The sequence below is a fragment of the Siniperca chuatsi genome, linkage group LG19 (assembly GCF_020085105.1).
Source record: "Siniperca chuatsi isolate FFG_IHB_CAS linkage group LG19, ASM2008510v1, whole genome shotgun sequence".
NCBI classification, from domain to species: domain Eukaryota; kingdom Metazoa; phylum Chordata; class Actinopteri; order Centrarchiformes; family Sinipercidae; genus Siniperca; species Siniperca chuatsi.
The window spans coordinates 273,952-501,856 of record NC_058060.1 but is presented as its reverse complement, the minus strand read 5'-3'; the positions used below and the strand labels follow the sequence as shown (position 1 = coordinate 501,856).

General features: G+C 41.0%; 6 protein-coding genes across 11 annotated transcripts in view; 3 read left to right on the top strand and 3 right to left on the bottom strand.

The window, feature by feature from the left end:
* The window catches only part of trdmt1 (tRNA aspartic acid methyltransferase 1), a 12,178-nt gene extending 6,455 nt beyond the window's left edge, over positions 1-5,723 (bottom strand). Inside the window, exons 1-7 of the mRNA XM_044176756.1 lie at positions 5,486-5,723; positions 5,141-5,217; positions 4,701-4,772; positions 2,793-2,858; positions 1,871-1,940; positions 1,711-1,794; positions 975-1,300 (exon numbers count right to left, since the gene is read on the bottom strand). Of these exons, the coding sequence (XP_044032691.1) occupies positions 975-1,300; positions 1,711-1,794; positions 1,871-1,940; positions 2,793-2,858; positions 4,701-4,772; positions 5,141-5,178 (656 nt within the window). The 5' untranslated portion in view covers positions 5,179-5,217; positions 5,486-5,723. The remainder of the gene's footprint in view (positions 1-974; positions 1,301-1,710; positions 1,795-1,870; positions 1,941-2,792; positions 2,859-4,700; positions 4,773-5,140; positions 5,218-5,485) is intronic.
* A 20,281-nt stretch (positions 5,724-26,004) lies between these two features.
* Positions 26,005-80,045, top strand: rsu1 (Ras suppressor protein 1). Its single transcript, XM_044176755.1, has 9 exons — positions 26,005-26,290; positions 26,432-26,553; positions 27,474-27,524; positions 41,212-41,332; positions 44,959-45,077; positions 46,829-46,911; positions 48,216-48,330; positions 48,974-49,106; positions 78,734-80,045. Exons 1-9 carry the CDS (start codon positions 26,178-26,180, stop codon positions 78,834-78,836), a joined length of 960 nt encoding a protein of 319 aa, XP_044032690.1. The 5' UTR covers positions 26,005-26,177; the 3' UTR covers positions 78,837-80,045.
* Positions 80,046-88,918: 8,873 nt separating this feature from the next.
* Positions 88,919-105,219, top strand: c1ql3a (complement component 1, q subcomponent-like 3a). The gene is made up of 2 exons (XM_044176754.1): positions 88,919-90,240; positions 103,899-105,219. Exons 1-2 carry the CDS (start codon positions 89,650-89,652, stop codon positions 104,076-104,078), a joined length of 771 nt encoding a protein of 256 aa, XP_044032689.1. The 5' UTR covers positions 88,919-89,649; the 3' UTR covers positions 104,079-105,219.
* Positions 105,220-117,982: 12,763 nt separating this feature from the next.
* LOC122867065 lies at positions 117,983-148,156 on the bottom strand. The gene is made up of 4 exons (XM_044177437.1): positions 148,019-148,156; positions 144,178-144,728; positions 118,979-119,955; positions 117,983-118,038 (listed from the first exon to the last, which is right to left on the bottom strand). Exons 1-4 carry the CDS (start codon positions 148,154-148,156, stop codon positions 117,983-117,985), a joined length of 1,722 nt encoding a protein of 573 aa, XP_044033372.1.
* Positions 148,157-155,222: 7,066 nt separating this feature from the next.
* Positions 155,223-160,102, top strand: dtx3l1 (deltex E3 ubiquitin ligase 3L1). 4 transcript variants are annotated; one of them, XM_044176750.1, is made up of 6 exons: positions 155,223-155,356; positions 156,448-156,530; positions 156,638-156,789; positions 158,628-158,839; positions 159,429-159,488; positions 159,749-160,102. In XM_044176750.1, the coding sequence occupies exons 2-6, from the start codon at positions 156,449-156,451 to the stop codon at positions 159,816-159,818; spliced, it is 576 nt and encodes a 191-aa protein (XP_044032685.1). In that variant the 5' UTR covers positions 155,223-155,356; position 156,448; the 3' UTR covers positions 159,819-160,102. The 4 variants fall into 4 exon arrangements, with proteins under 4 accessions (XP_044032685.1, XP_044032684.1, XP_044032687.1 ...); XM_044176749.1 differs by having other exon boundaries at positions 155,227-155,383; XM_044176751.1 differs by lacking the exon at positions 155,223-155,356 and adding an exon at positions 155,425-156,025.
* A 38,019-nt stretch (positions 160,103-198,121) lies between these two features.
* On the bottom strand, positions 198,122-208,470 carry LOC122866719. Of its 3 annotated transcripts, XM_044176745.1 has the most exons (6): positions 208,352-208,470; positions 205,141-205,305; positions 202,855-202,963; positions 200,358-200,477; positions 199,936-200,014; positions 198,122-198,953 (listed from the first exon to the last, which is right to left on the bottom strand). In XM_044176745.1, the coding sequence occupies exons 2-6, from the start codon at positions 205,236-205,238 to the stop codon at positions 198,862-198,864; spliced, it is 498 nt and encodes a 165-aa protein (XP_044032680.1). In that variant the 5' UTR covers positions 205,239-205,305; positions 208,352-208,470; the 3' UTR covers positions 198,122-198,861. The 3 variants fall into 3 exon arrangements, with proteins under 3 accessions (XP_044032680.1, XP_044032681.1, XP_044032682.1); XM_044176746.1 differs by lacking the exons at positions 202,855-202,963; positions 205,141-205,305; positions 208,352-208,470 and adding an exon at positions 202,624-202,695; XM_044176747.1 differs by lacking the exons at positions 202,855-202,963; positions 205,141-205,305; positions 208,352-208,470 and adding an exon at positions 201,688-201,848.
* Positions 208,471-227,905: the final 19,435 nt, after the last annotated feature.

The following is a 227,905-nucleotide window of genomic DNA, read 5'->3' as shown; positions in this document are numbered from 1 at the left end:
AAAAAGTAATAAAAAGTTCTTATTGTACTGCTGCTCCTTCTGACTGCTTGTTAATTGATAGCTCGTAATGCTGCTGCCGGGGTTGCTGGTCTTCCTCTGTTAGATTTATACTCAGGTCTATGTGTACCAGGTCTGGCTGTGCTCAGGTCCCCGTCGGACCAGTTCTGAAAGCGTTTTTTGGATCGTGTCCATCTTTTTGGACCCGTGAAAACCTGTAGTTCAGACAGCTGATATCTGATATTTAAAAAACAAGCGTAGCTGTAACCAAAAAGAGACGGAATGAAACCTGACTTTTAGCCAGATGTTGAAAAGGTTAAATGTTATCTTGACTCCTCCCAAATGTAACTATGTCAGTAAGCAGTCTGCTTAGCCATTACCAAACAGCTTTAGGTGCATTACCACCATCCTGTGGGCCGGAGTAGAACTGTCCCTGATTTGCACGTAGTCCGGGAAACTCAAGATGGACTGAAATCAGGTTTGCGATCTGACCAACAGAGACGCATATATGTGGCTAAGTGTAAAAGTGAAGTGTATTAAATCACGTCTAGATTTTATCCGGATACCAGACACTTGAAATGACAAGTGTAAATGAGGCCTAAGTAAAGAAGGATGATGATCTATTCACTTTAAGTGAATACATGTTATTTGGCTCGACAAGTCTATTCACTGTAACGGAATTTCAAACATGTTACTGGCATTAAGTAAATAGTTGATGGGCAACATTTTCACCATAGTTGTCCCATCATTGAATCACTGAGTTTTGATCTCCAACTTGCATTTATTATGTTATTCCTGTGTTTTAACATCCAACATGCACGCACACACACACACACACACCTGCTTTGTTGGCAGTTGCTTGTAACATGTATTATTTGGCAAGTTCCAGTGGAAAGTGCTAATGCTCTAGCAGTAAAGAAACAATAATAAAGAGACAAGTGAAGATAGTGACAGGTGAAGACGGTTCCTGTACCCACCCTTTGGTAAAGCAGACAGACCTCCTGCATGTCGGCCGCACAATGTCCAGGAGCAGAGCATATCGCAGCAGTGTTTTAGGAGGCAGGAGATAGTGGTCCATGTTCACTTCCATCTGTGGTTCCAGGAAGTCTTGGATCTGCCTCACACACAGATCGTTGTTCTGATTCATCTTCCTCTGGGCATCCAGTGCTGTCTCTAGTTTGTACAGGACATGACCGCCCTGCATCTCCTCTTCTGGCTGGCAGGTACCTGGATGGGGAGGACTGAAGACTGTGGGCTGCTCAAGGGAATCATTCTCAGCAGGATGTGGGAAGGCATCTAAAATCTAAGATTACATTCATTGTCAAAAGAATTATATACACCCGTGACTATTATTATATTTATTTATTATTATGGGGTCTTTGTAATTGTGGTGCAGTGACCCTTTAGCCATGAATGCCCCGAGTTTGTTACACAGTTCAACAGAGCAGTTGAGAGAGTGCCGACATTAACAGTCACACTACTGGGCAATGGTTCTTTCACAGCAGCGGTGGATCAGGGAGCAGCTGCTTGTCCTTGCTGTACTGAATATATTGTTTGTATCATGTTAACATGGTCTAGAGTTAATAAAAAACCTGAATCTGAGCAGTATCAAAGGTTTTCAAGGTAAGAAGAAACCAACAGCAATTTCAATGGTTATGACACTTTTGAGTTCAAATGTTTCATGATACCAGGATTCCTGTCAGCGAGCCTCACCTTTGAACTTGTCTTGGTGCTAAGGTTTTCTGTTGACATCTTAGCAATCAGGAAGTAACGCAGTCTTGAATTTGGGATCCCAACCTGGACAGGATATAAATATAACTTAGTATGTGCAGATGTATTTAATGAAATGAGTCACACAGTGTGTCTTTCTTACACTTGTAGGCGAGACCATGATCTCCTGGAAAGTGTATCCACATTCCATCAGTGTGTTCACCAAACGTTCCCTGGAAAATACGAGTATCTCAAATGAAATGTCTCCATTACAGTGGTTTGTTTATAAGAGTGAAATTAGAATGACTCCAAATCATACTTGACAAATAGAGTTTAAATGTGCAAACATTGTGTGTGTGTGTGTAGATGTATATTTCTGATCTGCAATCATTACAGAGTACATTGTGATCAAAGTATTGCTTGTTCTATTTGTATTTGAAAAGACAAATGTGCAAATTTGAAATGGCCTGGGGTTTAGCTCCTCCAGCGTGCATGAATAGGGGTGGGGGTTGGGGGTCTGTCTACTTTCCTCATTGGCAGGAATCAAGAAATCAATACATTGTCAGTTGTTATAATGGTCGGAGGTCTTTCAAGGATTTTTTAATATTACTTTAATGGTTCCTTTTTTAGACAAGGAAAGGACTATAAGGAGTATGGATGAATATCCCATAAACATCTCGCAATTACAATAACCAGCTGTTGAATTTTAAAACCGTACACTGATTTATTAAATGACTTCATGGCCCTCTCTGTTTACGCTCACATAAGACAACTGAAGCCTCTGCCTGCGTTTTGATCATTTCCGTAAGTATGATTATTTTGGGTGCAGACAGTGCAGGCTTTGTGAGATAGAAGTCTCATCAATAAACCACAGTAGCCCTGTGCTGTTAATGCACTTGGTTTTCAGTAGACAGTAGAAGTTGTGAAATAATCTAACTTTTCTGTTATACAGGGCGTTCCCAGATTGTTCCATCGACCGACATTGTACTCTTATGATTTGTTGGTAAGACATGAAAGAAATAATTAGCAAGATTTCAATACTACCTGCCTACTGACATGGTGACCGTTCAGGCCTCCATCATTACCTGGCAGAGGAGCTCTCAAAGCCTTTCACATTCTCCAGCAGGATGAAGCGGGGCAGCCTGCACAGCCTGGCCACACATCGCCAGAGGCAAGTTAGGAAGAAAGGATGAGAGCGTTACTGTCAGAAACCATCTAACAGCACAGCACAGACTGAACAGGACAGACTGAACGGGACAGGACAGACTGAACAGGACAGCACAGACTGAACAGGACAGGACAGACTGAACAGGACAGCACAGACTGAACAGGAGAGCACAGACTGAACAGGACAGGCTGAACGGGACAGGACAGACTGAACAGGACAGCACAGACTGAACAGGACAGCACAGACTGAACAGGACAGACTGAACGGGACAGGACAGACTGAACAGGACAGCACAGACTGAACGGGACAGGACAGACTGAACAGGACAGCACAGACTGAACAGGACAGGACAGACTGAACAGGACAGCACAGACTGAACAGGAGAGCACAGACTGAACAGGACAGGCTGAACAGGACAGGCTGAACAGGACAGACTGAACAGGACAGCACAGACTGAACAGGACAGGCTGAACAGGACAGCACAGGCTGAACAGGACAGCACAGGCTGAACAGGACAGGCTGAACAGGACAGGCTGAACAGGACAGCACAGACTGAACAGGACAGGCTGAACAGGACAGACTGAACAGGACAGCACAGACTGAACAGGACAGGCTGAACAGGACAGGCTGAACAGGACAGCACAGGCTGAACAGGACAGGACAGACGTGTCTGTTTCTCTTAAAATGGAGAGTTGCTAAAGGCAGAATTGGGTTACTACAAGCACAAACACAATATACCAAGGCTGACCTGAATGTTTACGACAAGGTATAATGAATGCTTTGATATAGGTGAGAAGAAGTGTGTGAGAAGGGGCATTAGAAAATGCGGGTTCACTTCAGTACTTTGCCATCTTCACCTCTTCCAAAGCGTTCGTACGCAGCGGCCAGTGTTTCCACACAGGGCCGTGCACTCTCTTTATACACACAGTAGAAAACAACTGTCCAACAGGGTGGAGAATTGTCTTTGGCCTATCTGCCAAAAGACACACACTGCACTTAACAACATCAACACTGACAGTATGAGTCCTCCATGCGGTGAGGCACAGGGGCCAGCAGCACAGCTGTCAGACATTTCAGCTGGTTATACCTGCATGCCTTGGAGGGTGGAACACATAACCAGCTAAACAGTGAGTTGGAGTAAAGTCAACTTAGAAGCAAACTTACTTTTCAGGTCTATATTACAGTTAGTACTATAATAAAGTGATATATTACATAGGCGGTGTACTAGACATTACTCAGTGTTTTTAAAAACTAATCCGGACGCTCAAAAGGGACGTAGCTGCTGCACAGTGAGGAACAGGGAAGTAACGCCCGGCAATGTTTTGATATCGAACTGACTATCCATAAATGTAGCTGCTTGAGTTAACATTAGCTTTACAAACAGTTTAACTGACGGATTCAGACGACTGTTCCTACATTGTGTATGTAAAAAAAGACTGTCCACTCGAACAGCAACCAATCCGCTGTCTATGTTTCCAAACGTCAAAATGCCGCAGAGTGGCGTTTCCCTCTCAAGGAAGCCATCTTAGGCTGAGGGCACAAAGCACAGGTCCTGGTCAGACTGAAGAGAGCTTTCACCCACACAACAGCCAAGAGTTTCATTTTGAGGTTTGGCCAACTCGTGGCATTACTGTTGCCGAAATCTGCCGCCAGCTGTCGCTGAACGTTCACAAAGCTTTTTTATAGCAAGTTAAAACACTGTTAATAATGTACGTTATTATTTTAAAAGCAGCTGTTGTGGCTAGAAAATGTAACTCTTTCAAATTGTGATTTCAATATAGAAATATTTTCTCATTCAGGCCGAGCAGAGGGCAAGATTAAAGACCTTGGCAGAAGATCGAGGATGTAGAGGAAGCTCTTGGTTCTGGGGTCAGCAAGGTCACCCTGAAGTCCAATCCTGCACAGAGAAAAAAACTCCGATTTCAGTGGGAAACTGACTTAATACAGCGAAAACAGACAGTAACAGGAGTGCAGCGCTGCGGGACACACGTTTTACAGTCCGGCTTCAGGACGCTGCAGTTACACTTACTGCTCTGCAGTACTACTTTCTATTGAAATACCATTTATATCTTTCAAATCGCAAGAGCCACAATTTTAATTCATTAAATTAACACGTTAACACGAAATAATTAACACGTTGGGCAATAAATCTATCAAAACTATGACTTCCTTTGTTTTATTGAAGCGCAAACACTTTTAGAGTCATGTTGCACTGTCTGACTGAGCTCCTACTGGATCACAATGCATACAAAACATAGGACCTACCTGGTGAAAGGCTGGCAAGGAGGGCTCATCAAAATCATGTCAAAAGATAATTTATTGAAGTCATCTAGTGTTATGCCCTAAAAATAAAAAATTAAAAGAAGTTATAACATCGCAAAGTTCAAAATGAAGCACAGAGCACTGGTTTGGATCCGTGAATCATTACAGTCCTAGGGTGTGTATCTGAATTATGCAGGTCACCCGGCCCTTCATCCTCAATACACACTCATTCCTCAGGACCACAGGGAGGCCGGGGCCGCTCTTAGCCTGCGAGCTGCAGTCCACCACCCTGAAAAGGTTCCAGTGGACCGCAGGGCAACACACAAACTGCTGTTCACTGTCACCCACCTCAATGGTCTTGTTCCAGAGGGGGGTGTCGGGAAAATTGTGCCTGTAGATTTGATTGGCCGTGGTGTTTATGTCGATGGCAGCTACTACCTGGACAGGTATGCCGCTCTCTGGAGGAAGAAAAAACAGATTGTAAGCCACAGACGAAGAGAAACATAATGTCGCTTTAGCTTTAGTTTCCCAGCATGCCTGAATGTTCGGCTCCACAGCAGAGCCCCGCCCAGAAAAGGCCCTGTTCGGTTGCTTTAGTAAACTAATGCTGACAGAAGATTCTTAGGTCCACTAACAGGATATTTTCCAGAGCTTTCAGCCACATCTTGTGGCCTTCATCAGTGGATGGAGTTTGCTCATGGAGATGGCTCAGTTGTTATCACTTGACCTATGTACGGTAACAGGTAGGTGTTTATGTGGGGAGATGGTAAGCCCCTCTCTGGCCGCCCGCTGACTCCTGGGTGATGCGAGTGGTTTTGGTCTGGTGTTCATGTTGTTTGTTCCAGGATCATTGCACTTTCACTGACGTAGCGCTTCGCCAAAGTGTCTCTTCCACCTGACTTCTCGTGGCGAGGCAAATAAAATGGCATGAGTGAACTTGATGTCAGATAGCTAGCTAAACCAAACTCCCTAATTAATAACAGTAATTCATAACAGCACCAAGCTCAAATGTAATGAGTGGGGGAGTTAAAGCAGGAGGTTCTAAAAAAGGACATAATTCGCCCGCGATAGACAAGACAGAGGACAGCTTGGAACAGGGAAGACGGCAACAGCGGCAGTGCGTTTGGGACTGGATACCAGAGCTGAAAATACACTGAAATAAACAAAAAGAAGAACAAAGTCAGAAAGACATGAAGTTATACTTATAGTTCCCTGAGTTCTATCTGCAGCTCTTTGCTAACACCAAAACAATACAGACACATGAAGCAAAAATCAACGAAGCAGAGGAACGAAGCAGAGGAACGAATCGGTGGAACGGAGACGTGGAATTGGCGGCGGTGGTGAAGGATAAGCTTTGCAGACCTTTGAAACGACACCGAAGCATAAAAGACAAATTGTTGTACATTTAGGGAAGGAGTAGAAGGAACAGTATTCATATCTTCAGAATGCCTGAGGAGAAAGTTTGTTGAGCAGCTTCTAAGAACTGAGCTCTTGCTCCAAGGGGCCCAGAGAGCGCTAGCCCAGAAACCAAAGCACAATCTGAGAGCGAGGTCCACGGCGGCTTCACGCAGCGTGCTAAGGCTGGAGGGAGAACAGGCGCCGGTACAGCCCGAGGAACAGAGATTCCCCCAGTCAGCCCTTCACTACGGTGGGAAACGACACAACAGCAAGCTAACCGCAACACGGAAGCCTCGGATTCATCTAGAAGCTATTAAAGCTTCTGGCTTCAAATCAAGAAATCTACTGTAGCTGTATGAGCTAACGGTTCTGGGGGATTATGGCTTTTTTTGATTTACTTTGACAACTTCAAAGGATGTTTCAATTTTGTTTCAAACATACACAACACAGTATTTAAATGGGTTAACGTCAATAACCGTTTACAAAACTTTGTTATCGGTCTTATATTTGCATCACATATCGACATCAATCTGATCTAAGTCGATCTGAGAACTGTTGTTCTTTTATCCAGCCTGTCTACGGCCAGCTGTGGAACAGTGTGACGGGCCAGATTAACCTGTGATGCAACTCTGTACCGACCCTCGATCGTGTTTTATATTAAACAACATTCTACACGATTCAGCTACTCACTCATCCACATTGGACGTGACCGTGAACTCATTTTGCAAACAGGGACAGAACGTTCAATGATTAGGGGGGTGGAACAGTCTATACAAGTTCAAGGAGCTTCAGCCTCCGCACAATCAACTGAATGGTTTAAAATGTGTTTTAAAAGTGTTTCAAACTACCAGCCTGAATGTGACTAACGTCTGAAAATCAGTTCAAGCTCATTTATTCGACGAACGCGTTTCCATGTTCAACGCACGCACTCTTAATGGACAGAAGGAAAACACCTAAAGCGATGGAAAACCTTCTGTTCTTCACTTCCAGCTTTTCTGATTCGATCCTTTGCATTCCAAGGCTTGGATGGACACATGGCTTTGTGCATATTAACTTTTGAAAATCAAGCGTCCTTCTCCATTAATTGAACCACTCTTTGGTTCCGTTAGGTCGGCCTACACAACAGTTTTAGCTATTTCAAATAAATCTACGTGCAGCAGACGGCTGCAGTGCAAGTCCAAAGTGGAACACACAAACTAGCTAGAAGCCTTACTGTTTTAGTATTCTGTTTGTGCATCATGAATTCATGTTTCACTTAACTAATGTGCCGCTACAATTGTTTAAATCAAACTTACACTGAGAAAAAGACGGGAGTTTGTATCTTATTAATCGTTAATGATTAATGGATTATTGATTGTTAATCTGTTCAACTATCGGTTAAGGAAAATGCAGGAAATTTGCAGTAACGTTTACTCAGAGTACATTTGAACTGACCTACTTTTTACTTCTAAGTACAGTTTTACACAAGTACTAATACGGTTACTGACGTAACAGTACTTGTCCGTGAATATTCTAGTACAGACGTTCAATCCTCGTGGCCAGTGCTGCAGACCGTTCCGCCTCTGAGCACCAGCGCTATGCCTTCACCGCTATCCAACAGGACCTTTAAACACCTCGACACCCGCGGGTGAACCTCACAATCACACAGCTATATAAAAGCAGTTTCAGTCGGACGCTGGAGCAGCTGAAGGAGCTGAAGGTCACGCTGACCCCACCCAGAATCCGCCACACATTACAGGCCTAACAGCCCGCCACCACCTGCACATCCTGGTCACGTGTTCAATAAAATCATCCATTATTATTATTATTATTATTATGTCACAGTAATGACTAAATCTATCTGCTATGTAACAAGGCACAAAGCCTGCACTGCATACTTGAACTTGGATTTGGGCTCAGGGTTAATATTCATATGTCAAATTAGCACAGTTTGTTTTATTTCCCAGAGCTGGCGTGATTTGGATTTCAGTGGCTCTAAACGATGCAAGACAGACGGGGCCAGTGCGGCTAGAACATTATGTTGTATCGCTTTATATTCATACCGCGTTTTGGATTTGACTGCAGTGAGAAGCGTGTTCCTATTGTTACTGTCACAGGGACTCGTGGTCTCCACCTTACTGTGAACGGCATCATGGCGCTTGGAAACGTTCAGCGCTCCACAGGTTTGAGTCCAGCACCGGCTGTTGTTGTTTCTCTGTGGCCACGAATGATACTGTCGTAACGAAGACGGATAAAATGTTTTTATCGAGACCAAAATTAATGTTCCAGCAAACGGGTTCTATCGAAATGTTTCAAAAGACACCGACAGGTGAACGCGACGTAATCAGGATGTTTCTTTCCTGGTTAGTCGCCACGGGGTCCTCAAAAGCCACGCCCACGACGCGTCTGCCTCACGGGAAGAAGAAGAAGAGGGCGGAAATGGAGTCAGAGGAAGAATCGGAGTGCGAAATTGGAAACGAGGACTGGAGAGGATTTGAAAAGGAAAAGAAAAGGAAGAGCAGTTCAAGTGAATCCAGAGCAGACGTGTCTTGTCGGGATGGTCGCGGTGACACAAACGGACGGCATTTTCAAGGATCCACATGAGGTCGGAGGATTGTAGGAGGAAAGCTCGCAGATGTACGAGCGGTCAGGATAACAGGAAGTGTGGTGGTCATCACAGACTGATCCAAGCGTCAGAGAGACAGAGCCCTGAAGAGTCGTGCGTTTGGAGATCACAGCGGTGAGGACTGCTTCCACTCGGAGCAGAAGTGAAGAAGAAGGGCGTAGTAAGCGGCGTGCCACTGAGTCATGAGAGAGCTCCTCTCAGGTGTTTCTGCTGTCAGGAATATGGACGTGTGGCTGCAGGATGAAGAGGAGGCAGGAGATGTGGGAAGGATGACTGTAATGTGGAGGAGTGCAAAGTGCCTGCACAGCGAAGGAAACCACCATACAGGATCAGCACAGAGCCCAAAAAGAATTAAGGAAGTAAAAATGAATAAGATCAGAGCAGAAAAGGGATCGTCACACGCTGCAGCTGCTAAGAGAATGAAGAGGAACGGTGAAATGGCGGCAGTGCAAAAGGAAAAGGAGCAGAAAGGAAATGGAGAGGAGCAGAGCTTCAGTATGGACAAGAAACGATTTCTGGCATTCGTTACCACGGTTACAAACTGTGCTGCTGAAATAAAGAGGAAGTGGGAAAGGATTAAGATGGTGCTGGACGCTGCAAGGAGGTTCCTGAATGTTGTGGACACATCTGGAGAGGATCCAGATGTTACTGAAAGAAGGAGAAGCACCAACTCAGACAGCTGGGTCTGGGTTAGAGAATGGGAGCACTTTGGGTGCACACTGTAAATACTCTACACTGTAACGCTGTGAATATGACTGTGACTGTATGTTTGACATGAATATGAATATGACGTGGATGACTGACTGTATGTTTGTATGACATGAATATGAATATGAATATGACTGGACTGTATGTTTGACATGAATATGAATATGACTGGACTGTATGTTTGACATGAATATGAATATGACTGACATGACTGACTGTTTGACATGAATATGAATATGAATATGACTATGACATGAATATGAATATGACTGTGTGACATATGATGACATGAATATGAATATGACTGGACTGTATGTTTGACATTGAATATGAATATATGAATATGAATATGACTGGACTGTATGTTTGACATGAATATGAATATGAATATGACTGGACTGTATGTTTGACATGAATATGAATATGAATATGAATATGACTGTATGACATGAATATGAATATGACTGGACTGTATGTTTGATATGAATATGAATATGACTGGACTGTATGTTTGACATGAATATGAATATGAATGTGACTGTATGTTTGACATGAATATGAATATGACTGGACTGTATGTTTGACATGAATATGAATATGAATGGACTGTATGTTTGACATGAATATGAATATGACTGGACTGTATGTTTGATATGAATATGACTGACTGACTGTATGTTTGACATGAATATGACTATGACATATGACTGGACTGTATGTTTGACATGAATATGAATATGACTGACTGACTGTATGTTTGACATGAATATGAATATGAATATGACTGTATGACATGAATATGAATATGAATATGTGTTTTGATATGAATATGAATATGACTGGACTGTATGTTTGACATGAATATGAATATGAATATGACTGGACTGTATGTTTGAATATGAATATGACTGGACTGTGAATATGAATATGAATGTGAATATGGACTGTATGTTTGACATGAATATGAATGTGACTGACTGTATGTTTGACATGAATATGAATATGAATATGGACTGACTGTATGTTTGACATGAATATGAATATGAATATGACTGGACTGTGTATGACATGAATATGAATATGAATGACTGTATGTTATGAATGAATGACTGTGACTGGACTGTATGTTGACATGAATATGAATATGAATATGACTGGACTGTATGTTTGACATGAATATGAATATGACTGACTGACTGTATGTTTGACATGAATATGAATATGAATATGACTGGACTGTATGTTTGACATGAATATGACTGTGACTGACTATGAATATGTATGTTTGATATGAATATGAATATGAATGGACTGGACTGTATGTTTGACATGAATATGAATATGAATATGACTGGACTGTATGTTTGACATGAATATGAATATGAATATGACTGTATGTTTGACATGAATATGAATGTGAATATGACTGGACTGTATGTTTGACATGAATATGAATATGACTGGACTGTATGTTTGAAATGAATATGAATATGACTGTATGTTTGACATGAATATGAATATGAATATGAATATGACTGTATGTTTGACATGAATATGAATATGAATATGAATATGACTGTATGACATGAATATGAATATGACTGGACTGTATGTTTGACATGAATATGAATATGACTGGACTGTATGTTTGACATGAATATGAATATGAATATGAATGTGACTGTATGACATGAATATGAATATGAATATGACTGGACTGTATGTTTGACATGAATATGAATGGACTGATGTTTGACATGAATGTGACTGTATGTTTGACATGAATATGAATATGACTGGACTGTATGTTTGACATGAATATGAATATGAATATGACTGGACTGTATGTTTGACATGAATATGAATATGACTGGACTGTATGTTTGACATGAATATGAATATGAATATGACTGGACTGTATGTTTGACATGAATATGAATATGACTGGACTGTATGTTTGACATGAATATGAATATGAATATGACTGGACTGTATGTTTGACATGAATATGAATATGAATATGACTGTATGTTTGACATGAATATGAATATGACTGGACTGTATGTTTGACATGAATATGAATATGAATATGACTGTATGTTTGACATGAATATGAATATGAATATGACTGGACTGTATGTTTGAATGATGAATATGAATATGACTGACTGTACTGTTTATGTATGAATGATATGAATATGAATATGACTGGACTGTATGTTTGACATGAATGATGAATATGAATGGACTGTATGTTTGACATGAATATGAATATGACTGGACTGTATGTTTGACATGAATATGAATATGACTGGACTGTATGTTTGACATGAATATGAATATGACTGGACTGTATGTTTGATATGAATATGAATATGAATGTGACTGTATGTTTGACATGAATATGAATATGACTGGACTGTATGTTTGATATGAATATGACTGGACTGTATGTTTGACATGAATATGAATATGACTGGACTGTATGTTTGATATGAATATGAATATGACTGGACTGTATGTTTGATATGAATATGAATATGACTGGACTGTATGTTTGTTTGAATATGAATATGAATATGAATATGACTGTATGTATGTTTGAATATGAATATGAATATGACTGGACTGTATGTTTGATATGAATATGAATATGACTGGACTGGACTGTATGTTTGACATGAATATGAATATGTATGTTTGACATGACTGAATATGACTGACATGAATATGAATATGAATATGACTGGACTGTATGTTTGACATGAATATGAATATGAATATGACTGGACTGTATGTTTGACATGAATATGAATATGACTGGACTGTATGTTTGACATGAATATGAATATGAATATGACTGGACTGTATGTTTGACATGAATATGAATATGACTGGACTGTATGTTTGACATGAATATGAATATGACTGGACTGTATGTTTGACATGAATATGAATATGACTGGACTGTATGTTTGACATGAATATGAATATGAATATGACTGGACTGTATGTTTGACATGAATATGAATATGACTATGACTGTGGACTGTATGTTTGACATGAATATGAATGTGAATATGACTGGACTGTATGTTTGACATGAATATGAATATGAATATGACTGGACTGTATGTTTGACATGAATATGAATATGAATATGACTGGACTGTATGTTTGACATGAATATGAATATGAATATGACTGGACTGTATGTTTGACATGAATATGAATATGAATATGACTGTACTGTATGTTTGACATGAATATGAATATGACTGGACTGTATGTTTGACATGAATATGAATATGACTGGACTGTATGTTTGATATGAATATGAATATGACTGGACTGTATGTTTGATATGAATATGAATATGACTGGACTGTATGTTTGATATGAATATGAATATGAATATGACTGGACTGTATGTTTGACATGAATATGAATATGAATATGACTGGACTGTATGTTTGACATGAATATGAATATGACTGGACTGTATGTTTGACATGAATATGAATATGAATATGACTGGACTGTATGTTTGACATGAATATGAATATGACTGGACTGTATGTTTGACATGAATATGAATATGAATATGACTGGACTGTATGTTTGACATGAATATGAATATGAATATGACTGGACTGTATGTTTGACATGAATATGAATATGAATGTGACTGTATGTTTGACATGAATATGAATATGACTGGACTGTATGTTTGACATGAATATGAATATGAATATGAATGATGACTGAATATGACTGTATGTTTGTATGACATGAATATGAATATGAATGGACTGTATGTATGTTTGACATGAATATGAATATGACTGGACTGTATGTTTGACATGAATATGAATATGAATGGACTGACTGTATGACATGACATGAATATGAATGTAATATGAATATGAACTGGACTGTATGTTTGACATGAATATGAATATGACTGGACTGGATGTTTGACATGAATATGAATATGAATGGATGAATGTTTGACATGAATATGAATATGAATGGACTGTACTGTATGACATGACATGAATATGAATATGACTGGACTGTATGTTTGACATGAATATGAATATGAATATGACTGGACTGTATGTTTGACATGAATATGAATATGACTGACTGGACTGTTTGACACATGAATATGAATAATGGACTGATGTTTGACATGAATATGAATATGACTGGACTGTATGTTTGATATGAATATGAATATGACTGGACTGTATGTTTGACATGAATATGAATATGACTGGACTGTATGTTTGACATGAATATGAATATGACTGGACTGTATGTTTGACATGAATATGAATATGAATGTGACTGTATGTTTGATGAATATGAATATGAATGGACTGGACTGTATGTTTGACATGAATATGAATGAAATATGACTGGACTGTATGTTTGACATGAATATGAATATGATGTATGACTGGACTGTATGTTTGACATGAATATGAATATGAATATGACTGGACTGTATGTTTGACATGAATATGAATATGAATATGACTGGACTGTATGTTTGACATGAATATGAATATGAATATGACTGGACTGTATATTGACTGAATGTTTGACATGAATATGAATATGAATGGACTGTATGTTTGACATGAATATGAATATGAATATGACTGACTGTATGTTTGACATGAATATGAATATGACTGACTGTATGTTTGATATGAATATGACTGACTGTATGTTTGACATGAATATGAATGTGAATATGACTGGACTGTATGTTTGACATGAATATGAATATGACTGGACTGTATGTTTGACATGAATATGAATATGAATATGACTGGACTGTATGTTTGACATGAATATGAATATGAATGACTGAATATGACTATGTTTGACATGAATGATGAATATGAATATGACTGGACTGTATGTTTGATATGAATATGAATGTGAATATGACTGGACTGTATGTTTGACATGAATATGAATATGAATGTGACTGTATGTTTGACATGAATATGAATATGAATGTGACTGTATGTTTGACATGAATATGAATAAGACTGGACTGTATGTTTGACATGAATATGAATATGAATATGTCTGGACTGTATGTTTGACATGAATATGAATGTGAATATGACTGGACTGTATGTTTGACATGAATATGACTGGACTGTATGTTTGACATGAATATGAATGTGAATATGACTGTATGACATGAATATGAATATGACTGGACTGTATGACATGAATATGAATATGACTGGACTGTATGTTTGACATGAATATGAATATGAATATGAATGTGAATATGACTGGACTGTATGTTTGACATGAATATGAATATGACTGGACTGTATGTTTGACATGAATATGAATATGAATATGACTGGACTGTATGTTTGACATGAATATGAATATGACTGGACTGTATGTTTGACATGAATATGAATATGAATATGACTGTATGTTTGACATGACATGAATATGAATATGACTGATGAATGAATATGACTGACTGTATGTTTGACATGAATATGAATAAGACTGGACTGTATGTTTGACATGAATATGAATATGAATATGACTGGACTGTATGTTTGACATGAATATGAATATGAATATGACTGGACTGTATGTTTGACATGAATATGAATATGAATATGACTGGACTGTATGTTTGACATGAATATGAATATGAATGTGACTGTATGTTTGACATGAATATGAATATGACTGGATGTTTGACACTGTATGACTGACATGAATATGAATATGAATATGACTGGACTGTATGTTTGACATGAATATGAATATGAATATGACTGGACTGTATGTTTGACATGAATATGAATATGACTGGACTGTATGTTTGACATGAATATGAATATGAATATGACTGGACTGTATGTTTGACATGAATATGAATATGACTGGACTGTATGTTTGACATGAATATGAATATGAATATGACTGTATGTTTGACATGAATATGAATGTGAATATGACTGACTGTATGTTTGACATGAATATGAATATGACTGGACTGTATGTTTGACATGAATATGAATATGACTGGACTGTATGTTTGACATGAATATGAATATGAATATGACTGGACTGTATGTTTGACATGAATATGAATATGACTGGACTGTATGTTTGACATGAATATGAATATGACTGTATGACATGAATATGAATATGACTGGACTGTATGTTTGACATGAATATGAATATGACTGGACTGTATGTTTGACATGAATATGAATATGAATATGACTGGACTGTATGTTTGACATGAATATGAATATGACTGACTGTATGTTTGACATGAATATGAATATGAATATGACTGTATGTTTGACATGAATATGAATGTGAATATGACTGGACTGTATGTTTGACATGAATATGAATATGAATATGACTGGACTGTATGTTTGACATGAATATGAATATGACTGGACTGTATGTTTGACATGAATGAATATGAATATGAATATGACTGGACTGTATGTTTGACATGAATATGAATATGAATGACTGTATGTTTGACATGAATATGAATATGAATATGACTGGACTGTATGTTTGACATGAATATGAATATGACTGACTGGACTGTATGTTTGACATGAATATGAATATGACTATGACTGACTGTATGTTTGACATGAATATGAATATGAATATGACTGACTGTATGTTTGACATGAATATGAATATGAATATGACTGTATGTTTGACATGACATGAATATGAATATGACTGGACTGTATGTATGACATGAATATGAATATGACTGGACTGTGATGACATGAATATGAATATGAATATGACTGGACTGTATGTTTTACATGAATATGAATATGAATATGACTGGACTGTATGTTTGACATGAATATGAATATGAATATGACTGGACTGTATGTTTGACATGAATATGAATATGAATATGACTGGACTGTATGTTTGACATGAATATGAATATGACTGGACTGTATGTTTGACATGAATATGAATATGAATATGACTGGACTGTATGTTTGACATGAATATGAATATGAATATGACTGGACTGTATGTTTGACATGAATATGAATATGAATATGACTGTATGTTTGACATGAATATGAATGTGAATATGACTGGACTGTATGTTTGACATGAATATGAATATGAATATGACTGGACTGTATGTTTGACATGAATATGAATATGGACTATGACTGGACTGAATATGAATATGACTGGACTGAACATGAATGAATATGAATATGACTGGACTGTATGTTTGACATGAATATGAATGATGAATATGACTGGACTGTATGTTGACATGAATATGAATATGAATATGACTGGACTGTATGTTTGATTTGAATATGAATATGACTGGACTGTATGTTTGACATGAATATGAATATGAATATGACTGGACTGTATGTTTGACATGAATATGAATATGAATATGACTGGACTGTATGTTTGACATGAATATGAATATGAATATGACTGGACTGTATGTTTGACATGAATATGAATATGACTGGACTGTATGTTTGACATGAATATGAATATGAATATGACTGGACTGTATGTTTGACATGAATATGAATGTGAATATGACTGGACTGTATGTTTGACATGAATATGAATATGACTGGACTGTATGTTTGACATGAATATGAATATGACTGGACTGTATGTTTGACATGAATATGAATATGAATATGACTGAATATGAATATGACTGGACTGACTGTTGACATGAATATGAATATGAATATGACTGGACTGTATGTTTGACATGAATATGAATATGAATATGACTGGACTGTATGTTTGACATGAATATGAATATGACTGACTGACTGTATGTTTGACATGAATATGAATATGATGACTGTATGTTTGACATGACATGAATATGAATATGACTGGACTGTATGTTTGACATGAATGTGAATATGACTGGACTGTATGTTTGACATGAATATGAATATGAATATGACTGGACTGTATGTTTGACATGAATATGAATATGACTGGACTGTATGTTTGACATGAATATGAATATGAATATGACTGGACTGTATGTTTGACATGAATATGAATATGAATGTACTGGACTGTATGTTTGACATGAATATGAATATGAATATGACTGGACTGTATGTTTGACATGAATATGAATATGACTGGACTGTATGTTTGATGTATGATGACATGAATATGAAATATGAATATGAATATGAATGTATGAATATGAATATGACTGGACTGTATGTTTGACATGAATATGAATATGAATATGACTGGACTGTATGTTTGACATGAATATGAATATGAATATGACTGGACTGTATGTTTGACATGAATATGAATATGAATGGACTGTATGGACTGTATGAATGATGAATATGAATGACTGGACTGTATGTTTGACATGAATATGAATATGACTGGACTGTATGTTTGACATGAATATGAATATGACTGGACTGGACTGTATGACATGAATATGAATATGAATATGACTGGACTGTATGTTTGACATGAATATGAATATGAATATGACTGTACTGTGTGTTTGACATGAATATGAATATATGACTGGACTGTATGTTTGACATGAATATGAATATGAATATGACTGGACTGTATGTTTGACATGAATATGAATATGACTGGACTGTTTGTTGAATATGAATATGAATATGAATATGACTGACTGTATGTGGACTGATGTGAATATGAATATGAATATGAATGACTGTATGTTTGACATGAATATGAATGTGAATGACTGGACTGTATGTTTGACATGAATATGAATATGACTGGACTGTATGTTTGACATGAATATGAATATGAATATGACTGGACTGTATGTTTGACATGAATATGAATATGACTGGACTGTATGTTTGACATGAATATGAATATGAATATGACTGGACTGTATGTTTGACATGAATATGAATATGACTGGACTGTATGTTTGACATGAATATGAATATGACTGGACTGTATGTTTGACATGAATATGAATATGAATATGACTGGACTGTATGTTTGACATGAATATGAATATGAATGGACTGTATGTTTGACATGAATATGAATATGAATATGACTGGACTGTATGTTTGACATGAATATGAATATGAATATGACTGGACTGTATGTTTGACATGAATATGAATATGAATATGACTGTATGTTTGACTGAATATGTTTGACATGACTGTATGAATATGAATATGAATATGACTGGACTGTATGTTTGACATGAATATGAATATGAATATGACTGGACTGTATGTTTGACATGAATATGAATATGAATGGACTGGACTGTATGTTTGACATGAATATGAATATGAATATGACTGGACTGTATGTTTGACATGAATATGAATATGAATATGACTGGACTGTATGTGACATGATATGAATATGAATATGACTGGACTGTATGTTTGACATGAATATGAATATGACTGGACTGGATGTATGTTTGACATGAATATGAATATGACTGGACTGTATGTTTGACATGAATATGAATGATGAATGACTGTATGTTTGACTGGATATGTATGACTTGACTGTATGTTTGATGAATATGAATATGACTGGACTGTATGTTTGACATGAATATGAATATGAATATGACTGGACTGTATGTTTGACATGAATATGAATATGAATATGACTGGACTGTATGTTTGACATGAATATGAATATGAATATGACTGGACTGTATGTTTGACATGAATATGAATATGAATATGACTGGACTGTATGTTTGACATGAATATGAATATGACTGGACTGTATGTTTGACATGAATATGAATATGAATATGACTGGACTGTATGTTTGACATGAATATGAATATGAATGGACTGACTGTTTGATTTGACTGAATATGTTTGACTGTATGAATACATGAATATGAATATGACTGGACTGTATGTTTGACATGAATATGAATATGAATATGACTGGACTGTATGTTTGACATGAATATGAATATGACTGTATGTTTGACATGAATATGAATATGAATATGACTGGACTGTATGTTTGACATGAATATGAATATGACTGGACTGTATGTTTGACATGAATATGACTGGACTGTATGTTTGACATGAATATGAATATGACTGGACTGTATGTTTGACATGAATATGAATATGATATGACTGGACTGTATGTTTGACATGAATATGAATATGACTGGACTGTATGTTTGACATGAATATGAATATGACTGGACTGTATGTTTGACATGAATATGAATATGAATATGACTGGACTGTATGTTTGACATGAATATGAATGTGAATATGAATATGACTGGACTGTATGTTTGACATGAATATGAATATGAATATGACTGGACTGTATGTTTGACATGAATATGAATATGAATATGACTGGACTGTATGTTTGACATGAATATGAATATGAATATGACTGGACTGTATGTTTGACATGAATATGAATATGAATATGACTGGACTGTATGTTTGACATGAATATGAATATGAATATGACTGGACTGTATGTTTGACATGAATATGAATATGACTGGACTGTATGTTTGACATGAATATGAATATGAATATGACTGGACTGTATGTTTGACATGAATATGAATATGAATATGACTGGACTGTATGTTTGACATGAATATGAATATGAATATGACTGGACTGTATGTTTGACATGAATATGAATATGAATATGACTGGACTGTATGTTTGACATGAATATGAATATGAATATGACTGGACTGTATGTTTGACATGAATATGAATATGAATATGACTGGACTGTATGTTTGACATGAATATGAATATGACTGGACTGTATGTTTGACATGAATATGAATATGACTGGACTGTATGTTTGACATGAATATGAATATGAATATGACTGGACTGTATGTTTGACATGAATATGAATATGAATATGACTGGACTGTATGTTTGACATGAATATGAATATGACTGACTGGACTGTATGTTTGACATGAATATGAATGTGAATATGACTGGACTGTATGTTTGACATGAATATGAATATGAATATGACTGGACTGTATGTTTGACATGAATATGAATATGAATGGACTGACTGGACTGTATGTTTGACATGAATATGAATATAATAATGACTGGACTGTATGTTTGACATGAATATGAATATGACTGGACTGTATGTTTGACATGAATATGAATATGAATATGACTGGACTGTATGTTTGACATGAATATGAATGTGACTGGACTGTATGTTTGACATGAATATGAATATGACTGGACTGTATGTTTGACATGAATATGAATATGAATATGACTGGACTGTATGTTTGACATGAATATGAATATGAATATGACTGGACTGTATGTTTGACATGAATATGAATATGAATATGACTGTATGTTTGACATGAATATGAATATGAATATGACTGGACTGTATGTTTGACATGAATATGAATATGAATGGACTGGACTGTATGTTTGAATATGAATATGAATATGACTGACTGTATGTTTGACATGAATATGAATATGAATATGACTGGACTGTATGTTTGACATGAATATGAATATGACTGACTGGAATATGTATGACTGACATGAATATGAATATGAATATGACTGGACTGTATGTTTGACATGAATATGAATATGAATATGACTGGACTGTATGTTTGACATGAATATGAATATGAATGTGACTGTATGTTTGACATGAATATGAATATGACTGGACTGTATGTTTGACATGAATATGAATATGACTATGACTGGACTGTATGTTTGACATGAATATGAATATGACTGGACTGTATGTTTGACATGAATATGAATATGAATATGACTGTGTTTGACTGTGATATGAATTGACTGGATGTGAATATGAATATGAATATGACTGGACTGTATGTTTGACATGAATATGAATATGACTGGACTGTATGTTTGACATGAATATGAATGACTGGACTGTATGACATGAATATGAATATGACTGGACTGTATGTTTGACATGAATATGAATATGAATATGACTGGACTGTATGTTTGACATGAATATGAATGTGAATATGACTGGACTGTATGTTTGACATGAATATGAATATGACTGGACTGTATGTTTGACATGAATATGAATATGAATATGACTGTATGTTTGACATGAATATGAATGTGAATATGACTGTATGACATGAATATGAATATGACTGGACTGTATGTTTGACATGAATATGAATATGAATATGACTGGACTGTATGTTTGACATGAATATGAATATGAATATGACTGGACTGTATGTTTGACATGAATATGAATGTGAATATGACTGGACTGTATGTTTGACATGAATATGAATATGAATGTGGACTGTATGTTTGACATGAATATGAATATGAATATGACTGGACTGTATGAATGAATATGAATATGAATATGAATGACTGTATGTTTGACATGAATATGAATATGAATATGACTGGACTGTATGTTTGACATGAATATGAATATGAATATGACTGGACTGTATGTTTGACATGAATATGAATGTGACTGGACTGTATGTTTGACATGAATATGAATATGAATATGACTGGACTGTATGTTTGACATGAATATGAATGTGAATATGACTGGACTGTATGTTTGACATGAATATGAATGTGAATATGACTGGACTGTATGTTTGACATGAATATGAATATGAATATGACTGGACTGTATGTTTGACATGAATATGAATATGAATATGACTGGACTGTATGTTTGACATGAATATGAATATGAATATGACTGGACTGTATTTGTTTGAATATGAATATGACATGAATGTATGAATGATGAATATGAATATGACTGACTGTATGTTTGACATGAATATGAATATGAATGACTGGACTGTATGTTTGACATGAATATGAATGTGAATATGACTGGACTGTATGTATGAATATGAATGATGAATATGAATATGACTGGACTGTATGTTTGACATGAATATGAATATGAATATGACTGGACTGTATGTTTGACATGAATATGAATATGAATATGACTGTATGTTTGACATGAATATGAATGTGAATATGACTGGACTGTATGTTTGACATGAATGAATATGAATATGAATATGACTGGACTGTATGACATGACATGAATATGAATATGAATATGACTGGACTGTATGTTTGACATGAATATGAATATGAATATGACTGGACTGTATGTTTGACATGAATATGAATGTGAATATGAATATGACTGGACTGTATGTTTGATATGAATATGAATATGACTGGACTGTATGTTTGACATGAATATGAATATGAATATGACTGGACTGTATGTTTGACATGAATATGAATATGAATATGACTGGACTGTATGTTTGACATGAATATGAATGTGAATATGACTGTATGACATGAATATGAATATGACTGGACTGTATGTTTGACATGAATATGAATATGAATATGACTGTATGTTTGACATGAATATGAATATGAATATGACTGGACTGTATGTTTGACATGAATATGAATATGACTGGACTGTATGTTTGACATGAATATGAATATGAATATGACTGGACTGTATGTTTGACATGAATATGAATATGAATATGACTGGACTGTATGTTTGACATGAATATGAATATGACTGGACTGTATGTTTGACATGAATATGAATATGACTGGACTGTATGTTTGACATGAATATGAATATGAATATGACTGTATGTTTGACATGAATATGAATATGACTGGACTGTATGTTTGACATGAATATGAATATGAATATGACTGGACTGTATGTTTGACATGAATATGAATATGAATATGACTGTGACTGTGAATGTTTGACATGAATATGAATATATGAATGGACTGGACTGTATGTTTGACATGAATATGAATATGAATATGACTGGACTGTATGTTTGACATGAATATTTGACATGAATATGAATATGACTGGACTGTATGTTTGACATGAATATGAATATGACTGGACTGTATGTTTGACATGAATATGAATATGACTGGACTGTATGTTTGACATGAATATGAATATGAATATGACTGGACTGTATGTTTGACATGAATATGAATATGAATATGACTGGACTGTATGTTTGACATGAATATGAATATGAATATGACTGGACTGTATGTTTGACATGAATATGAATATGAATATGACTGGACTGTATGTTTGACATGAATATGAATATGACTGGACTGTATGTTTGACATGAATATGAATATGAATATGACTGGACTGTATGTTTGACATGAATATGAATATGAATATGACTGGACTGTATGTTTGACATGAATATGAATATGACTGGACTGTATGTTTGACATGAATATGAATGTGAATATGAATATGACTGGACTGTATGTTTGACATGAATATGAATATGAATATGACTGGACTGTATGTTTGACATGAATATGAATATGAATATGACTGGACTGTATGTTTGACATGAATATGAATATGACTGGACTGTATGTTTGACATCAATATGAATATGAACATGACTGTATGTTTGACATCAATATGAATATGAATATGACTGGACTGTATGTTTGACATCAATATGACTGGACTGTATGTTTGACATGAATATGAATATGAATATGACTGTATGTTTGACATGAATGTGATTAAAGGCTTGTGAGAATACTGCTGTCTGGTTTGTTATTAAGGAACTCATATAGTGAAGAGGGATTACTTCTGAGCGTTCAGAGTTCGCCAGGAACGACTCGTGAAGAAGAAGGTCCAATCACAGATGTCTATGAATGAATTATTAAATATTGATTCATTGATATAGTGCCTTTAGCTCTGTGAGCCATCATCGACCACACAGTCCTGGATTCCCAGTGATTGTGGAACTACTGGTTAGTGAACGGCAGTTATCAGGTCCTTCCTGACTCGCCTCGCTCCAGCTGTGACTGCCTGCAGCTTTCGTTCAGCGAATGGCCTGCAGGGAGACGTGCAGTGGCCAGGGTGAATGAGGCTCACACTGTCTCCATGGCTTCAGCGTTAGTGTGGGAGTGTGTGAGTGTAGTTAAAATTGTCCAGTGTGTAAACTGTGCATGGCCCACCTTGAGGCCCTGGAGGTTTTTTTCCTTACACCTGTAAACACAATCCAGAGAACCGCTCCACAGAAACCCGGTACCGTATCAGTGTGTTGGGTTTGTTAGGTTGTGGAGAAGACACTTCCTGCAGTGAGGGCAGCTGGGACACTTTTCCTGTTGCTGCTTTTTTTGTTTCTTTGTTGGGAATATACAGGAAAGGGGACAATGAAATGTTGATTGTTCATCACCTCCTACTGTCTCTGGTATTTTGGACGTGCTCGTGTGAGACAGTGAGATTCGGCAGCAGCAGGGTCTCAATTTGGTGCAAAATGTGTCTGTGGCATTGTCACCATACTGACTTCCATTCAAAACCAATCAATACTTCAGTTGTAAACTTTTACGCTCTTATTACGAAGGGTAGGCATTCAACGCAGCCTACTTACTTCTTTATCCACATTTTCCCTAAAAACTTTATTACAGTGTTCATTCCTGCCTGTGGCCATCAGACTCTTTAACTCCTCCCTCTGAGTGTCCGTCTGTATGACCCGAAGTCACTAAACTGGACATTGGACCATTAACATCTCTGTAATACTGAAATCACTGTGCGATATTCCCTGGTTTATACTCCGATGCAATATACTCTGTTTTCAGTTTAATTTATTGATATTTATTCATACTTCTATTACTGCTGTGCAATATCCACCATCTCATAATCATCTTAACAAGCTACACTTAACTTGACAGTACTCATTTATTGCACTGTAACAAAAGAGTTTCCCCTCGGGGATCAATAAAGTATTTCTGACTCTGATTCTGGTCATTTTTAATAGTATTCCTGTTTTTGTGTTTTCGCTACTCAACACTTCTTCTTCTTCTTCTTCTTCTTCTGCTGCTGCTTCTTCTTCTTCTTCTTCTACTGCTGCTGCTGCTGCTGCTTCTTCTTCTTCTTCTTCTTCTTCTTCTGCTGCTGCTTCTTCTTCTTCTTCTTCTTCTTCTTCTTCTTCTACTGCTGCTGCTGCTGCTTCTACTTCTTCTTCTTCTTCTTCTTCTTCTTCTTCTTCTTCTTCTTCACCTCGGCAGCACGTCAGCCTGTGTATGCAGCGCGTGGCGCTTGAGGGCGGAGCTGTGGCTGAACGCACCCGGGGACAGGAAGTATCCTATTATGGAATGGTGGCGCTCACATACACTTCCGGTCGGGTGTGAGCTTGACGCTAAGTCTCTATCAGGAATCAAACAGCTAATCTGTTTTTCCTTTTCGTTCCTCTCTTCCAAACGGTCAGTACTTTTCCTTTTGTCAACACATCTCCCTTCCGTTTCTGCTAACGTTAAACGCGACTTGTGCTTGTTGCTCTCATTTAACGTTACAATGAACGAATGACGACTTTTCTAACTACACGCTGTACTTTTCTGGGCCAGTGTTTTCAGAAAGATGTCCAAGTCTTTGAAGAAGATAGTGGAGGAGAGTCGGGAAAAGAACCTCCCGGAGGTGGAGATGTGCGACAGGGGCATTTCCAACATGCTGGATATCCCAGGACTATGTAAGAGAACGACTTCAGTTCACCGCCAAAGTGTAGTGAGCGTGCTCTAACCCCCGCCGGTTAGTTTTAGCCGTGCATGAAGAATGTTGAAGTACGGGGCAGGAGAGCCAAGCGCAGTGGCCATGGCGTCACCACGGCGGTGTAGACAAGAGAAACGACCGCTGTGGTGCTCACACACACCGCTGTGCGGCAGCTGAGTTTGAAAAGTCAACGCAAAAATGGACAACACATACATTTCTAAATATGACGCACAGGCGAGATCGGTGCCCATTCTCCTCGGTGTCTTGGCTCGTTTGTTGTTGTTGGTTTTTGTAAAATGTTCTGGCTCTTGTGATTTTATGTGTATCATATGTATTTATTCTACTGCATGCGATGTATTTCAGTGACAGCTGCAAAGCAAATTTCCCTTGAAGGAGCAATAAAGTGAAGTGAAGGGATGGGATGGGATGCACTACATAGCTTCCTGTTTGAATCCGTTTCTCTGATCCACTGGCTCAGTGGTATGGTCCAAATGTAGGCTACAATAATAATCCTCATAAAAGCCTCCACCTTTCTGATTGTGTTGGCCATGATTTGAATATGTTTTTAGTTAGACATATCAATAGGTAAAATAACTCATCCATAAATAAGTCTTTTGTCACCAGTCACACACACACACACACACACACCAGTAAGGCTACTGATGTGAAACCACCCTCAATATTTTTGTTTTCATGATTGGCATGACACATAATGTAGATGAAGTATCAGTGTGAAATTACACACGCATCTATCTTGTCCAGATAAGGAGTCCCAAAAAAATCAGATTCTATCTCTGAAAGAATTTGAAAGCACCTGCCCCCTGCTCTCATTACAATTTCTGAACAAACTGCTGAGTTAGTTGCAGTGCTGTGTTGACTTGATGTTCCGTGTCGTTTCAGTCACTCTGTCTAACATCACTCAGCTGGTCCTCAGCCACAACAAGCTCTCAGGTAAGCTGTTCCCTCCGTCCTCTGCTCTGCTCTCCCCTCCCACAGACACCGCTCAAACCGTCAGGCAGCTCACTCGGCACACTGGGTAGAAGCTTGTCACGCGATAACATGTAACTGTTGGTCTGTAAATAAGAGCTAAAAAATGTCACCATCCAAACCCCGACTCCTATTTTAAATGAATATGATAATGGGGGAAAAAGGCTGCAAAAGAGTAAAAATAACCATTCAGAATGGTAGGCAAAAAAGGAAACAAATTAGTAATAGGGTATCATAATCAGCAGAAATATTCAAGCTAACAATCTGTTTGGTCCAGTGGTAACCAAACATTATCAGACCACTTTATTTATTAGAACTATTTTCCACAGTTTAGGAATTAAAGTCATTTTATTACACCTTTGCAGCTTGACATATTTGTTTATGTTGTTGTTATTTGTATAGGGACAAGTATATCATATGAACCAATACCACATAACACAGAATTTATAGCCTAAGCTAATTTGCAATGCCTGCCCCTAGATGGGCCTTTATAGATATATTTTCATCTAGTAGAAAGTTTTATTTCTCTGTCATCCTGTTTTTGTGGTGCTTATTTATTAAACTAAGTCATATTATTATTAAACCAGGCATTTACAGGATGGATACATGCGGGACATAAATTGAGAATACAGCCCAAACTGTATATTGTTTCACATAGTGATTATCGTGAATCACTGCAAATTAAAGGACCTTACTAGTGTTTTTGCTTGCTTTAACCCATCTACTATAAATCATGTGTACTTGAATTTGAAAAGTTAAGTAATTAACTGTCAATGCACAAACATAGTGTAACAGTGTTTTTTTACATTTCTGGGACAATGTTTTCATACACTGTGCTGTGTGTACTGCCAGTATCTATGAGCATAGCTGTGGAACAGAGCAAATGATTTTTACATAGTTAAAGATGTTACTTATCTGTGTGTTGAAGGTTGAGTTCACCCAAACTCTTCATTGTGGCTGCTGTTTCTCTTAGCATTATTTTATCCAAAAAGGTGTTAGCAGGAGGGATATATGAGGGAAATATAAATTGAGAATATTTAGGCAAACCTATTAGTGCAGACCACATGTGAATCACTGCAACTTAAAGGACCATACCAGAGTTTTTGCTTGTTGTTCTGTTATCTTTTGGAAAACATCCATCCATTCGTCCATGTTCTGCTGCTTATTTGGGACCAGGTTGCAGTGACAGCAGTCTCAGAATCAGAATCAGAAATCTTTTATTGATCCCACGTCAGTGCACACAGGAAGAGAAGCACTAGGCAAAAAATATAATACACTATAATGCAGGTCAGATAGATTAAGTACCAAGTGGGTATAAGTATAAAATGAAATTAAAATAAGTGTAAAGTACAAAGTGGGTTTACCGGTTGATGACGTATGTACGGTATAATAATACAATGTAACAATATAAGTAATAAGTAGCAGTGCATGTACTGTCAAGTTAAGTGTAGCTTGTTAAGATGATTATGAGACGGTGGATATTGCACAGCAGTAATAGAAGTATGAATAAATATCAATAAATCTACGGAGCTACGGCAACAGGCAGCATGCGCACTTACCTCACCCTATGCTCACTCAGGTTTACATCGGGTAGGCCATTACTGCCAGTCACCCCCTCCAGCTTTCTCCATCGTTGCCCACGTGAGTCTGCCAGTAGAACTATAAAATCCCTCGGCGGTATGCTTTCCAGGACATCGCCCAGAGACTCCAAGAAGGCCAGATACTCCGGACTGCTGTTCGATGCATAGGCACAAACTACAATTAGAGCCTTCTTCTCAGCAACTCATAGGTGACCCTCTCGTTCTCCAGAGAGAACTCCAACACAGCGGTGCTCAGCCGGGGGCTCGTGAGTATCCCCATACTTGCCCGACGCCTCTCACCCTGGGCTACTCCGGAAACGAAGAGAGCATAGTCCCTCTCCAGGACTTTGGCTTCAGACCCAATGCCATGCGTAGAGGTGAGCCCAACTATACCTAGTTGGTACCACTCCACCTCCCGCACTAGCTCTGGTTCCTTCCCCACCGTTAGGACGTTCAACATCTCTAGTCTGATGTTCAGCACGCCTGTGTCCCCACCTTTGCCTTGGAAAACACATCGGCCATATTTAAATCAGTGTGGAGTTGCAGTTAACAGACTGTAACATTTAGATATGCTCTCAGGGCATATTTCATTTTTCTAACTGCTATGGGCATGTGTCCTCCAGTAATGTTATGCAGAATTATAATGTCCAGTGCATGACACACATGCAGTAATGTTATTATTTTACAATCCTTATCAGGACATCCCATCATTATATAGTAAAACCCTTTTTATATAACCAAAAGCTAAGAAAAAGTAACTTTTATTTAATAGAATGGTCTTAAATGACATTCAGAACTCACAAAACCAAGTTCAAAGATCACAGTGTTTTGTGCTTCTGTACAGTTGCCTCTGTTAGAATTTACAGGCAGTTTTCTTCACGTTTCTGTGGTCTATGATCTTCAGACCATTAGCAGGAGCAGAGATTTAGAGCAATGGTATTATTTAGTTTTATTTGATTCATGATTCAAAAACTTAATAAAAAAGCAAGCTTTCCAAATAGTCACTTATTAGCTAATTTGATGTTCTTATGCATCTGTTCCAGATCTGTTATATATCATGATCAGGATATTGCATCACTTATTTGATTTAAATAGGTTTCATTGTCTGGTAGCATGACTTGCCAAATAAAAACACTCGTCAGTCCGTTTGTCACTGTTAACAGAGACTCCAGTCTGCAGTGTAGTTCATGCACTTCAGTGCCAACCCAGACTGCCAACAACATTTTTTAACCAGGCTGTCTTTGGGAATAAATGTGGTGCTGGATCCTGTGTTTGGGGTGTACCACCAGATATCTAACGGTGTGAAATGGTTTTTGGGAAGTGCTGACTCCTGGTTAGATGTTCTGACAGTGCAGCCACATAAGGGAGTCCCACGGGGCTGTTTGTAGTGGTCCTCATTGATTTATCAGTGTCCATCCTGTCCATCCATGACTTGTTGGCTCTGTCCTGAATTTGGTATCACGTGACTGATGTTTTACACCTGAGCCAGCTCCATTGAGAGAGTGACACTCAAACAAACTGTGACTGTAAGAGACTGACTGTAGTTAAGCACTGTGACTGTGAATTATGTTGTAAATATGGCAGTCCATGTGCTTCTGTCACAGTGTTTATATTTCCTGTGGAACTGGAAGTATATATTGAGTGGATATATTCAGTAACAGCCGTTTGAAGTGAAGTGATGTAATAGTGTTTTGCACCAGCAGAGGTCACCACAGACCCATCAACACACTCACCGTAACCTGTGTTTTAACTGTGTTATGAAACAACTGTGTTATTTAAATAACTAAATAACCAAATCAAGATTGGGTTGTGTATTAATATAATTTCTGTGCCATTTCAATATTGAACATGAAGGCTAATTTTAAAAAACTATTCGGTCATTTTTAGTGTGGTCATTTTTTCCCCTCTCCTGCTTCCCTTATTTTCTGCAAAAGCAGAGCTTATAGTAAAGTATGAAACTGAACCATCAGTGAACTTTATTATCCATTGAAACTGGTACAGTAGGTTTACTACAGACTGATAAACCAGTTTTCCTCTCCACTCTCCACTGTGACTTCAGTCTTTCTTTTGTCTATACGAACAATAAAAGTCTTCTACTTAAGTAACAACATTTCACTTGTTTTTAGATCAGTTTCATTTATTTTCACTTTAATTCGGAAACATTTCCTGACAGTATAGACATTTTGACAAGACAGTGTAAACGTAAAAATATTTTCATTATTAAATTATGGGATCAGTACTTGGTATTGGAAATAAAGCTAAAGGATACCGTTAGACCGAATACATCAAAAGGTGGATATTTGATTTCTATTTTATTTTCATCAGATAAAAAAACTTTTCGTCAGTGCTTGCTGATTCAGTGACATGTTCACCTTCTGGTGTGTTTTCTAATCTGCTGCTGGAGATAAAAGATTACACACATCACACTCTGCTAGGTTATTTATAGCCCAGATCAGACAGAAATGGGGATAACATAATTGGCGTAGTTACCCACCTGCAGGCTCTCTCAAGGTATGCTCAGTCACTCCAGCCTCGTAAAGTAACTCTCAGCTCCCACCCTGCCAGCAACCTGTGAACGTAGCAGGAAATGTTACTGTGTATTTTGTACAGCCCTTTCATACAGAACACAAGCATATATATAACGGGGATCTATCAATTCTACCCGCTTTGGACCTGTTCATATGAGACACTCGTCACTCTGTTTGTCACTGTTAACAGAGACTCCAGTCTGCAGTGTAGTTCATAGACTTCACTGAAAAACCACAGAATTGTAAAGTAACATCAGGCTTCATGATCAAAGAAAGTTTTTGTATCAAGTCGACACTTCTGTCCATATTCGCATGCTCAGTTTCTCTCTCTCACTCTCTCTCTCTCTGCGGGAGTACAGCACGTTTAAACATTTATTAAAGTGATAATCTGCCAAGCCTCTAAATTTTAGAGCAAGCTGTAGTTGCCAGATCTATTTTATAGTCAGGAGCTAGAACCAAATCACACGTCCTATTGTACAAATTGCCTTAAAGAGTGACTGTACAGCGCCAGTAATGTTACTTTCAAGCTGTAGCCGACTGGATTGAACTCTCTCCAGGGGTCTGTCTGACAGGGTGATTGGTGCCCTGATGTCTTTAGTTACTTTGATTCAGTGGGACACTTGAAAAACGTGCTCTAAAACATCTCAATGTGTTTGCACGTGATAAAAAAGTCTGAAGAGTCTGCATCACAAGGAATTTACAAATAATAATACATATGATAATGAACGGATGAATGAATGAACGGAAGTAAATCCTCTTTCCCACCACAAATGCTTGTGTACTACACATATTGTCTATATCCCAGTGAGAAAGGGAAATATTATATTAGTTTAAACTTTGTTATCAATTGATGGTTTTTATAATGCTAACTGGTTTTAGGGGGGTGCTTTAGCCCTTTCAGCCCCCATGCTTCCATGACTGTCAGACAGGATAGAGGTGACGTCGCTGCTGTATGGAAGTAGTCAAGAGTTATAGGGACATGTGGAAAGTCTTTCGTTAGAGGGAAGAGAGGGAGAGCTCCTGCTGGCTTTTGCCCACTGCTAACATGCCTTCTCTGTGGTCATCATACTCACATTTCCCATTACACACCAACACTAAATGTCACCTGTCATGTCATTGCCTTCACGCAGGGCCGCAGGGGTTTTCTTCCTCAAACACGCCAACATACAAACTGATAATCCAGCAGCTCCCCAGGTCACACTAACTCACAGCAGGGCAGAGGAGCCTATATGGAAATCAGTATCATGTTGGGATATACAATGTTTAATATGGGGGCACCCACTTGTGTAGGTGCGATCAATTAATTATGGACATCAGAATTATCAAAGATAATCATAAGTACCTTTTAATGAATAAAGTCCTCGGGGGCACCACTCTTCTTAAAGAAGAGAAATGATAGCCAAGTAATTGATTGAGTCTCATAAAATACACTAAACTATCAGATTAATAATTAAATTAATAACCAGAATTGCCACCAATAGCTAGTAGGTTGAAGGATTTGGAGTTCAACATAGAAGAGGTTGGCAAATTACTCACTCTTGTGAAACATTGAAGAAGCCAGCATAATTATACACATGCATTTATTTAATAGAAAAACAATGTGAAGTCTAACTATGTGTGTGTGCGTGTATCTGTCTGGGTGCACGCCAAAAGGAATGTGTGTATGTTTCTTTGTTCTGCCCCCATATGTCTCCCGTGCACGAGCATGAACCCACGTGGTCAGAAACAAAGGAACATGTGAAGCATGAGCTTTAAAGTTTCTCTACGCCGGGTGTGGTTGTCTTTAAGGGCCAAACAAGAGGTGTATGTGTGTGGTCTGTTTAGGATAACGGTGCCAAGTTAAAAGGAGTTAGTTAGCATGCAAAGACTCTGTCTGTGTGGAGCATAACATAACTAACATTAACTTAGCATGTGGCTACCAAATGAACCTAACAGATAAACACGTCACAACAACACAACCTGAAAAACACATCAGTACATCATTATCTAAACAGTCCTGTGCTTAGCTAAGTACACTATTACACTATGCTATGCTGTTACGTTATCCGTCCGAGGGAGTGTAAGAGAGGTGGCTTTAGTACGGCTGTTAGCTGGCGGTCAGTCTTGCTGTAGAGGAGCCAAGCTGGGAAGAATTGTGGTTCGCTTGTGGAGATCGGAGTTAGCTGGCAGGCTTTGTGCAACAGCCATTGGCGCTAAACTTCGGTTCTGCTGCGTGTTTCTGCTCCGATCATCCAAATGAATGAATTCATCTGTGGAGTCCCAACAATCCTCCTTTTGGTCTCAGAATTGCACTCAATGTGTGATCCTGAGAGCACAATTGTCCATTAGTAGAGTTCATTGTCAGTTCATAAAGGTTTGTAACATCTGGGCAGTTCATTAACCAATTGGGCATTGGTCTGCTCTATCTATCTTGGCTAAGCAAAATAGTCAACAAGTTACAAAAACAAAATCTAGATAAACATGACAAATAGCATCATAAAATACATAACTCATGTTTCGCAGTTACTCTTGGGGTTAGTGAGAAGAGGAAGGTTAGTTATGTAAATTAGTTAAGGTGAGATGCAGAGAGAGTGGCACTTAAAATGAGTAGAACAGGTGTATGAGCTGTGTGTCATAATGGGGTGTGTCCTAAGCTAGTGTTTTAAACTAGTGGTCTTAAACTAACAAAATACTACCAAGGAGCTGATCCAAGTGTACTTGCAAAATTGGGCAGTGGTGTCTGAGTCCAATTAGAAAATAGGCTTTTCTCAGCTAATTGCGTGTCTGGCTATTACTGAGTGCAGAAATATGGAGTTTGCTGCTGTTGCGAACAAGTTTGCCTATGTAACTGCACTAAGACTAAGTTATGCTGAGCTAACATCTATCTTACTGTCAGTACAGGGGTGGACTGTGTTGTTAGCTAATACTGTGAGAAGCTAACTCTGGAGCTCTTGTGCCTTAAGTCTTTCTTAACTCGTGGCTCAGGGCTGTAACGCTCCTGGTAGCAGAGAAGCTGCAGAGGCAGAGAAGCTTTGCGCTGTCACTGTCTGATGGGTTATGACCATGTTCTGAACTGTGGTCAGAGATGCTGTAGTCATCATCTGAACAGTCTATTGGCTGGTCATACCGCTGGGCCAGAATTTCTGAGTATGGCCTTCTACAGCTTTTACTGTGAGAATGCCTATCTCGACGCAGTTGGTGGACATGGCGGTTGCGCTCTGTTTCCCTGTGTTTCCTTTTGTCACCCCCCTTCGAGCTGTTGTGAGGTTGATGTTTTGAGGCAGTAGGTCCCTGTGACGCTGCAGTGTTTGAGCTGGCAGGCTCAGTGGTTTTCCCCACTGCTTTGGAAGTGACAACAGTTTCCCAAGCCATCTGTGTCATTTTCCTTAGCTCCTGCATTGAGGGGTTACCTTGATGCGTCATAAGTACAACGGGAGTGCGTACACATGGGTGAAGGTTGCGCAAGAACATGGACTTGAAGGTGGAGCTCTCTTCTAAGCCTAGTGCATTCCTCCCTGGGAGTACGCATTCCTCAAATGTTTGTAATAATGTCTAGGATGCTCACGAAGAGAATGTTTAACGTGGAGGGCGATCTCATCAGCAGTAGAAAAGAATTATTCTGTTAGTGCTTGACGGAGCTCTCTGTAGTAATTTCTGACACTGGGAGGTTGAGACTGTATATACATATGGACAGCTTTAGAGCTGGTCTTCCACACAAGGTTAACTTTCGCCCTTTGGGTTGCATGGGGCAAGTCAATTAGGTGGTGATCTAATTCACTAAAATAGTCATCAATGTGGCGATCACAGTTGTCTGGATCAAAATGTTCAATATCCTGAGCTATAAACTCAAGCACTTCAAGGCGGGGACACTGTGAGGTAATTTCCGGTGAAGGCTAAACAAAGCTAGCACTATTGTAGACGTGTGGCTCACGTGCTACACTTCTCTCTGGTTGAAAGGCAGGAGCTGAATAGCTTTGAAATGTTCTAGTCCCCCTTTTGGAGGTATGAGCACTGATGAATGTGTCTTGCATCAGTGGGTGAAAAGAACATGGGGCAGAATATCTCATGGAGGATGAACTACACATTTCTCCTCATTGTCAGTCTCAGAGAGATGGGAAGTCAGGTAGCTATTACCTTTGTCTCTCAGTGAAAGCTGAGGAACTGACTTCATTCCCAAGGACTCTGGGTCGGTTGGAGACTGTTGCCATCTTCTGAGTGAAGGGGGAGTTAACCTTCCTAATCCCTAACAATCTCTCCTTATGTGAAAAGAGATCTGACTCTGCTGAGTGCAGGTCTTCTAAGTAGCGCATGTCTTTCTTATTAGCCGTCTGAACTTCATGGAGACAAGCATTTTACGCTCTAAGCGATTCTGTCTCCATTTCTAGGGCTGCTTTGCTCTGAAAGGCAAGGCTGGTTTGCCTGTGGAAGTTCAGAAGCAAACATGTCAACAAGGGGCCTGTGGATGTGGTCTGCACATCACACTTGAAACTGAGGAGTGAGTATATCTCTTTGCTGCACTCACTGAAATTCAACCTGCTGATGAATTCAGGGTAGCCAGGCTTTAGTCTTTGTGCTTGGGAAGAAATAAACTGCTCTACACAGGGGGCTCTCCATTGTTGGGTCTGGAATGGAGGGTGAAATTAAACTGGTTGTTTAGTACAATGAAGAAATGTGGTTGGCTATGGTGCTGCATTGGCATACACCTTGTAGTGTAGTTTTGGCCAGTACACTGGCATAACCCAACAATGGAGCATACACTATCAGAAGTAGCTCTCTGTGGAAGAGGGGTAGCTACAGCATCATCTAATGGGTCTAGTAGGCTTCAGATTGGGGCCACCAAAGGCAAAGCAGGTTTACAAAAGTAGGTTCGCTTTCCAAAATTTCATCATGCACTAACTGAGATGCAGGGCATTAACAGTTGTTTACCATGTTTCTTAAAGTTTACACAGACTAAAACACGTGGAAGTTACAGCTGGGTACACCGGTCGCTCCGTCTGAGGTTGTCCTTACAGAGTTAACTTGCTTCGTGCTCCTGTTAGCATGTGAGGTTAGCTGGCAGGCTTTGTGCAACAGAGAGAAAGGCCAGCTAAATGAAATTGATTTCTGACATCCTCAATGAACCAGTGAGACCTTTAAAACTAGCAGCTCTTTACTGACTCTCAGACACAACACAGACCATCTATCTGTTGGCTGTTGTACAGTAAGCCCGGCACTGTGACCCGGGCTGCAGGGCTGCTGTGTCCCTGTTTCACTTCATATACAGATACTGTAACATCAACACTGCTGTCATCTTAACAGTTTGACACGATGAGCTTTGTGAAACGTAACCCATTGCACTCCGGCTACATCGGAACATGTCTTACTGTTGTTGAAATGCTGGAATTGCAGTCCGTGTAGCTTTTAACCATTTGATTTCACTACTGGAATGATAGCAGGGGAAATTAAAAATCAACTTGGTTGTAAACATAGACTGTATGATGGGGTCTCACATTCAGTTTCACATCTCTGAACCCATAGGAATCGCTTTCGTCTGACCCTATCAAGAAGCTGATGTGCCAAATAATCAATGAACACTGATTTAAATGGCAAGTTTGACAAGGTTACATTGACATCGATTGGTTGAATACAGCTAATTCTATATGTATTGTTTACGAACTTCATCATTAAAAGATTTACACATCAAAGAGCCATGTCAGCTTCTCTCATATATATGGAGGGATGAGCGAAAAGAGGAGTCTTTCCATTTCCCCTGCTCTCATTCTAGTGGTGAAATCAGTGTGTTTAAACTTACATGGACCCACCAGCAGGTTCAGTTATTGATGTCCACAGTGACAAATGCCAATGGGTGAGGACAGTTGTTTTGGCTTTGCTGTTGGTTGAAGACTTCTTACGAACTTCAGTATTTAGTTGAATTATGTTGAATGGTATGAAGTGACAATCATTCCACTGATACATGACTTGACAAAATCAAGAAAGACCTGCTACTTGACTTTTACACCAAAGACTCGTGACTTCACATGGACTTTGGCCTATTGACTTGGAATGACCGCCTGAAACATACAGTGGTGTGAAAAACTGTTTCCAAAAGATCTTCAAAAGCTAGACATCATGCTGAGATCCAAAGAAATTCAGGAACAAATGAGAAAGAAAGTAATTCGGTATCGACCAAAATTACCCCAAGAGCGCAGCGACGACTCATCCAAGAGGTCACAAAAGACCCCACAACAACATCCAAAGAACTGCAGGCCTCACTTGCCTCAGTTAAGGTCAGTGTTCATGACTCCACCATAAGAAAGAGACTGGGCAAAAATGGCCTGCATGGCAGAGTTCCAAGACGAAAACCACTGCTGAGCAAAAACAACATTAAGGCTCGTCTCATTTTTGCCAGAAAACATCTTGATGAGCCCCAAGACTTTTGAAAAAATACTCTGTGGACTGACGAGACAAAAGTTGAACTTTTTAGAAGGTGTGTGTCCCATTACATCTGGCGTAAAAGTAACACCGCATTTCAGAAAAAGAACATCATACCGTAAAATATGGTGGTGGTAGTGAGATGGTCTGGGGCTGTTTTGCTGCTTCAGGACCTGGAAGACTTGCTGTGATAAATGGAACCATGAATTCTGCTGTCTACCAAAAACTCCTGAAGGAGAACGTCCGGCCATCTGTTTGTGACCTCAAGCTGAAGCGAACTTGGGTTCTGCAGCAGGACAATGATCCAAAACACACAAAGCAAGTCCACCTCTGAATGGCTGAAGAAGAACAAAATGAAGACTTTGGAGTGGCCTAGTCAAAATCCTGACCTGAATCCTATTGAGATGCTGTGGCATGACCTTAAAAAGGCAGTTCATGCTCGAAAACCCTCCAATGGGGCTAAATTACAACAATTCTGCAAAGATGAGTGGGCCAAAACTCCTCCACAGCGCTGTAAAAGACTCATCGCAAGTTATCACAAATGCTTGATTGCAGTTGTTGCTGCTAAGGGTGGCCCAACCAGTTATTAGGTTTAGGGGGCAATCACTTTTTCACACAGGGCCATGTAGGTTTGGATTTTGTTTTCCCTTAATAATAACAACCTTCATTTAAAAACTGCATTTTGTGTTTACTTGTGTTATCTTTGACTAATATTTAAATTTGTTTGATGATCTGAAACATTTAAGTGTGACAAACGTGTGTGTGTGTGTGTGTGTTTGTGTGTGTGTGTGTGTGTATATATGTATGTATGTGTATATATATATATATATATATATATATATATATATATATATATATATATATATATACACAGTATATATATACTCTGAATCAGTCTGACAGAAGCTGCTCACATAGTGCGACTAGGTCAGTGTGTGTTCGTTGGTTCAGACCAGCAGATAGACAACAACATTCAGATGTAAACACTCTGTTGTGGTTGACAAATCACACACACATGTAAAACATCAGCTCAGAGATGACAAACAATTGTAATGTAATAGTTTTAAATGTTATAAATTTTATTTGAAAGTCATACATACAATTCAAAAATATGTGTGTAAATTCCCTGCTTAAACATTTAAAATGGTATCAAATTTAGTGAAGGGTGCATAAAGACTTATTTAAGACTTGAAACACAAGGTTTAGGACTTGGTACTTGACTTGGGACTTCATTACCAAGACTTGAAACTTACTTGTGATTTACAAAACAATGACTTTGTCCCACCTCTGACTGATACCATTCACTTAACACTATAGGCTGCTATGCATCCTATGCTGTGCTGAGCTTGCAACACCGTACCATGTTTTAATGCTGATCTCTTCAGCTTTTCAACATATTTAAATTGGACTAGATTTGCTAACTGAATACAGTCTTCAGGCTTTATGCTGGAGGTGAAGGAGTCAGTGTCTCAGGTATTTAAATATTTAAGTAGGGTTGCAACTAAAGATAATTTTCTGTAACAGTGAATCTGTTGATAATTTTTTGATTAAATGATTTACCTTTTATTCTATAAAATGTTAGAAAATTGTTTCAGATGTCTGTCACAGTTTCCCAGAGCGAAGTCTTCAAATGACTTGTCGTCTCTGGCCAACAGCCTTACTCGACAAATAACTTCAACAAAATTGTTGTCGGTTAATGTTCTGTTGATCGATTAATCAAATCATTGTTTCTTCGCTGTTTTAAATTACTTGCATTGAGATCGGGGAAGAAAAACTATATATGATAATTATATATTGTATATATTTTATAGAATTAATATATGATAAATCAATGGACTGTTCACATATCTCATGTTGTCCTTTTTGCAGTGTGAACATACTCAACTTAAAAAGGTCAAAGTCTTTGGCAATGTTGACACACACGTGACATATGAATGACCTTTGAAAGGTGCCGTCACAGTAGGGACTGTAAGGTCATCACCTCTCTTCTTCTCTGTCAGTGCACTTTGTGTTTGTCATGATTGTCCTCCCACTCTCTTTAAGCTTTAGGTCTAAATGAATCTGCCTCTGTAGCGCTCTGTCACTCATCTGCTGTTGCTTTCAAAAGTCACATATTAAAGTGCTGATTGCTTTGATAAAACCTGCTGATTCGTGGTCAGTTTAATGTGACTCAGGATTTTGCATGAATGCAGTTAACAGTGGTGCAGTTTGCTTCCACAGTTTAATTTCTTCATCATAGTTTTGCCTTGCTAAGGACAAAAAAGAAATACTTGGATACTTAAACTAAAAAATCATCACTCTCCTCCCTCCCTCCCCTCTCTTTCTCCCTCCTGGGCCTCACCCCATCCCTTCTCTTCCACTCATCAGCTCCTCAGACGCAAGATTATTCAGGAGTCATGGGTGGAGATTTTGCCCTTGATGCGTGTGTGTGTGTGTGTGTGTGTCCACAGCCACTGATCTAAACTCTCTTGGCACACAGCCTAGCTGTCCACCAAATGTCAGTTTCTGAAATATATGATTCATTGATGAAGAGATAAAGGCACAAACTGGACAGGAAGCAGACCCGACTTACTGACCTTAACTTTTCATGCAGGTTTTGTGACACAGTGCATATCAGTCTTACAATTCATACAGTTTTCATAAGTAGCAGGTAAAAAAAAAAAATCTGTGTTGTGATGCTACACACACGCACACATACACACAGGTCCAACTGATATGGTATCAGTATGCCCAGACCTCACCTCTCCAACACTCAGTCTCCTGGCAGCATTCAGGTCAGGGCCTGGTTGCTTTACTCTCCTCTTCCTTTCACTGCTTCCAGCTCTCTCTTCTTCCATTGATCAGCCTGATAATCCCATAAACTTCCTGTCCATTGATCTGTGGCCGCAGACTACAGACGGAAGTGAAGAGAGATACTGCAAAATGTGCTGTCCAAATGTAGAGGCCGGGGTCGAGTTATTAATTACATGAGGTTTGTCAGAGCCCCGCTGCTAATGATGATGAGCTGCTTGTCAGGAATTCAGGCTGCTGCTGTGCTAACCACACTCTGTGTGATGTATTAGTTGGAGATACAAAGCTATGAACATCTTGGAGAGGTGCTTGTGTGCGTGTCTGATATGCTTGTCATTTCTCTCGTCTGTACGTGTTTTCCAGCGGTGCCTGCTAACATCTCTGAGCTGAAGAACCTGGAGGTTCTAAACATGTTCAACAACCAGATTGAAGAGCTGCCTACTCAGATCAGCGGCCTTCAGAAGCTGAAACACCTCAACCTCGGGTATGTCCCACTCTTCACTTCTTTACACACACACACACCACCCTCCCTTTTATTCATTCTCTGTAGATCTGTGCTGGAGCAGTACGGTAGATAGTTAAGTTGCCTCTTGTTTATTTACTGCTGCCCTGAGGCCAGGCTTGTCTACTGTCTGATCATCCTCCTGTTTCCTTCATGAACACACACACACACACACACACACACACACACACACACACCTCATGTTCTACCTCGATCACTAGCTTTCCTTTTCCATCTCTGCAGTCTCCATAGTTAAACCCAAATCGCCCCCTCAGGCTGTTCGAGCTCAGATTTGGTTACAGCTGTCATTTTGCACCTTTGAGCCTTTCTGCTTGATTCTGTTCATAAAGCTGTATGACAAGACAGAAGCCAGATGAATGGATCAGAGAGCTTTGGATGGTGGTCTTTAATCAGATTTCAGTTTGATACTTAAACCTCAGCTAAAATGCACGTCATTTGCCTTTACAGTGATGTAAGTGTTTTGCCGTCCAGTCACACACACACTCACACATAGATGGCAGCCGCTCAGGGTGTTGCTGGCCAACCATCAGGAGCAATTTAGGGTTCAGTGTCTTGCTCATGGACTCTTCGACATGTGGACAGGAGGGGGTGGGGATCGAACCGCCAACCCTGTGATCAGTGGAAGACCCGCTCCACATCCTGAGGCACCCCAAAATTGCTGGTGATGTATCACCAACAATTTTGAACACGAGTAATACTCAAACATACACAACAGTCAAGGTACATATAGTGACGCTAAGAGTTGTCACTCATTTTTTAATTCAAATATTAATTCTAATCCAACCTCAGAATGTTATGGAAGTGTGTTTGTGCATGTGTGTAACAAATTGGTGAGGGAGATTCAGTTCCTCACCTGTTGGCTAGGAATGCTTTATGTGTGTGTTTCGATATGAGAGCAGGCTCACACAGGCAGGGTGTCAGCGGCAGGAGGATTAGGAGGGGAGCCTTGGTGTGTATTGATCCACAGACAAACATCATCTGGATAGTGTAAGCCTCACACTGCTATTCAGGCTGTGCATTCACTTTCATCGTCTGTTTATTTTTCTCTTGGCTGTGTGTATGTGTGTATTTATCAGTGGACATGCGTCTGTGTGTTTGAACCTTGTAAGTGCTTAATCTCATTTGTCAAACACACATAATAGAATTGAAATAGAATAGAAGTCCCTATGACCTGTCAGTTGCTAGCACACAACACAAACACACAGGCATATATGTGCATAAAGTCAGCTGGTGTCTCTTACATCATCAAATCCTCCCTGTCTGCTAATCTCTCTGTCCAGGCCTTTGAGCTACTTCCTACTTATTTGGTGACTGACGTGGGTGATGGTTAGTCCACAAGGACAAACAACACGAACCTGACCACCAGTTTGGAAACACGAGATCAAGTTTTAGGAGTACGGCCACACATTTCAGATGATTCCTGTAGCTGGTGTTAGTCTGTATTTTTCTTATTGTCAACAAATCCAATGAAAAGACCAAAAAAACAGCAATGTGTTAAAGGGACAGTTCAAAATATGTATTTCTTACCTGTAGTGCTATTTATCCATCTAGATTGTTTTGGTGTGTGAGCTCACGGCCACGTGGGACGTGGGACAGCCCCGGGGCCCCTGGGGCGGCTGTGGCTTGGTGGTAGAGTGTGTCGTCCACCAATCGGAAGCCGGGATTGAATCTGCGGTTCGATCCCAGCTTCCCCCGGGCCACATGTCGACGTGTCCTTGGGCAAGACACTGAACCCCAAATTGCTCCCGATGTGTAAATGAGTTACTTTCTTTGAACTGATGAGCACTTGAATGTGCTATGTTGATATGTAGTTGAAGCATTGAGTAGTTGGAAAAGATACCATTACCATTGCCCGCAAATCTCAAACAGATGGACAAGACGGGAGGGCGGGCTCTAATTGACCTCTAGGCCGTCTGAGATGTGTGCAAGCGTGTGAATGCAGGTGTGTGAGTTAGTGGAGAGCGAAGAGAGAGGAAAGCACACAGAGTAAGTACAAGGAATCTCACATGTCGTGGCAAAGCGTCATAGCTGTCCCTTTATCACACAGTAATCCGGCAGCAGCCTTTCGTACAACGACCGTGTTACTGGACACACAGTGGCTAAAGCTAGCACAGTTAAAACCGCCCAACAGCGTGGTACCGATACAAAAAGTGCTAACACAAAGAAAAACACAGCAATTCGAACAGCAGCCTGTCACTTTTCCAAAAAGCAAAGCACAATTCACAACAATGGAACTTAGGTAAAATAACACGGTTATAAAATCCATCTCTGCTCAGACACAAGCCTCTTACTTGAAATGGCTCTTGGCTAGCGATTGATGGATGCGTCAGTTTGTTTGGAGATGTCCGGCAGAGTTTCTCTCAGGCTCGGACACTGACGAAGCTGGGTCCACTGGCGAAACTGTTTCTTTTGGGGCAGCGAAGGAAAACAGCGGCCGACTTTAGCGGAAAGGAAGAGAGGCTCTCCGGCGGACTTTCTCTCCATGAAGAAAACGGTGAATCCGTGTCTTCCTTCTGCAGGCAAAGATCGTTATGTGGAATATAATGATCAGGATACAAAAAAAGTGTTTCAGCAAAAATAAAGCAATCTGTTTCTCGTCCAGCGAGTTAAGACTTTTCCTAAGGACGTAAAGTTCACGTGATGGGCCTCCCTGAAGTAACGTAGTTACAGCGGAGGAGACCTCCACATGGTCACAGTGGGAAAAGACAACGGGCAGTGTGGGGCGCCAGGCTTTATAGAGTTGGTGTCGTCGTAGCCACGTGCCGCGATTTCATGCGCCGTGTGGCGCGTCCTGTCCAATGGGAATCCAGTGTTTAGATTCAACTGAGATCTCAATATTACATCCAGGTGTGAATTAACGGCTGTGTCGGCTTGGCGCCTTTCTACTGTCTGTTCTTTGTTTCTCAGTCAAGCCTGTTAGTGAAGGCGTTGGCCTTTCCAGGTCGGCCTGTCTTTGTCCCTCATACGTGGTGAGGCTAGGCAACAAATCCTGCTGTACGCGCCACACCTTAAAGTGAGATTTAAGGTGAGCGCAGAGAAACTTTGATGAATGTGAAAACAGCCTTTCTAGTGTCAAACTCTGCTCCATCATTCTGCACAGTGAAGCTCAAACATCCAAATGACGTAACCATAAGAAAAACACATCTTTGACTGGAGGAGTACCTTACATATTTCCTTAAAGAGCAGGAGTAAATACAGTGTGAACTGTCATGGAGCCATGAAGTTACTGCATACATGTATGACTCATTACACTGTCCCTTTCAAAGAGCCTGAAATACTGTGCTGTTGATAGGACAGTCCTTCTGCTGATGTGGGGGTATGATGACAGCATTAGGAACTGGGACCAGGTGAAGCACATGTTCTGTTGGGTTCCATCGTTTCCTTTGTTTTGTCAATATTAAACCAGCAGGAAAGCTATTCTGAAATAACTCTGATGCATCGTCAGTAAATTGGAATCATCTTATTTCAATGAAACTGGTCATTATGCTACTTCAAATGGTTGCATCTTGTCTAAAACACTTCCTGAATTTGAAGCAGCAAAAGGCTCAAATTAATGTGTGTGTGTGTGTGTGTGTGTGTGAGCACAGTATGAACCGACTGAGTAGCTTGCCCCGTGGATTTGGTTCGTTGCCAGCACTGGAAGTGTTGGACCTCACCTACAACAACCTGAACCAGAACTCCCTGCCTGGAAACTTTTTCTACCTCAGTGAGTGTCCACGCTCTCTCACTCACACACACACACACACACACTGCTCTGAAAGTTGTGTTTATCGTATCTTTAATATTCTAAAGAGTACGGTCTAGACCTGCTCTGTAGGAAAAGTGCAATGAGATAACTTCTGTTATGAATCGGAGCTATATAAATAAAATAGAATAGAATTGAATCATAGGGTAGGGGACAAATAATTACTGTTTACAATCTTTCATATCCTCAACAAGTCAGTTTATTCTAGCTGAATAGTTAACTACAGCAGCCACTAGTTGGCCCTGTGGCCAGTAGTTGACTTATCATTGACTATTATTTTAGCCAGCATCGCCAGATTTACACTATATACACATTCTGTATATTACTTTAGCTTTTGTGTGCTCAAACATTGCACCTCACTTACTACCTACTGTTGTTAGTGCAACACTTAAAAGCCAGAAATGATTACATTCCTCAAAATGTTGCTGTTTTGTCAATCATGTGCCTTGGTACCTGATTACTCCAGTAAGTCGGTACTGATTAGGACGTCAGTGTGATTCCATTTAATCCGTGTGAGCTTCTCTGTAACATCTCCATGATGACTACACTAATAGCTGATTTTGGTGCTTACTGACGCTTACGTCAGATGGCAATATAATAGGAGAAGAAAACACATACTGCAGCTGTACAGGCGCTTTTCTTTCTGGAGTCTCCGCTGGTTGCCTGGCAACCTCACGATGACAACAGTCACTGCACCCGGCCATGAAATACCTTAAATGTTGTACGGATTAAATAAACAAGATAAAGCTTTAGAGATGTCGGTAGGCCTTTGTTTTACCTTTGGACGGAGTCGGGCGAGCTGTTTCCCCATGTTTCCAGCCTTTATGCTGTGCTGTGTTCTCCACATGCTTTGCCTGCCCACTGTTGGTGCTACGATTCACCCACCCCACAGCCCTGTGGTCTGCTTTCAGAGAACAGGTCAGGAGGAACACAGCACGGATAGATGGACTCTCCCAACACCTCAAATCCACAGTTTGAAATTGAGGTTGTATAGCTGTAATTTAAAAGACACCAGGAAATATAACTTCTCTTGTGCAACTGACAACATGGGGTTTACAGTCCATCCCGTCGCTGTGATGACGAGCTCCTTGCCCTGCTTTGAGGGTAGACACTCCACCAAAGTACACACATCGTGGACGACCTTGTATTTATGAGTATATCCCAGCTTATACAGATCACTCTGTGGATACTGAGGTACACCAGCAACAATACAGACACTTCCCTCCCGCTGATTGTAAGTTCTAACATGTTTCAGCCATTGGCTTGGTTACTTCTAGAGCATTTGTCCTAAAGAGGATGTTTTAAACTGTATCATAACTATAATGTTCTGCCCACTAGTCTGAGGCTGGCAAATTAGCACAGTCAGCTGCTAATGATCTGATGCAGTGTTTTCACTCTGCTGGTAACAGCAGTGAAGGGGTCAGGGTGCTGGAAGCAGGAGGAAGAGGAGCCAGGCCTCAGGCTACATTAGTCATGTACAGTGTAATATGGATTTCACATTAAAAGATGAATAGGACTCTACAGCAGAAGCAGCTTCATGGCTCCATATTGCTACTGAGCTGACCCTCTTTTTCACTGCACGTTGACAGAGCTGTCTCGCTGTAGGTTTGTAAGCAGAAGGTTTGTGTAGATTGATTCTGTCCAGTTTGTGAGGCAGTATTATTAAGCAGGCCTGACCCACACACACACTAACAGAGATGCTTGTTTTGCAGCCACTCTGCGTGCTCTCTATCTGAGTGACAACGACTTCGAAGTCCTGCCCGCTGACATCGGGAAGCTGACCAAGCTGCAGATAGTAAGTTAATGTCAATGCAGCTGACACAGGGAGCTGCTGCTGTTGGTAATCCAGTGTGTACAAGAGTTACCAGGCTCAACAAATCAATAGCAGAGCACAGAGAGTGAGAGAGAAGGAAAAGCTCTGGCAGGTTTCTCATTTCCAGAACCAATAGCAGTTTATCAGAGACCACATCAGTCCCTGGCTCAGTAGTCTTTCCACAGCCCCATAGTTCAAACCCATCTACAGTCCATCTTCACATTTTGACACTTCAACTGGCCCACTTATTACATACATTAGCTGGGAGCCCTTCTGCCTCCACAGCTAAATGGCTTCAAAACTGGTGTGTTTGATTGCACTGTGTAAGCAGTTTATAAAAGGACACTTGTACATACATACTGTAGACTGTAAAGTAAAAGGCCCACTGACATGGCAACAAAATAATATTAGCTCATTATATCTGGTATGTATGTGCCAGTCAGTTCCCAAAGGGTCAGTTCTCTTCTGCATCAAATATTTAACCTTTATTTAATCAGGTGATCTCCTGCTCTCATGCTATATGCTCCCATTAGGTCACATTAGTTGAAAACACAACCTTTCTTTTCACTGTTACACAGATCGACCTTCTCCTAGAGACCTCAATAACTGTCTTCAGGTCATAAAGTCCTGGATAGCTGCAAGCTTTCTCCACCTCAATGAGAATAAATCTCAAGTTATATCATTATTAACCTCCATGATTCTCCTCACCCGGGCACAGTACCCCCTTTTGTGAAAGCATTTGCAAAAAACCTTGGAGTCATATTTGATTCAGCATTGAAGTTTGACAAACAAATCAGGAAGTTAAATCGAGTTCCATTCAGCTCTGCATTGTCAGATTATTGTTTCTTTCAAGGTTTCAGTGTATGAGCTGACCACTAAACATTTCTCTTTATAACAAGATACTTTTATTGTTAAATATTTTGTAATTGTAAAATGAAAATGGAAATCCATGTGGGGACTTGACCCTGAGGTTGAGACACTGAACCGCTTCAGTGCACTGTGCATTGCACTTTGAGAGTGGATTGTCAGTGACTTGAGTACAAACAACAACTGGAGAAAACTAAAAGACGTTTGGTGTTTTACATGATAATGTAGATGCAGCAGGACAGGGGAGACCGGTAGATTTAGCTTTTATCATAGTAAAGTGTTTAGGAATGGCTGAGTGAGTCCAGTCTGAATTTGCTTAAAGTCTTTGTGCTTTAAACAAACTCATGTTGCTGATGTTTCTATGTAAGCGTCAGATCTTAAATGAGTGTGTGCCGTTTTTCTTCTGTTTTTTCCTCCAGCTGAGTCTCAGAGATAATGATCTGATCTCGTTGCCTAAGGAGATTGGGGAGTTGGCTCAACTCAAAGAGCTTCACATCCAGGGCAACAGACTGACCGTCCTGCCCCCTGAACTTGGTACTGACCACACTCACTCACACTCTCACACTCACTCACACTCACTCACACTCTCACACACACACAAAGTGTAAAAAGTGATTATTTCTAATGATTGTACTGTATTGTAATTATTTCAAAGATAAGATATTCTAAATATATATCCCTGTGCCAGACACACTGACATTTGTACTACTGACACATGAGCCTTGTCACAGATTAGCGTAGTGTCATTTCTTAGTTCACCACTGTGATCCATTAACCTTTGGACCGAGCAGATGACATTTCCCTGAGCGTGCACCTCCTGGACAGAAATCTGAGGAGAAACACTGGGTCCAGGATCGTCATAGAACTAAGGAAACATTATTTCAACAACATACACCTTTAACTTGCCTCATTTCTTTTGCTTCTAAAAGAGCTTAAGTAACAAATGCTTGTAATTCAATCGCTGTACCAGCAGGATGAATCTGGGTGGGGCAAGTGACAGAGCAGCACTCTACCACTGCTGAGGTGCCCTTGAGCAAAGCCCTCTACATGTCTGCTCAGTGGCCACCAGAGCAGACTGTGGCTGTACTGAGCAGCTTCAGGAGTGAATGTGAACAGGGCGGTATTGCACTTGTTGACAGGTGATGAGTGTAATGTTTGTGTGTCTCTGTGTCTGCAGGTAATCTGGATCTGACTGGTCCTAAGCAGGTGTTTAAAGCAGAGAACAATCCCTGGGTCACTCCCATTGCAGACCAGTTCCAGCTGGGCGTCTCCCATGTTTTTGAATATGTTCGCTCTGAGACCTATAAGTAGTAAGTAATAGCACACACACACACACACACACATACATTCCTACATTACCAACAGTGGACTCTCAACATGAATGTTTTCATTTCTGGTCTTTTTTCATGATAGAAATGCAAATATGCTTCTTTTTTTTTTAAAAAAGCCAAGAGGGGCAACCCTAACTGGTCTACAGTCTGTGGTCGACATTTAAACAACTCCCTGTGACACAAATGTTCTGGAAATTCACAACTGTTTTTTATACTGTTTTTTTTTTCTTGTTTTAGATTCTTGTTTGATTTTTTTTTTATAAATTTTTTTTAATTGAGTGAGTAAGGGTCTGAATACAGTACATTCAATATTTCAATATGTTACATAATTTTTATTTCTTCAAAAAATGAAATGTCATGATTTGACCCTGTTTGAGTTGCTCATCCATCAGTACCATACAGTCACATACTGTTGTTATCACAGGTAATATTGCATTTCCACCCACATAAATATCAGAATCAGAATTTGTTACAGCAGCTCACTGTCACGTCAGTGCACACAGGAAGAGAAGTACTACGCAAATCAGAATATAATACACTGTAATACAGGCCAGATAAATTAAGTACCAAGTGGATATAAGTGTAAGTACCAAAGTGATAATAATAATAATACAGTGTAATAATATAAGTAATATTGCAATAAATGAGTACTGTCAAGTTAAGTGTAGCTTGTTAAGATGATTATGAGATGGTGGATATTGCACAGCAGTAATAGAAGTATGAATAAATATCAATAAATTAAACTGAAAACAGAGTATATTGCATCAGAGTATAAAACAGGGAATATCGCACAATGATTTCAGTATTACAGAGATGTTAATGGTCCAATGTCCAGTTTAGTGACTTCGGGTCATACAGACGGACACTCAGAGGGAGGAGTTAAAGAGTCTGATGGCCACAGGCAGGAATGACTTCCTGTGGCGCTCTGTGGTGCATTGTGGGGGGTTGAGTCTTCCGCTGAAGGAATAGTATAGTATTGTATGTGTCAGTGTCTAAAGTGAATTAATGAAGATGAAAATAAAATATTTGAGATTTACAATATGTGTGACATTGTGTAATGGCAACAGTTCAGCCTGCAGAAGTGGAGTCATCATATGTGTCTCTGGGTACGGATAACCTGACTAGATGTGAGACCTCCCAGTGGAAGTTGTGGCTACTCAGTGGCTACTCAGAAGGTTAATGTTTTGGCATAGAGCTGATTAGATCCACCCCCAGTAACGGATTTTAATTCCAACAAGTAACCAGTATCGTGTTCAATTTCTCACGTTTATAACAAACCAACTTTCATGAAAATCGGTTCAGAATTTAGTGAGTTACAGTCAATTTTGTAGCAAAGTCTATATAAAGTATATATAGTAGTATACATATATATAAAGTACAGTATATATATATATATATATATATATAAAAAAGTATATATATAAAAGTATATATGTATATATATGTGTATGTATGTATATGTATATATGTATATGTATACATATTGATATTATATACCTCCATTACTGCTGTGCAATATCTAAATAATCTCAATAAGCTACACTTAACTCGACAGTACATGCACCACTACTTATTACTTATATTATTACATTGTATTATTATACTGTATTATCATCATCAACTGGTAAACCCACTTGGTACTTCACACTTATTTTATCTTATACTTATACCCACCTGGTACTTCATTTATTTTCTGACATGTTTTTATAGTTTTTATAGTGTATTATATTTTTTGCTAGTACTTTCTCCTGTGTGCACTGACGTAAAGGCGAGCTGCTGTAACAAAGAGTTTCCCTTCGGGGATCAATAAAGTATTTCTGATTCTGATTCGTATATGTGTATATGTATATATGTATATATATATATATATATATATATATATGTGTGTATATATATGTATATGTATATATATGTGTGTATATATATATGTATATGTATATATATGTGTGTTTATATATGTATATGTATATATATGTGTATATATATATGTATATGTATATGTACATCACACTGATCCAGCAGCATGTATATATCGCAATGAGCAATGACCCATCATCCAGTGTGGGTCCTTAGGCAAGACCCTTCACGCTGCTGCCTACCTCATGATGATGATGAGTGACGATGAAATACATGACATGCCGGCTCAGACGTCGCCCGGCCAAACAAGGTCTGCGTCAGGTGTTGGGGAACCAGGGCATCGAGACGACAAATGGGCTACTGGAACAAGACGGAAATGGGCGAGATGCGATAACAAGGCTCTGTTGGAATGCTACTACTCCAGTAACCCTAGTCCAGACATTGAGGATGGTTACAAGTACCTTGGAATACCACAGGCAAATGGCAACCTCGAAGAGGCAACAAGGAAGACGGCAACGGCCAAATACCTCCAACGAGTAAGGCAAGTCCTAAGAAGTCAGCTTGTGGTAGATCAAACTGGAGGAGTGGCTACAGCAGATCCCTGGAAGAACACCAGACATCTCCAGCTGCTAAGGGATGGGACGCACCCTGAATGGCTTACCAAAGGGTGCACAATCCTGATTCTGAATGATCCCTCAAAGGGTACAGTCCCATCCAACTATCGGCCAATAACATGTCTGTCCACAACATGGAAGCTCGTGTCAGGCATCATCGCGGCTAAGATAAGTGGACACATGGATCAATACATGAGCAAAGCACAGAAGGGCATTGGCAGAGGAACCAGAGGAGCCAAACACCAACTCCTGGTTGACAGAACAGTCACCCAAGACTGCAGAGCCCGACACACCAACCTGTGCACTGCCTGGATTGATTACAAGAAAGCATATGACTCAATGCCGCACACATGGATCACTGAATGCTTGGAGATGTACAACATCAATAGGACTCTAAGAGACTTTGTTGCAAACTCGATGAGGCTGTGGAAAACCACCCTTGAGGCCAATGGCAAGCCACTTGCACAAGTATCCATCAAATGTGGCATATACCAAGGAGATGCTCTGTCCCCACTACTGTTCTGCATAGGACTGAACCCCCTCAGCCAAATAATCAACAAGACTGGCTATGGATACCGACTCAGGAATGGGGCCACCATCAGTCACCTCCTCTACATGGATGACATCAAGCTATACGCTAAGAGCGAGCGGGACATCGACTCACTGATCCACACCACCAGGATCTACAGCTCTGACATTGGGATGTCATTCGGGCTTGAGAAGTGCAGTCGAATGGTGACAAAGAGAGGGAAGGTAGTCCACACAGAAGGGGTCTCACTCCCAGAAGGAACAATGGCAGACATTGAGGATGGTTACAAGTACCTTGGAATACCACAGGCAAATGGCAACCTCAAAGAGGCAACAAGGAAGACGGCAACGGCCAAATACCTCCAACGAGTAAGGCAAGTCCTAAGAAGTCAGCTTGTGGTAGATCAAACTGGAGGAGTGGCTACAGCAGATCCCTGGAAGAACACCAGACATCTCGGTCCAGAAGAGTGCAGTACTGGGAACAGCAAAAATACTGCGCAGAAACCTCAAGCTCCCAGGCCTCTGGTAGAGGACCCGAGCTCGAAGGATGAGACCACCCGCGGAGGGTGAAGGGTGTGTGTGTGTGTGTGTGTGTGTATATATATACGCCTTTTACACACTTACACACGAACACACACTCACAGACACACACGACAAACAGGACAGGATAAAGACTTTATGGATGCTGGGTGATTTTGTGGCTCCACTCAATCTACAGATCTTCATAAATTGAGCTCTATATCTTGTGAAATTGTTTCTCTTGGATACTGTCTTCCGACATTGTCCTTTCTTTACTTAAGTAATATTTCATTAGTTTTCCATTTTTTAAGTGTAGGTGCTTCCTTACTTTTCCAGTTTTGCAATATGAGCTTCTTATAAACTAATGACGACAAAAGAATTTGCCAGTTGGGTATCTTACTTTCCCAACATTTTGAAAGAGACAAATCATTGGTGTGAATGCGACTTTACAATTACAAGTTCTTAAAATCCATCTCTCAATGTTCTCCCAAGTCTTTCTGATTTTCTCACAACAGGCATGTATGAGTGCCACATTCAAAACATCCATGTTTTAGATTTTAAAATAAATGCCAGCTGCAGCCTGCAGGGGCAGTGCTGAGTACGAACTTTAACACACCTGCGACATCCTCTCTTGGCTAAAATTAAAATAAATTCACCAGAATGTCTGAAACATGACTTTAGCGTGATTTAAAGCATGACCACCTGTGGACCTCCAAAATGTTAGCTCAGCAGTCCACTCTTGTTGAATGTGTAACAACGCAGAGGTCCACTGTTGGATAGGTATGCAAGTGCGCGCACACACACACATACGCTACAAACAGGTGGGTTATCTACACATAACAGAATATTGACTCTGTTGTTGGTAAATATGTGCTTGACTAGTCTCTGCTGGTTGTCTGTTGGCAAGAAGGTTGGACTGTCACCATGTCCAGTGATAAAGCTGTGGCTGTACCAGTTCCAAAGGCCGAGGGCGGAGACATGATATCTTTTAAATACGAGGATTAACGGCACACATTTTCAGACTGTCTCTCCTGGAAGACGTTCATAGTGTTGCATTCGGTTGTTACATTGTTAGAGCACAGAAATGTAAGTGTAAGCAGAATTCTCTCTGGTGGAGAAGAAAGTGTTGGAGGTTGCACTGTCAAGCAGAAGGCTGCTATTAATTCTTTGTTCCAGGCAGAACGAGATGCTGCAAATCCTCTGTGTGAATGCTGCAAACTGCTGCTCTGAGGCATGCTCTGGAACTGATCCCTGCACTGTGTGACTGTGTGTGAGTGAGACAAAAAGACCATGTCCTTTCCATATTATGCTTGCATACTTGTATGTGCATTGTGTGCCAGTGAGTCTTCTATCTGTGTGCACATCTTTCCAAACAGTGCTGTTGAACCAATAGGAGTTATTCAGACACACAGTTGAAAACAGCAGCTGACAGTGTACTAGACCCATTTTGAACTCCTCAAAATCAGAAAAGAATTCATGAAATAATTCTAGATATCATAATACCATATCGCAACCAATTATCAACAGGTGTTTGGATCATTACCTTCATTTTAGAAAAAAAAGGTCTAAAGTATCATGGATGCTTGCCGCACATGCAGTGGGGCAAAAAAGTATTTAGTCAGCCACCAATTGTGCAAGTTCTCCCACTTAAAAAGATGAGAGAGGCCTGTAATTTTCATCATAGGTACACTTCAACTATGAGAGTCAGAATGGGGGGAAAGAATCCAGGAAATCACATTGTAGGATTTTTAAAGAATTAATTGGTAAATTCCTCGGTAAAATAAGTATTTGGTCACCTACAAACAAGCAAGATTTCTGGCTCACACAGACCTGTAACTTCTTCTTTAAGAGGCTCCTCTGTCAGAGAATTGCACAATTGGTGACTGACTAAATACTTTTTTGCCCCACTGTACATGGATTCATCACTTTAGAACTCAGGGTTTTGTTGTTCTCAAAATCAATCAGTAAAGAGACAGCAAGAGGAAAGTTCATTGTGTTAACAAAATAGAAAGGCTTTATAATGTAGTATGAATGTGATTTGATAACTTGTGTACTATTGGACATTTTTCCTGCTGGTGGTGCAAGAGGACAAAGGTCTGGGGGTCACCAAAATCAGTCCAGGACTTGTCTGCAGAGATCATTCACCAGACCAGAGTGTTGGACTGATGGAAAGACCAACCAATGGACCTCTGGAGAAAAAAGAAAAGAAAACTCAAAACTTTTGTTCTCATAATACGCAAGCTTCTTTAGCACTAGTTATGTTTTTTAAAGCCAAACAAAATCCAAGCAAGGACAAACTAATATTTACACATTAGGACTCAAAAGCTGGGACAGCCGGCACCACCCTAAGCTACAGGGGAAAGCTGAGGAAGGCTCAACTTGATGCAGATATCCTGCTGTTAACTGCTCTTCTCCACTGGTGGAGAGGGTATCACCTACAGCGCAGTCTCGCCAGGTCAGGCGTCATCGCTGTATTAAAACACTGCATACCCGTTAAAACAAGACCTCAAACAAAAGCTGTTCCGTAGTTGGAACACAAACTGGAAATGAACAACTTCCTTGTGTGTTGTACGGCGGCAACTGTCCAGTCAGAGCAGAGTATGTAAATGACGTATGTGCTCAGCACAACACACCCACAGAGCTACAGAATGATGAGAGGCCAGAGACTCTCACTTAATATCTGTATATGTGAACGCATTGTAAGAGGAAACAGGCAAATATGGTCCAATGAAAGGCTGCACAGTTGAATCCAGTTACTTCAACCAGTTAGGAACAGGGCATTAGCCATCAAGCATGGCATTGTATAACTATATACAGTATATTTTTTCCCACTGGGTTGTAATTCTGTCCTGCCAGCCAGGAACGCCCAGCTTTCATTTTGGAATAAAAGGCTATACATTATATTTAGTGACAAGCAGATCAAATTGACCCGTCACCTGTGTCTGTCAGGCTGGATGATGGAGAGCTTAGCTACTCTGTATCATGGACTGCCACTCTATCTTTGTGATCAATCACTGTCAGCACTCATAAAAGCAACACATGCATAATTTATGTATCACTCTCATCAATGTAGTTGCAAACAAACACCACACACACTCTGTCCTCTGATATCATCTTCTTCAAAAGAGCTAAATTCGATTCCGAACCAACCACCAGGACCTTTGTTGCTTGTCATGCCCCTCTCTTTCCCTATGTTTCTGTCTCACTGTCAGCTCTCAAATTAAGGAAAAGGGCCAAAAAAGAACAGGAAACAGGGCAGGAAAACAAAAATGATTAAATAATAAACATCTTAAATTGTCCTCTGGAAGAAGGAAATAGTGGTAGTCAGGTTTGGTTGGTTGTTTTTAAAAATCTTTTAGGCTGCATTACATTACTTGTAGTTCCAGCTGAGGATATCTGCAGAGACCAGGCACCAGCTGGCCAGCTGATTATTACATGCTATACAGTTATGTTCAATTAAAAGATTATCATGGGTTCTGTTAAAAAAGGTGTCACCAAAAAAATAAATAAAAACAAAACAAACGATTGGCAAAGAAACTGGGTCCCATAGGCCCAGCTGATTTTAAAGGGTAGGTTCACAATTTTTCAAGTCTGTCTTAAAACAATGGTCAGCTGTTTTAATATGAACACTGAAACAGGTTTTGCTGGCTGTAGTCACTCATGTTCATTCATCTCTTCCTTTTGCGTTTCAAATGTAAGTGACAGAGAACAAAATCCACAGTCCTCCTTCTGTGCAAAATATGATTTGTGTAACTGCTGAAGTTTCATATTAACTTCAAGTAAACTTTAGAATGTATTTCTGCACAGAACGAGGACTGGGGATTTTGTCCCATCACATTGGAAGCACATTAGAAAGAGGTCTTTGAATGACCAGTATGAACAGGAGGAATGATTACAGCAAGCAAATACACGAGATGATGACAAAAAAACATTTCTTGTTTAAAGTCAGAATCTGTCTGTATCTCCTTAAGATTGATGTTTGTTGTTCCCAGCCACATTTATAAGCCAAACCCCACCACGCAGTGAGCACTCTGTTGGAACCCTGTAGTTCTACAACTGCCACCTGACCTACTGTGACATGGAAGTAAGAACTGTTTTAAACTTGTGTGCAAACCAGGACATTACAGAGAACATTCTGACATGGGTTTGATGATCTCTGTTAAAGACATTCTTTGGTTGCTTTGTTTGGTCTCCTTTCTGCTTTCTGGTGCTGCCAGTTTTTGTTGCCAGTGAAGACAACATGGCAGGTTGAAGAACGGCCTAGTACACTTCTCTTTCAGTAATACTTGACACATTTGTATTTTGTGATGCAAGAAAACAATTTCCAAGTTAGATCTAATCACCACAATCGTCATTTAGTGAATGAAAGCATGTAAAGAACATACATGTAACAAATTTGCATTCTGGGACAGGAAGAAGGACAGGAGTGTGTGGTGGTGGTGTGGAGAAAATGCAGCTTTTACTTGATCAAAAAAATAGTTCACAGTCAAGAACTTGAAGGCAGTCATAAAGCAAACAAAACCCAAGGTCTACAGCCCAAATTTTACTTTACGCATCCGTGAGCATGATCGGGTCTGTGTGATGTAAGTTTTGTCATGTGCCTGTGAGGGTTTGTGTGAAATGACCACATTCCCACAACCCCAAAACAGTTCAGTCCCAATCCAGTTCACAACCACAAAAAGAAAGACAACTCAATAGTCTGCTCTGGGTTTTACCGCAGCTCCCCACAAAACAAATCAAATCAGGAAATCGAAATTGAAATAGCAGCGTCTGTATTCACTGTTCAGTAACAGTTTACAGTATATACTTCGGGTACTCACAGTACCGTCATCAGTCAGTCTGTACTCAGACTGGTCAGGTTTGCCACGCCAGCCTTAGTTCCGCCAAGACCGGCAACTCCTGGAGAAACTCCGACTGGGAAATACACACCTCCACTGGATTACTCCTCCCTCTGACAGACTCCAGAGACAAGGCACAGTGACGCAAACTTTACAACACGATCTGCTGGTGTATCTCTCCTCCACTGACCAAAAAACACTGGCAGCTCTGAGACACACTAACAGTTGCAGACTGAGTTGTAGATTAGCCATGGAAAATGAGAACAGTGCAAGTTTTCCTATTGTATCAAGCAGCAAAGCGTTTGTGTTAATCTGCCCTACTTGAGCACGTCCTGCGATGTGACTATTGCGCATGTGCACATAGCAATGTCGATGCTGAAACGATATATCGCGCAGCCCTAATGTCCACCTATGCAGTCACCCAGTGAAGTATAAACAGAATTATGTGTTTGTGGACTAGATCTGCCCCTAAGGCTGCTCCTTACAGTGGATGGCCTGGGAGAAGAGCAACAGCACTCAGGTGCTGTCAGGTCACCCATTGGCCTTAGTCTAACCATGTCAGCACTGATGGTCTTTGCTGTCTGTGGGCATCTGCTGCCCATAGAGCACACGTGCACACCCTACATTAAGTGGGGCAAACTGTCGCGTGGCAAGTCCCTCCAGCTGTTCCTTTTTGTGTGCCATGTTAGAAGGACCTCTTTCTGATCAGCTGTTCTTCAGGGTGTGGACCCTTACATATTTAAGAGATCTAGAGGGTGCACTTTAACTGTCCAGCTGCTGCCCATCTTCCCAGATGAGTACCCACAAAACATGGCAGGAACAGGAAGATGAGGGGGGCACTGCTTTAGAAGATCCACTTATTTCAGTTAAAGGTGCTCTGTGGAGTTTTCTTGTAAACAAACAGCATGCAGTCTTCTTCTTTGCGTTTGTTGGCACATTACTACATTACCAGCTGATCATCATCAACAACTTTTGATCAGTGGAATAGAATGGAAGAAGCAGCAAGAACATGTGCATCCTCCACGATACAAACATGGGGACCTACTGGTACAAACACTGCTGCATAGCGTTACTAGTGGTCAAACACTCCACAAGGTACCTTTTAATTAAAGTGCAACTTTACACCAGGCTGAAAAGAAGCGTTTCTCTGCCCTCTCTGGTTGAAAGTTTAATGTCTGCTTCACCTCTGACCACGGCCAGCATCACTGGTGTGTGTGAGTAGTTGTGGTCAGAAGTGTGTTCTGTTAAACATTTAATCACACCTAACAGTGATGTTAGGGGCCCGGGACTACAATTGTTCATCACTGCAGCAAGGTGAGAAGTTAAACCACTGCAAGTTCAGCTTTTTTTTTTTAACTGATGAACCATAAGGAGCAGCCTTGGCCTCAGCACTTGGGCATGTGCTACTTGTGGCTATTTTCAGTTTGTTCTCCACCTTGCGATGGCCGCCACACTGAAGATACCCCCTCAGTCTGTGGGAGACATTGTATGAACAGACTGTGGGGACGTGTGAGAGTGAGAAAGAAGCATGAGTGCATATGAAGACGTGCAACAGTGAAAGAGAAGACAGGACAGACACACACGCACGCACACACACAAACAGCTAGCAGCAGCCTGTCTTTGGACAGGTGTTAAATAATTTCCCAAAGAGTCTCCACAGCTTCATTCACACCTGACTAAATGTCCTTCATTTTCCAACTCTGTCAACACATAAACACACACACACACACACCTGTCTGCTCCTCCAGTTTCTCTCTAATTTAGTGGGCTGAATCTTGAATGTGAGAGTGAAAGTAGTAATAATACTGTGCTCTTCTATTTTTCTTAGAGAATTGGTATTTTCTCATGCCCCCTCCACAGGGAGCTCAGAGGTTAGGGTCAACTATACAGCTCAGTACCCTCATACAGACAGACAGACGGACTACCTTAGAATAGTAAAATGTCCATTAAAATGGAATATTAGTGGAGAGGGTGCATACTTCTACTGCATGATAGCAGTAGTCATCTTCTAAACTCAGCTCTGACCTGCAGCACTCAAACGCCTCCTGTGGTGGAACTATCTGTCTTGCTTAACGGACATGCTGTCCGTATATGTGGATATTTTATTATTACATGGATATTTTGCATCACTGACAACCATTTTCAGAAGCATTCAGTATTTGAGATTTATGCTAAGGCATGGTGCTGTCAGTGGGACAGTTGGGCGGTCCAACACTTGGTTCAGAGCAATTAGTATCAGAATCAGAATTCTGATTCTGATGTTGGGAGAATCATAAATAATGATACTAAATGCCATGGTAATATAGCGAGTAGTTAAAAGTGGGTACGGAAAGTATTCAGACCCCCTTTAAATTTTTCACTCTGTTTCATTGCAGCCATTTGCTAAAATCAAAAAAGTTCATTTTATTTCTCAGTGTACACTCAGCACCCCATCTTGACAGGAAAAAAAAAACTGAAATGTAGAAATTTATGCATATTTATTAAAGAAAAACTGAAATATCACATGGTCATAAGTATTCAGACCCCTTTGAGCTAGTACAGCCATGAGCCTTCTTGGGAATAATGCAACAAGTTTTTCACACCTGGATTTGGGGATCCTCTGACATTCTTCCTTGCAGATCCTTTCCAGTTCCGTCAGGTTGGATGGTGAACGTTGGTGGACAGCCATTTTCAGTCTCTCCAGAGATGCTCAATTGGGTTTAGGTCAGGGCTCTGGCTCGGCCAGTCAAGAATGGTCACAGTTGTTCCGAAGCCACTCCTTTGTTATTTTAGCTGTGTGCTTAGGGTCATTGTGTTGTTGGAAGGTGAACCTTCGGCCCAATCTGAGGTCCTGAGCACTCTGGAAGAGGTTTTCTTCCAGGATCTCTGTACTTGGCCGCATTCATCTTTCATTCAATTGCAACCAGTCGTCCTGTCCCTGCAGCTGAAAAACACCCCCGTAGCGTGATGCTGCCACCACCGTGTTTCACTGTTGGGATTGTATTGGGCAGGTGATGAGCAGTGCCTGGTTTTCTCCACACATACCGCTTAGAATTAACGCCAAAAAGTTCAATCTTGGTCTCATCAGACCAGAGGATCTTATTTCTCCTAGTCTGGGAGTCCTTCATGTGTTTTTTGGCAAACTCTATGCGGGCTTTCATATGTCTCGCACTGAGGAGAGGCTTCCGTCGGGCCACTCTGCCACGAAGCCCCGACTGGTGGAGGGCTGCAGGGCTGCTGACTTTCTGGAACTTTCTCCCATCTCCCTACTGCATCTCTGGAGCTCAGCCACAGTGATCTTTGGGTTCTTCTTTGCCTCTCTCACCAAGGCTCTTCTCCCACGATTGCTCAGTTTGGCTGGACGGCCTGGTCTAGGAACAGTTCTGGTCGTCCCAAACTTCTTGTTTTCTTTCTTGCAGAAATTCTTTTGTAACCTTGGCCAGATCCGTGCCTTGCCACAATTCTGTCTCTGAGCTCCTTGGGCAGTTCCTTGGACCTCATGATTTGCTCTGACATGCACTGTGAGCTGTACGGTCTTATATAGACAGGTGTGTGCCTTTCCTAATCAAGTCCAATCAGTTTAATTAAACACAGATGGACTCCAATGAAGGCGTAGCACCATCTCAAGGAGGATCAGAAGAAATGGACAGCATTTGAGTTAAATATGAGTGTCACAGCAAAGGGTCTGAATACTTATGACCATGTGATATTTCAGTTTTTCTTTTTTAATAAATTTGCAAAAATTTCTACATTTGTTTTTTTCTGTCAAGATGGGGTGCTGAGTGTACATTAATGAGAAATAAAATTAACTTTTTTGATTTTAGCAAATGGCTGCTATGAAACAGAGTCAAAAATTTAAAGGGGTCTGAATACTTTCCGTACCCACTGTATATTGATATGTTGCTCTGAACCAAGTGTTGGACCGCCCAACTGTCCCACTGACAGCACTATGCCTTAGCGTAAATCTCAAACAACATGATGAATGGACTCCTAATTTTGGTGACTCTGAGACACCTTAAATCATGACAAGGTGTCCTGAAAACTAATGGTGACATTTACAGTAAATATTGTTCATTTGTACACAAGAAGTCTAATGGACATTTATGATACCTAGTGGATACACTTTCCATTTTGCATTGTCCATAACTTTCCTCGCACCACCTTTAGGTTGAAAAGTCTATTTTGAATACTAGATATCTCCATTAGCTCATAATCTAATAGCTAGCTTCCAGTACTGACTACAATTAAGGCATCAGTACACTTTAAATGAAGTGCCTGTTGGATCATTGAACCTGAAACCTCCCATCACCACCTTTCCGTCACCGGAATTGGGATGATGGCATGTTTCTGAAACAGACAATTGCAGCCCTCTCACACAGTGATTGGTCACACAAAAGGCTGGGAGTTATTGGAGAGAGATCAGGGAGGCAGTGGGATGCAGCCAGGAGGAGGCTATAACTGCAGGCTTTTCAACCCACATTCCAGGGTGGACATTGAGAACAGGTAGAGACACTTAGCCTTTACAAGTAGTCTGACCACACATGGTACAAACTACTTAGTTTCAAGTATATTGATGTTGGGGCTTCCCTTTGATTTGCAGATGCACTTGTGCACCGTTGATAATGTAGTTGACTGCAGCATCACCTTTAAACAACCCTAAGCACAGTGTCTGAAAGGTTGGAATGCTTTATCTCTGTTTGGAGGAGCAGATGTTTGCAGCTGAAACAGTCTAACTGGCAGCAGATTCCAGTGAATGTTTAACTCACATGTCTGCGCAGTGTGATGGGAATCTTGCTGATTTAAACTAAGCAAGAAAGCAAGACTTGATGATATAGCAGATTTCATTCCTAGATAAATACAGCGTATTATATACAGAAAAGTCTTTCTTCATCCCGTCCCTCCAACTGCGACAGACAGTTGTGATCTGCTGGGACTGTAGAGTTGGGTTGTCCCTTTAATAACACTGCTGTAGTGTTATTAAACATGTATCTATCTAAATACTAAAATGCTAGCATCCTCCTCCATCTCTCTCTCTGTGTGTGTGTGTGTGTGTGTGTGTGTGTGTGTGTGTGTGTGTGTGCGTGTGCATGAGAGAGAGAGCGTAGGGATATGTTACCTGTCATACATTTTTCATCAGCAATCCTGTTAGCCTGACAGAGAGCCGCCAGACAATGTAGCTCATGACACATTAACATACTGTAGAGAGAAACCCCTAAAATCTTTTATTCATTCCCTCCTGTCTCCCTTTCTCTTTCCATATCTCTCTCTCTCTCTCATGCATTTCGGTGTTGTTGGGAAAAACCGTTGACTTTTCATCCTTTTGTTTCAAGAATACTGCGTGTTCTTGAAATGACTTGAATGAGCACTTGTTGAGTTAAAGTCCCTGCATTAATATTTCTACCAGTACATACATTTCACCCACTACAACCTGAACTATCTCTTTAATATAATGAATAGATATCATAGAAAATGAGAGAAATGGATCCCACCAGGCCTACTGTGAATACTGTAAATGTGGTTTAGATATGTTTCCTTCTACTGTGTCAGATTGAGTTCTTCCTACTAAACATGTAGTGGCTGTTTGACCAGATGAGGGAACTTTATCATTAACAGCCAATTAGCTTCCCTTTAGGGAGTTGTGACTGTGTCAGCAGACAGACCTGGCTCATATATTTGATGCTTGTCCAGCTACAGTGATCGCTAGAAACATTTGTCCCAAAAAGGCTTATCTACACAGGAGGCATGTCAGCTGATGTGTCATTCATCTCATGTGCGTCTGACGGAACAGATACGCAATTTTAAATCAATACAGCTGTCTACACAGGCTGCATTATAAATGTTACCACAGTCTTAAGAAAATAATCAGTTTAAGAGGCGCCCCGCTAGCTCACCTGGCCTCACCTTTGCCTCTTCCTGCTCTCTCCAGCTGCCAGTCGGAAAGCTTCAGTTTAATTGCGTATTTTGACATTTTTAATGTGTGCAGTGTGTCTTTGGCCTACATTCAGTCAATTAAAAAAAAAAGGGGGGGGAAAAACTGGTGGCACATGTGTAATACCGGAGGCCAAGCAATTGGCCTGTTCTGAACAGGCGCGTTTTGAACTGCACCGCACTGGTTCATGCATTAATGCCTAACAGAGACTGCTGCACCAGGGCCCTGCAGTGAGAAGGTCTTACAGTTGGAAGGCTGATATTGCTCCTTCTCCTACCTGTCTACACTGACTGCTCTGCTCTGGAACAGAGAGGAGGAGCGGCTGTTGACGAGCTGATTCACTGATTAAACCCTCTGGATTTTTGTACAAAAATACACATATCTGTTACGTGTCAAGCAGGGAACTCAAGGGATGAACCCAAAATGCAGACAGCGGAGGCAGAGCAATGCAGTTCAGTGATTTAATGCAAGACAAAGGGCTTACATGGATGGTCAGACAGGCAGAGATCAAAACCAGAAAAGCAGGGAGTAGGCGATATCCAAAGTCCAATAAAGGCAAGCAAAGTCCAAAATCTACAAGGCAATAGTCCAAGGAACAAGGCAAAAACTAAACAAGCACTGGAAACACACTGGGGAAAGGGACATAATCCAAGACAAACTGACACTGAGGGAGTGAAACCACACAGACTAAATACTCAGGTGAGGGGACACAAGACAGGTGGAACTAATTAAGGCGGGGCAAACAATCAAAACTGGAGGGAAACACACAATGACAGGAAGTGAAGTACTGGCACGAGAGGAGAGGAAAAATACAAAATAAAACAGGAAACATTGACAGAAAAACATGAAACAAAGGAGAACCTCAACTAAGGAGCAGAGCAGAGGCCTGAACTACGAAGCAGGATTTTGGGTTAGCGAGATAACTTCAGGTGTAACCCTGGCTGTTCAGTCCTACGACAGTGGCTCCCTTCTTACTGATTGCCATGGTAACTTATGCTGAACACCTAAACCTGCTCCGGAGCAGGTTATATTGGAGATAACAGATCGACGCAGATAAAAGCACCGCCTATAGAGGCTGCTGACCAATCAGTTCTCTTGGTAAATGGCATCAGCATTCATAGCAGATCCTGCGGAGCTCGGTGCGCCGAATAAAAAAATAAAAGCTTGGTGTGCGGATCGTGAGAGGATTTCTGAGGAGGGCGAGTGTTCTCGAGACGACGCAACCCTTGTGCTTTACAGATATCATCCTACGACAGAGGCTTATTGAAGCACTAAAGCCTCATACTTCTATAAGATATGAAAGTGAGCCTACTCACCGCTTTCATTTCTGTTTTTATGTTTATCTTTAATTTGCTCCCGAGTCTCACAGCGCTCGGGGTGCAGCTCGAAGAAGGAGGCTAAAATGATCATATAAGAATCCATCCAAGCAACACATTTATTTATGGGGATACACAAATCTTCCAACCTTCCTATATTGTTTTCTTATAATTTTTAGGTTTATTTGAATTCTTAACTATTAAGTTACATTATACTTTATTCTTGACGCTGCACTTCAGTCTTGCACGGCTCTATTTCAAGTTTTAATTCAGCCGTTGTCTTTACATTTTATCCTTGGTGTTTTATTTGTTTGTAATCATCCACTTTTATTCCCTGTGCCTGCCTGCCTGTGTATTTTACTGTTTTGTTTTATGTGTAACGCTGGTTTTGAAAATTGCTATACTATATATAAACTTTATTATTATTAATATTTATAATTATTATTGTAATTATAGTCAGATGTCGTGCCATAATGATGGGGCAGTGATATTATAAGCCTATTAATTCATTTACACATTCACATAGTCTTATTTTTTGCCGGCCGTCCTTCCTGCATTTGGCAGCTGCAGCTGTGTTGCTTTCAGCGGTATCATGTTATTTTTTGTTAATTTTAATTTCTTCATATTCCTCTAATATTATAGTTTGCTCTTCGTTTGTAAAACATGCCGCTCTGCTGCCGGTAGACTTGTCCATGTTTGCGATTGGTCATATGCTGCAAACCCCGCCCCTTTTATATGAACGCCCTCGTGGCTGGAGACCCTGGGCTGACTCGGCGAGTTGATAACCAGCGTCGTGTGAGCGAAACATGTTTTAAAACGTGTCCCCCTGTCTGATGGGAGCTGGAACGTGGGACATCTATACTGGAGTTATCAAAGTTTACACTCTTTATAGTTACTTTTTAATAGAAACAGTCTATTATGCACATGCACACGACTTTGTTGATACATGTGAAAGTGTAAAAAGAAGAATAAATACAACACCTCCCGTGGGAAAAGAAAGGGTGAATGACCCCCCATTACACCGCACTCACACACACAGCTGGAGAGGTGAAAGAAACCCGCTCTGTGAGACATGACCAGGCATGTCCGCACCCCAGACATGCACAACACTCATCAATGCTCCTGCACCGTAGGTCATGCACGTGCACCAGCGTCTGTCAGCCCCATGTGCGTGCATGAAAAATGCCCCCCTTATTTTCTTCTGATGTGATTTGTATGATGTTCATGTGCCCTGGGAACAAATTCACTAAGGGCCCTTAGCTCCACATGCATACGCACATGTGCCAGGCCCCCTGTCAGTAAGTTACACACCCCGTGTACTATGGTGCTCATGGTGATTATTTTGCTACATTATATTAACCAGTTTCAGTTTTGTTTGTGTTCTATGGACATCATGTACATCATACATTATTTATCTTTTCATAAACTCTCTTCTCCCCTTATCTGAAGAGAAGCCATTGATCAAGTTCAGCTGTTAGCCAAACAATACATATTTGTAGCATAAAAAAAACTCATATTAATCATATTAAGTGTCTTTGTGTCAATTGACCTTAATTCAGTGGTATTTTTGTAGATTTTAATCCTTGTCATTTGCAAAAATGTGTTGACATAGTTCAACACTTTGCTGATGTAGCTGCTATGTAGCAAATTTGATGTGAAAGATGTTCTGCCTCACCAAGCATCCAGACATGTCGTGGGGAGGGCGAAACATGAGTGGTGTCTCATTCAAACTTTTCCTGCATTCGATGCACGGAATTGAAACTTTGTTGCAAGGCTGTTTTTGGGTTGCGTGTTATGGTGCAATATTTTTGTTGTTGTTAGTTATGTTTAAACGCAGACGAGGAGAACGTAATTCCACTATGTTGTTACCGACAGGTCTTTATTAATACTATACAGTAAAATAACGTTTTTTCCCTGCAGGACGGGAGAAGACACAAAATCAATGGAACTCTATTGTGCAGGCGGGAATAGTCCGAATGTTTGCAGTAACGGTCAGAAGATCTGAAGTGTTTCAGTTGTCTAAATCAGAGTGATAGGCCTATTAGAGCGTTCACTCTGTCAGTTATAACTTTGTCGGATTAGCTGCATCTCTAGCTACTATTTTCATGTAAGTTCACACTTTGCAGACACTCCAGGAGTTTGTTTACCTTGCTGAAAGTTTTGCGCTGTGACTGGGAGTCAGATGTGTGTCGTATCAGTTTGGTTTCTCTGCGTTCAAAGGGCAGGCTGGCCCAGGATGTGTTAGCTCGGCGCAGGGGTTATCAGAAGAGGAGAAATGCGACTCTGAGTAATTAGTAAACTAATATAATCTCTTTTTCAGTGGGTCATGAGTAATTGATTACAGTTTTCAAGTTACTTGCCCAGCACTGAAGTGTGTCACACTGATGGCCAAAGCTGGCTGCCACGTGTTTATTTTGTAGCTCTGTGGTTGGCTCCCTCACCATGCTGTGCAGTAATAGAGCGTAATGCAGCATTATCGTAATGCCCCAAAATGAATCACCTAATAAACCACTATAATGCAAACAATCCCTTCACTATTTAAGAATAATTAGCAGACCATATTCAGTCACTGTCAAGTGGCACAAAAGAATGAATAATGATCAGCCAATCACCAAGGACATATTTCAGACATCAGCAAATAATGATCTGTGGTCGATTGAGTCTTACATCCGACTGCCTCCTCGCCTGGTTGGAAATGACTGCGGCCTTCTGCTGTGGACATAGACGACTTTCCCTCTGAGTGTAACTCACTGTTCTCCTGTTGGTCTGTGTAAAGTAAATGTTGCAGCAGCTGCTTGAGTCTCCAGTGTATCTCTACCATCAGTATGTGCTGTACATTAAGGATGCACTTTTACAGTTTCCTAGAGGTTTGACCGTACAGCTGCAGACACGGCAGCTTATCAAACTGGGAGCAGCGTGCATTGTTGCTGGCCACAGTGCCTTCGTTGATACGACCACTGAGAGGGTGCAAAGTCAAAAGTCAACTTCTACACATAATAGTGGCTTTAATGTGCGTGTTAGTGACACTATGGAAAGTCCCAGTGCTCTTAGTGGCTTTTATGGTGGAAGTCACAGCTTATGATATATCCAGTTGAGGATAGTGCCATATAGGTTAGCTTTGGGTCTCAGGTCCTCTTCTGAAACAGGTACCTGCAGTTGTTGTGGGTAGGTTAAGACCATCTAATCTCCATATAATTTGTGGTGGTTTGTATGTTCCAAAATTTGAGATATTTAATGGCAGGTTAGCTGAGACTAATCTGAACTTGCCACGTAAGGGCCTGGAGGTCAAATGCAGCAGAAAAATGTGGACTGCAATACATGTGTATGTGGTTAACACAGGTAGAAGACATTGTTTATTTCATTTATGGATGAAATAGTTCTCACATATACGCACACACACATCCCTCAGAGTACTGGTGGCTCAGCAGGAAATGTAACTAACTAATGATGAGGGCAGATAACTTTGCCACCATTGGCTAAAAGCCCCAGTTGTTTGTCATGAATCTTAATTAGGATCTCTTGTACTCCTTTCCTCTGCCTCTTTCTCCCCGTCCCTGCTCTGCCTTCCTTATCTTCATCTTCATTCCTCCTCCTTCTCCTTCCTACTAATGTTTCTCTGCCTGTAAAGAAAGCTACTAAATTGCTTGGCAGCTCTGGTGAAGATGAGGTGGCTGCGAGAGGAAGGCCCCCATCAGATCAATGGCCTTTGGCCTCCCTGCGCATTTATCACACACACACACACTCACACATACATATTTTTAACTTTATAACACACACACAGAACTTTTCCATGATTAATTAAGCCGTGTGGAATAGCAGAGCTTCATAAAGACATCGTCAGGAATCTGAATCCATTCGCCTCTCCTTCTGCATTTAATTGGCCCTAACAGTTCATCACCGGAGCTGCACACACACACACACACACACACACACACACACACACACTAAAAGAAATGGGAAATCTTTATGTTGATCTGTAGCTAGAACTGTTAGTGCTCTGTATTGCTCCTATAAAAGCATAATGAAAATGCTTTTGTCATTGTGTGTTTTGAGTGGTTGTGGTTGGTTGGATATCTCATGTTCTCCTGGGTTCTGGCCTCTTCAGCACACAAAGAGAGAGAAAAGAGCAGGCGACCAGAGGGACAAAATGTCTACTGTTTGTCTTTACAATGTCATAGATTTTCAGTGAGATTAAGAGAGGAAGAAGCCCTCGCTTATTCCAGATCTCAGACTGTGTACATAATGAGAAGAATGATACAGTGATAGTAGCGCAGAAGGACAACAAAGCAAATGAATGTAGCAGCACAGGACACAACATACATGAGTTACAAGATAATACTCTTCAAAGACAAAATACAGTTCACAGGGACACAATATGAATAGTTGCACTGCTGAAAACAGGCTATAGTAAATGAGGCTCATTAAAATGTATTTTAGATGTTAAAAACTATAAATGCTATAATTCTGAGCATCTATACAGTCAGGTTGTCATAGGAGTATAATACGTTATGTATAAATATGATGGAAATAAGAGGCTTATTTTGATTTAGCTATTTTTAGTTGTGTTGAGTTACTGCTCAGTGCAGCAGGACGAACATTCAACACAGCACATTAATAATTCAATTCAATTCAGTTTTATTTATATAGCGCCAATTCATAACAGAAGTTATCTCATTGCACTTTTCCTATAGAGCAGGTCTAGACCGTACTCTTTATAATATTATTTACAGAGACCCAACAATTCCCACCATGAGCAAGCATTTGGCGACAGTGGGAAGGAAAAACTTCCTTTAAGAGGCAGAAACCTTGGACAGAACCAGACTCAATGGTGGGCGGCCATCTGCCGCTGCCGTGTTAGGATTTGAGAGAGAGAGAGAGAGAGAGAGAGACTGTCATATACATAAAACCTATTTAAATACACAAAATACCTGAAAGTATATCTAGTCCAGTCCAGAGTCTTTTGGGAAAAAATTATTAAATTACATAAATTCGAGTCAGGTGTAGTCTGTGTATATAGAAACACTCTGACTAATGTATTAGGTAAAACATTTGACTCCCTGTAAAATGGTTTGTGAGTAATAATCCACAAATGTAACACATTGAGGTCTCGATGTTTTGCTAGCGCAAAGCCAGCAGTAGTTTCCTGAAGCACTACTTTTTTTTGTTTCCGCCTGTTTGCTAATTTCCTTTCACCAAACAAACATGTTTGCCGAGGTGGGAGCAGAGGTGCAGCCTCAGCTGTGTCTCTGCTATGCTATGTGGCGCAGTGCAGTTTTGGTGCTCGTTTTGGCATGAAATTGCATTTGCGTTCAAACCTGCTCAGACCACCTCTTATCGCAGACGGAGGGCCATTTTCGTGTCTTTAGTTGGCAGAGACGCGCACACACAGACCTGAATCCAAAATCACAAAACATCTTTCATTTCTGTTAAGTTGTGCCTTTTTCAGTTGGCTTCATATTCTATTGATCTACTGGAGATTGATGTGCATCAAAATACAGTTTGTGATTGAAGAGTCTTACCAATGATATCATCCACATGAGTGTGATTCCCACCACAACTTGTAGAATGTCGGATCTTTTCCGTGCAGTTGATCAAACATCTGAAGTCATCACACAGCAGCAGGAAGGACACGTTTCATCTACAGTCTCTGATTTCACAGCGCGGCTGTGTGTAATTTTACATACAGATGGCGCAACAGCAGTAACTTCATGAATTATTGAAATCTCCGACACGGTGACAGGATCGGTCAGGATCTAACGGTAACTGACGATTTGTTTTTTTCCAAACACCAGACTGGAAAGCTGTTACTCACAGACTTAACAGTGACATTATTTGGAGTAACACAGCTGTCTTCAGGATGAATCCTGAGCTCCATCAAAAACATATAAACTCCGCTTGAAGCATCTTTTTTTCATGTCGTGATTATTTAAGTGAGTTTTCCGTTCTGCTACTTGCCGTCACGTCTCAAAATATTTGCAGTGTTGACTTCTGCACATGGAAGCATATCCAGATACTCAGTGTGGGAAATACCCTCTGACAACAGGGAAGGGGAAAGGTAATTCTTAATCTCCCGACCACAGTCCTGCATGGATCCAGTTTGCAAACCTGTATCTGCCCCGCACCCGCAAAGCTCAACACATAACGATCTGCTCCCCACGCTTATCTCTAAATCAATTCCAGACCTGACCCAACCGTTAGTATAAGACCTGACCTGCAATCAAATATAGGCTCAGGGTGTCTGTCACACACGCACACATTGTGGACCTACAGTATGTCTCTTAGATCGTTCAGACAACTGGTGATGAGTGACTCACAGACACGTCGTAGACCACACTGCTTCTCTGAGGTGAGGCCAGTCTGCTGTGTTTACAGGGAGTTGTTTGGTTTACTTTAGTCTCTTTCTGGTCGTGTTGTTCAGTATTGAAAGAAGACACAGTGGTCCCCCTCTTCTCTTATCGTCCTCAGCATTCTGTTCATGCTCGCCTCCATGTCAGTCCTCAACTGTCAGACAGACAGGAGATGTATGACTGTATGGCTTAACATCACAGCCACACATACTATACATACTAGTAGTGAAAAGGCATTCATGAACATTGACTCCCTGATGTTGGGGTTTTTTGGAGTGAACACTCCATTAATTAGGCTGCATTATTCTCCCCTCCTCACACTGATTTATTTTTTCCTTCATGACACACTGACTTATCATTCCACTCCTCCTCTTCCCTTCACATCCTTCTTTGCTCGACTCATCCATCAGTGCTGTGAACCCAAAATTATGCTAACACTAGCTTGTTATGACAGCACCAAGTGTGCTGGATTGGCCACTTATTGACTAAATGGATAATCTTGCTTTTCTTAAAAGGAGCGCACACAATCAGTCCCCGCAGTCCTGATCTCCTCCAGCAGCTCCGCTCTCTGGTCATTATACCGTCTGCTTCTGTTCTCTGTTTCCAAACATGGCACATATTGACAAAATGTAAATATCTTTGTGATGTAATCATGTCTTTCTTACAGAAATTAAATGAACAGGGAAATTGAATATCTACCCATATTGTTACAGAAATAGCAAAATATAAAACTAATAATAAAATTATTAGGGATTAATGAGATGTTTGCTTTCTTGCCCTTACATTTTCAGATGATGTTTTGGGTAATGCTCAACAGTTGTCCTGCTCTCCCGAGATGGAAAAATAATATCAACATACATGGGACAGGAAAAGAGAAGAATTAGAGTTTTTACACACTGTCGTCCCACAGTGTCGTCTGTATTTGACTGAGTTCCATTTGTCTTTAAGTAATTCAGTCAGTATGTTGAAATTATGGATTTAGGTTTGTAGTCTAACTATAGATTTTTCAAAATTGTGCAATTTTAGTTTAGTTTGAATAGTTTGATTTTTACCTCAGTCAAACCTGTTTATTCAGGAAGTCTCACTGAGATCAAGATTTTTTTTGCGAGAGAGGCCTGATTACAAATGAAACCTAAGTCATATGTGCAGCATCCCAAAAGGACGAGTCAGTCACAGAGTCACATATTCACATTCACAAATATTAAAAATATCAACAAGTAGAACTTTAAAATCCCTCAAAAGAATGGGTGTCTGTGTGTATGTTACCGGAAACCAGTCTGTCCCAGTTCAGAGTGTCATATTAGCTCTGAACTCAAATAAGGATGTTAAATATCTCGGCAACTTAGATAGAAAGGCCTTAGAAATGAAAACACAGGTAGACTGATGGCCTCTAGATGTCAGTGATGACCTTTGACCTTTTCGTATACCTCACAGTGGTGAGTGTGGCAGCTAGCTGCAGTAATGAATTGAATGGCACTGTTGTAAATGGTGTGCTGAACAGTGGCAGCAACATGAGCAGGATATCTCCATAATAGAGAGTAGAGAGAATTATGGATTGAATAATGGCTTTAATAGTTTCTGTTTTTTGTGTATTATTTTCAATATTGATGTCTGTGTTCTGTGTGATGTTCTGATTGGTGTTTTTGTGTGAACAGGTTACAACATAGTAAAAAGCTTAAATCTGTGCTTTGAGGGTTGGATTTCCTTATTTTTTCTTATTTATTTTCTTTTACTCTACCTCTGCACTCGTAAACCATTAAAATCAGGGTAATCCGTGAACAATGGCAGAATATAATATGATGAAGGAACCAGACTGAGGATTGGTCTGTTGTAGTACCTCGGGGATTCTTTTGCTTCATGAGTTGGTGAGTTGAGTGTCAGTGCTGACGTGCTGACAGATACGGTGTTAACAAGACTAAAACTGTGTCTACACAGAAGGTGTAGTGCGAACAGCATGTTAGCAGATCAGCAGCAGCTTCAGTCATCTGTCTGTGTCTGGTTCAGGCACAGTACTAACAGTAATGTTTAGCAGGTTATGTTTACCATGTTCACCAATTTAGTTTAATGTGTTAGCATGCTAACATTTGCTAATTAGCACTAAACACAAAGTACAGCTGAGGCAGATGAGAAATTCATTATTTTTACAGGTATTTGGCCAGAAACTAATGTACTGGACAAATTGAACTTTTGACTTGATGATGGTGCTGGATGAAAGGTTAAGGGGTCACCAAAGTGATTAGAATGCATCCTGAGGGAGGCATTAATGTGTGTATCAGAATCCACAGCAATCCATCCAACAGTTGTTAAGACAGTTCACTCAAAACCACAAATGTTGACCTCATGGTGGCGCTAAAGGAAATCTCAGGGAATCACCAAAGTCAGTAGGATACATCGTCTGGGAACCGTGAATGGACAAAATTTCATGCCAATTCAACCCGTATATGTTGAGATATTTCAGTCTCGACCGACCAGCCGACAGGCATGACATTGCCATCCCTAGGGCCATCCCGCTAGCATGGCTGAAAACTGTCAACTGTCCCAAGGCCTGGCTGCTTCCAGACACTCTGCTGCTCCCAGGGGCTGCCCGGCACCCTGCCCCACCCTCTCCTCTGGGACCTAGCAGCCCAGCTGACTGGCAAAATGCTCTGCAGAGCGCCAGGATACCACTTTGTCTCAGTCTCTCTCTCTGTCAAATATTTATCCCTGGAGACCGGATACCTCCAAATGGGAGGTGGGGCTGGGGCAGGGGTTTGGGGGGTGGCAAATAGGCAGTCTGCAAATAGGCAGACAAGTTGGAGGAATCTGGGAAATGAATCAATGTGGCTGACAGTAATGTAACACTTACACAGAGTAGGAGAGCGGCTGTGGTGAGCTTTTCAAAGATGAACAGTCTCACTGCGCCTGACCTCAGAGAAGACAGCCACCTATAAAGCAAGCACTCATGATAAGATGGAGAGTAGTTGCCTCCTGCAGGCGACCAGTTCCTCCACTGGCTGTATCTCCGTCTCTCCCATCCTTTCTGTTTCTTCTGTCTGTCTCTGCCTGCTGTGGTTTTGATGGGCAGCAGATATTAGAGGGTTTGGCAGCTTTTAATTCCCAGTTGAAAGTGTTGACATGGGATGAAGGCAGAAAGAGGAGACGAGAATACAAGACACTTCAATCACAGACTGACAGTGTGTGTGTGTGTGTGTGTGTGTGTGTGCACAGACTGTAGAAAAGAATGGCCATAGTGTCTGTAACATCACTTACAGGTTCTGAAAGGGATGTTTTGAAGTTGTTACATCTGTTTTCCTCTTGCCACCGTCTTGCCGGAAAATATTAATTTGGTCAAAGAAGTTTGGGCGAAGCTAAGGTGGGACAAGCAAGTGGCAAACTACACAGCTGTCTGTGATACTCTGAGATTAATGTTCATGAAGAAGGGTGGCCCCAAGTTATACCTACTAAGCCTTAATATCTCCTTTGTGGAACGTTGTCAAAATCTCCTTGAAGACACACTACTCATATAGCAATGTTTGCTGGATGGTGTGCGTGCCACCCATAATATATAATAATATACTGAGCATGTTGATGGACAGTGGAGAATTGGAGACTGCTGCTTTTAGTCAGCAGTATGGGTCAAGCTCATAGACTGTATGTATGTAAAGGTGGACACCGCGTTTCCACTTCCTCTCACTGTACAGAAGCTAAGCCAAAATATCCCGGATAAGGGAGCGGCCATCTTGCGCTGGTGACGTCATTTGGAGCCAGAGTCTGCACAGTAGTGATCGGGTTGGAGCCGCAGTATCGAGGTCCCGCCCATACACCCGGCCGACTCAATCGCAAGCCAGCCTCAGCTGTTAATCATGACATGAAACCCCCTTTTTGCAGCATTGAATAACTAATTAAAACAAAACTTATCAGAAAAACAAACACTTGAACAAACATCAGTGTGATAAGAACTACCTAAACTGACAGAAACCATCTTTGGGAAAAATATATTTGACGTGTACTTTGAGTTTTTAGTTTGGCTCATGTCCCATCTGCTAACATGGAGGGGACTCAGTATTTCTCCTTATAACAAGTACACTGATGTTCATGTTTGAAATTGGTCAAATATTGTAGCAGTGTGTACATTCACATGCATTCTATTCAACGAGCAAATAATGTAATTAATATTCCACAAACAATATATATTGAAATGAATCTTAAAAATAAGGAATTATGATTTCTTCAAATCCAGTCATGTATGCTGTAACTGTTGAGAAAGGACTGTAATGAAAACATAGCTGTCTCTCTGAATTAAAAAAATGACATTAAAGAATGGATTGACCTAAAAATCTAAAAATTAACAAAACCCTTCATTACTGTAAAATGGCAGATGAAGAAAATTATAAGCAACATAGGCCTTCCACCAATGATCTATACAAATACTTTACAATCTGCAGGCTGATTATTGTATGATCTAATTGGTGGCTTCTGGTCATTCGTTTTAAGTGAGCTTGTTTTAAACCCAGGCTAAGCATGAATGCAATAAGAGGAGGGAAAACGAATACACAATTATCTGTGAAACAGCCTGCAGGGAGGAGGACAGAGAGACCGAGCTGAAGAAAGTCTTTTCCACTCCAATGAGCTCTCTTGCTTCTTTGCGAGCAAGAGACACCCAAGGGAGAGAAAAAGTGACAGATAGAGGTGGGGTGTGTGGGTGTGGGTGTGTGTGTGTGTGTGTGGGGGGGTAGACTAAGCACACTTGTCTGCTTGTGTCAGTAATCGACACTAATAACCTACAGTGAATGTTGACGATCATCACTGACCACTGTTGATGATCATATGAATATGTGGTGTCTTTGTATTTGTTCCTATTAAACTGTTGGCCACCATTGTGTTGGTGAGGATCACAGTGATTGTGTGCCAGTAATGTTGTTGATCTCACTTCTTAAGCTCGACGTGGCAGTGCAGTCAGTACAAATAAGAAACAGCAATTTTGATATCAAAGCTTATGCTTTTGCTTCCGCCTGATCACATCTAAGCACATAAGCAGCCATCCAGTGTTATTTCTAAGGCTTTATTTTAATCCAATTTTATTTATATAGCGCCAATTCATACCAAAAGTTATCTCATTGCACTTCCTATAGAGCAGATCTAGGCCGTACTCTTTATAATATTATTTACAGAGACCCAACAAATCCCACCATGAGCAAGCATTTGGCGACAGTAGCAAGAAAAAACTTCCTTTAAGAGGCAGAAACCTTGGACAGAACCAGACTCAATGGTGGGCAGCCATACGCCACTGCCGTGTTAGGTTTTGAGAGAGAAAGAGAGAGGTTTAGCGAGAGAAGGGAGGTGGGGGAGAGGGGGGGGTAAGTAATAATGTAATGGTAGTGGTAACATTAATATTAATACATTAATAATAATCAGAATGACAGCTATATGAATAATAATGACAGCATCAGTAACAGAGCCAATAACAACAACTGTAGTAGCAGTTGTTGAGCAGGAACACAGGGGCAGCAGGTGGCCCACAACCACAGATCCAGTCTCTGCAGCTCCGGAGGCAGAAATACCTGCTGAAAGCAACAGAAGGAGATAGACGAGAAAGCACAGAACTACGGGAGAGAGATGTCGAGTTAGGAACATGCAGTAATGGAATAAAAATGCATGCAGATGGAGAGGGAGAGAAGGAGAGAGAAAAGAGGTGCATCATGGGAAGTCTCCCGGCAGTCTAGGCCTATAGCAGCATAACTAAGGGATGGTTCAGGACTCACCCAAGCCAGCCCTAACTATAAGCTTTATCAAAGAAGAAAGTCTTAAGCCTACTCTTAAATGTGGAGATGGTGTCTGCCTCCCGAACCCAAACTGGGACCTGGTTCCACAGGAGAGGAGCTTGATAACTGAAGGCTCTGGCTCCCATTCTACTTTTGGAGAGTCTAGGAACCACAAGTAACCCTGCATTCTGGGAGCGCAGTGTTCTAGTGGGGTAATAAGGTATTATGAGATTGTTTAAGATATGATGGTTCCAGACCATTAAGAGCTTTGTAGATGAGGAGAAGGATTTTAAATTCTATTCTGGATTTCACAGGGAGCCAGTTCAGAGAAGCTAATATTGGAGAAATATGATCTATTTTCCTAGTTCTTGTCAGTACACGTGCCGCAGCATTCTGGATCAACTGGAGAGTCTTAAGGGACTTATTCAGGCAGCCTGATAATAAGGAATTGTGATAGTCAAACCTCAAAGTAACAAATGCATGCACTAGTTTGTCGGCATCATTTGAGACAGGATGTGCCTGATTTTTGCAATGTTGCGTAGGTGAAAAAAGGCAGTCCTTGAAGTTTGTTTCATGTGGGAGTTAAAGGATAAATCCTGATCAAAGATAACTCTGAGGTTCCTTACGGTAGTGCTGGAGGCCAGGGCAATGCCATCTAGAGCAACTATGTCTTTAGATAACGTATCTCGGAGGTGTTTGGGACCAAGTACAATAACTTCAGTTTTTTCCAAGTTTAACATCAGAAAATGGCAGTTCATCCAGGTTTATATGTCCTTAAGGCATGCTTGAAGTTTAGCTAACTGGTTAGTTTCATCTGGCTTGATCGATAGATATAATTGGGTATCATCCGCATAACAATGAAAGTTTATGGAGTGTTTCCTAATAATATTGCCTAAAGGAAGCATATATAAGGTGAATAGAATCGGTCCAAGCACAGAACCTTGTGGAACTCCCTGACTATCTTTGGCGTGCATGTACAAACTGAGATCGATCTGATAGATACGATTTAAACCAGCTTAGTGCGGTTCCTGTAATGCCAATTACATGTTTCAGTCTCTGTAATAGGATGTGATGTCAATGGTGTCGAACGCAGCACTAAGATCTAGCTGCTGTCTCTGTGCTATGATGCACTCTAAATCCTGACTGAAAATCCACAAATAAACTATTGTTATTTAGAAAGTCACACAACTGATTGGCAAATGCTACAGGTGTGACATTGATGATACATTAATACCTTAGACAGGCGGATTGATATGTGAATGGATGTTCCAGTAAAAAATGGAACTACAAAATACCATGCTTCCTTCACAAATGACATGCATGGGCCCCTTGAATCCACAAGCAAAAGCTCTGGTTTGTTGGTTGGTCGGTTTGTGCTCTCATGGCTTCCTGCTCTGCCATTGGTCAGACCTGCTGTAATGCCGTTGAGAGAGTTGTCTGTAAAAATTCAAACAGAAGCAGCATCTTCAGCTGTTCAGAGTGTTTGGAACATACTGAGCATGAGGATGGACATCAGAGAAGAGGATTGTGCTTTATGACTGGTGTGAGAATTTTCTACGGCTGGTTTATTTTTTTCATTTGGTAGAGCAGATCACTGGAAGTCCCCACTGATCCACTCATAGCATAGCAGCAGGGTCTAATAACTGTACTCTTTGGTTTGTCCACATATCAAACCCTTTTCAGAACTAGATCATCAAGGCAATCACCTACTGACCCGATTCCACAAAATCTAGAGATATTCATATTCTCTTTGTATTTTTAGTCCTGCTAAGAATCTTTGTATAACAAGATCATCTGTCACTTTTATGTTGTGGTTTGTCATGAACATTGCAGGCTCAGGGAGACTTTCGGCGTCTATTTGAGAGCTCAACAGTTATCTGTGCATACTGAAAGAACTCTCGTCTCCTCCTCTCCTCTCTCCCCTCCTCTCCTCCCTAGTCTCTATGGCAGACACATGCAGGCCAACCCAGAACCTCCGAAGAAGAGCAATGATAAGAGCAAGAAGATCAGCCGCAAACCACTGGCCGCCAAGAACAAGTGAAGAGACGAGCGAGGACGGAGACGAATGCTTGCTCAGCCAGCCCCACTCACTGCATGTGCCTTTTTCCTTCCATCTTTTTTGTTTCTAAAAAATGTATAACATGGAAATGTATACATTATGTTTCTAAATATGTAGTGTTAAACATTGTATGGCTTTTATTCCACTGTGCCTGAGTCCAGATGGATGTTTGTTTGTTTTTTCAACTCTTCTTATCTGTTTGAGTCTTGGTGCTACTTACTTACAGAGCTTGGACATAGAGGTGACTGTTGGTAACACCTAATAACATAACCACTAGATTAGCGGTCATTTAGCAGCAAAGTTCAGTATTTATTATAATGTCATCCTTAGAGAACAAAAAGACAGTCGCTTTACATGCTCGTGGCCCTGTAACTTCAAATTTTGAGGACATCAGTATGAAGAAGTCCTGCAAGGCGACACTGTTAAACTGCTATGATACCAAAGGCAAACAGCTGTCTCTGGAAAGAACTCTTGCTCACAGATGTTTAGGAGACAACTTTAAAAGAGTTAAGATGGACAGCGTCTTCACTGCTCTGTTGCTGCGCCACTTTGCCATTTAATGATAATCCAGCCTCTGAAAGTATTCCACCCCCTAATGACCAATCCCGGATGTCCACTCGATGCAGCTGTGTCACATTCCGCCCCTCAGCTCCGACACATCTTCGTCTCATCTTTCTAATATAGTTTAGAGTAATATGGAGATATTTTTTATGCTTCACAAGCATATTGAAAACACACTTGCAGCTCATCTAGATGTGGTATCAGATACTTTGTATGTAAAGAAAGCACAGCTGAGAAAAGAGCTGGAAGTGAGATATTCCGGTCACACGCCCAGTGGACTTCAGCACACCAGCTAGAATGGCAGCGTATTGTCTCCAGCAGGCGCAACTGAGCGACTATTTCAAATCTAATTACTACTATTATCACCAAGAGTGAGAAAGCCGGCTCAGTGACGCCTGCCGTTAAGCGTGTTCGCTCCTCTGAGACTCACTTCTGTTGTTCTTGTGTTTGAACCTCGCTGTAACTTCACTTCCACATTCTCTTTAAGTTATTTGTCAAAGCTTTACCAGGAGTCCATCACATTTCAGCCTGTTGCAAAAATGAATGAATACATTTTTTTTAAATCATCATGCTTTTATTACAGGCTCTCTATATTGAACATTTCAAATAAAACATCATCATCATTTTGAACTGTCGAGTGTTGTTCTTATTTTCACTTTGTCGCGCTGAGTACTGTTCCATCAGCTCAGAGACACCAAAGGACAACACTGTGATGCCTGGAAATATGGCTTTTTAATCCCCTATAACACTAGTACAGAAGGGTTCATAAAGGCTAAGAATCACATTTTGAAAAAACATGTCTACATCAAATAGCCAGCTGTTAGTCTCATGAAGAGCAAACTGTGTTCTGGACTAATTGTTGTGTTAAAATACAAATTTTATCCAAATTAACAGCAGATGTGAGACGTCAGCGGCACATGAGAGCTACTGAAGTGTCCGTCCGTTGAATCCACACCGACTCTGACCTCCATTATGGCTGTCCAGCTGTCCTGTCAGGAACACAGACAGCAGCCACACAAACGTCACCAGGCTGACTCTTGTCGGAAATTCAATAGACAAACTAGCGTTCGGCCATTGTAGGCTAACTCGAGTATATAGGAAGAACACTGCAGTCCTCCACCCACTGGAGCTTACGCTTCGATGTTAGGACTGTTTGTATTTGTTTATTATTTGTATCGGGTTATTATGAGAACGTAAACATCAAACACTGATTTTACTAGTCGAGAGTAAAAGTGATATTACGATAAAGAATTAAAAGATGAAATAAAAAGAGCAAAAGAAAAAAGACCTTAAATGAAACGGTTTGTAGTTCCTCTTGCAGCTCATTTTTCTCGGCCTACTATGCGGAGGTACACGTTTATCTATGATCAATTCCAGGTGCATCTTTAATTAAGAAAGCATTGAGAGCAGCACACAGGTGGATAAGATATGTTTTACGTTGCTTAATATGCTTTTTGGAGATGGCATGAGGCTGGTTTTTCCAGTTTAATCAGCAGAGTGGGAATAATATTGAGGAAAGTTGTGCAGATGCAGAGGGCAGAAAGTTTTTGAAAGAAAAGCAGATTCAATATGGTAGCCTTAGTTTAAGACCGCCATCCATCTCAGAGAGAATCTAAAGTAACGGCAGCCTGACTCACCCTCTGTTGCCTTCTGGTAGAAAGGCAAAGTGCAGGCTGAAACGGCACCATGCAATGCTTCATTACGCAAAATGAATATTGGTCAGCTTCGAGAAACTAAAGATGAGTCGGTGACCTCCTACACCCTAAAGCTCAGTCCAACTACAGTCACTGCTCCACTCACACTGCTGGTGTTTTTCTCCTCCGTCCCTTTTGGTGTATGTTGTACCTGTTTTGTTCTCACTTCATCTCAATTCATCTCACACCTTTCCAAGGACACAATGAGTCCCAGGCTAACTAAAGCCCATTGATTTCCACCAGGTGATTTATAGGTGGCGTGTGTGTTAGGGCAGGCTTGATTGTCTAAGGGGGGCTGCACTGTGCCACTTTAATGAGGGTGGTGACACGGGGCAGAGAAGCAAGCGCCCCGCCCACCACAGGAAGAGCCGCTAATATACCGCTGCCGCTTTACTTAATGACCAAAGCATTTATACAGAGCGTGCGCTGCAATAAACATCATATTCAGCGTTCACATCTTATTTTTCTGAAAGGATTTTCCTATTAATTTGTTTTTGGAAGTTATATTTTCAATTTTCAATATTTTCATAATTAATATTTGAAAATGATTACTGCAACATTTTTGAAACAAGATATTTTGTTTTGGAATTGTATTTGAGTTTATTACAACTTAGGTCTTGTCTTACAGTTTTTACATCATTTCTATCAGTTATGATAATTTTGTAATCACCAAGTTAACAGCTGAGATCTAAGAACATGGTGACATCACTCCAACAAAGCCGGACGTCACACGAAACGTCAAGCAGTCTGATGATCAGACAGGTTGTAACAACTACGGTGAGTACGGTAAATCAACGCTGAACCAGGAAGTCAGCAACAACAGAGCCGTTTTGTAATAAAGCAGTTTTATCCTTTAATTCTACAAGTCGAATCGGTTGAGGCCAACAGATAGGAGACACACTGATGCGACAGCTGATAGATTGACTTGCCACGTCTCAAAACCCCTGAACCTTGTGAACAGCTGTTAAAACTATGTGTTCTTAAATGTACTTTGGTGAATAGTCAGGAGAGCTCTAACAAGATTACCAGAACAGTTTCAGTTTCAATGTCAGAGGTCCAATGACAGCAGAGAGAGTGGCGCGTTCACCCAGTTGCATATAAGAAGGATGCATACTGAGTGGAAGAGAGAATCAATTAAGCCAATTAAGAATGCTGTCTGTCCAAACAAATGCCTATGAAGCCTGCAGACCAAAATGAAATGAAAATGGCTGGATAGAAAAGAAATCACAATCACATTATTTTGCTTATTTTAAGACGTACCAATGGACAAAGAGACTTGTGAGTCTAGACTTTATGTCACACACCCCTCCTTTGAGAAAACATGGACATAATAGATTTGATACTGACGTGTCCTTCGACCGTCCACCTTCCTCTGCAGTGTCAGAGGTCAGATGTTTTGACATCTGAGGTCTGACTGCAGACAGATGAGAGCTGGCTTCATTTCCCCGAGTGCTGAGCTCCAGATGGTCCTTCTCAGATCACTACAGTGTGATGGAGTTCAGATCACATTCAGGTGGAAGAAAGCCCCCACCTGCAGATGTGGCATGCTGTTTTGTGAGTCCTTTATAAGCCATCATAATACTCTTCATTAACAAATCATTTGGTTACATTAGTAGATGAAAAAGAAAAGAAAAAATATTTCTAATTACATTAGTTAAAAAAAATTTAATCTACTCAGACACTAAAACCCATGACACCCATGGGCACACCCCATACCTCTCTACCAGTTTGGGAATGTGATTGGCCTGAAGCCACGTGACCATATACATCTATGTGTGGCTGTCCCATTGGCTGAGATATATATGACTGGTTGTCTTTTATATATTTGTAACTTTGTTATTTATTATTTATATTTCATACCCATCTTATTGAAATGTTCTTTGTATTGTGTTGTATGTTGACCCTGATGAAGACTACAAGTCGAAACGCACAATAAAGTTGTTGCTTAGAAGTGATTTGACCTCTTCAGACTTGTTCTCCTTCTCCATGCACCTTGGAAGCAGCTGAGGTTGTGCCAGAAATCCCGACACAGCCACCAACAGGCCATGTACAGTAGATATACAGTAACAACACATTGGGATCATTTTAGAATTGGTTCATGTTATTTTAACAGTCAGACTTTAAACCTCCTCAAAAGAACAGACTTATTAAAACAGATCACTGTTATAAATCCATGCATGGTCTGTGCCCTCACCGTGTCTATCAAAGGAATCCAACTGGCCAGTGGATTCAAACCCAGACTGCTGCTGTTGTGTGACCAAAGTGGTAACCACTGAGCCAGCGTGCCACCCTCATTACAAAGTGCTTATTTGACATTTCCTTTTTAATTTAATGTTTATTTCTTGTATGGACAGTATAGCATGGCCCTATGCTACATCACTGCATGTATAGGCTGAGCTAGTTTGCAACACCCATCCCTACACGGGCCTTTACAAAATAAAACTTTTAGCTTTTCTGTATTTTTCAAAACAGCAGCAGCACTGATATTGTTGTTGCGACCCTTGTCAGTATTGGATTGTTGCTGTTGTCATGGGAAATGAAAGGCTGCACAAGCAGAACAACACTTCTGAACTATGGAACTCAAGTGATTTAGTGTTATACTTCCATAAAGCTGGACTCACAAGAGACAGTTTAAAAAAAGAAAGAAAAGAATGATCAAAATCTGTGCAGCAGAGGCAGAGATGTCCTGAATTGTAGTCTCTAGTATGGGTCAAGCTCCAAAAACACTGGAGCCTACATTTCCCATAATGCAACCAATAGCCTGTTTTCATTAGACCCTACCTGCCTGTTAAATGCCCACATCTCATCAAACTTTACCTCCAGTTTGTAACACACATGCTTTCTAATAATAAAAAGACTGAGGACTGTGTCACTTATCGCCTACATTGTAATTGTGTTAAACAGAAATGTCTTCTAGACAGGAGGAAGGATTACAGCGATGGGGATGTGAGTATTGTATTAAGACAGACTTTAAAGAATGTGAACCTATCCTTTAAATAAACAGTGATATGATAAATATATAAATTAACTAACAAACTGAAATAATTCAACATATTTTTAAATGTGATTTCATCATTCTCGACGTCAGTCACTAATGACATGCTGCACAGGTACCAGGTGTATTACCTGTGCAGCTGTATCACCGACGAATGTCCACAGAACCCCTTATTTATGCAATGCAAATACCACTTAGATTTTTAAATAGTAGAATAGTAATTGTAGTGTTAATATTAATACATTTATAATAATAGGAATGACATCTATAGGAATAATAACGACAGTATTAGTAACAGAGCCAATAACAACAACTGCAGTAACACTTGTCGAGCAGGAACACGGGGGCAGCAGGTAGCCTCTGGCAAGGAAAAACTTCCTTTAAGAGGCAGAAACCTTGGACAGAATCAGACTCAATGGTGGCCCGCCGCTGGTTGCACGATGTAAATTCCACATAGAATTTTAAAATATCCAGATCCAGACTCTGCAGCTCTAGAGGCAGAAATACCTGCTGAAAGCGACAGAAGGAGAGAGGAGAGAAACGAGAAAGCACAGAACTACGGGAGAGAGAAGATGTCAAATTTGTGACATGCAGTAATAGATCCATCCATCCATCCATATACACAGTGGTGTGCAAAAGTGTTTGCCCCCTTCCTGATTTCTTAGTTTTTTGCATGTTTGTCACTCTTAAATGTTTCAGATCATCAAACAAATTTTAATATTAGTCAAAGATAACACAAGTAAACACAAAATGCAGTTTTTAAATGAAGGTTGTTATTATTAAGGGAAAACAAAATCCAAACCTACATGGCCCTGTGTGAAAAAGTGATAAACCTTATAACTGGTTGGGCCACCCTTAACAGCAACAACTACAATCAAGCATTTGTGATAACTTGCAATGAGTCTTTTACAGCATTGTGGAGGAATTTTGGCCCACTCATCTTTGTGGAATTGTTGTAATTCAGCCACATTGGAGGGTTTTCGAGCATGAACTGCCTTTTTAAGGTCATGCCACAGCATCTCAATAGGATTCAGGTCAGGACTTTGACTAGGTCACTCCAAAGTCTTCATTTTGTTCTTCTTCAGCCATTCACAGGTGGACTTGCTTTGTGTGTTTTGGTTGTTCTGCTGCAGAACCCAAGTTCGCTTCAGCTTGAGGTCATGAACAGATGGCCAGACATTCTCCTTCAGGAGTTTTTGGTAGACAGCAGAATTCATGGTTCCATTTATCACAGCAAGTCTTCCAGGTCCTGAAGCAGCAAAACAGCCCCAGACCATCACACTACCACCACCATATTTTACTGTTGGTATGATGTTCTTTTTCGGAAATCCGGTGTTACTTTTACGCCAGATGTAATGGGACACACACCTTCCAAAAAGTTCAACTTTTGTCTCATCAGTCCACAAAGTATTTTCAGTACATTAAGTCTTGGGGATCATCAAGATGTTTTCTGGCAAAAATGAGACGAGCCTTAATGTTGTTTTTGCTCAGCAGTGGTTTTCGTCTTGGAACTCTGCCATGCAGGCCATTTTTGCCCAGTCTCTTTCTTATGGTGGAGTCATGAACACTGACCTTAACTGAGGCAAGTGAGGCCTGCAGTTCTTTGGATGTTGTTGTGGGGTCTTTTGTGACCTCTTGGATGAGTCGTCGCTGCGCTCTTGGGGTAATTTTGGTTGGCCGGCCACTCCTGGGAAGGTTCATCACTGTTCCATGTTTTCGCCATTTGTGGATAATGGCTCTCACTGTGGTTCGCTGGAGTCCCAAAGCTTTGGAAATGGCTTTATAACATTTTCCAGTCTGATAGATCTCAGTTTCTTTCTTTCTCATTTGTTCCTGAATTTCTTTGGATCTCGGCATGATGTCTAGCTTTTGAAGATCTTTTGGTCCACTTCACTTTGTCAGGCAGGTCCTATTTAAGTGACTTCTTGACTGAGAACAGGTGTGGCAGTAATCAGGCCTGGGTGTGGCTAGAGAAATTTAACCACAACCACAATTTAAACCACAGTTAAGTTATGTTTAAACAGGGGGGGGCAATCACTTTTTCACACAGGGCCATGTAGGTTTGGATTTTGTTTTCCCTTAATAATAACAACCTTCATTTAAAAACTGCATTTTGTGTTTACTTGTGTTATCTTTGACTAATATTAATTTTTTTTTGATGATCTGAAACATTTAAGAGTGACAAACGTAAAAAAAAAAAAAAAAGAAATCAGAACGGGGACAAACACTTTTGCACACCACTGTATGTATGCACCCCTGTGTGTGTATGCATGTATTTACTTACGCGTATATACATACATACCATTATACATATTTGTTTTCATCACATTTTTTACCACTTTAATGTTTTGCTATTAAATTTGTTCTTGATCTTTTTAGCACTGCTCCATTTTAATAGTTTATTTTATCGTTTTTACTTTTATTGCCTTGTGAAGCACTTTGAAACATGTTTTCAGAAGTGCTCTATAAATAAAGTTTCTGATTATTATTGTTATTAGAATTATTGTTATTATTCAGTCCCTTGCCTCTAAATAGTAATTCATCATTCACCATGCAGATATTGAGTGAAGTGCCAATGCAATGATCCTTTGCTACCTTCACAGCTCATTTTCAGGGACTCTCGATAAGTGGACGTTTGGAGGCCTAATGAAGCCAGAGAAGACGAGGTTAGTTTGATTTTAGTCGCATCAATACACCGTCCCTGCCTCTGTGTTCTCCTGATCCACAAGACAAATGACTTTTCATAGGCGTAGATTTGGGTATGGACGGTAGGGACATGTCCTTACCAATGTCAAGGCACTGCTGAATTGTCCATGCCAATATTTTTACTGATCTCACAGTGTTACTGGTAAGACCTATGCAGAGTTGCCAGGTTTGTGTGCTTTCTGTAAAAAGTGGCCTATTTTAATGAAGAGTGAAAGCGTGAAGTATGGGGGATACCTGACCTGATGGTCTGGTAAGCCGCTGTACTGCACATTGTCGGCCAGCTGTGGCTCTGTCAGAAGTAGAGTCTGAACAGAGATGATCACAAACACTTATCATTTTTGACATGAATGTGTAGGATGAACATTTGTCGAACTAACGCATAACCACCCCTAACCCTTTTTCACCAGTGGATCAGCAGCTGAGTTGTTATTGTATAGGCCATTATTTTATGGACATTATAGTGTAAATAACCCACAGCTGAATGTCAGACATCATTTTATCAGGAGAATCCTGATAGCCACAGCCTGAGCAGCACAGACACACAGACAGGTGAGCTGCAGGTGAGCGCTGATCAGTGGTGGAAGAAGTACTCAAAACCTTTACTGTTAATATTTAAACTAATATAAATTATCATTCATTTATATTATTATATAAATAAATGTACATAATTAAAATAAATAGTAAAATATCAGTTTAAAATTTGAGAAACATTCATCTAAACCACGTCCTGTTTTAGCCTAGTGATATAAGCAAATACATATTGAATGAAGTAAAGGGTGTGTTGGGATTTACAATGGTTAAGGGGGGGGGGGCACCCACTTGTGTAGGCGCGATCAATTAATTATGGCTATCAGAATTATCAAAGATAATCATAAGTACCTTTAATGAATAAAGTCCTCGGGGGCACCACTCTTCTTAAAGAAGAGAAATGATAGCCAAGTAATTGATTGAGTCTCATAAAATACACTGAACTATCAATTTGGAACTCAGATTAATAATTAAATTAATAACTATAACCAGAATTACCACCAATAGCTAGTAGGTTGAAGGATTTGGAGTTCAACATAGAAGAGGTTGGCAAATTACTCACTCTTGTGAACGTGTATGTGTGTGGTCTGTTTAGGATAACGGTGCCGAGTTAAAAGGAGTTAGTTAGCATGCAAAGACTCTGTCTGTGTGGAGCATAACATAACTAACATTAACTTAGCATGTGGCTACCAAATGAACCTAACAGATAAACACGTCACAACAACACAACCTCAGAAAAACACATCAGTACATCATTAACTAAACAGTCCTGTGCTTAGCTAAGTACACTGTTACTCTAAGCTATGCTGTAATGTTACCCGTCCATGGGAGGTTAAGAGAGGTGTCTTTGGTACGGCTGTTAACTGGCGGTCAGTCTGTTGTAGAGGAGCCAAGCTGGGAAGAATTGTGGTTCCGCAGTGGAAGCGTCTGCAGTCTCCGCTTGGAGAGGTCGGAGGAAACTGGTTGCTCCGCCTGTGGTTGTCCTTACAGAGTTAACGGCTCGGCGTTAACTTGCTTCGTGCTCCTGTTAGCATGTGAGGTTAGCTGGCAGACTTCCCATGATGCACCTCTTTCCTCTCTCCTCCTCTCCCTCTGTATGCATTTTTATTCCATTACTGCATGTTACTAACTCAACATCTTCTCTCTTGTTCTGTGTTTTCTCGTTTCTCTCATCTCTCCTTCTGTCGCTTTCAACAGGTATTTCTGCCTCCGGAGCTGCAGAGTCTGGATCTGTGGTTGTGGGCCACCTGCTGCCCCCCGTGTTCCTGCTCGACAACTGCTACTACAGTTGTTGTTATTGGCTCTGTTACTAATACTGTCATTATTATTATTACTGTTATTATTTTATTAATATTAATATTTCCACTACCATTACATTATTATTTTAAAATTCTATGTGGAATTTACATCGTGCAATTATATGCCACCATTGAGTCTGATTCTGTCCAAGGTTTCTGCCTCTTAAAGGAAGTTTTTCCTTGCCACTGTCGCCAAATGCTTGCTCATGGTGGGATTTGTTGGGTCTCTGTAAATATTATAAAGAGTCAGGTCTAGACCTGCTCTATAGGAATAGTGCAGTGAGATAACTGTTATGAATTGGCACTATATAAAAATAATAAAATTGAATTAAAAACAGCACATATTTTTTAAACAGAGGTCCGATCATTCTCCAAACAACAAATACCTTGAAAAATATGATAAGGATTATATGATTCGATCAAATGCTATCTAACTCCATCCCGATACAGTGTTTAGGTAACCTGCCCTGTTTCTATTGGAGGACAGAGCATCAGGATCCTCTCTGTTATCCCCCCCCTATCTCTCTCTCTCTCTCCTGCTGTGTATCTGCGCTTTTCACTCTTTGAGCGCTCCACAGAGGCAGACGGTCTAACTGATCCTGATCCACCTTAAGAGATCAGCTGCTGTACAAATACTTTGGTTCAGGACCTGTGGATGAAAAAGGGGCCAGACCCCATGTCTGGATTTGAGAGTCTCTCAGAGATGCTGAATCCAGTGCTTTTGGAAATCACGCAGCAGTAAAGGGCTGAACTTTGAGAGACTTGAATAAGCAGCGCATCAGCAGAAAAAGTGTGGAGAGGAGAGGGAAGGGGACGCCGAGGGGAGGGGGGTTCTGCTTTCAAAAGTTCATTAACATTACCAACAAAGTGTAGCTCCGCTACATTTTTTCCTTTAAAGGGTTCCCTCTCCAGCCAGCAAAATTCCGCCCAAAAGCAGACAACAGGATCGTCCTGCGCTGACGCGGCTGGTCGGCAGGAAGCGGCTGGTGGCGGCGGGGGTCCTGGGGGTCGTTATGGTTCTGGTTTTGGTCATCCTCATCCCGGTTCTGGTCAACTCAGCGGGGACGGCGGCGCACTACGAGATGCTCGGTACCTGTAGGATGGTGTGCGACCCGTACGGCACCAAATCTCCGACCAGCACCGCCACGGCGGGCACGGTCCGAGACAACAGCCTCGTGCAGTCTTTACCCACTTTTATCCAAGGTCCGAAGGGGGAACCAGGTCGTCCAGGTAAGGCAGGTCCGAGAGGACCTCCCGGTGAGCCGGGACCGCCCGGTCCGGCGGGGCCACCTGGAGAAAAAGGTGAACCGGGCAGACCTGGTTTACCAGGACCTCCGGGACCCAGCGCAGCTGCCGGTGCAATAAGCGCGGCCACCTACAGCACCGTGCCCAAGATTGCCTTTTACGCAGGGCTGAAAAAGCAACACGAGGGCTACGAGCTGCTCAAGTTCGACGACGTGGTGACCAACCTGGGAAACCACTACGATCCGACCAGCGGGAAGTTCACGTGCTCCATCCCCGGGATTTACTTCTTCACCTACCACGTCCTGATGCGCGGAGGGGACGGCACGAGCATGTGGGCTGATCTGTGCAAAAACAACCAGGTAACACAGTGTGCATGTAGGAGAGCATTAGCAGACACGCGGTGTCCACGGTCAGCTGAGCTCATGTCAGAGTGAAGCCATGCAGCAGCAGCTGTATTGTTACTGCAGTAAGAAAAGAGCATCCCTCAGCAGGGTGGGCAGCATGTGGAAGTCTGAGCTCCAGAAAACGAACAGGGGGCAGAGGAGCAGAGCCTGGTCAGGGACCACAGCTGGGGGGCTTAATGGGTCAGAGGTCACTGCTTTGTGGCTGAGCAAAGTTCCCCTGAGCTGTCTGTAAACCTTCAAGCTGAACCCCAGCAGCCTGTGGGCTTTTGCACGTCTGATATATGAGCTTCATTTAATCTGGTTTCTCTGTAGCTATTTTCAAATTTCATTTGATCAGAACAGGAGTGGGAATTCCTCTGTGATCTCAACAGGTTTAAATGAATATTTCTTAATATCTCTTTCTCACCCAATAATCACGGTGACCATATTTTTAGGTAAAATAGCAATATCACAATCTAAAAGTATTCAAAACTGTAAGCCAGAGTAAAGAGGTCTTCATGTGCTTAAGCATATCAAAGAGTTCTAATTTTAAGAGTAGTAGGCCTACATTACTTGTGCAGTTAATGCATTATATTGATGCATAATGCCATTTTAGCTGCCTCATATACTGTCTGCAGAAAGGAGTCATATTTGATGATTGCAGCAAAATAAGTGGATACATAAATAAATGAATATGTACATAAATATACGTTATGTAAAGTCACGTTGCGTTAAACACCTCACGTTGCTGGAGCGTATATGTAATATGTAATCTTAATGTCTGAAAATAACATTCTGTTCTTGTTATGTAAATGTAATAAGGGACAATGTGTGGTCAGCTTTTGAAACTCTACACGACGTGTGGGAAATGTTTCCAGAACCTTCCTGCAGTGTGTTACAGGACAGTCAGCAAATATAAAGTAGCGCTTTCTTTTCCAATGTAGTGCAAAAACCTTAAGAGTACAGTAAGACTACTTTTGCTAATAATAGCACTATTCATCCTAAAGCCCGAGGACCTGCAGAGACCATCACAGCGTCCTGCTGTCTGAGTCTCTGCAGTGATCAGGCTGTCAGCAGCAGATCTAATCCGCGGGTCAAACCAGTGTTGCAGCGTCGCTCCAGCGAGCACATCCCTGCTGCCTGTCAGCCGGGCCGCCCCGACGCTGCCGCCCCGACGCAGCACACGGCTCTGGGATTAAAGCAGCAGAGCTGCACGCTGAGACAGATCAGATGCTGTTTCAATTAGGACGACTGCTGCTGAGACTCTTAAACACGTTTCTGTGGAAATGATCAACACGTGCTGAGACTGCCCATTGCCTTGATCCATATTAAAATCACTAGTAAAATGTGACTTCACGTAATTTCATTGAAACAAGTCTCCATCTTACCAAATCATTTGATTGTTCTCATATAAAAAAGGAGAAAGCATATTTTTTCACTTTTTTTAAGAAACGCACAACTTGGAGCCCCAGAATGCTGCATTCACATGCAGATGTGTGCAGTGCAAACACTGACAAAGACTTTCTCTGTCCTTAACAACATCTGGAGACATCTGCCAATCAATTCACTGCATACGGAAATTTCACTTCATGTCGTAGTGGTTTTTAATTTGAGGCTATTTTATGAAGGTGTTTTAGTTTCCATGTAAGTATCATAATAATGATAACGAAAATGATAATAATATGAAAACTGCTATCAGATCAGTTTGAAAAGGGAATCCTGAGATCATGGTCCAAAAACTCCACTATTCAAACGAATTTATCCTCAAAATCTGAAAATGGACCATTCTGGTGAGTCATTCTGTAGTGACCTAGAATTTCTGACAAACTCACCAAGATAGCGGTGAAGCTGAGCCTTTCATTTTCCGAGATTCTGGAAATATACGTGTGGAGGCGATCTTTGGCCGTCCTCTGTACACAGGCTCCATCGAGCTTCTCCAAAACAGCTGGATGTCATCTGATAATCCTGGTCCGTTTTTCACCAACAAATAAAGAAAAATACAGTGAAGATGAATCGCGTCCTCATTGAGGTCTGTGGACTGATGCGGAGGTTGAACTTTATGTGAAATCATAAAAGTCAGACGCAGCTTTTAGCTTGTTCTCCTGAAATTCAAGTAGAGAATGCAAATGTGTTTTCTGCGTGAAACGTGACGGAAACGTTCACGAACAGATTACAGAGAGATCAAACTAGAAAGTGGAGGATGAAAGTGTGTGAAGACGCACGCATGCTACTCATCTGACGTTAACCTGGTTGAGTCAACGAGCTGTCACATGCGAGTGTTGTCTTGCACTGGACAGATTATTGCCTCCATTAAGTAATATCATAATAATGTGAATTTCTCTCAGTCCTCATTCCCAATGGGAACAAACAGATACAGGAAGAGTCGGGGCCGTCTGCTCACACACTGTGGAAGGGGCTTTTTCTAACTTTAAAGGAAAAAACTGGGGAAGAACTGTGCATAATAAAAGGTTTCAGAATGCCACGGTGACGCTGCAGCAGGGGAATTCAAACTAATTCTACTGTGCAAGTGCTGTGCTTGAGTACAGTACTGAGGTACTGCGCGTTCCTCGAGTATTTCCTTTTCTTTCTTCCGCTCTACTACATATCTGAGTCTTAGCTCCTCTGAATATTTTTGACTGCTATACTTTACTCGCTTTGTAGATTCAAATTTTACATAAAAACAACTGATTGCCTCGACCAGCTACAATATTAAAATGCTGCTTACATGTTTGTGCATCGGTAATAATATTCCAATAATATAATATATAATAATATAACTCTGCCAGGGGCAATTCTGCTTCATAATAAGTACTTTTGATAATTGTACATTTTGCTGATAGTATTTTTACTTAAGTAAGTTGTAATCGAGTAGTATTGGTACTTTTACTTAAGTAAATTATCTGAATACTTCTTCCACCACTACATTACTACAAAAACTGTAAAACCCAAGATCATAATTAAGCAGAAGATAATAGTTCCATACTTTCTGATATATGGAAAAAGCTTTATACAATATTCATACCAAAATATTCATACAACCACAGGACTGCAATGGCCTACAGTCAGACCAAAGTACAATAAGACTAAAAAATGGAAGAATATAAGTGCTTGCTCATGGTGGATTGGTTGGGTCTCTGTAAATAATATTCTAAAGGGTTTGGTCTAGACCTGCTCCACAGGAAGTGCAATGAGATCACTTCTGGTATGAATTGGCGCTGTATAAATAAATAAATTGAATTGAAATGTGTTCCAAAGATTCCTTCAATTCCAAACAAGAACTTGTAACCTTAAAAAAGAGAGGGATGAACAACAAGGGCCGTTTGTTAGGCGTAGGTGAGCTGGGCTGGGGCCCCACCAGCTGCTGGGCCGCCAAAGAGAAGGAAGAAATCTTTCTCAATCAATTTCAGACGCCAAATCTTCTTTCAAAAGTCCATCACACTAAGGTCCAATGTGTCCATTACTTACCTATTGAATAAAGCCACTGCTCACACCTGATGCTGAGAAGACTACAGGCGGATTAGGGACTTTCTGTTGGGGGCTGACACATCATTAACCTGCATGTATGAATAACCAGGGTATTCATGTTCGGCACAAACATCATAATATGGTCCTCAGGAGAAGAGGTAATATGTGTGCAGGTGCGTCCTCTACTCCAGTCACGTAGCTGTCGGAAAGTCAGCAGGTTAAACAAATGATAGCCTGTAATGACAGAGAACAACCTACAGCCGGAATTTAAAGCAAAGCAACGGACCAATCTAGGCATTTTGATTAGGTACTGATGTTTGCTCTTGGAGTAACAGCTGTCAGAAACGCCACACTGTGCTCCATCATAACACTTGGCATGCAGCGTTCTGAGTGAGTGAACCACTGAGCCACAAAATATGGAAAAACAGCGGTCAGTTAGTTAAATGACAGCGAGCAGCGGAGCGATTGTTTTGTGTCTATTTCAGTGACATTTAGCAGGTGAACCACACCTCAGCGCTGCTGTTTGTAGAAAACCTCCGTATTTCGAATGCTGAAGTTAACGAGTATCTGTCTAAATCGTATGCAGACCTTCCTGCAACAGATCCGCATCGACATCCTCTATGTATGGATATTCTCGAAAATATTATAGCAAACAATATTTTCCTAAAGCAGAGCTATTCAGCTGTAGAACACATCTGATCTGCTTCATTAATTGCGATGCAGGCCTCAAGTGTGCACTGTAAGTTGTAGAATGAAGGGAAATGGAATAGATGTTGGGTCATAAAACGTGCTGAGGACATCCCTAAGTGAAAGTGTCACACTGATAACACCTGCAGCTCAGTACAGTAATGACAGACACTGTCTGGGATGTGGAGGCATCAGATACACCCCCGCACAGGTGATCAGTAACCTGGATAATGTTTGCATCATACAGAGATGGGAACCAGCCGGCTATGTTCCAGATCATATCCTGAACATGTCCCGATTCAAACCAGGACGAGACGGAAAAGGGACTGGTGTTCATGTGAAGGTGCTTATTGACAGATGATGACACAGAACCGGAAGTTGAATTTAAAATAATCAGATATTATAAAATGATTCTAGTTGTCCTAAAATACTGTGAGGAAAGCATGAGTCCCTCAGGGGCCCCAACATGTCCAGACACAGCCCTGAGAACAACACTAACATTATTATTCTAAAATCGATACTAATACAAAACAATAAGTATAAAGCACATTGTCTTCCTGGTTTTAGGAAGCTGCATATTCTGTGTTCATGAACATGAAGTGCAGCCCCTGAGAACTTTGATCTTTTCATAGCCAAATAAGTGAATATTATTATTGATCCAGCTTATTCAACACTCTTATTCTAGTGAAATTTCATTTTCACTACATAATATAGGTTACTGTGCTAACTTACCCAAGACACTTACCCAAGAGCAGGATGACACCATTTGTCAGGGCCTGCTAAAACTATTACACAAATTCACATGACTCCTTAACAATGAGCCACCATAGTTAAGGTTTGGTAAGATTTGGGGAACTTAACCTACTTAGTTAAGGTTAGGGAACAATTGTGGTCATGGTTAAAAGAAACCACCAGTGACTGTTGGTACTGCAGGAGATAGGATGTAAACAGTTGTCTTCTGTGTCAGAGACGCTTTGTTGAACCAACTATCCTCCCTGACCTCCTGCCTATTGCAGTGTAACACAAAGCTACTATCTGTATCTGTTCATGTTACAAAAATGATCTGCATTCTTATTTGTATTCAGATTCATACAGGAAGTGGGTGGACACCAGAAGTTAGAAATCCTCCCTGACAGGAGCTCTTGACTAACATACCCAGGCTGTTCTCATTCCCAGGCTTCAAACCGACGTTTTGTCACGCTATAAGACATTGTGAGCATCAGTCCCATTGGAGAACCGAGGAAGTATTTTCCTCACTGTCAATTCCCATGTTAAGGTTTTTTTCAATGATATCCTCAACATTTCTCCAAACTAGTGTTCTTGATGATTCAACAATACGATTAATGTTACGGCTGTCAGTTTAGATGATGTCTCCTGATTCTAAACCAACTAAAGTTTTTTTGTCCTATTCTTTTCCATTGCCATGCATCCACATCACATGACTGCCAAGTTTCCTTTGTGAAACCCAAAATGGTGGACATTTATTTGGACAGTATTTTAAGAAGTTTCTGCATTAAAATGCGTTTTGATAACATTTCTAGCGAGAATTGTGCATTTTATTCTCATAATCTTTGTTGAGTGAATGTATATGATCCTTAGTTTTGTAAGTTATTACGAAGATTCTCTCAGATCGTTGCTATGGTGGTTGCCATGGATGCTGCTACGCGCACGTAATGAGGCGGGTGGGCTTAGCACACTCGACTCCTGTTTTGGGCTGTCTGCTGTCAGTGGGCTCCATTCCATTTCAAATCTCTGCCGGTCGGCCGTAACCTGAATCCAAACGCCGCTATCTCTGTTAAGAAAAGCCGTTTGATAGCCTGTGATTGTAAAACGTGAAGTTGTTGTCATTTAATTTTACATTTCTGAGAACATTTGGCTGAGGATATTAAACTGGACTTCACCTTTCACATCCCTCATTTAATCCCTGCACTTGTCACGTTCATATATATCATCAAACTGGACTTGATATTGTGCATTGCATTCAACCTTCACTGTTACATAATGTAATTATTTATGCACGTCACATTTAATTTTTGCTCTTGTCACCTTCACATATTTCATACACTTCATTTCTTTGTTCACAGCACTGTCCATATTTTCGTTTGTACAGTCAATATTTCATTTCAAGTTTTATATCCCATTTCAAAACTATTACTATCCCATTCTGTAAATAGATTTTAAAATGTCAATTTAATTTTGATATTACTTTGTTTATTTAATTATTATTATTATTAGCTTATTTTATTCCTCTGTGTTGCGTTTTTTTGGGAGCAAATGCCAAGACACATTCTTTGTTTGCTTGCATTAGCTAATAAAACAGATTCTGATTGAATGGGCTATTTCATGCTGACATAAAATCTCTATGTAAAAATGCTTATGTGGCACACTATGTGTGGCTGATTATGACTGTAATTTCATTGTACATTAAGTACTTTATTTAGTCATTTAAACATTTTCCTCATGCAGCGGTAACGAAGGATCATGGGTAATGTAGCCTAGCCTTCAGCTATCCAAAACCGACAGAAAAACCTTTATTTCTCAGAGTCGAAAGAGAAATAATCTAAACTGACAGCCGTAACATTAATCATATTTTTTAATTATCAAGAACACGTTGGTGTTTTAGTTTGGAGAAAAGAAAATCATTGAAAGAAAACCTTAACATGGGAATTGACAGTGAGGAAAATACTTCCTCGGATGTCCAATGGGACTGATGCTCACAGCGTCTTATAGCGCCGCGGTCAGGTTAATATTGAAGTGAATGGACGGCCGGAGCAGTTCCTCTGAGCGTCTAATGTTTTACATTGGAGTTAATTGAAAGCCCGGTGCGTCTCATACAGACGATAAAGGGTACCCATGTGTGTCTGAATGAGACGCCAAGGGGCGTGACAAAACGTTGGTATTTGACGACCTGGGAATGGGAACGGGCTGCCATACCCCAGTTAGTCATCTCTCTGTATAAATGATGCATCAGTGTGTGAAGCAGTACAAACAGTGGGCTTATTTATAAATGTAATGCACACATTGGACATCACACCCTCCTCTTCTCAGAAGCCTCTCCAGCTGGTCGTGCCCTACATCACCTGTACCTTAAAATCTGCCTTGTCTGTGGAAGTGTATCTGAATGATTACATTGCAAGCTGTAGATTACAGTTTAGTGCACAATAACTACAATAACAAGTCAAAATGCACATGAACGAAACAAGGAGTGGACACAGAGGTCTGATGAAATGGAAGACAGGAGCTCAGGTGAAATGCTGATGGAGACACAAAGGCACACGCAGTCTGTGTCATTTCATCAGGCAGTGGTTCTGATGTGGCCTTTGCTTCTGTTTGGAAATTTCTTGCCTCCAAACAATTTTTGGAGGCACCCACCGAGGTGGGTTTAGTGTTGTGTTTAGCAGGCGGGACAGTGCAATTTTAGCACCTGTTAAGGCATGAAATTTGTGCGTAGCCAAAAACATATACAACACCCTTAATCAAGAAAAAAAAATCCAGATAAAAAATATTTAATACAGAAAAAATGGGAAAACATCAGGAAGAGCAACATAGGAGAGAATGCAATGCATTGCAATAGGTGCTTCATGTTCAGAAGAGAACAATATAGTAGAAACACATCGTAAGGATTACATTATATACCACATAACTACAAAGTAGCAGCACTACCAAGTACTAGAATAAAGGAATTACAATACACAACTAAAAAGCAGAATTACTTTTTACCAGAGAGAACCTCATGTAAAGCATTACAGTGTTTTGGACAACGACTTTATTTATTAAGTCAAAGATTTTCAAAAGTAAAACTGTTTGGAGTGAAGACTTCAATTGTCACAAAGAGCTGGTCAGACCTTTACCATCCTGTACCAGAGACATGGAAAGAGGATGGACTACACGAGCATATCACTCACACAGAGGGAGACGACACATACTGTGAAACTGCTCTTCATTGTAGTCAACACATGAAAAAGGGCGTTTAACAACAATTTCATGTATGTTGAGTTTTGCCTTTTTCTTCTACAGATTTAAATTTCCATCAAAATGCAACTGTAACAGCTTAGATGAATGAAAGATTCTTACCAATAATGTGTTGCAAATGTCACTGAGCTTAATCTGGGGTTTTGCAGAATCGTCAATACTAATGTCCTCAACTGCTTGCAGAATGCCGGATCCTTTCCTTTCAGTTGAATAAATACCTGTAGTTATCATACAGCAGCAGGAATGACACGTGCTCCCTCTACAGTCTCCAATTTAAGAGAGGCACAACACATAGTGATTTTTGTAAATCTTCCTACCCAGGACCAGAATCTAATGGACCATGTGCGCCTTTTGGTCTGGAACTCAAAGCTCTCAGGACATTTTTATGTTAAATGTCTAAAAAGTCCAAAAAACATTTCCTCAGGATGATCACATTTTCTCTCTTGTGAAAGGGGAGTTTTCATTTTTTAATTCAATTCAATTTTATTTATATAGCGCCAATTCATAAAAGTTATCTTTTAAGAAGAACACACCTCTGTAACAACCAAATAAGTCAACACACAGTAATAATGGATATGTCACTTAAAATTGTAAAATAAACTACTGTTCAACTCATTGCCACTGACAGCATATTTGTATATTTACATTATAATGCTTCAACAACACCGTAGCCTCTGTCCTCTGATCCATTTAAGGGGATGAGTGGAGCTCAAGTGATTGGCTATTACTGAAATGTATTCCAATTTTGCCACTCCACCTCAGACTTAGCTTTGGGAATCCTCCGTCTCAGGATAAAATGGAAAGTTGCGACACACTACCACTTTCTAAATGATCCACTAGACAGGCATATTGAAGGAGCCTGATCTAATGATTGTCCTGCTTTAACAAGCTAATAAAGCTATGTTTTGGCACACTTAGGGAGTCACAATGCCCAACAACAGTGAATTGCGCAGTGGAAGGCGCAGCTCAAAGTTCTTTGAAAAATTTGAATGAAAAGAAGTATGTGTGCATTTCTGATGTTGTTCAGATCACTGCGGCCCTAGGTAAGGTATGTTAGAGAAGGCCGGCAGCCGAGAATTTTTGATGATGTAGTCAGGGGTTCCCTGCCTGGAAACGGCAGAGGCGACTCCAATGCAGAAGGAATGCCCTGAGTGTAGCTAAGGGGGGTATTCCAGATCTGGATAGGATTTGGCGCAGGTGGATGCGAAACCAGAAGCATGTGGCCACTTTGCATGTCTCTGCTGCAAACAGAGGGTCTAAGGGGGGAAAACTTGACTGGCTAGTCTTGAGTTTATGTAGTCAAGTGTACGTTTGTGTTGACTTTAGTACAAGTTGAAAGAGGTAGATGGATTGAGGTAGACCAGATGTCTCTTAATGTGCTCTGATTTGAATAGAGCCCCAAAAAGAAACTTCGAAAGGAAAGGAGTAAGTGGGTGTTTCTGATGTCGTTCAGATAATTGTGGATGTAGGTAAGGTGCTCTGGAGAAGGCCAGTGGCCAAGAATTTTGATGATGTGGTCATGGATTCCCTGCCTGGAGACTTGGTATGAGTCGAAAGAGGTAGATGGGTTGAAGAAGACCAAACTGGTTGGTCTTGCTGAATTTGAGGTGATGGATTAGAGTGTTGGAAGAATGGATGGAAATGTCAGACATAGTTGGGTGTAGGGATGGATGTAGTTGAGGGTAGAAGCGATGAACTGAGCTGCGCGGAAAGCCAAAGAATGCCAGTGGGAATCTAAGACTTTGTGTAAGGAGACAGGTAGCCTGTGCGAAGAGTTCTGATGCAGCGGGTAAGGGGGTCTGAAGTGAGGAGGCAAACGTTTTGGCGTAGAAGGTGGTAGAGTCTTACGGAGGCTGTGCTGGTGTAGTGAGAACAGCAGGGGGGTGAATGTCCCCCCACATTCACCAACACACACAGCCGCATAGTCTGCTTGGATCTCTGGACCCAACTGACCTCTTCCTCTCTCAAGCAGTAAAGGTGCCATGATACTTGCCGGACAAGACCAGAGCTTTCTACCCCCAGAGGGGTAGACAATAAACTGACTCTCTGGATTGGAATAAAATAAAGTGGGAGAGACTAAAAATATCTTTTCCTCCCTTATCTGTCTCACACATACACATTCTTTCTTCTCTCCCACTCCTTGATGTGGTCTGAGATAAGGTTTACCAGACACCTATCATAAAAGTGGGAAGTACATTCCTAAGTGATATTCTTGCTTTGTAACCCAAGCGTGAATTAATGTGAATTAGCTATATAACCAATCAGTAATCTAGCTAACATGAATCAGCACGTTTCCTTGATGTGTAACCCAACTTTCATTTTTGTAGGACATGAAATGAGCAAGTTATGAATTTAGGGAATTAACCTCTTGTTTACCAGGTGACAGCATTGCCACCAACTGACCAACAGACATAAGTCTCCCATCATAAATCTGTATAATATTGTAGCTATTAGATTAGATTAAGCAAACTGTATTGGTTAACCTTATACCACTTATTAGTAGTGTTAAAAATGTTTGTTAAAGTTAATGAAAAATCTCAGATAACTGGTTGAATGATCTGCTGAAATAGTTGAATAATTTTTCTCTGAATGTTTCATAACCACTATGCTATTTTTAAGTCTCAAATGATGATTGTATGGGCATAGTGATGTTTGAGTATGTGACATTTTGCATGTAAAACTTAAATTAAATTCACTAGTCAGAACAACATGAGCTGTGTTAAAAGTTTCAAACAAGGGAATACGAATTTTCGGCGCGAAAGCCGTCCTCCACACCAGAAAGTCGTTCTCCTTTGGATGAATAAAACCACTTTCACACATTTCACATCTGAGCTCAATGGTTGTTTTATTTTACCTTTTATTTTCTTAAGACGTACTTCTTTAAGTTTTCTTTTCCTCACCTAAAGTCTGTTCACAATTTAACCTTTTTCCCAGCAAGTCTTGAATGCCTCAGTATTAAACTGAAGAGTTGTTTCTTTTGACTTTTATCTTTTTGTAACTTTACCACTAAGCCTCACGATTTTTGCAACGTTATATTCATTTTAAAGTTACTCAAGCCTAGCTGAAGAAGTTAGTGTAGCCAGAAATATATTATACAAGCCACGACATCAGAGACTCTACAGAAGTCGATGGAAGTCAGCCAACTTTGAAAGCAAAGCCTTTCTGAAAGAAGCCTGGACAACGTCTGTGTTCTAGCACAGCAAAGGTTAGAACCAGAGAAACTTCGGATCATGCATCTCCCAGAGAACTGTGCCAGCAGCGACTTGGCCTGGACCTTCGCCGTCGGCCCTGAAAGGAGACCACCAGACAGCCAGGAGACCTCATCAGCTCGGTGACCGAATTACTGAGTCACCTGGGAGTGGCCTCCGGTAAACGTGCCGGCACCTTCTTCTGCAAAGTGGATTCACCCTACACACATCATGTTGGAAAGCTGGTGGAAACACCTCATCTTTGCCAGCACTTCAAAACAGTATGCCAAATTGCGGTTTTGCTGTAATAAAAAGTTGATGTTGGCTAAAATATATTAATTCCTATTAATTCCTAGTCTTTTCAAAATCAGATCACATACCTCACTTCACTATTGCCAATAAGCTCAGGTTTATTTCATCACTCAGTATATGCTATTTCATCTGTTGTTTGTTATTTTCTTTGTCATATAGCTATAAATAAATGTCCTCATTTAATCAGTAAGAAGTTATCTTTTCTTTGAAGCAGAGGACATGGTCAATCTTTCAACATAATTCAATCCTTTTTAGAGACTGATCAATTTAGTGATCGAATTTAATGAATCCGGTTTTTGTTTTTCCCGGTTTATTTACGAACACTTGATTAAAGTAGTTGATTCTCCTACACTGATGTGAGTAGGACAGGCCAGAATGCGGTGCCCCTGAGGAAACCACCATACAGGATCAGCACAGTGTCCAAAAAGAATTAAGGAAGTAAAAATGAATAAGATCAGAGCAGAAAAGGGATCGTCATACGCTGAAGCTGCTAAGAGAACGGTGAAATGGCGGCACTGCAAAAGGAAAAGAAGCAGAAAGAAATGGAGATGATCAGAGCATCAGTATGGACAAGAAACGATTTCTGGCATTTATTGCCGCTGAAATAAAGGGGAAGTCGGAAAGGATTAAGATGGTGCTGGACGCTGCAAGAAGGTTCCTGAATGTTGTGGACACATCTGGAGAGGATCTGGATGTTACACTGAGGGAAGGAGAAGCACCAACCCAGACAATTGGGTCTGGGTTATAGAATGGGAGCACTTTGGGTGGACACTGTAAATAGTTTACACTGTGAAGCTGTTACAATCCAGCAGTTGGCGGTAATGCACATTTATGGATGCCAACCGCCATAAAACTCAACAGAAGAAGAAGAGGAAGAAGAAGAAGAAGAAGAAGAAGAAGAAGAAGAAGAAGAAGAGAACCCGGAAGCGAGTGGCCGGCTGGAGCGGTGGTGGTAGTGGCTGTGTAGCGCTGGAATAGCCTAACTTGAGGGGCTGAGAACCAGCTCGCAGTCCATAGTGAGTTAAGCGAAAAGCCAAAATGAACAGTTGTGAAAACTGAGTCAAAGGGAAGTGAACGGATAGGATGTGCTTAAATATTTGTGCACAGAAATGGGATGTGTTCAAGGTGTGGTCTTTGTTCGAATCAAGTTATAAAACTTCATTTATATATTACTAATTTCTTTTGCTAATTGGGTTTTAGAGGAAACACAATTGCTGCCTGCATTATGTTCCTGGCAAAATGTTTTTCTGGTGTAGGAAGTGCTACATATATGTACCGCACCGTACCTATACCGCACCGCACCGTGCAAAGAGCAGGACTGAGTCCCCTGTACGGTTAGGTTTAGGCAACAAAAGCGTTGGTTAAGGTTAGGAAAAGATGGTGGCTAATATCTGTATTGATCACCTCCAGCACCACCATCATGCCAAAATTCCCGTATTTCTTGTACACAAGAAATATCAAAATCTAATGGGCAGATTGGGAGACATTTACTGAGCCCATTTAAGCTCCTCAGAGGATAAACCTTTTCCATTTTGGATAGTATGTGGTCTTTCAAGGTACAAGGTAGATTTATTTATCATTTTACAACACAGGGTTGTATAACAAGATTTGAATTGTAAAATTCCCTTTCTGCTACTTACAAAAACAAATGTTATGACACATTCTGGACACAACTGTCAGTATGTTGATCACCTTGAACACTACGCAGAGTACTCGTGGATCTGTTCAGTCACATGCTGTCAATAAAGCTTTTTGCTTAGCTTGTCTCTCAGCCTATGTAGTTACATGCATACATCTGACAGATAGCTGAATGAATGAAAACAGGGATATAAAGGTACGGTGCAGACAGGGTGCAACACTATTCTAAATGTGGGATGTCATGAACATTTCAGCTTCTAATGGCCATTAGCAGGGCATCAGACTTGTTGTGCTTTTGAGATGTTTACTTAATGTGTATGATTTGTGTGTGTGTGTGTGTGTGTGTGTGTGTGTGTGTGTGCATTCCTGCAGGTGCGTGCCAGTGCCATAGCCCAGGATGCGGACCAGAACTATGACTATGCCAGTAATAGCGCTGTGCTGCATTTGGAGCCAGGAGACGAGGTCTACATTAAACTAGACGGAGGCAAAGCTCATGGAGGCAACAACAATAAGTACAGCACCTTCTCTGGATTCATCATCTACGCTGACTAGACAACAACAAATTCGTGCCCTCAGCTATTACAGGCCCCGTGGCCCAGTCCTTCTACAAATCTTCCCTCTACGAATAAGATGCTCAGACTTACTCTTTTAAACATGTGGAAAAACCAATTTAAATCAGCCTTCATAACCTGCATATTATATTATTTTCTATATTCTGCCATCATCATGTCCTCAGTGCAAGTGACTGAACAATAACATCAATGAAATGGTTGAATTGTCACAGTGTGGGATCAAACCATATTCTGCCTTTATACCATTATGTCACTTGAATTTACAGCTGATGTGTTTATGTTAATGTAGTCCTAGTGATGGTGGCAAAGAGAGGGAGCAGGTGTATGCGTGCATTGGGAGGTGGGCAGAATGGACAGATAGAGATCCTTCCCTTTTAAATCTGATTGGGCCTGTCAACAAATCAAACACATTTAAATCAAGAAAGGAAAATCTAAGAGAAAGTAGTAAAGAGGAAATCAAATGGAAATTCAGCAGCTAGTAGGTAGTTCTAAAGTCAGTTACTATCAAGTAATTGACTTTGTGCAATACCTAGTAAAATTATAAAACCGTATTCATGGTGATAATTAAAGCCATCACTCAGTGTGTGTATTTATGTTCTTTGTTTTCTTTCTTTCTTTTTTGATATCATGCTGTGAAGATAGCAAGGAAAAGCTGGTAACACTTGAAGTGCATTATGATATACTGACAACATATTACATTTGCTATTATAAACATAATTGCTTTTTTCATAGAATAGAATCATCAATAAAATAATTATTTGTAATTATATGTAATCAATTAACACTTACCTTTGAAAGTATATGAGCCTTTACACTTTTTATGCAATCCGTTTATTTTCTCTTGTTCTGATTTTAATATTATTATAATTATCTAATAATGTGGTGATTCCTCATCAATGGTTTGTACCACCACTTCCACTAAAGTGTTAATCAAATGCTTTCATAAGTTTCTGCAAGGATTTTACACATTTGACAAGTATTAAGCCTGTCCAGAAAAGAGCAGAAACACTGTTGCTTAAACCTTACTCACACAAACTTGGCATGGAAATATTTGTTGATTTATGTCAAGCTTTACAGAGGGAGAATGTTTGGTAAAAATAAATCTGAAAACATGATTGTAACATGGCCCGTGATTAGTTGTTTCTGGTGTCTGCTGGGTGGCGTTCAGGGAAACAGTGAGTAAGTAAGGGTGACCGTGTTGACCATGTTGGTCCGTCCCAATACCCACACTTGCAGTACTTGAGCACTTAAAGGTTCCCTGTGGAGTTTTAGACCTCTAGTAGTATTATGGAGCTGTTTTTCTATGAGTGGTTCCCTGTTTTGCTTATGTCTTACATGTGCACAAGGATGCACAAGCACACACGTGCACACTAGTGATGCAGTACACATGCTTGCTAATGACTTCACACTATTCCATTGATTAACAGGTGGTGGTAACACACCAATATATGCTGCAATGCACCAGCAAAGGCAGTGAAGAAGAAGACCGCATGCTAGTAAATATGGATGAAAACAATGTTGGATTTAAAATCTATCCATCCATTTTCTGTTGCTTATCCGGAGCCGTGTCATAGTGGCAGCAGGCAGAGCAAGGTAGTCCACTTGCCCCTCTCCCCAGCAACGTTTTCCAGCCTGTGCTGGGATATCCCGAGGCATTCCCAAGCCAGATGAGATATGTAATCTCTTCAGCATGTTCAATGCCGACATTATTGCTGACACTGCACCAATCTGCCTGTCAATCTCACATTCCAATTCACCCTCACTCATGAACAAGACCTGAGATACTTGAACTCTTTCACTTGGGGCAGCAACTCACTCCCAACCCAGAGGGAGCAATCCACCGTTTTCTGGCAGAGAACCATAACCTCAGACTTGGAGGTGCCGACTCCCATCCCGACCGCTTCACACTTGCAAACCATTCCAGTGTGTGCTGAAGGTCATGTTCTGATGAAGCCAACAGAACCACATCATCTGCAAAGAGCAAAGAAGCAATTCTGAGGTCCCCAAACCGGACACTCTCAATTCAATTCAATTCAATTCAATTCACTTTTATTTACATAGCGCCGATTTATAACAGAAGTTATCTCATTGCACTTTACCTATAGAGCAGGTCTAGACTGTACTCTTTATAATATTAATTACAGAGACCCAACAAATCCCACCATGAGCAAGCATTTGGCAACAGTGGCAAGAAAAAACTTCCTTGAAGAGGCAGAAACCTTGGACAGAACCAGACTCAATAGCCATCTGCTGCTGTCATGTTAGGTTTTGAGAGAGCGAGAGACGGGGGGGGGTTTGCACTGGTTCCAAGTCCCTAGAACCAGTCTGTGATCCCAGGGGTCAGCAAGCCTAGTTCCCCTGCTTTTCCAGCTCCATGTAGTTCTTTCAGGCTGTACCTAAATGGGCCCAGCCATCAGACGCTCGCTGGCGAGCTTCCCTCCAAGGTCAGGCTCCAGGAGGGGGCCCCGGTTTAACTGTTCCAGTTAAGGTGCTGCATATGGGTCGATTCATATGAGGTCTGTGAATCGCTCTTAGTCAAGCCCCTGTCCTGGGACCAACTTGTCTTGGGAGACCCCTCCACTATGACAAGGTAGCGATTCTTGGAGGGGTGGATTTAAAATAGTTTTAAAAAATTGCCTTTGAAAATGTTTAATGGGGATGGAAATGCACTCGACACATTTGTTAGACCTCAAGGATACACAATAGGTTGGTGCATAACATTTAATGTGAACACATAGTTTCTTTACAAGAAAACTCCACAGGGCCCCTTTAAATGAGAGTTCACGCGACAGCAGGTAGTAGGCAAGTTCAATTTATATATATAGTGCCAATTCATAAAAGAAGTTATCTCATTGCTATATAGTGGGTTTAGACCGAACTCTTTATGATATTATTCACAGAGACCCAACAAATCTCAAGTGTGTCCCATGTTCGAAAAATGCCAACACACAGTACACTTAACCCACACTTCATACGCACGTCTCCTAAAACCACTTCAAAGCAGTATTCAGAACTTAGTGTATCCCACCCATAATCCAGGTGGTTGCTGTTGTGCAATGCGTATCGTAGACACTTCAGACCAACTGGCCTCCACTCATTATATACACACATTATATACATTTTTATGACATAAGCAGATACAGGGTACAGATACAGATGGTAGCTTTGTGTTACACCCCTAGTACTATCCCTAACCCCAGTGAGGATACAGAGCTCATGTTCTTTAAGTTATGTTATTTATATTTCTTTGGACTCAGTATACATTTTTTGAAATACAACGATAATGACAATGACAATGTAAAACAAATAAAATACATACGTTTTGATCAAAAAAGAGGAATTTAGTATTTTTCCTCCAAAATTATATTCCTGGCAGTGAGACCCATTATGTTGGGAGATAAAATTCTGAGGATTAGGAGGGGTGGGTTTCACTGGAGGACTTTTGACGCATAACCTTGGTATCTCCACGGAGTCAGATGAGAAGATCACTTTGGTGTCTCTGCATCTAACACTTCTACAGCATGCTTACAGTCTATCTTTGCACACAGTGTAGTGTTGGTGCTATTGCTTGACCAACAACTGCTAGAGCACAGTGACACACAGCGCAAAATCTGAAAAGTTTGCAGTTTTTGAACTGTTTTAAGTGTGAACAAAACCCACAAGTGACACAACTGGTGATTAACACGTTAATAAGACATCTATGGAGTTGTTATAAGGATATTTCTTCCTTTTTTAATGCAGCTAGACTGTATCCAGTGCTTGAAGTCTTTGTGCTAAACACATCATGGAATTGATACCTTCACGTGCCACTGTGGGTAGAACAAGTGTATTTCCCAAAATGTCAGACTTTTCCTTTTTAATGACGTAGCAAATTCAATATTTGTGAACTACTGTACACTGAATAATGTTAGTACGTTAGCTGCTTTAACTCATTGCTTCCTGAAATTCAGTGGTGAGTTATTAAAAGCAAATTATTTGTGGTGTTAAGGGCATACATCTGACATCCCTTTAAGTATGAATTCTTCATACTTCTAATGAATCAGTTGTGACCAACCAACTTTGGCTGTTGCTCATTGACAGTGGTCGTTGGACCTTTGGGAATGCATCATAATCACAGCGGTTGCCAGAGCAGTAGACTGAATGTGCACACATTCATTTTGCCCATGAATTGTGTAGTGACTGGACAAATGTCAGTGAGTAAGATGTTACATGAAACCACCATACATGATCTTGGTACAGTATGTATCACAGTAAGTATATGTATGTCTGGTTCAAAAACATGGTGGAATAAAAGAGCAAGTTGCTAAAAATCTTCATAGTACATTAAAATACAAATCTACCAAACTCACAAAACAAAGTTGTTCTACTTTATTAAATTACACCTCTGACCTAAACACAACCAGTCATTTATATGGTAAATTATTTTTTTTACATTTTTATTTTGCTGGGAACCAGTGAATGTTATTACAAACTGGCTACAAATGTGGAAACTACAAGCTGAGTTTCCACATTTGGGATTTTTTTCACATGGCATCACAACAAATATGGCAAATTAATGAGTTGTTTACCAGTTCAAACCAAGAATTCCTCTTCTCGCAAACCTGGCATCTACAGTATGAAGCTACAGCTATGACTTCATCACTTCTTTTCCTGACCATAATAATTGGGCTTACAAAACTTTATATATATATATATATATATATATATATATATGGAGTTTTAATAACAGTGTGAAGTATTGCAGTGTGAACTGAAAGCACTATGCAGCAGTAGAGAATAACAATTCATCAATGTACGGTGTCATGTATTTTAAAGATAGAAAATGTGGATCACTGTTAATGGAATCGTGTAAATACTGTAGTGATACAAACTGTTCTTATTTTTTCTGCCTATCCCATGTACAGAATGCTGAAAGAGTACAGAGGAAATGATTTTAAATAATCAGTTAATCAACTCATTAATTCTGTAATCACTGATTGTCTTGAAGTTGTAGCCTCACCAGTGTATTGGTGTGAAAGGCATATGTATGGTAGATACAGTGTCAGGTGTGTGCAATACTATTAAAACTTTGCACTCTTCTTTTGTCGTACAACAGTCACCTGTGTGCTGTTACCTCAACAATGTCTCCATTAAATGGACAAAAGAAACATTGCGTGTATGTATTGGGCTGGTTTGTTTCTTGTTCAAACATCTTCAGGAAGACTTGTGTGTTTTTGAACGTAGGTCTCCTCATTTCTAGGAATGCCTCCTTTGAATATGGAACCCCAAAATGTTCAGTATCATATACATTAAAAACACATTATGAATAAATTGTGTAAAATATATAAATGAGCCAACAATTTGTGAAATAATTGAAAAAATTATTCAAACTCAACTGACTCATTTTAATAATAACTGAACTTTATTGGATATCATCACAACCTAAGCCTTTCCCCCAACTTAGAGAGTTTACCATAGTATTACTCGTAATTCTATTCTCTAGCCTCACAGACACCCAAACTATCATCAACTGGTACGGTTCCAAGTTTTTCTAAATTAAATTAAAGTTGCATGGCCACAACAAGGTGATGAGAACCAAAGCTAAAACAATTTCCAAGTTTACAAGTTGTGAGTTTGTACTTGTGGCAAACAATGAGGTGATGTACAATGGAGTTTATGCCATGCCTCCAATATTGCTGCAGTACATTTTTTATTGGTCTAGATCACGTGAGGTACAGTATTTAGAAGTGAACTATCTTTTTAGATAGAAATGGGAAATTGCAGCATTACAGCGGCCAAATAACACAAACAACAAACAACATAAGAAAATACAAAGAGGTAAATAAGAAAATAGAATAATAAAAATGAAAATACCAAATAACTAAAATCTTGATTAGAAACTGAACTTAAACTAAAAACTAGGACCATACTCTAGATGTAAAAAACATGGTCCTTGTTTTTAATTTAAATTCAGTTTAATATAACTTGTATATAACTATATCTGACATTATGCAGTACTTCCGTAACAATTATGAAAAAGTCAGAGAAACACATTTCAATACTATTTCCCCAAAGGCTTCTCAGAAGGGAAAGGCAGCTGAAGGCTTTGTAGTCCTGGAAAACTAGGCAGAGGAGACACATGTACTGTAGATAAGGCCAAAAGGAGAAGCCACAGTCTGACAGGAGAATGATGCAACATCTGCATCTGCAGAGGACTTAAAGACCTGCAAAATAAAATGGCTTATCTGGAGACCTCACAGGCCTCACATCAGCAGCACAACTGCAGTGTTTTATCAGTGTCCACACTGGATTGGTTCAGCCACAGTACTGTTGCATACTCAGATGTGTTTCGACTGCACTCACAACCCAACACACGTAAGTAGTGAGATAATAGACTTGAAGCCTAAAAGGACACTTCAGGTTGCAGTTGTGTGTGTAAAGCACAACCTGCTACACAGCAAGTGTAGACAGTTGTACTGATCAAAGTTTAAGTATATCTGTTTGTCTGACTAATGTGATTCAGACAACTGAAGAATGACACATGCCTGGTGTAGACAGGCTGTTCGAGACTGAAATAGATCAAGGAGGACCAGAACAACCACCTGCTATCAGGCCTGCATGTCTCTAGTACCTGACCTGCCAACAGCTGAGGAGTATCCAAACCACTGAAGGAAGGACTACAGGACATCAGTAAGAGGGGGAAATGATCTTGATTTGAGTACTGATTTAAAAGCTAATGTTCCACATATGTATTGGTTTAAAATAAGCAGCATGATCGTTATATACTCATGGTACTGTAGTTAATATATCATTTTTTGATGATAATTAACCTTATAAATAAAAATATTATACTTGAAATGTGTTGATTTAAAACAAAGAAATCTTTCATCTTTCATCTTTTCATCTTTCAAAGGTGCACTGTGGAGATTTCTTGTAAACAAAGCATTGGTGTAGATTTGGGTGTACTGCTGAACATTATAGTGTAAATAACCCACAGCTGAATGTCAGACATCATTTTATCAGGAGAATCCTGATAGCCACAGCCTGAGCAGCACAGACACACAGACAGGTGAGCTGCAGGTGAGCTCTGGTGTTGTAGTGAAATGTCTAGCTGTAAATTAATGAGCTGATTAAAAAAGAAATACAAGGTGAAGTTTAAAGATGAATGTTATTAATGTTAATGGTAGGGCATTGCTCTGGCTCTCTAGCGCCATTTTATTAACTGCATAAAACTTTGGATTTGTGTAGTCAAATCAACAGGCTGAAAGAAGGACATAGTTACAGAATCTTCAAACAGAGTAGCACATTACCTACAAATTATCCACTTATGTTCTTTTAACACTTATTGTGAAAATCTGTCATATCAAAATTTTAAATAATTAATTAATTATGTTTTGTTTTAGGCAAGTTATATAAGCAAATACATATTAAATGAAGTAAACGTTTTGCAGACTCAAGCTATTCATGTGTGTACAGTACATGTCTGCATATAGAAGAGAAAAAGAGCTAGCGATAAAGCCTGCTAACTAACTTTAAGGAGCACGAAGCAAGTTAATGCTGAGCCGTTAACTCTGTAAGGACAACCACAGGCAGAGCAACCAGTTTCCTCCGACCTCTACAAGCGGACACTGCACAGCAAAAGACGCTTCCACAGCGGAACCACAATTCTTCCCAGCTTGGCTCGTCTACAACATACTGACCGCCAGCTAACAGCAGCACCAAAGCCACCTCTCTTTCCCTCCCATAGACGGGTAACGTAATAACTGGGCAAAGCATAGAGTAACAGTGTACATGGCTATGCACAGGACTGTTTAGTGTCAAGTTCAGTTTAATAATGATGCAGCAAGAGAGAAAACATAATTATCTAGTGAACGCCACAAGCTCCCTTTCATCCATGGTTTCTCCTGGTTACAACCAACTAACCCCCACATTGACTGGCTTTTTATTGTGAAAGAATTGAAAGGAAAGGCAAGTCCCTCAGACCATGCATCAAATATCATGGCCAGTTGCATCTGATTCATCACATAATTCCCTAGCCTAACCTGTTTTCCTGTTCTTCACTAACCTCTCTTTTCATTTCAGAATTGCTATTCCCCCATCTGCCAATATAACACCTGCCCCTCATTCCCCTAATATCATTAAGGTAGTCTATATGAAGCTTGGCGAAAATTCAATCAGGAAGACTATCTTCATTCTTACTCTATTTACATTTTCTCTCTCTTGTTCTCTCTTCCTTTTCCCACTTTAAACTCAATCAGCTGAATGAGGGCATTCACTTTCAGTTAAACCAATCAGATTTTGCCACAACCTCTGTGAGCCAATCATCTTGATGCCGTCAAACTTTAAAACTGTTCCTTTGTCTGCTGCTGTCAGCTGTAATTTGTAATGTGTCAGATCGATGCAAAGCATAGCCACGACAACATATTCGGGGAAAAGAAGACTAATCTTCAGTCTTTCCAAATTTTATTTTGCATTGCGCCTGACATTTGGCTGCAGGAGTAGTACATGCATATTTGAATTAGCTTCTGAGATGCTTTGCTGGCTTCTGTTAAATAAATCAGGGTTTTGTTCCACCTTTTGTTCTCCATCTGCTGGACAATTTCTTCCTGATAGATCCCCCACATGATAGCTCAGGCTCATCTCTGTTCAAACTGAAATTTAGTTCCTGAACTCTCGGTGTCCCCATGTCCAATGAGAAGACAATTGCTCCAGGCACACACCTAGAGTTCCTAGTTGGCGGACTTTCTTGGGAAGACCTGGTCTGATTAGGAGAGAAGGCATTCATCCCACTTTGGATGGAGCAGCTCTCATATCCAGAAATGTGACTGATTTTATTATTGACCTAAGCCATGACAACTCAGAGTTGAGACCAGGAGGCAGAGTTGCAGTCCTACAAGCTTCTCTGCACTTCCAGAGCAGTTACCCACCCAAAACTCCTTAGTGAAGGTGTCTGCCCCGCAAACAGTTAAATTAATTAAATCAAAAGTTAACAAAAGGTAACGAAATTACCACAGCTGAAATAGCACAACAAAATAGGGGAATTAAATGTGGATTCTTATACTGTAAAGCTGTACTAGTGAATGATTTAATATCAGAGTATCATATTGACTTATTTTGTCTTACTGAAACCTGGCTGGGTCATGAAGAATATGTTAGCCTAAATGAATCCTCTTGGCCCAGTCATATTAATAGTCAAATACTCCACAGCGCTGTAAAAGACTCATTGCAAGTTATCGCAAATGCTTGATTGCAGTTGTTGCTGCTAAGGGTGGCCCAACCAGTTATTAGGTTTAGAGGGCAATCACTTTTTCACACGGGGCCATGTAGGTTTGGATTTTGTTTTCCCTTAATAATAACAACCTTCAATTAAAAACTGCATTTTGTGTTTACTTGTGTTATCTTTGACTAATATTTAAATTTGTTTGATGATCTGAAACATTTAAGTGCGACAAACATGCAAAAAATAAGAAATCAGGAAGGCGGCAAACACTTTTTCACACCACTTTAAGTGATTTTGTAGGAAAGTGTAGAAAAGTATGAGGGACCACCATGTTGGATAATGACATTCTTCTGGTAACTTTCGTTGAGTTCTTGCTTATTCACATGATATTTTGTTTGTACGCCCCCTGGCGTGTCGGAGAATATTGCAACCAACAGCGCCTTGAGCATAAACCCCTCTGTGTATGCTCGCAGCTTTGTGGAGGCATGCACCACAGTGTCTCGTGTGAGTATAAACAAAACTTTAGAGCGTACCTTTTTGTTCGCACTTAGTGGGCAATCGGTGTGCCTTCCTTACAGGTTTCCCAACCCCTGCAATCTACATTAAGACAATTACAAAGTCAGCCTACTATCACCTGAAGAATATATCCAGGAGTTAAGGACTTATGTCTCAGCAGAATTTGGAAAAACTTGTCCATGCATTTATCTTCAGTCGACTCAACTACTGTAACGGTGTCTTTACAGGTCTCTCTAAAAAATCAGACAGCTGCAGCCGATTCAGAACGCTGCTGCTCACATCCTCACTTAGACCAAGAAAGTGGATCATATCACTCCAGTTCTGAGGTCTTTACACCGGCTTCCTGTCTGTCAAAGAATGGATTTCAAAATACTACTGTTGGTTTATAAAGCACTAAATCCAAAATACATTTCTGATCTTCTGCAACATTATGAACCATCCGGCCCTCTCAGGTGTTCTGGGACAGGTCTGCTTTCTGACCTCAGAGTCAAAACTAATCCTGGAGAAGCAGCGTTCAGTTTTTATGCTCCACATATCTGAAACAAACTCCCAGAAAACTGCAGGTCTGCTGCAATTCTCAGTTCTTTTAAATCAAGGCTGAAGACTTTTCTGTTTGCCACTGCACTGTAACTTTTACTCTCCTGTTTAATCTTGTTTTTATTTTCTATTTAACTCTTTAAGTGTTTTTAAGTGTCTTTTTATATTGCCTTACATTTTGGCTTGATGCCTTTTGTGTTTTATGTAAAGCACTTTGAATTTCCTTGTTGTTGAAAGGTGCTATACAAATAAACTTGCCTTGCCTCTGGTAGTGGGCGCGGCTTTAGGAAAAAAATCCCTTCTGCTCCAGCCCTTTCTTGTTACTGGAGTACTAGGTAATGCTCTAAAATTCTGTAGTGACAGAAGAAACAGGCACTATTATGGATCAGTTTTTAACTTGCATTGTGGTCTCTGGCTTCACTCATACAGGCTGATGGTGTGGCAACAAACAAAACACACAATTTTTTTCTGATCTACTATTGATCGAGATAAGGATTTTGTTCATTGTGTTTTGCAACCTACTACCTACTTTACCTACTTGTTTGTTCTGAAACTTTTTACCATATCACATGGTCCTAATATACTGTTTGTTTTGTCCAACAATTTAAACAGGTGTAACGTCCATTGCAATCTTATTCAGGCTTTTAGACAGATCTGAAACATGTTTCCATTTTTGTTTAATTTGGAGCTATGTCAGACAGAATATAATACAATAAATAAACATCCTCATATTCAAATTCACATGACAACCTTCTAAATCTTTACAGCCCAATCAAGGAAGGAGAAAACTTGCCATAACAGCTACATAGCATTTGCAAATTGACCTGCAAATGTAACAAAGTGCAAACAGTGGTGAAGGGCAGTGAAGGAGACTGCTGAAGACAATGTTCACACCTCTAGTAGTGCTCCAGATGGAGGCTGGGGCCTGGCTGACAGCACAGCAGCACAGGGGCCTGCTAAAAGTTGAACAACTCATTGTGCTGGAAATGCAGCCCATCCACCCCTCCAACACCCATCATGCCCAGAACACAGGTTTATAAGAGCAGAACTGCTGAGAAACAACACAAGGCAAGTCTGTGCTAAACCCAAAAAACATGTAGTGGGTAGTGTTCTCTTGGTCTTATCATATATTGTTCACACACCAACACACACAGTACCACAAACACAAGTAAATAAACTTGACACAGACACATGCTTGATTTTGACAAAATGATGTCCTTGTCCATCAAATTAGTTTTCAAATGTATCAACAGCCTAGCCCCAGAGCCTCTTTCCAGATATATATAAAGACAAGACAATAACAGAGTAACTAGGAGAACGGTGAATGGCAACTGTAAAATACCCACATCGTATATATATAATACACATTGTATCTCTAATTCCAGACATAAAATCTGACAACAAAGGTTAAGTGCTGGCTAAAAGCAAACCAGAGCTGTACCCATTTTTAGTTAATTGCACTCTAAATAACCACAGTGTATTGGTGTATTGTGATATGTGTGTTATGTTATGTGTATTTTATTGTATTTCCATATCTGTAGTGTATTGTGGTTTTATGATACTGAAAGCTGTATATTTTAATTACACTGTACATGTAAAAGCCCAACAAGGGTTGAAAATTAGCAATAGCTATAAACTATCTGTGCAGCACATCAGTTTCATGCTCTTTCCTTACATTGTCCCAATCAAATAAAAAAACAAAACAAAAACCTGCTGCTGTTATAATGGGAAGTGTACCCAGGTGGTATCTGAAACACCATTAACTAATCATTGGGCCTCATTCATGAAAAATAAACAGATTTATTCTTAACTTGTGGGTAGAAACAAATTTAAAACTTTTTTCATGCAAAGCAACAGGAACAAATCCTTATTATGGTTTGTGGGGAGTCTAGGTCATAAAACAAATAAATAACACATGCTTTGACGTAGTGAAAATATCAAATATCAAAATATTCAAATATTATACATTTACTGTATTATTTTCATCCCCTATACCATTCAAGTGGTTGCATCACTATTCAAATGCATTTCAGTACATTGAACACTAAGTGAACGCATCATTGTTTATACGGCTGCAATGTTCAGCTCTGATTCTGACTTCAGTTCAGGAGTAAGTTCAGTCTCACAGGCACAGTATGTAAGGTTAACAGCTTAGCAGCATATTGTTTATGACTGAGTTATCAGATTATCATTGTTTCTATGGCTTTCACAGTTTTAATAAGCTTTTCACTAACAAAAGACCACGCCAGTAGAGATATGGGTTTAGAATAGTTTATTGTGTATCATGGATAGAGGAGAGCCAAGATGATGCAGGAGGGATGGACTGAGGGTCCATGGGGATGAAGGGATGGGGGGTGAGGGTCGTGGGATGAAGAGATGAGGGCAAGAAGTGTGAGTGGTGAACGGATGAGGGGAAACGTCAGGGTCATGGACAGATAGATGGAGCAGTACGATGATAGAGCCAGCTGGTGGCAGGAGACAGGAGGGAACCAGGGGAGTTGAGACTCTGAGTGGGGGAACCGTCTCTTCACGTGCTCTGACCCAGATAGAGCCCCTAGTGGTTCCTGTATTCAAACAAAAGAGAGAAGGAAATGACAAGGGTTTGGGGGGAAAGGATGTGAAAACTGAGTCGAAAGGGATGTGAATGGATAGGGTATGCTTAAATACTTGTGCACGGAAATGGGATGTGTGGTCTTTTGTTCCCGAATCTAGTTGTGAAACTTAATTTAAAGAGGAAGTAACGTAGTGTGTATCACACACAATGATGCTCTCAGTGACCAGTAAATAGAGCTCTACTGCCAAAAGCTACTGATTCATTTGCTGACCCTTTGATCCAGTATACTGGATCACAAGTTCACTTTGAAGCTTCATTGTTAAAGATGCATTCATACATGTAATGAGCACCTCTAAATACTACTGCAGCCGACAAGCATTTCTTAGCTTCTACGGTCACTTCACTGCTCATATTGGAAAATAATATTTTCTTTTTACTTTCTATTTCGGTCAGGAGTGTTTCTATTGTTGATGAAGAAAGTTTCTCTTTTTACTTCCCTTGGGTTGTATTTTTCTGTGTTGTATTTGCTGAGGCAGATAGCTGATTTGCATATGGCGCTGAAGACTCCTTTTTAATATTCTGACCAATTTTGAAATTGGGTTTCAAAGAGAACTTTGACTAATTAATTGTTCTCAAATTGTGACCAAACTCAGGTGACAAGAACAGAAAACAGTAGTGCACCTTGAGCTATACAATATTATTGAGACAGTCTTTCCAGAGAGACACGCATCACCTAACACTCTCTCTCTCACACTCACAGGCTCACCCCTCTCTCCCTCTTTCGACCCCTCTGTCGGTCTCTGTCACTATCACATAAGAAAGTTCTCTCTCTCTCTCTCTCTCTCTCTCTCTCTCTCTCCCACTTACCTTTAAGATCTCCCCATGTTGAAGTAACCAGTTGCAAGTCAAGTGTAAGTCAAGTGAATATTAACGTAATGTATATAGTCATAAATGATCACAGAGATCACATTCTCCACACATACACACACACACACACACACACACACAGGTAGACACCTCTCTCTGATGAAGGAGGTTTTGGTGATAATAATAATAATGTGTTGCCTGCTGTCATTCATCACTGAGAGTCCTGTGTTGGAGCCACCTGTTCCAGCTCCATGTCCTTCACACTCTCTATGAGGGGTGAGTACAGACACGTGCACATACATTTACCTCTTTCCTCATAACAGTACAAGTGCATATACACGTGCACATGCTTGCAATTTGAGCGATGCCATTACTACAGTGCACAAACCTACATGTGTTACGGACAGAACAACCGGAGACAATGGTAAGGAGACTGAGAGAGTTTATTACAACACAGAGGTAATATGGAATGGTATTGATACTGTCCTTTATCTCACTGCTGGTGGAAGAGTGTGGGCACTGGGGCGACACACTCAGGAGACTGGAGACACACAGGAGCCTGGAGACACACAGGAGCCGGAGGTTAGAGCGACACACTCAGGAGACTGGAGACAGACGGGAGCCGGGAGCTGGAGCGACACACTCAGGAGACTGGAGACAGACGGGAGCCGGGGTTCGGGGTTCCAAGTGGTAGTTTTCTCAACGTAGCGTAGTGGGTGAGTCCGTGTAGCATTCGAAGGTAGACGGCGATGCTCTGTCCTTCGTATGAACGAGACCGGACCCCGACTGCAGTGAGGAGCTGGGTTATATAGGTGAGTGGAGTGGCTGATTACGTGCAGGTGTGCGATGGGGGACAGGTGCTGGGAATTAATACTCAGGTGAGGGAGTGCAGAGTGAAGGGGAGTGACTGGAGAGAACATGACAGACTGTGACAGTACCCCCCCCTCCACGGCCAGCTCCCGAGGGCCGAAAGACCCCCCCCTTCCCTCGACACCGCGGCCTGTCCCTAGGGGCCAAGCCGATCCGGGAAGCTTATAGGGATCCGGTGTGTCGGGCGGTCGACCAGGAGCTTGGGCCGGGCTGGAGACCGGAGCGGCCTCTGGCGGTCGACCAGGAGCTTGGGCCAGGCTGGGGACCGGAGCGGCCACTGGCGGTCGACCAGGAGCTTGGGCCGGGCTGGGGACCGGAGCGGCCTCTGGCGGTCGACCAGGAGCTTGGGCCGGGCTGGGGACCTGAGCGGCCTCTGGCGGTCGACCAGGGGCTTGGAGACGGCGCGAGGCCGTCGCGAACTCTGGCGGACGACCAGGGGCTTGGAGACGGCGCGAGGCCGTCGCGAACTCTGGGCGGACGACTCTGGCGAGGCCGTCGCGAACTCTGGCGGACGACCAGGGGCTTGGAGACGGCGCGAGGCCGTCGCGAACTCTGGCGGACGACCAGGGGCTTGGAGACTGCTGGAGATCGGGGAGAAGACTGGAGAGGAGATCTCCGGGCTGGAAGCCGGAGAGGAGACTGGAGTGGAGACCTCCGGGCTGGTAACCAGAGCGGACTCTGGCCGGCTGCTGTCCTCCGGGCTGGGAGCCGGAGCGGACTCTGGCCGGCTGCTGTCCTCCAGGCTGGGAGCCGGAGAGGAGACTGGAGCGGAGACCTCCGGGCTGGTAATCGGAGCGGACTCTGGCCGGCTGCTGTCCTCCGGGCTGGGAGCCGGAGAGAGACTGGAGCGGAGACCTCCGGGCTGGTAATCGGAGCGGACTCTGGCCGGCTGCTGTCCTCCGGGCTGGGAGCCGGAGCCGAGATCTCTGGGCTGGTAACCGGAGCGGACTCTGGCCGGCTGCTGACCTCCGGGCTGGAAACCGGAGCAGACTCTGGCCGGCTGCTGATCTCCGGGCTGGAAATCGGAGCAGACTCTGGCCGGCTGCTGACCTCCGGGCTGTAAACCGGAGCGGAGACTGGAGAGGAGACCTCCGGGCTGGAAACCGGAGCAGCGACTGGAGAGGAGACCTCCGGGCTGGAGACGGACGGCAGCGGCTGCGCCTCAGGGCTGGAGGCAGGCGGCGGCGGCTGCGCCTCAGGGCTGGAGGCAGGCGGTAATATGGAATGGTATTGATACTGTCCTTTATCTCACTGCTGGTGGAAGAGTGTGGGCACTGGGGCGACACACTCAGGAGACTGGAGACACACAGGAGCCTGGAGACACACAGGAGCCAGAGGTTAGAGCGACACACTCAGGAGACTGGAGACAGACGGGAGCCGGGAGCTGGAGCGACACACTCAGGAGACTGGAGACAGACGGGAGCCGGGGTTCGGGGTTCCAAGTGGTAGTTTTCTCAACGTAGCGTAGTGGGTGAGTCCGTGTAGCATTCGAAGGTAGACTGCGATGCTCTGTCCTTCGTATGAACGAGACCGGACCCCGACTGCAGTGAGGAGCTGGGTTTTATAGGTGAGTGGAGTGGCTGATTACGTGCAGGTGTGGGAATTAATACTCAGGTGAGGGAGTGCAGAGTGAAGGGGAGTGACTGGAGAGAACATGACAGACTGTGACAGTACCCCCCCCCCCACGGCCAGCTGGCGACTGGCGGACCTCCGGGCTGGAGACCGGAGCGGAGCCTGGGGACACTGGCGACTGGCGGACCTCCGGGCTGGAGACCGGAGCGGAGCCTGGGGACACTGGCGACTGGCGGACCTCCGGGCTGGAAACCGGAGCGGAGCCTCAGACAGACGGTGACAACATGCTTATGGTTCTTCAAACCAAACGCACTAACGTATGAATGTTTGTTTCCCCTGAGTGGACTGTTATTATCTAATAGAGCAGAGAGAGACTGTAAGGAGCCAATGAAACTGTCTGTGGTCATACAGTTACAAAAAGACTGTTAAGAAGACAGAATAGCTTTGTGGCAAAGTCTTCCTACATTTCATGACACACATTTAAATGCAATTAAAAAGAGGGCAATCGTCTGAGATGTCTGACAAAAAACAATCTTCACTCACGTTGCACCACTAGCTTTCCAGTGCTTTAAACTATATTTTATGGTCTTCCATCCTCAGTTGTCATGGAGATAGCTCAGTTGTCATCACGTGACCTAAGTATGGGACAATGACAGAGCCATTGTCACAGTCACATTGTCTCTCTGTCCCTCCTCTCCAGCCACAATCCTAATTCCAAATTCCAGTTCCTTTCATTGCTATTTTCCATCCATCCACCAGATGCCCTCGGACTTTCCCTCCTTTCCCCATCACCTGACTGCCCCATATACACACCTGTTCACATTTCTCCCATGAGCCCTGCAGTTACCTGACTGTTGCCTGCCTGTCTACCTGCCTACCTGTGTACCTGCCTGCCTACCGACCTGCCTGTCTGCCTACCTGTATCTGCCAGTAAGATGTTTTCAGAATCAGAATCAGAAATACTTTATTGATCCCCGAGGGGAAACTCTTTCGTTACAGCTGCTCACTGTCACGTCAATGCACACAGGAATAGAAGTAGTAATAGAATAGAAATAGAAATAATAATAAAATAAGTACACAACGAGACAATTATTTCTAGTAAGAAATAAGAGATGTGCAAATCAAAATATAATACACTATAATACAGCTAAGATAAATTCAGTACAAAGGTGGATATAAAGTATAAAAGCTAAAATAAGTGTAAAGAGGAAGTAACGCAGTGTGTATCACACACAACGATGCTCTCAGTGACCAGTAAGTAGAGCTCTACTGCTAAAAGCTACTGATTCATTTAGTGACACTTGTGATCCAGTATACTAACACACTTACACTTTGAAGCTTCATTGTTAAAGATGCATTCATACATGTAATGAGCACCTCTCAATACTACTGCAGCCGACAAGCATTTCTTAGCTTCTATGGTTTCAGGTGTTTTATCAATAAATCACTGAAGTCATCCCACTCGCCTGTACAACCATGACAGCCATCTCCATGACAATCAGTTGATGAAAATCGTGAGATGCGGCTGAAAGCTCCTGATGGTCTAATGTAAAAATTACTTCTTAAGCTTCTTAGAATGCTAAACAAATGGCTTAAGGAATGGCAAGCTAAGACAATGAGACAATGAGACAATGTCCATATATATATATATATATATATATATATATATATATATATATATATATATATACAGTACACATATACTGTATATATAGCTCAGGAAATTGCTTGGTGTAAAACAATGTCAAATGTGCACTAGACTGACCACACCATACATGCATTGTGTTTTGTTTGAAGCATGTTGATGCTGCATGTTGATGCTGCATGTTTGTGTTCTCAGGAAAATAGGGAGCATGTGTAATTTTAAGAGAAAAGGGGTACATGCATGAACGTATGGGTGCATCAGTGCAATGTGGTTTGAAATACTTTCAATTCAATTTTATTTATATAGTGTCAATTCATAACAGAAGTTATCTCATTGCACTTTTCCTATAGAGCAGGTCTAGACCGTACTCTTTATAATATTTACAGAGACCTAACAAATCCCACCATGTGCAAGCATTTGGCGACAGTGGCAAGGAAAAACTTTCTTCAAGAGGCAGAAACCTTGGACAGAACCAGACTCAATGGTGGGCGAGAGTAAGAGAGAGAGAGAGAGAAAAAGAGAGAGAGGAGGGGGGAAGCACAATGTGAATACCACATAGAAATACAACACACATGCTCACACAGATACACACATGGGGTGGAGTCCAGATTTTGACAAAAGGTTGCGGTTTTAAATTTCCACAAATAAGAGTGGTGAAAGTGGGAAAATGTTCACTCTATCAACACTATTCAATGTGCCCTTGAGCAAGGCAGTGAACTCCGAAATACTCAGCTGGTGACCAACCAGAACTGCTGCACCACCAATCACCACCACTACTGTCGCCAAATGCTTGTTCATGGTGGGATTTGTTGGGTCTCTGTAAATAATATTATAAAGAGTACGGTCTAGACCTGTTATAGTTTGAGGTTTTGTCATATTCCCTGTTTTATTTTGTAGTATTCTCTTCCCCTTGTGTGTCTTGTTGTTTTACTTCCTGTCTTTGTTTGCTTTCCCTCCAGTTTTGATTGTTGGCCCCTCTTTGATTGTTTGCACCTGTGTCTCGTTGTCTCACCTACTTTAATGTATTTAGTCCGGGTCTTTTTCTTTGTTCATGGTTGGGTTGTTGTTCCTGTCATGTGCATTTTCCATTGTACCATTGTACCATTGTACCATTGTACCTATGTCAAGCAATTATTCTTTGTCTTCCTTGGACCGTGTCTGGATTCTGGACTTTGAATGTTGCCTGCTTCCTGTCAGATTTGTTTAGCCTTGTGGGACTTATTTCCGACCCGACCAATCATGGACCCAGCAGTCTTTTCCAAGGAAGCGTACCAGATGGTCCGTGACTTGATGTGCCTCAAGGACGTATGGGATGAGATGAGAGATGAGTCCCACAGAGAGGCAATCATTTTTTGGGTAGGAACAACATTGTCGACATTGCCTTGGCTGAAGAAGGCCATCCCTGAATGGCTCACTGACTTCCTCTATACCCAGACACCCAGCCTGCTACTCCTCAGCCTGTTTACCAGCCAGACTCCCAGCCCGCTAGTAACCAGCCAGATTCCCGGTCTGCTAGGAACCAGCCTGACTCCCTGCCCATCAGCCTGCAACCTGGCCTGCTAATCCCCAGCTAGTATCCCTGCATGCTTACCTCCTGCATGCTAGTCTCCAGTCAGCATCTCAACATGCAAACCAGGTAGTACCTCAGTCCGTTGCTATCTTGGCGCCTTCTGGGAAACCCCCCAGGAGGAAGCGTGGCTCCCACTGATGCTCATCTGCATCGCTGCACAGCTGCTCGTCTGCATCACCGCTGCTGGTCTGCACCACCGCTGCCCAGCGCCCCTGAGCCGTCGCTGCCCAGTGCCCCAGAGTCGTCAGTAGTCCGGCCTGGTTCCTAGTTGGCAGCCCGGCGGTCTCCAGTTCCTGGACACCCTTCTGTATCACAGCAGCCCCCTGTCCCTGGATGCCCTGCTGTATTGCAACAGCCCCCTGTCCCTGGACTCCCTGCTGGATCACAGCAGCACCAGCCCCCTGGACTCCCTGCTAGGTTACAGCAGCATCAACCCCTTGCTGCCGCTGGATCGCAACCGCCTCCTGCCCCGTTTGGATCGCAGCAGCACCAACCCCTTGCCGCCGCTGGATCACAACCACCTCCTGCCCCGGTTGGATTGCAACACACCGCTGAACTGTCTGCTGGGTTGCCGCACTCCACTGAATTCTCTGTTGGATCGCAGCAGCACCCTTCTTCTCTGCCAGAGTGGCAGGCTATGGGTTCCCGGGCATCACTAGTTCTGCCAGCTCCTCTAACAGTCTCCCTGTCACCGGCTTCCTGTCCTGCTGTCCTGTCGGCAGGCCCTGATCTGGTTATCCGGCCCCCAGAAGGGTTCAGTCTTCACCGCCGGCCTCCAGTGACCTTCTGCCTGCGCTGCCGGTATTCTGCCAGGCCTCCAGATGTTTTTGGTCTTCGACGCAGACCTCATGAGTTGCTCTCCCCCAGCTCCCCACATGTCCAGCCCCTGGGCTGTCCACCCGCGGTTCCCAGCTCCGCACATACCCAGCCCCTGGGCCGTCCACCCGAAGTCTACCACTTGGCCCTTGATACTGCTTCCTGGTCTTCTGCATTTGGGCCCTCATACTGTGCTACATACAACAATAGGAAAGTGCAATGAGATAACTTCTGTTATGAATTGGTGCTATATAAATAATATTGAATTCTTTAAACTAACAAAATAGCCATAACGTTGAGCTAAAAAAAACTTCAGCATTTTGATGTTGCAAGAGGAGCCACATCCTTACAGAGAGAGATACTGTCACCCACCAAATGTCCTCCAGTTTGGATACAATGTCTCTCAAACAGCAACTTCAAGTATTTAATGATGTAACATTTTGACAATAAAGACCTTTAGGATGAAAGCAACTGAAGCCGTGGCTGAGACATAGTCTTTAGACCACTATTTTACCACTTTTTAAGGCATGAATGGATTTTTTGTTTCATTTCTATATGAAGTTAATTTAGAACAGTGTTGTTGAGTTTGTTAAATAAATTAATTTAATTTTTGAAGTGACAGGAAGTTCTTGGAAGTCAGTTGAAACCGACCACTTATTCAATGCCCGTGGCTTTTAACGTTGGAAACCGACACAACGGACAGCACAGTGTTCAGGGTATATTCCAAAAACATTTCACATTGGAGTAGTTTTCTCTTCTAATCACCACTCCTTTTATTGATCTTTTTAATACTACATTTACTTTCATCTCTGTTGTTGTGATGGAAGCTGATGCAAGTATGTATTGGCCTTCCATGAACATCAAATAAAATACTGCAAATGACATTGCAACTACTGTACAGGTAATAATGCCATGTAAAGGTATATCACAACCTGCGTAGGGATGACTAAAACACTTGCACGAACAAGGGAGAGTCATTAAAATCAATCTGCATTCACTGTTCCTTGAAGGTATGTTTGTTACATTAAGTCTGTGTACAGTTTCCCAACCTTTTTATACACTTTCCCACCAAGAAAGTGAACACGATCGTTTTCACATTCCAAAGTGAATTTCACATGTCCCGATCTTGACTTGAGATCTTGAGTTCCTCAAGCTTGTTCAGAGGCTGTTTATGGTGACAGTGGAGTGTTTGTGACAAATACAAGAGCAAAGAATCTTAATCATTTTTGTAAGATCATAAAATAAGGAAATACACTTTTAAATATTTGAGATGGAGATTAACCACTTTAGCATGATTCTGTTTGTGTTTTGATATTATTCCTCACTACAGATTTTGAGTTGACATTCCATCTCATTTACAGACCAACAACATTCCCTTGTTGCCAGCCATGAATTGTACTGAACACAATGACGTAAAATTGATAAATTTAACATTGTTAAAATATCAGCATATGTGGAGGCTGGCTTTCATAGCTGTAAATTCCATAGTGTGCAGTTAGTTTCAAGCGCGCTTTGGGCCAACATACAGTTTTTGAGATGAGTATTTCAGATCCTCGCCTGAGTTTGACAGCAGATTTCAAAACACCCACTTGGAAATAAGTGTCCAAAAGACAGTCACACAGAATCATAACTTAGTTTATGTGGTGGAGTCAGAGTTAATATTGCAGTGTGCTCTTATTTCGAAATGTTTACAGTTGACTGTCAGTAGCTTTACAATGGTGCTCGGCAATGAAGACTGTGGGAAGTTATGCTCTACAAGTCTGTGGCTTGGTGTCAGAAGTGCTGCGGCAGTAAAGAGTGAGTGAGCTTGAGTGCATTGAAAGCTGTAACGGGAGAGTTTTCAGCCGTCGGTTAATGCAAGTTAAAAGAAGATGACACTAACATGGAAGCTGCACAGCCTCCCCAGCAAGCATTTAACTCAGCTAACGCACCTCTGAGCACCACATTCACCATTCAGCCTCCTGAACCGTTCGACTTCTCAAAACCCCGGCTACAAAGGTTGGAATGATTCCACATCTTAGCTCACAAGCTAGCCAGGTGAACACCTTAATCTACTGCATGGGGGATGAAGCAGACAACATGCTGCAGGGCCAAGCTTTATCCGATGCAGAGAAACAATAGTACAGCGAGGTAAAAGACAATTTTGAGTCATACTGCATGCCCAGGAAAAATGCAATTTACGAGAGGGCAAGATTCAACCAAAGAGTGCAGCAAGCTAACGAGACTGTAAACTCCTTCATTACTACATGGTATGTCCTAGCAAAAAAACGCCGCTATGGAGCACTTCACGACAAGTTAATCAGAGACCGCCTCGTAGTGAGCCTGAGAGACACCAGTCTAGCTGAGAGAATGCAGTTGGACAAGGATTTGACAATACAAAAATCAGTCATCATGGCAAGACAGTCGAAAGTGATACAAAGACAGCAAACAGACCTCAGAGGGGAAACTAAAAATGAATCTGATGCAGTGACAACAAAATCTTACCCAAATCAGCCAAAACACACATCAGCAAAGTCAAATGCACCATCTGATCGACAGCCATGCCACAGATGTGGAAAATCTCCTGGGCATGGAAAACGGCAGTGCCCAGCTAGAGATGTGACATGCTTGAATGGATGGAGAGATGTCATCTCCAGAGTCAGCAAAACACACAACCTTCATAACTCTTTTTGGACGCTACTACTTCAACAGACAGCGTCATTCCCAGAAAATTTTCAGCAGAGGATGCCCATGGTCCTCGATGGCCAGGGACTAAAATGTCATGTGGATGATATTCTCAGTTGGGGAAAAGATCCACACCAGCACAATGCCAGACTTCACACTGTGCTGCACAAGCTCCAGGAAGCACAGAGGTTTGAGCTAGGCAGGCTTGAAGTCAAATTACTTGGTGACATTCTGTCAGTAGCTTCAGTACAATCGGACCCGGACAAGGCAAAGGCTGTATAAGCAATGAAAGAACCATCTAACACAGGTGAAGTTCGCAGCTTCCTCAGGACAGTTAATCAGCTGGGAAATGCTCATCTGATGTTTACAGTTGACTGTCACTAGTTTTACAATGGTGCTGAGGAATAAAGACTGTGGGAAGTCTTTCGCAGTGAATTCTTGATGCACAACACAACAGTGCTAATATACTTCATGAATCAATGTTATGACCCTGAGCAGAAGACTGTGGTCATGTTGAAAAGTTTTGTATTTGAAGAAAAGTAAGTGTTAGAGACTAAATGACTTATGATTTAGACAGATGTTTTTTACAGTGTGTGAAGTGGAAAAAGAGAAGCTCAGTATTGACAGCAGACTTGTGACTTGTTCTATTTTAGTGTCTGTGTATGATGCATGACTTCTCCACATGAACTGAATATTTCCAGCAGACTCCACTAGCCTGTATTCCAGCTTCTATGTCCCAGAAAGCAGCCTGCTGGCTCTCGTTTGTCAGCTGGATAAATAACGGCAACATGGAGAAAGACATGTGAAGCACTCTCAGTAGTCAGAAAGACTAGAAAGGCGCTATATAAGTACAGTCCATTTACCATGTGCTTCTTCTTTCCACTTGGCACAGTCGGCACATACTGAGACAATGAACTGCCCAGAAGATGAAAAGTCATGGAATGTGGTATGGACATTACCAAAGGAAGGTGTGGTAATCATACAGCAGACACATTTCAGTCTGTTGACAGCATTTTGAGAGGGTACATTGGTGTCACTATGAGTGTCCTAACATCGCATCCTGAGGTGAGTTTGAGAAAACATACGGCATGTCCCGGTCAATATGACTGGTTCAACCTATTCCAACCCTCCTCCTGACCAGGGTTGAATATGGATTTGATGCTGTCAACGTATACACTAGTGGAACAACATCACGCCTCAAAGCCTTGATGTCCAAACCATAAATTCCATTTCTATAGACGCACTTTGCAGCCTGTGCATACAACTGATTATAAATTATAAATATACAACAGCTTTCCTCAGTGTAGTATTACTAGAATTAGCCAGAAAAGAGGACAAAATTTGAAACGAAACAAAAATGACCAACAATAAATAAAAAGTCTATGGACACCACGACAGGTGCAACAAGCAGTATTAGGCTACATGGATTAAAAAGCCCCACACTAAACAATACACAGAAGCTTCAGCCCACAGACACATATGTTAAAGCAAAGGAGAGACTGCGCAGTTTTTACACACACACACAAAATGCAGGGGTTGTTGACGTTCTCATCTGGACAGTGAGTTCGGCGAATTTGTTGTTGTACTCACCTGTCTGAATGTCATTCTGTGAGCTTAATGCACCACAAAGTCCTCCACATTCTCCTCTAGGTTCAACTTCTCTGCTCATTCATTCACTTTATCACAGGTGAATGCTTGTTCATTCTCAATGCATATTGTAACCAGTCCACTCAGCCTCTCTGCAGTCACAACTGTGTCAGAGATTATTGTCATAAACAGCAGAAAAGCCTCACACACTTCACTGAAGGTAAAAGTTCCTCAGTGAATGCAGAAATCACAGCTGAAGGATCTACCATGAGTATATTAGCATTTAGCATGTTAGCCAGACCCAGCATGCACCTGTTGGCATCAGATTTGTTTCTCAAATCAAATCTTTTAGACAGATTGTCCGCATTGTTATCTGCATGGGTTGCTGTGGTAACGACATAGGCATCAGTAACTATGTATGTTATGGAGATCCATCATCTCAGAACTCTCCATCGCACCAGCGACGGAGGAGTTCTGCACTGCGACTTGACAGTGTGCAGCATGGATTCTGCTCAGCCGCTCCAAGGATGTATTATAACAGCATCCATGAGCTGCTCTGATGCTCTTCCATCACTCTGGATTTGATGTCGTCATTGTGTGTCACGTTGCGAGTGACGCAAAAGACACTTTGAAATCCGATTTGGACGGCCAGAGCGTGTGGACTGAGACACATCTGTAAAAGTCTGATTGGAATCACATTTCAAACCACCTCCAAATGTGGCTTGGATCTGATTTACAAAAATCATATTTCATGTGGTTTTTGGCTGTCCAGACTCTAAAATCAATCTGGATACAATCTGGCCTTAGAGTGCTTGCCGAGTGGTGCATTAAACCAGTGATTAGCAGACACACCAGCAGCTTCTTCTCTGCTGCAGCTGCTGATTTAAAGAAGAAGAAGAAGAAGAATTACTTTGTAATCCCTTGGGAGGAAATTCTTTCACTCCATAATTATTTTTAACACACACATAGGCCCAAAATATACACTTGCACACACAGGACATACACATGTAGTTGTTGGAGTTGTTGATGTTAGAGTGATGGGGCTGCCACATAGTCAGGCTGTCCAAGCAGTTTGGGGGTCAGTGCCTTGCTCAAGCGCACCTCGGCAGTGCACAGGAGGTGAACTGGTAACGCTCCAGCTACCAGCCCATGCTTTGTACCGTGGTCCTGGAACACCACATTGGCCAGTCTGACCTGTGACCCGGATGTCACCAGGTCAATAAAAAGATCAGAGATGCTTTGTTCGCTCTCTTTTCTCCTGGAATCTTTCACTGTGGCAGACAGCTGTGGCTGTGTCCCGCTCAGTGTGGTCTGCTCACCAGCAGATACCCACCTGAACTCAACCACAGGCTGAGTGACCGTTTTCCTCCGACCTCGACAAGCGGACACTGAACAGCAAAAGACGCTTCCACAGCAGAACCACAGTTTTTCCCAGCTTGGCTCGTCTACAACAGACTGACCGCCAGCTAATAACAGGACCAAAGCCACCTCTCTTTCCCTCCCATGGATGTGTAATGTAAGAACTGGGTATAGCATAGAGTAACAGTGTACTTGGCTAAGCACAGGACTGTTTAGTTGATAATGTACATGTACTGATGTGTTTTTCTGAGGTTGTGTTGTTGTGATGTGTTTATCTGTTAGGTTCATTTGGTAGAGGATTACAAGTACCTGGGAGTACACATGGACAATAAACTGGACTGGGCTAAGAACACTCAAGCTCTTTACAGGAAGGGCCAGAGCCACCTCTATTTTCTGAGGAGGCTGAGGTCCTTCAACATCTGCCGGACAATGCTGAAGATGTTTTATGAGTCTGTGGTGGCCAGTGCTATCCTGTATGCTGTTGCATGCTGGGGCAGCAGGCTGAGGGTAGCGGACGCTAACAGACTCAACAAACTGATCCGTAAGGCCAGTGACATTGTGGGGGTGGAGCTGGACTCTCTGTCGGTGGTGTCAGAGAGGAGGATGCTGGCCAAACTACGTGCCATCTTGGACAGTGTCTCCACCCACTCCATGATGTGCTGGTCAAACAAAGGAGTACCTTCAGCGGAAGACTCATCCCCCCAAAAAGCACCAGAGAGCGCCACAGGAAGTCATTCCTGCCTGTGGCCATCAAACTCTTTAACTCCTCCCTCTAAGTGTAGTCTGTATGACCCTAAGTCATTAAACTGGACATTGATCATTACTTCTCTGCAATACTTGACATAATTGTGCAATATTCTGTGTAATATTTTAGTTTAAAATTCCCTATTTATTGATATTGATATTACTCATACCTCTATTACTGCTGTGCAATATCCTCCATCTCATTATAACCTTAATAAGCTACACTTAACTTGACAGTTCATGCACTATTACCTAATACTGTATTATTATCATCAACCAGTAAACCCACTTGGTACGTCACACTTATTTTATTTTATACTCATACCCACTTGGTACTTAATTTATTTTCTGACCTGTATTATAGTGTATAATATTTTTTGCTAGTACTTCTATTCCTGTGTGCACTGACGTAAAGGCGAGCTGCTGTAACAAAAGAGTTTCCCCTCGGGGATCAATAAAGTATTTCTGATTCTGATTCTGATTTCTGATAGTTGTTGTGACGTGTTTATCTGTTAGGTTCATTTGGTAGCCACATGCTAAGTTGATGTTAGTTATGTTATGCTCCACACAGACAGTCTTTGCATGCTAACTAACTCCTTTTAACTCGGCACCGTTATCCTAAACAGACCACACACATACACCTCTTGTTTGGCCTTTAACGTTTCTCTCTGCCTTTAAAGCTCCTGCTTCACATGTTCCTTTGTTTCTGACCACGTGGGTTCATGCTCGTGCACGCAAGACATACAGGCAGAACAAAGAAACATACCCTTTTGCCATGCACCCAGACAGACACACACACACACACACACACACACACACACACACATACACACACAAGCTGTTCTGTAGTTTAGTGTATTTAGTTAGTCTTCATATTGTGATTTTGCTTTATTATCTTTAATAAATGCTTGTGTATAATTATGCTGGTTTCTTTAATGTTTCACAAGAGTGAGTAATTTGCCAACCTCTTCTATGTTGAACTCCAAATCCTTCCACCTTCTAGCTATTGGTGGTAATTCTGGTTCCAAATTGATAGTTTAGTGTATTTTATTTCCATTTATCTTCTTTAAGAAGAGTGGTTATTTATGATTATCTTTGATAATTCTGATAGCCATAATTAATTGATCGCACCTATACAAGTGGGTGCCCCCCTTTAACCATTGTAAATCCCAACACTGTAGTGCCCAACCCCAAGCAATGATATCACTGGAGTCATTTCAGTTGTATTTTCAGCTGTTGTATTTCAGACACATACAAACATGAAAATGCTTCTGTCATTAAAATGCAGTAATACTACATAAAAGGTTTAACCATTGCAACTATTAATGGTCAGTAATTTATAGATCAGTGAGATTAATAAAGACAACTTTTGGGTTACCAAATCTATTTGCCTGTTTTTTTATTTTCTATGGTCTTTTTAATTCATCAGGAAGATTCCCCCAATGGCTGAAGATCTGAACAAACAGCCATTTATAAACAAAGTATTTACTCTTTCACAACTGCCCTAACCCTATTAAGTAATTAGTCTTAACTACTAATCTCCTCGTTAAATATGTCTTAATTAAAGAGGTACCAACTTAAACTTTACCATACAATAGCTTTAATTATCGCAGTCAACGCTGATTCTATTGAAATATTTAAGTTGACCAATAAAATACATTTTTGTGGAGCATAAAAAGTGCATTTAATGTATAATACTGAATATTTATATGGCAGTAGTAAGTAAGAGTTAATGCATGATGAGGTGTTCACATCAAAAAAAGAAAAAAAAGACAAAACAAAGTTAGACTTTATGAATTGTTGTAATTGATACCACAATGATTCTGTCTTTTGTGTCCAGATGAAATAAAAAACAGTAAGTCAAACTAGACACTTTTTGTTAAATATATCAGGCAAGAAACACAACCCACACAAAACTCATTCCTGAAAATGTGAAGGCTTCAAAACGAGTGCTGCTCCTCTCATAGGGAGTTAAAAGGTATCTGCTTCTTCATTTGAAATCCTTTGTTGTTGTGATACACAAGCCTGGCTTGTTTTTAGTGACCTCGGAGACTCTGGAGCAGAGAAAGACAATCCTGCTTAAGCTGAGAGGGCTGGGGAGGGTTTAGAAAACAGGCTGGGGACAGGGGGGGTCGCAGATGGGATCTCAGATAGGATAATTACCATGTGTCCCAAATCCTGCCTGACTCCCTCCTCTAATCCAGACAGGAAGAGAAAACACAGAAAAAAGTCCAATTATGTTCTGAACTTCCCTTTCTTTTTAACCGTTCCTTCTCTCTTTCCAGCCACCACTCTCTCCTTATACCTCTCACCATCCCACCTCCTCCATTCAAGGTTTGGTCAGTCAGAATCAGAATCAGCGCTGAACGTTGCAGCGGTGAACGGTGATGCTCACTTACTTTTGTACGCACTGAAGTCCATTTAAATGCAATTTTGATTTCTACCTCTATTAGAGAGGAAAAAACATTGTAGCATCCTCTCATCTGCATGTTGAATTCTGCCATTGGCTGTTGTGCTGCCTGTCTTATTTAATGTGATTGATGGCATTGCCCACCACTCAGCCATTACTGCAGGAGCTTTCGCTCATTTCACTTGCACTGAAGTTAGACAATGGCAACCCCACTAGCTGAAAGATATAGTTGATATGACTTTGTTATTCAGAAGGACCATTCCATGTGTACTTGGTAAAGATGTCCCAAGTCGATCCTAAGGATCGGCATCGGCTAAAATAAAGCCGGACAAAATCCGATCCTGTCTTTACTGTTTTCAGCTGTGTTTTGACCACATCAGCCTGTTAGTGTCGCAGTGCTACTCCCCTTAATGACAGCCTAGTCCGAGCATTTCGCTGCATATGCAAGTGAAAATTAGAGGTGACTGACACCCAGGTTGACAAAATACATCGATTTGCTAAGCTCCAGCAGTGGCCGACGCTGACCTTTAACCGGTTAAAATGGCAAACGTCACTGATGGCAGGTCATATCAGCTGTCGCTAATTAATGTTAATTCACTAAGTAATTTGATAATGAAATAATCATAATAAATGAAACTTGGCTGCTGACAGGTAGTCTGTACTCAGTCAAAGATTGTTTATGAGGTATAAGAAGCATCACTCTGAAACACCACACAACTGCGAGTGTTTTTGTAGTTCCCAACAACTCCAACAGAGTGAGATGTCGTCTCTCTAGCTGACTGCATCAAGTCAGGTATATATTTACACAGATACATATTTGGCTACAGATTCATATTTAATTAACATTTATGTAAATATAAGTACGTATGCAATTTTTCTAGGGATAAAACTCAAGCAGATCAGGAAATAGGCCAGTTGCTATGTAGGCCTTCCTGGCTGAAAAAGGCCAAGACCTGACAGAAGGAGTGGGGTGCGTTTCTCACAGATCACACTCTATATTATTGGACTGCCTCACTTAAAGGGTGTTTGTTGTGTGGCACAGCCCTACTCAGTTGGCACACAAGCTTTGAGCATGCACAGAGTCCTTTACGGTCACTGCATCCTGCGGCAGGTAAAATATGTGAAACAGCAAGAAGTCAACAGTTTTTACCTGAAGAATATACAGCAGTACACCACATAATTCCTGTGTGTGTGTGTGTGTGTGTGTGTGTGTGTGTGTGTGTGTGTGTGTGTGTGTGTGTGTACGTGTTAATGACTGATAATTAGATAAAAGCCATATTGTATTGTGAAGGTGGATATGATCCAGTATGAAGAGCAATACATGTATTTCTGAACTGCCTCGCGCCGTCACAGAAGGGCCTTTCTGACCCTCTGAGACACACTTCTAAAATGCACATAAATCTGGTTTAAGGGTTTCTGGTGGTGGTCCACATAGTGATATTTTTTCTGTGATGGATGATGTGCTGCTAACAATAGGCCTGCCTCTGTGTGTATTGTTAATGAAAGGTGTGTGTGTACCTGGGAAGAGAAACAAACAGAAGCTCCTTATTGTGGGCTCCTGCAAAGGGAGCATCAAGAGTCTGTGCAATGAGGTCACTGAATACCTCAGTGGGTCACGATGTACAAACTCTGTGTCTGACAATTGTCTAGTGCATTCAACTAAAACATAACTTTTAGACTCCTAACAAAAACCTCATGTGAAATATGATATTTAAGAAGTCCATAAACCACATGCCTATATGAGAAATATCACATGTGAAATGCTGTTTTACTTGTGATATGTGAAAGTGATATTTTCACATGTGATGCATTGAATTTCACGTGAAATGGTGATCTGTTTACCACATGTGCCTATAGGTGAATTTTTCATATATGAAAAGGTACCACATATGATCACCACCACGTGTCACATTCTGCCTCTCTGTCTCTCCCTCCCTCCCCAAACCTGTTCACTGCCATTCTCTACCTGTCCCCCAGATGTCCTCTGACTTTTGGTCTGTGTTTTTCCTTTTTTGTTGACAGAATCAAAAAAACGAAAAATAAGAAAACCAAATTCAAATAACGGTCCAGTTTGGGTTTTTTGCAAATTCTTTTTTCATTTTTCCTTTTGAAGAAACACATGAAGAAAAGCAAGACAGGTGACCCGGAAGTAAAAGTAAATATATCAAAATAAAAGCCAAGAGGATAGGATGGCCATTCTATAAAAGTGTTATGACATTATGCAAGCACAGGACCTATAGCCTACCAGGGAAATGTTAGAAGATAAATAAATACATACATAGGTCTACACAGGTTAGATAAATAAAGATCTTTTTGTTTTGTTTTTTCCATTTAGACATGAAATAGCCTCTCTTTTATCCAAAAAGTGTGTGACATAGTATTTAGTTGTGTAGCGTGAATTAATAGCCTAAATAATTATACGTGGACATAGCCTGTGTGGTCCTTCCCAAATAGTGTTGTCTAAAGTGACCAGCAGAGGTCATAGTCTACGTCATGATCGAGCTCAATTTTGAGGCACTTGTGCTTTACTTGAGTGTTTCCATTTTATGCTACTTCTACTCCACTACATTTCAGAGGCAAATTTTGTACTTTTTACTTCACTACGTTCCTCTGCCAGCTTTACTTACTAGTTACTTTACAGATTACAATTTTTTATACATTTCTTGTCTGGTGAAAACCATGTATCTCCATATGTGGTGATTTTGAATGAATGAATAAAAGCAAAAAACAAATACTTGTTTTTATTGTCATATCTATATTATCTGCTCCTACTGCATCTCTACAAAAACATTGTCATTGGCTATGCTTGTAGACTATTCGCAGTGCCGCAGATATTACTGCGATCCTCGAAACGAGGAAAAAACTGACTGCCAGAACGTACACAAACCAGTTTTCCACCTGCCCCAGTCATCTCACTGGGTACATCTCAAGTCTCTTAATTGCATCCACGTTTCCCTCACTTGCTTCCCTCCCACCGGTGATGCATGGAGAGATGCAAGGAAACCATGTGAGGAGAAAATAAACAAGGAAATATGTTTTAAGAGAAATGAGACATCCTATCCTCTGAAGCGTCACATGAAGTGATGTCCGTTCCTGATGACAGCGGCAGCTGATCACAGCAGTTTATAATGTAGCTTACATGCTCAGGGGAGGTTAGCTCCACCGCTCAAAATGTCTAATAGGAAACACTTGGCAATAAATGGTTTGCAGGTACATCACTGTCATGACATTACCCCCAATAGATATTTTGCTAATTTAAACTAGCTGCACATGACTGTACTGTGCAGGAGATAAGGTCAGGTTGGGATGTATTCAGGCCCTGCAGGAAGGTGACAGAGCTGTCACAGTGCATCGCCTTCAAACACAGAATGAATGTTTGATGCCAATCTACTAAATCTCATCTAAACAACTTGATACCAGAGATAAATAAAGCTGAAACACAATAAACACAATGTACATACACTCTGTTTATAGACTAAACAAGCACACACTCATACATTCTAACTATGTGACACATTCTCCCCCTAAACAAAGCTCACATTAGAAATGTTTTATTTTATGGAACTTAATGTCTCTAATATGGATGAAATGAGGCTATCTTATGGTGGGAATTCCATTTCAGAAGTAGAACTTTACCACAGTGGATGGTAGGAATTCTCTCATCATTTGAAAGTTTATTGGTTAGAAAATATGTCCCCTGGAATTTATGCAAAATATGCCCACAGCTAGGTATCTGAAAATAGTTTGTTTAGGAGCCCCACTGTCACTGAAAATCAGTGGAAGGATATGTATTGGACAAATGACATAAGCCAATATGAACGCAAGTTTTGCAGAGACAGGATTTAGTAACACTGTATTTGGATAGTCCGCCTAGTATTTGTAACATTACAAATGTTTCTATTTGTCTGTAGATGTTTAACAGATTATCAACAGAGTATATGTGAAAATTCATGAACATACCCTAGCCGAGATGTTTTTTTGCTTAAACCTAACCAAACCTAGAAAATGGCTTGATTTGTGATATAGTTGAATCTCAACTAATAAACTGTTGAAATGTTACAGATACTCTATAAACTATCTGTAGGTGGACTATCCAAATAAAGGCTTTGGCCGTGTGTTTTTGTGTGCAGATGAAATTCTGTTCCATCTCAGGTGTATCAGGTAACCTGTTTGTGTGGTACTCATGGTGTGTTCTTTATCCATAAATGTGAAAGAATATTTGTAATATTTGAGTCCTGTTTGTGTGTGTCTGTCTGTGTGAGACAGAGCAGCGAGAGCTAGTGCATACAGACATATAAGCATGGGTGTTTAAAAATGTCCCATAATGGGTTTTCAATCCAACAATGGGATTACTAATGTGATACATCTAATGGTTCAATAACATAAGAAGTACAAGAAGTGGGTCCAATAAAAAAATGTCCACTCAAATAACTTCCACTAATATTTCCAATAACTGGTCTTCACATTGCTCCACATCCAGGTGGGGGAGGGGCATAGGGGGAGGATGTGTGGTGTAGCAGTAGCAGTCAGGGCGTGATGGAGTAGGGAGCTGGAGGAGGCCTCAGATAGAGAAGCAACATAGAATACATGGTACTATGTTCATTTTCTTTTATTGTTTCCAAACTTACTGTACTTTCATAAATGCAAATATAATTTTAATCTCCCAGTTAAAAACATTTAATGAGGGACTCTTGTAGCGTCAGTCAAACCACACAGAGACACCTAAACAGAGAATGAAAATATACATTTTTATAAAACAACCATATAAATACAGATATGATTTTTCTATGTCTTTGCACAAGCATACAGACCTTACAAACATACCCTCTACACCCTCCAACACAACCAAATGTTTGTTGTTGTACCTGAAGGAAACACACACACACACACACACACATTCACACACATACCCACATGCAGACACTCACACTCCCCTCCTTTAGCAGCAGTTTTTCCTCTCTCTGAATTAGCCTGGTATAGCAGTGGTGCTGATGTGATGAGAAGTGACAGCTACTGTGGGCTGTTTGGACTGGATGTGATCCACTTGGCTCACTGCTGATCAAATCTCCAACAACAGACTATTAACTCCAAGCAAATTGTGCCAAGTAGGTTAAAGGGGGCCTTGTCTGTTTTAATATCACTGATATCTCCATTTGTTGTCAGGGTGTAAAAAGACTCATCCTGCTTAGGAGGCGCTTGATGGCAAAACAGTCTCTCTCTCTCTCTCTCTCTCTCTCTCTCTCTCTCTCTCTCTCTCTCTCTCTCTCTCTCTCTCTCTCTCTCTCTCTCTCTCCCTCTCTCTTCCACCAGGGCAAATCAGCTCATTGTGTCATTCTACATCATAATTTATGAACCAGTAGATTTGTTCAACTATTTCCTCCTGAAGAAATAACTCCAGTTTCTTCATTCTCTGCTTGAGACAACAGTTTTCACATGTAAATTCATGGATGTCTTAAAATAGGTTGTTCAATTCACCGAACCAAACTACAGCTGTTTTATCATGCACAAGAATCAAAAGACTAAAATGTACTACAATACAATAGACTACAATATAATGCACTAAACACAATAGTTATGCAATAAAGACTACCTTGTGAAGTGTATAATGTTCAGTGTTGTGAAGCTGAATCATACAAATTATCTAAATCTTTGGAAATTTCTGAAGGTGTTGTTTGTGCTGGTATAGAATTGGTATTGCATTCTAACAAACAAATCTAACGATTTTGGTATTTTGTTCATCCTCGTTTTCATAAATGAGAGAATATATGCATTACCATTGATCTTGAATGATTGGATAGCTATTTAAAGGTCCAGTATGTAGGATTTAGTGGCATATAGTGGTGAAATTGCATTTTGCAACCATTTGAATACCGCTCGCCTCAACCACCCCTTCCAAGCGTGTAGGAGAAACTATGGTGGCTGTGAATGGCCCTCTCTAAAGCCAGTGTTTGGTTTGTCCATACTGGGCTACTGTAGAAACATGGAGGTACAACATGGCGGCCTCCGTGGAAGGGGACCCGCTCCCACTGTAGATATACACGGCTTAGTCTAAGATAACGAAAACACAATGATTCTTCAGGTGATTATACACTAATGAAAACATACTTAGGAGTTGCGATGTTTTTGTACTGCACATACATCGTAGGTAGGAAAGGGTGTGTTATAACAGGTACTAGGAAGTTCAGTGCATGTAGTGCATGACAGCAAATCTTCTGAATCAAAATGTATCATGTGGTATAGAAGTTAACTAGCTCATAACTAGGAGCAGGGACTCAGCTTTGGCAGCATATGATTTGGATGTAAAGAGATAGAGCACCACTGGCTACACCGGGGTTTAAGTGATAATGGATGGATCTATGTGTGCACCTCTACTAACAAAAGCTATGAAAATTGCTTTTTGTTATTGCTAAGTCTGCTAAAACTTGTACTGAGCAAAACAATTTAATGCCAAAATGTGCGGTGTCACAGGTGAACCTGAAACGACATCTCTCACAATTAGGTGTGACTCACAGCTGAGATGAACGCTCCATTGTAAACTGCACCAGTTTATGTACACATTTCACAGGTACTTTGTCTCACAGATCTTTGGAATTACTGTGTAATTGTATTCAGTTGTCATCCACTTTTTTCTGCAGTGATTCACATTTCTCATGAGGACCAATGACATAATTTGTATAAGATTTTAAGCAATGAAACACATCAACAATATTAGCATGAATGAGTCATTTGTGATCTGATCAGACATCACAGAGTACTACAAGCTTGAAAAGTATTCAGCTTTGGATCTTCTTCCACTTTGACCCCATATCTGCAATTTTCTGATGTTAAACTCTGACAAAACTGAAGTTATTGTACTTGGCCCCAAACACCTCCGAGACACATTATCTAAAGATAAGCTTTAGATAGCATTGCCCTGGCCTCCAGTACTACCATAAGGAACCTTGGAGTTATCTTTGATCAGGATTTATCCTTTAACTCCCACATGAAACAAACTTCAAGGACTGCCTTTTTTCACCTACGTAACATTGCAAAAATCAGGCACATCCTGTCTCAAAATGATGCCGAAAAACTAGTCCATGCATTTGTTACTTTTAGGCTGGGCTATTGAAATTCCTTATTATCAGTCTGCCCGAATAAGTCCCTTAAGACTCTCCAGTTGATCCAGAATGCTGCGGCACGTGTACTGACAGAAACTAGGAAAAGAGATCATATCTCTCCAATATTAGCTTCTCTGCACTGGCTCCCTGTAAAATCCAGAATAGAATTTAAAATCCTTCCAACAAAGCTCTTAATGGTCAGGCACCATCGTATCTTAAAGATCTCATAATACCTTATTATCTGACTAGAACACTGCGCTCCCAGAATGCGGGGATACTTGTGGCTCGGTCCAAGCACAGAACCTTGGTGGAACTCCGTGACTAACTTTGGCGTGCACGGAGGACTCACCGTTAACATGTACAAACTGAGATCGATCTGACAGATAGAATTTAAACCAGCTTAGTGCGGCTCCTGTAATGCCAATTACAGCTTTCAGCAGGTATTTCTGCCTCCCGAGCTGCAGAGTCTGGATCTGTGGTTGTGGACCACCTGCTGCCCCCGTGTTCCTGCTCGACAACTGCTACTACAGTTGTTGTTATTGGCTCTGTTACTAATACTGTCATTATTATTCCTATAGCTGTCATTCCTATTATTATTAATTTATTAATATTAATGTTACCACTACAATTACATTATTACTATTTTAAAAATTCTAGGTGGTATTTGCATAGTGCCTCCCTCATTGAATTGAAGTAGTCACACAAGTTATGAGTGGAATTTTTTTTTTACATCTGGAAGATAATCAATAAAGCGCAGGAAACATTGTCAGTGACAACACACTCTAAATGTCAGTTGGAGATGTCAGTTTTTCCAGATATATTTGTTTTAACAGATTATTAGGAAGTCCAACATACTACAAAGTGTGTCAATGAAATCTATAAATACATGATAATAAAAAAATAATAATAAATGAGCTATATTTTAAAGACACATAACACATTAAGAGTGAGTCTATTGTATGAGGAAGGTCAATGTAGCACTGAGCCAAATTAAACAAATTTGAGGTGAGGGCTGACAGAGTTGTTCATCATGCCTTAGTTGGAGCTAAGTGTCCTTTCAATTGATGGCTCTGAGCTAAAGGATGTTTCTTTACTGACAGTGGAATCAATGCACTGCCTATCAATGCATCTGCCACTCAAAACACCAGAGCTCCTGGCAAAGGACTTTACAGTCCCTGAAAACATCAGTATAAATACTTTAGAAAGGAAATAATTAAAGACCTTAGCATGGTATATATGAGAAACAAAATATTGATGCCTGAATATCTGATGCTTCTGCCTCCACCCCAAAGCAATGGAGATTAATGGATTTTTCTTTTCAAAGAACTCATTTGAAGTACTCAGAATATTCAGGATAATCGACAGACTGTCAGCAGGTTTCTTCGGAGCTACTGTCTACCAAAGAAATAGTCTCTTATTGTAAATGCTAGATTGCCGTTGACTCTTCCAGTTTTTCTCTGTGCAAGTGGCCCAACCATCCAGTGGGAGAAAACCCTCCCACTTCCCTCCCAATGAACATGGTCAGATGTTTGTTGGAACACATAACCAAGAGGTACCACTAGAGGTAATCAAAACCCATGTCTCTGCAGTGGTGGCTGAGAATTTGACCCAGGACCACAAATATACCCTGTGTATGGATGTTTTTTATTAGGTTTATTTGTTTATTTATTTAAATGGCTGAATGTATCTCAGGTTTGGAAGATGAGTCAGGGGTATTTTTTGGTCAGGTAGTAGTTTTAGAACTTATTAACACAGCTCTACCCTTTAAGTACAAAGATGTGTATTTCAGTGTGTCTGTAGGTTCAATTCAATTCAATAAAATTTTATTTATATAGCGCCAATTCATAACAGAAGTTATCTCATTGCACTTTTCCTATAGAGTAGGTGTAGACCATACTCTTTATAATACATACTCTTACATAATACATACTCTTTATAAAACACACACACACACACACACACACACACACACACTATAAGTGTGTGTGTGTGTGTGTGTGTGTGTGTGTGTGTTTAGGGGAGGGGCAGGGTGGGGATGGTGGGTTTTTCAAAATTAAATTGCTCCCCACTTCCTTGTAGAAAGAAAAATCAATTGTGACATTCACCAGACAGTGTACACCACATTTAATTAGCACAGGCACGTGGGAAAGAGCCAAATTATCCAATAACTGAAGAGACACTGGCTGGTTAGGCCAAAGTGAAGGAGGGCAATGGGGAGAAGTAAATGGGAGATAATAGGGAGGCAGCAGGGGGGTAAAGGGGAGGCAAGTGAGAGGCGAAGGGAAGTATGGGGAGAGGAGAAGATGAGGTGAGAAAGGGAAAGTGGAGGCAATGAGGAAGGATGGGATGGGAGAAGGAGAGGCAAAGGAGAAAGACAGGGAGGGCAAGGGTAGGTGAGGGGGTGGGAATGAGTTCTGTGTGGGAGGACATGGCTCCTGTCCATTTATTTTGTAGTTCAGCCTAATTTCTCACTGCAGATGCCAGTAATACCTGACAGAAGCTCTGCAGCTAATTGTGCCATTCACCATGATAGAGTATCAAGCTTATGTTCTCACTGAAAGAAGGCCCCACAACACTAATCTTATTAGGTGAAAGTAAACTCTATCTTCAAGCCTGAGAGGATGTGATTAAAAAGGTTTTCTTCTGTCACTTTCCAATGAAGTCACCTTCACAGTTATGGGGGATAATTGTAAAAGAAAGAGTTAGAGCTGTGAGTTTGTTCTCTCATGAAAACTGATAACAATTTACCTTTTTTAAAGTTTTTTTTGGCCTTTCCTTTTTAAAATCTTTTTTCCTGTTTCTTATAGTCATGCAAAAAGGGCAGTGGTCTCCTGTTAACTTGAAATACAACCATCCATCATTGTGATTAATTACTAATGTCATTCAAGTTTTAATCTACAAATAGATTTTTATACTGGATGGAAATTAATGGAAGAGGGAAGCACAATGCAAATGCCACCTAGAATTTTTTTAAATAGTAGAATTGTAAATGTAGTATTAATATTAATAAATAAATATTAATAGGAATGACAGCTATAGGAATAATAATGACAGTATTAGTAACAGGGCCAATAACAAGTGTAGTAGCAGTTGTCGAGGAAGGAGAGAGGAGAGAAACGAGAAATCACAGAACTATGGGAGAGAGAAGATGTCGAGTTAGTAGTAACATGCAGTAATGGGATAAAAATGCATACAGATGGAAAGGGAGAGGAGGAGAGAGGAAAGAGGTGCATCATGGGAAGTCTCCCGGCAGTCTAGGCCTATAGCAGCATAACTAAAGGATGGTTCAGAGCTCACCAAAACCAACCCTAACTATAAGCTTTATCAAAGAGGAAAGTCTTAAGCCTACTCTTAAATGTGGAGGTGGTTTCTGCCTCCCAAACCCAAATTGGGATCTGATTCCACAGGAGAGGAGCTTGATAACTGAAGGCTCTGGCTCCCATTCTACTTTTGGAGACTCTATTCAGAAAATAAGGTATTATGAGATCTTTAAGATACGATGGTGCCAGACCATTAAGAGCTTTGTAGGTGAGGAGAAGGATTTTAAATTCTATTCTGGATTTTACAGGGAGCCAGTGCAGAGAAGCTAACATTGGAGAAATATGATCTATTTTCCTAGTTCTTGTCAGTACACGTGACACAGCATTCTGGATCAACTGGAGAGTCTTAAGGGACAGCCGGATAATAAGGAATTGCAGTAGTCCAACCTAGAAGTAACAAATGCATGCACTAATTTTTCAGCATCATTTTGAGACAGAATGTGCCTGATTTTTTGCAGTGTTATGTAGGTGAATGTCACGGATACGCCAGGCTCTGCTAATGAAGCACACCTGCTCCCTATCACACTCCTGCTCCCCATTAGCTCCTAATCACAGCCAGCATATAAAGGCACTATTCATTGGCGCCACAGAAGCAGCCCACAGGGCAAAATCCATACTGGGGCACCCGTCTGGCTCGAGGTGGCCCACGCAGTCACCAGATGGCACTCCAGTCGGCCAGTCTTCAGCCTACGAACCAGCTATTCGCCCGCAGCCGCTCAGCCGCTCGCCTGTACCGCCGCCCAGCTGCTCACCTGTACCACAGCAGACAGCAATCCCTGCTGGATCGCAGCAGCTCCTGGTTCCCGGACTCTCTACCGGACCGCAGCAGCTCCTCATTCCTGGTTTCTCTGCCGGATCGCAGCAGCTCCTTGTTCCAGGACTCTCTGCCGGTTTCGCAGCAGCTCCTCGTCCCCGGACTCTCTGCCGGTTCACAGCAGCTCCCCGTTCCTGGACTCCCTGCTGGATCGCAGGCGCTTCCTTTCCCGGCTGGACCGCAGCAGCCCCCTGGACTCCTTGCTGGATCACAGTCGCCTCTTTTCCCGGCTGGATCGCAGCAGCACCAATCCCTAGCCGATGCTGGATCACAACCACCTCCTCTCCCGGTTGGATCACAGCATGCTGTTGGACCATGTGCTGGATCACAGCAGCAGCAGTACCCTCCTTCTCTGCCGGAGTGGCAGGCTCCTGATTCCCGGACACCACTGGTCCAATCTGCTCCTCTACCAATCTTCCTGTCGCTGGCTGCCTGTCCTCCTGCCCCGCCACCGGCTCCCTGTCCAGCTGTCCCGCCGCAGGCTCCCTGCTGAAAGCGACGGAAGGAGAGAAGAGAGAAACGAGAAATCACAGAACTATGAGAGAGAGAAGATGTCGCGTTAATAGTAACATGCAGTAATGGGATAAAAAAGCATGGAGAGGGAGAGGAGGAGAGTTTACTGTTACAGTAGCTTGCCTTTACGTCAGTGCACACAGGGGAAAGTAAGCAAACAATATGATACACTATAAAACACTATAAAAACGATAAACACTATAAAAACAGGTCAGAAAATAAATTAAGTAACAGGTCGATGTAAGTATAAGATAAACTAAGTGTCAAGTACCAAGTGGGTTTACCGGTTGATGATGATAGTAAAGTATAATAATACAATGTAACAAAATAAGTAATAAGCAGCGGTGCATGTACTGTCGAGAGTAATGGAGGTATATAATATCGATAACAATAAATAAGAAAAACTAACATGGCAAAACTAATATTGCACGGGAGTAGTACACAAAATATTGCACAATTTTCAATAATGGCGGAGATGTAATGATCAATGCCAGTTTAGTGACCTAGGGTTAAAGAGTTTGATGGCCACAGGCAGGAATGACTTCCTGTGGCGCTCTGTGGTGCTTTTTGGTGGGATGAGTCTTCCGCTGAAGGTGCTCCTTTGCTTGACCAGCACGTCATGGAGCGGGTGGGAGACACTGTCCAAGATGGCGTGTAGTTTGGCCAGCATCCTCCTCTCTGACACCACCGCCAGAGAGTCCAGCTCCACCCCCACAATGTCACTGGCCTTACGGATCAGTATATTGAGTCTGTTTGTGTCCGCTACCTTCAACCTGCTGCCCCAGCATGCAACAGCATACAGGATAGCACTGGTCACCACAGACTCATAGAACATCTTCAGCATTGTCTGGCAGATGTTGAAGGACCTCAGCCTCCTCAGAAAATAGAGGCGGCTCTGGCCCTTCCTGTAAACAGCTTGAGTGTTCTTGGTCCAGTCCAGTTTGTGGAACGAGGCAAGATGTCTTCCACAGAATGGGGACCCTTTGAAGACTCAGGCTCAGGTTGAAGACATGTTGAAGGACTCCACACAGCTGGGGGGCACAGGCTTTTAGCACCCCGGGGCTAAAGCCATCGGGGCCTGCAGACTTGTTTGAGTGGAGCTTCATCAGCTGTCCTCTCACCTGGTCAGCAGACAGCACACAGCAGAAGTTACAGGTGGGGGAGGGGGGGAGTCGTCGGTCTGGAGAGGGCTGTTAGTCTGATGAGGAGGGGGGAGCAGAGTACTCAGAGGAGCTTGAGGGCCGACAGCAGCTGAGTTAGAGGGGGGATGAGCAGGAGCCGGTGTGTCGAATCTGTTAAAGAACAGATTAAGTTCGTTGGCCCTGTCCAAGCTGCCTTCAACTCCTCTGCTGCCAGTCGGTCTGAAGCCAGTGATGGTCTTCATGCCGCTCCAGACCTCTCTCATGTTATTCTGCTGGAGTTTCCGCTCCAGCTTCCTCCTGTACTTCTCCTTGGCTTCCCTGATTTTCACCTTCAGGTCAGCCTGGATTGCCCTCACCTCCTCCCTATTACCATCAGTAAAGGCCCTCCTCTTGGCATTCAGAATATCCTTGATGTCCTTTGTTACCCACGGTTTGTTATTTGGATAACAATGGACCATCTTGGTTGGGACATTGCAGTCCACACAGAAGTTAATGTAGCCATACATCTTTAATTGCAGTCTGCAGACAAATTCGATCCCAAAATTATGGAAGACAGCCAATGTGCTTCCTCTAGTAAAGGGTGGAGATCATTCTGATCTTAACAAACTAAAATAAACTGTTAACTGAAACAATTTTTGGCAGATCACAACATTCTAACAGATATGCAGTCAGGCTTTAGAGCAGGACACATCACTGTTACAGCAACTATGCTGATATTAAATGATATTATCATTGCCCTGGACAAAAAATTACACTGTGCTGCCTTATCTGTTGATCTGTCAAAAATATTTGACTTTATAGACCATAAGCTATTGCTAAATAGAGTAAATGATTTTGGAACACAGGACACAGCTATAAAATGGTTCAGGGATTATTTTACAGAGTGCACATAGTGTGTTTTTACAAATGGTCTTAAAACATACTTTTTAGAGATTTCCCAGGGTGTTCCCCAAGGTTCGATTTTAGCTACTATTTTATTTTCTATATTTAGAAATAACATTAGGAAGGACTTGAAAACTGCTAAATTGCACCTTTATGCGGATGACACAATGGCGTACTCAGCTGCCCCTTCTCTCAGACAAGCCATTAATGAGCTTCAGATAGCATTTCAACAGCTTCAAGTCTCTCTACATAGGCTCAAGTTAGTTCTTAATGTCAAGAAAACCAAATTTATGTCATGGTTTTGGGTTTTTGTCCTGTTGTTTCCTGTATTTCCATTTTGAAGTGTTCTCCTCTCCTCGTGTGTCTTGTTGTTTTACTTCCTGTCTTTGTTTGCTTTTCCCTCTAGTTTAGATTTTTTGCCCCGCCCTAATTAGTTGCACCTGTGTCTCGTTGTCTCCCCTACCTAAGTGTATTTAGTCAGAGTTTTTCCTTTGTTTGGTGTCAGTTCGTCATTGTACTCACGTCAAGCGGCCCGGCCTTAATTTTCTGTGTTTTGGACAATTTCTCTGTTTTCTCTTGGATTTTGCACTTTGCCTATTCCCTAGATTTATATTGCCTTAGTTTGACTACTTACCTGTTTTTTTTTTTTGTGTGACTCCTGTCTGCCTGTATCAGTGTAAGCCTTTTTTTCCCCTTTCATTAATTTACTCATGTTGTACCCACCCTGTCTGGATGTCTGCGTTTGGGTCCTACTCCCTCCTGCTTGATTCTCTGGCTTGACTAGCATGCAACAGAACCAACTGACCTAACATGGACCCAGCAGATGTCAAATCTCTCATGGAAGAGTGGAAAGAGGTGTTCTCATTTCTGGAGAGATTACACTTATCCATTGAAAACTCCATGGGCATTAGGCGCAGACTTTTTGTATACCCCTTAATGGAGAAAACAATTTTGTCAAGATCCAGGCTTTCAAACCTACCTACCTATGGCAGAGAACCTAACTGTGATTGTCAACCTCAAGCAAAGTTTGCAGCCCTACCTGGATTCTCTCAGCAAATCTGATGCTGGGCGTAGCTTGGAGTTGGCCAGCCACCAGCCAGTTCCAACTTCTGAGCCTTCAATCCTCCAGCTTGCTAGCATTCAGTCTGCTAGCAACCAGCCACCTACTCATCAGCTCACACCTCAGCCTGCTAGTCATCAGTCCTCCTGCCTCTGCTGGATTGCAGCAGCAATGACCTCAACCTCCTGGTTCCCTGACATTGCTGGTTCCGCCGGCTCCTCTACTAGTCTCTCCATTGCCGGCCTCCTGTCTAGCTGCTCTGTCGCCAGACCTCGATCTTGTTCTCCAGCCACATTGCCGGCCTCCGGAAGGGTTAACATTCTAGTCCCCTTGGAAAAATTTAAAGGCCAATGTAACTGAGAAATGTAACTGCCTTATGTGAGATGGATTTAGTCTCTTTCTTGTGTGTTTGTGTTCCCTGTTTGTTTTTATTTTAAACTGTAAGGATGCTGTCTTGGCCTGGTCTCCCTCAGAAAAAAGATTTCAATCTCAAGAGACTTCCTGGTAAAATAAAGGTTAAATAAATGGTCCTTTTTTAAATAGAATGAACTGTTACTGAATTGTTCCTTCCTTTCTATCATCATCATCTCCATCTATTTCCTCTTTTTAACCTGTGACCATGTGCATTACTAACTTCTCCTGTCATTCCCTACCTGTCCACCGGTTACCTGCTCCCAATCATCTACCCACCTACCCCAGTATACACTCCCCGCCTGTCTGTGTTGCCTGGTTGCCGTAGCTCTCAAGTCTTTATCCAGTCTTGCTTACCTAAGGTCATATTAGACTTTCTGCGCCGAATTGAAGGAAGACAGCTCTGATATCCTCAGGCAGGCTGTTCCACAGTCTGCGGGCCCGGATGACTTTATGCTCCTGCATAAACCTGTGCTATGAGCTCCTTTTTAGTTAACTGTTGGTAACATAGATAAACCAGTCACACGGGTCAGTCTAGTGGAGCGACTTTATGCACTGGCACTTTGCTAACCAACTGAAAGATGTCAGTGATTCCTCTTTGACCTGAAAATCACACAATGATCAATTTGAATGAATCTCATTAAAATTTTAGTGAGCAGACTCAATTAAAACATTTGCATCTTCATAGAAAACTGACCCATTAAGATAGTTGTGGAACCTCTGCAGCTGAATTACCTAAAACAATATAAAGCACAGGGGAGGTGGTGGTTTGGACAATACTTGGTCAGAATGACAGATCCACAATGATATCAGAGAGAAGTATCCACCAGGGGGCGCCCCGGTAGCTCACCTGGTAAACCACGTATCCAGACAGAGTCCTTACCGCAGCAGCCCGGGTTTAAGTCCGGCCCGGGCCATTTGCTGCATGTCATCCCCCCTCTCTCCCTGCCTTTCCTGACTCTCTCTACTGTAACTATCAAATAAAGCAGAAAAAGCCCCAAAAATAATTAAAAAAAGATATAACTAGAGAATGTTAGACATAAGACATATGACTTTTATGAATGAGGGAAGTTTGACAGCGTGGGAAAGCAGAAATTACAGAGATGCAATAACAAATGACAATAAGGAGAGCAGGAAAGTGAAGAAGAGGAGGAAATCATGAGCAGAAGAATAAAAAAAATCTCCATTAATTGCCAAAAGCAGTTAATAGGAAACAACTCAGATCAAACATGTCTTGATTTAAATCATAATCTTCTGGCTTGAAAAAAATTAAGCTATACTCAGCCAATTAAAGTATTGCAAAAACTGTTTTGGTTTGGGTACCAACACTTTGTCACATGTAAAAAAAGGAACACTTTCAAAAGTCAATAAAACTGCGTAGGGATTACCAATATGCAAAACATTTTTTTCAAATGACGTCAATCGTACAATAGAGCTCCTGTAGGTGTGATCATATGGTAGATCTTAAAGCTGTTGATGCTGAACAGAATGTTTCAAACTGAAACACAGACATCATTTGATTTCTGTTTCCATGCCAGCTCTCGCTCTTTTTTCTTTCTCTCAGTCTACTACTAATATTAGAATCAGAAATCAGAATCAGAAATACTTTATTGATTACTCTTTTGTTACAGCAGCTCACTATCATGTCAGTGCACACAGGAATAGAAGTACTAAGCAAAAAAATATAATACACTATAAAACAGGTCAGAAAAGTACCAATTAAGTACCAAGTGGGTATAAGAATAAAATAAAATAAAATTAGCATTGTACTCCATATGCTAGCGTCTGTGTATATGCCTGTGTGCATTTACTGTATGTTGCATGCATGTGTGTTGAGATCATGTTTGTCATTCCAAGTTTACAGCATGGGTTGGCTGCAGTTAAAACAGAGTGTATTTAGACAATGGTTAAAAAAGTCTGTATGATGGTAAGAAGATGCCTGAGGGCTGCAGCACAATTCATTTAGGATTGCTTAAATTAAATAGGTTACTGTGCATCGTTTGTGTGTGCATTTTTGAGACAGAGAGAGAGAGACCGATTGAAGTCCTTAACTTTAAAAAAATGTTTTTATTTATATAGCGCCAATTCATAACTGAAGTTATCTTATTGCACTTTTCCTATATAGCAGGTCTAGAACGTACTCTTTATAATATTAACTTCCAAGAACATCACAGAAAATGAAACTTAGTTGAGACTGACGGGGGCAAAATGGAGCTGTTGAGAAATGTGCTGTTGAGAACCTCCTGACAGCATTTTGTTCAAAACACACCAAGATATCACACAGATAAAGACAACAGGATTGAGATGGAAAAGGAAATATACCGGGAAGTACAGATAAGACATCTAGAAAATTCACTGGCCGTCTCCTCTGAGTCTGATTGATCCACATGTTGAGCTGAACAAACCCCAAGAGAAAAGCCTTTCTTTAATCCAGCCCAGCTAACGTGGCTTTTCCAGTATACTGTCTTTTCAGCACATTGCAGCAACTGCAAAACTTTTTAAGACAAGTTTCCTAAGAGCAAAATTTCCACACACAGCATGTCAATTCCATTCAGTTAAATTTTATGTATATAGCGCCAATTCATAACAGAAGAAGAGCAGGTCTAGACCGTACTGTTATTTTTTTATTTTTATTTATTTTTATTAGGAGTGCAAAACATACAACATAGGATGAACACAAAACAACAACAAAACACAAAAACAACAATAAAACAGCAATGATAGTAACAGCAATGAAAAAATAAACAGAATTGACAAACGGGTAATAGTAGAAGTATTTAAATAGTAATAGCATGTATAATAATAATAATGATAATAATATTTTGTGATGACAGCAACAGAAATATCAGTAATAATAACAGTAATAATAATAACGATAGAAATACTAAAGATCGTGTTGATAATAAGTTGTGTTGAAGCAATAGTAATATCAATAATAATAATAACATTTATAATAATAACAATTATAACAGTAGTGATACTAATACTAAAGATGGTGATGATAATATTTTGTGTTGACGGCAATAGTAATATCAATAATAATAATAATAATAATAATAATAATAATAATAATAATAATAATAATAAGTTAGTCAGGTAATATGGTATTATGAGATCTTTTAGATATGATGGTGCCTGACCATTAAGAGCTTTGTAGGTGAGGCGAAGGATTTAAAATTCTTTTCTAAATTTTCCAGGGAGCCAGTGCAGAGAAGCTAATATTGGAGAGATATGATCTCTGTCAGTACACGTGCCGCAGCATTCTGGATCAACTGGAGAGTCTTAAGGGACTTATTCGGGCAGCCGGATAATAAGGAATTGCAGTAGTCCAGCCTAGAAGTAGCAAATGCATGCAGTAATTTTTCGGCATCATTTTGAGACCAGATGTGCCTGATTTTTGCAATATTACGTAGGTGAAAAAAGGCAGTCCTTGAAGTTTGTTTCATGTGGGAGTTAAAGGATGAATCCTGATCAAAGATAACTCTGAGGTTCCTTACGGTGCTGCTGAAAGCCAGGGCAATGCCATCTAGAATAACTATATCTTAACTATAATTTGTCTCGGAGGTGTTTGGGGCCAAGTACAATAACTTCAGCTTTGTCAGAGTTAAACATCAGAAAATTGCAGGTCATCCAGGTTTTTGTGTCCTTATGGCATGCTTGAAGTTTAGCTAACTGGATAGTTTTATCTGGCTTGATCGATAGATATAATTGGTTATCATCCGCATAACAATGAAAGTTTATGGAGCGTTTCCTAATAATGTTGCCTAGAGGAAGCATATATAAGGTGAAGAGAATCGGTCCAAGCATAAAACCTTGTTTAACTGACTAACTTTGGCGTGCACGGAGGACTCACCATTAACATGTACAAACTGAGATCGATCTGATAGATAAGATTTAAACCAGCTTAGTGTGGTTCCTGTAATGCAAAGTACATGTTCCAGTCTCTGTAATAGGATGTGATGGTCAATGGTGTCGAACGCAGCAATAAGATCTAACAAGACAAGTACAGAGACAAGTCCATTTCCTGATGCTATTAAAAGGTAATTTGTCATTTTCACCAGTGCTGTCTCTGTGCTATGATGCACTCTAGATCCTGACTGAAAATCCTCAAATAAACTATTGTTATTTAGAAAGTCACACAACTGATTTGCGACTGCTTTCTCAAGGATCTTAGACAGAAAGGGAAGGTTAGATATAGGTCTATAGTTGGCTAAAACCCCTGGATCAAGAGTGGGCTTTTTAAGAAGAAGTTTAATTACAGCTACTTTAAAGGATTGTGGTACATAGCCTGTTAATAAAGACAGATTGATCATATCCAGTAACAAAGTACTAACTAAGGGTAAAACATTTTTTTAAGCAGCCTAGTTAGAATGGGGTCTAAGAGACAGGCTGATGGCTTAGATGAATTAATCGTCTAAGTTAGTTGAAGAAGGTTGATAGGAGCAGTCAAAATATATATCAGGTTTTACAGTTGTTTCTAAGGTTCCTGTGTTTGAAGATAAGTCGTTACCGGTTGAAGGCAGGAGGTGATGAATTTTTTCTCTAATAGTTAAAATTTTATTATTAAAGAAACTCATGAAGTCGTTACTACTGAGGGCTATAGGAATACATGGTTCAATAGAGCTCTCTGTCAGTCTGGCTACAGTGCTCAAAAGAAACCTGGGGTTGTTTATATTTTCCTCTATTAATGATGTGTAGTAAGCTGCTCTGGCATTACGGAGGGCTTTCCTAAATGATTTAAGAATATCTTGCCAGACTAAACGGGATTCTTCCAGGTTGTTGGAACGCCATTTACTTTCAAGTTTTTGTGATGTTTGCTTTAATTTGGGGTGGGTTTGGGGATTATACCATGGAGCTAATCTTTTTTGTTTTATTATCTTTTTTTTTTAGAGGAGCAATAGAATTGAGTGTCATTCGCAGTGAGCCTGCAGCACTATCAACTAGATGGTCAGTTTGGGAGGGGCTGCATTGGGAGGGGATTTGCATAGGAGATCTCTGTTATATTGAGACATAGCGAAGTAAATGCAGATGCGATCACTTCCTTGAATCTAGCCACAGCAATATCAGATAGACATCTAGAGTAGGAATTTTTGCCTAATGGCATGTAGTCCAGTAATAGCAGTTCAAAAGTTATTAAATAATGGTCCGATAAAGAAGGATTCCGTGCAAAGACTATTAAATGTTAAATTCCAATGCCGTATACTAGAACAAGGTCGAGGGTGTGGTTAAAGCAGTGAGTGGCTTCATGTACACTCTGACAAAAGCCAATTGAATCTAATAACGAGATAAACGCAGTACTAATCATTTTCAACGTCCACATGAATATTGAAACCACCTACAATAATTACTTTATCTGTTTTAAGGACTAAACTTGATAAACCTCTGAGAATTCAGAGAAAAATTCAGAACACTATAACAAATAGAACTGGCTCTGAAAGTGCAGAGAAGTGTGTAAGACTGCAACTCTGCCTCCTGGTCTCAACTCTGAGTTGTCATGGTTTAGGTCCACTAATAAAATCAGTCAGATTTCTGGATATGAGAGCTGCTCCATCCAAAGTGGGATGAATGCCGTCTCTCCTAATCAGACCGGGTCTTCCCCAGAAAGTCTGCCAATTATCTACAAAGCCCACATCGTTTGCTGGACACCACGGACAGCCAGCGGCAGAATTACGACATGCGGCTAAACATGTCATCACTGGTCAGGTTTGGCAGGGGCCCAGAGAAAACTACGCACTCCGACATTGTCTTTCCATATGTACACACCGACTCAACATTAATTTTAGTGTCATCCGATTGGCGTAATCAGGAATCGTTACCGCCAACGTGAATAACAATCTTAATGTATTTCGGTTTATCCTTTAGCCAGCAGTTTTAAATAGGATTCAATGTCGCCCGCTCTGGCCCCAGGAATACATCTGACTATGATCGCTGGTATCGCTAACTTCACATTTCTCAAAATGGAGCTGCCAATAATCATAGATGGTTTCTCAGCAGGCGTATTGCTGACTGGGGAGAACTTGTTAGAAACTTGAACGGGTTGGTGGTGAACCATGGAATTCTGCTTAGGGCTATACTTCCTTCGGACAGTCACCCATATTCCTGTAGCATTAATCATGGAAGTGCAACCGAGTAAGTCATTAAACTAATGTCATTTTGGATGTTTTTTTAAGCAGTTATTGTGTGTAGTAATAGAACTAAAAGATATGTCACTGGCATAAACAGTAAGCAGAATTTTTTTTTTCAGCCAAATGGTTACAGTATACATGATCTGTTGTGAATGTGTGGAGACTGGCCTCGGCTAGACTCCCGGCCACTGTGGTGAACAGAGAAGAGAAATGGTGGGGAAAATCCTTCGCAGGTTGAACACGTGATTTAAGACATCAACCGCATTCTGGACCAGCTGCAGAGGTCTGGTGGCAGGGGCTCCAGCAAGAAGGGATTTGCAGTCCAGGGGGGAGATGACAAGCACCTGAAGGAGCACCTGGTCCGCAGGGGCAAGTCCTCCCAATAATCTATCATAGAACCTGAACCATTCTGCTGAAGCCATTCATATTTTAATGTTTCAGTCACTGAAATGTAACAACAGTTAAAATACGGTAGAAGTTGTTCTTCCTTGGATCTTATGTAGCAGATATGTATTTCAGTCCATCTCTGCCTGTCAATGAGCTCTTTTGTGTATGTGTATGTGTGTGTGCTAAAAAATATTTATCTTGTTTTTATTTTCTTGCTCACTCACAACTCCTGCATAGATACTTACATACTACTCTCTCTCTCTCAAAAACCTCTCTCTCTCTCTCTCTCTCACTCACTCACTCACTCACTCACTCACTCACTCACTCACTCACTCACACACACACACACACACACACACACACACACACACACACACACACACACACACACACACACACATTCCAGTCCCTGTCAAAGCTGCTCCACCAGTCAAACAGATCACTCAGCAGTACACCACAACCCAGCAACTTGACACGCCCATCTCTCTTCCTCTTTCTGTCTCTGTCTCTTTCTCATGTCATCATGAGCTGAATAAACATCTGAACTCCAGGACTGCACAGAAGAGAGACAGAAGACAAGTAGAAAACTTCACTAAGGTGCGGAGAAGAAGAGCATTTCAGCAGGTACTGATGACAGTAACAACAGCACACTGTTGATCAGCTTTACTGTAATGATTAGAATTTGAACAAGTTCTTTGCCTGTGTCGTGTCAGCTAAACCTGCGTATGTTGTGTAGTAGTCACAGCAGTGTCAGGAGGTTCTCAACAGCACAGCGCCATTGTGCCCCAGTCAGTCTCAGTTAAGTTTTGTTTTCTATGATGCTCTTAGAAGTTAAGGACTTCAACTGAGAGCAGAGTAACCTATTTAATTTAAGCAATCCTAAATGAGTTGTGCTGCAGCCTTCAGGCATCTTCTAACCATCATACAGATGTTTTTAACCTGCTGCAAAAACTAAAGGGTTTCATTCCAAATGACGACAGACCTGTTCTTTTAGAATGGGACAAGCAGAATGTTTGGCAGCAAAATCTAAAAAATATGTATGTATATTTCAGAAATGATACTGAAATCATATGTAGCCACTGTATTGTCACGCCTGGAATACCATTTATGGCAGCTTACAACATACTGACAGAGGAGCTCCCTGTGTTAGCATGCTGACAAACTTGATTTTTGCCCTCACCCACAATGAGTTTGCTCCACTATTACCGGAATAAATCCAAGCAACAGAGTGAAAACATTCACTTCAGGTGTTTCAGCAGGCTGAGGGTAGGTCTGAATTCTTTATGTTAGACTATTTAACTTATATTTACTTTACATTACTTGATATTGTGTAATTACTGTAAATTACAAGGGGTGCAACATGTAAGCAACAAAATAAGCAAACCATAATTTTTTATGTACAGATACAGATACAGTTTGATCTAACACATGTGGACCCCTCTTCTGGATACTTTAATGTACTTCTGGTCTGGGGCTGTATGTCATAGTTGTAGTCATAGCTTAATGATAAAATGATATCTTAGTCAATTCTCTTTCTTGCAAGGTCCTAGGCCAGAAAGAACTTGCCTGGGTCCAGACCTTTGAATCCACCCACTCCATGAGTTGACTGCTTCTCGTGGATATCCTCAGCAATTAATCAATGCTGTTGATTTGTTTCCCTCTCTGTGTGTTTGTCTACTGCTTCCCAGTATGGGCTCTGGCCAGAGCAGCGACAAGTTCCACTGTAACCGCTATCTGAACGGGCAGGGTCCTCCATCACTAGTACAACAAGGTCCTTCATACACATACACATCTAATTCTCTGTCTGTGAAGCTTTCCATAATCATTTTCTACTAATTTCTGGATAATTTGACTAAAACTGGCCTACTGTCTATGCAGCTAATGAAGGGGTGAATGGGATGCACAGAGCACTGAATGGCTGCCAGCCAGAGGGCCAGATGACCTGGGTGATCCTCCACAGAGACCTGCCAGGATTCCCTGATGACAACACCCTTCAGATGAACTACGTATTCCCCGATGGAATGCAGACAGTAAGCTTGGCTAAAACCACACTGTACATCTATTTAAAGTCAGAGTTATAGTGGATCCACTTTCAATGAACTACTATCTATCTAATGATTGTTTGACTTCCGGTTTGTGTACATATGCAGATTCCCTGGAATTCTGTGGAAATCACTGATCAGATGAGGATTATTTCATAGTACAAAGTTTGGCATGGGAAACAAAGGTTTATGTGCATAACATCTTTTTTGGATGACAGAAAAATTGGACTGGTGTGAAAACTAGTTTATTCTCTAACTAGGCAGCTAGGCTAAAACCTCTCTTTGTTGTGCCTCTTTGGGACACTCTTTTTGTGTGTGTGTTTTTTGTCTGTTCATTTGTTTGGTGTATATTGTTTAAATGTACATACAACATAACAAATGTATATTCAAAAGCATACTTTTCAACATAACAACATATTTTTTTCCCTTACAATCAACACATAGAATCAGTAACTGGCTTGATTTATGGTATTTTGGTATCGTAATTGCATCACATCATTCTGAATGTACTGCACCAAGACCAGAACAAAACGAAATCACACACAACATGCATACTTGAAAGAGGTGAAAACCACTTCAACAGAAAGAGAAACAGTAAGTTAGAGTATAATTTCATTAGAATGAAAGAAACTAAAAGAGCTCAGGGTAGAGCACGGGTTTCTATGGGGACACTGGCAGCATTCTTCCCACAAAAGAAGCTGATGATCTGGTTAGTCTGGTTTGCAAAGCTACAGGAGGATGGAAAACACTGAAGCAGCACAGATTTCATGCTGTGTGTTTCCTGTGGGAGAAGATTTGTTTGGGATATCTGCAAGTGTTGAAACCACTTATAACTTTTTTTTTTGCATTTATGCATATATTAATTTCATAACAAAACACAAGATCACACAACAATGTGCATTATTGCTGTTGATAGTGACTTGAAGAGTATTTCCCTCATTTTATTGATTTTTATTTCTAGCACTCCCCTTATCAGTGACTATTTGTAATGTTGGAGATCTGGGAATGAAATGGACCCACTTTGCACATTGATTTCATGTCAGATTTACATTACTGTAGTAAATAACAGGTTAGGAAGCTCTGATATACATGTTTTATGACAGAAGAATGTCACAGGCAAGTTGAATGTTAATTAAAAGACTTCTGCTTATGACTGTATTATGAAGGGACAATAACATAACTTTGACAAAAAATAACAGTGAAGCATTCATCACAATGAATATCATCATCTCTGCAAGTTGTTATTTATAGTGTTCTAAAATAATCTCAAGTGGCTTCCCGGAGGCTTGAGTAAAAAATGTTGTGCTTTTGACAAAGGTTGACAGAAATGTAAACGACAATGTAGGCTAACAACTTCAAAACCACCCTCACTGGTCTCTTAAGTTTATTGCAACCAAAACCATACTAAAATTATGTTCCTATACAGGGATTTGCATTTGCATTTTAATCACTGCCAGGCATTACATTTTTATCGACATAATGAGGTGATCCCTACAATAATTGCTCCTGAAAACGTAAGCATGATTAAGGATTTTATGGTTCTGTTTAGGCAACTCAAATCACTTAGCTATAGTTATAGAAGCATGGTGGTTTACACCAGTGTGGTTAAGCTTAAGCTACTAAAACACATGGGTTAGTGAAACAAAGCATTAGACTGGACATAAATGATGTGCTTTGCATGCCCAACCATCCATCCTGACCTCATTCCTGTAACTGTAGTAGAACTACATCACACCTCTGTAGTAGAGCAAAACATAATCATTGTATGTAAATAGAATTCGTAGGAGACAGTGTTGTTTACTGGGCCACTGAAACTTTTCCTGCAGGAGAAACACCCTCACCCTGGCCAGCCTTATAAAGGGCTTCGGCTCTGTGCTTACCTGCCTGACAACCGTGAGGGCAGGAGGGTTCTGAAGCTGCTGGACAAGGCCTTCAACCAGCAGCTCCTGTTTTCTGTTGCCACCAATAAAGATGGAAAGGACATGGTCACAACAGCTTCCATCCCCCTAAAAACACAACCAGACGGGGGGAGCAAAGTGTGAGTAAATATTACAACCACAGTCTTCCTCTGTTGGCCACTGGGAACTACCCAACATTGTATAAATAAAATTTGATATAAATTCTACAATTTGATATAAGAGCACTTTGTTGCATCTACAGTGGTGTGCAAAAGTGTTTGCCCACTTTCTGATTTCTTTTTTTTTGCATGTTTGTCACACTTAAATGTTTCAGATCATCAAACAAATTTAAATATTAGTCAAAGATAACACAAGTAAACACAAAATGCAGTTTTTAAATGAAGGTTGTTATTATTAAGGGAAAACAAAATCCAAACCTACATGGCCCTGTGTGAAATAGTGATTGCCCCCTAAACTCAATAACTGCTTGGGCCACCCTTAGCAGCAACAACTGCAATCAAGCGTTTGCGATAACTTGCAATGGGTCTTTTACAGTGCTGTGGAGGAATTTTGGCCCACTCATCTTTGCAGAATTGTTGTAAATTAAGGCACATTGGAGGGTTTTCGAGCATGAACTGCCTTTTTAAGGTCATGCCACAGCATCTCAATATGGTTCAGGTCAGGACTTTGACTAGGCCACTCCAAAGTCTTCATTTTGTTCTTCTTCAGCCATTCAGAGACCCCACAACAACATCCAAAGAACTGCAGGTCTCACTTGCCTCAGTTAAGGTCAGTGTTCATGACTCCACCATAAGAACGTTATCGCAAACGCTATCTTGTACTATCTATCTTGTACATGTTAATAATATTTAATTTAAATAATGTTTAATTTTGCTGCTAATTTCCCCAATAATATTTAGTAAAAATTAGTGGGATGGGGGCATGAATATTGTTTCTGTTTTCAAAGGGCGGCATGACAGAAAAAGTCTGAAAACCATTGTGCTAAATGTAACAAAGTCGTTGTCTCTGTGTAATTTGTGTTCTTTCAGTGATAGCTACCCAGACTCTGACTACCTGAAGATTGTGAGAAAGCTACTGAAGGATAAAGGCATTGAATAACAGATGACACACACTGCTGGCCAGATGAAGGCAAAGACTTAAAACTACAGTAATCTCTGAATGGCCAGAGAACCTGTGCCATAAATAACTAGGAAACGTATCTTGTAAAATATTATCTGATTCTTATTGTTGTTAATGTCTAATGTTTAATCTTGAAATATATTTATTATAACATGTATTAACTCCAACTTTTGGTGGTGTCTTATGTGCAATAACAACTCCTTGTGTAAAGCAATTATTGTATCATTACAAAAATTACTTATTAAACTAGAATATGGAGTCATTATTGTCGTTGTATTGTATGAACAGAAAGATTAGTTTATACAATCCATTTGTTGTATAATACACCACAGACACCAAGTTTAAAGTCATGGATAGAGTGAAAGTATCATGTCCTATTAAATGATTCTTTAAAGGCCCATTGTGGAGGATTTAGTGGCCTCTAGTGGTGAAATTGCAGTTTGCAGCCATTGAAATAGTCCTGGCATCACCCTCCCCTTCCAAGTGCAGGAGAAACTGCGGTGGCCACGAAACTCGCGAAAAACGCGAACAGACCTCCCTAGAGCCAGTGATTGGTTTGTCCGTTCTGGGCTACTGTAGAAACATGGCGGTGCAACATGGCAACCTCTGTGGAAGGGAATCTGCTCCCTATGTAGCTAAAAATGGCTTATTCTAATGTAACGAAATCACAATGATTCTTATTTTCAGGTGATTATACACTAATGAAAACATACTTATAAATATTATATTCCATTTCTGCCAATAGCTCCTCCTAAATGTTACACACTGGACCTTTAAGTCATAGCAATCTCGTAATGTTTATTTTCAGATTTTTGTTTAATAGAACAAAATCAGAAAATGGTAAATTGTGTGGGACTAAAAAAATAATTTTGCAATATAGAGTGAAATGTCTCTTTACACATGTTTATTGATACACTGGAGAAAAGTATTAATGTTTTATTAAAGAACTCTTAATCACGCTCAGGTTGGCTAAGAATGTTCTAGGCCAACCAAAGCATTGCTACCTGAAGACTCCTTGGAGGTTCTGATCAAAATTGTGGATGACGGGGTGAATGGAAGTTGGGGTGAAAAGAAAAACTGACAGCTAAGTAAGTAAGTAAACTTTATTTCTACCTTTTGAAGCCAGAGTTTCAAGGTGCTTCACAGGTGCACAGAAAATACAACAAGAATTCAGGGAGTGGCCAAACAGAGAGATATAAATCAAAATATAAAAAGAACAAAAAAGAGAAGAAAAAAAAAATTCTACATGGTCTCTGCATTGTACCTCCACCCTCAAAACCTATCACGGCAGTGGCGGATGGCCGCCCACCATTGAGTCTGGTTCTGTCCAAGGTTTCTGCCTCTTGAAGGAAGTTTTTCCTTGCCACTGTCACCAAATGCTTGCTCATGGTGGGATTTGTTGGGTCTCTGTAATTAATATTATAAAGAGTACGGTCTAGACCTGCTCTATAGGAAAAGTGCAATGAGATAATTTCTGTTATGAATTGGTGCTATATAAATAAAATTGAATTGAATATTATTATTAGTATTATTATTTGAAAAAAGGTTTTTGAAATGTGGCACTGAGTCGGCTGATCTGACACTGAGAGGCAGTCCACAGTCTTGGAGAACAGTAAAAGCGTGATCCCCTATGTCTTAAGCATGGGCCGTGGAACTTTTAACAACATTTGGTTTTCAGATCTGAGGGGTCTCAGTGCAGCATAAGGGGTTAAATGAAATGAAATATAAAGTGGAGCCAGATTATGTAGGGCTATGAAAGTAATAGAATCTTAAATTGAATTCTGAAATGAATAGGGAGCCAATGAAATTCATCCAGGACTGGAGAGATATAGTATGTTCTCTACATCTAGTGTTTGTTAGAAGTCTTGCCGCTGCATTCAGCACCAGCTGTAGACAGGTAACTGCTGCATCATTCAGACAAGTAAATAATGACTTGCAGCACTCTTCTTCATCACGGTAAGGACCAATCACGTTCGTGGTTAAAAGAAACCAACGTTGACTGTCAGTAGGAAAAGGAAAACGAACACCTGTCTTTAAGCCTGTCTTGTTGTTCCTTTCATCCACCCCAGCTTACTCCCTTTGTGGACATTGTGGCTTTATAACAACGACACAATATTTACTTTGTCGCTTCCAACGGAAAGGGGCATAATTCCTTCAGCAGCTAGAGGGTTTTGTCACTTGAACACTTGGGAGGACAGTCTTTCAAGAACAGCTACTCACCTTGTGTCACAGTTAGTTCAAGCAGGGTAACACAAGGGATAGGACCCAATCTGCAAGTACAATGATTTGACTGAAGTCAACCAGCCAACCTACCTGTCAACCAGACAGGTAGAGCAGCTCTGGACGATGGGTAGGAGGACAAGCAGACGTGCGGAGCAGCTCAGGAGAATGGCGACAAAGGTGGGACTGTTCAGGAGGCCAGACACATGGCTGGAGATCTGGTAGCTGGAGATTAGGACTGGGGGCCAGTGGCTGGAGATCAGTACCGGAGGCCAGCGGATGGAGATCTAAGCAAGAGGCCGGCGGATGGAGATCCGTACCGGAGGCCGGCGGATGGAGATCCGTACCGGAGGCCAGCGGCTGGAGATCAGTACCGGAGGCCAGCAGCTGGAGATCTAAACAGGAGGCCGGTGGCTGGCTGGAGATCAGTACCGGAGGCCAGCAGCTGGAGATCTAAGCAGGAGGCTGGCGGAGATCAGGACCAGACACAGACAATGCTCTTGTGATATTGCTTATTGTCTAATTATCTGTACTATGATACTATATGTTATTTTGGGAAAAAAACAACATTGTGATTTACTCTGTGATTCCCACCCTGATGTAAACATGTGTCATTGTTTTCCACATGATTTGATCATCAAGTCTTTGTCAATCTGAGCATTGGTCTTTCCCACAGACCCCACTGCTGTATGGTTAAGACACATTGGGGAATAAGAGAGGTTCCACTGCACAACTGTTTCAGTACAAGGTGGTGGGAAGAACTCTGCAATTTATTGGTCTTATTTTTCTCTTCTACCTTTATGCCCCACCTAAAGCCTTGCCGCTCCCTTATTGGTCCATATTGCCAAGTGTGAACTTTCCCAGTTTAATGCAGGCCTGATGTTCTCTTCAAACTGAATTACACCTAGGTCCTTGCACTCACAATAAAGTATAATCTCATTTGGGAGGCCTCTGTCATCCAGGAGCCTCTTAAACCACTTTCTCCTGGACGCTCACACAAACACAAACACAAACACAAACACACACACACACACACACACACACACACACACACACACACACACTCATCTGTCCACCTCTGGCAGGTCACACAGCCTGTCAAATCTGTCTTCACTGCAACACACAAACACCCACACCCACAAACACACACGTCAGGGACGCACAAGGCTGTAGTATTGTTTGTAGCTCCAGGGGCAGCTGTATACCCAGTCTCAGCTGTGTACCCAATCTCAGTCTGCTCAACTGAGGGAAGAGGAGGCTCACAATTTACCATTTCAAAATTGTTCAGTTATGTAAAAAGTATAATCCTTTCCTTTAGATATTTCCTTCTAGTCAGCTTTGAAAAGAAATAACCAGTGGATTTAAGCCTAAATGGGCAAGTTCTGAAGTTCAACCAAAGAAACACTACATAGATATTTTATGTGTAGCCGTTCTCCTTCCTCCTTTGTCATGTCCGTTTGTTAGTGGTGATAAATGGTCAACAGCAGTGTTTCATTAAGCGCTTTAATTTGGCCCACAATTAGAGTCCATCCATTTTGGAAGACAAAGCAGACTGTGTGCCTGGTAATTACAAGACTTGGGGATGGTGGATGCCTAAAATGGATGTAATCTAGATATCTATATTTTGCTCCCAAATAAAGCCAACATACAATTTATCAATCAATCTATAGATAGATAGATAGATAGATAGATAGATAGATAGATAGATAGATAGATAGATAGATAGATAGATCTTATCTGACAACGACCTCTAAGAGCCATGTAAATTGTGACTCTTGTGTCTCAGAAGCGAAGGTAGTGTAAAATTTGTTATAGTGTACAGTGCCTCAACAAAGCATGTGACTTTGACACAGGAGACTGCTGTTTGTTTCCTGTTCCCTATCAACATTGGTTTCTTTAATCCCAAACCACGATTTTGAAATCTAGCCAAACCTTACATATTGGTTGTGGCGTCCTATTGGCTTTGGGGTTTTAGACGCTGACCATGTAATCGTTTTGGCTGAGGACCTTTGTTGCAAGTCATCCCTCTACTTTCCTCTGTCAAAAATATACAAGAAAACAACAACAGCAACAACAAAAAAAAAAAACCCAAGATGGCTCCGCATTTTTGATATCTGAAAATCATTGGAATCAGATGGCTAGAAAAGGGACTCCAAAGGCTGTAGACATTTAGAGGGGAATGCTTTCAAAGAGTCACCATAACGCTTCCTTTACATTCATCCTCTCACTCTTTATCCTTCAATAAGCAGCCCTTTCCATCCCTGCCCACTCATTCATCACAATGCTATCAGAGCTCAGGCCACAGCCAGCCAGACACTCACCTTCCCCTGTGCTCTCACTTTATCCCTTCACAAAGACTCAACAATGGTCTATATAGACATATTGTACAGTGAGGTTAGACCCAGCCATGCTAAGTGGAATTGTGTGTGTGTGTGTGTGTTTGTGGCCTTGTAGAGCAGACTTCCAGTCCTCTACCAGACCTTCTGTTATGTGATAGGATCTTCACCCCTCTTTCCTTTTCTGCTCAAGCATTCTCATCGCTGAAGATGGAGAAGTGTGATAGCATATACATATGAGAATGTCCTAATGTCTGCCCTCTCTGTCATCTTCATCGCTATTCAGAGAGCAGTGAAGGAGTTTTAGAATGCTGACTCCCTGTGGACACAACCATTCATCCTGGTTGAAGGAGATGAATTTGGTCTTTGTGGATTTAAGGTAAGGAGATGGAGGCCTTTGACTGTTTGAAAAAAAATTATTGAATCTGAATGTGGTTAAGAGTGAGTGAATGTCAGAGATTTGATGTTAAAGCTGATATACAAACTGCCTTTGACAGTGTTCTAAAGTCAGTACTTTTGTCAAAGTTAAATATATGAAAATCAACTTGACAATAAATCTGTTTCTGATTCTGATTCTGACAGCAAATTCTGCTACTTGTTTGTCTGACATGCACAAGCCTTGAATGACAGGATGTTACGTTTAACAGGACCCTTGTTTGATTCTTAACACATTTACATGCTACCACTCTCTGTAGGACTCTCTGCAAGTGTTCCGTTGATTCTCAAGGGTGTGTAGTTCCTCCCAAAATCCAGTTGGAGCTGTTCTTGACCACACAGTCGTGTGTGCGTGTCCTGGAAGTTCAATCAGTAGATTGACAGATGTATGTAAGCATTTGATTAATTGCTCCAGAAGCCCAAACTTGTGTTCCAAATGTTTTACAGCCCACCAGTTCACAAGCTGTTTAGCTTGGGGGTTACAGTTCCTAGCTGCAAGAGCTTTGATCTTTGATCTGCTTTGCCGCTAACTTTGTATCCACCTGAGGGTTGGTTCTCCACCTTGGCCTTGAACTTGTGCCTCAGGCTCTGTGTGTGCAGTTTGGATCTTTGTATAGATGGATGGGTGGCCATGTTCTGCCTCTAAACAGCACTCCTCCATCCTCCCATTCAGTGATTAATGGTCTTTTAGTTGACAAATCACCCCTGAGGCTCAGAGAAGGGGGACAGTGGCTGCTAGACAATCAATGCCACAAGGTTTCTCTTTCAACTCTTTGAGTCAGAGCTGTGTTTTCTCAAAGCCTAGTTGTTTCACTTTCATTCATTTTTATTTGGGATATCTGTGTCTATCTCTACTTATCAGTTTGTGGACGCTACCCTACACATTAAAACATCAAAATGAACAGAATAATTCTTTACCTTCAGTTAACATAAAGTAGTTGTAAATGCATTTATTTCACGATCAGGGACATATTTCTATACACCTTTCTACGACTGAAAAAAAGCAAAAGAGAAGACAAAAGAAAAGTCCCTAAAACATTCATATTTTACTTCATCGTGACACAACACCTCAGAAACTGGAGAAGAAAGATATTATGGAAACACATCATGTTTTTAAGTCAAACATAATGAGGGTCACAACATAAAAAATCCTGCAAAGTGATTGCACTGAAAGCTATTCTGTGTTCTTCAATGTCTGTCTCATTCTTTCATTTCAGCTCGTCCTTGTTTCAATGAGCACAATTAAAACTACACTGAGTCTTACAATAGGTGATATAGGTGAACAGGTTTGACAACAACTGCTGTTGTGACTGAGGTCCTAACATGCAGTACTGTTGTATAGCCTTTGCTATAACTACAACAGAAGTTTATTTTGCCAATACCTTCATTTGTTTATTTTTGTATTCAGTTGTGGAATGGAAGACAGTGCCACGTATTCTGTTTGTACTTCACTGTATGTTTACACTGGAATTATTCAAATCAAAAGCTCCATATTATGGCTGCATCATTACATCTGTTGAAATATTCAAGATATTTCATTCATAATTTAACATACATTTCCCCAAATTATGATATATCTGATATCTTTGGAAACCCCACCAGAGTTTGATTTATCAGTTTAAACAGCTCTCAGCCACAAGAAGGTATACTGAAGATTGTATAATGATATATATATATATATATATATATATATATATATATATATATATATATATATATATATATATATATATATATATTTGATACCCAAATAATGAAAACTTGACTACAAAGCCATTATGAAAAAGAAAAAAAATAAGACACAAGGTAAATTCTGTTACAAGGTGAATTTTGGATGGGTAGATATTTTGGGCAGAAATGAGGACAACAAAACCCATGTGCACCACTAAACACACACACACACACACACACACTAAGTGTAAAGGTCAAATCCTGGAGAAGATTGGTTCCTCCATGTTGAATAATAAATGCGATCATCCTCTCTTTGAGGGCGTTTTTCAGGTTAAACAAACAGGAGCTGATTAGTCTGAGACTAACAATACCAATGACCAGCATGATGTCATTTCTTGACACCTTCCTGTGTTTCGCACACCAAAATTGGATCTGGGAAGTGTCACAACACCTGGTTTGCAGGTATTGGAGCCCACAGAAGCTATAGATTGTATTCGCACAAATTTCATAATTATGCAAAAACATGCATCAGTCTCACAGAGATAAACAGTTGCCACCTGTCATAAGTTTTCTATTAAAACAGATTGCCAATTCAACTGCTCACTTACCAAAGAAAAAGTTTAGATTACAGGGTGCAACTGAGCTCTGTAGACCATGTAATCAAAACCTGCATTTTTGGCACACTGACTTCTCAAACAGATTCATTTTGAATCTTGCTGAAGGATCTACAACAACACTGGAGAAATTTGAGGGGATGCTCTAGACATCAAAACACAAGGGTAGAGGGAATTCTAGAGGAACCGTATAGCTCCATTACAGACACCAACTCATTATGCTGCTATAGGCCTAGACTGCCAGGAGACTTCTCATGATGCACCTCTTTCCTCTCTCCTTCTCTCCCTCTCCATCTGTATGCATTTTTATCCCAATACTGCATGTTACTAACTCAACATCTTCTCTCTCCCGTAGTTTTGTGCTTTCTCGTTTCTCTCCTCTCTCCTTCTGTTGCTTTCAGCAGGTATTTCTGCCTCCGGAGCTGCAGAGACTGGATCTGTGGTTGTGGGCCACCTACTGCCCCTGTGTCCCTGCTCTACAACTGCTACTACAGTTGTTGTTATTGGCTCTGTTACTAATAGTGTCATTATTATTCCTATAGCTGTCATTCCTATTATTATAAATTTATTAATATTACCACTACAATTACATTTCTACTATTTTAAAAATTCTAGGTTGTATTTGCATTGTGCCTAAAGATTACAGTCTAGACCTGCTCTATAGGAATTGTGCAATGAGATAACTTTGATAACTGTTATGTATTGGCGCTATAGGAATAAAATTTAATTGAATTAAATTGAATCTTTATTGAAGGAGACATTCCAGCTAGTTGCTGGCACTGGACCGATCTCACATGATCCTACATGTAGCAAGGAGAAACTCAGAGGCCTGATGTACACAGTTATGACTGCGTGAGCAGGCCCAAGTGAGATAAGCAGTGCATCAAAATGCAATATATATATATAATTCATACATCACTTTCTTATCTCTCCTCAGGATCATTATTAAAGTTTACGTCTACGTCACCTGGGTGTAGTTAGAGAATGAGGTGCAGTCACACAGATGCATGGCATGCTTTGCCTCAATTCTCACTGCCTAGGGTGAATTCATTCTGCTCTTATCCACTCATGTCTTTCCATTGACTTTGTAGGCATCATGCCACCACAAAAATGCTTTATTCTTGTCTTGTTTGTTAATCAAACCAGAACAATTAAATAGGAAATGCCAGCACATAAAAACTGACTATTCTACAAAGAACTACATGAAGGCAGGTTTGCACTCTCTGGTTTCTGACATTATTGTCTGACTGTCAGTGGTTAGTTTTTTCTTTTTTTGGACTACTATGAAAGCTGTCAGTAGAGCTCTGCTGTAGACCAACAACCAGACTGCCTGCTTCAAACTGAGCTCTGGTGTGGTTTGTTTGTGGTGTGAAAGCAAAGCAGACCAACCACAAGATTTTATGATAGTAAATATGTGATTTTATTCTGGGATCACTTTAGTCTTTGCAAGTATGAATTGACCAATTTGATAAGCCCCTCCAAGGTGCCTAGCATGGTCCACAGGGGACCCCTTGGGTGAAATGAAGTAGTTTGTATGTTTTGTATGCCAGCATGTCCACACAGTTGTTATATAGTGCAACACTCAAAGTCTGGGCCCTGCTCATTATGGAGCCTTGTGGCTGTGATGTTCATAAGCGGTGCAGCCCTGGCAAGACCTTACCTTGTATGCAGCCATTATGGGTTTTGATCTTATTATTATTATTATTATTATTATTATTATAATAAATGTTATAGCACTTTTCAAAATCTGAAGTTTACAAAGTGCTTGACAATTAGAGTAAAAGCGATGCTGATAAGTGGTCACATAGTAAGAATGGTAATAAAATAATTAAAATAAAGACACATTTCAAACATTACAATAGAAAAAAAGGGGCTACAAGGCAAGGACATAAGTTAGATACAAAATAGGTGCAACAATTACAGGAGAAAAAAACAGGGCAAAGCTGTAAAAATGAGCCTTCAAACGAGATTTAAAAATATTTAACTGAATCAGCTGTTCTAACAAAATGTGATGGGCTGTTCAAAAGTTTAGGGGCACGCTAGCTCCATTAGATATGAGTTTGGTTTGAGGCAGAGCCAAAGCTTGTGAACAGGCAAGGTAGGCAACTGTTTAGGATCCCAGGCCATTAGGGGGCCCCCGAGGGCTGACAAACTTTACTCCACAGCAATGTCTCAAAATGTGGCAGTGACCGCAACCCTCCTCCCCCTTAAACAAACAATAGCCTTTTTGCAATGACATCTCAGTAGGAAACCTCCCTGAAGGGGCCCCATATCATTCCCGTCGAACTTGCATGACACATGAAGTTTGAATTCAAAGTCAATGAAGGAAAATGAAGAGGAGCATCCCTTTTACTGTCAGCCAGCCAACTTGAGCTAATGCTTTCTAGAGATGGTGGGATTTCCCAAACTGAATAAATACCACACATATAAACACAAAACTGCCTTGCTAGCTCAATAGTTTTGTAACTGTAAGATATCTGCTGTAAAAAATAATTTTTCCATAACAGATTTAGCTACTACATCCATGCACTTCACATGTATTTTTAAGCTAGTAGCGCCGCATCACCGACTCACCGGCACAGCTGATGGAGGATGCCAGAGTGTAACATCAAAGCTGAACAGAGTTTCCATGTGATCTAAACATTTCCAAACTCCAGAGAGTTATAAAGTCCTAAAGTCAAAATGTATGGAAAAAATGTAATCATTTCCAAAAGGGAATAAATATTCTGCTTCAATCCATGTTTGTTGGCATTTAACCTTTCAAAAACAACATTTTCACTGCAGTCACAAAACTGTTTGCTCTCCACCTTGCCGCAATCAAGGCAGGTATGCACCTGCTGGAGTAATATTTTTAGTAATGAGCAGCTGATTTGAGCATGTTCTAAATGTCTAGTTGACCAATCAGATTGCTTGGTCAGAACTACTTGTTGTATAATGGGGCAATGGAGACCAGTACAGACAGGCAACAATTGTTGAAATTGTTTAGGAGGTCACCACTGTTAGAGGACTGTGATGTATCCATTGCTAATGGATGCATCCCAGGATACTTGTACTGCTAATTTTGATAAAGAGCAATTCAAACAAAGGGAGCACACTTGCAGTGAGTGGTGTTTACTTAAAACATTCTAAAAAATAACAGCCAGACCACTACCACAATCATTGGGCCTGGGTGCCAATCAGCAAGGGAGGATATGTCTCTTGCTTGATGGGGAAGGAGAGGGAGACCAGGATCCTAAGGACGATGCTTCGGTAGTGGGAGCCAGATTCTGACGTTTCCTGCCCAAGGCTGAAGTCTGGTGTCCAGAGAGGTTGCGAACACCAGTTAAAGCTGCCAGGAGGGACAGATGAGAGCTGCAAGGGCCAACAATCATCAGTCAGTCTCTCAATCAACTGTACATCAGATTTAATAGATGAGAGCTCAGAGGCTGGAGACCAAAAGCCCAAGGAAATTGTTTATTTGCCTGGAGCTTCTAAAGAGGGAGGGTGGTGACAGCCCCTGTAAACAGCAATCTGGAAAACATCAACATCATCAAAACAACTTCACGACAATGGTGTCACAAGGAGCATGATTAAATTAACAGTAGATCAACTGTTAACAGTAGATAACTGTCAATTATTATATCAGCTATAACAACAAACAAACCAATGTTACACCCGACGTAGACATGTAGTTGTGCAAGCTACATTTTAGGCCAACAGTACCATTTTAGGACAACCGTGTGGCCCTCATCATGTGTTCTCCTTAACACTCAGAGTCTTAGCTCTTCTGAAAGAACAAGTTGGTAGTGTGTTTGTATGCCCTCTTGTCACTTTTGGTATAGGACCCCGTCTCAAACTTCAAATTCTTTCCACTCACACAGCATAAGGTTGAGTTCAGGGAGTTTTTTCCATGTACATGGTAGAGGTTTTCCTCCATCTGGTTGAGCAGTTCTCGAAGATAAGTATCAGCTCTTTACTTTCTCCTCAATTCACCTGCTGTGAGATGAGTGATGACAGATAAGCCATCAAGCTTATCCTCGTCTTCAAAGCTTTCTGGTAGAGCTTTTGGATGCAAGCAAGGGGCATGACCAAGGTGTTGCTGGGCAATGTTTCTCCATATTTGTCACTCACTTGATGAACTAAGTACATCTCATGGATGGCATTTACTCTGAATGTTCAGGATTCCAACAAAGGTCTCTATGTGAACTGTATTATTCTTTCCAACTCCTTTGGTGATGACACATAATAACTACATTAGATTAGTATCTAGATTAGTATCAGTGCAAACTAGATTCTTTACAGAGATCTGGGACAACTTGCATTTCTCTAGTGACAGTCAGGCCATACCCTTTCAACTGGTTGAGCACCTGCAGTAACCTCTCCTCATGCTTTTCAAGCCTTGAGGAGAAGACAATTAGATCGACAAGGAAAGCTAGGGTCTGTTTCATGTTCAGCTCTTCCATACAGTGCTCCATGAACCTCTGGAACATGTTAGGGGCATTTATGATTATTGAGGCATCCTAGCAGACAAATGCTGTTTTGTGCTTGTCAGATTCCTCCATTTCTATCTAGTAGAACGAGACTTGATATCCAGTATTGAAAACCATTTGGATCCAGTCAGTGCAGAGAGAATCTTCCAAGTTAGGTAAGGCTTATGAATTATTTACATTGACTACAGAAAAGTAAACCTTTAGCTTCTATGTCTTGTTGGTGTATAGGTCTCACTCTGTGTTTGAATGGTGTTTCGTCACCTAGGTCTGAGTGCGGCTACAGTGTTAAATAAATAAATAAGTCGCTGCACAAACACTTCTCGCATGGAGTTCAGTTTTTCAGTTATCCACTCTTTCAATTCATTATATCGGCTTTCCAAAGCTGTCGTAAGGATATCAAAAAAGTGGAACAGTGAAGCTATGGAGGATCTTCGTGTGTGCTTGGACTGTACTGACTAGGAGGTTTTCAGGACTGCTACCAGCAGTCTGGATAAGTACACAGAGGCTGTGACGTCATACATCATCTTCTTTGAGGACTGCTGTATATCATCACGCATCAGGGTGAGATATAACAATGACAAACCCTGGTTCACAGCTAAGCTCTGACAGCTGAGGTTCCAAAAGGAAGAAGGGATCAGGAGTGGGGATAGGGACAGGTTTACGGAGTCAAAGTACAGTTTAGCAAGGTGGTGAGAGATGCTAAACGACTTTACTCTGCGAAACTGCAACAGCAATTCTCAGCAAATGACTCCGCTTCTGTCTGGAGAGATCTCAGACAGATCAACAACAAACCTATAGACCCCCACTCCAGTAACAACTGGTGCCTGGCCAACGCCTAAATGAGTTCTACTGTTGATTTGAAAGACAAAGAGACAGTTCTGACAACATCCCCCGTAGCTCCATCCATCAGCACCAGCTCCCTCACCACAGAAGGGGCACACCTCAGAGTTTGTCCCCCATTAACATGCACAACCTCATAGAGAAAATTTCTCATCTGCACCTGTCCTCCTGCCAACTTAATATTTTATCCTCCAAATTCTTAAAATTGGTCCTACCTGTTATTGGCTCTGCTGTACGCACTATAAACCTGTCCGTCACCTCTGGTTGTGTTGCTGGTCAATTTAAGACAACTTGTGTCTAGCCGGTTTAAAAAAAGAGAAAAAAGAAAGGAATAATATTTTTGATAAATTTCAATCTTGCTTTTGCCAAAAACACAGTACTGAAACTGCTTTGTTAAGAGTCACGAATGACATCCTTTTAACCTGTCCTAACTGAATGTGAGCGTCCTACTATCGCGTTGCATCGGACGCTCTCTGTCCACACTAAATCTGTTAAATATGCACGTCCGTTGTCATGTAAACAAACCATGTACCTATCAGCTGTGCGCTCGAGAGCAGACTGGAGACGTTAACCACTCAAGGAAAAGATGGGTGAGTACTTGCTAGTTACTAAACTGGTAACATTTGTAGGCCTACGTTTTAAACAGAAAACACGTTTTATATTGTGATATTTAGATGTTTCCTTACTGCAAGCTCTGCTGAGCATCCTGATAGAAAACACACAAAAATAAATAACTTTTACTTGATGTAAGCGCTGCCTTTGATACCACTGATCATTCCATCCTTATCAGTTGACTAAATAGATGCGTTGGTATCTCAGGGAAAGCCCTAGAGTGGTTTGTGTCATATAAATGTTACGGACAGAACTGGCTGGAGACACAAGGCAGGTATAGTAGAGTTTATTTTAACACAGGTACGAAGATGGTGAATGGAGGGAAGTATACAGTCTTTGGAATGGAGGCGGCGGAGCACTGAGGAGAAGATCCACATGGGTTAGGAGACTGGAGAAACACTCACGGCTGACGAGAGACACAAGGGACCAGGAGCTGGAGAGAAGAACTCACGGAGGTCTAGAGATACACGGGGACTGGAGCTGAAGAGAATCACACGGAGGACAGGAGCACGTAGGAGCCGGAGAAGAGGCACTGGGTACTGGTGGTATGTGGTAGAAACCGTACAGGTAGATAGAGTCCAAAGCGTTAACTGAGTCAGGGGAACTAGCGTTCTGTCCTGTGGCATTAACAAGACCGGACACTGACTGTGGTGAGGAGCTGGGTTATATAGGTAAGTGGAGTGCTAATTGATTGCAGGTGTGAGATAGGTGACAGGTGATTTGTATTAGTACTCTGGTGAGGGAGTGCAGAGTGCAAGGGAGTGACTGGAGAGAACATGACAGACTGTGACAATAAACAGATGCTTTTTGGTCTTTAAGATTCTTTCAATCACTCATAAGGCACTACATGGCTTAGCTCCTGCCTACATTTCCGAGCTACTAAGCCCTTACACCACCGAGCAGCCACTTAAGTCATGCAACGAAAAACCTCTTGGCTATACCGCGTGCCAAATGTAAAACCAAAGGCGACTGCTCTTTTGTTGTCCTAGCACCCAGACTTTGGAACAATTTCCCCCCTCACCTTAGATCAGCTGAGTCTGTTGACTGTTTCAAACAACATTTAAAAACCCATTTCTTTAGGTGGTGTTTGGTTGCTGTATGCTTTCTGTGGTCATCATATATGCGTTGTGTTTGTATGTATTTTTGAATTTTTTTTTCTCTTGTATGCACTTTGCGCTTTTGTGTTTGTGCTTGATGTTGATGTAAAGCACTTTGTAACCAGTGTTAAAAAAGGTGCTATATAAATAAAGTTTTACTTACTTACGTACTTACAATATGTATTCTGTGTATCCTTGAGGTCTAACAAACGTGATGAATGCATTTCCTTCCTCATAAATTATTTGTAAAGCTGATTTTTCTTAAAAGTTTGAAACCTATCAATCTTATTTTATCTTATCTTGGCGCATTACTGCCACTTGTAGGTCAGTGGAATAGTGTTCTCCATTGTGCTACTAGAGGTCAAAAACTACCTTTTAGACTGTATTGCCTTTTTGCATGGGGGTAAAGTGATGCAAACACATCACATGATGCAGACACAATGAGAGTGGACGTGACTGATTCAGTCCACCAAAGCTCAAACTTGTGGAGAAAATGCTCAGGGAAAATCAAGGCACCCAGCGGTAGCTTGCAGCAAGCAGTGTAGTCAGTTAGAGTGGAAATACAACTCCAGTCTGCACTCCAACTGCAATCTCCAGGTCTCATTGCTTGTTCTGGTATGATTAGTTTTTACTCTGCTACTGGTGGGATCAAAAGATGGTCATCACAGATGATCTGTCCATCTGACTATTATACACTGGTCTGCTGCAAGATAGCTGCAGGCCAAATTGCAATGAAAATTTGTTTAATTTTCATTATCACCAGAGGATAAATCTTAATGTTTTCCCTGACCTTTCATCTAATACCATCATCAGGTCAAAATTTCTCCTTAACATCTTGAACCGTGATAAGGTATCTTGATAATTAATGGCAGGGAAAAAAATAGGATTTTGAAATGTGACAGGAACATGTCCCCCCATGCTCAGTCAAAATAAATACCACACTTGCTTGTTATCTAAAAACTAATGTGCATCATGATCTGAAATGCAGAGTGACTTGTTTCACAAAGTTTTACACAGAAAGTAACGAAACACCAGGACATTCAGCGCAGTATTATGACTTTGCTAGGGATGCATTTGCTTCTGAATATATGTCACTGTGCTGGCATTTGAGGAGCCAAAGTGAGTGATTGCAGGGAGAGGGAAGGGGTGGGGACATAATGGATGACGTGGTACTCAAGCACAATTCCCTCCTTTATTCCTTCATAAGAAAAGTATCCTGCCTCACCCCTAATGGCTGATAGATATTTGCCTTTTCTCTTCTGCCTGGTAGAGAGGCAGAGAGAAAAGAAAGATGAGGCTTAAAGAAAGAAGGAAACATTTAGAGGATATATTCTGTAGCAGTTGGTCTGTCTTTGTAATGATAGAGGTCGCACATTAACGTCAGAAAACCACAGTTCCTTGTGGCTTACTCACTCTTATTTTTCCCTTCTCTCTCCTTTGTGTCTTTTTTTCTCATCTCTTCCACCCATTCGCTACTCATTTCTCCTCCTTTCTCTCATAGCTTTCTCTCTATCTGCACATTCTGGTCTCTGGGCTCCAATAAATGTCACACTGCATCATTCACACTGACCGGCGGCCAATTCCGAAGCCAGACGAGTCAGAGATGGCTTGTAAGAGGCCATCCATCCTACCTAGGCTCTCACTGTTTTCATCATGGTCTCTCTATCCACTGCATTCCCTCGTTCTTTCTCCTTTTCCGTGTTACCTACTTCTTTTTATTTTTATCTGTTGGCTCTCAATGTCTTTCTCCCTTACACTAGCTAATTACCACATTTTTCTTTAAATTTTGCCTGTTTCAGTATCAGTTCTCCATTGCTAGCATTTAACGATGTCCCTTCTAGGCATTTTTGTCCAGAGGGTTTACTCTGGACCTGTGGGCAGGAAGTGAGGGTAAAGGTCATTTTTCTAGCATGTGTGAGGGACTCTCCAGGAAAGGTGGAAGAGATAATCCTGGGGCTTTGGGGTGATAGTTACGGAATGAATGAAGGTGCCTTTGGCTTTCAAATTGCATTTCATGTATCACCATCTATCACCTAGGTTGGTTGATACATGGCTCTGCTGGCTGTGAAAAGAATAACTACAAAAAGACTAAATGTTTAAAGTTAGCGGCCCATTGAGGCTGAAATTTTCATTACATCCAACAATATGAAAAGATGATGGACAAAATGAACAAAAGACAGATGATTTTGCTATTAGAGCTATGAGTAGTGGGTCTAAAACCATACATTTTCTTCTGATGATGGTGTTTTAGCAGGTGCCTTAAACCATTTGACCAATAGTTAGATCATTGTGAGTGTGCTAATCAGTGAACTTGGCTGGATGAAACAACCTGCACACTCTCACCCCTGCATGGCACATGGTTTGAGAGACCTGTCATTCATTTGTCAGATTCATTATCAGAGTTGAAAGTGTTGCTCAAGTGGAAATCACAGGCTTACTATATATACAGTGCATACTGCAGAAATGTGGGATCATCTTGTAGGTACCATGACCTTCCATACCAAACTTATTTACAATCTGGCCAATAGTTGTATTAGACAAAACTGTTGGACAGATGAACTAATGAAGAGGCCAACTAACAAACCGACATTGACATTCGGGTACCTGTAACTCAGAAACAATAACTTTCACATGCATTGGTAAATACATTTTGGAGGCAACACATTTACCTAGATTTGGATATTCTGGCTTAATAACTGGCAAAGATGGTGACAAACTAAAAACCCTGTCCATAGCCTCAGAACATGGCTTTGGACTAACTAAAACTATGGCTAATTCAGACACTACCATATGTTTTTGTTTTGCATAGTGTATGAGCAGACACAGGTTGTAGGGGCAAAAATATTCAGTACTAAGTATATCTGTACCAGAACTACAGATGGGTGACAAATGAAAGGAAAAACCAACATGAAGTGTGTTAGTATGGAGTCAGGCCACCACAAGCCTCCAGAACAGCTTCAGGGCTCCTTGCCAAGTCTGTGGAGCTCTGTTGGAGGGATGAAGACCATTCCTCTACAAGATATTCCCTCATTTGTATATGCAACCTTTATTTAATCAGGTAATATCATTCAGATCAAGAGAGACCTGAGTACAGCAGAAAGAAAAGAAAAACAAACATAACCAGACATAAAAAAATGACATATAGCATCAGAGACAGTCACAGACATCACTAAATAGAAGATTTAGAATAGAATAGAAATTTGAAGTTAAAAGTTTTTATTATATTATCAGATAAAAATGTTGTAGACTAGAGACCTGTCCAGGATATACTGTGAGACCTGCCCAGATAACAGATAATAACTGGATTATCCAGTTTTTTTAATCTTCTCTTGGTAAACCCCCACATTCATCTCAGGGCAATAGCATTCAAATTACAATCCAGGCCTCAGAACAGATCTGACCCAACTGCCATCAGTCACTGGCCACTGAGACACCTCATGGCTCATACTGCACGTGTGTTTTTCAGAAATTAGGGATCACTCTCTCAGTTACAGACAATAACTGTTCTTTGTTGGACCAGTCAGCAGTTTGGCAAATATGAATGTAATTAAAGTTTAAAGGTGTATGATTTATTCTTTGTTTAACACCAATGAGGTTATAAACACATAGAGTAACACAGAATTGCAATTTGAATGGGAAAATAAATAAAAAGTCAGTGACAAATCCAATGCTATGATGTGAAGATATGACAAAGCAAACATGTTTGTAATGGACTAACATCAACATAGTAAATGATCATGTACAGTAAACACAGCGGTTGACCAATATGATCAAATGTGAGAGTTGATCATTGCGTATTTTGTATTTAGAACCATTTAGACCCATGAAACCCACTTGGGTGCCCAGTCACCTTCGTGTCTGCTCAGTCTCCCTGCTCCCCCCTTTCTCCATCTGTCAACCAGTTGACAGGGGCTGGCCATGTTGGATGAGCCCAGAATCCAGCTGTGACAACCATTTATGTGTGATTAATGGACAAGCCATAGCCCAGCGTGGGGGACTAGAGGTCAAAGTGACATCAAAGCCCATGTAAATCACAGCAATTAGTCCATGACTGATGAGACTTCCATTCATATGCCATCTATTTCCCTTCTAATACTTAGGATGGGTTAAATGCAGAGAATGAATTTCACTATTCGTTGTACTGTGTATGATTGTGTATGTGACAATAAATGTGATTTGATTGATCTATTTCCTGATGGGGGTCCAGGGATCCTGATTGCCCACCTAGTCAAGTTGGCATTTACATAAGTGCTTTATTGTTTGTGTACTAACAGTACAGTTTAAACACAGCACAAATCCTGGTTAATTGCCTGCAGTTTATGCCTGATGATTTAGTTTCAGTAGTTTTAGGTGATGCAAATACTTTCTCCTGTACCTTACTTAAAGCTCCACTAATCAATATTTCTATATAATAATAATAATACGAGTGCAGTGTGAAAAAACTCTCAGCTGATATTTCTCACTCACCTCTTTTTAGTAGCTTCTAATCTTTTTTTTAGCTCCTTGTTTTGGTTATTAATTCAATCCAATTCAATTTTATTTATATAGCGCCAATTCATAACAGAAGTTATCTCATTGCACTTTTCCTATAGAGAAGGAACCTTGGACAGAACCAGACTCAATGGTGGGCAGCCATCCGCCACTGCCGTGTGAGATTTTGAGAGAGAGCGAGAGGTTTTGAGAGAGAGAGAGAGAGGAGGGGTTTGGGGGAGGGGGGTGGGGGGAGAGGGAGGCACAATGCAAAGAACGCGTAGAATTTTTTTAATTTATTTTTTTAAATAGTAGAATAGTAATTGTAGTGTTAATATTAATAAATTAATAATAATAGGAATGACAGCTATAGGAAAAATAATGTCAGTATTAGTAACAGAGCCAATAACAACTGTAGCAGCAGTTGTCGAGCAGGAACACGGGGGCAGCAGGTGGACCACAACCTCAGATCCAGTGTCTGCAGCTCCGGAGGCAGAAATACCTGCTGAAAGCGACAGAAGGAGAGAGGAGAGTGTGGAGGTGGGTAAGGGTAGCTGTAAGCTGCAGAGGGAGAGGTGGGGGAGTTGCTCAGGTGAGCAGCATCAAGGAGCGATAATTGGCACAGCTGAACCCGGTTAACTAATTATTCTCTCCTTAAATACAGTAGCATGGTGGACACAAGGGGAGAGAAGAAGAGAGGCGGTTGGAGAGAGGACGGATGCAGAGAAAGAGCGTGTGGACAGAAAAGAAAGAAAGAAATAAAGAACATACACTGAAACCCTGTCTCAGCGTGGTGTCTCAGGGCCAAGAGGAACTCACGGTAGCACGATTACGCTACAGAGAGAAACGAGAAATCACAGAACTACGGGAGAGAAGATGTCGAGTTAGTAACATGCAGTAATGGGATAAAACTGCATACAGATGAAGAGGGAGAGGGGAAAGAGGTGCATCATGGGAAGTCTCCCGGCAGTCTAGGCCTATAGCAGCACAACTAAGGGATGGTATCTGTGATTTTTGCACATTTGGCAGCATCCACATTCTTAGGCCGCAACTTCTCCACACCCCCCTTCTTTCGTTTTTGCTTATCCATCTTGTCAATTTACAAAGACGCCCTCCTTCATCCACAGATGTTTGTTTCTTGTGTCAGATGTCATGAATCAGAGCCAGAGACGACAGAGGGGGAGGGGTGAGTCCAATAAGAGATGTGATTGGGCCAGACTAGTGTCATTATAGAAAATTAACCAATGTGCTGCTGCCCCTGCTTTATGGGCCGGTTGTTAGCAATAAATAACTGTTCTGTACTGCAGAACAGTTGGGAGTCGAACAGCTGACCCTGCAGTTCTCACAATGTGTGTATATCTGAAATTGTATCAAATGCTGCAGACTTGTTCAGCATCCCCATCTGTACAACTTTGCTGAATTTGGTTACCATGGAATATTACATTAAAGAGATACCGCAGTTAATAAGTAGTATGGTGGTGTTTTACTAATGGCCACAAGCTGGGGGTATTGGTGCTGTGCTTAAATATGTCATGCACATGCTCAGTGAGAACTTTAATTTTATTAAAGTCAAGAGAATTGTAGAAATATCATGTTTTGATGTTACTGTAACGCCCCTTGTGGGAAGAATTGTATGAAATATTACATACTTGTGCAATGTGGCTTTTGTACCAAATTTGGTTGCAATCCAATTTAGCACTAAAGAGTTACATCAGGCCATGCCTTCAAAAGTTTGGTAAGCAATTACAGACAAACGGTAAGTGATACCCAGCAATGAACGAAGACGTTTTGTTCAGGGTTATCTAAAGATGATATGTAACAAGTTTGGTGAAGATTAGATGAAATATGTGCCAAAAGAAGCAAAAAATGTGTTTACCAAAAAATGTCAGTCGAATGGACTTCATCCAAGGAACACACTGTGCAAATATTGTTTTGCTGCGCAAATATTGTTTTCACGGTTAATTAGTTATTACAGTTTTTTCTGAATGCTTAAGCGCTAATCGTGATTCTTGTAGCACAATTTCGAAAACTATTAATACGTATAGCAAAACCACTCACTGAGTTTGCAAAACTAAAAGCACAAACACTGCTTTGCACTCAGTTTGCAATTTTTTAACACACACTTTGCAAAACTGTAGGCACAATTCACTGCACAACACTCTTTTTGCAGAACTTTAAACACAACTCACTTCTTACACTCAATTACCAAATTTCCAACACACTCCTAGCAAAATTATACACATGTATGGCTATCATTAACACTATTTTGCCAACTGTCTGGCACACTTTCACATGTGAAAACTGTTTTAGATAATTAGTTCACTTTGCAATCAGCCTAAGCAATATAAATAAGCCACAGGTAAGCTGTCTGTGTAGAGTACAATGGAAGGAGCAGTAAGAGTGAGAAGAGTGAGAATCAGAGGAGGCCGAGGGAGAGGACGTGGAGGTGAAGAAGTTGGAGGAAGAGGACGTGGAGGTGAAGAAGCGAGAGGGTTAGAGGAAGTTAGAGGAAGAGGACAAGGAGGAGCAAGAAGAGGACGAGGAGGGGAAAGAGGAAGGGTAAGAAGAGTAAGAAATAGAATAACTGATGACATCAGAGCTACAATAGTGGACCATGTCATCAACCATGGGATGACCCTGAGGGAAGCTGGCCAACGGGTTCAGCCTAATTTGAGCCGCTACACTGTGGCACCATCTTTCAAAATATACACAGTGTAAGCATTTCTGCACTAAGTCGTGTACTTGCGCGCCACAGAATAAGAATGAAGCAATTTACAGAGTCCCTTTCGAGAGAAACACAGAACGTGTAAAGCAACTGCGATATGACTGTGCAGGTAAGCTATAGTGTCATTGGTTCTGAATTTCGAAGTGCATACTGTGCTCAGTATGCCCATGCTGTGCATGGGCCTGATGTGTTGCATTTGTTTTGTCTTGTCTTGTCCAGAGAGTGATGGAACTAGAAGCAGATGCCATGGGACATGAGCTACTTTTTGTAGATGAGGCCGGTTTTAACCTCAGTAAAACCAGGAGACGTGGCAGGAACATTATTAGACACCGTGCCATCATCAATGTCCCAGGACAACGTGGTGGTAACATAACCATGTGTGCAGCTATAAGCCAAAATGGTGTTGTTCACCATCACGCAACCATAGGCCCATACAACACTGCACACATTACTGCATTCCTGGACACCTTACATGACATGCTCACTGTTCAGAGACCAGAGCATACCCGATATGTCATCATATGGGACAATGTTAGTTTCCATAGGGCTGCTTTGGTCCGCAACTGGTTTACAGACCACCCATCCTTCATGGCACTCAACCTCCCTCCATACTCTCCATTCTTAAATCCCATCGAGGAGTTCTTCTCTGCCTGGCGCTGGAAAGTGTACGACCGTCATCCTCATCAACAGGTAGCCCTTTTATAGGCAATGGAGAAGGCATGTGGGGATACTGACCAGGCATCATGTCAGGCCTAGATACGGCATTCAAGGAGATATTTTCCCCGGTGCCTTGGACTGGAGGATATCGCATGCGATGTGGACGAAATTTTGTGGCCGGACCCAGAAAGATGACATGATGTAGGCTGATTATCTTTTTTTTTTCTTTTTTTTTTGTGAAATTACTATTTTGTGTTCTGACTTTGTCTTGGTTTTGATGAGTGTGAATAAACACCAATACTTGAAGTTTGGATCCTTGTATGTTTACATGACACTATGACAAAAGTATGACCTCAAATTGACATCTGTACACAGAGAAAGCAAAAGCCAGATGTGTTTTGTATTCATACCATCAGTGTTTAGTTGGCACATTGTGTGCTTAGTAGATTATGGCTTGTGTTTACTGTTTGATACGAAAACACCATTTTTACGAAGGTGTGAAGAGTTAATCTAGCTGTGTTCGCTTTTGCAAGAGAACTACAATGTTTTGATAATTGGGTGAAAGGTTTTCTTATTTGTGTGTAGAGTTTTGCAAAAATAGCCAATAATTACAAAAAATGTGCTTAAGCAATCAGAAAAAACTGTAACCAAAACATAAAACACATAACTGACCACATGGTGGCGCTATAGGTACCATGGTTTAATATGTTAAGCATTTCCACATGGGGCAGCTATACAAGTAGGTATCAATACTTCAATACTTTAACACTTATAGTTGTTGAGATTTCAGCTTTCAAACATTACGGCCATCATAAATTTTAATACTTAAAAAAATTATATAAAATCAAATCTGAAACAAAGGGCCGAACATTTTGATATTTGAATGGTTTCTGTAGCTGAAAGTATGCAGGAGTCGTAGTCGACCAAAAAATGTATGGAAGACTAATAACTACAATAATACTCCTGTAGAAAATGCATTGTAAATGCTAAAATGCCCATTGCTGGAAAAGCAGAAATTAACAGCCTTGCATTGCACTACAGAACAGTCAGGAGTTGAACCACTGACCCCGCAGTTCTCACAAGATGTGCACACATGTACTGTAACCACTGCACTGCTGAACACAATGGTAGTTGTTATAGGGCTGCGTGAGGTGTGTTTAAAAGTTGAATAATCACATTGTATGAATAATGTATAACATTTTCACATATCTTAGCCCTGTATGTGTGTGTCAAACTGGCTCAGAGAGTTTGAAACAATTTTTTAAGAAAATTAACTCTATCATTGATATTCAAACCGCGTCAAGTTGCACTGTGTACTCTAACCACTCAGCTACCTATCACCCTTGCAGAACTGAAAGCATTAACAGTTGAAAATAAGAGACTGCTGCAGGTGTAATTGATCATCCAATGTACCATGTGTTACTGCATGTGGGATCTAAAACAGCTCAAGTTTGGAAATCTTGGAGTTGAACGCTACACCACGTGATTATTGGACACATGCTTGAATCATTCTGCCACTGAGCAGCACAGCATGGTTGAAATTATTGCTACTGTTGAAAATATCTTAATAGTGACACACCAATTAAAAACTGCTGCAGGTGTAATCAATCATCCAATCAAAGTTGGGGGTTTGAAAAAGGGGCTGCTCCACTGAGCACAGTTCTTGTAAAGGCTTAGGGTAAAGGGTCGTAGTAGTGGTAGTATTAAAAGCTGTAGTGACTGCAGCAGCAGCAGCAGCAGCAGTAGTACTAGTAGTAGTAACAGTAGCATTAGTTTCAGTGGGAGTAGTAGTGTTGCACTGCTCAACAGAACACACTGATAGTCAGTTCTTGTAAAGGCTGACTTTAGGTTGAGGTTCAAATGTCAGTTGAAGTGTAAGGTGACAAGCTTAGGCAAGCTCTCTCTTACACACACATACACACGCAGACACACACAGCTGTGTTTCCATCACTTCAGTGGAAATTACATTGACTTACATTCATTTCCTGGAGGCTTGCCCTAACCCTACCCCTAACCCCCCTTGTGCCCATGCACCACAGACTTCATCCTTGGGATGTAGTCCATCTCTCTTCTAGCCTAACCTTAACCCAAACCTAACTTTACCCTGACCTTAAACCAAGTCTTCACCCTAAAATGTAATGTGTTTACATTGTGGGGACTTAAAAGGAGGAGTCCCCACAATGTGACAGTGTAAACAGATTTATGTCCCCACAACATGAGTAATACATGTCCACACACACACAAACACACGCACTGTCAGGTTAGTATGTTTGAGTCGTCACCTGCCTCCACTCATTTCCACACCCTCTGAACAAAGCCCTGCCTCAAATCCAGCCCTCTTTCATGTGAAGGGGAATTACAATAATTTGTCATTGTAATCGGCTGGGTGGCAGAGGGGCGAGCAGAGGGGATGAGGAGGAAATCAAATAGGAGGTGGGACTTTGGAAAGAGAACAAGTGAAGGATTTTGATTCATTGCTCTGTCCCAACAACAGAGATTAATATTTGAATGTAATTATTACTTCCCTGGCTATTACCGACCATACTAAATGAAATCATCTATGTAAGAGAGAGAGATTGAGTAAGACACAGGTATTTCATTAAAGCTTCAACAGAACTGGAGGAGGTGGTATTGAGGAGGTGTTGAGCGGGTGAGTATAAGGAGGTACTGAGCTTTCTAATGAGGACAAATATCATTATATTGAACAGGTGATCTGTCTGCGATTCATTTGGCTAACATCAAATGAGGCATAAAGTAATGGCAAAGTGGAAGATTGTTTTCTGTGATTGAATTCGATTTTTTATACAATCACTTCAATCACTTTCCAAAGTTAAAAACAAACCAAAATGACGAGAAAGGGAAAATGTGTCGATCATTCTGGGAAATCTTATAAATCTTATAAATCCGTGGCGCAATTGACATTGTTGAAAACATGCACAAAGCTATTCAGTTTTGCCACAAAAGCCTGTCTTAACATACACTTAACAGTTCAGGACACTGCATATGATTATCTTGACCTTAAAAAATAGTAAGATGCCCTGCCTGGATAATCCTCAGACCACCCAAGCTCCATATAATATTAAAATATTTCCCCATTGCCTACATGATGTCCGTGAAAATTCTTATTGTAGGGGATTTCACTCTCCACGTTTGCTGTCAAACCAGTGTACTTGTAGAAGATTTAATGTATCTTATTGAATCTTTTAATCTTAGACATTTTGGGGGGACAGACCTGTTCTACAACACAAATCATGACCCTCCAGGTGTCCCAGTCATTGTCAGTGTGAGTGTTGAAATCTACCAGTAGGTCTTTGCAGTCAGTACAAAGAGCCTTCTCCAGACCGCACTCTCTTTCTTCAAGGAGAGCAAAACAGTCAGAGCATTCACCAGGGCGATTCCCTCATACATGGGGAGACATGTGTGAGGCTGCCAGCTGTGGCCTTATTCAGTATCCCCACACCTACCAACCCTTCTCTACGGATCCAGAATTTCTAGAAGTGAATCCAATTTTGGTTGAATCTAAGTGAGACTTGTTCTAGCCAGATGTTGAAAAGGAGTAAATGCATCCATCTCTTCAAGATGCATCCTTAATCTTTACTCCTCCCATAGTGTCACTATGTCAGTGAACAGTGTGTGGAAATAGCCACTCGCTCACAGTCTGATTTTCTCAATACATCTGTCTCCTCTGTCCTTACGACAGCTACAGTTACACTAAAATGATACTGAAATTAGCCATTGTTCTCTGTCTCATTAAAGCAACAAGGAAAAACGGCTCAATTTCTACACATAAACACAAATTCAAGGCGCACCAAGCTGCTGTGACTTTTATCTGATCCCTGATCAGTTCAGCCACTGAATGATCTGTGTGGGTGAGGGAGCGGCGTGAGCTAGAGCCTGTAAAGACAATGAAAGTGTTGTTTCAAAATACCATCAGTTATTAAAATGCCATAAGATACAGTGCCTTGCGAAAGTATTCAGCCCCCTTGAACTTTGCGACCTTTTGCCACATTTCAGGCTTCAAACATAAAGATATGAAACTTTTTCAGTTTTTGATTTGTTAAAGAAGTTTGAAATATCCAATAAATTTCGTTCCACTTCATGATTGTGTCCCACTTGTAGTTGTTTCTTCACAAAAAATTACAGTTTTATATCTTTATGTTTGAAGCCTGAAATGTGGCAAAAGGTCGCAAAGTTCAAGGAGGCCGAATACTTTCGCAAGGCACTGTAAAAGGGTTTTTTAAGAAGCAAGCCTGTTTTAACCCCATGATACTGAGTGTAGCTGCCTGAGATCCTCAGCTTGAAGTGACTATGCAGGATGAGGAAACCTTTGTCATTGCTCACTCACCCAAACCGCTTCCACATATTTGAGCTCTTTACCTAATTGAGTTTGCAATTGTTTTGCATTAGCAAAATATGTTTGTGGAAATGTAGCAAAGTCTAGAGCAGATTTTCTTTAACCTATTAGGTTAATTATCATACATGTTGAATGTGAAGTATAAGTAGGTTTAAACCTTAGTAGCTAAAACCACTTGGTTAAGGTGAGGGAAAGATCATGCTCATGGTTGATTCAGACAAATGTTGATGACATTATAGTAAGACAGGACGTAAACCCCAGACGCCACTCCTAAAGGCAAGCATTTTATATTATCATTCACATTCCCGTCACATAGCACTGCTCCTTATGAATGTCACACTACATCGTCCATTGACACTAAAGGCTGTCACTGAACATAAATCACTGATGCAGAAAAGTTGCATATGAAACTAATTCATAGGAGACAGACCTCCATCAAACTGTCACAGCATGTATGCACCAGTGAAAATGTGTACACATGCAAGCAAAATCAAACGTTCACAAACAGAACAAACCAATATAAGAGTCATCTCAGTGTCCAGTACAGCACTACTGTCATCCAGGAACACACACACAGTAAGGGCAGTCACTGGGTCATCTTCCTGCCCTCCTCGGCTGAGCTCATGTCCTGTCAGGATTAATGAGCTTGTTGAGGGTTGAGTGACGGATCAGAGCGGAGCTGCAGGGAGCCTGCTGGATCCAGCTGCACTGCTTAACAGCCACTAAAGGACTCCTGAATAATGAACAGTAACTTACTTTCAAAGTTGTGTTTCATTATTGCTGACAAACGCACTGTAAGTCAAAACCTACAAAACAACTGTTCTTTTAAAAAAATGCAATATTTGCCTGTTTACTTCAACAGCTGCTCTTCCTGTGTTAGGATAACTGCCTCCCAGTCAGTAGTGTAGGGTGCTGGAAAATGTTGCCAAATGTAATGCTGTGACAATTTGTCATTTGGTGTGTTGCAAGACCAAATATTAGTTAGTAACTGTTAGCTCTATCTCTGCTTATCTGTCAACAAATACCATGTCAAGACAACAACAGCATTTAAATCTGTCTGAACTCTAACACCCGGGCCGCACCGCCTACCTGAGCAGAGCGTGCGTGTCGCAGAACCTCCTGCTCGTCATTTCGGCGCCCATGTTAACAGGTTAGAGCAGCAACACAGCCCGCGTGAGCAGCATGGCTCAGGAGCGGCTGAGACTAAGCGTGTCGCCTATTTATTCCAGTTCTCAGCAAAAATAGAGAGTGAAATGATCTGTTGATAGTCATATGGACGTCATTCCAGCAACATTACCCCTTTCACTACAGTTTCAATGTCTACATCTGTAGAATGTCACAGACATGAAAAAATTCTTTATTTTTTACAATTGAGCACACACTTCTTAACCTTTTCCTGTCTAAACTAAATATAAATGAAATTTATAATGAAATGAAATAAATGAAATTAAAACATTCTATTACTGATGGCCATTATTTAATGGCAAACTCAATGTAGAAAGATAGGGCTGCCAGCTGCAGCAGCAACGCTGTCTGTGTGGACGAGCAGCACTTCAGCGAGCTAAAAAACAAATAACTACAAACATGTTCAGTGCTACAGTACAAGTGCTTGGATATGTTTTTTTTTTCTAAAGCAATGATACGAATGAGAAGTAAGTGCTAGACGGGGTCGTTGAGATCTGAAAAGGTTTCAGCCTGCAGCTAAGTATGGGCAGTAAGTCTGCTGTCACCACTGTGGAGCCACAGCAGAGAAGAGTCCGACCGAGATGAGTGACCACAGAGTCCTTTGAGTGATGGGACGGCTAAATGTCTATAAGCAGAGGAGCGCAATGGAGCCGCATCGTAGTGTTTAGAGCCCTCCGCTATCCTAAACTGGCAGGAAAGACACGGTTTGGTGATGGCCATATAATAAACCTATACCATCATCCAAGAGGGCCCTTTGTTAAAATGTGGAGCAACACTGAGCTGAGGAAATCATAGTCAGGGAAAAACATTTATGGAACCCGTGGCTTGTCCCACTTTGCAATGACGTATATTGGGAGTCAACCAGCCTGTCTGTTTAGAAAGCTTTTTAAAGCTCAGCACCTCCAACCTAAAAAAAATCATGCCTGAAAAAAAACTCTTCTTTAAAAAAAAACGCATCCCTGTTGTTAAGTCTACAAAACATGGTTGCTAAGATAAGCATTTGGAGAATGTGTGTGTGTGTGATAGCCATCTTATCACAGTGATTTTTGTGAACATGCATGCTTGTGTACATTTTGTATGTGTGTTTTCTGCTCCTTCAACCTGCCACTATTCTTGTTTCCCTGTATACAACAAGTCAATGTCTATTCACTGCTCCTGGGCTGATTTATGGCCTGCTATTGTTGCTCCTCTCTGATATTGTTGAATACTGCAGACTGCGATTGCCTCTTCAGACCCCTTGCCACTCCGTACCCTGTACTGTCACCGCAGGGCCCCCCTGAGGACCTTACATACACTCTAATTGGTTTGGGAAGGATTTGGCAGCCTTTGAACTAAAGAGAGACAGAGAGGAAAGTGGAGAGTGAGGCTGAGAGATAGAAAGAAAGAGAACGAGCAAGAAGAAGGGGAGAGGTGGAAACAGTATTTCTGTGGATGGGTGTGTATTTTCTTGGCAGTTCTTTGTCCTCATTCCTGTTGTGTGAAAAAAACTAAACAAAAAAACATTCAGTGATAACACTGACATATTAAAACAGTATGCATTTTACTCTAGAATAAACAATATTGACATGCGCAGTAATGCACGTCGCATGCAAAGTAGCCCTCAAATTGGACAGATCGGGGTGGAGTGAAATGCATTCACATGCGGACACAGAAGGGGCAGATAAAACGTGTCAGCCAGACAGAAAACTGTCAATTAAAAATGATATCTGAAAGCCAAAGCTATTTTCAAGTCAGACCTACTACTGCCCTCTCCCAATGTAAGTCTGATGAGCAGAGTTAGTTATGAGACGCAAATCTCTGTTTTATCTTTGGAATCTTTTAAAGTAATATAGAGTAACAGCACATTATAGGACAATTAGTCAAACTCAGTTACATGACCGTCTTTAGCAGTATCTAGAAGACTTCTGAATGTGAAGGTGATTTCACAGACAGGGGCGGCAGCAGACATTTTGAGGGACAAGGCTGGTGAAATGCCACACAGTCATGCTCACTCTGGGTGTCTCAGACAGCTCCCTGCTTCAGTGAGCAGTGAACTGACCATTTCTCGAATGATCCGGTGCCAAAAATCATACTGGATATTCAGCTTCCGAGAGAATTTACAGAATGTAGTGAGAATCTTTGGAAGAGAACCTTAAGTAGGTTCAGTAGCTTCAGTAGGTACGTCAGTAAGCACAGTGAGCACTTTTGCTTCAGTTCACTTCGATCAGGACTTGTCACAGTCTAAGCATAAGCATACACTCCAACTCTGGAACAGCACTACCAATTTCTAATGTGAAAACTACAGAAATATGGAGGCAAACATGTTTTTTCCATTCCATTCCCATCAACACCACAATGAGAGTAATTTAGTCTTCATACAGGTATTTTTAAGTAGCATTATTATTATTATTATTATTATTATTATTATTATTATCATTATTATGGCCTCTGTATGCCATGTCCTAAGAAATAAATTAATCCATTTCATATTTTTCAGTCTAATACTACTACCTAGTGACGCAGAGTGAAAATGCTGTTTTAGTCTAGAGTTGAGTTTCACTTTTGCTTTAGTAGAGGAGCAAATGGCCAGTGCTACAGGTTACTCACATTATCTGTGCTCTGTGCTAGAACATTTTCTTCTGTACATTGAAGCTATTGAAGGCCATTTCTGGAAGTTTCTGGAAGTCTTTATTCATCTATTGTGATTGTGGAACGTAAATATTGTTCATTTTGTACATTAGAATTGCCGTTTTCTCAGTTAGAAAGAAATCTGTTAGCTTAGCTACCAGTCTGTCGCCCATGTAGATGTAAAAAGGGCATACTGTTTTATGGCATCTGTATATTTTTACTTACTTACTCCAATATTTCTGTGATAATAATTTTGGTGTATGTTGTATGTATGTACGTTCTAAGAGCCTTTATTCATGGACAATTTTGTATTGATTTGAATGGAAGCTTGTAGAGGACTATATTAAAATGATAATGTAAACTTGAAAATGAAAATGTAATTCCACAATAGCATTATAATCTTCCACATATGCATGTGAATAAAAATGAAAATGAAAATTGTATTATTGCATTTCCACATACTTGTATGAGTGTTCTATGACCATATTAAAATGAAAATGGAAGAACTGTGGCCGGGCCTCACTGATTACTGTACAAAAACACAACTTTAGAACTTTATTCACTGATTTTGGTGAAACTAGCGATATGGGGCACTGAATTTGATGAAATGACTGCTTATCAGACCACAAATGAGATGAGAATTAGTACAAGATGGTCAAAGATTGTGAAAAGGGTTTGTATGAGGACTGTGAGTAAATTAATTTAAGATTTAAGATTTCAGATTTAGGTTCTGTGCCAAATGTGATATAAAGGTTTATGAATTGACAGTTATGTTGATATGACCTTGCCAAACCCGGCAAGAAAACCACCTCTGTAATGTTGCTGTTTTTCCTGTCATCAAACTGACCTGCGTCGGTCTCAGAGGCTGTCACTGGGAGGCTGCTGAGCCCGGTTCTGGTGCCCATTCTGGCACCGCTCCACGCCAGCATTCCTCGCTGGGTCCCCCCCACCCAGAGCGAGAAAATCTCCTCCTTCCAAAGCTCATGTGCTAGTGGTGTAAACAATACACTTCCCCCCCGGTGCTCCGAGCTCCCAGTCCGGGCAGAGTGCGCCCTGGTCAGTAGGTAGAGCTTGTAAATGATAATGAACAAAGTCACTGAACAAGGAAGTGACATCCTAACTAAGGACCCGCCTTGATGAGAGGACTGACAAATTGCATTTTAATTTTCATGTTGACACCAAAAGATCAAGGTGACATATAAATGTGAATGCAACTGACTGGGGACGCTGTTTCGCTTATTGCATTTGAATATTGTCCACTGTACAGCAGGCTAAGTCTTTGAAAATGAAATGTTAAATGCTGTTTTCATTTAAATTTTCAAATTGATAGAACATTTTCATTCATTTTCATTTTGACTTAAATATGGCTTGCATAAATGGGAAATCAGGTTACAATCTTTACATTGCATTTTCATTTTCAAATTTGAAATAACATTTGAATATTGTCCACTGTATAGCGGGGTATGACTTTGAAAATTTTCGGTTTAATATGGTCATAGAATGCCGATATGAGTATGTGAAAATGAAAATGAAAATTGGATTACTGCATTCATTCATTTTCACTCTCATAACACATACATACTTGGAAAATTATAATGCTATTGTGAAATTACATTTTCAAGTTTACATTATCATTTGAATATAGTCCCTTATATGTTTCCATAGTTGTGTTTCAGTTTCACAGTCAAGTTATGTCTCTCAGTAAACTCAAAGACAACGCAACCTCCTCGGTCTAAAAGTCTTTCTGGGCGTATTTGATTGTTTAGCTAGCTGGATAAACTGCTACAACCACGAAGAGGGAGGCCAGCATATGATACCTCCATTATTATGGAAAGCATGATAATACATTTTATCATATTTTGTTATTTGCTAGTAATGTACATAAATGGAGGATCCACTATATATTTCATTGTGCATTGTGCAACATATAATTGTTGCCTTACAGCCATCCTGTTATGATACAGTGCAGGTTGTCTAGGATGTTACAGGTGCCTGCTAGTCAGTTACTCAGCCCTGAGAAAAGAGACACCAAAGTCCACCATGCTCCAGCCACAGCGTGAGGGGGGGCAGGTCTTAGTGATGGATGGCAAAGCCTGGCTGAGCATATTGCTCCCTTAATAAAAGCTGCCGTGCAATCCACATGCAGCTAAGGGTGTATTTTCTCTGTGTGGCTCCCTCCGCCCTCTTCGCTCCACCATCATTTTTAAGAGCGAAAACTGGTTTAGGTGTCAGAAAGAATGATGCCCCTCGTCAGACTGTGACTCACCTCTGAGCGGTATCCACAGCTATATTCACACCAAGTGGCTCTCTGTTGGTGTGTGCTGTTTTCTTTTTTGCTGCTGTTTTTACCAAGGGCCCAGAACAAACAAGAAAGACAGAAGACATCATCAAACTTTCACCTGGTGACTTCAGACCCAAAATTATGTTTCAGTCTTTATTTGGCTGTTAGTAGACAGATAGAGCCACAGCACGGTCTTGAAAATCATACATGGTGAGTTGGTGGTGATGAAAAAGGAAGAGTTAAAACATATATACAAATAGTCTGCTTGGAACAATAATGTGTGTCTGACATTAAAATCTTTACAAGAGGCATCTACTCCTTCTAGCTCATAAAAAAAAAAAAAAATCCAGAATCTGTGAATATGCAAATTTTGTTAATTTCTAAGTTTTCCTGCTGGACACAAATCCAGTTCATTGTAAAGTCCATTCTCAGTATATGTGCACTGGCGGCTTCAAGTTTCTACATCACACTTGTTTAAGTTGCAAATTGAACCAGGATTAGCTTCCCAACTGTTTGTGATGTCCCAAATCATGCTTGTAGGCCCACCCCTTAAAATCTGATTTTCAATGAGCGCAGAGAAACTTTCCACTTTCAGCAGATGAATGTGAAAACAGCCTTCTAGTGTCAAACTCTGCACAGACATAACTCTGCACAGTGAAGCTCAAACAACCAACTGTAGGAACAAGAAGAAAAACATAGTTTTGAGTGGAGGGGGACTTTAATTATCTGACATAAGTCTGCATTTTCCCCCCCTTATCAAACCTGGAGCTGTTACCAGAGCAACAAGTTCTAAAGCTCAAACCTGCAAAAGTCCACATTGTAGTGATGGCCCTCATTTCCCATCATGCTCAGGGCTGAACTGATTAGCTGGATAAGTTTGCTGTTTGTAACTGTTCTAGAATGTAAATGTTGCATTTTCTTAGTCTGTAATGTGTTTGTAGAAGTAAGTTGCTTGAAATAAATGTCTTATTCTTCACATTTCACATCCTGAGAGAGAGAAATTATGCTTTCTGGGTTGCGTGAGAGTAGGGCATGGTGTGTGTGCGAGTTCTTGATCCAAGATGGCTGCTCCCGTCTCCCATTGTTTGTTTGAATTTAATTTTTTTAGTGTTTGTTGTTCCTGTGATCATCTGTATTTACTGATCTTAAGGAAAAAGAGTATTTACTGATCTTAAGGAAAAAGAGCTTGTAGTATATATATATATATATGGCTTGAGATTCTTCTTACTTATACTGTGGAAATGAATCTTTGTTGAGTGCTGCCACCGGCTCGCTACAACTTGGACAACAGATTCCGTCTGCTATCCTGAGGACAATCCAAGGGAGCTTCATTCCTCTCACTGAGGGATGAAACAAGACCAGTACCACTGGATCAGAAGACTGGACAGGAGCCCTCGCGTGTATATTTCCGCAGCTGTTTGGTCACCCGCAGCCTGTGGATAGTATCCAGAGCTCACCGTTTAAGGATGAAAAAGCTATAGTTACAGCTTCAAGTTACACACAGCCAAGGTTCATCCTGCCCGTGGAAGTGTAAAAGTATCCCGTTACATCGCCGTTTCCTCACAGAATCAGCGCACCTCAACGTGCCCCTGTAAAGCAACATGCCCCAACTAAAACATTCTCTTTCTCTGGGGCTAAAGTCTCGGACATCATAGCAAAGATCGCAAATATCACGAATAACCACTCCTCTGCACAAAACGTAATTATTCATGTCGGAGTAAATGATATCCACGACCGCACAAGTGAGTTGCTGAAACAGGATTTTAATTGCCTGTTTAACATACTGCAGGAAGTCTCTGGCCTGACCCCTGCCTTGAGAAGAGGTGCACAGTTTAGCAGGATTTTAAGTCTCCACACCTGGCTGCAGTCAGCCTGCACAGTGCACAATTTTATATTTATTGATAATTTTGATCTTTTTGGAAGCGCCCCTCCTATGTTACCTCCAGTGCTTTAGAGTTCTTAACTGAAACCTGGCTTTGGCCTGGTGAATTTAGTCAGGTGATTAAGGTGTGCCCCCCAAACTTTGAATCACTTACCTTTCATAGGGTCAGTGGTTGTGGAGGAGATCTGGCTGCAGTCTTCAAAGATAAATTTAAGTGGAGCCCCATTGCCATGGGTGATCTATTAAGTTTTGAGGCTCTTGTTTAAATTAAATTTGCCTCTCCCGTACTCTGCCTTTTCATCTATCGTCCACCAAAAATGAATCCCGCATTTTTAACAGAATTTTCAGAATTTCTATCTTTCATTGTTTATTGTCCATTCCATTGTTCCAGTGTTTACTCTGGGGCTAAACGTAAATAATCTCTCCATGAGAGACCTCTCGGTGTTGTGTGCATCTTATTTGACACTGTGGCTCAAACTGTGGAGGAAATTACAAAAAGAAGGGGCATTTTCATGTTATTAATGAGCACGCAGCAGGAACGTTAATTCCCCTCTTCAATAGTGCCACGGACAATCTGACATTATTCAGATACAAATGACCTCACGCATGCATTTTATAAGCTATGCCTATCCACCCTGGGCAAGGTTGCACCTCTAAAAACCCCGCTAAAATCGACAATATGAGGGACCCCCTAAGTAAACAAAGACACTCTGACTCTTAAAAGACTATGCAGGAGAGCAGAAAGAAAGTGGAAATCAAGTAAATTACAAGTGCACTATCAGTCATTAGAAGATTAATTACAACGTTATGATAAAGTGAAAGAGGCTCGAGCCCAATAGTTTTCTGCTAATCAGCATAATCCTCGCACCTCATTCATTATCTCGTCAATCCCTTACAAACAACCGCAACCTCCTCGTTTCCAGCAGAGTGTGAAAAGTTCCTTACTTTCTTTGTTAATAAGATAAATAACATTAGAGGACATATAACTCCTCCTGCGGCGTCTGTGTATACCCCCGGCCCTTATTTGGAATTATTGAATTGTTTTATCTCCATATCACTACAGAACCTTCTCAACACTGTGTCACATATGGGTGTGTCAACATGCCACTTGACCCTCTCCCCACTAAACTTTTGAAAGAGATAATGGATGCTATCGCACCTCATCTGCTCAATATTATAAAACCGTTCCCTTTCCTCTGGATGTGTGTCTGACCTTTTTAAGATGGCATGTGTTCAGCAGCTTCTGAAAGGGCCCACATTGGATCTGGCTGACCTACATAACTTTCTGGAATCTCTGGAGTTGCACTGGAGTGGTTCTCCTCTTACCTGGAAAACAGGAAATTTTGTCTCCATCCAGGATTTTAAATCATCAACAGCTAGTATCACCTGTGGACTGCCCCAAGGATCTATTCTCAGAATCAGAAATCCTTTATTGATCCCAGAGGGGAGACTCTTTTGTTACAGCAGCTCACTGTCACGTCAGTGCACACAGGAAGAGAAGTTCTAAGCAAAAAATATAATACAGGTCAGATAATTTAAGTACCAAGTGGGTATAAGTATAAAATTAAAAGTGCAAAGGTACAAAGTGGATTTACCGGTTGATGATAGTATGTACGGTAGAAATTTAGTCTTGTTTCTCTGTTAGGTTATACCTCTTATTTAAATCACATGAACAATCTAACCATATTGCATTCGTGTTTTTCCAATGTCAAGGACTGGATGGCAGCTAATGTCCTACATTTTTATAGCAGATTTAGTTAACTACAGGCCCATTTCCAAACTTCCCTTCATTTCTAAAATTCTTGAAAAAGTTGTTGCTCACCAGCTTCTCCAACTGGTAGAGGGTCACAACATCTTTGATAAATTTCAATCTGGCTTCCGTCGAAAACATTGGTATAATACAGAGATTCTGGACCCAAAAGCACGGCTCAAAAACAAGTTAAAGTGATTAGTCTTTGGTTTATTGTACGAACAAGTTGAAAGAGTAACCAGGTGTGTGGAGGGAAGCTCTGTGATGCGAGATGATTCCCAGGCTGAGGCAGGAAGTCCGTGAGCACAGGTAGCCTGGCGAGGACGGCTGGCTGGAGTAGAGCAGAGGCAAACCCGTGGTGAGAAGCTCTGGAGAACCGGTGGGTAGATCGGAGGCAGTTGTCGCTTTGAGGAGTGAACATGAACACAAGGAGTCAGAGGAGTAGTCCTGGACTCAGGAAACCGTTCTGCAAAACAAGCTGCACAGCCAGGCCGATGTACCAGTAGTGTAAACAGACAATGTGGTGAAGATTGGTAGAAGCGCTGGGTAGATATACTGCATGGTCTTGATTGGTGGATGGAGAACAGGTGAGTAGCAGCAGATGAGCAGGTGTGTCAGATTCTGAGTGGAGGTTCTCCGGAGGCCACGTCCCACACGAGGCCTTGCATGGCCTGGCCCCTGCATATATAGCAGAGTTGTTGAGCACCTGTTTGAGCTCTCAGCAACTCCGATCATCTGATCAAGGCCTTTTATCTGTTCCCCACTTTGTAACTGTGTGTTTTATAAAGTGCTATGTAAATTTTAAAAAAAAAAATAGTCCACCCTTGGTTCTCTTACTGCTAATGTTGAGTCTGTGGCAAAGAACCTTGGGGTACTTTTAATAGCCACTTATCCATTGAGCAGCATACCAGAAATATCATCCAAGCTTGTTTTTATCAATTGAGAAACATCTTCAAGATAAGACACATGCTCAATTTGATTTAGACAAAAAAGCCATACATGCTTTTATATCATCACGCCTGGACTACTGCAACTCTCTTTTTATCTGTTTAGTCTCAGTCTCACATTTTATCCAGAACTCAGCAGCCAGATTATTATTATTAGTATTATTATAAGTCTAGGAGGTTCTGCCATATCATTGAAATTTTAGAACCATTGCAAATGTCCCTCATTATGTTTTTAAAATTGTATTAATTACCTACAAGGCCATCCATGGTCTGGCTCCAGATTATGTAAAATAACTTTTAACCCCTTACAGCCCTGTTTGGGCTTCCAAATGTAAAAAATAAAAATTGACATATTGTTTGAGCGTCAGCAGAATTTTTGAGGAGCAGATTGAAGCGGTAAGATGGACACTAATTTGTTTAGTTAAATTGTTTATCACATTTTGTGTCATGTTTTAAGGTAAATAACACTCAGTCACTTATTTTATTATCATTCTCTAATCCTTACTTACTGACAACAAATGAAATGTCCTAAAATAAAAACATACCATATGTAATTACATTAAACCCATAGGTGACTGTCTTATATACTGTGCATATGTAATCAAAACTCACCGACCCATTCTATATGCTATATATGAGCTTATTTCTTTTATCCACAGTTTACTTATTTATATATTAAGTTATTTCTATTATTACTCCTATCTGTTTATGTTTGGGCTCAGTGCTGCTTGATATATTTTTTTAATTCTGTAAATCCTTTAATCTGGAAAGCACTTTGTGCTTAAGCTTGAAAAGTGCTATATAAATAAAATTAATAGTATTATTTGTTCACTGATAATTGTTGGTTGCTGCTTTTCTTGACCTCAGATGTGTTTTGAATTTCTTCACATGTTAGAGCCTGCTTCTTGTCTCTTGTCCATGCTGCTTGCTACAGTATTGACACTTAGCTGGATCATGACCAAGATTTTCTTAGAATTGAGCCCCTTAGAAAATCCAAAATCAGATATAAATTACTCCCTTCCTTACTGAGGAATTCACAAAATATTGATAGAATAATGAATGCTGATGAGAAAGATAAACCATCAAGAGCGTATGGTTTAGTTATCACTATTTATTTTACACAATGAGAATTCAATACAGAACCAACACATAGTAAAATAGGGTATACAGTGAAATATAATCAGTAAACTTAAAAAAAAGACCAATCCAAATTTAGTTGAAACTGTAGGCAAAAGAGATAAATTCAATAAATGTTGGACTGTTATCAAAGTAATGGAAATTAATTAATCAATAATTTTGATGAGGATTTCTATTAAACACTACACTGAATGAAATGTACCTGCATCAAAAGTATAAACTGTATACACATCTGAGTCAATTTCATTATCATGCTGATCATGGTTTCAAGTCTCTACTCATGTTGCCTTTATAAGACTGCGCTGCTGTTCAAGATAACTGCAATCAAGATGTATCAGTCCTTCAAGTGCATGAACTGCAAGAACCAAAACTTGACTTTTTGTTGGTATTTAATGAAAGTGGGAATTTGTTGTATTGTATCATAGAATATGGTATGAAAGTGTTTTTGTATATGTATGAAAGGAATGTGAAAATATGTTAAAACTCTGCATAGACTAAACTGAATAATGTTTCAATGTATTCATTATGCATGTATTGTATAAGGAAGACAGGAAGACAATGGACACCAAAATACAACAGTAGCAAGCAGGTAATGTCACGCTATTCTGATTTTAATACAATCTGCAAATACATATTTTTTCTAGCCATTCAAATAAAGAAGAAAATCAAAACTTCTAAATTGTCCACTCACTCTTGATATACTGTGATGGTCTCTGATCATCCTGAATATTCATCAGTAGACAGTGCAGTTAGCAGAGGAGCGTTGGGTACACAGGAAGTCACTGGTGACCTCTTTATAACCTCTGGCTTCAGTCAGACCACTTCCTGTTCAACAAATGACAAGACAAACAGCTATGAGCAGCATCTGTCCGCAGATGAAGGCAAGAACTGGCAGAACTGTACAAGATCTGTCAATATCGTGTAAAGCCCTTTTCAGACATGGAATATGTAATACTGCTGGCTTCATCAAGCTGTTAAAATAAAAAAATGTCTTTTTGTCATTCAGATGAAGAAGAGGTATCGCTGCTGGAAAACAGCAGTAAGTTAAAGTTTTATGATATGAAGGACGATTCGTGTTTTCTGTTCTCTCAAAGCTGCAATAGTGATGGATTTTAAAACTTATTTTGCCCTTTAAGCCTTAATTAATGACCATCGTGAGTGTCAGGGACTTGTCCCTGCTTCTCTAGTGAATGTCCAAATAACTTTTCGCAGCAGTTTCATCATTCATTAGATAAATAATTAGGCTGCCTACTTTCTCTGTTTGGGAACAGGTCTTAAGTCTAGATTTAAAAACAGAAATGGACTCAGCATTCATTAAAAGCTATTAAAAAACTAAAAACACTTCAATGAAAACACTCATTAAAAGCGACAGAGAAGCGGCGAACAAATAACGCCAGCTTCCTCTCATATTCGGGCATCTCTGGTTGTGAGACCAGAGAACAAGTACGACCAGGCTTCGCTTTTGCTGCAACGCAATGTGACGCCATCCGGCAATCTATGTTGGCCAATCAAATGTGCAAGAGTATATTTCAGGTAAAGTACTTTGTAATTTAACAGTGTAGTTCCACTTGTGACCATCAAAATGGAGGATGCAATGACTGTGAATGTAATCATTCCTGTCTCACTGTTTTGACATCATACATCTTAAAACTCATGGGTGTATCAATCAAATCTGCCTCACCACCGCTGCCTCTTGTCTGCCTCCATCCATTCCATTAGGCTCCAGGACAAACTACTCAGTGGAAACTGTGAATGCTTAGTAAAGGCCTGCCAATGGTTTCATCACCATACGGTTGTCTGATCTTACCTTCCATGAGGTTGTAGAGGTTGCAGTAGTTGGTGCCATGGTCTTTAATGGCATACCAGGTCTCAGAGAGGGACATGGCCTACAGATGGAGTTACAATTATGTGTGTTAAATAAAAGACAAGGCTGCACAGAATCAGACACAGCTAGAGAGACACAGCAACAGGAATAAAGACAGATCCCATCTAAAGAAAAAACTTTACAATCAGAGGTTGAGACAGAGAAGAAACAGATGGTGACAGAAATAGAGAGAGGAAGGAGGGATATGAGAAGAGAGAAGAGAAAGTGGTACAGAGAGGACAGAGACTCAGACTGAAGAACCTCTGTCTTCATTTGTTGTGAGTGGTTTGATGACACTGAACATTTAGCTAGTTTGGTTTTCCAGAAGCTGGAAGATAATGACTTAGAGGAGAGTGGAAACCTACCGAAACGTGACAGCAAGTGAAGAAGTGATAGGAGACCAGCCGGAAGTTGATGTCGTCCACATACCTCTTAAAGGGAGTGGTGTGTTTGGCTGCTATAAAGTGGACAGAGGCAGACTGCAGCTGCAGAGAGACCAAACCATGTTTGATTAAAAGCCAGTGACATACTGTCTATTTATATATTTACTTTGTTGGTTTTATTGATCAAACCCAAAGTTACATGGAATTATATTAACTTTTCTTTGGTTTTGATAAATGCCATCAAAAATTACAATTAAACAATTTCAATATAATGACATGATCGCTTGCCAAAGTAAAAGAACAATGGCAGAAAGAAAAGCCAAATAAATAAAAATAAATTTAATACTAAAATGAAATAAAAATAATAAAATAACACTTTGAATCCTGTCAGGAAGAATTTTGATCAAAGTATTGGATCACAGAACCACGTGTTTCCCAACTTTTTAAACAATGTGGACTGCTGTCGGCCATGGTTTTGGTGGACTAGAAGGTGGGGTGTGGTTGGTTGAGGGTTGGGATGAAAACAATCATCTCTGTTGTGTTGTTACTGTAGTTGAACCAATGTACGACCATGTCACAATTTACAGTGTCGTTCTCAGTACATTTTTATATAAGGTAGCTGGTGGAATTAGTGATCTAGAATGCAACAACTGGATTTTAATTTTAAGCATAAACTTGTGGTGTATCATTAAATGGTCTTTAGTGGTGCACAATACCAAACTAATTTGCCATTAATCAAATTACAGGCAACAACAGGCAAAGGTAGCCCATTTGGTAAACCAGTTTCAGGGGCCCAGAAGGCCCCAGCTTATCTGTGTAAGCTGTGAATAAGACAGCAAGACTAAGGGCTCTATCTTCCTGCCCATGCAAAGCCAGCACTAGCGCAAACAGAAGTCTTTATGCAATTTTCCCAGGTGCAGGTCTATTCCCAGTAGGAGTACAATCTCTATTTTTTTGTTTCCGCCTGTTTGCTAATTTCCTTTCACCAAACAAACATGTTTGCCGAGGTGGGAGCAGAGGTGCAGCCTCAGCTGTGTCTCTGCTATGCTATGTGGCGCAGTGCAGTTTTGGTGCTCGTTTTGGCATGAAATTGCATTTGCGTTCAAACCTGCTCAGACCACCTCTTATCGCAGACGGAGGGCCATTTTCGTGTCTTTAGTTGGCAGAGACGCGCACACACAGACCTGAATCCAAAATCACAAAACATCTTTCATTTCTGTTAAGTTGTGCCTTTTTCAGTTGGCTTCATATTCTATTGATCTACTGGAGATTGATGTGCATCAAAATACAGTTTGTGATTGAAGAGTCTTACCAATGATATCATCCACATGAGTGTGATTCCCACCACAACTTGTAGAATGTCGGATCTTTTCCGTGCAGTTGATCAAACATCTGAAGTCATCACACAGCAGCAGGAAGGACACGTTTCATCTACAGTCTCTGATTTCACAGCGCGGCTGTGCTGATGGTGCGGCAGTGGTAACTTCATTGATTATTTAAACCTCCGAGTAGGGCTCCAGTCTATTTTCCTGAAACAGGATGCAGACGCAAAGCCAAGTCTAAACTCCTGGCACAGGCGCCTGCGGGTGTGACCAGCACATTTTTAAAATTTTGGTGACCACAAGGTGTTAGCGCAAACCAGACACAGCAGGTGCAGCTCAATGTGAAACAAAGGCTGAATGCATTTTTTTTATTTTTGCTTATTCATTTTTATCATTTATTTGTTGTCCCTGCAGTTGTGTGTCCCAGCAGTATCCTGCGCTCTGGGATTTTCCTGCACTGCCCAGCACCAGCTCTGAGCCTATATTTGATTAAAGGCCAGTTCAGGTTTTGTATTAATGGGTCGAGGTCGGAATTGATTTAGAGATACTTCAGGGTAACAGTTTGTGTTGAGCTTTGCAGGTGCGGGGTACAGGTCAGGAGATAAAAAAACAACCTCACATTTTTAAACCTGTTTTAAAATGTTTTCACCAATATGCTTTATTTATTACGACATATAGGATGGATTATTGAGTGTTAGCCTACTTGGAATGTGCGGCTGAGGACAGCACACGGCTGTCAGAGGGTATTTCCCACACTGAGTATCTGGATATGCTCCCATGCGCAGAAGTCAACACTGCAAATATTTTGAGACGTGACGGCAAGTAGCAGAACGGAAAACTCACTTAAATAATCATCTTGACATAAAAAAAATATGCTTCAAGCGGAGTTTGGATTTCTGCTTTTAATCAAAATATGAAGAACTGACCTGTTCAAGAGGTAAAGTCAGTGGATCACCAAAGCCATTAGAATTCATACTCTCCATCCAATAGCTGTGAAGATATTTAAGTCTAAACCTGCTGGTCGACATATTTGCAGGACTGAGAACCTAAACAAGTTCACTCCAGCTGAGTTAAAGCATTTTTAGTCAGCTGTCCCCCAGTCAACTGGATTAAAGTCTGACAGTTTGATGAAGTGGGAGGGGCACATACACACACACCTTGTACAGGCACCTCTGTCCTCCCATGGTGCAGCCAGCCATGGTTCTCCACTCCTTAATCTGTGAGACTAGGGATTCATAAACCACTTGACATGGTATGCCAAAGTACCTGCATAAGAAAAACAACCACAGTCACTGCATGTGCATTCAGGTCTTGAAACAACTCAAGTGGGCATTGTAAATGAAATGGTGCCATCTAGTGGACATTACAGTGCTGTTCTTTGACTATATGGCAGTTTTCTGTTGTCTTTATAATGAAGCATAAAAGAGAATAAAATAAAGTTCAAATTCAAATTCAAGAAAGGCTGCACAATTATATAATTTCATCTCTCGTAGGAGTTTGGCCTGTTTTTCTCTTACTCTTAAGGCAGGTAATCTAAAAAAGATCATCTCAAGATGGCCTGAGCCAATTAAAACTGTGTAAAAGTGAGACCAAGGCACTTCATTATGAGGAATACTGTCTCAGTCCAGTCCAGGTTCAAGGCCTGCTGTAGCTCAGCTGAAGGAGAGTTTTCCATTCACTGTAGAAATTACATCTCAGTGGCCTGTTCTGTGATTTGACTGACCAGTTAAACTCATTACAGCTAATAAGATGATCATATGATTACATGTTCTTTCCCAACATAATCCCCAAATACATACACTGCTGTTGTATCAGGAAACATCAGAAATGTCAAAATAAATTCAGTTGCTATGGCAATTAAAGAACATGTCTAAAGTACAATGCCATCTAATACAATAAATTAGCAAATTCAACCATAGTGAGGTTTAGAATGTGCTGTTTATGTTGAGAAGGTGTCAGAGAGGAATTGATTTCACTATAACATGGTTGATGTTATTGATCAGTATCCTTTTACATTTTGTTTTTGGATGAAGTTTGCCTGTTTGCTTGCCAGAAATAAAGTGTAAAATCATGAATTGTAGACATGAGAATTTATTTAAATCTGTTTGTGTAGCTGCTTTTGTAACTAATTACTTACAAGTTACTGTTGCTTTTTGCTCATGAGATGAGATTTTCTGGCAATATTCATGGTCTATTCAATTCAGTTTTATTTATATAGTGCCAATTCATAACAGAAGTTATCTCATTGCACTTTTCCTACAGAGCAGGTCTAGACTGTACTCTTTATAATAATATTTACAGAGACCCAACAAGTCCCACCATGAGCAAGCACTTGGCGACACTGGCAAGGAAAAACTTCCTTTAAGAGGCAGAAACCTTGGACAGAACCAGACTCAATGGTGGCGGCCATCTGCCGCTGCCGTGTGAGGTTTTGGGAGAGAGAGAGAGAGGAGGGGTTTGGGGGAAGGGGATAGGGTTAGGGAGGCACAATGCAAAGACCACGTAGAATTTATATTTTTTTTATAGTAGAATAGTAATTGTAGTATTTTTCGGGCCACAACTTCCAGTTGCAAATAGGAATAATCTAAATCTAATGGGCAGGTTGTCATGACGTTTGCTGACATATATCATTACTTTAAATGACATTATGGCCTTTCCTGTAGTGCTACCCACTGGACAAACTAGCTGTTTGAATAGCAGCATGCCGTAATAGTCAGTGTGTGCGTATTTCTGTTCTACACTTTAAGAGTAGGCTAAAGACTTTCATCTTTGATAAAGCTTGTAATTAAGGCTGGCTTGGGTGAGTCCTGAACCATCCCTTAGTTATGCTGCTATGAATTCTGTCGACACCAAGTAAAATGCTGAAAGTAAAAAAGAGCCAAGACAGTTTTTGTCTATGTTTATAATGCATCAACCACAGGCATTATGAAACGATATAATGTGCCAAATACAGTAAAACTGCATTGGCAAAGTGGAACAATGATCCCATGCAGACCCTTACCAACACTGATAGAATGCATAACAGAATATTTGCTGAAGATCACTCGAACCTGAACCAAAACCTCTGACACACACGCATCAAATACTCAACATTTTAAGCTTGACAAAGGCAGAATTTACTACTAGTAATTTACTTTAAACACAACAACCTGGCAGAAAAAGTATCTATTCAAACCCTTTTTCAATACAGAGTGGACCATGAAATATAAAGACAGCACAAATATAAAGAAAATTCATACTTTTGTACATTTAATAAATAATTATATGTAACCGATATGAGACTTTCAGTCAAACACACAGCTTTTAGTTTTACTGGGATACTGTGGTAATCCCCAAGGGTTTCCTAGATAGTCATTTTGTACAAAATTATGCAATATTTTTTGACATGAAAACCAAACATAACACACATCTATCAAAGTATGTAAAAAAGTAATAAAGCATACCATTCTACTTTGCACTGGGCATGGAGAGGTCCGGCACAACAAAGCTCAGAGGTGCCAACTGCAAGGAGAACTGCAAGGAACCAACGGACTGGATGCATTCTGCTCCAGACTGCCTCAGTAAAGTTCTAATACTCACACCGACAACAGCTCCAGTGACTGAGAGACCTAAATGGAAAAATAAGGCAAAAAAATCACAGGATGATCATGTGCTTTTCTGAAAAGGAAACAGCCTAAATTCAATTTACTTCTGAGGAAAAGACAATAAAGAGAAGCTGAAAGATATTTGTTTTCCAGAGACATCTGGAGGCAGTCTGTGATAGAGCACAAGAGACACACACTGCTCTCTGCCTGTCGGCCCCTCCACTGCTGCTGCAACTAATACTATATCAGAATCAGAAGCAGCTTTATTGCCAAGTACAAGGAATTTACCTTGGTATTTTGGTGCAAAACAATAAACATAGCAAGAGAAAATAAAAAAAGATTTAAAAAATCAAGTACTACAAAAGTCAAGAAGTATAAATATAAAATAGAAAACTTGACAATAAAAATATGAAAAAATATTAGAAAAAGTATGTATACAATATATTTGTTTTTAGAATGAAAGAGCTATACAGTTTGTGCAGGAATGAGCAAAATATTGACCAAGGAATGTACAAAAGTTCACAGTATGAAGTATAAAGGAATATGTGCAATGTACAGAGATAATAGTCCAAAACATGTGCGTTAATGTAACGTGTAGTGTCTATCGGGGGGGATCTGAGTCAGTGTCAGTGGGGGTCCCGGACCTTGTTGATGAGGCCGGCTGCAGACGGAAAGAAACTGTTCTTGTGGCGGGAGGTTTTGGTCTTGATGGACCGCAGCCTCCTGCTTGAGGGGAGTCTCGGAAACAGTTCGTGTCCGCGGTGGGAGGGGTCAGCCACAATCTTTCCTGCTTGCCTCAGGGTCCTGGTGGCATACAGGTCCTGGAGGGATGGTAGATTGCAGCCAATCACTTTCTCTGTGGAGCAAATGATATGTTGCAGTCTGCCCTTGTCCTTGGCAGTGGCAGCAGCGAACCAGATGGTGATGGAGGAGGTGAGGATAGACTCACTGATAGCGGTGTAGAAGTGCACCATCAGTGTCTTTGGCAGGTTGAATTTCTTCAGCTGCCACAGGAAGTGCATCCTCTGCTGGGCTTTCTTGGTGAGGTCCTGAGTGATGTTGGTGCCCAGGAACTGAAGGACTCCACAGTGTCGACAGGGGAATCATACAGGGTGATGGGGGCAGGTGGCGCTGGGTTCTTCCTGTAATCCACAACCATCTCCACTGTCTTTAGAACGTTGAGCTCCAGGTTGTTTTGACTGCACCAGGTCACCAGGTGGTCAGTCTCCCACCAGTAGGCAGACTCATCCCCACATCCACAAGTGACCACTACTGGCAGCATGCCCAGGTGGGTCCAGTTCCAGCCCAAGAGACTATGTGTTTTTTAAGTTATTTTGTAAATCGTATTGGATTTTCACACTAAATGTTATGTACAGTGTGCTAACTTCTTTGAAACAAAAATACTTCAAAGAAATTAGGAAGTATAAAGAAACATTTTAACAGTCATTTAGACTGTTCCACCCGCTACACTCCCAAGATAGCATACAGCTTAATTTCTGCTTGGTTGCACAACACTCTTGAGAGTCGTGTCTCGACAAAATACAATATGTCACACCCCGTCTCACATTTATACCTCAGCAACTGGAAGAAGTAACACAGAAATAATGAAGCAAAGTGATCACACAGTTAACCTCTTCCACCCTGTCAGCTCTGGGCAGACTGCTGTCTTTCACTCATGGGTGACCACAGACATAAAATGTGCAATTTCATATCTACAGTATCTGTATATATGTCTTATTAGTCACAGTGTCCTCTTCCTTCTTCCAGCCTTCTTTTCTTAAAGCAAGTATTATATGAGTTTTAAATAATTGCATTATTTGTTACCACCCACACATTGTTACTTCCTGCTAGATGCTGCCATTTATTGAGTGCACAGTAGGTGTGCAGTGTGAAGCACACACTTCAGTAGGGGTAGAAATGAAAAAAGACACCCTCTTTGCTGAGTGTTAGGATTAGGATTATTTTTGTGATCAAGGTCAGTGGGCAGTAGCATAAATGATCTGTCAAGAAGGAATACATGAGAATCAGGTTAAATGTTGCAATGGATGATCCACACTGACAATACAATCTGGAAATACAGACTTGCTGTCCCTTTCTGTCACTCCTCACTTGTCTCTCCTGCCAAAGTGTATTAAAAAAGGAAAAATATATACACCGTCATTATTTCATCTTTGTGTTTGCATCATTTTAGATTTGAGTTATAGAAATGTGTCTCAAACAGTACATAAAAGTAAGCTAAATGTGTGTTATACAATAATATATTTGTACAGTAATACTATATTATTACACTATAATTATGCTAGGGGTTTTTGTAGTTGTTAAAGTGAGCCTATAGGTTCCACTGTAATTACCAAAGAACATGTTGTTTGAATTAGATCAGGTCAGTGTTTGTGTTGAACAGCACAGGGACATAATGCTAATCCTATCCTGGGCACAGTGGGCACTACCTGCTCTTCCTCTCTTATCTCCATCACCTTCTCTCTTTCTTTTTCTCACAGTCTCCTTGTCTTGTCCCGTATCTCTTCCCTTCTCAAAGCTGAGCTTTGATTGACGGAGTCTTTTCATCTGTCTCAGTGAAACCCTTTACACAAACTTTGATTGAAAGAAAAGCATTTCAACTTCTGTTCTGTTCTGTTAATTCACTCAAGTGAAACTAACTAGCTGGCATCATGATGGATGGTTACTGTTTAACGTAGCGTGACCACACAGGAGCTATTCCTCAGATGATGTCTGGGGATGAATGACATTGAACTACAAGCAGTCCACTAGTAAAATTCTCTAGTACCTGTATGCTTTGCATGGATTCAGCTGCCTGTCCGGTTTCCTTAAGTGGTTGACATAATCAAAGAACCACATGTTGAGTAAAGAAAAGATAATCCACTTCACCACCCACACACACACAAGCAATGATGGTGATCATATGAGCAAGTCTGTAATCTTCGCGTTATACAATATCTTTGTCGCTCCAAAGTAAAGTATTTTTAGGCAATTACTTTATGAATTTTAATATATACAAAAAAAAATACCGAATACCCTAACCCTAACCCATATAATGTAGTCAAACTCTTACCGAAGTCAGTCGGAAGAAGAGTGAAAACATCTTTTCCATTGAGAAAAACCTTCACTGCCTTTCTTTGCTCTTCTTTCAATGAAGAAATACTCTCCAGTTCTGATATAACTGATGCTAGTAGCATATATGCTAACCTCTTAGGTACGGTTGTTTTCGAGTGAACAGTCACTTGTCACACACGTCGTCACACGCACCTAGCATTAGGGCACGCCTGTAGCTCATGCCATAGCTGCCAGTACTTCCTGATAGGACGCCAATTGGTGCGAACGAACTGGTGTGCGGACACAAGCGCATAGCTAGAAGCCTGGCAAGATGGATTCTCGTGATTTTGTGATCTTGCAAGTCTAGCTGCCTAGCAAGGCTTTAGGCATTTGGCACATATTTTGTTCTCAATTTCCCACCAGCCGGCAGGAAATGGACAATTCCATGGCCATTATCCTTAATGGCCCTCCATTTTGGAGGCAATGGTTTCTACCAATATCACATTCACTTTGCCTCTGAAGCCGCAGCCCATCTTCAGTAGTTCAATAGTTAATAGCACTTAGCTGGGTCAAGCCGTTACGTATGGTCGTACAAGTATACGGAGATGATCTGGTGCTGGTAGTAAGGAAGAGCCAGGTCTTTATGCTGTGGAGACTGATGAATAATTGGCGTCAGGTGCGCCGGTGATCAACAGCAGGCGGGAGCACTTACACATACACACACACACACACACGTAACTTGAGACACACAAGGAGAGGGAAAACTGCACTAGAGTCTGCAGGGGTCGCATGGCATGGTGGCTGACCATGACAAGACCTGGTCTATAGGAAAAGTGCAATCAGAGTAAATCAAATTATAACGCAATGCAAAGAAACCTATTTGGAACATTGGAAAGAAGAATATCTCTCTACTGTCAGAGATAGAAAGCAGAGACAGATACTAACCAAGTACAGGTTCAGTGACCACAAACTGGCAATCGAAAAAGGAATCAATCAATCAATCACTTTATTTATATAGCGCCTTTCAGACAAATCAAATGCAATTCAAAGTGCTTTACAAAGGATTGACAAAATTTAGGAGATAAAAAATGAAGACTAATGCGCGCTAAAACAATCAAAAACTAAAAGTTTTATGAATAAGGCAGCATTAAAAGATGTATAGTTAAGACAGTAAAAAAAGAGAACAAATAAATCAATAAATCAACAATAAAAGTAAAATATTAATAAAATAAATAGATAATGATGAAATAAAAATAAATAATAAAACCAGAAAATTATTTAAAAAAATACTATGTAAAAGCCAGACTACATAGATGGGTTTTTAGTTTACACTGTAAAAATATCAATGTTTTCAGCTGCTCTCAGGTCCTCTGGAAAGCTGTACGAGCGGCTTAGAGTGTAGTGGCTGAACGCAGCATCTCCAAATGTTTTTGTTCTTGTTTGTGGAAGAGCTAAAAGAGAAGAACTGGAGGATCTGAGGGGCCTTCCTGGTTCATAAACTAAAAGCATTTCTGAGAGGTAGTCTGGTGCAAGGCCATGTAGTGCCTTATAAACTAATAAAATAATTTTAAAATCAATACGAAAACTAACAGGTAACCAGTGTATAGACTTGAAATAGGTGTAATGTGCGCTCTCCTTTTGGTCTTAGTCAGCACTCGTGCGGCAGAATTTTGAACTAATTGTAGCTGATTTATTGTATTCTTTGGTAGACCAGAAAGGAGAGTATTACAGTTTTCTAGCCTGCTTGTTATAAAGGCATGCATCAGTCTTTCTGTGTTGCTCAGAGAGAGAAATTGCCTCACTTTGGAGATGCTGAGATGATGAACAAATGCTGTTTTTGTGATACCCCACTCATGAGCTTTGAAATTGAAATCAGAGTCAAAAATCACTCTTATGTTTACAGCTTCTTGGCTTGGGTTCCAATGAGCCAATGAGCCAATGATCAGTACTTATGTTTTATTGTGGTTGAGCTTAAATAAATTCTGTGACATCCAGGCCTTTATATCTAAAATACAGTTAAAAAGTGAGTCAATTGGCCTGGTGTCATCAGGAGACACGGCCACATAGAGCTGATTGTCATCAGCATAGCTGTGGAAAGAGATATCATGCCTCCCGATGACACTGCCCAGGAGTAGCATGCACAAATTAAAAAATAACGGTCCTAAAATTGATCCTTGTGGTACCCCACAGATGACCTCATAGTGTTTAGAGGAGTGTTTGGAAGAATGGTCTATAGAAACAATAAAATGTCTTCTGTAAAGATATGAGGTAAACCACTTAAAAACAATTCCAGACAGGCCAACATGCTCACTTAATCTATTTAAATGAATCTGGTGGTCCACAGTATCAAGGGCATCACTCAGGTCAACTAACACCAGAACTGAAGGCTTGTTGTTGTCAAGATTTGTTCTGATATTGTTCACTACTTTTAGCAGGGCTGTCTTTGTGCAGTGATGTGTCCTAAAACCTGACTGAAACATTTTCAATTTAGTGTTTGAGTTTAAAAAGGTACTTAGCTGATTAAAAACGATTGTCTTAAAAATTTTGCTTAAAAGTTTTAAAATCAGTGGGGAAGACACCAAGCTGTATGGAGTGATACACTATGGCAATGACGTCTTCAGATACATAAGTAAAAATAGTTTTAAAAAGGGAGGTAGGAATCAGTCAAGTGAACATGTGGAGGGCTTCAGTTCTGTTACTATTTTCCTGAGAGTTTCAGCATCAACCAGGTAAAAACGTTCTAACTTGACATCACTCTGTACACAGGTTATAGGTAAAAGTGTCGTGTGCTTGTTCCGCTGGCAGATACTACATCTAATGTTGATTATTTTCTCCCTAAAGCAGCCAACAAGCTCTTCACATTTAGAACCTGGAAGCTTGATACTGTGGTTAGTTGTGGGATTTACCAGAGAATCTACTGTATTAAAAAACAGTCTGGGATTTTGAATGTAGGTGTTTATCAGTTTAGAGAAGTACGCTTGCCATTATTTTCAAATTGCCTTATATTGTGATGTATTACTAATTTGTTTTTTTGCCATCGGCGCTCAGCAATTCTGCAGTCTCTTTTTAGTTCCATGGTTTGACTATTTTTCCATGGGGCAACCTGTTTTTCAGTTATTTTCCTGCTTTTAATTGGAGTGACTGCGTCAAGCCCTGTTTTCATTTTCTCATTAAAATCATCAACTAAGTCTTCACAGGATGACAGTTAAGACATTATTTTTGTAAGTTGCAATATGTGATGTGAGAGTTGTGGCTACTTCAGGGGTAATTTTGCAGATCAGTGACAGAAGATATATTGATGTTCAGAACACATTATATAATTAAATCCAGGGTGTGTCCATGTTTGTGAGTCGGTATGTTAACATGCTTTCAAAAGCTCTACATTCTAACACTTCTAAAAACTCTTTGGCACTGGTATCTGCCAGATTATCAACATGTATATTAAAATCACCAATTAAAATGCAGGAGTCATCGCTCCGAAAATAAGAGTAGCATTATATTCGAAGACATGAAATGTGCCTAGGTCCACATCCCTGCCCTTCAGTGTCTCGCTGTACATTGCAACTGTCCCTGTCATTGTTTTGGGGTTTTGTCCTGTTTCCTGTTTTATTTGTGTGTTCTCCTCTCCTCGTGTGTCTTGCTGTTTTACTTCCTTTCTTTGTTTGCTTTTCCCTCCAGTTTAGATAGTTTGTCCCGCCCTGATTAATTGCACCTGTGTCTCATTGTCTCCCCTACCTAAGTGTATTTAGTCCAAGTTTTTCCTTTGTTCAGTATCAGTTCGTCATTTTTGTAGGTGGGGTAGTCATATTATATATATCGCATCTCGCCCATCTCCCACAACCACAAGCAAATGGCAAGCTATATGCTAAGAGCGAGCGAGACATCGACTCACTGATCCACACCACCAGGATCTACAGCACTGACATTGGGATGTCATTCAGGCTTGAGAAGTGTAATCGAATGGTGACAAAGAGAGGGAAGGTAGTCCACACAGAAGGGGTCTCACTCCCAGAAGGAACAATAGCAGACATTGAGGACCTTGGAATACCACAGGCAAATGGCAACCTTGAAGAGGTAACAAGGAAAACAGCAACTGCCAAATACCTCCAACTTGTAAGGCAAGTCCTAAGAAGTCAGCTCAATGACAAGAATAAGGCCCAGGCAATAAACAGCTACACCCTGCCAGTGATCAGATACCCTGCAAGAATAATAAGGTGGCCAAAGGAAGAGATACAGACCAGAGACGTTAAGACACGAAAGCTCCTCACCATGCATGGGGACTGTACACTAGCCATGAGGAAGGCGGCCGTGGACTAGTGAGTGTGAGAGCCACTATCCAGGAAGAAACATCCAAGATCCACAAGTACATCAAAGATAAGGCCCCAACAGATGACATGCTCAGGGAATGTCTCAGGCAATGGGGAACAGATGAAGACGTGCTGGAGGAGGGACCATCATGGGAGGACAAACCCCTACACGGGATGTACCACCGGAACATAACTGAAGTGGCTGATATCAAGAAATCCTACCAATGGCTAGAGCGGGCTGGATTGAAGGACAGCACAGAGGCACTCATCATAGCTGCACAGGAGCAGGCCCTGAGCACCAGAGCAATAGAGGCCCAGATCTACCACACCAGACAAGACCCAAGGTGTAGGCTGTGCAAAGAGGCCCCTGAGACAATCCAGCACATAACTGCAGGGTGTAAGATGCTGGCAGGAAAAGCATACATGGAGCGCCATAACCAAGTAGCTGGCATAGTGTACAGGAACATCTGCACTGAGTATGGACTGGAAACCCCGAGGTCAAAGTGGAAAACACCTCCAAAGGTGGTAGAGAATGACCGAGCCAAGATCCTGTGGGACTTCCAGATTCCGACTACCCACGGAGGGTGAAAAGACAAAGTTTTATATATATATATATAAAAAAAACCCAACTTTGTTTTATAAAAAAAAAACAACTTTGTCCTTCACCCTCCGCGGGTGGTTTCATCCTTCGAGCTCGGGTCCTCTACCAGAGGTCTGGGAGCTTGAGGGTTCTGCGCAGTATCTTTGCTGTTCTTCCAGGGATCTGCTGTAGCCTCTCCTCCAGTTTGGGGGTCACTGCCCTGAGTGCTCCGATGACCACGGGCACCACTGTTGCCTTCACCTTCCAAGCCTTCTCCAGCTCTTCTCTGAGCCCTTGGTATTTCTCTAGTTTCTCATGTTCCAGGCTGGTAGGCGAACTGAAGGGGGTCCAGGAGGGGTCTGTTCCAGCACCAGTATCTCCAGGGTCTTCATTATGTGGGAGGTCAGTGCCACCGGTCTGTAGTCCTTGGAGCCACTGGCACAGCAATGAGGCAAGATGTCTTCCACAGAACAAGGACCCTTTGAAGACTCAGGCTCAGTTTGAAGACATGTTGAAGGACTCCACATAGCTGGGGGGCACAGGCTTTTAGCACCCCGAGGCTAACTCCATTGGGTCCTGCAGCCTTGTTTGAGTGGAGTTTCATCAGCTGTCCTCTCACCTGGTCAGTATTCAGGCACACAGCAGAGGTTACAGGCGGGGGAGGGGGGAGTCATCAGTCTGAAGAGGGCCATTAGCCTGAGAACCAGTTGAGGGGGGAGTCGGACTCTCCCAGGAGATGGAGGAGGGGGGAGCAGTGGACTAGAGGAGCTTGAGGGCCAACAGCAACTGAGTTAGAGGTAGGGTGAGCAGGAGCCGGTGTGTCGAATCTATTAGTCAAATTATGGAAGATATAAAAATACATCTTTTATGTATTGTATATTGTAGAAGACGTTTTTAACCCCATCATACATATTGTCAAATGTTGACAAAAATTTTGTCAAAACACATTATCTTACATGCACAGTACATACTGTAATGTTTTCTACCCACAAAAATGTCTTCATTATTCCAAAAAATGATCCTGTTTAAATGTCCTGTTTTATGTGTTGTTGTACCAAGTCAGTCTGTTAGGAATTCGGTTTGTATTGCTCACAGCATTAATAAAAATGACACTTGAAAAATGTAGTAATGTCCTAGTTTTTCAGGACACACTGAACACCATACAGTAAACCTTCAACAGTGATGGTGGGCCTCTATGTGCCCAGCTGCATGTACTACACTTGCTCTGAATTTTTTGGAACTACTTTCAGAAGAAATAGTCTCTATGAGAGCTGATGACAGTGAGATTCAATTCAATTTTATATTTTTTTTGTGGTTAGATCTATCTATCTATCTATCTATCTATCTATCTATCTATCTATCTATCTATCTATCTATCTATCTATATACACATTGAGAGAGAGAGAGAGAAGGGGGGTGGGGGAGAGGGAAGCACAATGCAAATACCACCTAGAATTTTAAAATAGTAATAATGTCGTGGTAATATTAATAAAGTAATAATAATAGGAATGACAGTCATAGGAATAATAATGACAATAATAGTAACAGAGCCGAGAACAAGAACTGTAGTAGCAGTAGAGATCTGTGGATTATTCTGAAAGATGGCGACAGTTTTTGAAAAGAGCAGCTACTGTTCGTTTTTTTAAATGAAATTTTTCAATGCTGTGAGCATTTCAAACTCCATTGTATTGAGGTGGTGGAGAAATGTCAGAGAAAGATTTCATAAAACCAAAACTCCCTGTATGGAGTTACCAATAGATACTACATACCAATAAATGTAAGTGATAAAATATGTGTTTGAGGCCTTAATGATCATTCTCCAATTTATTTATGAATCATACTAGTGATGGGAATTTCAGCCAGATCTTCTGGCTACATTCCTTTTTGAGAGCCGGCTCTTTCAGCTCCCAAATGGCTCTTCATCTAGTACTACTTCTGCTCGTCGCGGCCTAAGTTGCATTCTTATTTGTTGCAAGAAATAAATATGCAACATTCTTCCTCTGCAATATTCTGTCATATTGATGGTTAAAAGTGGCATATGTTAAGAATAACTATCGTTATATAACAAAAATAACACCCTACGAATGAAATAGTATGGTTAATAAATAATTGCACAACTTTATACAGACACATACAGTATATTTCTATGATATCATATGAAACAAAAAATATTTCTCCTCTGTTCAAAAGTGTCATTTGTTCGTTGTCATGCGTTTGTTTTTCACACAAACACACATCACTAAATCATACTCTCTGTTAGTCTTAGGTTAATAACTTACTCCTTGCTACAGCTACCATTATCATGATATTTCTGTTTCTGTGCAGTTGTAACTGTTCTCCAGAATGGTCCGGGAGTCTCTGTACTGTGTGTTATGACGACTTCAGGAATGTAGGACAGGACCTGTGTGTACATGGCAAATGTATTGATGCAGACCAGGTTATACCTGGACAGGTAACCAGTCACTTAACTAATCTACTTAACACGTATAGAAATATATAGCAGAATCCACAGTATTAATTGAACCGAGAGAGTGAAAATCCACAGTATTAGATGAATTTATACTGAAGGTAGTTTACTATCTGCCCAGAGCACCTCTGAGTGGACAAATCATTTCAACAAAGAGAACATTTAGATTTCCACTTCTTTCAAGGTTAAACAAAATGGTATTTGGGTTTTTGGTATACCTATATAGCACAGTATAACAGAAGCTTTTACAAGGACAAATTAATGCCAGACTGTGAAGGTATAAAGAAACATCATGGGAGGACAACAGAGAGGATATGTACTGTATATTTGATTGGAATGGAGCGGAACAGAAGATAGCTTAGCCACTTAATATAAGATTGCATGTGTCAATATTCAGAACAGTTGCAGCTTCATTAGCAGCAAGTGATGTTGTGTTGTGCAGTGACATCTTTAAGGCTTAGTCCATGGAGACGCAATAGTCTAAAGGTTTTAATTCCAAACTATCTGATTTCAATAATTTACACAAAAAGTGGCTAAAATTATTGTAAGGTATAAAAACCAGCAGACTTTGGAGCATTCATGTCATTCCACAAAGATAATACCATTACAGTAAAATATGTTCATGTGAACACATTGTAATAAAATCGACTGCTGAAATTACCTTCTGACGCACCTCCTTAATTTGTGATGCTAAGTGGAAGATAACGGAGTCTGCAAAAGGCCTGCCTCCATGGCATATAGTTGCGAACAGCTCCTCATATATCACAATTCAGAATTATTTCATTTTGTTGTTGTATTTCCATGATTCTGTTTTATTGTAGATATTATTTTGGTTGACAGAGTTTTCACACTGTGACATTTCCCCCCCCCCCAATTAACAGCCTAAATACCAGTGCATTTGTGAGAGTGGCTGGGAGACTCCAGCTGGGAACTCGGCCTGTGTGGCTGATGTTAATGAGTGTAACCTACCTAACAAACCTTGTTCCACCAACCCTGCTGTTCCCTGCTACAACACTCAAGGTTCCTTCCACTGTGGAGCCTGTCCTGCTGGTAACACTCAATAACACAACTCATGCTGGGCTCTTATTTTAAATGTAAGTGCTTGGGTTGGCTAACTTTGGGACCAGAAGCACACGTGGAGTCTAAGCACAGTACAGTGAAATCTACAAAATAGGGTTGGAGCAGGAACAATTAGGGCTAAAACAATTAATCGTGGATACTATCAGAATCAGAGTTTTGGAACATTAGGAAGGGAAGGCTCTTGACTTCCAGGTCAAATTGTACAGTTGATGCTCTGCTCTCTGTTTGAGTTTGTGCTCCTGGAATACAAGTGTGTTAATCCCTATTACTGGCTCAAATATAATCACACAATTCCTCTTGCATGCTCAAATCATCTGTTATGCTCATGATTCTGTCCTCCGCTCTTACAAATCCATAGTCCATCCATTGTTGCCTTGGCAACAACTAGTCTTCCTGGGGTCCATTGACTTGCAGACTGAGTAGCGCCCAATTTTGTTTGTGCTCTCTTAAATCCTTTGTTGCCAACGTACTTCCAAAGATTCTCCTCCTGAACCATGAGTCAACCGCCGTCTCCATTTTAAAGGTGATAATAGGACCTCCTTTGATTGACCAGTTTTGCCTATCCCAGCTCCAGTTACTAATATTTTTTCATCCAGCCCTTTTCCTGATAGTATCACGGGTTGCTATTCTAACCCTGGCCAACAAATTGAGAATACATTTTTCAGCAAAAATGAATTAGCCACATTATGTTTGTAATTGTAGTGTTTGTTCGTGCACACAACTGAAGAGAAAATCTAGCTCATACTGTATTTTTGTGAATTGTCACTCCATGTGTATGTCTGTGCATGTGAATGTGGCTTAATGTATAGCCTGAATAAGTGGAGTTTTGTTCTAATTACTTCTAATATGTCTCAGGTTGGCAAGGCAATGGCTACAGCTGTCAGGATGTGGATGAATGTTTGACCAATAATGGCGGCTGCTCCACCACTCACATGGTGCAATGCCTGAACACCATGGGCTCTTTCCCTGCCCTCCAGGTCCAAGGGGAGAAAACGAGAGTTACAAATGTAACTACAGTTCCATGAATTCTGGATGATCGCCAGAGATGGTATGTGATACTTGGATATCCATCATGTGCATGTGTAGGAGGTCGAGACCTTATACCAAGAAAATCACACATGTGACCTTGGTGACATAAGTGACCTGATTAAGGAGCCTCACACCCAGCAGTCGTCTCCTACTGTATCTTCTCGTCAAAATTCCGAATCACAACGAACTCTGGCGGCCATTTAGAATTCATAGAATTCGTAGTTACACTTGTTCTATTTCATTCTTCCTGACCGCCGACGACAGTATGTAATACCTGGATGACTCATACCACACGAGCACAAGTGTTGCCACAGGATGAAGGGCAGCGACATTAACCCTGTTGAAGTCTGCAAAGGTGCAGAATGAAGCCCTACGGCTGTCACTCAGTGGAACACCCTTCAGATCAGGGTTGGTTGCGGAGCGAAAACGGCAAATTGATAGGCTGAATCATGTGTAAAGCCGAAAGCCTTTTAGTAAGAAATGAGGGGTTGGGCCATGAGGTAACGCCAGACCCATCAGAATTCCAACTCAAACACTCCCTGGCAACAGTCAAGGCATGAAGCTCACTGACTCTCTTCAAGGATACAATAGCGAGAAGAAAAGCGATCTTTCCAGACAGCCACCTCACATCAGCCTGGTGCAGGGGTTTAAATGGTGGTAAACACAAAGCCTCTAGGACAATAGGCAAGTGCCATGAAGGCACAAGCACAATATGCAGGGGTCCCAATTGCAGAGCCCCTTTCAAAAAACAACCCACCAGGGAATGAAACTCTACAGTTTGATTGTCAACTAAAACCTGCCGAGATGGCAGCAACATATACCTTAATAGTAGAGACTGAGAACCCTTGGTCCAGAAATATTTGCAAAAATGTGTGTAATATAGGCACGGACCAACACCCTGGGTCCACATGTTGACCTCTACATTAACCAGAAAATAGTTTCCACCTGTTGGCATACAGCATTCTAGTAGATTATGCTTGTAAATTAAGAATGGTCTGAACCCGAAACTGATTGCAGGTACTCAATAGTGAGTCTCAAACACACAGCCGAAGGCCATCTTGGTGGGGATGCACTTGATCACAGGGAAACATATCCTTCCTGGCCAGTTCGGAGCCACCAGCAACACTGTGTGTTTGCATCTGTCTATCAGATGTCAGCATGAGTAGTGGGCCAGAAGAAAGGCATACAGGAGTCAATTTGGCCAGGGATGTGTCAGCATGTCCTGACCCAACAGACTGGTTGATTCTGACAGGGAGAATGATCATCATCTGAACAACCTCTGGATTCAGTCTCCAATCGCGGAACTTTGTTTGTGACTTTGTTGGTATAAGATTTCAACCTCGTGTGCATGTGATGGATATCAGATATAAGTATTAGATGTGCCTCTGGCGGTTAGGAAGAATGAAAAAGAACCTCTCTCAATGTTATGAGAATTCATTTAACCTCTGTGTTACCCTATGTTTATTGTATGTTATGTGATGAATTGATTACTTACTAATGAAACCTCCACTAAATCTAACAAAGACATCCCTTCCTTAAGCCACATACCCCCAAGCTTTCATCTCCTTCTTTTTGCCCTCTAAATAAAGCAGCAATAGTATCATTTTTTAACTACCCTTTATTAAGGACTAGGGATTATTTGTTTGTGCTGATCACATGGTCATTTCTAGTAAATATTGATGTTAGAAAAAATATTCTATTAATATTGTGATATTTATTTCAAGCATATCAACCAGCCCTGGCTGTAACTTTGTTGGAGCTCTGCAATGGCTAATGTGCCTAGGTGGCACAGAGGAAAAAGTATTGCCCACCAATACAGTAACCCAGAGTTCACTCCTCAGCTGCAATGCTTCCACCTTGGCAGTTTTCAGGGAGGATAGTATTGGGAGACAAAGGGAGAAAATCAGGGGGGGAAAAAATCATTATTATCACAATCAGAAATCAGAATCAGAAATACTTTATTGATCCCCGAGGGGAAAATGAATTATGAATTGAAGAGCAAAACTACTGAGAAAAACTACAAGACACCATTATCAATTCTAATTTACAGTTTTTAAAATTATGACATCATTGTTAAAGGAGAACCTCCTCTTGCTGACAGTGAATCTAGGAAGACTCCCTTGAGCCGTAGTCAAGCTTTTGGGTGACTGACTCCTATGAATGACACTGAGACCCTGGCTCTGGAGCAGTAAAAACAACAAACAACCATCACAAAGAGCCACAATCTGACCAGTTTAACCAGAAATAAAAATAAACTGCTATCATATGCTTGATGTTAAAGACAACTCTTGTATTTGTCGAGGTTATGAGGGGAATGGGAGAACATGTACCCAAACCAATATCTGTGCTACCAACAATGGAGGCTGTTACCCATTAGCTACTTGCTCCTCCACCCCAGGTAAAAACAAACATATGCATGATTTTATTAATTCAACTCAATTCAATTTTATTTATATAGTGACAATTCATAACAGAAGTTATCTCATTGCACTTTTCCTATAGAGCAGGTCTAGACCATACTCTATAATATTATTTACAGACACCCAACAAGTCCCACCATGAGCAAGCATTTGGCGACAGTGGCAAGAAAAAATTTCCTTTAAGAGGCAGAAACCTTGGACAGAACGAGACTCAATGGTGGGCGGCCATCTGTTGCTGCCGTGTTGGGTTGAGAGAGAGAGAGAGCAACAACAGCTCTGCTTTCCAAACACCAATCAGAGTAAACCAAATTATAGCGCAATGTAAATAAACCTATTTGGAACATTGGAAAGAAGAAACTGAAAGCCAAAGTAGATCAAAATGTTATCTGGCCCTAAAAAGAGATGATGAATTGGTAGAATATCTCACTACTGTCAGAGATAGAAAGCAAAGACAGCTCCTAACCAAGTACAGTGACCACAAACTAGCAATCAAAAAAGGAAGACACAAAAAATCCTGGCTACCAAAAGAAAACAGAATATGTGGTCACCGTTTGACAAGTGAGGTTGAGACAGAGATGCACTTCCTGCTACAATGTACAACAATCAAGGAAATAAGGAACGTTTACCTTAACAAGTTCAACTCATAAAAATCTCAAATTTTGCAGATCTAAATTACCTCTCAAAGTTATTTTTTTTTTAGATTAGATTTGATTCAACTTTATTGTCATTACACATGTACAAGTACAAGGCAACAAAATGTAGTTTAGGTCTAACCAGAAGTGCAATAAGCAAGTGCAGGATATAAAGTGTGTGCATAAATGCAGGATAGAGCAGTATTATGAAAATATTTTACAAGTGGTATTATGAACATTATATACAGATGGCATTACTATAAACAGAAGTATACTGATGGATATGTACAATAATGAATTGGACTGGGCAGAAAGGTAGTGCAATGAATATAAAGTAGTGCAATTTATGGAAATAGTTAACAGTGCAGTAGATGAGTTATTGCAGTATTCAGTACAGAGTACTGGAGTGCAAATCATGCAGTAAATGTATAAATAAATTGTCTGGTATTGCAAATGAACATGTGGTATAGGTAGCAAAAACAATATAGCAGCATTTAAGTTAAGAACATCTGTGAACTGCTTATGCCTCCGCACAGCATGCTGCAGGTGTATATGGGCTGAGTCCCACACTCTCTCGCTTGCTCGAAACCAGTGGGGGCTGGTAACCGAGCACGCACTGGAACGGGGTGAGGCCCGTGGTGTTCTGTTTGAGGGAGTTCTGTGCGTACTCGGCCCAAGGGAGGAAGCAGTTCCAGCTGGTCTGATTGTTATGACAGTAGGTCCAAAGATATCTCCCTATCTCTTGTATCTTCCGCTCAGTCTGGCCGTTGGTCTGAGGGTGATAACCTGATGAGAGCTTGACTGCTACGTTGAGGAGTTTGAAGAAGGTGGTCCACACACGTGTGGTGAACTGCGGACCATGGTCGGAGATGATTTCTTCAGGGATACCGAAGTTGCTGAACAACTGGTGGAAAAGGGCCTCTGCAGTTTCTAGTGCGGTAGGTAGCCCCCGCAAGGGAATGAGTTTGCAGGCCTTGGAGAAGCAGTCTACCGCTACGAGGATACAGGTGGAACCGTCCAATTTGGGTAAGTCAGTGACGAAATCGACTCTGTCGTGGTACCAGGGCCTTCGTGGTATAGGAAGGGGTACCTGTTTGCCGACAGGAAGTTGACGTGGAGTTCGGCGATGGCACAGACTGAGCATCCATCCACGTATTGAGAGACATCCTGGACCATACAGGGCCACCAGTAACAAGCCTGGAGGAGCGAGAGAGTTTGCTGGCTGCCTGGGTGTCCAGAGCCCGGGGAAGCATGCACAGAGCCCAGAAGGTCTTTACATAAGCTGGTCGGGACGTAAACCTTACCTTCTGGGCCTCCCAACGGAGCAGGTTCGGAAGCTGTGGCAGATTTGGATACCCTCTGTGCTGATGATGTATCCGAGGAACTGGACCGTGGGGCGATGGAACTCGCACTTCTCGAGCTTCAGATAGAGCTGATGTTTCCTGAGCTGTTGGAGGACCTGCATAACGTGGTGGCGGTGTTCAGCCAAGTTCCAGGAGTAGATGAGAATATCATCGATGTAAACGATCACAAAGCGGTGGAGATACTCCCGGAACACCTCGTTCATGAAGCCTTGGAAGACTGGGAGTGTTGGACAGTCCGTATGGCATCACCAGGTATTCGTAGTGGCCAGAAGGGGTGATGAACGCCGTCTTCCATTCCTTCCCCCTCTCAGATCCGAACGAGGTTGTACGTGCTCTGCAGATCCAGTTTGGTGAAAATGCGAGCCCCACGGAGTTTCTCGAGGGCAGCAGGGACCAGAGGAAGAGGATAGGGGAGCTTGACGGTTTGACTGTTGAGGGACTGGTAATCAATGCCGCGGGTGAGGTGGAAGGTCGGATGAAGTTCTGGTGGAGAGCCTCCTGGATGTAATCCTCCATAGCCTTGTGCTCCAGGATGGACAGGGGATACACACATCCTTTGGGCGGTGTTGCCCCAGGAAACAGGTCAATGGCACAGTCCCATGGCCGATGTGGTGGTAAGAGGGTGGCTGACTGTTTGCTGAAGACATCCTGGAACACCACATAGTCAGATGGGATGTCGAGGTCTGGCGGTGGATCAGGACTCTCTACTCGGGTGGAATGTATGTGTACGGGGGAGTGACTGACCAGAGTTTTGGGAACGGAGGAGATACACTGTTGAAGGCACGCTGGACTCCACCGCAGAATTTCGTTGGATTCCCATCTGACTTCCGGAGAGTGTTGAGCGAGCCATGGGTGTTCCAGGATGACATCTACGGTGGGTCCCTCCAGTACCAGGAAGGAGATTTGTTCCCTGTGCAGACAACCTACACGTAGGGTGATGGGCAGTGATTGATATTGAACTCCTCCACGTCCCAGTGGTTTTCCCTGGATGGTTTAGATTTTTAACTCCGCATGACATTGAAACGACAACTCTAGGCATTTCAATAATGACGGCGAGATGAAGTTGCCAGAGGAGCCTGAGTCAAGGAGGGCACATACTGCAACGACAGAATGTGGGGTGAGTAGTTGGACCTCGAGAAGGGTTAATTTAGAAATGGCAGGATAACTTGGGATGGTACTCACTGCAGGACGTGGAGGATGGGTTGGGCATACTCTGATCTGGTGCCCAGGAGCCCCACAATACAAGCACCGGCCCTGGGTCAGACGACGTGCACATTCTTGGGGTGAAAGCCCGTGGGTGTGAAGTTGCATGGGTTCTGGTACTGGAGGACAGGCCTCGGGGGAGAGCGTTGAATGGGCTGTTTCCTCTGGTAGACATGTGGTCAGTAACTGAGCGATTTTCACTGTTTTCTGCATGAAAGTTTCTAGTCCAATGCTGTTATCATAGATTACCATCTTTTTGCTGGTCGGAGACGGCTAGGTCCCCAGTGGCGAGACCGAACACTTCCTGGAAGTGAGAAGAGAAATTAGTATAAGAGTTGACCAGGGGAGATTGCAAGCTCCAGAGGGTTTGAGCCCAGAGCAACGCTCTTCCGGAGAGGAGGGAGATGAGGAATGCCACTTTCGCTCGTTCAGTGGCGAATCTTCACGAGTGCATCTCGATGTACAGTGAAACTTGGAGCAGAAAACCACTACATTCCACCGCCTCACCCGAATAGTTGGAGGGAAGGGCCATGCGACTGGCAGAGGCAGATTGTTGGTGGGGATCTGGAGACAGAGCCGCTCGAAGGACGCTGACCAACCCTTCGAAGGGATTTTCTGAGGCGGGAGCAGAGCGCTCCATCTCCAGATGAGTTGTGGTCTGGTCTTCTGTCAGCTAGCAAACACAGGACACGGAGTGCAGTGACGAGGGAGTTTTATTGCAACAGTAGGAGTAGAACACAGGTGGAGCAAAATGGTAGACAATGTTGGCAGGAACTAGGAATGTCCATAGAGTCTTATATGTATAGAAGTCCGTTCTGTTCACTGGAAGTGACGGGGAACAGGAGAACCAGGAGACGAAGACACACACACAGGCTGAGGGGAATCCAAGGTACGCGGGGATCTTCAGTAGTGAAGTCAGTCAGGTCGAACCTCATAGTAGGGTTGAGACCAGACAGTGAGTGAACTGGGGGAGTGTAGCTTTATAGTGCAGTGGGGTGATTGGTGGCAGGTGTGTATAATCAGTATTCAGGTGATTGAGATCTGCTGACTGTGGTGAGTGGAGCCGGTGGTGTCTGTGTCGGCTCCCTGACATCCTGTCTTAAAAAGTCTGTATATATTTTAATATCACAATTCTTCTGTTTGTTTTTATTTTACACATGCTTTGGCAATGTTAACATCTGTTTCCAATATTAATAAAATAATAATAGAAATAATAAAATAATAATAGTAATAAGACTAGTAATAATAATTGTAGTAGCAGGTGTTGAGCAGGAACATGGGGGCAGCAGGTGATCCACAATCACAAATCCATTCCGCCTTTCCATTCAGGACTCTGTGGATATCAATCACAGGCATTTTGTATACTCCTTAATGGAGAGGACAATACTATCCAGACCGAGGCTTGCGACTCTTCCCATTATGGTAGAGAACCTTGTGGCAATCTCCAGCATGAGGCAAGATTTGCAGCCCTACCTAGACTCCTGGCCCGCCAGCAACCAGCCATATTTCCGGCCTGCCAGTCATTAGCCAGACTCCCGGCCGGCCAGTTACCAGCGTGCACCCCGGCCTGCTGGTCTCCAACAAACAGAAGCATCTCAGCATGCAAACCAGGTGGTACCTCAGGCTGTTGCTGTCTTCTGGGAAACCCTACAGGAGGAAGCATGGCTCCCACAGCTGCTCGCCTGCTCCACTGCCCAGCTGCTCGCCTGCTCCGCTGCCACCTCCAGTCCCTGCACCATTGCGGCCTCCAGTCTCTGCTGGATCGCAGCAGCCATCACTCCCTGCTGGACCGCAACAGCTCCCTGTCCCAGGACTCTCTGCTGGATCGCAGCAGCTCCCAGTTCCTGGACTCTTCGCTGGATTGCAGTCGCCTCCTTTCCCGGCTGGATCGCAGCACCAACCCCTTGTCGCCGCATGATCGCAGCAGCCCCCAGTCCCTGGGGCCCCTGCTGGGTCGCAGCACCAACCCCTTGTCGCCGCATGATCGCAGCAGCCCCCAGTCCCTGGGGCCCCTGCTGGGTTGCAGCATGCCGCAGGACCGTCTGCTGGGTCGCAGCAGTACCCTCCTTCTCTGCCGGAGTGGCAGGCTTCGGGTTCCTGGACATCACTGGTTCTGCTAGCTCCTCTCCCAGTCTCTCCATTGCCAGCTTCCTGTCGTGCTGTCCTTTCGCCAGCTCCTTGTCCTGCTGTCCTGTTGCTATGTCCTGATCTGGCTGCCGGTCTCCAGAGTGGTCCTGCCTTCGCCGCCGGTCTCCAGAGTGGTCCTGCCTTCGCCGCTGGCCTCCAGAGGGGTTCTGCCTTCGCCACCGGCCTCCAGAAGGGTTCCGCCGCCTTTAGGAGGCCGCCGAGGTCCTCAGCTCCGCACATGTCCAGCCCCCGGGCCGTCCGCCGAACTCTACCACTTGCATTTGGGTCCACATACCACTACACAGCACACGACAGACAAAGCTTTTGCCATCAGGGCCTCGAGGCTCTGGAACAACTTGCCCGACGAAATTAGGTTGTCTGAGTCAGTTCTTTTAAGTCTCTTCTCAAAACAGCAGTTTTAAATAGGATTCTCTTTTTGTGAAGCACTTTGTAGATTGTTTTGAAAAGTGCTCTATAAATAAAGTTTTATTATTATTATTCTTATCATGGAGAAATTTATAGCAGGGGGTCAGCTCTACTTAAAGTCTCCAATGATCTACTTATGTCTCTTGACTCTGGTATTTATTCTCCTGGACGTTAGTTCCGCCTTCGACACAATTGATCACTCAATTCTACTGGACTCGCTCGAGCACCAGGTCAGAATCTGGGTTAGCGCCCTCCGGTGGTTCACCTCCCACCTAATAGACAGATCTTTTTCTGTCAAAACTGGTAACCTCTTTTCCTCATCTGCTCCTATTACCTGTGGAGTACCTCAAAGGTCCATTTTAGGGCCGATGTTATTCGCCTTATGCATGCTGGTATGAACCTGGTGAAAACAACAACACAGTTAGGTCCCTCCTTGACTGCCTCCAGGATGTGAAATACTGGATGGAAAAAAGTCTTCACTTAAACAATAGTAAGACCGAAGTGGTCTTATTTGGGCCCTCCAACTCTATCGGGGGTTTAGCTAATCACCTAGGGCCCCTGGTGCCCAACCTTCATGCCCATGCCAGAAATCTTGGTGTCATCTTCGATCCTACTTTAAAATTTGACAAGCTAATTAACACGGTTGTGAAAGATTGCTTTTTCCACCTAAGATATATTGCAAAACTCATACCATTCCTCTCTCTCAATGACCTGATGACTGTCACTAATGCCTTAATTTCTTCTCAGCTCAATTACTGTAATGCTCTTTATTTGGGAATTAGCCAGCTACTCTTATCCGGATTGCAGCTGGTGCAGAATGCGGCTGCTAGACTACTAACTGGTACCAGGAAAACAGCATCACACCTGTTCTGGCATCCCTGTATTGGCTACCGGTCAAATATAGGACTGAGTTTAAGGTTCTATTATTTGTTTTTAAAGCTTTACACTGCCTGGCGCCCCAGTACATCTCTGAGCTCCTCTGCCCCCTTTCCAACCCCGGATCTCTCAGATCCTCAGACTTGCTGTTCCTGGCTGTGCCACGTTCAAGGCTAAGGTGTAAAGGTGATTGTGTGTTTCCAGTAGCCGTCCCAAAGCTTTGGAACAGTTTGCGATTTTCACTTCAGTGTTCCCCCTCTGTAGACACTTTTAAGGCTAAACTTAAGACCGACTTGTTTTCTAAGGCCTTTGAGTGCCCTTAATGGTTTTATGCCTCACTTTTACTCCTCTGTGTTTTAAAATTCTCCTTTACCGATTTATTTGTGTATGGGATAGTATTTTTATGCTGGCTACCATGTTATGTGATTTTATTCTATCTATGTTAAGTTACTGTACAGCACTTTGGTCAGCTTTGGTTGTTTTTAAATGTGCTTTATAAATAAACTTGATTTGATATAACTGAGTGAAGAGTTTTGAGAAAGTTAACTAGTATAGAGAAATGTGACTTGTACGAGGTCCATTGTCTCATCACATTTACAAGCTGGAATGTCAAAGGGTAAAATCATCCAACAAAATGTAGGTGAGTTTTTAAACATATTTGTCAACAGGAAGGAAACAGTTTTTCTATCACACTCAAGGCTAAGCTGGCAGGATAGCAGGGAAAACTAGGGAGTGGACCCAATTGCAGACACAGACAGAGCTGGTGAAGTTCAGTTATTTAATGAGGAATAAAGGCTTACATGGATGGTCAGGCAGGCAGAGATCAAAACCAGGAAAGTAAGTCCAAACGCAAACAAATACGTAAGAAAATCCAAGGAACAAACACTGGGGAAATGGCTGGAACGTAGGCACATAAACCAATACGAACCGACAAGAAGGGAGTGAAACCACACAGACAAAATACTCAGGTGAGGGGAGATAACAGGTGGAACTAATTAAGGCTGGACAAACAATCAAAACTGGAGGGAAATACTGGCACGAGAGGAGAGGAGAAATACAAAA

Excerpts from the sequence above, each read along its gene's own strand:
- dtx3l1 (XM_044176750.1), top strand. The coding sequence starts at position 156,449 with ATGGGCTCTGGCCAGAGCAGCGACAAGTTCCACTGTAACCGCTATCTG. Across the intron at positions 156,531-156,637 it reads TCCATCACTAGTACAACAAG|CTAATGAAGGGGTGAATGGG; the intron begins GTCCTTCATACA and ends CTGTCTATGCAG. Across the intron at positions 158,840-159,428 it reads CCAGACGGGGGGAGCAAAGT|CCATTCAGAGACCCCACAAC; the intron begins GTGAGTAAATAT and ends GTTCTTCTTCAG.
- LOC122866719 (XM_044176745.1), bottom strand. The coding sequence starts at position 205,238 with ATGCATCCAGTCCGTTGGTTCCTTGCAGTTCTCCTTGCAGTTGGCACC. Across the intron at positions 202,964-205,140 it reads GCCCAGTGCAAAGTAGAATG|GTACTTTGGCATACCATGTC; the intron begins GTATGCTTTATT and ends TTTCTTATGCAG. Across the intron at positions 200,478-202,854 it reads GACAGAGGTGCCTGTACAAG|CTGCAGTCTGCCTCTGTCCA; the intron begins GTGTGTGTGTAT and ends GTCTCTCTGCAG.
- LOC122867065 (XM_044177437.1), bottom strand. The coding sequence starts at position 148,156 with ATGTTAACCCTTCCGGAGGCCGGCAATGTGGCTGGAGAACAAGATCGA. Across the intron at positions 144,729-148,018 it reads CAATGTCAGGGAACCAGGAG|CAGGGAGCCTGCGGCGGGAC; the intron begins GTTGAGGTCATT and ends CGTCGCTTTCAG. Across the intron at positions 118,039-118,978 it reads CAGCCCGGCCCAAGCTCCTG|AGAGTGTGAAGGACATGGAG; the intron begins GTCGACCGCCAG and ends CACCCCTCATAG.
- rsu1 (XM_044176755.1), top strand. The coding sequence starts at position 26,178 with ATGGAATGGTGGCGCTCACATACACTTCCGGTCGGGTGTGAGCTTGAC. Across the intron at positions 48,331-48,973 it reads CGTCCTGCCCCCTGAACTTG|GTAATCTGGATCTGACTGGT; the intron begins GTACTGACCACA and ends CTGTGTCTGCAG. Across the intron at positions 49,107-78,733 it reads CGCTCTGAGACCTATAAGTA|TCTCTATGGCAGACACATGC; the intron begins GTAAGTAATAGC and ends TCTCCTCCCTAG.
- c1ql3a (XM_044176754.1), top strand. The coding sequence starts at position 89,650 with ATGGTTCTGGTTTTGGTCATCCTCATCCCGGTTCTGGTCAACTCAGCG. Across the intron at positions 90,241-103,898 it reads ATCTGTGCAAAAACAACCAG|GTGCGTGCCAGTGCCATAGC; the intron begins GTAACACAGTGT and ends GCATTCCTGCAG.